This window comes from Parambassis ranga, chromosome 7 (genome assembly GCF_900634625.1).
Source record: "Parambassis ranga chromosome 7, fParRan2.1, whole genome shotgun sequence".
Lineage (NCBI taxonomy): Eukaryota > Metazoa > Chordata > Actinopteri > Ambassidae > Parambassis > Parambassis ranga.
Window position 1 is genome coordinate 6,876,179 of NC_041028.1, and position 264,831 is coordinate 7,141,009.

Genomic DNA, 264,831 nt, shown 5'->3' on the forward strand with positions numbered 1-264,831 from the left:
AAGCCACAGCATTTGTGTTTTGAAGATACATGAAACTTGAGAGAGAAAGCCTCTTTCATAAATACCAACAAGTCAGTTGCTAGTGTCTTTGTTCTGAAAGGAAACTCTTCAAATGCTTCTGAAAGACCTCACATTATTTTCAGCCTATTCTCAGAACCTGCAGCTAAAAGAGGTGCAGCAACCCCTCTGGTTTTATCTGCTGAGAAGGCGGATTGGGGTTATTAGAGGACACATGTCAATCAATCATACACTGGACAGGGAGGAGACAGAAGAAGTAGGTTAAGTATGCAGTGTAACTAAGCATAAGATATAAGCTAGTAAACGTCTTACTACGTCTTACCTACTTTGGGAGTCTCCCATAATGTTGCGAAACACACATCTATCCTTTCATCCATTCACTCAGTCAATGAGTGGATGAACGCTAGCTGTGCGAAGTAAACCTTGCAGGACAGACACAACATTTTCCCTCCTACATGCACCTGAACGTATCACAGCAGCACTTCAAAAGTGTTCAAACAGAATCGCTGTCTTATCAGTTATGAACACAGGAAACAGGGTTCAAAGGCTAAAGCTGTGTTTTTACAACCAAAACCCTCAAAGCATTGTGAAAACAGAGGGTTTCTTTATAACTAAGCACATGTTTTCCATAAGAGAGTAAAATGAATCAAGTGTAACTACTGTGTAGTGTTTAACTTATGCTTGAATATGGATTTCTCTATCACATATTGTCTTTGTAAAACAGTGTTTACTGAGTTATAATCTATGTTGCCTGACATCTGCATTGTCGATTCTTTCACTTTTACTAAGCAACTTGTGACTTAATGTTGTGTAATGGTACCTCCTTGTAACTCTATTTAACTATAGGAAAGCGCTGCTGTCAATAATAGAAGGACGGTTTTTATCAGGTGACTATCAATAAATCTAAAACACTATTAACACATTGGCAGCCTGTGCTTTGACTTGCATGTTGTCTCAGAAGCAGCATCTCATGTGAGTGAGTTTGTTTTGAAAGCCACTCTGAGTTTCATTGATGTTTCACCTTGCAGAGAACAAAAGTCCTGTCAACAGGACAACTGAGAGGGTGAAATGGCAAGAAAACAGGAAAGTGACTGTGAAAAGAAAAACTGAAAAAACAAAGAGCTTGGGTGCTCACTGTTTGTAACTGTGACAAAAACCAACCTTGAATCTAAAGTAGCTGGGCACACACAGTGGGGGAGAAGGCAACCTGAATTGAGTCATGTTACAACAGCAGGCAGAGAAAACAATCACAGCCATCAAAGTCACAATAATAACATTTATAAAAAAGTCATTTCTTATTTGGTCACAAAAATTTCATTTTGCAATAGACCAATCAGTGCTCAGAAAGATGCAAAAGGACCAATCAGGTTCTGTCTTTTTCTGATGCCATACCACTCTCTGAATAAAGATTATAGATATATGGCACTAAAGGAGTAGTTGCACTGTAGTACTCTGTCATGGATGACTATATTGAGTATGCCAGATAGTGTGGCAACATAGATACTGTTATAGTTTGAAAACTGTCATCTTTCATCTGTTAAACTAGAAAACATCACATCTTTCATTTATGTAAGTCATAATTCCAGTTAGATCAAAATATCATGTGTCTCTTGCCATTGACCACAGCACATATATTCTCTGGGGACGGTGTATATTCTGGACAGATTGCCAATCAGTCAGAGGGCTAACACAGACAACCAGCGACGCCCACATTCTCAGCCAACTTTAGAATCACCAATTAATCCAACAGGCATGTCTGCGGGAGGAAGGCGGCGAGAACCCAGGAAGGTACAGGGTGAACATGTAAACTTCACATGGACATGCCTTGGCTGACTTTCAGCTTCAACAAAAAAGAAGTGTGTGATTTCTAACCTACACAACAACAAGGAACACATTGAAAGAATTTAAATAAATGAAATAAGCTCAAACAAGACAGGGATTGCTGTGTCAATGTATTAGCCAAAACAATCGAGTTGCTGCTTTGTGTAAAACCACAGCAGATCAGACCTTATATCTGATAGTCTGACTGTTTACATTTGAAGAGCCAGAGATTGCTGTCCTGAATAGACTTAGCCCGTCTTTGGCTGGAAGTCTGTCTTAGGGCAGAACACATGGTCACATGGTGACGGTGTAATCCGATCTCACATGCAGACGCTGTTTGTATCTCAGTGCACAGAAGGCCATGTTCTTTACAGGTATCCTTGAGACTCACCTTAGGTGGAGAATTATATTGTACTATACACAAACACACACGCAGGTCAAGGCACACAATAAAGGATGAAAGAAGTGTGCATCTGACCTGATGCTGACCTTCACTGCAGCATCGTTTCTGTGCATTTGCCAGATACATTTACTCAGCTTCCTCAGCGTGCCTGCTGTCACTGACAAAGCTGACTAATACGACCACTGCTCGCTTGCTCATCTGTGCCCTCGCTGCTAATACTTCAAGGGAGCATGTAAAGCTTAATCCCATATTACCGTAGCTATGTTAAGTGTAAGCATCTGACTGTCACACTTCCAGGCAGAGTCACCACGCAGAGCAGGGGAGATAAACAGAATTCCTGGTTGATAAGCTTGAGCAGTAATCAGTGTTTACGAAACTTTATAGCCATCGTCTGCTTGATATCTCACAACATGAGTAGAAACGTGGAGGAAAATGACCATTTGCTGAGCCGCTCTCATTTCAAGACAATTCTTTAAAGAGATCTTCTTGGCAAGAACCTGTCATTCAATTAAGTGTGCGTGTAGACTTTACTCTTATTACATAATGGCTGTCTGGGACTGCACTATATTAGCCCAAGTCCTTTGTCTATCTAATGCAATGTAAATGCTAGTGCATTTGTAAATGCCAGTACACAGACAAAAACAACTCACGTGCACGTGAGAAACACACAGGAGTATGGTTTAAACGCTTGTTCCAAGAGAGAGATGTAAAAGTGGGATATGAGACGTGAAAGAGACAAAGCTCTTCAGGTCAGTGTCCAGCTAAGTATGGGCTTACCACTCTCCCTCTCTTGTTCTCTCTTTCTCTCTAAGGTGGTAATCTCTAACTAATAGCAAATTAGGATATTGGCAGTGACAGCAGCCATGAGTTATGTCTTCTGTTGCCTGAGGACATATCAATACTCAAGAGACAAGGTCATAGTCGTTTATAACTGAAGGTGTTGATGCCCAAATGATGATGGAAAGGTAGAAATACGCACACAGTGAACACATAAGATTGTACCAACAATCCTTTAATTTAGATTTAGATGTGGGTTATTAATTTCATTGAAATTAATAATTAATACACACTAGTTTTTGTGCATCTTACACAAAAAAACTAGTGTGATAGCTTTTTATTCAATCTAGTTTAGATTATCAATAAATTATCACTTATACTCATGTAGGAATTATAACAAAAGCCTACATATTTCTCAGTCACAGTAATACAACTGCAGAATCAATGCTAAGTATACTCAGAATGCTAACTGCACTTCATTAAATGGCCACAGGTGTCACTGCTGAGTATTTCTGATTCCAACATTTAGAACATTAAATTAGCTTAAACTACATGCTTGATTTAAATACTGCTCAGACATTTGTCCAACAATCAAACCGCAAAACATATGAAATATGTATGATATTGGCTATGTTTTGTTAACACCGCTTAGAATTACATATGGAAAATAAAAGCAGTTACCTACTGTAAACAAACATCAGATTTGCTCATGCTTTATGTCCGGCCACCTGCAGGCTTCTCCATCTGCTGTACATTATTAATAATTTTTTCTTTGAGCATGTTGGAGAGACAAAAGAGACAGATGGTGTGAGTGATGCAACTCTGCATGCTCTGTACACGTCATTCATGTAGCGCCTGACGTGGTAACACCAAGATGCAAGAAATACTCAAGTATTTTCACACTGACCTGGCCTAAATCAAAACAGAACTTTGTCCATGATGTTATCAGAAACCAAAACAACTCCAACTTCTCTTAATAACAAGAATTGATTTGTTCATTTGCCTGGTAGATTTCTGCATTGCAGATTGTGGCACAGGTCACAGTGAGTTACGCAGTGGCATGACTCAAGATCGAAGAGATTTTACCCATTTCAACCCTCTTCAAGGAATTTTTTCTCTTTTTAAAGGACACATGACAGTCATAACTCAGTGACAGTCATAACTCAGTCAAGAATATAAAGTCTAGAACTAAGGAGGAATATTTACCAAGTGTATGTCAATCTGATACTATTATCTGAATAGTACTTAGAGGTAAAGGGTGTGTTGCCATATCAGAACACATAATGGATAAACATCCAAAGGTCTTATTATTCTGTGTTTCTGGTTAGACTGTGGACAGATTTTATTTCAATCATCTGACTCATGCCAGCTCAGAATAACTCTTGATAGCAAAGTTAGTCTTTACACAGGCCTCATGGGGCATCACAAAGTGCAAAGGGAGAATCTGATTAATTGCTTGGCAGGCCACAAAGAGAATGTTTTTGCTGCTGTAATGACCCTAAGAAATGGATGAGGTGAGTCACCAATACAAAAGTGTTGTGCCATCAGTGTGAAGTGGCACAGCAAGGCTGCTTTGTAGAGAAGTTAAAGAATGACTTTGCTGATTTATACTGTAATTTAAATTAGGGACATAGAGCCTGTTGTTTTTCCGAGAACTTCTGGTTCATTAAAAGAAGTACAGAATTCAGGCTGCAGATGGCGCTGGAAATCTGCTGCATGCATTATTGCATACTATGTTCCATTTTTTAAATAATGCATCTTTTATTAAGGCTGAAAAGGATTTTATGAATAAAAATTCAGCTGAAGAAAAGCAGCAAAGAGAGGAGAAAGCCTCAGCTTTGTTATCCTTGCAGGAGGATTCAGTCTGCAGAGGCCAAACAGAGCTGGTGCCTTTGTTCAGATTGCTTTTACCCTGCAGTGATCAGTTTCAACATGGACGTTTTTTTTGTTGGACACTGTCACCAAAGCCAACTTAAGGGATATCTGCATGTGCACTAGGTTTACTTTAATGTTTACTTTGTATATCTTTGAGTGTATACATTTTACAAATTAGAGGGTGAACATGAGTCTCTGTCTCAGTTATAGGCAGGATTCTGTGCACAACCCTGAAATTGGCTTCATGCATGAAGGTGGGTTAGGGTTAGGGGGCAGAGGTATACTAGAGACCTTCACCAAGATCCCAAATATACATATAAAACAGACAAACAAGACCTGCAGGACTGACAGATGACTGCTGAATGAGTCATGTTACATAATGATATGTTGTTATGCTATGGCCATCAAATTAACAGCTAGAGGCTGGTGTGGGGAATAAAAGATTTTCTAAAAATGTTTTGTGTGTGTGCGTTTCTGTGTGTTTCTGTCAGACAGCCAACACATTTAGAAATTTTGATCTCTAATCCTAATCTCGTGATCTGCGGGTTGTGGCACAATACATCCTGTTATATGTAGGCAGGACAAACAGCTATGCTTTCTCTAAATATAGCTACGAACTGATGATAGTGTTTGATTAAAAAAAAAAATCTGATCACTATTGACAAAATAAAGGGATAATAATTAAGGTTCTATGTTTGTGTGCATGTATGTTTTACAGTTCACGGAAGTTAAAACTCTGCTCTGTCGCTTGCATGAACTAACAAAGTCAGAGGATCACTAAGGTCACAAGTGCTGATCCTCTCTGGATGTGTCCTCCAAATCTAAAAGCAATCCACACAACAGCTGCCAAAATATCACAGGCAGCCAACGACTTAAAATGATGAGGCTTCATCCTCTGGGACAGTGAATGTCATCATACTCTGTACAGTAGCTTATATATTCTGCTATTTAAAGTCAGATTATACTACCAACTACAGATCCAACATCACATTTTTCAGGCTTCACTTGGCTGTGCATGTTGGAGCCTGTATAGTTACCCAGGTTTTGGATGAGGGCGTGTTTGACTTGTTAACACAGTCTCTGGGGAAAATAACAAAAAAGCTGAGAAATATAAGTTCTTCTTGCGCAATGACTATCTGAAGTAATAAACTGGACTTTCCCACCCAGCGCTGAAGCCACTCTGAGTTTCTTAGCAACAACCCTAAAACATTTGCTAAGGAAGCTTTCCAGGGTAATAACTAATTGTTTATTCTGGTCTTTTTGTACATGAAAGCCTTCAAGATGCTGGGCTGGGAGCCAATGGTTTTGTTTTCTAAAGGATGGCCTCAGTGTTTTGGTTGAACTGCACTTTCATGTGTCTTGACAGCAGCTCTGCTCCATTCCCTGCTGGGATTTGAGCTTACTCTCTGTGGAGAACCTTAGGCCTCCATTAAGGTGACACACGCCTTTATCTGCTCGTCTAGGCCGCCATTGAGAAGCCATAAAGCTACTGACTGACATATACACAGATGTAAATCACAGCTAACATGTCATTGTGTCTGCCTTTTTTTTATTCCTTTTCTTCATTTGCTGTGACCTTATAAAGAATGAGCAATTAAAAAAACTACTCCATTGAGGGAATGTTCCCAAGAGGTCAGGGACCTGGATGAATGAATTATTTGTTTTGCACACCGAAAAGGTCTGAGAAACATCAGTTCTCTAATGAATGGAGAGAAAAAAACTCAGTGCCAAGAAGCCAGCTTGGTGATAAACTGGTAAATGGCGCCATCTTTAGGTGTCTTTCTAAATCTGTTCTCCCCTCCAGCAGTAGGAGCACATAGTAGTAAAGCACAATCTCTCCATCTCCATCTATATCTAAGGTTGATTCTGAGAGTGAGTCAGAGGCAGGGCCATCATGTAGGTCCAGTGCAGGAAGTTCTATTGCTGAGGTGAGTGGTGACGGGGAAAACTCAATCAGGTGGACATGGTGAGATTTGCCAGTATTTTGTCTCTGTAAATGAGAGAAGGCCTCAGACATGAAGGCTTTGTATAAGTACTAACTAAACTAATATACTTTTTTCCACCACCCACCCACAGAAGGTGTCCCACCAACATTTTTAATGCTTCCTACGCCACTTCACTGACATGGAGAAAGTAGGGTTAATGTCCAATATTATAACCATCCACCAGGGGGCGCTCCAACAATGCTCTAACTTCATTTTCAAGGAGCTATACCTTACTACCCTTACCACAAGGTGTCAGTACAACATTAAAACCCCCCACATCATCTGTCTGAGTGCACATACCTGATGAACAGCACAAAAAAACTGTGGTCACCTTGTATTTTAGTAGCTTGTCTATAAAAGCAGCAGCTCCTCACCAAACGCGCACACACATACACACAGCTAGTCAATACTAAATCATTTTCTGTCAGTTTTTATAGGACAGATAGCGTCTAAATCTCTAAAGCACATAATTCCAAACCTCACTCAATAACACTTTACTTTAAGACTTCAGCCATTTTATCAAACAGTAATGGCCTAATACCACGCACGCTGTTGTACTGTAACTCACTTGAAATGTGTGTAAAAATACGCATTATTTATAATAAAATACCATTTTATTAAAAATTTGTATAATTGCAATACCAAGGATTCACTGTTTTATTGAGTATCACATATATGTCTTTGCTGTAACAAACAGCACAGGAACAAAAAAATATGCCACATATAGCCTTACATACATGGTACCAACCAAAATAACATACAACATTTGAAAAACTGGGATGGGTGGGACAGTGGGACAGGACTTCCTTGCTTACTAGAAGAAAATATATATGAAGAAGTGTGTGTGTGTGTGTGTGTGTGTGTGTGTGTATGTGTGCAGTTCTGTCCTTTTTCTTCATTACGTATACTGCTGCTCATCCAGCGACAACCTTTTCTCACCTCCTCAAACACTCTAAAAGAAATAGGACACACAGCAAGGATTAGAGGGGTACTACAGGCTGGGAGTGGACGTGACATTATTTTTACATTTATGAATTTTTTAAACACACTCACCTCAAAACATAAGACCTGGACTTCCGCTGGTCATTTAAAGGCACTGATGGAAAGATAATTACAGAATGTTGGGGGTTGAGTGGTGTCACAAAGTGTTAATAATCCCTCCAACCTGAATGTTCTACTAGAAGATGTGCATGGGTGTGTTGCGTATTTTCCATCGAGGATTATCTGGCTCGGTTTCTGCCCTCTTAGCCCATTCTCCATTCTTCTCACAGCACTCTACTTGGCCTGTCGACTCATGGTAATGTGAAGAGTTTGGCAGTGTGTCAGATCATCTGGAGTCATTTTTAGAAGCTGGAGTGCCGCACTGACATCACCCCTATCTCCTCCCAACCAAAGGCGCTCCCTGCTTAATCCCTCATTTTCTTCCCCTTGAGGATCCCTCCCTTGTATGGCTGTGCCTGTTGGGACCACATCCCAATGCTCTGCACAGACTCCCAAGCACAATCGTGTCATTTATAGGATGCAGTTTACACTTGGCATGAAAACACTCTTTCAGTAATTTGATCACAAGAGGACAGCTGTAAATACAGGTGTGAATGCATCCAAACACACAGAGGATGCATTAAGACCTGATTACTCGAGCCTCATTTGGGGGGTGGTCAGGAAGGCATGTGATCCCATTTACAGTGAAGTATGAACACACTTGTGTCCCTGACGGCACTGAAGGTCAAATTTTGCAGTATGCATGTAGCACAGCAACTCCATCCAGTTTATTTGCTAATGTCAATCAACTCAGACAGGAACTGAGGCCCCACATTCAAGGTTAAGTTTCAAAATGACACCACAGTCGCCACCAAGTAAGATGACAACCACAAACTAATCAAATCTTTGCTAAAGACTAATTTGCTGATGATACAAATAAAGGAAAAGTAGTGACAGATTGTCACACAGAATTTGTTCTTTGGAACTGAATTTGGGACTGGATCATCCTTACAAGAGAGGTGAAATGGATGACATGGGAACACAATACAAGTCAATCATATTTTGATCCTGTTTAACTGAATGGCACATATTCTGTTAATTAAACTAAAAGAGCAAGAGTATTGTAAAACTGATGAAGTATAAGAAAGTAACAGTGATGTTTTCATACACAAAGCAGCTTCACACAAAACTAAAAACTCTTCTGTCTCTAATACAATCTGCAGCTCATGTATAGTAGTAGTGGAAAGTGCTGTAAAAGGAGACAGGAGTATGCCCTTTGCAGTAAGGTTAAACCATTATCCTCTCACTCTTGACAACCTTCAACTGTCCGATGCACCTCTACATGTGTCCTCATTCTTACCTGCTCATATTTCTGCTCATTTTTCTTTGTCAGCTCATTCTGTATTTTACATCTTGCTAACATCTCTCACCTTTTTGAGCTGTAATGGGGCCTCTCTTGTCAACAGTAAAATGATACTGTGAGCAAAGCCTCCCAGCGCTCCTTGAAACGCTACACCACTCAAGCATTTTAATCACCAATACTAAAACATGAATGAGTCTGCCTAACAGTAAGGACATAAATAGAAACACGGAAGTGGTAAAAACATCGAATTTGGTATTTGGTAGTTCTTTCTGAATGTGACTTGAAAGCAGGTCAGGCAATGTACAGTGAGTACAGAGGAGAAAGTTTGAGAGAAGAGCAAAGATGGAGGGGCAGGAGGGATGGGCAGATTAGCTGCAGTTGTCTTTAATTTGATGCAATGAATGTAAGAATTCTGCTATTTATGTCTAATCAGTCAGCACAGGTGTATTATCAGTCTGTCGAATTCCTTAAAAATTGTCATTGTCAGATTAGGTTTGGGTCAGAAAGTCCGCAGTGGTTTTTCAGAGTGATGATGGTAGCATCAATGCATTGCTGTGTTGGCACATCAAAACTCTTAATAAAACAATTTAGCAGTGGAACAGCCGACTTTGTATGTTTTTCATTTATAAAACTGAAACTTTGGTGTTTGATTCTACTAATTATTTTTTTAATAGGTCATTAAATTTGTCTTGTGTTGTTCCTTACCTGTGGACGTTTAAATACTGGTTTATTTGCCCTTCTCAGCATCTGGAAGAATAACCTCTGTGGGGAAAGGAATATGCATGTATAATTTATAATGATTCTTTACAAATGGATTTGTATTGTATTCTATTTGTTCCTCTGGCTGTACGCTGATACATACGTTTGACCTCCAGTTTGCAGGAGACTGTGGCCTCTCCCTGGGCGTTCTTGGCTCTGCAGGTGTACACACCGCCATCAAAGCTGCAGGGCTTACGGATTTCCAGGGAGCAAATGCCCTGGTTGGAGATCTGACGAAACTTGGGGTCATCACCAATGATCATCTGATTCTTCAACCACTCAATCTTAGGCTAAGAAGAGAAGATATTTATGAAGTTATTTACCATCCCTCAAATATATGATGATCTGGCAAACTCAACAATTTTCCACACAGATTGTGACCACTAAAGATTGACCAAATTAGTAAATCCTCATTATTTGAACTATTTTTCAGATTTTTGGCCGAACTACGCTCCTGCTGTCTGTGCTGAGTGCGACTGTTTGGTAGATATAGAGAAATACAAGATGTAATGCTCTGCATTTCAGTGACGTGTTCCCTGTGTGGATTTCCTCATGGTCCATCCTCATGCAAGGTGATTCTTGTTACTAGGTTTCACCTCAGCTGATGCATTTTAGAGCTCCTGTGTGATGACACTGGCCTGCCTTCCAGGAGGGGGGGCTCTCCCTGAATTCCAAAGCCATGCTGTAAGAGGCAGCACTCTCTTCTAGTGTTTCTTCCATGTCCTCACGGTCCTCCTTGGCTGAGAAGCCTCCAAGACGGAGGCAGAGGATGATCACACGAAAGCTGATGTAGTCTATTCCCTGTATAACTCCTCTCCTTCTATCTTAGGCCACGAGTGTACCAATCATACCTTATGTGTGCAGACCAAGTATTGTACATTATATATACATATGTATAGATTTTAAATGCTGACTTCTCCTCTGGCATTACCATGCAGTTGACATTGTGCAATTGACATGACAGGTTATGTATGTTTCCAAAGCCGTTAACACCCGGTGAAAGAATGTTTGTGTTTATTCTTCATAAGGGATTTTTTTGGATGGTCACACATTAAACTAAGTGAATTCCAATGGCAACTAATAATAATAGTTGCCAATGGTGGTCGCTATTGTGAGGAAGATAGCATGCTGATTTTAACAGATCCCATGTGGTTAACTAGCCTTATTTATCTGACAAAGATAACTTAAAAAAACCTATCCATCCCTCCCACTTGTGTGTGGATGTTACAGAGAGTTATTCACAGTGATAATGGCTGCAATCTGCATGGGTGGCAAAAATAGTACCTTCTTCTGTGATTCAGTCACACCTGCACTTAGCTGTGACAAGACAAAAGGCTGAAGCTCTTATCATGGTCTCTTCCCTGCTTATCGTTCCTCTCAGCTCCTAATGTATTCCCTACCTCTCCATGCAAAAGCTGTTTATCAGAGACAGAAGAACAACTTATCACCACACTAAACATGCCTTTTTGCTGGGTGTTCTCAACAGCAAACTCTGAACTCTATGCCAAGTGGACTTAATAAACACATGCTATAAAACACTTACAGCCTACCAAGTATCACATTATGTAAAGAGATGACACTACAGTTCTCAGTAGGTTTTAGCAGACACTGTACTGTTTGAGGAAATATGATATGTTGTCAGCTGGCATATATCTGTGACAGCAGTTTTGTAGTCATGGGGTCACACACACGGGTTAAATACACATTCAGTGTGTGTCTATTTCATGAAAGGCATGTGTTTTTTTTCCATGGTCCCTTACTAGTGATCAGTGGCTTTATTTTCACACAGCTACTGCTACTTGGTTGATCTCGCTGCAGAATTCAACTTTCTGGTCCACAGAGACAGACAAGGAAGCGTCTTTAAAACACGGAAGCACGAAAGATACTAAATTCAGTGACATCCCTATTCACAAACATAGGCTTCAGCTGAGATGCCTGCATTGAGCTACATAGGTCTCATGCATACCATACTCGAATGCCACAAAAGAAATAAAATCGTCAGACCATGGTTTTCTGACATTCGCAGCTGCTTTTGAAACAACTATGTACAAGCCCTTCCCCAGCCAACACCCATCAACTCTCTTTGTTTCCTAGTGATCGCTTTAGCGGTCAAATGTGAGCAAACACTGGCATGTGCACATTGTCCCACTGCTGCTGTCCATGGTAAGGACCCCTCCAGGATAAATAATCGACTGCATTTCCACTCTGGCCTGCCGCCTAATCTGTATGCATCGGTCAGACAACTGTAGAGATAAGTTTAACCAGAGCAGCAGCCGCTGAGAACAGTGAGAGACATACTGAAACTTAACATGTGCATACCAGCCTGAGCCCTACCCTGCTCTACTATGGATCATTTTAGCCACAGCATGAATACCACATTTGAAGTGGTATACCAGATGCTCAAATAATTTTCTTGGTGAGAATAAAGCACTTAGATGCTGTAATGTCAAATTATCATCTCCCCATTAATGTCAGATTGGAACAGGTTGAAACACATTCATTCCACACAGTGACCTGCCTCCTTTACTTGCACAGAGGTTAATCTGATTGCACTTCACCCTGTGGCATTGAGAGGCCCTCTAATGACAGCTGGTTTGAGAAATGGGACAGGACTGACTTTAGGGTAGTGTGATAGTGTAGGGCTGACCTTGGGGCTTCCACGAACAGAACACAGCAGCTTGGTGGTGTAGCCCACAGTGGCAGCACGGTCGCTGAGAGGTACAGTAAACTTGGGTGCCTCGCTGAAGTCGTGCTCTGGGTACTCTGGAGGCTTATAGACAATGCCTGTACAAACACAAGTAGTCAAGATCCCAGTGGGCAGTGGAAGGAATTTCTCATCAACAGCTTTAAATGATGCCACCGCACTAAATAACTGTGGCCCTAGGTTCAGCTTTCTGTTCCTTTTTTGTTTTTTTCTTTCAGTGTAATGTACAAACACTGACATTTAATGGATGTAGATGGCACAGGGAAATGTGGTGTGTGCATGTGAGTGTATGTTTGTGTGGTGCCCTAGCCCTGCCAGCTGTCACAATCACTTTACAGTCTCTTAAAATGTATTTCTGTAGTAGCTTTTGGCACTTTGAAAGAAAGCTATGCACTTCTGTTTAATTAAAGCCATGCCAAGGCTGTTTCCCACTCCTCAAGTCTTCATTTTAAAATCCTTAAAGACTTACTGCAGCTCAATAAAGTACAGCATAAGTATCCACTTCTACTAAACTCTTTCTCATAACAACAAACTCAGCCAAAGCATAAAGAAGATCACCTGTCTTCTGGATGGTGGCCACGTCCTTAGTGACAGCACTCTTTTCACTCATACCCACTTGGTTTTCAGCGAAGACTCTGAATTTATACGAGTTGCCCATGATGAGGTCTGAGACAGTTGCAGTTAGCCGGTGATAGTGCTCCAGCACTGAGAACCATTCCTGTGGGTGATGGCGCAACCGACTGGTCAGTGTAGCACAGACTGGAAATGATACTGTGTTGTGTCCTCACTGGATCGGTCGTTACCACTGAGCTATCAATCAAGCCACCATTAGCTTAATGTTTTCATGCTGACATTTGAAGAGTGCTGGCTTGTGATCAACATCCACTCATTTCCTCTCATATTTCTATGGAAAAAAATAGTAGTAGAGTTTTGACTTTTTCTTTTTAATTAAGAGACTTTTTCTGTCAGGGTCACTGTAAAACTGAGGTTCTGAATTTCCTCCAGTTTTCTTTCAAAAAATTTGACACTATTTTCAAATTAAGTTGTCATGTTTTTTCCCCTCAACATTCCAAAATGTAATTCCTCCTAAGCAGGTGAATAAACAAATTAAACTCTGCGTAGACTGGTGTGGCTCACCTGATGTAACTTCTTTGATGTGAATGTGTATATTTTTTCTATAAATGTCAGTCATACCTCGGTCTTCCTGTCAGCCTTCTGAACAGTGTATCCAGTGATATCTGTGTTGCCGTTGTCCTTAGGAGGAGTCCATTCCAGAGCTGCATTGAAGCCCCAGGTGTCCACCAGCTTTACACTAGCAGGAGGACCGGGCAGCTCTAAAGAAACACATTAGTGTAAGAAATACAAAAAAGTGCTCTTTGACAATCCCACCCTCTCCACAACACTGTGGACAAACTCAGAAGCAGCTTCAGCAACAGACTCCTGCTGCCCTGCTGCTCTAAGGAACAGTACAGGAAGTCATTCCATTCCATCAGACTCTATAACTCATCTGTGACTGTCAGAGCTGTGCTCACAAAGTTGGACTAAAGCAGCATCTAAGGTGCACTTCAAACTTATCAGTTATATTAACTGTGTATTTATGTTCATTTTGTTCTGCTACTGTGGGTGTATGTGTATATATTGTATTTATTTATTTGATATGCCTCTACTACAACTTAATTTCCCCATGGGGATTAATTAAGTAATTCTTAATCCTAATATTAACCTTATATTTATAATTTATAGACCAAAATGAGTTAAATAAAATCATAATCACTATGTTTATAAAAATGTTAAAAGATATCATCACCTAAAAATCTCAAGTGAACCATGCATTTCTACAGTAATGCCATCAGAATTCAGTCACACAATTACCAGTGGCAAATTTCTCTTGCAGCAAGTCACAGATCTTAAAGTCCTAGACTGTGTATAAGTCAAAAAGTCAACGGGTCATCTGAGCAGCTTCAAAACATGTTTACACATAAGCACAGGTGCATGTTTGTTTACATAATGTGCAAACATATACATGCTATCTGTGACTCACCCACAATCTGCAGGGTGATGGTGGCTTTGTCTTCAAAGCTGTCGACTTTGACGGTCATCTCGTAAACACCAGAGTCCTCCCTCTGAGCGGTGCGAATAAATATGATGCTGTCGTTGGTGCTGTTCCGGATGTTGACCCTCTTTGTGTCCAGAGCCTGGCCATCCTTGAGCCAGGACACTACAGGTTTGGGCTTTCCCTAAAGAGTTGGAAGAAAAAAAATGCAATGAAACAGCATTTGTCATTTGCCTATATTTTTCCTGGACTATACAACAGATGTGCAAAGACTTACAAGAAATGGGATGACCAGGTTGATCTGCTCTCCAACCTGCTTGATGTGACGGGACCTGAGAGTGCGGGGCATGCGGATCTTGGGACGTTCTGGAAAGTAAAGCCAGACATGTTTACTTTCTGAGTCATCCTTGTTCTATATTCTGATTGACTGAGCTGATTTATTGCCATTGCTGTTACAAGCAAATAAATCATCTGCTCGCCTGCACCGGCTAGTATTACCAGCCAACAGTGTGCAACCTGTGTCCTCTTATGTTAAAGACTTCAAAGTGGGGTCATATACAGTATACTCAAAATGGCAGGTCAACAAGACTTAAATAGATGAGCCACTGCTGGGCAAGGTTGACAAGAGAACATGACTGAAGGAGCTAAAATTAACCCACAAGTTGGTTCAAATGACCCAGACATGAAAAAACATAAATATGTTTTTTTTACTTTAAGCTTCTGGAGTGCTCAATCATTCCAGAAGATTAATCAATAATAATGTTTTCCTTCTCATACATGCAGCAGAATTTGGACTCAGAAGAGAAAGACCCTTCATCCAGCAGCTCCTAAAAATAGCTGTGGGGACGAGAAAGTCCTGGACGAACTCTGAAATGTGTTTGCTCGTCTAATGTAAGAAACAGCAGGAAGGTATCATTTCTACCAACAGGAGAGGTGTAACATCCTATCTAGAAAATGTTGCAAAGACTGCTGGTAAATCCTACCAGTGGATAAACATTGAAATGTGGTTTTGACTTGTCCTCAGCCACTACACGGCTTTGGTTCAGGCTGGGTGCTAAGTATCTGGAACAGCATCCCTAACATGTTTCTGCATAAGCAGCAAATGTCTGAAAAGTTCTCTGGGCTTAGAGGATACATAAAACCACCAAGCTGCTGCCCTCCATCACCTCCTTCACTCTGCTGCAGCCTGTTTCTCATCTGCTCACACACCATCTACCAATTATCTATCTTCTTCGATAGCTATCACACTAGCACATCGTGTCCCTCTGAGGCTCTAAATCTAACCTGATATCTAGCCCAGTGTGTTTCATCCTCCCTGTCCCTACATTTGTCACTGCAGCATGGCCTGGGATCTGACTCTTGGAACCATCAGTTCCCAAGAAGATCAGGTCTGCCTCCAGATTTGGCTCAAACTCTAATCCCTGCTAATCAGCACACTTCCCAGCAATGCCCAGAAGTGCTGCTGGCATTACAGCATCCAGCAGCCAGCATGTCCTCCTCCAAACAATCTATAATCTGTCTTTGTCTCTGGATAAAGTGTCTTTGCGAGGGGCTTTCAGCATATGTAGGACAGCATGTGTCTTCATCAGTAGCTTGTACTATGGGTGGGTATCTGGTCCAGACAGCTTGTGACTGACACACAGCTGAGTTTACCACCAACAAGCCTCCCCAGAATCCATCAATTAGGCTCATGTTTCGCTCCCCTCAGTTGACCAGCAGTTCTGACTGCATGACCGCATTTCTCCTACAAAGTTTGTACACTGCAGTTTGAATCTGAACCTGAACTGGAAATACACTGAAGTTGACACTGCACAGTGTGACCGATGAAAGAACAAAACAGAACTCTGATAACAAAACCTACACCGGCTTAAATAAAGAAAAATACAAAAGCATGCAGCGCTTACGAGGGGTAAGAAGGCTAGGATAAAGTACAGCTGTTATCATCAATACTTATTGTTACCCCCATTAATAGGTATGGAAATCTGCCAGATACTGTGAAATGCTGCCCAGCTCAGATATGTTGTGTTAAATACATAGCAGCAGTGCTTTGAGTCAAATCCTAACATCAGCCTTCTCTCAAGGATAGCGCTAACATGCTAACATTTAGCAAACATATTGTTTACCATCTCAGTTTCATGCTAACATTTGCTAATTTGGACTTAACAAGGTGCAGTTGAGACTAACAGGTTACAATATTCAGGTATTTAGTGAGTGAATTCTGACCCGATGACATATTCTACCAATGACTGGCTGCATGGATGAATGTAATTGCTTTTAATCTTAATAAGATAAAATACATTTTCTTAATTGGTTTACATACATTATAATGTCCCTGAGCTCTACCAGGGCAGCTACAGCCGAGCAGCAACGTCATAAATTTAAATGGGGAAAGGCGCTGGAGTGTCAGTGTTTAATGCCAGTAAATAACATGACTGTCAGATGGCTCATTAGGCAAATGTTTCCCTTTGCCTGGCTGAGACTGCCATTAAATCATGCTGAAGATTGACATAGCATGACCAAGGACAAAACACTGGACACATATGTTTCGTGCTTTCAGGTATGATAAGGTGCTTATTTCTCTTTTTGTCAACATTCTTAAACTGTCAATTTTGTGCTGAATAAATATTGTATATATATATATATATATATATATATATATATATATATATATATATATATATATATTGACATGATTATATATGAATGATTGTGTCCCCATTTATGTGTTTTTCCGTGTTATAAATGTATTAAAAGTGAAAATAAAAGAAAAATGCACAAGCCCAAATGAGAGTGACCCTCCATCTTATTTGTGATGTCAATCCTGTAGATGTGTGTACATGCAAATGAAAGGATGATTTACAGCTAATGAAAAGCACTTGTCAACACCCATGGGATTTATGCACACGGTACATCTGTGCAGTCCATCTGAGACTGTAGCAGTTAATACTACCTCTGCCTCCAGGGCTGCAACATGAGTATTTTAAGGAAGGGTCATAAGTCACAACTATTAAGAGGGGCTGCTGATAAAGAGGTTAAAGTAATCTTTAAAGAGTGAAAACCTCTTAATGTGTCTGTTGTAAGGACATTTGGTTTACATAGACAGACCTTTGTAGAGAAATAATCAGTGAGTATAGTTACGTGGAGTACAGCTGTACTTTCCATTTTAGCAGACTTATCTTATGCAAATGGTATTGACTGCTACTCACCACCAACCTCACGGATTGGCACAGGCTCAGCAAGTGTTCCAGGTTCGCTTCGGCCACCAGGGTTTACAGCCACCACGCGAACACACAGAAGGTCATCGGCTGTCAGATTCTTGATGCAGTAACGGTTAGTTGGGGTCAGCTCCTCATTAGCTACGACCCAGTCTGTTGCTGTAGGGAAACACAGGGTTTAAAGAGGTTATCAATGGAAACTAAAATCTCAAGACAGCATGTAAAGGCTGGAAATGATATCTGAATACATAGTATATGTTACATGCTACATATAGTTTTTAATTTCCAAATTGTAAAAACACCCTTAATGGAACATGTTAAGTGGTTTATCGGCTGTCGACACAAGTTTACAAACAACGTGCTCATGAGAGGTACACTTTGGCCACCACCATGAAATCTCAGAAGGCATTCTGTCATCTGAGCAAATGAGGGCTTCTAAAAGTGGTGTGAGGAGATACAGTGACAGCCGCTGAACTGATGTCTGCCGTATACGGCCAGGACCCTGCTATGAGTCTATCTACACTCTGACACTCTGGAGACAGGTGCAGCCTCACACACACACACACACACGAAGACTTACTTCCATCCTTGCAGTACTCGATGGTGTAACCATTCAGGCCAGAGTCTCCAATAGTCTCTGGGGTCGTCCACTGAATGGTGAGGCTGGAGTTGTTCACATCTTCCACAGTCACATCCAGAGGAGCACTGGTAGGGACTGTAAAATTCATACAGGAATCATTAGAGTGAAAAAAAAAGATTCAATGTTACCTTTAGAGGACATTTACATCTCCTTTTGACTTGAGTGTGTGTGCAAAGACAGCAGAGCAGAGATGCGGGTATTACCTGCTGGTGGTGGAGGTGTGGGGGCCTTGGGTGGCTCCTCAACTACAGCAGCTTCTGCAGGAGCAGCTAGCATTAAACAAACAGAAACTTAATGTTCTGCAAGGATGGCAACTTTCTAAAACCTTGATTAGCAACTGATTATTCCAAAGACTTGTTTACAGCACAATGTGTATTTTGTGGCTGAGTAGTATAGCTGCTATGCATGTGGTGGTTTGTGTTTACCGTCTGCTGGAGTCTCTGCAGCAGGAGCAGCAGCACCTTCCTCAGCAGGAGCAGCAGCTAAAATGCCATTAGGGAAGGCAGTTAGTAAATTACATTATGGGTTTCTAATTGTAACTAAATAAACTACACTGACGCAAGCAGCAGTACAGAGCAGTGCATGCAAAGCTTTCTGTATCCACTGTGACAAGAACAGGTGGGTTTTTGAGCCAAATACGGACAACTTTGAAGACAGATGGACGCAAGAAAGGACAGATACAAAAGAAACTCTATGGTCAACAAACTGCAAAGATACAACTTTACACATGATAATGTTAACGAACAGAAATACGACCACAGGTCATGAAGAGCAACACAGTTTGTGTAGAACACAAGGGGACACAAACACATCTGTTGCATTGCACATTGTGTGTGGGTGTGTGTCTGGACTGCCTGCAGTGCGTGTTTACCCTCAGTAGGAGTTGTTGATGTGGCTCCTTCCTCTGTCACAGCGGCATCAGCTAAAGTTAGGAGGTTACATGTCGAGGTCAGAGTCAGTCAGAAACAAAATCAGCTCTTTAACTAGACCCACTCCACGTACCCCACCACCGAAGTGAACTGAACTAAACTGACAGATCAAAAGAAGCAAGAAATTACAGACAGGTGCACCTGCCTCGTCCCTGTGGTGGTGATATAGGTATAACTAATGGATCCTGCAATTTAACCATCACAGAAGACCCATGCATCTTGTTTTGTTACTTATCATGCAACATTTTCTGCAGGGGAACCTGGACAATGATGGATGTAGTAATACAGTTACAATTAGTGGCAATTGTTTTATATATTCGATATATGTTGAATGAAAGGCACCACTGTGTTTTACACCAAATGAAGTTGTGGAAAGTGGCATAACAACTTCCTGACACATCAACTTTTGTACATACAGTATGTCACAATGTGCAAAGCTGCAACTACAGCATGAGGATTATGACTTTATGATTACACTGTAGTTTGATTCACTATCTTTCCTGTCAATAATAATAACCTTAAAAGGTTGTCATTCAGTTAACCTAGCAAAGATAAAGAGTACAGTAGACATGAAAAATTCTGCTATACTGTAAGTAAAGACACACTTTTAGGTGTTAAATTCACAAGTAAAGTCACAGGTTTGTGAATTTAAGCATGTAAGTTAAATTGAACAAGAAGGTTGCTTCTGGTTTTTAGTCTAAACTAATTAAAAATCAAAATCACAAAACTTAAAACCTTTAAAAGCATTTTACCAACAAACAAAAACGAATTCAAAGTTGTTGTAAGTCGCATTAAAGATGCATAAAAGATACATGACTTAGTCTAGCTAAAAGTTAGCTTAGCACCCGAGTCCGTCAGCAGTAGGCATGTCGTCGGTTTACAAGCATACCTGGAGCTCCTTCAGCAGCAGCTGCTTCGCCCTCGGCTGCTGGGGGAGCCTCTGCAGGTGCCTCGGCAGGAGCGGCTTCCGCTTCCGCAGGTGGAGCTTCAGCAGGTGGAACCTCGGCAGGTGGAGCCTCGGCGGGAGCAGGTGCAGGCTCCGGTGCGGGCTCAGGTGGCTTCTCCCCGGCCTTCTTAGCTGGGGACTTCTTGATGGGTGCAGGTTTGCCTGGCATCTTGCTGACAGAAAGTCAACACTCTGGATGAAGAGGATGGAGGTCTTAGGTAATATTTATAGTGTGTGTGTGGTGGTGGGTTTGTAAGCAACTCCACCCATACCCTGCCTCTTACACCCGCCCACCAGCATCAGTTCCAGCATCAGTCATCTCTGGAAGCAGCCAGGAATGTAGGTTACGACAACTAGACACGAAGAAGAAAATGTGGCGTATTTTAACCCTGATCACACATTTACTAATGAATAAATCTGTTGATAAGTCAAATAAATGTGTGAAATACTACAACAGACAGCAGCACTGGCTTATTGATGGCACATTGGAACATGAGCGCCTCTCAGTGGAGAACAGAGTGTAATACAACCACAAGGCAAGTAAGTGATGTTAAGAATGGCATGATTTTATTTGTGTCCGTTGCTCAATGTTAGACATAATGGGATTTGACGTGGTTATAGAGACATGCCACACAGCCTTCTTGAAGCCCACTTTTAAGCTAAGAGCTCCTTCCTGCTGAAGGAAGACAATGAAACCACAGAGGACACTCTCATTCTCTGCATACAGGGGGTCACGCTTTCTCCTAGACCTCTCTTTGTGATTGTTGTCGCAGATGCAATGACTATTTACAGTGTTTACAATAGTGATGTACAAAAGAGAATGAAGCCTTTACAAATATTTGCATAAGAAAAAAAATGTTCTGCTCTTAAAAACAAGGTGAAAACAGGAAGATATCCAGTTATTTAAAAAAAATCTCCCTCCATTGATCGGGTTTTATGTGTGGTAGGTCCAATGGAAAACACTTTGGGAACACATGCATCGACATTACATCTCCAGGCTGATATCTGCTCTTTTACACTACTGCTTTCCTCTCTCAGTGACGTCAAGTTTTTCCACACTTAAAAATGGTGTCAAGTCACACTTAAGCAGCCTGCTTGTGGCACAACATTCATCAGTGACGCACACACCACCATTACTCTTCACGATGACTACCTGGCAAGCGGTGATGGCGTTAAAGTGACATCAGAAGAAGTAATCGAGTCTCCCTCCAAACTGAGGCCTCCGTGTGGTAGATCTAAGCAGCTTCATAAGCAGCTTTAGGCCAAATTGTGTTTCAGGCACAGATAGACATACAGTAGGCATCATGTCTGTGGACAGAATAATGGCAGTCTGAGGTACTTCAGGGGCACAGAACTAAGGGGGTTTCTCTCTAGTATGCACAGCTTCCTTCTCTTTTATAAACCTGTTCCTTCTTAACAGTCAAGATGTGAGCAATAAATACTGTACTTTCCTATATATTTCATGTGCAAACCCATGAAGGCGAGGAAGCCATTTAAAGATCTGATGCAATCATTCCTAATGTAACTTAAATATATAAAAGAAATGGAAGTAATCAAAGATATAAGAGGAAGAATGTGTTTCTTGTTTTACTAATCGTCTCTCCTTTCCCTTGTAGAGTATTGAATGAATAAAAGATGAGTGAAACAGCCCAGACACCTCGCAGTCAAGGCCGATACTGACTCAATGACATGTTGGGTGTACATACAGCAGGTGATAATTACTGTATGTAGGTGATCAGTGACGATGACTCAGTACAAAATCCTACAAAATCAAGACCTTCAAAGCTGTAGAAGTTTGTGTTTTAAAACAGTCTAAATACAGAATATACGCAAGCATATTAGCCAGAAATTGTCGGCTGTTTTGGCAGACAAGCAGTTTTTGATTTTTGTTTTTTTTCTGTATGTGTGTTTACAATACATGATATCAATCCATTGGTGAGGATTTTTTCTTTTTTTACCCTAAAACATTTCACTGTTCACCCATGCACGTTACTCTTGACAGTTTCACAGGTGTGATATTTGATCCATGATAAGACGACAAAATGGCTGAACTGGAAAAAAAGGACACATTCAAGGCCATTTTCATGGTTAAGGATACACAGGATTACAGTTACAGGATTTTGTTTCAACTGAGCACCATTGATAAGACACCACGGAGAGAGAGCATGAGGCAGGAATCGACAGATGCCGCCATCTACTGGAATTACTAATGAACTGCACGTTTTGTGCCCCCCCCTCTATTTGATACACAGTCTTCGACACATACAGCCTTCTAAAACCCAATTATTACAAGTAGAAAATAAAGTGCATTTTGGCTGTTGAGTCAACTGACGGGGAATCAGACTTTTACTTTTTCTCTCTAAGATGAATTATGTGCCTTCAAAGAAAACCTGTAAGCACCAAATGTTGTGAAAGTTGTGGCAGCAAAACAAAAACAACAGGGAACAAACAGGGTTATAGGTAATATCTTGCATCATACTATTTCTGGACACCATGCACTTGCAGATTGCGCAACAACCCATCTGGGGCAAACTGAGGGCAGAGAAAAGACGTGTTCAAAGAAACGTCTCTCCCTGATCATCACAGCTTCCTGTGTAAGCAGTTTAATCGTCTTTCCAACGTCCTGACAGCGGGGCAGAGCACACCCTTTGTCCATAATCTCTCTTTTTTACATTTAGCTTTGTAGCTGCTCACTGAGCACACAATAAAAGTTCATTAGTGAGTCTTTGAATACTCATTGGGACTGCACTTTTGTCATCCATAATGAAGACTTTATAGTTCCTCAGCTTTATTGACAGTCAGCTCAGAATGTTGCCTGCAGAGTGGGATCCAGACTGCCTTCCCTCTCTGGAGACTCTATGTAGTTGGCTGACTCCTGGAGCTTCAGCAGCATGGCCATCTGTGCAGCAGGAAGACACAGAGAGGCAGAGTGAGTGAAGTGGGAAATTAACATGTTTATTCTATAATACGTTGGGTGTTGGAAAAAAAGAAATTAGACTTGTCAAATACTAATAATATTCCAATTTAAATTTCAAAACACAAGACAAACTGTTCACTAACCAGAGGGTCTGATTCCAGTGTGCTGGGTGGTGGTGTATCTTTGGGGGGCTTCTTCTCCTCACTGGCTGGGCCAATGCTGGGAGGAGGTAGGTGAAAGAGCTTTGACTGGTCCTGCTGTGCATTAGGCCAAGGGAGGGTGCCTCTTACCCACTCCACAGGATCCTCCCATACTGCTTTATGCCCGTGCACCTGAGGAAACAGACAGAAGTTTGTCGTAAAGGGGATTCTCATTAAAAACACAATGTTGAACTCTAGGGGCATCTCTGTCTTCACCTTGATTCCATCTTTGGCTCCCTCCTGCAGGTACGGTATGATAGAGTGGTTCCACAGGTCAATGAACCACTGTCTGAACTCTACCACTGAGACGGGACATGACAGAAAGAAGCAGGGACCTGAAGGGCAAAACACCTTCTGTTAATCTCTGTCATAAGGAACACTTGTCCTGTGTGCAAGCTGCCCTGTGCTTCTCACCTATGAGGAAGTCTGAAGTGCTGTGTTTCTCCAGGAAGGTGTGCAAGTGGTACCAGAGCTGTGGGATCCAGTCGAGAACTCGGAGGAGAGCCTGGTGGTCTGCTGAGTCCTGCTCCTCCTTCTGATAGGCCTCCACAGCTTTACGGTGCAGGTACCTCAACAGGAACCCGTTTGCCGGTTCCACATTGTTGGAGAATGTCACCATCCTGTTGCCAAAGGCCAGAAATGTTTATCTTATATAATACAGTGAACAGTTTTATTTTGTCTTAACAATGCAAAAACAGAGGAAGTAGTGTGGTGTGGGACTCACCTGAAGCTGAGGTGCAGCCCGTGATTTGACGACATCTTTACAGGCTGATTGGTCGTTCCTATAATGTAAGGGCTGAAACACCAACAGAAGAGTTTAACCCTAATGAACGAAATGTTATTGTAACTTATTGGTGAAATATGATGACAATTTGAAGTGGCTCACCATTTGTGATACTTGCAGGTAAGTGCTCCATTAACAAGCTCAGTGATGGCTGCTGAATCACTGATGTCATCTATGATAACAGCCAGCGGCAGGTCTCCTCCGCTCTCTCTGTCAATCTGATTTGCTAGATTTGACAGATACAACTGCAACTCCTGTGAAAGCAACAAATGAAATATAAATATAAACATATAGAAATATATAGCAATACATGTTCAGATTACTCTATGACTCTATGTGTCATGTTTTACCTTCTGTGACTGTCGGTGCATGTTGAAGGTGACAGCCGTGCTGCGACCCAGCAGAGACGGCTCATGGTCTGCCTCAGACGAGTCAGTCCGGCTGCGCTGCAGGAGGTAGTGGGCCAGACGCTGAGCTAGGTAAGTCTTTCCTGTTCCGCTGGGTCCAGACAGAACCAGCCGCCTGTGTTTCATCAGCAGGCTGATGTAATGCAGCATCATGGGTTTAGGAATCAGAGTCTCAAACACTAGTGAGTCAACGCACTTTTCTCTCAGCCCTGGAGACACAAGAAAGGGGGGAGAGAAGCAGCAGTGTTTAAGTAGCATTTACTTGTAAGTATATAACAAGCAGTAAAAGTCCTTTCTCTGAAAAATAAAGGAAAATGCTGAGCAAATTTCTAACCCCTGACCTTAACAAAGAACCAAACCACAGAACAAGGCTGGATGTATATTATTATATCTATTAACCTTTTAATGTGACAAAGATTCGAGCTGAACCGTTTCCAAGACATCGGTAAGGTGAGCCTTGTGGTTTGTCCCCTCCCAGCACTCGCTGTCCTCCCTGGCTCAGCTGGTACATGTGCAGCGAATCACAGGTCAGACCCAAGCTGGCTGTCGGGTCCACTTGACTTAAGTAGTCCTAAACAAAAGAGAAAATTACCACAAATCAGATATGTATAGATAATGTCAACCAAATCACAGGCAGGTCATCTGCTGAAATAGTCATGTCTGTGCAGTCAACGAGACTTACTTTGAAAATCTTTGATATGAGGGAGTCCAGACAGGCCCAGTCAGTCCTCCCACTGACCGGCACTGAGCCCAGATAGAACTCCTGCTGCTGTTTGCTGTCCTGCAGACACGGAGTAGAGGAGAATATAAATGATCGGCTGTTCAACCTATTGATTGTATGGATGTTTTTAAAAGTGTTCTGCCTTTACCTCAGTGTGATCTCCAATGCGGACAAGTACCCGAACACACACCTCTTCCCGCTGAGAGGACACGCTTGGAGTGTCAGCTGGAGACATTTCTGCAAGTCAGAAAGAAACAATGAACTCATGCACACAGCCCCCTTCATGAGGACGTAATATTCTTGCTGCACAGCTGTCTCTTACCTGGCTCTTTACAATCATTCAGACTGAGGCTGAAGGACTTGGTGAGGGACATACTCATCGGCTGCCTTAACGAGGGTCCTAATAGAGAGGCCAGGCCTGAAGGCTGGGAGGTGGAGGAGGTGGGACCAGAGCCAGAAAGATGGAGCTGACTTCCTGTTTTCAAATGATCATTTTCTGCCTTCAGGTTCTCCACCATAGACTAGAAGACAAACCGTTTTTATCATTAACATTTGAGTGCTTTCATATATACTTAGACAATGTGAGTCAGAGGCAAGACAGGCCAAACCGACCTGCATGTTGTTCATGGCTTCTCTGAGATGCTCCAGTTGATGTGCAGAATTTAAGGCTTCTAGTCGAATGTCTGTCAGTGCCCTCTCTTTCTCCCAAAGCTCTGAACGCAGGTCTGACACTGCTGTCTCCTCATCATCTCCCTCTTCCGTAGTTTCCATGATACTGTGGGGGCCAAAAATGTTTCATCAAATTCAGACACCAATAAAGACATAAAACAAGCAATCTGGCCTTTGAGCTAAGAGGTGGAGAAGGTGTCCTAGTACTTACACACAAGAGGTGGCAGAGGCTGAGTTTTGGAGGGATGAGGGCTGGTTCTCCCCCCCTTCCCCCCCTTCATGAGGCATCTTTGGGGAGTTGGGAGCTGAGGAGTCTGGGGTGGCAATCTCTTCAATGTCTGAGTAGGTTTTGGGGCCTTTTTTAATGCTGAATGCTTTGTTGAAGGAGCTCCTCAGCTACACAGGAACAAAAGAGCAGACAGATAAATTCAGATACATTGAAACAGACACAAGGATGTATCAAGGACACAAGGATTCGTGTTTGTGCAGGAAAAAAAATGTAAAATGTTTATTTGTAAGCTTTAGAAGCACTGGTAGGTGGATTTTGTTACACATACTGAGTGCCGAATGTTTCCTGTGTTACATTTTACAAACTGGCAAACTGTTCCTTTAATCTGTCAGGAAACAGAGTCCACTCATTCTTACCCAGCTCTTTTTCTTCTTCTTCTTGGCGTCTTGGTCCTTTAAGCTTCCAATACTTGACATACTGGTCAGGCTGTTCAGACTGGAGATGCTCTCACACGAATTCTGACGTCGAATATGCAAGTCTGTAAAACAAAACGACAAAAACAATGAAAATACTGACAGATGTTTAAAGATAAAAGAAGTGGAGGGAATATCAGGTTTATCTACAGACCTTTTGGGTTGTCTGGGTTGTTCAGAGCATCTTGTATGACAGCCTGGGCTTCCTCATTCTTGGCTTTTAGAGCCTCAATGGTATCCCGCAGGTCCCTCAGCTCAGAGTCCTACACAAACATTTAATATATATCAGGGAGTGGCACCTTTTTTAAATTAATACCAAACATATTGTGTTTTCAATTCACTTGATTATTTGCTAATGAATTCTACATGCAACTAGGACAGAAGAAAAAATGTTTCTGTACGTGTGAGTGGGGACGGGAAATGGGAAAAAACATGCCATTGGCATGCTAATTACTCCTCAAACTAATTATTAGTCCATCACCATTGTACTAATCTTCTAATTTAAAATTAATTTGTACTCAGCTCTACTGTGTCTCTTCATTCTTGCACATTTTGTAAATTTACCTTACCAGTGCCTCTTGTTTGATGTTTAGGTTAAGTACTGAAAATCCCTTCACCTAGTCACCCCCTACACACACACACTATATGCACAGTTCAAAAGGACGAGTCCAAAATAAAAGAGCCTCTCTGTGCTGCTTATTGTCTGTGAAGTTGATACCACTGCCCAGCCCATCTCCTTAAGGTTAAAGAGCCTGTGCTCCCGGCTGGGCTGCATAGGTCAGTGCGCTGGCACAATCAACAAAGTCTTTTTCTGGAGCAGTCTAGACAGGGCTTTCAGAGGGAGCAACAAGGCATGAAGCACTATGAGAGACTCTCACTTTTACACACACACACACACACACACACCACCTCAGGCACTGATCAGTTTATTCACACTAACACAAATACGAAAGCAGAAGAATGTAGGATGAATGGGATTTTCACTGTGAGTGCACGTGCAAGCTGTTTTGAGTCTTATCACGTTTTTAATGTAAGTTTTTAATGTATGATCCTCTGTCCTCGTCTCATACCAAATCACCCTGCAGGACTGCAGCTCGGGCCTCTAACTTATATTCAACTCTGGCCATAGGCTATGATCAAAGTCACCTCCCTTCATGTTAGCTCTTAGCAGACTGCTCAGCAAACAGCTGGAAAATGCTAGTTTTGTGTGTGTTTAAAAGTGCAGTGATGCTGGTACCTTCTGTTCATGGCTCATGGACAGACTCTGCAGCCGAGTTGTCATCAGTTGCAAACTCTGCTCAAAGGCAGCCACCAGATTTGCCTGTTTGGAAAAAAACAAAAAAACAATTTATTTCTTTAAACTTTAAAAGTTTTGTATAACAGGGCATAATACAAGGATATTTGTTTGTACAAGTGACTCAACAGAGCATCATTTGGGAGACAGAAAAACCGAAGTCTAAATTAAACACAGCAGGCAGTCTTCTGTACAAAAATACCGTCCTTGCTAATCTTTCCCTCACACACACCCCTCCCACTATAGCCCCGAGTAGGAAGAGAAAATTACTTTCTATTCTCCTTCACAGAATGTATTAATACAGGAAAATAATGGTTTCAGGCCTGGTCATTAATCCAGCACATAATGTAATGTTTTTTTACTGCCCTCATAATAAGGTCACATAGTATTAAAAAAAGCATCCCTCAGGGGAGGAATCACACACACAAACAGTTGATGGATGTGCGCTGTACGAAGGTGTGTATAATTCACAGCAAATTCAAGTTTGATTGGACAAATGAAAACGCTGACAGGGTGGCTGTAGAGAAACAACCTTGAACAGAGGAGAAAAAGGGCGAGGCACCCCTGTGAGGTTCAGGAGGAGGTTAGCATTATTTCAGGCCCAGTATGGATAAAAAAATGTGCTGAGACTGCAGAGGAATGATCTATGACTGACAACCCACAGGTCGAATTTTAAATATTGCTGTCTTTTGCATGAATTCCTTGCCCTGTGTGAGAACTAGAGAGTGTGGCTTGGAATAAAAACACTAGCATGGCCTAATAATAAGCTGCTACAATAACTTCATTTATCATACAGTGTTCACCTAAAATTATTCTTGTCATGAAAAATCAAAATCAAAGCCAAAGGCACACATACATGTGTCCTTTATTGCCTGCTATTGCTTGCTCGGTGAGTTATTAGTAACTTCTGCCTTGAGGTAGGTCTCACTGAGGCGGACAGTTCATCAAGATGAGTGACAAGTACTGAGGTGTAACATTAGATGGACGGGCTAACAGTAATTCCTCAGTTGCCTCGAGGTGAAAGGTCACATATTGCAGCTATAATGATGCTGTTGAAATGTCATTCAAATAGCTTGGTAGAAGGAGACAGAGCCACATGCAACCAAAGCTCTAAGCTGTTTTCTAAATAAACCCTTTCCCTTTATTTTTTCTTGCTTGGGACGTTTGTAATTTTAATGAATGTGTTTTATTGATTATTATTATTATGTTATCTTGAGTAAATGATACATAGTTATACAAAATGGTGTGTGACAACAACTTACATTTGCTGTCAGCTGTGTGGTCAAGTTAGACACCTTCTCCTGGGATGATTCCAGCTCTCTCCTCAGCTTGCGGATTTGCTGTGAGGAGCAAAAAAAATATTAATGCTGCATTATAAAATAAACAAAGATCAACAAAGCAGCTGACAATGGCTGATATTATACAAGAGGGTGGGTGGAGGATGCTCATGAAATGAATGACTGGTTCCTCTACAAAAAACAAGGATGGAAACAATGGTTAAAAAAAGAGACAGATGAAAGAAAGAAGAGAGGCAGGAAAGAAAACTTACCTCTCCCTGAATCCTTTCCTCAGCCTTGGGAAGAATGCAGGGAATAAAACGTTAAGATGTTAGATAAAAGACATGAGGAGGAGACAAGGAGACGAGAGAAGACAAGAGGAGAGAGGAGCTGTACAAAGTCTCATTTTGCATTGTTTAAAAAAAGCAGAGCATTTACACCCATCCATATTATAAACAAACACACACTCCAATACTGAACTGTAGCTACCTGATTCTGGATGTTGCCCACACTCACCGAGGAGTAGCTTGATGAGGCGTTGGATGCCAGCGAAAGTACAGAGCCATGAACTGGAGAGTAAAAATTAAGAAACAAATACAGAATTAAGTAGATGATTTTTAAACTGCGATCAAGTCAGAACTTTTCTACACCTTACCTTCATCATTGGGCTCCCTGTCCCTGAAGGATCCGGAGCGAACCATTCCCATGCTGCGGGGACGTTCAGCTAGCGACAGCGTGCTGCCCAGCGGCGATGCATTGTACAGTTCCATAGAGGCGTCCTGTGTTGGAATGCTGTTGGATCGAGTCATCCTTGGTGGTCCACCAACAGGGCTGGGAACTATTATAAAAGCAGGATGGTCAAAAGGGAGTTAAAGAAATTATATTTTAGTATTCATCAGAGCGTGTGCACATGTGTATATACAATACACACCCATACTGGTCTTAGAGGTGCGAGGCAGAGATGTGGGTGACGACAGCAGCGGAAGAGTGAGCGAGTCAGTCATACTGAGAATAGTATGAGAGTGCCTCCTCTCTCCTTTCTCCTTCCCTTCCTCCTCTATCTGGGAGCCTCCGTTGAAACTACAGAGAGAGGACAACATCTTTTAACAAGAGGAAAAACACATTACTAAATATAACAGTGAGATACAACGTGTGGTCCCGCTTACCTTAAACCTTTCTTTGGCAGTGTGTTTCTGTCTCTGTGAGAGCTGTGGAGATTAAACAATGTCATTATTTAACCACTGGTGCAGGGAGTTATTAAACTCTCAAGAAAAGGCAGCAGGCACAAAGAAGCACAGTGTGACTGGCAGAGAGCTGGTTTCAGCCAGTAATTATGACTTCACTCAGTGGGGCCACTAAAACACTGATAACAGGCCTGTAGTAATAATAGGAGAGGAAACTCTTTGTGTGTGTGCGTTTGTGTGTCTTTACTTGTTGTTTTAGTTCATAATGTAAATACAACTTTAAAGTTGTATTGAAATTTAAAAAAACACTTATTTAAATGCCCGCTTCAGCATGTGGTGGGACCAAAGGGTTGTTGTTTGTGCTTTTCTTAAGTGACACAGCTCCATCACACCTGGTTCCCTGGTCACACCTGCATTGTCTTTTGGTGTAGTTTCACAACTGACCAGAAGGTGGAGCTACATGGCCGCCTTGAACAGTACATCTTTGATATGGTGCACTCAGCAACAGTTGAACTGACCTGTCTGTAAGACTCAGTGAGGCTTTACTTCCAGAGCTCCAGCTGGAAGGAGGACCTCTGTCCTCTTGTCTCTCTTTGTTGCGGGACTCCATAGTGGTGTAGCCTCTCACCAAATTCTCACTCCGTCTATCCTTCTGTCTCTCCTTTGGCTCAGGGGCCAGGCTCATCTGGAGTGGCAGAGACTCCATGCTGCGATGCAGCCCAGACATACGAGGGCAGAGCAGGGGAGACGTGCTGCCTTCTCTTCCTGCAACCCCTAGAGAAGTGACCTGCCTGGGTCCCAACCCGATTCCTGAGCTGGAAAAGCATACCGAGGAGTTCACATTGAGTACAGGGGCAGGACTGGGGGTCAGACAAGCACTAGAGGTGCTGCCTATTGAACCAGACAGTTCTTGGAGCTTAGAGTAAGGAGGGATCTTTGGAGGCAGGGCATCCTGAACACCCACTTCCAGGCTGTTGGAGTTCAGCTTGTCAAGCTGAGCCATTAATGGAGGCTTTGCCAGACTTCGCATCCCAGACAACCTAAAGACACAAATGTTGAAGCAAATGCGTATTAATGTTTTATTTTGAATGGGAAATAGTCTGTGTGGTCATTACTGTACAGGATATGAATCTCAGTACCTGTGTGTGTTAGGTGAAGGCAGGTCCATGCCCTTGCCAGTGCTGGGAGGTCTCAGCCCGTGTAATTTCCCTTCATTCTCTGAGGGGGTCTGAGCAGGACTGCCCTTCAGAGACACACCCCCACACTCAGAGTCAGTCACTACAGCTTTGGCTTTAGCTCTCTCTTTCTCCTTCTCTCTGTCTGTTTGATTGACAGGACCGGGACTAGGGATCCCACGGCCTCCTGTTTTACTCAACCCTGTTCCAGAACTGAGACCTGAGCCGGGCTCTTTGAGCCTTGAGCCCTGAGGCGCTGTGCTGGAGGGTTTGGTTAGAGCCGAGTTGGTGTCCATGGTGGTGCTCACAGGTCGAGCTGAGCTGGGCCGGGTTAAAGTCAGAGTGCTTGTTTTGGCAGGGCGAGGCAGAGAGCGGTACTGGAGAGATGTCCTGGCATTTGGAGACAGGAAACCACTTTGATCGCTGTTTGAAACATCCAGACTTGTCTTCCGTCCTCCACCACTGGCAGCTGGCTTGACTGGAATACCTGATGTTTTGGAAATCTTCCCTACAGGTGCAGGGATGGTACTACCACCTGTAACACCAGGTGTATTGGTACTATTTGGGCCATTACTGGTAGCTGTGGGGGGTTTCTTGAAACCAAAATTTCCACCAGTTGAGGGCCGGACCAGTCCAGAAGGAGGTTTACGTTGCTCTCCAACTCCACTACCATTTCTGTGGTCTTTACCAGCATCAGAGGAAGACCGCTGAAGACTTGAAGTCTTCACCGCTAGCCGAGACTTATCCATGGGCTTCCCATCTGACTTCACTGCACCTAGAATGGAAAAAAAACAGTGATGACTGAGCAAGCCAGATTAGGACACAATACCTTTTTTGAACACCTACAAGGTCTGTCTGTCTCCTGATAAAACAACCAGCTTTCTGAGAAGACCACACTCACTGCCAGCCAAGTCTCACACACAGTGTTATCACACAGTTACTCCTCTTTTCCATCCTGATGAACTAAAATAGTTTTCTCTTCCCAGTAAGTGCAATACTGCATGTCACAGCTGTGGAGTGCTGAGATTAACATGTGCAGCGTGGCTGTGGGAAAAGTGGTGCTCGCGTTCATAAAGCGTGTCTGTGGGCACAAAATGGCATGAAACACACAGGGTAACTGAATTTCTCCACTCTTGAGGGCTTGTGACGGAGCAGGGTAGTGGAAGGTGATGAAAACACAGCGATTTTGTCCCCATACGAAAACTAATTGCTGTTAGAAAATGAATTGTACTACTTGGGAATTTATAAAGAGATTACACACATGTGAACTGTATGCACCAACCAAACAAGTCCACTCTACCCACACTCTTAATCTGTATCTAACAGGACTTGTTGTGAGGCTTATATACAGGACTTTAACACAGTCAAAAAAAAAACTGTTGCTGAATGAGACCCACCGGCTTGCAGCCTAGGGACATCTGGAGTCACTTAGGAGTATTTATAAACCCGCAGACATATATACCACACACACACTCACGGTTCCTTGTGATGGGAATGTGACACTGACAACACATTACACTTGGAGTTCTTTTGTGAATGTGAAAATTGGGTTTACATGTCAGGTCATAAAGTTAATCCATCGTATAACCGCAACGTTGCCCATTCCAAGAACATTAAACTGTAGAAACACACACTGCTGGCAGTGAGACGCACTGATAGAACCAAGGCATATGTATAAATTTTTGACATAAATAAAGCCTGATCTAGGGTGAAGCTCAGCCTGACGTGGTATCGTGGGTAGACGAGAAACATGAATCACTGTGTGTCTTGATGCAAGAGGTCTGACGTCCCGAACACAATGGTGAAATTCAGAGAAAGTTCCCACACAGCCATCTCTGAATTTTAAAGGAAAATGACTCATTCTGACAGCAGTGGAAAGACAGCACTATGGAATGAAGATGGAGCTATACTGGCTGTATATGTGCATATTCCTTTATAGTGACACAAGTCACTCTAATGATTCTGCTGACATAGTCGCCCTGCCAACATCACACCATCACCATGTGTCACCGTGTATATTTACAACTGTTAAGACACCATATTAATATTTATTTGTGTGTAAGTGAGAGGTTGGTAAACATTAGCAGCAGAGAGGCAGACTGTTTCTACAGATGTGTGTTTCATGCAAGAGAAATATGACCAGTCAACAGCTCAGCACTGACATAATGATGAACACATGCACTGTGTCCCTGTTCCAGATTAAATACTCAACTACTACAGTGGACTACAGTAATATATAACTGTCTCACAATGCAATGCTCACAGCTCACAGTGACTCTTGAAGCACTATCACTGAAAGCAATTGTAGCCAATGTATTTATTAAGTTTGCCAAATTGCTTAAAATGCCTGAAATTCTAATTTAAAATGGACATTATTTACAGGCAATGTATTATAGGATTCATTAATCATTCACAAATAAACATGATCAAACAATAATTATTTGTTGCAAACCCAAATACAATTTATTACGGTATTCTTTATATACTGAATATATAAAAATATGTTTTATAAGAAAATGAGACAAAGTACTTCTACTCAGTGCTCCTGTCTGTGTCTCCTGCAGTTACACAAACTTGCAGACACATCACAAATGAGCCACATGCAGCATCCTGCCAAACCTCAGTGATTAAATGAGCATGAACAAAAAAGACTTCTACTTAAATCTAACTGTCTAAGAATATCAGCCCCTACACACTGATGAGCCACAAGAAAGTCTTTACAATCTGTCTTCACTTGACTTCATGATCTGATTAATTACAGTCCCAAACTCGGTGGCAGATTGAGTAGTCGTGACAACAGATTCCTACTGTGCACATCAATAACAATAACAGCCTGGCACACAGATCATAGCCTGGACCAGCACACTTGTTTGGCATATCTATCATTTCAACCGCTGGCAATACAAACACAGGACAGTCCCACAGAAAGAGGACTGTTTACACAAACCCTGACTATCTAGACAGACACACAGCAGCACAACTAATATCCTGTTGTTTTGGTTGTCTATATGAGTGTGTGAGTGTGTGCATGCTTACATAAACAGCACACAGATGGTGTGCTTAAAAGGCAGCTGCACAATCCTCACCATTGTGCCCCTTTGTGTGTGAGTGTGTGTGTGTGTGTGTGTGTGTTAAGTGTGATGGGTGACACTCTTCAACATCAGATGTGTCTACACACACACACCACCCCCCCCACACACACACTATTAGGCACACATAAATAAAATAAAGGCCTTCTGTGAAGGCTTTTATTTTAGTGCTATAAATTATCTCTGTTCAACACTAAAATAAAGCTTGGGTAGGGAAGGCAATAGGCAGAAAAAACACTGTTGGTCAGTGTGTGTATGTTTGTGTGTGTGCGTGTGTGTTTGGTTGGCTGGCAGGAAGGGTGTGGGTGGTGATGGGCATTTGATACATGGCACCACTTTCTAAAGGCCCAGAGGGTGGGCTGCAGCTGTGGATGAATGTGTGTGACAAAGAGAGTGTGTCTGGGACTGTGTGGGTGTGAGGCTGTCAGAAAGAACAGAACATTAAAAGACAGTCTGAGAAATGTGTCAGCCTGTTCAGGTTATGAAACCAAATGTAGCTATATTTATTCTTTATGTATATTATATATATATATCACTGTGTCTGTGTCTGTGTGTGTGTGCACTTCACTCACCTGCCACTTTCAGCCCGCTCTGGGAGGTGTGTGTGATAGGCGATGTGACTCCCACAGGTGGATTTCTTCCTTTCTTCAACATATTTCCTTGCCCCAGGGTCTGAGGTTTCTTCAGTTCACCCCTCCCTCCTTCCAGCCCCTCTCCATGTGGTCGAGTCTTTTTCCACTTATTGGCGGATTCAGACTTGAGACTTCCTGTTTCGTACACGCTGCTGCCCTGGCTCTTACGGCTAGGTTTGTTATCATCAGAATCCCAGGACAGACCGCTCTCCACTAGAGATCTCTTCTCTGCATCTGTCCGCATCTAGAAAAAATAAGACACTGTGTCAAAAAGTGTTAACCAAACATTGACTTGTGATTACAATACAATAAAATGTCAACTACAAAAAATAAAATTGTTATTAAATCCATTGTATACTCTTTACTCCACCAAAATACAACCAACTCCGTCTACCCACCATTCCATCAAATTCTAGCTGCAACTACAACATTAAAAACACGAAAGATCCTCTCAGGAGCAAGTGTTGGTTTGTCAGTTCCGGTCTCCTGTAGGAACATGGCAGCTCTGTACAGAGGACCTGCTTCCTACAAGAGGCTCGTTTTAAGCCAACAGCTGCTTAAACAGCAATAAAGCAGAGTTATGAACACTGTATTGCATTTCAGGCACTGGCCCTTTAATTGACTAATTTTGGATGCCAGAATTTTTGAAAGATCTCTCTCTGTAACAGTGCAGACTGTTGATGAGGTCATAGTGACAATGACTTTTGACTATCAAATTTTAACTAGGTCATACTCAACTCTGAAGCAAATATGAAGAAAATATGTCAAAGTATTCCCTATTTGTTGTGTTCATAAGAACTGTACAGATAACCAAACAGACAGGAAACTGAACACCTAACGCCTCAGGCCTTTCCAGACACATCCGCAGACTCTGCCTCATCTTGACTGCTCCTGAGCAGAAAAACATGTCCTACTCAGTCAGCCCTAAAACACATTCACTGATGTCTCATCCTTCCAGTCTGAATCCAATTGCATGCTTTGTTTAAACACTTCAAAATAGAAGTGGAGTGAGATGGAAAGGGCCAACAAAAACAAAACACAACTGTACACACACACCACACACTGTCAGAGATTTGACATACAAAGAGAAAATAGACAACACAGCCTAAACATAATCCAATAAGGAAGTATGACAAATGTTTAACAAAAGCAAATCAGGTCAGTTGTCAGTTGTAGTCTTTTATGTATGTGTGTGACAAAAAACAAGTAATACGTGTTATGGGTTATTATGACTCTACACAAGAACGGATATGACTACTTTTACAGAGGCAGATTATTCTTTCCCCGTAGGAGGTAAAACGTTACACAACATATCAGGAGGTGTGTGAATGTGAAGCTGTGTATGTTTGAGACAGTTCAGGGCATTGCACCCAGTGATTCCCATGAGGATTCAAGTGCTGAATTCCTTTTTTATTAAAACCAGTAGACCCCCTGGGCAGGTTCACATGATAGCAAGAGTAGGAGGTGTGCATGAGTGTGTGGGTTGGTGTATATATCTGTGTGTCCTGTTTGACCAGACCTTGCTGATAAAACACTGTCATTTCCTCACATACACTCTCTGATTATTGAAATGGAGGGGGGTGAGATACACATCTGGACAGATGACAAAACATGGACTACTCACAAACAGACAGACAGAGAGGCAGACAGGCATAATATATATTTAAAAAATTAGGTCAACAAGGAGTACTGGTCCACCTCCATGTGGACTGTCCAGGTTTTGTACTGCTTATATATATCTGGGGTGACGCAGAGGAGAATCAGAGACAGGGAAATAGCTTCAGGACCCAAAGACAAAGAGAAAAGCATCAGCCAGGGAGCCATGCCTATTACACATTATGGGGTGCGCGGTGATGGGATGGTTGGTTGTCATGGTAATGATGCCATGGGGTGTAATAGTTGCTATGACTCCTGCAACTAGGCGTTGAGGGGAGGTGCCCCGGTTCTTCCGGCTCGCTGGCCCGGATGCAGGACTGCAGATGGCCCAGTGTGTGTATGTGTGTGTGTGTGCAGATGGCTGTGCTCTAGACCTGTCCTTCAGTATATTAAGAGAGAAGACAAAGACCCACACTCTCAGCATCCCTGTGCTTTGGTTGCTATGGTTACACTGATTTCCTCTCCTTCTCTGTCTATCGCTGTCTCTCTATGTTTCTCTTCGCTTTAAAGTCCCACTGCATTAGTCACATAAACCACACTGTGGAGGTGTGACCTAAATCAGACACTGAAAACACACACAAAAGCACAAGATCTGGGTCCCATGCAGATACATCTTGAGGAATCTCAAGCTGAGCTGTATGTGTGATCTGGATTTTAAAAGCACTAAAGTCATGACCCCCACTCCTACACGATCCCTAAACAACTGACTAAATCAGAGCTTAAAGGAGACATATAAAGTCCCAAACCTTTTAATAAATATGATACAAAAGATTCCTCTTGGAACAATGCAGCTGCCCAGCATGCAGCGTGTCTGTTGCAGCAAACACTAAATGCTGCAGATGTGTTGACTGTTATGGGTGTGTGAAGAATATTTAATTAGGCTTTGTCTCAGATGCCATTAATTGATGCCTGTGTGTGTGTGTCCTCTGAAAGTGTATGACATATTATTCAGCTCCTCATCAATACCTGAGTGGATTAACAGATTAATCAATACTACTGTAAATAACACACACACACTACTTCTCCTTGTTAGTCAGACAGCTGTAGGTTTTATGCTTATGGGTGTCACTTACCACGATGCCTGAGTTTCTGCGGGAGCCAATGGGAGTGGAAGGAAGGGAGTTGAGTGTGGGACTCGTGTTAAACTCTTCAGAACTCAGGTTGTCCGAGCCATCACTCAGTCCACTGCTGATGGAGCTGCTCTCATCCCAACTGAAAGAGACAATGGACAAAGGCATGCAAAGATGTCAGACGATATCAAACAATACTACAGTTCCTGTCAGATTTTTACATTTTTACACTATGTGAGGGCTCAAGGTATTTTACGTTATGTTATGTTTCAAGAAAAATAGTATTGAAAGAAAAGTAAGACTGTAGATAAATAACAGAGTAAATAAACTATTTGCAAAATACAACCAAAAATAATATAAGACAGAGCTGATAAATAAAGAATCTATTGCACAACTTTTTAACTCATAAATAGTATTTGAGTAAGAAATAAAATTCAATAAAACTAGGAATAAACAGCTATATTGAAAAAAACTCCCAGTGTTATGTAACATTTATATTTAGACAATAGTCAATGAAGAGGTTCTTGACTTAATTTGATCGTACAGGATCACAGCTTGTGGTCAAAGGTCAGTGTCCTAAAACACACTGCTGTCTGTGACCAAACGTCTGATTTCATCTTTGTTAGTAGTGTTAACAGTTTGTTAAATACACTGACTGTCAGTGTTCAGCAGCAATTAGGTCAAACCCAGATCGGTGACAGAGATGTGCTCCTATTTTCGGTGCACACATTTGGGCTTTGGCCTGAAGTCTCCTTCAATGGGTCAGCTAGAGTCTAGGTCTCAATGGTATCCTCTCTTATCAGTGTGTCCTTGGTCAACATACCAGATTTTATTCTGCATGTTCACTACAAAGGTGATCATTCAAGTGTCACACAACAAGCAGTCAACTAGATATTTCCTCCTGTATATTCATTGCATCAACTGCCATTCTCCAGCAGCGGTTGGCTGACTTGGCTCTGTGTCTTCCAGTTTGTATTTTTGATTAAATATTCAAGAAGGGACCTCATTTCAAACACACTGTCTGCTCTAAATACCAAACTCTCACACTGCAAGAGCTGAAACACTTGGCAAAGTGAAATTTGGAGTGTTCTCTACATCATATCAACCCACACACGCATACGAAAATAGCACAGAAGAGCATATACTGCTGTATGTGCCCACAAGTGCACACAGTACAAGGCTACAGCAGGGACTATGAAGTTTAGCATTAATTTCCCCGGTGAGCATTGTTCTAAAATACAGGTTAGGCTACTATTAGCGCTAAAATTATATCAAGCATGCCTCGTGGAGGATTCATCTTATGAAGGACTTTATGGTCCTAAAATCCATCATAATTCAAAGTTTGAAAAGAAATCTGCTTTATATAGCTTTACATTTGACAGAAAAAGTGCCAAACGGATTGGCCTATACCTCGGCTTGTGGTGTGTTTAGTTTGTAATTTCCTTGACTTATTATTTATAACAGATCAGGATATAAAGTATTTGGTCACACAAAGCTCGGTACTGACTTGTTTGTGAGCGAGAGGGGAGAGAGTTGAGGTGTGTTTGGATCTGTGGGTTTACATTCTCATGTGCTTGTATACAATAAATAGGTCATGTTTGGGACGTTTGGGGGTTGTGTTTGGATCTCATTAGGGTGAAGAGGTTAGGCTGATGTTACTGTAAAGCAAAGTAAAGAGGGTGGGGCTTGTGTAATGAGGTCATATATATTGCGATGCAGGGAAGGACGGAAGAAAGCGGTGCTGGCCTTCCGGATGGGTGCCTGTGTGGGTCACATTGTACCCTGGGGGACTTAAAGGGGGGGTGGATCAAGGGCAAAGGGGTGTAGGAAAGCCCTCCCTCTCTAGCCTGTGGATATCTTGGACAAAAAGAGCAGATGAGAGCTCAAGTGGGAGTCACATCTTCCTGTCTATATGTCAGAGTGAGATTAAGGGCAAATTTAAGATAGGGCCAGATGCATCCAGACACACTTTAAATCATTCTTAATATAAGCACAGCGCTCTGTTTTGATATAGTAGATTTTAGTGCTTTCAGTTTATTCTTGAAACAAACTCACATTTTCATTAATTGAATGTTTATCTGTCAAATTGAATGTTTGCACTGAAAACAGGGATTTATCTTTTCACGCTGGCAGGTGGCTTGTTTGAGAAGCCTGAGTCAGATTTAACAACTTTCTGAAAAGGATACAGTTTTTACAGGAGATTTAGAGCAGATTTACCCTGCAGTACAAAAGGAACTAATAAACACCAAACTCACAAAGTGGATTTATACTACGAACACAATACTTAAGCATGTGTCATTCGTTCCTCACGGCTCACGGCTGTGAGGCAAACCTCCTTTTGGGAGACACAGCTGCGGTTTACCACCACCTCTCTGAAAAATACTATTGTCCTCATATCCTGTTATTTACTTCAGAGCTATCTGCCTGTCCACTGAGCTTCTGTGAGTGATAACTCAACTCTGATGAATTATTCAGGTCTGAAAATGAAACAAAACAAAACAGAGTCTTTGCTGGGTTTGGTGTCACTCAGCCGACAGATGTGAAAGGGGGAATTCACAGAAGAGACGTACGAGGTCAGGGGTCAAAATCCACAGAGAGCAATAGCATTTATTTATATAGTTCATGAATTCATGAATGAATTTTTCATAATTGTGGGTTGGGTGTCGCAGTTTGTTTGTGTACGTACATTTCAGTGTGATGTTTTGGCAATAGGATGAACAACCGCCAGCTTGATCCACAGAAATTACTCTCAACCTGAGTTAAGTGACTCACACCACTCTGATCCAGGAGCAGGAAATCTTCGCTGTGCCAAAAGACAAGAAGATATCTGCTAAAGATCTTAGACTTTGTGCAGGTTTTTTTTTTCCGTTAAGACGTGTCTGTTCAAGTTAGACCAAAAGTTTTTTTGGCAGACACAGAATTTTCTGATTTCCCAGCCCAAAACTTGATATCTTCGATCAGTGTGGGCCAGCGTACAGGTACAACAGATCCACTGTCAACGAGCTCTTCTTACCATTCTACAGTCCTCCACTGGGTAAGATAAAAGCAAGAGAGTGCTTGAAAAGAGGCTGACGAAATACGAGGATACTCAAGAGAACAGGTCGGAGTGGCATGTGGGGAAAGAAGAAAGAATGGAGTGCTGAAAAAAGTAAAAAGTAGAAGAAGAAACTTCCTCAACTTCTGAGGACGTGATGCACTCACTGAAGAGGATCATCTCTGTTATAATCTCCACTGGTTCCGCCTTATCTTTTTCATTCTATGGCAGCAGCTGCAGAGACTGATAATAGGGATAATATTAGCACTCCATTCATCTACATCACCTCCTTTTGCATATTAGTCTCTCACGCCGAACACCCTTTTAGTGAAGCCACATTTTCATTCATTTTAATTAGCTTATTAACCTATTGAACATGTTTCTCTAAAAAGCAAGGTGGCAAAAATTTGAATCTTTTTCTGGTGATATGCACCATTTACTGAAGAAAATTATGTTTTTAAAAGAGCAGATAAATTCATTAAAATACAAGGTATATAAACAGACAATAATCGCATCTGTATGTCTTCCTTCTGGGTGTTAAATGTCAAAGGATTACAGATCTGAAACCGCAGGTCAGCAAGGCTTGGGATGTTGAAAAATGGTATCCTACGACTGTAATTCTGTAAGCAAAATGAATATCAATGTTGATTTGATTTAGGCTGCAATAAATGTCCATTAAGTTGAAAGCTCATTCTTCACCTTCACCTTCAGAGCACCATGTGCAGCACACAGTATCCCACTGAGCAGAGCATATGCCACACAAACACAATGTAGACTGTCACCCAGGGCCAGCCACACAAAAGTGGCTTCCTGCTTTAAATGCATCTTACAAAGGTGACATCTACCCAGAGCAAATTTGATTTCATCATCCTAAGATATAAAACAACAGTTTAAAATGTCTCCATAATTTAGCTAAATGATAAAGGTCAATGTAAAAAGCATCCTTTCAATAGAGACATCGTTTTTTTTAATTCCTCTTAATATGCAGAGAGGAGCGGCACACCCACTACAACACATAAGCCTCACACGAGCTATCAGGAGAATTGCTGAATAGCTGCTGCTGAGCTAAATAGCCGGCTTTTATTAAGAGGCTTCTGTGTTCCTACTCTATGGAGCTAATTGCTCTGATCTCAACATGAATGGTCTTTTTGCAGCTCATTGAGTGTTCTATGCTCTCTCCTCTACTTTCCTTTTTCCTTTGCGATCCAGTCTGAGGCTGACCAATCGGAGAATGGCAGAAACACAACAGAATAACCAACTACAGAGACAAAGCAGCGCTTGCTGGGTATTGGAGTCCTGCCTGCACCAGCAAACTTAGCAGTACTGGACCATAAGATTTCTATCTAAACAAGCAGCTGTTAAAATGCAATGATCCTGCATGGGGCTGAATAGAGTCAAACTTAATAACAATAAGAGAGTCATTTTGTCAACAGGCACATTATAAAAATTAGCACCCAATAATCCACTAAGACCAAACAGATCAATAACAGGGGGAATAAAATATGTAATCTATTGAATGAACACTTTCACTGTAAGCTACAATGCCAATGCAATGTGACCAATCAGGAGCTGCCAGGGTCACTTTGAAGCAGATACTAATGAAGGACTGGCAGAGTCTTTCTTTAGGAGACATAACAGTGATACAGAAATACACAAAAGGAACAAGTTTGAAAAAAATAGTTTAATGTTTTTGTTCCATCATGGGGTGAAACGTGTCCTATCCAGGGTGATCTTTGGACACATATGCATGGAAAGTGTTTCTGCAGTCCTACAGTGGACAGGAACTTTCCATTCCTATTAAAATCCACAGTGTCACATGGCAGAACCCAAAATGGCAAAATCAGACGGGTTCCTGGTTGTAGTGATGCCTTTTCAGGCGAATGGAAAGTAGGGCACTGCCAGACTGGCACTGGGCAGTGGGCTCGGAAACCAGAGGGGGCACGCATGAAAGAGCTGCTGAAGTCATTAAACGCACTAAAACCAAATTGTGTGAGGCTGACTGAGGAGAGACGGCAATTAGGTGAGATGCACTGTCTGTACAATTTAATGTTAGCAGATTAATCTCAGATTGCCCTGAAGAGGAAGTTGACAGCAAACAGAGTGGACACATTAGCTAAAACAGCTAGAACTGACAACAAACACAGAACTTTGGTAAGTGACCTCACCTGGAGGAGCTATACCCTCCACAGACAGCCAAACTTTAGGTGGGGCACTGGCAACTTTATTTATCCTCAGGTAGTTAATTAACTTTAGATAAATCCTTCACTAACATGGTATGTGAGCCTGTTAATATGTCTACAGCTCAATAGGGAACTGCTAGTTATTAACAGAGAAATACTACAATAAAGCCCTAAAATACTGACAACAGTAACAGACACTGGCAGACAGCAAGAGAGAGAGAGAGTTACCATCCAGGCCAACAAAATGTCACTTTCCACATTACAGCTGCATAACTGATTGCTATTCCTTTAACAGGCACCTGCTGAGGAAAAAAATAGTTGAACTAACCTAAAAGGTTAAACGTAAATAGATCTCAGTGTCTGCTTCAACTTCCTCTACAGGTTTGAGTCAGGACACATAAAACAGGATCTAAACTCAACTGACTGTACACACACACACAAAACACAACATCGCTTATTTACAGTGGAAAGCAGCATGACCTGCCACACCTATTGTCAGCTTTCCAACAGTCACAGTGGCATTAACCACATGGAAACATTGTGTCTTAAACAAATAGCACGAAGATTTAATAATAAAACCATGGTGTACTGTGTGTGTGTGAGCTGTGGCTGGACATCTACCTGATAAGACTGAAAAAAGGGCAAATGTGGTTAGTGTGCACAGATGGCTAACAATATGGGTGCCTGGACCAGTCCAGCAGCTTATCGCCAGGAAACAAACACACCCATACACACAGATCTGTGAATCACCTTGGTGATTTATAAGCACACCATCCAAACATTATTTTCAAATAAAAGTGTATAAAATAACAGAGAGCTTGAGCTGGTATTGAAACTCTTTTTTTACTGGATGAAGCTATAAACACCGATGTTTAGGACGTTGCATAGGATTACCCACATTGCAGCACCATATAGGGCCGTGAAGGATTTCCCTCTGCAGACCAAGACCTTCACGGCACTCTGACACATAGATGGTGTGCGCATCCAGGCACTGCAGACATACTGTAACCATGGGATAATCAGATTGGCTATTTCCATAAATTAGATGCCATCTGCTACATTTTGGAGTCATGGTATGTTCTTATCAAAGACATGCTTAAATACTTGCTGTACTGACAAAGTCCCACTGATAAATAACTGATTTAAAAATGTATTAATGATGCCTCATTGCTGTCTGGAAGCTTGTAGCACTTGTGCAGTAACTAACAGTAAATCTGTCATTAAAAGTGGCTCTTAATTAGCAGCCCCTATACACACGCTCTGTTGCGTTGTATTGTTGAACACTTACAGTAAATCATTGACAACACTCAATTAAAAACTGGCAGGATGCCTCTGGGTGCACACTAAACAGAGAAATTAATTTCCTCTTCAGTGTTACTTATTATTTTCTCTCTGTCCAGTTTTCCATGATGTGGAGTGGAACAATGTGTGATAGCTGAAGCTTGGACACACACATCCAGAATGACAACACACACACACACACACAACAGCAGCAGTATTTGGGCATTACAGCGGATTACTGAACAGGCTGGAGTTAATAAGCTCGTAATTACTGCTAATTCCATCTGCCACCTGGATCAGAGACGGCCAGGGGCCACAGCTAAAGGTGCTGCATGTGTATGTGTGTTTTTATATATATATATATATATATATATATATATATATATATATATATATATATATGTGTGTGTGTGTGTAATACCATGATAGAAAGAGGAGGTCACATCCCTAAATGGCCATTGCAGAGGAGAAACCCTGTTGTGCCTTTGACAGGCATAAAGTTGACAGCGTTAGGCCTGGAGGTTTAAGACAGAGGCGCTCACACACACACACACATACAAACTCACAAATCAAATGGTCTAAATTGCCAGTGTCTCCTGAGCTTGAGCTAGAGCTTGAATTGGCTGTCAGAAGTGTGTGATGTTAGAAAGGCGGCTTGGCTGAAGTCAGTGCTCCGCTGAGGGTAACACTAAGTCGGCCAGGGTCCAAGCATTACTGGCTCCAAGGTGTGTGTTTGTATGTGGAAGAATATTGAGGCACATCATTCTTCCATGCTCTCCTCACAAGGACGGGGACACATTCTACAAATGCTTGGGGCTTTATGGATGGAAAGTTTCAACTCAGAAAAGGCATGAAATCCTGGTGAAGTGAGATGCTTTTGTTTTCAGAATGTGGGGTGGAGATAGGTGGACACACAGTGAAATAATGAATTTCTTCACTAAAAGTCTACTTAAACAGCAAAATTTCTTTTCTGCTCATAACCTCACCAGGATGAATTAAATATATTCGGAGTTCAACACGTCACATGTGCTGTTTGACTGCTGTGAAATGAAACAGCACATCCAAAGCAAGGCTCCAACATCATATAAGGAATGCTGAGTGGAGAAATTCTCTTGGAGCAAAAAAAATGGTGTGACTGTTGATCATGTTGACATCCATAGTGTCATCTTGATCTTCTCACACTGTCAGCCCCAGAAAGGGAAACAGTAGGAGGCAGGAGAAGTGTGTGGATAATTCCTTGAAAGGCAAGAACCTTCTTTTTTGTCATCCCTTTGTGTCTTTGTTTTAGTCGGATCAAAGGGGGTTAAAGTTTAAAGGTTACTGGACCTTATTCTAAACCAGACTGCTCCACTGTCCCATTACTATTATTTTTTGCATTAGAAGCAAACTTCCTTGTTCAGTAAAAAGTGGGTCTCTCTAAAACGTTACTCCAAAAGTTCACCACACTAGATTTTATAAAAGAGCATTGAAGTGTGTTAAGAGTTCTACTATGACCCAATAACCTCTGACCTCCAAAGTCCTTTTCGTTTTCACAAGCGAGCAGGAAGCAGCAGAGGGACAGCACTCCTGGGATAAGGTGGAATGGCCTTTAAATCACCTTCATAAGTAGTTCAGTCTGGGGTGCAGTGTGGAGCGGTTACCGGCCCCAACTCAGAACCAGGGAGGAGCTCGCAAGGGGAACCCCGGCACACAGAGGCCCAGGACAGGGGTTGGGATCCTGGGGTAGAATTACCTCTGGCCTCCCTCCAGACACGTCAGCTGACTTAACGGCTGTGTGAATTAACGGTGCATAGGGGATGTTTTGGTTTGAAAGAAGGGGGGGGGGACCAGTGAGAGGACGAAAGGGAAGGCTGTGAAGGAAAGAGAGGGAGGTGCCGCTATTTGAATGAAGCGTGCTTCTTCCAGGTTGCTGTTAACTTGAAGCAGCTGTGCGAAAGATGGTGCCTCAGACATGTGCAAAAATACAAACACATACACACAAGCGCTTCTACTGACAGATGCCTTTAGATCAACAAACTACAGTAAAGCAACAAAGCCTGAGGCAACATAAACCAAGCTGTAGACAGCTGTGTGACAGGCTGAGCCGAAAACACTTATTCATCTAACAATGTACCAAAACAATGAAATATGATCGAGCCAGCATGTTAGGTCCTTGTAGGATAAAATGTTTTTCAACCACAACCATTAATATTAACTAGTCACTTAATAGTGATATGTTAGTATTGATTTACAGTCACTGTCAATATTTGTAGCCAAAACAGGGAAGTATCCAGCTACAACCCGCAATGTCACACACACGGCAGATGGAGGAACCACAATGTCAGTAGGATGTGAAAAAGGGTTATGGCTACCAAATACCACAGCCAAACAACTGGTACATCCATATAAATATAATTTTAGATGGCATTCTCTCCCTACACAGGACAAAAATACATATTCCCTGAAATCCTTCTATACAGTGTGACTACAATTCTAACAAGAATGCCACTAAGCACCTGCCAAAGGTTGTCCAAACACCACCTGATCAGAGAGGAATGAAAGGCCTATTGACTGGAGCAGAGATACTTTTTCACTTCTGCTGGCTGAGATAAAGCAGACACCTATTAAAACACACACATTACTCCCATGCTGTTAAGGAGGGACAGGCAAGTCGTTTTATGTGTGTGTTTTTGTTTTTGTATCCGCATATGTGAAGATGTAGTGGTGGCCGAAAGGCCTGCAGAAACCCGCACCCATCACCTGCTGTCGCTTATAACACACACACACACTTTGGATATGCCACTTCAAGTTGTTAGAGTGAGTTTGGGAGACATTCCTTGCCCTCAGGGCCGCTCAAAACACACACACTTCACATTCCAGTGAGTGTATTCTGGGGTCCCACTCCCTGATCCTCCAACATATGCAGACGCACATATGCATACCACTCCACGAGTGCACAGACACACAAACACAGAGACGTAAAATGACAGGTCCAGAGGTTCCATTAAAAACCTCAGCCGCAAGTCTGTCGCTCCAACAAAAACCAAAAGGGAGCGTCTCACTTTTCATTCAACTCAACAACTCCCCGAAAGTTTCAATACAACACACTGTCTGATCCTGCTGTTCCTAGAAAACTGCTCACTATCATGTGAGAATGACATCCTGGGCTTGTTCTCTTCTGATGTTAGCCCTAAAACTTTTCCGACATCCCCAGCTGCCTGTTAAGGTGCACTGTTGTCTGACTGTAGGTCCTCCTTTGGCCTTTGATGTAACAGAGTCACTCACTAAACCACAGGAGGGACCACCTCATGAAAATATGAGCTCTGTTTGTGAACACTGGCTCCTGTGTGCACAATAAAAAGGCTTAGGGGCATGTGTCTGACAAGCACAGGTTACAAGCATCTGCTGTTTCACTCTGGTCTCCCTAATGACCTTGTATGCAGGGAAAGTAAACTTGTTCACATAATTATGAAACATCAAGAGCCGGTGGCTGTGTGAAATAACTTTGGCCATGCTGTCTTTCATCCAAACAAGGAACCAAAATTTATAAATATATAATCGACAAAAGGTGGAGCAAGGCCTGCACATGCCCGGGAGTCGTCTTACCTGTTTCCTATGTAAACCGGTAACACCCTAAAATGACAACACAATTTTCAACGCATTTTTCATTATTGTTATTGTTTTCACTTGTGCAGACATGTCTGCCTGCTGAAGAGAGTTTCAGTTCCTCTTCAAGCCTCATGATTCGTGAGGGTGCGAGGATGCTGACCCTTCTAACCCTCCTAACGTCTAAGTCAGCAAAGTGTGTTTCCAAAACAACTTAATCTATCCTTACAACACCAAATCCCTAAAAACAATGTTCACTGAAAGTGGAACTATTAAAACTTTCCACATGTTTAAACTAAAATTTGTCTTCAGCATGTAATTATTCGCTAAAATATCAAATTTAAAGGCCATTGGCTGATCAGGTTAACTCAACAGTAAGGTGAATTTGTTGACTTTGTGCAGGTGGGTTTGATTATGACAAATTAATCAAAAATATTACAGCTTTCATTTTTAATTGAGCAGAGCTGCTAAGGAAGCAGCTGTTCCTGACACCTACAACCAATCACACCTGCTGCTTTCAGTGATCAAACTCGTCAGGAGCCTGATCTGCATCACACCGACTGAAGCACTTATTCAATTAAAAGACACCAGAAGGGCTTTGGTATGATACTCATTAATGAGTGATGTCACTATAGTCTGCATGATGTTGTGAAGTAGGGGTGGATCTAGATAAGGGGGTAGGTCATGCTGAGCAAGCTGCATAGTACATAACCCCAAACATACACACACACACACACACACACACACAAGGGGACAAACACTAAGTTGATGTTGGATTGCCTTCAGGATGACTAACAGAGCTGACCAAAGGAAACTTTGTGTTGGCTGGATCTAGTTAACTAATGATGCACGTTAAACATTTGACACTCACACCCAGTACGTGTGCATGCTCTTACTAATACAACCTCTGGCTTCCATCATATGATTTGGTGGCTTTCTTGAAATATGTGGTCACTTTGTGTGTATTTGACTGTTTATCAGTCTTTGGAGAGCCAGTCTGTTTAAGCACAGATGTCCAACACAAACACACAGAGAAAGTGTGTGAGTGTGTGTGTACATGATGAAAGCATTCATGTCTGTTGTGTGTGTGTGTGTGTGTCAACTAAAGCCCTGATATTGGGCCACTCTGCTCTAATGGGTTTACATAAAGGGTCAATGGAAGCTATAGGGATCAGTCGAACAAAAAGAGCAAAGTCGACCTCTGCCATCCCCCCCAAACCACTGACATCCCACAAACAGACTGAATCAATACCCTAAGAGCATCTCTGTCTGTCTGTGTTGTATAATGCGTCTACAAAGCCTCTCCATTTTCTGTGTTTTCATCCAAACACATTTCTTCACATTCCATCTGTCATCATTATCAATTTACCCATATCAGTTGAAGTAAATTAGCCCACACATTAAGACATACAGTTAGGTAACTCTCACATGGCGTGGGCATATTTCTGGTTTTCGCCTTATCACAGCATATACGGAAAGGAGGCGTTTTTTAGAATGTAGGTCAGCCGTTCAGTAGAATGCGGTCCAGTCCCGCAGCGGATCAATGCGAACACACCCACCCACTCACACACACATTACATAGATACATACATGTAGTACCTGCCACTGCTGGCTGAGCCACCAAACACCAGCAGCCACTTGTCATCGCTTGAAACAATGGACATGCCAAAGGATCATGAAATGCAGACACTTAAAACGCGCACACTCTTCACGCGCACGCATTTACATCCACTCCATACTATTCTTATAATGTGATATGCAGTGCAGCGTTTTCTCTTATATGGATTCCTTTTAAGCACTCACTGACCCGCCTGCTGATAAGAGTCTGTGCCGACAATAAAAGACAGTGCTGATTCAACATATGGCTTTGCGCATTGAGGTATGCCTATAGTCTCTATAGAGAAGCTCCATCTATACGCTCACACACCCACTCTATACTCCGCACCCACACTACAGACAGATACACACCATCCTATAAAACCTCATCTGATTCCAGTCACAATGAGACGTGCCACCAAGCAGCTGGGTTTTTTCTTATTAATCAATGAGACACGCTGCTGATTTTTACGCACAGGTCCCTGCAGCACAACCCTGCCATTCGCAGCACAGACAATCACAAGTCATGTCATCAGTGTGTCAATTAGCTTCTCATCCGGCACTCTCAGTCACATGCAGCGGTTAGTCTCATTCATTACCTTGACAGAAAGTGCATTGTCCTCCCCACGCGCTGCTGCGGAGCCGGTAGCTGCAGCATTTTCCCGTTCAGCACGCGTCCGCTCATTTTTACAACCGTCCAGTTTCACACCGCTTTGTTCCCGTTTGGCATATCCCTCTTCTGTGACTGTGGAGTGAGCGAGAGGTAGACAGAATCCACTCACCGCTGATAACCTGGCAGAAACGCCTGTAAGAGTCAGCCGCGATGACTGACTGACCCACTCCCGCAGTGCCTCCACTCTCTCTCTCCCTCTCTCTCTCTCTCTCTCTCTCCCTCCCACACAGGCTACACACACACACGCGTTCAAAGAAGGAAGGGAGGGAGGCATTGAGCAAAAGAGGGAGGCATGGATAGAAAGGCAACACCCCAAATTCCTCCTCCTCCTTCCCCTGACCGCGTTTCCACTACTGATCGCGACCAGCTGCGCCTTCTTCCAAAAAAGCGCACGGAGCATTCTGCCGCAAGATAAGCACATAGTCATCAAATTCTCCAAAGCGACATGTCAAAAACATCTTCACGCTCTTAAATCTCCAATCCAGGCGCAAGACACAGCCCCCTGACTCCACTCACTCAACACACTGATGGCAAGTCACGCAAGTGAACAGTCAAAAGTTTTAATAGCAGTGCCAATCGTGAAATAAGTATTAACTTTTTGCACGAAGTGGAAACGCTGCCTAGTGCTGCCAGTCTCTCGCACCTGGTATCTGCAGTTTTATACAATAAAGTGTAAATTTATTTTTGAGCTATTGTCCCCTGAGCAACAGAACTGGACTATTGATTCAGCATTTTGTTTCATCACATTTCATGTCTTCATGTCCCTTTGGAGTCTTGCTTACTATCTTTTGGCTCCTTCCCTAATGGTCTTAATACTCCATAAATCATGTAATAAGACTGTTGCAATGAACAATCCCTGCAGCCAAAATGATCCTTCTTCAGCAGAATTTGGCTGCCCTTTAATTAGCAAGACACTCTCATAACTTATAGAAGAGATCTATTGATTCCAAAAACATGCAACAGTAGCACAAGCATAATGTTTCATTATGAATGCATGCACTTAAACACTTTACACTTTTGAAATAACAAGTGCTTAATTACGGTGAACCTGACACCACAGATAACTTTCTCAAATGTAAACAAAAACTTGCTTTTGATTTATTACACATAAATATCATCCAACAGTCGCCCACTGTCTGGATGAAATACTGGCTAATAGCCAAACCATCGGTGGCACAAATAGGCCTCAATCAGGATGTAATGAAGCAGGCAGGGTAAATGACTCCAGTGTTTCTATTGTAACAGAGTGTGCATGGGCCAATGGAGACTTGCAGAGGAACAGAGTGGGTATCATGTGTCCACCCCCGCCCTCCGCCACAGGCTTTGCCCCCCTCACAACATCCAGTGGTGTTTAAACACTTTAGTGGACCCCAGTGAATAGATCTGCCTGAGCCTGTTCAATGAGTGAATGGAGGGTGAGAAAGAGACAGACAGACAGAGGAGGAGGGGAGCAATAGAGATAATTAACACTGTCTTTTTATTTAAGCCAGGAAAAACAAAATGTGTGAGTCGTAGATAGAGAAAGAAATGGGAGAGTTTGTTAAACACTCCCAGAGAGAGAGAGAGAGAGAGAAGAGATCATTAACACACTCTTTTTTAAGTGAACAAGGACAGGATTCTTCAGGCTGCTGCTTTCTGTACCATGCAGAGCCAGGTGGACACACAGTGCTTGTGTGTGTGTGTGTTGGGGTCTGATTGGCACATTGGCATGCTGAGCTGCAGGTGTGTGGAGACGCTGCCATCCTTGTTGCCTAGCGTTACTAATAAAGAGAAAATAGTCTCTATGTGCACACACAACAGCAACACTTTCACAATCACACTTTCAATCTTCCCTAAGCCATGGCATGAGCTTTTATTTATGTTAGCTTTCATCAGAGTTTCTGGAAAGGTTAGCTGGACAGGGCTCTGCGTCTGTCTGGCCAGCAGTGACTTCGACCGCTGACTCATGTCCAGACATGCCCTCTGTCTCCCTTTTCTGTTTATACGCTTCTTCTCATGAAAGGCTGTGTCTCTTTTTTCACTGTTACACTCCTTTTCACTCAGCATCTTAGACCACAGTGCTTGTTTTAATGCACAGTGTGTGTGTATTGGTGCAGTGGGACAGTATAATTAGGTGATGTGACTGTGTAATGACACAGGCAGGGTCATCTATATGACCCTGGGAACCTGTCACTCCTCTGCTGATGAAAGAGACAACAGACCTGGGAAAGCTCATCCCCCTTATCAGACCAGGAACACACAGAGACACACACACACATGCAACACTGGCTGAGAAGCAGGCAGAACACAAACAAGCATAAAATCAGGCCTCGCACACATTTAACAGACTAGAAAACCAGGTTTTCTTCATCTTATCAGGTTCTTAACTGTCAGCTTTGAATATCTCTCAATGAAATACTTTCACACTACAATGTTTGATGTCTTTGCACTCTTCCCGTCCACACTCATACACTCTCCCACACACTGTCTGAAGTTTTCAAAGCATTTTCTTTTGCTGCTCGAGTGTTATTTAAAGTGTCTCACTGTAATTTCTAGCATGTGTTTGTGGAATTTGAAGGCCCTTAATAATATATTCTCACTGAGATAAACTCAGACATACACAAACGGAGCAGTGGTCAGCCACGTGCCGCTCCAGGAAACTGGAGGTGAGTATTGTCTTGCTCAAGGACATTGCAACCCTGGATGTGTCAGGGGATAAGCGACCCCCACACATTCCTTCCTGTCGATCCATTTGAACAGGCACCTTCCTTTTTCTTTTGTTTCTAAACTGTTTGCAACATTTTCAATGTTTAAACCCCACCTAGTTGGAGAGATTGTCTAAAAAACCATGCAATCATCTATATTTTTATTTATTGCATTACTTCCCATTGATAACTGCTTTTTCAATCCAACCTCTAAAAAAGATATTGTTCTACTTTCCTAATTAGCAAGTATGCATGAGTCTGCTATGGCCCTTCAGTTAGTTCTGAATATGCAACAAGGGTGCTATGTGTGCATCATGTGTTTGAAGACCAAAATGGAGGGCATGTACCACTTTCTTGCCTACTCTGCTCTTCTTTTGTACAAACAAAGCAGCTTGTCAATTTGGTTCTTGGTGCACACCAACGTCATATGAATGTGTTCTCTACAGAAGAAGAACTGTGCTGTTTTCCACATCGAGCGGTTTTCCGACAGTATAATTTAGGCCTGAGGCTGGAATGACACATTTGTTTTCCCATATGATCGGACACCACGTCATAACCTGAACCTGTCATTTCATTTTATTTTCTGGCAAATTACCAAAGCACAGTTTGCATACCAGCTTGCATGCTCAGTCTAGTTTGCTAACAACAGAAGCTTTTCAGCCTTGAAAACCTTATGGAGACACACTCAAAAGTTGAACATCAAAGTGTATTTCCAGTCTGAAAAGGTGCTCTTGCAGTTAACTGAGGGACCCTCCATGTCTGGAGCATCAAAAGCGTCTTATTAGGCTTCTTGTTTGGGGAGAACCCCCTTCCTAAGGGTTAGTGTGCTGACAACAATGTAAAGTGCAACACTTCAGAAACCAGATTTCAAAAAACGTTTTCTCTCTGCAGACAGAGAGGAAAGAACAACTAAAAAGAAGTAAAGATATGAAAATGGTTCAAGAGGTTTAGCCTGGGTCTCCTAATGAGGCAATGTCAGTGTTGGAAGAATTGGTGCTTACTTGAAAGGATGAGATTAAGAGATGGTTTAATGAGGAGAACAGGAAGGAAGAATGGTGGCAGGAGGGCAGAGAGAAAAGTGTGTGACTAACGTCGAAACAACTCCAGAGAATAACACTGTGGGAGTCAATGGGAGGGAGGCATGGCTAATTCTTATGCGCATTACAAACCCCCGTCACACCCCACTGTTAAACATCCAAGGCTTGGCTTTAGTGTGTGTATTGTATGTATGGAATGAATGTGTGTGTGTGTGTCATGAGTGCATGTGCAGTGTAGATTTGAGATGGCCTCCAACCAAGCTCCCAAAAAGCTTGTCCTTAACCGTGCAGTTTCATTTACCCCCTATCGATGAGCTCAGCATGTTCTTTAAAGGCTATACAGATGTAGAGGGAGGGGATATGAGTGAGATCAAGGTTAGCAAGTGTGTGTGTGTGTGTGTGTGTGGGAAGGGGATGTATTTTGCTGTGGGAACCAATCTTCTGAGGATTGAACCTGATCATCTCCTCCAAACCCTTTCTGTAAATAAAAAGAAGCATTTTCCAAAATGTCTCACTCACAGTAAAAAACACAAACTGTATTTCTGTTACTTTTGACACAGATTAAAAAATGTCTACTAAAGCTGAATAAGCATGGAGGTGAACAGGAAAAAAAACTTCAGGGTAATTTGACCCACTAGTAATACAAGTACCCTTTCCCACTGCAGACAAAAGCCGGATCTTAGTGGTTCTTAGTGAGTACAGTCTGAAAGGGGACTAAGGAAGAGCTAAAAAAGCACTGCTGGTAAGATTTGAATGGTAAGATTGGAAATGTATGTTCTTCCTCCACTGGGGTTTACCCTGCAGACAGTAATGTCTGTAAATGATTCAGAAATTATGTTAGAATGTAAAAAGCTACTGCTCTTTTGTTCTGCTGTTGTATTTGTGGATGAGGAGGACCTTTATTTATTGTTGTTTTTATTGTCCAATAAGACCTATAATTAAAATCCGGAACATTCCTGCAGTTGTATAGAAGGTTTGTTGACTGAATGATGTCATCGCTATATGGTTTACATCTATGCTTGTTGTTCTAGTCTCATGTTCACTGTCAGTTGTTGTTTTCGGGTCATTAGTCTCTTTTTATCTCTTCTGTAGGTCAAGTGAGATTGGATCATGAGAAAATAAAATAAAGTGAATTCAAAACACCTCCAGGAAGAGCAGGATTCACCTCTTCCCTTCAAGGAAACGGGGTGAAATTGGTCATCGAGCAAAGGTCACGGCATTTTGACCTCTGTAAGTTAAGAAGCTGCGGCAGCCCTCATGCACGCACTCTGTTGCTTTCCTGGTGACCTGGTAACACATCCCTCTGAACTATGTGGGGGTTCTGTGCATGCACACACTCACTCATACACACACACTATAGCCATCATAACCCTCCTCTCCACACCCCCTTGACCTTGCAGACTGCTGACCAAGTCTCTGAGTTCTCTTATGCTTTTTTCGCAGCCTGCCATAAGAGGAAGCCAGAGATTAGGAGGGATTATGCCATAGCGCCTTCATAGGGATTTACCAGAACTCAGCATGGGGGGGCATGTCTAGGCAACAGTAGCCGTGACAGTGGTTTTGGCGTTTGCTTGGGTTGGAATCATGTCCCTCAACAAAGAGACGTTTAGAGATGCATTTAAACTTTTCTTTCCTTCTTAAGGAGAATGTGGGAAAATCTGTCCGAGGGATGCAGTAGTTCCCAAGTTCCAATCCAGAACATGTGTTTGTTGCTCAACATCAGTATGTTTCACAAAAATGAAATGGCCTGTAGTCAAACTAAACACATCCATGGAGACCGACAGGAGGAGAAGTCAGCACATTCCTGCAACAACGGACAGCAGACTACTTGGACATCAACACCACTGTGTGTGTGTGTGAAAAATTGTGGGGGGACAGGCAGATGAAGAAAAGTAAAAACAAATATATTCTTAAACAACAGTCAAAGTCTCATTCATTCACAGTTTGCCCTCTGTTTGGACTCAAAGTAAACAATGTAGTGTAATGTACTACATTAATACTGACACAATCAAACAGCCTCAGCAAACAGACGAATAAAAAAGGTACATAAGGACATTGTTCTCACTGAAACAGGAGGTGTTGTGGGGGTTTCTAGGATTGCAAATCCTTCAGAAGCCCCATATGTTACTCTCTGTTAAATCTTCTAATGTGTTTGTGTATTTGTGTGTATGTCTATGTGTCTATGTGTGCGTGGGTGAATGAGTGTCTGTGCCACTTTAGCAGACAAACAGATTAATGCCTTTATTGTTTGTCAGCAGTGTCCTGCTGTTACAGCTGGAGATTGTTACATCATCGCTGAGAAAAATAACCAGGTGGATAAACAGTATGTTTAAATGCATATTCAGCAACCAGTTATGACCTACATGTGATTATCATGTAATCTAAAGTGTTGCTTTCATGCTTTATTTCTGCCCGAAATAAAGCAGAGAAAGCACTTAAACTGCATAAAATGCATATATGCTAATGAAGGCAAATGGCTCCAATTCATTCAAAAATAGAGCTTTTGTGTGTCTGTGTTTGAGTTCTCCGTGGGTGTTCTATTTTGTGTTTTTTCCACACGTGCTGGAACAAAGAAAAGAGTGCACTGCTCCACTCAGTCAAGTTCCCTCCATAACGACAGGAAAAGTAATTGATTACACGCCACACCGAGCACACAGAGCCAAAGGAGAAGCGCACAGAGCCAGAGAGGCCCAGAGAAGAGCAGGTAGTGTGATAGAGAACAACACACGCCCCATCAGCCTCCTGAACCGCACCTCAATCTGCTTCTTCTCAGCTTTTCATGTGAATCGCACCATCTCTGACACACAGTGACAGAAGGAAAAATAAAAACAACACATGCATGTAGAAGCTTATCTTCTGTGATGCGACTGAGTGGACAAACAGAACCATTTTCTGCATCATAATGGCTTAAAACATTCACATCAAAAGACTATCCCTGTGCTGCAAAGAGTTTTAGTATCATTCTTCACACTTTAGGCAGTCACTAATTTTAATTCTTTTGCATATAGCACAAAAATAACTTAAGTTTTGTAATAAACAAGCAGCATTTCATTTATTATTACTATATCTGTGGCACGGGGGATATTGGCTTTTAATATCAGACTCTTACTCATATCAATTGAATCATACTACTACTGTAATAACTACTGTTATACAACAAGTTGGAAAAATAGGAATGCACAGAATTACACAGAATGAATTACACAGCTCCAGCATGGTATGTGGTCAATGGTATAATATTTACAAGAATGATTTCAGAGTCTAATTTACTAAAGCAAAATCAAAGAGCTTATTATAAAAAAAACTGCAAAGACACACACTCCTATTCATATATTCTTCTTCCTTTACGAGCACAATCGAGATGTTAACATGTGTGTCCATAACATCCTATTGTTAAAATAACATAGAGTGAGGTAGAGGGCTTTGCTGTGTGTTTTTGTGGGGGAGAGGGTCTGTAACTGGACCACAGTATGAGTCACAGTTTAAAGGCGTGGCTGTTGTACCAAGAGGGAAGACCTACTGTGTGTGTGTGTGTGTGTGTGTGTGTGTGTGTGTGTGTGTGTGTGTGCCCCTAAGTGTCCTCTGAGGATCACATCAGGAGGCGTGACTATATGTGTGTATGACTGTATGAACAGTCATCACCTGGAAGTCAGACCCAGATGTGGAAAAAAGAATGTATTAATCAAAACTGTCAGATTAAATGAATGTAGGTTGTGTGTGTCTGTGTGTGTGTGTGTCACAGGGCTTCTCATTTTTGGCCAGTAGATGGGGTTACAGTACAACAATCAGCCTGACCTACAGAACACTCTCACATATAGGAGTATGGTTTTCATTAACTTCCCCTGCCTCCCTGTGTGACAGCAGATAAGGTTTAGAGACAATGACAAGGTCTATTGAGTTTCACCTAATTAAAGGTGCTTGACCCTGGACATGGCCAACTAACCATCAGATAAGGGACAGACAATGACCTTCTAGTGCTTCATTAAGACCAAATATTCAGTCACAGTCACAGGCTGCAGCACACACTAACAATATCAAAACCATCCTAGGCATCATTTGTTTTCAAAACTTCCCTGATACTGTGCTGGAGTGACACTAAGAAACAGCTCATGATTTTTCTAGAAAGCGACTGGCACTAAAACACTTAAAACCAGCTGACTCTCAAGTGCTTCAGTGTGTGTTCATTTGTCTGGCTCCATAAGAAATGTTCTCATAATTCAGTCGTTTAGTGCAGTGAACCAGCTTGTCTAGCAGCGTAACCATGGAGACTGTGCGTTTACTAATGGGAGGTTGCTGAGGACAGGAGCTCTTCCATCCAGAAGCTGAAGCGTCTGTGCCCAGCAGGGCAGAAAACAAGCCGCACACTCACTCAATCGTCACCACGTGTGTATGCCTATTGCAAACATCATTGTTATATCATTTTCAAAAAGAATTGCTGAGACAAAATAATGATTCTAACTGAAGAAAATCAGAAATCAGAACTAAATTTAACCCAAGGGGCAAGGGAAAATTTTTAGTTAAAGGTCGTGCTTGAAGATGACTGCAGTCTACAGATGTTTCAGTGTAGCACTTAACCAATTTAGGTGTGCTTTACTAGATTGCTGGTGCTTGCAGAGAAGTGATATTTAAATGGATAACAAATATAATCAATGGTGGGCAGACTGCCTACTATGAAATGAATAGTGAAAGCAGAAGCACAACAACTCTACACTGCACAGCCTACATGGGACCACACCCTAATATTCTGGGGGGAATGACCTCCTCATAGTCACCCTGCTCGCTGTTTCCTGGTGAGAATGACGTGTGTGTGAGTGAGAGTGTGGGGGGATCCTGGGAGGGGTCTGCTTCCAGATGTAAGTGGAACTCATCAGACAAGCATAAGAGACCCCGGTTAGAAAAGCACAGGAAACGGATAACTGACATAAAGGACTGTGACTCAGAGTGTGTGTGAGTATATAGGGTCTGCATTCAGACAGGTCATATTATACATACCTTTGTGACTCATACCAGTAGAGCTTAACTGTAAAAGCATGTGAATGAGTCGATGTGAGTCTAGCAAAAAAACTCAAATTCTGCTTTGTTTATGGCTAAATTAGCATTTTGTGGTGCTGTTTTGATCTGCATTTAAAAGAACAAAGAGCTGATAGATACAGAACCCAAACAAAGAACCCATGTGTCTGTGATGCATAATTTATAAAGGAAAATCCTATGTATTATATATGCTGGGATGAGATATGGTAGTGTGGTGTGACCTATGTATGACAGGAGTGGTGCCTGTATGTATAATGAATGAGGAGGTGCAATAAATTATGAGATAAGGGAGACAACATCAGCATGGGGGTACTTCAAGCTGGTAGTGGGGACAGCGAAGAATCAGGGAAAGGCAGCACAAGTCTGCCCTCTAGTGTTTATGACACTGGGTAGTTGGAGCAGTGGTCCCCTTAAACAGCACTTCACCTTTTTTAGACATTATATAGACAAAACAATCTTTAAAATCAGAACCTCTGTAACATACATTCTAGAATGTATGTTAGCAGTATCTTAACCAGCCATTAGTGCAGCTTTCGGGATTATGAAGAAATCATGATGCAACTTTAATTTAATTTTACTGCAAACACAGAAACAGCAGACAAAATGTGTCTATTTTTTGTCTCTGTCTACAAGCTTGTAGAACTCATTTCAACACTTTATGTTTCTTTCTCAGTCTTTTCATGAAAACAAATGTTGCCTTTTGTTTGGCCTCCTCACACAAAGTATAATATAAACCTACATAACCACTAATTGGAGGCCATGACCAGACACAATAACACTACAGGGATTTCAAACTGTGTTGCAATTTATTTCCTGGTGAATGAGGGGGTACATTTTTCTGTGGTTACTATGGAGATGTCAAGCTGTGGCCAGCTAGAACTTTTTTTTTTTTTTTTAAAGTTTAGTTGGACGATCTGTGGAGCTCACACACACAATGCCACAATCAAAGTTTACGGTGAGATAATGTGTTTTTGTTCACATGAAACATGAAGCTGCGTCAACAATATTGTGTCATATCTCATATACGGAGGCAAGAACTGCAAGTCCTCCAAAACTAACCAACAATGTCCAGGGAACACAACTTGGATCACTCTTCACTAGGCTATTTATTTCTTCAGTTTGTGTAATTCTTCTCTTAGGGACATTGAGTCACAAGTTAAAGTTAAGTAACAATTTAAACACAAACAACAGCAACCAGTGTGACCTGTCCCCCGGAAAAACAACCTTCTTTCATAAAGGCACCACACAGTCTCAGACAAACACCCAAACACATCCACAATGATGAGCATTATTTCACTCTCATTAGGCAGAAAACTGATGAAGGCTAAAGACAACACACCTCTTATAAACAGCACAGAAACATGGAGACCAGCCAGTTGTGATGTGTGAACTGTTCAGAAAGGTCTTTATTTTTGATATGTATTAAAGACACCAACTATACTAGAAGACAGACACCGTTTTGAAACCATAAACCACCTGCAATACTACCACAGCAAACACCTCTCTGGTGTTCTAATGACTTATGGTTTGTTTCTGATGTGATCTCAGCATTAAATAATTTGATCCAAACAATCTATGGCTACTTAAAAACAAACATCGCTTTGACCTTGACAGCTCTGACTGATCCCTCATTGGCTGGGCAGATTAAGTTACCAGCTTTCCAAAGACATCTGCATTCTAGCTCTGCCAGCAGCATCTGGTGAGCCAACGTAGCAAGGGGTCCTCCAAATGGAAGGCTGCTGGCAAAGCCAGCAGGCACGCATGCTGAATGACAGGATGATCTCTGCGAAGGTCTCAATAATAGTGACATCATTACCAGACTCTGCCAGAGGCCTGCTTTCTGCCTGTATCAGAGTCAGCTACACATGGGAGGGGGGTTTACAGCTGACACTATGAGGAGGACCTATGATGCACTACAGACCAGCTGATCAAGGCTTTGTTGTGGTGGTAAACCTCTGATTGCAGGCCTGACTGCGGCTGTCGGATTGGCAGGTGGCAGGATCACCTCACAAAGACATGCTCAGACCATTATGAGACACAAGTACTCTGTTTTCTACACTCTGCAGCATCATACTCCTTGATTGATAGGTTGATGAAGTAGGGTAAAAACCAGTGTTTATCAAATAAAAGAAAAGTATAACTCACCCATTCCCCAGATCATCAATGTCATCATCACCATCATCATCATCATCATCTTCGTCCTCATTTGGACTCTTTCCACCGAGGTCACTGTCACTGAGGTAATCTCCTTTCAGGAGGGACGGATCAGAGTCGTCCAGCGATTCAATGAGGTGGACGCGAGAAGTGTGGCTGATCCGGAGAGGAATATCGGACTGCGTGTTACCTGTGGAAGGAGCGTCACCAGCCTGCAGACGGGGGCTAGCCTGACCTTGACGCCACGACAGCGGAGAGGAGCGATTGGACAGACTGGAAACTGAAAAGGCAGCAGCTTCATCGCTGTCATAGCACATAGTCCCCTCCACACAACTAGGGAAAGACAAAAAAGAAAGGAGGTAAGTATTCACAGCAATGAGGGACACTTAGAACTTGCTTCCTCCATCTAATTATCCTTCCTCCGCTCCTCACCATGCCTCCCTTTTCACAGAGAAGACTTTTTGAAAAGGCTCATGGATTAGTTGGGATGTATATACATGTATGTCTCTCATGCCTTTGCATATTTTCACATACAAAAGTAATATATGATCTGTAAATGTGGTATGTAGTGCTTAGCAAACATCCGTTAGCCTGCCGTCTACATCACCTACAAGTATCACCATTACTAACATCGCAATCATGTGTGTAACCTGTTCCAATGCAGCACGGCACTTCATTCCTTGGTGCATGGACTGAGAATGATGAGAATTAGCATATTAAAAGTTAGCGGCTCTCAAACTGTGTGACAGCCAATGCATTTGCCTGCCACATTAAAACTAATCTTGTCAGCAGGATACAGGATCATCTTCACAAAAACATCTAATAAAGAGATTTTTTGAGGAAATGCTCTACTGCTAAGGCAAAACATACAGAAAATAGTGTAGGGAATTCAACAGAGAGGCTACTATCCATCTTGTTAGAATGCATTGCATTTTGGCAGGCTTTCTGCTTGTTATGTATATAGAGTAACAGTAAAATATAGACTAATCTGTTTGCTTGCTCACAAATCTATTTGTTTAATTTGTATAAATCTTCTTCTCTAAACAGTTCTTTTTACAGGATATATAACATCTTGTTTACACATTAAACTTCCAAGACAGGCTGTAGCCCTTTAAACATCAATGTGTCTTCAGGGACAGCAGAGGGAGTGATCCAAGGTTATTACAGTACGATAAAAGTATGAATGGCAAAGGAAATGTATTCCAGTAGGGAACCATCTGCTGATTTGCTCTTCACGTAGGGCGCTCCCACTGAGGGACAGAGATAGGATACATAGCAGGAGATGCAAAGGAAGGGAAGCTCTCAAGGACAAAATATGACACACACAACCAAAACCAGTCCAGGAGGAAGGAAGAGGACACACGCATGCACGCAATTAATCAGAACATCATTGCTTGTCTTGTGTGTATAAATGTGAGTGTGCATTGAAAAGGCTGGCTTTCAAGTCAGCTGCTAATCCTGCTTCAGTTCTGTATCAACCAACCTAAGGTGAAGGAAGAGCAAGTCAATAATGTCAATAAGAATCCTCCCATCTTGACAACAATTGTTTTTTCTAATATTATTCCTGTTTGTGTGTGTGGCTGACCTGTGGCTGAGCTGCACCCCTCTCAGGCTGGTCATGGTTTCCTCCAGGTTCTGTCGAAGGTCCAGCACATTTTGCACGGTCCTCTTCCTCTGGGACTCAGGGTCTGCAGGGGTGCACACACAGATATTTTTAGAGATAAAATGCCATGTTACATAATCGGTCAGGAACAAGAAGCCCTAAATACCTGTTCAAAAACATGCATATTTGATGTATATTTGTAATAAAAACATGTGACATGAGGGTTTCATCTACTGGTCATGCTAAAAGCTGACCACACAGACTGGTATTCATATAATGTTCAATCCCTGCACACAGCGGCCAAAATCTCAGATAATCATCACAAACAAAGCCTGAAAAATAAGTCTACAACAGGGGAGCTGAAAATCGCAAATACTGTAAAAGACAGTGCAGTGGTGGTGGTGACGGTGTATGCACAGTTGTTTTTTTCCAGACAGCAGTAGAACAAAATAAATTAAATATGATGCAGACAAAACAACAGGCGGAGACCTTTAAGCCTTTATAGGTCACATTCCAGTAGTATTCAGTCAGTGAGTGCACAGCCACACCACCTGTCTGTCTGCGTCTCCAACCACAACCAATCACAGCCACAACGCTCCAGTGCCCCGTCACTGCACTGTGCCCCTTTGCCCCTCATTTGCTCAGTGGCAGAATAAACCAAAAACCTTTCTCACTTAAACCCATCAGGGGACACATTGGCATTTGTTTCACCCCTTCCTAATATGCTGTAATCTGCTCAGGGTTAGATTCCCGCTGAGCCATCCGACCACACTGCTGTGCATATACTATGTGTGCTATATATATATATTTTTTAGACTGCTCCCAGGGCACAGGATGATTGGATGCGATCAAAGACAATAAGATTTTCTCAATCGCCTTGAAACACTCGAGCCACCACAAACCTAAAACTGACTGAAATTCATGATATTGAATTACAGTCACAGGGAGTTTGAAAGGGCTTCAGTTTATAGGTTTATTTCAAAATATGTCGCTACTGTTGTTGCCACTGTCAGGCTCTAGACTTATATATACACAGAGTTTATAGCCATGACTTTGATTTCACACTGAGACAATAGAAAATTTGCACACACACACACACACACACACACTTATAAACACTTCCAGACAGTAAGCCAATCAGGACACCAAAGGTGATGACATGACCTTAACCTCTGCTCTATCCAACTCTCTGATGTGTGTTTATGTGTGATGAGGGGATGGCAGTAAAAGTATTATGGGATGGTCTCTTCCCCTGTAAGGTCCAGTTCAATAGACCATTAGAACAGACCAGCTGACTCCAAAATAAGTAATAAAGAAAATTTACCATAACTGAGTGGCAGGGTCAGACAAATAGAACTAAATAATACTTGTTTTTGTGAACTAAATATACCATCTAGGAGTTTTGTTTCAAACACACAATAAATAATAATAACAATAATAAAAATCACAATAAGTTAAAGAATGAGAAGTGAATGGTATCATTTTTATACATAAAATCATTGATTTTTCACAACAAAAATACAAAAGGAAAAGTAATATCCATTACAGTATGACCCTGAATACACACCAACACTGAAGCACACACACATTATTCATAACCTCCACTCTTCAAGTCCAGCTGGCTAGTGAAGAGATGAAGGGGGAGAGGCCATTCTAATGAGCGACAAGGGCAGGTTGTGACCTGCCAGAGTTGTCAATCTCAACAACAGCTGCAGACTAAACAGTGTTTTCACATACACATATGTCCAAATGGATGCTGGGGTTGGCTCACATGACACACCGAGAAACACTTACACCAGCAGACCTGATTTATGAAGCTCGATTGATTGTTCCTAAAGAGAATGGCCACATGGACAATTGATTAGGTAGCCCTGGGGACAGGCAGCTCAATGGAGAGATGATGAGGTCATTGTGATGCAAACCTGCACAGACACACTGTGACTGATATATATATATATATATATGTATATATATATGTGTGTGTGTATATATATATATATATATATATATATATATATATATATTGGATATATATATATATATATACAGTATATAAAATATCTTTGTTATATGGGAGGTGCTCCTATGAAGTGTGCTGGTGCACAGCTTTAAAACTGAAGCTCTAAAGAGCCACTTTTCAGCTTTTGAATTTTTTTTTGGTAACGTGTTCATACAAGGATTCAGCATGAACAAAGAACCCATAATACATGCAAACACAGGGAAAGTCTGACACACACTCAGTTACACACACTCAGGCTTTAATTGGCCGATTTTAATTACCCTAAACAGGATCTTTGTTTAACATAGGCGTCAAATTGATTAGATACGGTCTGCGTTTTTGTGTGTCTGCGTGTGTGTGCGTATGTCTGTAAAAGACTTCCTGTCCCGCCTCTGCCTTGGCCTCGGTGGTCCCAGCTGGTGTGAGGAGGGGGGGGGGGTGTAGTGGCAGTGGTGGTGAGGGAATTAGGGATGCAAATATCCCTGTCAGGCCTGGCAGCTCCCCAGGGGTGCAGATGAATTACACTGATCTGGTTTTAACTGAGTGTGTGTGTGGGAAGAAGCCTTTGTGTGTATGTGGGTATCTGTCTGGACTGTGCTTCCACCTGCCTACTCTGGATACACTCGCGAAAGCACTCCACCTCTGAAGGGGCTATAGAACCAGCTGAGGCACCTTTCATAATGGCCCACTCAGACTCTTGAGATGAGAGTCAGCAACTCTGAGAGTGTTACAGTAAGTGCACGCATGTATTGCATGTGTAGGATAACCTCTGCATCCTAATGTGAGTCTGCACAGACAAAACAGAGGAAGGCAGGCCAGTGTTTTATTTTGGACGTCATGTCTGACTGCACCACGACAAGAATACAGATGGCACAATGGGTACAAAAAGACTGTCTTGTTCTGTGGCATGTGTGGTCAGGACAACAAGCCCATAAAAATGACTTGCTGTCCTTTGAATTGGCAGCAGCGTGTTTTACTGAAGACAGTAAAGCCAGAGGGTTTTAGACATTGGATGGGTTTGTTAGGGACTATTTTCAGCTGCGGACTAATATTCATTTCGTCTGCATGGTATGCTGTAGGACTGACTCTGAAAATAAATGACAATTCCTGACTCCCAGTGCAACAATGTGACTCATTTGTGTGTTTTTAATAGCTTTACGACAACAATGGAGGACCTTAGATGGTATGAGCTGTTTACGTCCATAGTATTTGTGGTTTTGGTCTTCTGCTGACATGTTTTGACAATAAAAAAGTGATATTAATAGTTTTATCCTTAAAAAGATGAGGGAGTGGTACAAGTGCTGCACATTATTGATGTGTGATGGCTAGCACAGCAAAAAAAAAGTAGGAGAGAGAAACTGTCCACTTGGTTTCCTCTCTTGGGTCACTTTACTCTCTTCCCCATTAGAAACAAACTCCCCTAAGATACACTAATGGCTCTGTCCTTGCAGGAGTAGTCTGCCATTTTGTGTGTATGTGTGCAATAACTTCCTGTATGTCTTTACTAGTGAGACATTCAGTTCTGCGGAATATGAATGAAGGTTTGAGTAATGGCTCCTGTTTCTATTCTTTCCTTCCTTCCCTCCGGAGTTCATCTGTCCCTGTCCTGTCCACATATGTGCACATATGTTAGTGTCACTATAACCCTCCTCAGGCTACAGCACTCTTATCGTATGATTGATGGGTGAGGTTGAGCATCAACCGTATACTGCAATGTAAAAATACATGTACCTTCAGTGATGTGCTTTTAAAATAGTCATAAGCCAAAGCGTCTGTTTCCCTGCTGCAATGACAATCATTACAGCATTCCGGACATACAAGAATCACAAAAACAGGATGCCAGTAAAAGCTTGGTGGTTTTTGTTATTGTTAAGTAGAAAGAATCAAGTCAAAACATGAAAATGAGACACAAAGGTAGACACTGTGAAGGTGGGATATACAGTATACACCTGCAACAGTAGTTACTGCTTGTGTATTTTGTGTGATATATTCATTTATACTTATGTCCTCTCTCATTTCCCTCTGCTTTGACTCCCCTCAGCCTAGCATCACAGCTCTCAGCTGACCTTAGACAGTTTGCAAAACAGGAAGTATTACAACACACAGTCATTCCTGCACATCTGGACAGGGCGGACAAGCACACGCCAAAAGCACCCAAGTGTGCATCCATGCACAGGCACACACAATAATGTTGAAACAGGATATTAAAGCCCTCAAAGATAACATCTGATGTGTGACACGAATGTTTAATGAGCACATCTAAGCACGACACCGTAAATTGTTGGCTCAAATGCTATACATAATGCAACAGTCTTCCCATGACGGAACGATTAGTGCATCAGGAGGACAAGATATTGAGAGGTAGTGAGTGGTAGTTCAGACAGCTGACTGTGAAATCCATTTCAAATTAGAAATGCAGGAGTAGATTCCATAAGAGAGATGCTGACCAGCGATTTAACTTCAAATTGAAATGCCATACATTGCAAACTTTGTGTTTTAAGTATAAAAGTTTGGGCTCGAACTAAAATATGCCCTGTCAACTATAATTATTTAAGGTTCTAATATGAATGAAGAAACAAACTGAACTACAGTCTGCTAGCTGGCTCTGCGAATCCTGCTTTGCATCGGTGCTGGCTATTAGACAGAAAACATTATTATTCATATGGTTCACATGAAGTAATAAGGCAAGCTATTATATCCACACAGATAGTGTTTTGATGGTGATAAGTTTTGACACTAAAATTTAATTTTCAAACAACAAGAATATAGGTAAATCCATCCTACTCCCAACTCTTTAATCTGCAAGCAACATTTAACTGAGGGAGGGATGACCTTTAATACAGTCAGGTAGTTTCACTTACACACTTTAGCAATTGAGTGTATATTACAGTATTGATTGTATCAAGTATGGTAACTTCAAATTGTTCTTTTGTACATTTATTCCACTACACTAAATGCCTTAGAAACCTAGTTGGACACGTGAGGACAGATAGAGATTAAAACCAGGATTCTGTCCACAGAAACTAGTTAAAACCTTCAAACCTCAATCTCTTATCCTCTCAGTCCAGATCTCCTTACCACAAAAACCTGGTGCTCTAAATATTGGTCCAAACACACAAACACACTCTGTAAACACACTCATATCTCCTTACCCCTAAACCTATCTGCTTAAGTCACAGCGCTATCCGCTTAGAGGGGAAGATGAGGAAGCTGTAAGTGACTTGAGAGAAGTTTACTTTCCCAAAAAAGGTCAGCAAAGTACTGCTAAAAGAACATCTCACCTCCAGCCTTCCTGACTGGACTTCAAAACACAAAGCAGGATGTGTGTGTGTGTTTCTCTGTGCCGAGCAGCACCGGATAAGATTAAACATGTCAGTGGTGCGCTGACAATAAAGCAATGAAGGGAGGCACTAAAGCATACACACATGACATATATACACACATGGCATGCAGATGAGGTTGTTAAAAAATGAGAGAAAAATCAATGTGTGCATGTATGGCAGTGTCAAACTTTCAGCAGCATCTCATGGGCTGTGTGGCTTGAATCTAAAACAGTACAAATCTAAATACAGACTTTGTATACACATTCAAACAGCCACATATACTAAATAAACCCAGCAACAAGCCGAGGCAGACCATAATGTGTGGCAACGATTGGGTTTATTTTTGTTCAGGACAGTTGTTTCCTGTGGAACTGTATTTTACAATGTGCTGAAACCCAGCTGCAGCTATACAGTCTGCACTCTGTGCCTGCACTGTTAATGAGGTGCTGGGTGAGACAGAGGAAGTGATGACAGCAACTAAGTGTCTCCGCTAAAATGTAACAAAATGCACTCATTAAAGTACTTTGAAAGTTTTTAAACATTTGTTTGTCTTTTCACCAGTGTCCAGTGACCACCTGACTTCGATGCACTGGTACAATGTGATTAATGTGTCATTCTTATGAGTAAACACCAAAAAGGATGATTGTAATGGTGGATGACATCGCTGCAATTATTTCTGATTTAACTGATTCTGTCTATTTGCTAAAATCACCACACTGTTGGCAGACATCGCACCGCACCGGATGCCTACACTGGATTTTGCATGTGGTGGGCATATAGCCCTTCAACATCACCAATTTAGGCTTTACGGGCAGCCCAGCATCTGACCAACAGGTGCAAATTAGGCCCATTCTCCATAGAGGTAATCTAGACAGAGAACTGAGACTTGCTGGATGGATTATATCCCCCATTCAACCAAAAAGAGACTTGGGATCCCTCAGACGGTGTCATGGGAAGTTGTGTGAGACAGGTACCTCAGTATGCATTGCAAAATATGAAATATTTTGGATATATAATGACAGGTTTTCCTCAACTTATAGAACATCTGGGGCTGCATATGTTGTTTCGTAATCACAGCTGTGAAGCTGGGTTTTGACCAGAATGCATCAATTCAGTTTGCAAGCCTGTCATCTTTCACATGTGGTTTGTGACATTTAAGTGAGAAAATGTAATATCAAATTTCATCCATATTATGATTTAATAATCATGTCATGTCATAATATGTATGTGTGTGTGAAACTGTTTCTTTAAAGAAAGTAGAACATTTGGAGTTCTAAAACTGTAACAACAAGCACTTGACTCGACACCTTTCATGGAAAATACAAATAGAACAGAAACAGATGAGTGCCAAGTATTACTCATCACCGGGTGGCCTGCATTCCTGTCTTCTTTTCTCACACAAATGCAAATTAATGTAGTGAGAAATACATAGAGAGATTTGTAAGAAAATGCTGATCTAATGCACGGTACTCAAGGTATTAAGTTAAGGGTGTGTATAAGTGTAAAATCATCAATAAGCAACAGAGTTTAATACAAATGAAATAATTGTAACAGCAAATTAACTTGTTTTTAAGTGATAGGCACTGTGTGTGTGTGGGTGTGTTGTGCAAGAGATGATGAGAATAAAACACCAAGAGTACTAATATGATTTCAGAGGAAGATGGCAGGAAGCAGACAGCACTAATGCAGTGGCTCCTGCATTAAGTCCTTAGAGACTTACCACAAGGCATTGTAAACACACATGAACACAAACAAACACACACACACGCAAGGGAAAAATGCACAATCATACATGCATCCATATGTATGAATGCTGCTTTTATCTATGAATACTCCTGGTGACAAAATCCCTGTCACATTAAAAAGATGTCCTCTGTCTTCCTCCTGAAACACTTGTACCAGAAATATCCTCTCTGCTGCCTGACTGGTGACAGAACACTGCTACCCGTCAACTCACATCAGAGTTGAAAGAGAGGAAGAGGAACAGAGAGAGGGAGAGATTTGGTGGGATGTTTTATTCCTCACGTTCTTGGAGGGTTTGTGTTTATTTAGCTTGTCACCACCTCCTGACTGGAGGACGACTGCCCTGAATCCTTCAGTCAGCAAACCTCAGGGTGGAACCAGTCGCTTGGACCGCACCCGCATTACATTAGAGACTCAGCACTGCTATCACAATGGAGGAACAGAGTATGAAGAAATACTCCGTCAGAGCCAAGAGGATGAATACAGCGAAGTGTAGACAGGAGGGCTGAATATTGCACGCACTGGTTGTGCATGTGTCAGTGTGTGTGTGAGCTTATAGGCTGAAGAAGCTGCAGTGGTTTGACATGTTGTCCAGGAGCCCCCTCTTGAACAGGCTTGTATGTGTGTGTTGATTTCTCTATAGGCTCTATTGTTTCACAGACAGCTGAAGAGGATACAAAAGGAATCATCAACCACACATACATGCCCACAAACACAAGAAGACAACGTCAAGCTCAAGTACCAATCCTAATGGTAGGCAAGGCTTCATCAATGAGCATCCATGTGTCACTGAGTCACATTCAGTTCTCATCTGCTGAGTCTTTGTGGCCACTACATGTGACCATCAGCTTGGCCAAAACCAAAACCACACAGCATCTCCAATCTTCTAAGCTAAATCTATATTCTCTATCCAATCCTTCATAAAGTAAAACTCCCCCCAAATCTCTAACTAAACAGATGCCCTGTGAGCTTTAATCTTTAATTCATTTTAGTCTTTATGGCTGGCCTTTTGCAGGGTGATAGATCTGTGATTAGTGGAATGGGGGTTGAATCTTCTCATTATCTTTATGTACAGCTTAATCCGGATGCTTGGTTGGTGTCTTAGACTGGATTCTCTCTAAACTGTGCCTGCCCCATGCTGGGAAAGGCCACTGCTTTAGGGAGCTTACCCCCTCTCTCTCTCTTTCAAACACACACACACACACACCTCATTATAGATGTAGGATGGGACGGGGAGGTGTCATTAGTGGCAGACATCTGAGGTTCACTCCTTTAGATTACTCTGTATAGGCTTTATAGGGTGCCACCTCACTTTATAGGCAAAATTTTACAGAGTTCATCGTTTTCTGCTCCAACAATATGCACAACCTTGATGCTAATGCAGCTAAGATAACTATAATACATGCTACATTTAAGAGAATTACCTCAGCAAGTCCAGAGCTGCTGCCCATGGATGTAGATGGAAGTAATTCTTTAAATCCAATTAACATAAACCTCTTCATCGCTCAGTGGTTAAACATGCATGTCCGATTACAGACAAACAGACACTGATCTTAAAAGATGAACCTAACCTTAAAGTATCCAGTATTGTTACCTTTGGTATGTCATGGGTGGGTTGTGGGTTATACATTTTATATCAGTGGCACTCTTCATTATCTTTGCCTATAACCGCAGGCCAGTCTCAAAAGGACAGTGTCACAGTGCATGCTGCCGGACGTCACACAACATAACATGTACAAGACATGAGCACACATTTTACTCCCTGCAGCTGACATGCAGCCTCCATATCAATGGGGCATGGCCAAATTAAGGATGATTTATCATGATATAATACCGCCCAGTACTGGGATCCATTGCCAGTCATCCTGCTACAAAGAGGAAAAGGAGAAGGTGGGACTGTATGGTACGGTATATGGGAAGAGGAGGAGTGGATCACTGGGAATGATCTATTCAACATCCATAATCTATCTTCCTATGACAGAGCACACGAGCCAGAAACCAATTAGCTGAGCATCCCATCGGAAATGGAGAAGTAGATATGATAAAGGATGAGCCCACAGCTGCAAGCTACAGGGCAAGTTACAATTAACCTCTTCCTAACACACACACAAATTTACATGAGTGTACACACACACACACTATGATCCAACACACCTGCTGTTTCTGATGATGAACCTCAGGCAGGTTGTCGTAGACTTTAATGACCCAAAGCTATATTTTGGTCACTTGGGATGCCAGAAAGAAATTTAGGTCATTGGCTTTTACCGTTATTTTACTCCAGTGCCTCTTTCTCTCATTTATCTTACTCTATGAATGAAGTCCTGCCCTTTCCATTTTCTCCCATAAATTTCAATTTTTATATCCCCCTCCTTTTTTCAACTTTTCTCCTCCCTACCTGGCTGCCTGGCGGTAGGTATAGCCAACAACATCACAATAAGGTACAAAGGTACACACAGACACACACCACACAGATAAACACTACACACTAACACAGAGACAGGGCTGCTGAGGCAAGGTCATCCATGCTGTGATTTGGGGCTGTACTGCAGGATTCAGGCTAACAAAGAGAGAAAGAGGAAATGCAAAGAGAGCAGGAAGATAGAGAGAGGTTTGATGATAGGCAAAAAATGATTTCCTTGCATCAAGCCAGATATAACGACCTGCTTCACTATTCTCTCCTCATCTCACTCGCTCTCTGATGCTATCTGCTCCTGCTGAGATGGAGGGACAGAAAGAGAATGAGCAATAGAAAAACACACTCTCAGAGAGGGTGTATGAATGAATTATGGATGACAGGTTAAGATTAAAACCTTGCTTTGACCTTTTAGTCATAAACTCAGTCATCTTTCTCGGAATACACCCCCTGTGTCTAAAACAATGCATCCCAGTACATTTGTTTTTGTTGTCTATGTTGTCATATTGTTGGTGTGCACAGTGAACACTACCTGCCCATGCCACCACCCACTCAGATTCCCCTCTCTCCTCCCGCACGTTGCCCCCGGTTACAGTGGAGGAGGAGGTGGGGGTGGGTTGGGGTGGATACTGACCATCTGTCATCGGTCCAGAGATCAATGGAACCAGAGGGGAGGAGAAAGGGAGGGAGGGAGGGAGGAAAGGGGTGAGGGGGTGAGCGAGTGGTGCAAGGCTAAATATGTGGCCCACTGTGACCAGAGCCTGGCTCAATATGCACCCGTTTTATTTACCAACTGAAAACACACTCCCCACGAGTCGGCACTCACACGGCCTTTATTAACGAATGGCTGATTTTGGTGTGAGCCAGCAAAAATGCAGAAGAATGTAGTTTAGACTCTTAACTACTGCATATTGATGCTTATTGACAGAAATATGGTTTTAATTTTAGAATATTTGTCCTAATGTCATCAGTATTAGTGCCTTACAGGCAGAAAAAGAGAGAAATAGCAGCATCATCAGAAATTGTTTAGATGGCTTTAAATTGTAAACCTAGCTCACTGTGGCAATGGGTCAGACACTCCAGTGCTGGCAAATGAATCAACAACAAAACAATGTCAGCCATCAGGAAATGCTTACAGTAAAAGAGCACATATGTCATATATTCATCCATACATACATAAAAAAAATCAATCTTACACATCTGAACGAACCATGTGTGACTACAGGCAGATTTTCAATGTCAGAACAAGAGCTGTCAACATTGTATAGTAAAAACCACTTATAAACACACTGACATTATGGTCTGCTGCAATAGAGACTGAACTCATTTAAAATTCACTGTTGATGCTTGTGCTAGAGCCAGAGCTGGAGGGAAAGGTTTGGGTGTGGAGAGGAGAAACAGTATAAATGACTAACAAAGTAGAATCAAATTTGAGTAGAAAGCAGACTCACCCAACATTTGGCTGAAGAGTAGCTGTTCCAGGTCTCCCAGAACCGTCACCACTAATTCGGGGTCCACCTTGAGATAGCTCTTATCATTTTCTCCTTCTATCTCCTTCTTCTCTTTCTTTTCCTCTGTTGACAGAGCTCCAGATTTTCCCTTCTCACCTTGTTTCTTGCTATTAGTTCCAGCACTCCCAGCTCCATTAGAGTTAGCTTTAGTTGGGTGTTCAGCAGGGACTATGTCTGCACTCTGGCCTGCCTCAGAGGCCTTGCTGATGGGCTTGACCTCTGCATAAGGTCCCCGTGGTTTGCCAGGTGCAGGGATTCGACTTGGCTTGCCCATGTTAGAAGTCACAGGTGGGGAGGTGAAAGATTTGGACTTTGCCTGGAATAGAGACTGTTCTGACTTTGAAAGTGTCCGGGAGAGGGGTGCTCTTCCACCTCCAGGGTGACCTATCTTTGTCTGGCCTGGCTTGATGGTCCCAGTGCCAGACCGACCTGTATCATCATTCCACCGGGGAGATTGATACAGGTGCAGCTTCTTCTCAGCATCAGTGAGCACAGACAAGTTGCCAAGTGATCGCTGTTTGCGGAGCTTGGATGGATTGGGGATTGGAATAGGGATAGATCCAGAGGTGGGCCGGTAGACTTTGAGCTCTGACCCAGAGGGACGTGAAGGTCCCTGGGGCAGAGAAGAGGGCTTGGTTGCTGGTTTCCTAGAGGCCATTGCCTGGGCTGGAGTATCCTGGCAGGAGACAGCACCAGACCTGAGGTCCAGCTCTCTGGGCTTAGCTGTCATGCTAATGTTAGCCACATTAGCCTCCAGCATCCCTCCTGCAGAAAGCCAAGCAACAGCATCAGTGACACAGTCTGTAATACACACAAGCAGACTGAACGAAATGGAGGGAAAAGACAAAGAAAGGTGCAGAAACACAAAGACAGTCTGCCTTTCTCTCCCTCTCTACCCCGTGGGTCAAGAGCCAGACTCCCTGCAGTGTGAGACTGTGGGTTCACCCCTGATGACTGACTTAGCAGAGTGACAGCCTTACTCACTGATGATAATCCATAGATCTGCGGTTCTGTGTCCAGTGCCTAAATCCTCTCCCTCACAGCGTGTCCACGAGCCACACAGATAACAGTGCTGCCAGAATAAAATACAGCAGTGACCAGCCTCCTTCTGTGTCCCCCTCAGCTTCTCTCTCGCTCTGCACTCCCTCCTGTTCGCCAGGCAAGCAGCAGCCGACTGACAGAGGAAACAGTCGCAGCAGCAGCAGCAACATCCCCCTCCTCTTTCTCTCCTCCCTCTACCTCTCCCTCTCTCACTGGTTTGCTCACTCTACCCCCACTGGCTCATTCACCCTCCCCTCTCCTTCTTCCTCCCTTTTCCTTCCCTCCTTCGTTCTTGTTGTCTCTCATGCTCTCCTTCTTTCCTCCCACTGGCTGATTCACTGCACAATTCTCCCTCCTTCTCTCTCTCTCTCTTTCTGTCTCCAACACACACCGCAGATGCCGTGTTATGCTGCACACCATGTAGTGCCAACATAAGGGCTTGACGATAAATTACCAGCATCATGTATAAACTCAGCTCTCCCCTGTTCCTGTGTTGCAATAACAGTGTCTTTTTTTATCACATCCTTTTTTTGGAGGGTTTTCCTCTAAATCTGTCTTCCCTTTTATTCTCCCTATCACTTTCTGCCAGTTACTGCCTTTGTTCTTCTTTTGACAGGAAGGAACAAAAAAAAGATTGAAAAAGTAGAAGAAAGTATATTAAGCTTAGTTGCGTACGACCAGTGCAAATACTGTAAGACCCCCCTGTCTAAACGCAATCATTCATAATCACATTAGCTGCTCTATTCATCCATTCACATTCAAATGTTCTTATGTGTCCTAATCACCAGAGGCCCACCCATGATTAAGCTGATTCAAATTATCTGAAAAACAGCCGTGACTGTTGCAGGATCAGCTTTGGAGAGGAGAACAGGCATTTACCACTCCCTAGCAAACGACACAGGCCAGTCACCAAATACGCTTCAATCAGTAGCCAGCAGACCTCAAATGATCATCACATAACGGCCACCTGCCTCACATTACCTCGGCACTCATTTCCATCACTCTTTTCCACATGTCCTTCCTTCGTTCCAGTACGTCTTCCTCCCCACCCCCGTGTAGTTAACACAAACGCATGGGCAATTACAAGGTATAGATCCATCACATTCTCATTCCATCCTTCAGCACAACAATTATAGTTTAAAACAAGCACACGTGTGTGTATTTATGGGTGTGTGAATGAATGTTGCTGTCTATATTTTCATCTATCTGCCCTTGCATGAGCATGTATGGGTGTGTATGTGTATGTGTGTGTGTAGGGGGGTCTTTCTCTAAGAGTATGTCACATTGATGAGACAGGGGCAAGAGAAGCCAAAGCTACACTCCAGGGACTCGGGTAGCTCTGGCAAGTTCATCTACATCATTTAATCTCTTCTCCGGACAGCCAATCGCAATAAAAGTTTCTTCTTTGTTGTCAAAATCATTTTAGTTTTGTTTTTATGACAATCTAATCATTCTCATTTACAGGGTTAAATAAGAGAGATAGAGAAAACAAGCATGATGTCATCGGTTTTTACTTCCAGGTAGTCATAGAAATATAAAATAAAATCATCATCAGTCCATCATGACCCATTAACAATCAATACAACTGTTTGCAGGATAATTGGTTTTTAGGTATTAATGCGTCTGCATACTGGTCTTTTAGGTGCTGGACTGTTTATAGTCTGGGTGTATTACCATTAGTGTACTCCACTTTCTCTTGTATGCAACCAGCAGTGCCTGTGGCTATGATTTTATCATGCCTCAAACTGTTCTGAGTAGTATTCAAACAAGCAGGCAGCTTTCTGTTAGTATTTGCATAAATCGGTTGACACTAAACCAGTGTGAAAACAAGTAATGTCCTGTTTGCTCACATTCCACACTTAATATTGGAGACGTACTTTTAAAAACGCCTCATTTTTCAACTGTAACCAAACTGGCGCCAACTCTAAAAATGACAATGACGCACATTAAGGTGCAAACACAGCAGGCTTTCCTACCATCCATTCGGCCCTAAATGTGTAATACAGAAGCTCAGCGGGGACAAACACAAAGACATACATTGCCTGTTTTATTGTGTAAAGGCCAAAGCCATTAATTACAGGCAGCCGGCTTTAATAAAGGGCCAATGTTGAAGTGGTTATGCCACACTGAAGCCATTGCTGTGTGGTGACAGTTATGGGGGCTCTGGGGGCTGGTAGGAGAGGGGGTGAGGTAGGTAATTTAAGGCTAATAGGTGCTGTACGTCAACTCTTATACCTCCCCGATGAGGGATTAAGGTTAGTCAAAAGTGAGTGACCACATACAAGGCATGTCTGTGCGGTGCACAGATGTGTGCAGGGCAAAGACACGCGTCAGCGCTCTTGAAAGCACATATACACACAGGTAAAGTGTGTGTTGGCAGCACACAGCTACTTGTTTGTTCCAGTACTCGTCTCTCTGGCTCCACAGTCTAATCACTGTAATATACAGCTGATATAAACATACTGTGTATTCTCTCCCTCTTTTTTTTAACGCTCTGACGCTACACATGCGCACACACACTCACATCGCAAGCTGTCTCACTGACCTGAGCAAACTGGCCTGACATCAAAGAAGCTGGCAGTTTTCAGAGTGCGATGAGTGCCAGTTCTCAGTATTAGCCTACACTTTCAGCACATAGCAGACTCATACATTCAGTATGTCAAAGTGTGTGCGTATTTGTGTGTGGAGGTGTCAGTGGGCTGACCACAGTGGCTGAAGCCTTGGGAAGTTTGGGGCAAACAGTTCCATACAGCCATAAAGGCACTTTTAAGCAAAGGTAGGTAAAGCCAGGTAAGAAGAGATATTGGGATGAATGGCTAGATTGAAAGAGAAGGAAAGAGGGTGAGACAGACAGGCAGAAAGGCAGAGTGTCTCACTACTTTGCATGAGTATATTTGCCCTAGCATCTCTAAACAGTTTGAAACAGATTCGCCACTATATTTTAACAGACTAGTCATGTGGGGCAGCCAGTAAGACACTTTGTGGTGCATTATATGCATGTTTATGAGGTTAAACCAGGTCTCCACCTTTGAAAGGAAAAGTACTGTGAGAAAAGAGAAGAAGGCTGCAGAGTTAAAAAGTAACCAAGTGTATCACAGTGCCTTCAACCTTAAGAGGAATGGCTCCCATTCGGCTAAGCAGATGGCATGCGTTGTCACTTGCACCCACTCCCTGTTGTCACCAACCCCCTCTTGGTTCCTCTTGTTTTGCCTTTTTGTGTGCAAGTACAAAAGTGGTTCTCGAGATGAGACAAGCGTGAATGGGATGGAAGTGTGAAGAAAATGACAAGAGTGAGGGTGACTGAGAATAGAAGATGAATAAAAACGGAATGAGTCAGAACAGGAAGCCCCAAGAAGAAGCCATCTAGATGCTAACAGTCAGTACAAAGGAGAAAGAACGTAAGAGTGAGAAAGTACAATTCAAAAAACAAGGCAATGAGGAAAGTGAGAAGAGGAGGAGGAGGAAGAGGAGGAGGAAGGATCTCTGTATGTGTGCCAGAGGAGCAAAGGAAGCCTGTAAGACAGAGAGGGGATATCCTGCCTCACTGCCTCACCACTCCTGCTTGTGTCCGCTAACACGCTAAAGCATGAGGTCCACAGGACACAATGAAGAATACCACATCATGACACATTCATACACAAGGGAAGGCTCACAGCCACACACACACACTCTGGTACTGCACCAACACAATGACATGGCTGTTAATGTCCTGTTTACACACAAAACACTGAGACAGCAATCTGATTGATACATACAGTGTGCGGCTTCCTAATTTGAGTTTTCCGCAGTGACACCTCTTTGATGGTCTATCCAAGTGCTGATGATGCACAGCATGACTCACGGGATTAAGCATTTGGGAAACTCAGCTATCAATGACAATAGAGTGAGTGCATCAGTCACACTAAGTCCCAGTTCCCAAGGCACAAATGTTAATCCTGCAAAAAACACCATTCTCTCCTGGGGTGAATGTCACACACTCATCGTGAGTCACCCAGCAAACTGAGAACTGAAAAACATCCATCTGCCATCCTGAGTATGAGTAAAGAATGAATTTGTGTGTTTGCATCTGTGTTTTTTTTTTGAGGTTTTGGTCTTTATAGACACTCCCTTACAGATGCCTCAGTGTTGACATTCTCAGCACACTTCCCAGGGGTATCCCACAATGCTCTGCTGCAGAGAGCGGTTGCCTGGTTACAGCGTGGTGTGCGTACAGCAGCAGTGGATCATCAGCACGTATAAATGTTTGTTTTCACTTGTGTATTTGTGTTTCTGTTAGAAAAATCTGGTAAAATTGAAAATGCATTAAGTACAGTTAAATATGATTAATTTATTAATTTATTCATCATCTGGTACGGCAGAGGGAGTCTAATTCTTCACAGATTATTAATTTGAATAGAATAGTTGTCTCTTTGACCCCATCTCTCTGTGCGTGGGTGTGTGTCTGTGTGGTCCCACTCAGAGAGGTTACACACATGAATGGCTTAACTGGACTCCCTGGGTAGGGAGTCACCCTACAGGTCAAGAGAGATTTTGAGTGCACACTCATTCAGCCATTCCTCAATTCATCCTTCTTCCTCCATTGTCCCCTCCTTCATCTCATCTTCATCTGCTCCGTTATGCAGCTGTGCATGTATGCCTCCTACACTGTGAGGGGATGTCCCTGAGGGGAGAGAGCGGGAGAGACAAGCGAAGGAGAGAGAAGGAGATGGCAGCTCTGTCTAAGTACATTGCCCATAACAGGGAGACGAAAGAGGCATCTCTATGTGCATGTGGGATTCTCTCTACATGTTTATTCACATGTGCCTTTTTTCATGTATGGATTAGATACATTCATATGTGTAGAAAATGTACTTTCCCACAATTTAGCTCTCTGTTACTGGACTACAGAAATCCTGCCAGGTCAAAGTTAGGATCAAGCATAGAGTAGGCAATGACATTACCCATAAATAGTGATTACTGCTTCACTCTTGGTGATGAGCAAGGATATAATCTAGTTCATACTTATGTCTGATCATCTTCCTAAACCTACTAAACCATTCATCAATGTCCAAGGCCAGCTCGGCATATGTCTCCCTGATTAGATTGTCCAAAGAGGATTACGCACTGTCTAAGAGTAAGCGCAGTCAGGGTTATCAAAATGCTATTCACTAGTCAGTCAAGGGAGCTTTAAAGGGATGGCAAGCTGATTTTATGCCTTCATCACTTAAGGTTTACTCATATAAGAGGGAAATATAGAAAAGTACTTGTCTAAACATGTGGTGTGATAAGATTTGGCCACACCTCTTTTACACTGTATCCACACCTGAAAAGTGAATAATATTGATTTAATAATAAAATTCATATTCATATTTATATTGATTAACTCGTCACAATGGTACCTGACAACAAGGGGTGGGAAATATTAGGCAGCAGGTGAACAGTCAGCACATGTATAGATCAGAGTGAATTTACAAGGGCAAAATTGTGATGACTAGACAGCTCAGTCAGAGTATCCTCAAAGTAGGAGGAGAAGTTTTGTGCAATGCAGTGGGATAAAGTGGTCCATAGGAGGGCAAAGGGTGAATCAGTAACCAATTCAAAGCTGGCATATCTTAAGAGTAGCAGAAAACCCTTTATGCTGGCTATAAAAGTGTCAGAACACACAGATCATTGCTGCGTAGCTCCAGACTGGTAACAGTGATCATGCCATACACTGCAACAAATGTTAACAGTGGGTATATAAGAGTCAGAGCTGTGTTATGAAGCAATAGAATATAAGATGGTGGCCTGGTCTCATAAGGATCTGGATGATGTTCTGACGGGTAACCTTAGACCTTTGACATGTATTACCAGATGTAAGGGGCAGACCACAGAGACATGTGGTTTTTAAATGTAGTGGCTGCATGGTGTACTTTAATGATTTCAAAACAGCTGATGTTTATTATGTAAATAATACAAAACATCATACTATATCATTGATACCTATTAGTCTAATTTACGAAGAATCCAATTATTTTGTTTTCTATGATAATATATGCAATCTAAAAGATATTTGCTGCATTTTCTTCAGTTGGTCACAGATGTCTGTATTTGTCAGAGGATAAATGTGGATGCAGCTCTGTGTACAAGTGTTTTGGCTCTTTGTACAGACTGCCATGCTGCTATGAATTTCATATTTCAGAAAACAGAAAAGTGGCTGTAAAATAAAATGATATACTTTTGCATTGCAGTGACACAAAAAAACAAAAATTCAGTGCAGTAAACATTTTTGCTTTAAATAAGAAAAATAGGGAAAAGAAGGAGGGGAGAGGACTAACAGACTTGGAGATCGTCCATTGGGAATTTAGGGCCCATACCCTTACTGGGAGATGAAAAATGATACAAAGGGCACCTCACATTTATCTTTCAAACACCATCTGTCTACTGTCACACATGCATACATCAGCACACATACACACACATGCTCAGAAACACATGCACACTCAAATACACCTCTCAAGAGAGCGATAAGGTCAGGAGGTCTGTGGTCTAATTGAAAGACCACATGGTGCAGCAGTCACATAAAATGTTCAGGTCTTCATTAAGGTCTCAGATAGAAGATGTAGGAGCTGATTAGGTTACACCTGATTTAATATACTAGGATGTTAGCATATGGAACACAATATATTTAAGGAAAACAACTTGTAAGGTTGTTACTAAAGATAATTTTCAAATTCAATCATTATGTGCTTTTAGAGTGCCTTCAGTGAAAGCCAGCAGATTTTAAATATTTAACAAATACCCAATCTGTCAGCTTGGAACACACATTTTCTATCACTGTTTCGCATTTGCCTCCCTAAAAAAATGTGCCTTCCACCATACTTCCCTCCCTTCTTTTGCTCCCTAAATTACAGTCATTACAGTGTCAGCCCACCCTCCACGTAAGTGCTGCTTCAGAGGAGTGTAAGACACTTTAGTTCTGTTTCTAACGCCTGCTAGGGACCAATTACAAGGCCACAACCATAGCCTCAAGACAACTACAGGCCTTTAAAGACTGGGGCTGGTCCGCCACCAGTTCCCTTCCCCTTAGTTCCAAAACCCAGCTGGTGAAAGCTTTTAAAAAGTCTTTATATACCATCAGCTCTATTCTGGTAACCAGACAGGCCAGATCGACAAAATGCAGAATTGTCAAGTAAAAGTTTTGACAGAAGAATGAGACAGGCACCTAGTCAAACTATTAACATTACAATGACAAATGTGATGTTTATCTGTTAGAATGTTTAAGATAGCATGGAACACAATGTGCAGCTGACCTGTATCTGAAAGGACCAGTATTGTTTGCAGGTCAGAAAACAGTTTGTTGACCAACATTGACATTTACACCACTGAGATCACGCTCTAAAATATTGATTGGAGTTGCTTTAATTTGAGGCATACACATTAGGATAACCGTGGAGACCCTCTGTAGGCTTAAACATCCAATCCTGCTACACTGCCTGTAAATGTACACTCATTAATGTAACAGGAACACCAAAGTTAGAATTAGGCACAGAAAATATATTGTCATGTTTCAATTCAGATCCAACATACAGGATTAAAAGTCTCATGTCCAATCAACACCATATAAAAAGAATGATTCACTAAAGCTTCTGACAAAGTCATAAGGCACGTCCACATCTTTAGACTTAGACTGACTATGACAATGTATGACTATAGTTGTGAGTACAGATCAAGCCATCGCTCAAACGTCACAGGATCATACAGACAGAGAGGGGGTCATGCTGGTACTGTGGCTTTTGTAGGTCAATGAAGTTGGAGAAGAAGAAGAACTGCAAGAGAGAAGAGAGGAAAGGGGAGGGACTTTCTCTTGTGTGAGGATGAGAAAAGGTTCAAACTCCAAAGTCAATGTGCATATAATACTGCCTGGCAGCGAGTTAAGTGCCCCATTTCAACCTATTACTGACCTACATCACCACTGTCATCGTCCTTCGTCTTAACATCCTGAGCCCATCTCTCTTTTCCCATCGAGGAAAATGTAGTCAACAGAGCCTTAGGCTGAGACACACACACACACACACACAAAAATACACACCTAACTTCAGACATGGCTCCTGATGAGTAGCAGCGTGACAGACATATATTTGGACAAAGAATGGTTGTCCCTTCGTCTTCACTGAGTCTATTCAGATTCCACAATGAGACCCACAGGTCAGCCGTTGGCATGTCCTGTCTGACGCCATTTATGACTCTGTCGCAGTAAATATGTCTAGCTTCCAGAAAGAAGGCATCCTTCATACCTGCCCAAAGGACTCTTGGTGGCCTAATACTAAAAGGGCAGACAGAGTTCAGCTAAGAAGGAAAAAAATCAGATGTGTGTCTAACCTGGTGTGGTTAAGTCGTCACAGCATACTTCTATGGATCCAGATGAGCAGTCACTCAGTTCATCCACTGAGAAATCAAAATCCTGTACCTGAACCCTGTAAACACAGCATTTGTTACTGAACATGCAAATCACTTCACTATCTATGACTCTAATCAAATACACAGAGATAATCACTGGTACAGTATAATTCCATTAATATAAAGAAAGATGTTTCCGCTCTTTTTTTTTAACTGTACATGGGGCACAACAATTTTCTAATTATCTGTACAGATGTATTCAATCTTTGTGGCTTGATTTATTTCACACAACACCAGAGAATACTCCATAGCACAGTATGCAGAGTCCACCCAGAGATGACACTTTAGCAATCAGCTCTGCTCCAGAAAACCCCAGCCCTTGTGTGTGTCTGTGTGCATGTGTATGCACACAAATGTGTTGCTAGAATATATATAAAGGACTGAAATTAGACTAAATAGTCAGAACCAGGCCTCTGGGGGTGTAGTGTCTGTGTAAAGACAAATGATGAGAGAACGTGACGAGATGATAATTACAATTAGGTCAGTGAATGGCAACACAAAGAGGAAATGCTATTGTTTCAATGTGAGTACCTGTAGCTAAAGGGAGCCACGGTAGCCATGATGACTCTGGGGTTGAGAGTCTCTGTAGCCTCCTTGTAATCATGCACATCAGCAACCACTTTGGGCATAACTGGCATGCTGTAAGTGATAGGTGGCAGCGGCAGCGGCTCAGGAGAGGAGGCTGGACTGCTGTCCTCAGGAGTCCCCATCTCCTCATCTGATTGGCTGGCAGAGTCACTGTGACCTCTACTGGTGAGCTTGTAGCTTGATTGATTGGGAGTGGGCCGATTGTTACCATTGTTTAGCACAGCAGGCAGAGTTGGGCGGTTTTCTTGAGGCTCTTCATCTGTTCCTGGTGGAACGGCACAGGCAGCTTGAGTTTCAGTATTCGAATTGCCTCCCCTCCTGAAATGAAGAGGTAGAGGCGGGTTGCTAGCTCCCCATGCTTGGTTCTTATTGGCAAAAGCGCTTCTGTTGCGATTGCCATCATGTGGAAATGGTGAGGAGATGTGAGCTGGGGTAGCCAAATCAAGTGTGTCTTTGAAGTGTGCTGCTGGAACTCGCCGCTGGGTGAGCGGGCTGCTATAGGCAGAGCGTGACACCTGGGGAACGGGCAGCGCTCCGGCCCGCTGGAAAAGCTGATTTTTCAGAGCACTGTCTCTCAGGAGGTCTCGGGAGGAAGGCCCAGGGATGCTAGACTTTCGTGTGCAAAGTGCAGGAGAGTGCGTGGGTGTGTGTTTAGGGGTTTGTGTTGAGGGCCTGGGCAGGTCACTTGCCCGGTGGCGGGGATCTGCTTTTGGAGAGGAGGGCAACAGGCTGCGGGGTAGAGGAATTCCTGATGTGGAAGTTCCACGGTGGGCTGACTTCACATTGACTCCTCCACTCATGCTGACCTAAATGAAGACACACAGAGAGGGATAAACATCAAAAAGTTGCAGTGTGAGACCATTAGTCATAAGCCATCCAAAGTTTGGTCCATCCATGAAGAGATTCACTAAACTAAAGCTCTATGAGAGACTGATCTCATCAGGTAAATGAGAATTTGCCGTCTCTGACACAGAGCTGAGTTATCTGAACCAAGCACATATGACACGCTGAGTCATGGTAGACCACGAGTTGAATTTATTTTCAGTGAGGCATGGCGCATTGGAGAAATCAAATTTGCCTGCTGGGAGTACAAAACACAAAAAACACAGTTTCACACACTCCACTAGCTGCATTTAGAGCAGTATGTTCTCAAATAACTCATTTTCTACACCTAACTTCCCATACACAGCCACAGTAACATCATGCAGCTTTCTTGCTTTATGGACGTCTAAGCTTCAGAGGAGGTATGGGATCATCCTCACCTGATTTACTCCAGACAGACAGTCACAGTTTTTGCAACCCTCTTCAGTGTCCCGCTTAGAAACACAGAAACCGTCCAAGGAGTCTGCTTGAAATTCTTGTCTATGCAAACCACAGTGAATGCCCATCAAGTCAAAGCTTTAATCATATAATTTTACTGCCGCCTCGTGCTGCTCTTCTGGAGGGAAAGAAGGCGGGAGGCTGTGAGGCTGGGAGAGAGGCAGTCGTTGAGAAAGGGAGGGGAACGTAGCAAGTGAAGGATCACATCTGATTTGATTTGCTCTCCCTCAAAAAATGTTGCATGACAGTTTTCTGTTAATTCTAACTAACCCTTGTAAGATGTATTTATTCTACTTATACAGTAGAAAATACACTTGTACAAGATAAGTAGGATAGTATCCAATACAAACTGTCACAATCTACAGAGTGACAATGGACACAAACATACAGCCAGAGGAAGAGCACACTTAGTAATACAGAGTTGGCGCTTAACATCACTTGCCCTGTCTTAAAGAGCAGGGGTTTTGCTGCCAGCGGGCTTCTTGGGAAGCTGTCTTTAGTAAAGCAGAGATGTATCAAATTAAGCCTTTAAAGTCACAAGGATGAAATGCTGGATTATTGAGCAGCGCGTCTAATTGCAGCATTGCAGTGTCATGTGGATCACACAGACACACACACATAATTTCCCAGAAGTCTGGGGAAAACGTCCGTATTTTAGCAGCAGAGAAAGATTCATTGTGGCTGCTGCTCACAAACTTGAAAAAGTATTTTGGACTTGTGCTGTTCTGTCACTGTTGACTGATGCTAATAAAAATGTGTGCAGTGATGCAGCAGCAGGTAAACAAAGACAGATGTGATCATCCATCCTCCTTTCCCCTTTTTTAAATTCCTCCTGCTCCTCATTCCTGTAAACCCCCATCTCTCTCTCTCCCTTTCTCTCTCACACAAATTCTCTTAAACTCTCTCTCTCCTGGGAGGTCCAGACACTAATAAGCATCAGAATTTTTCCTGTCTGATACAAGTCCTGCTAGGATTTCCAGGAGCACAGGTGCGGTCTGGCCCTGTGTCTATCTGTATGGAAATTGGCTTTTCCCTGGGGATATGCCTGGGTCATGCTGATACAGCAGCAGTCCACATAAGAACATAGGTCTCTTCTGCTCATAGTGATGCACAGATTCTACAGTAACTGTAGGGTACAATGTTGCTTCTCTGTGATTGATGTTACATAAGTTCTCATACAATAGGTAGACTGTTCATTTGTTGACCCTGGGACAATTACCATAGTCTGAATGCATGTGACTAGATAAAGACATTATGTGATTGTAATTGTACAAAAAAATAGGTATTAGCAACATACTAAATGCTAAAATATTTAAGCAAATTATGTTTGTTTGACACTTATCAAGTGAATATATTACTCCTCTGTAATAGTGATACAAAAAATGTTATTTAGACCAAGTTAATCTATGTAATGAATTGTAATTCACAGTATTTGACTGGTTGGATGGTGCTGACATCTGCTGGATGTTGTGCACAACTGCAAGATCTGGAAACCTGCTTTTTTCTTCACTAAAGATCTATTGAATATATTTAATTCTTTTTCTCACATAACCAGATGGTGAACTACACAAGTTGCTCAAAAACATCACTTTTGCCATGAAAGCCAGCAAAACAGGTATGTAAGAGAGAAAAACATGGATAGCGTGGAAGTAAGCATTAAATGTTAGCTGTCAACTCACTAATAACATTATGTTGTTTTAGCTCTTCTGTCCCGTGACAGGCTCAGGCTAAACTGAGTTACTGTAAGTCTGATCAAAGAAACATGTATACCCACTCTCACAGACACGTACGCTCACCCTTGTGATGAACACCCTCTGACTCATCTCAAAATCAATACATGAGGTGGTAACACAGGCCTCTCTGTCTGTGAGCTGAAGGACATTAGCAGCGCCTGTGTTTTTGCATGTCACCCATTCTGGGAGCACCATGATAAATGAATGTAATTACCTCCATAATGACAGCAACCAAAACAACAGCAAGAATGTGTTAGCACTGATCATAATACAAGGTAGTGAAAAACAGTTTACTATGCCAGAGAAGCAGTAGAAGTCACATAAGGATATAAATGAGGATGAATGAGTGTCTTACCTGTCAATGGGAGTACTGAGCTCCTCTGTGTGCCGTTAGTCTGAGCGGGCACAGCCGGCAAGAGGGAGGTCACACTTCTTCGATGTCCCAGGAACAATGGGCTGTTTTTTCCTGGATCACAGTTGCATCCTCACCACTGCTCTACCATTGGCTCAGAGCGCCTCACCATTCACCAAGACAGGAAGCTGTGACAAACAGGAACGATAGATTCAGCCAATCAGGGACTGCCGTACTGAGGTGACTCATTTTCAAAGTCACTTTCTTTGATGAAATCAGTGTTCGTGCCCAAAAGACGTCATTTCACATACACACAGACAAATATCTCCTGAAACAATGAACAGAAGACTGTTTATGTTATCATGAGTCAGTGACCCAAATGGAAATGTACTTGGCCTTCAGTGACCCATAATGACACATATTCTAAAAAAAATACCATAAGGCAGCATCTAAAAGCCTCTCACCTCCTGACTGTCAACTGCATTGGAATATAGTAATACTCCCTAGAATGTGTTTTTGATGTCATACAGCACTTTATTTACAAAGATCAGCAACCAAACTCAACTGAAAACATAAATACGACAAAAAAATGAAGTCACCAGTTGAGTCTTACAATATTTCTACAGAAAGTGTGAATCACTCTCTAGCTAGGAAAGATGTGTAACACCCAAAATTCAGCTACACATGCACGTATTGTAGAAGCTAGTGCAGTGCTGCAAACACATGCACCCACAAACTAAACAGTGCAGAGTATAACCAGACTACCAACAACATAAATATCACAATTTGTCTCCACTGATCTTTCTCAGATGTTTCACACACACTACAGCATACAGGCTATGCATGCTGCACTGACTCATTCAGTCCCTATAATGCTGACTCAGGCCCACTGCCAATCATGTCACCCCTGGTTATAGAATCCCCCTGCTTCCACCCTCTTTTCATCCCACTTAAGCTCTGCCTTTCTTTCTGTTAACCTCTCGCTCCGCTCTGCCACCATGTCTCTGGTGCGCTCTTTATGCCACTATGAACATATAGACCCCAAACACTACTCTGTAATTATCTCTCAAGAAATAAAAAGAGGACACATATTAGTCAGTTAGCCAACAGTAAAACATACACATCAATCAAATTAATAGAGATGTACAAAATGTAACTACATGCAATAAACACAAGGCTTCACTCACCCTCTTCAAGCATCAGTACACAAAGCAGCAAGTGAGTTTGTATCCCATCTGTATGCTGCTGAGTGTGTCAGGCACAATCCCTGCCTTTGCTTCTGTCTACTTTTGCCTAGCTGGCCTCTGAGCTGCGAGCATGTATATTTGTGTGTATCTCTGTCTGTCAATCCACCCCTCACTAACGTCATGCCGCTCTGCTGCTGCCGCAGTACGCCTGCAGCTGTATCTCCGCCTCTTTTTTTTCTCCTAACATCACAATTTCACTCTCTTTCCCTGTCTGTCTCTGTAATGGACCTGTTGGCCGGGCTCCCTCCCTCTCACTGTTGAAATATAAGCCTAGATAGCAAAGACAGCCGGGTCCATTAGCTGGATGAACGTGGTTTGTGTGTCTGTGTATGTGTGTGTACTCATAGTTGCCTCTATAGTGTGAGTAATACTGGGTAATTAAGCAGATGTAGCCACAAATGTGAAAAGTCTGAATCATCTGGCTTTTAAGATCTAATTCACCGTCATAGAAAGCAGGATGAAAAAAAACACACTGTTAATGATAGATCTGCTGGCGACAAATGAAAATGTGCATGACACTTGTATATACACACGTGCATCTGTTGTCTATATCCAGAATGAACAAGCACCCTGAGGAGGGAACCGCCCATCCATCACTCCACTAATTTGTCCCAGTGAAAAGGAGGGACTGAATGAGAAATACTGAAGAGTAGAGATGCTGGAAGCAGGAGGAGGAGAAGTGGGAGTGACGGAGAAACCTAGAGTTGACCTTGAACTCAGTCAAACTGCCAATTCATCCTCATAAACCACAGACTATAAAAAAAATATCTCATCACATGTAACGGCTCTAAAATATCAGATCACGTTTACAAACAGGCTATTTTGACTATACTAGGTGTAATTTTCCTGGTTGTATTGACAATTTTAACTTGCTTATTTATTTTTCTTTTGAGTTGTTTTGCTTCACAATCACTATTCTCTCCTTTGTGTGTGTGTGTGTGTGTGTGTTATGTATCACTTACTTCCTCTCCATATCTCTGTATTTTCTCCCCTCTCATATTTCTGCTGTGCTGGCTTACAGTCTGACACACTGACATCAGGGACAGTGCTGCATATTTAATGAGGACAGTGATAAACAACAGGAACAGACCCTTAAATATGTCTGTAATGACCCACTTCTTTCCTCAGACTTCATTGTTATTAAAGATGGTAGACTCTCTATTTGTCTTTCTTTACTTGATATACTTGAGTTGAAAGCCTCTTTACAGTCTAGCAGTAAAGTACAACTTGAAAGCTCTATTGATCAGGCATTGACTTGGTCTGCAAGTCTCTGCTGGGATAAACACACAATGGAAAATCTGTGCAGTAAGGCTGCATTATGCAAATAAACACATAAACCGATCAAGCGGCCTTGATAAATGAATGCATACTGTTAGAACACATGAGGCAGAGGACCTCCCCAACATATGCACACTGTACACACATCCCCTCCCCTTCCCCACACACAGTATGTACATTCGATTTATATAGGCTCCACTTTAAATACTCACATTCATCCCAAGGTTGCTCCTTTGTTTCTTCAGCTCCAAATAGAAGATTAAAATGTGTGATGCACTCCAAAGTCAACCGCATGCAAAAAAGAAAACACACACATGAACTGTTGCTTTGTCTCTCATGAAACGGGAAGTGACTTGTAACAGAGGATTATGGGTAGGAGTATGTGAGAGAGTGTGTGTGTGTGTTGAGGGTGGGGGGGTTAATGTCATAGCTAATCTTCTAATGTCCCCCAAGGCATGTTCTCCCCCCTGAGAGATAGACCCTGACAGACGCCGATGACAATGGGACACTTGTGTCACAATCACCCTGAGGGGCATATGGAGGGATGGGGGGGGGGGCAATTCTCAACATGGTGACTGTCTGGATCATGAGGCCTCCCATGTGCAGCTTCTATTGTAAAGTAGAAAAAAAGAAAGAGAAAAAAGAAAAGAGAAAAACAAAAGAAAAGAGACAAAAACAGAGGAAAGTCTGATTAACAAAACACAAAACAGGTTACTGCTGCTTTAAGGAAGTTATTAGTTCTCTGTGGAAATGTAGTGTGTCAACATCCTGAGTTTGTCTCAACAGTATGACAGTACCTCATGTGACTGCAGTGCTATTTCCACTAGATGGTGTCAGAGTGTTTCAGCTTGTACTACAGCACACTAGGGCCTGGTCTTACATCTAAGTTAAACAGGAATGCTGTCAAGAATCAGAGGTGGTGTCAGTAGTAATAAATGCAGTATTCTTAAATTACATTTTGACATGTGTCAGGAGGTTAAGAATTTTAACATACAATATGTACTGTATCCAATATCCAAAATACAAACAAATCTAAACAAATCAAATCATTGTTTTACTTAAAATATGTGTTGCCTGTGTGTGTATGTGTTGAGCAGGTAGACAGCTGAAAGCAGGTGAGGCAACTTGCAGTCTATTACTCCATTTATAAGAACATAATGAGTGGATATACATAGTCATACATGTACACATCATATTCTGTCACTGGTTTTGTACAACAACCTTAAAATGTTATAGGTGCTAATATTACTGACAGACTATCCATAATATATAATTTATATAATATTAAAGTCTATACATATCACTCTAAATAAATGCTACTGTTTTTAGGGTCAAAGGGTGCAACAGGAAGTAGGTCAAGGAGGTGAATCACGCATAAAGCTGCGTGTTTCTCTCCGGACAATGCTGCAAACAGGAAGTGGGATTGACCGTCATATAATGTCAAAGATGATTTTCAAGCTAATTAATGGGTTCCATATAGATTTAGGTAAGACACAACAACAAGGACACACAATAGCTTTATTGATTACTATTGTGGCTATTTTCTGTAGACAATTAATGTAAGTAATGCACACTACAATAGTGATTTCAGTCATCTGTCAAGCACAAATAGCAAAATAAAAGTATGCCATACATGCCACACGGTTAAAATGTGTCGGATTCCAGCTAGATGGAGAAAGCGATTTAAAACAGTTTGACTCCATCCATCAGTTCTGCCTGTTGTGGAATCTTCCAGCACCAAATGCCACCAACTGAAAGTGGCTGTCTGAAAAGCTTCTCAGGCATGTGGTAATGTCAATGACGGTAATGATTTCTCTCTGCAGACTAATGCCAACCACTCTATAACTCATTCAACTGTGTCTTTAAAAGAGCATTTCCCATATCCAGATTTTAATATTTAATTTGAAAAAGCTATGCACTGTCATCCTTTTCTGGTCCTTTAACTCAGACCTTAACTTTCTAATCTGTTTCGCTTTTTCACAGTAAATTACTGTAAAGTCCATCTGCACTGTGATCAAAAACGAAGTCATACAACTTAAACTTAAAAAGTCTTAGACATCATCTAACTGCATCCTGTCCTGCTCATATTGGCATAGGAAAGTAGTCCTACACACTGTAAACTGCTGACAACACTAATAAGACGTTCACTGCAATAACTTTAACCTCACAGCAACACAGACATTTATTTTATGCTCTGTACGCTGTGCTGATTGTATGGCAGGGCATCAAGCAAACAAGCCACCAAATCAATCAGAAGAGGCTTACAAGAAAGAGGAGACTGTGGCCGCTTCTCACTCACTGAAGGGATGTAATCCCTTCAATCCTATTCCCCAGGGAACTAGAAGCACAACTTCCCTTTACACATTACACATGCAACAATACAGACTCCTATGATCAGTTTATACACAAACCTTCCTGATTTTGAAATGTTTTTAAAAAATGTCTCAAGACACCATCAACAATAATCTAAACTCAAATGTGTGATATTTCACTACAATCCTACAAAAGATTTAGGTTTTATATCTTCTCTGACTAACAGGAGAAAAAATTCTATATGTAAAATCCTTGAGGAATACAATCAATACATATCATAGTTTGAGTAAGTCTGTATTCACTTCAGTTTCTGCAGTGGCCACATGATGGCACCAGAGGTGAGAAGAGCTAAGGGCTCATTCTCCATGCTCTTCTCTGTCTCTCTGTTTTGGCAGATGGTTCCAGTCAATTTCTATTAATTCCTTCTTATCCATTAAGCATACAGTGACCTTCTCTAGCTAGTGTGGCTAAAGGTCACTGAATGTTGTGGTAAATTAATTAATAAAGTTGAAATGACTTTGTCACTGTATCACTGTTACTGTACAAGCAGGACAAGAAAGTTGTTTTTACATTTGATCATTATCAAAGGTAAACCTCTTGACAGAGTTTGAAAGAAGATAGTGAGATAAATTTATTGTGTGATAGACAAAGCAAGTGAGACAGAGTAGTCATTTACATATAATACCAATCACTCCTTTGAATTACTCTTTTTTTAAAACTGGTTCAATTGGGGGGAGTTCAGACAGTTTGTTAACTGTCTTGTAAATATTCAAGAATGTCAGACCTTTCATAGCTTTTTAAAACACAAAATGGCACTACAGACAAAAAAAATCAACCTGTGCATTCATCTACTCTGCGAAACATTACACAGCTTTTTAACTAAAGCTTCTCCACCTCATCTGTGTGTCTGCACTCTCTCTCTCTCTCTCTCTCTCTCTCTCTCTCAGTTAGTCAGTCAGAACCTCCCAGTCAGAAAGTTTTCAAAAGCTCCTCCCTTTCAGCACATCTGGAACAGTGTAAGATTAGAGAGGCACATACCACATAACAGAGGGCTGGAATAACACTGCAACAACCAGAAAATGCGGTTGTAATTTAATTCAGGTTTGTAAGAAGACCTATCCTCAACTGCATTTACTCCATTTAACTCTGGACTGGTAAACAGCGCTACTGATCCAGTAGCTTAACTTCACCCTCTCGCATCATCAGTCATCACTGAAGGACAGCATCTAATACTACCTGCAGGTAAGAAACCTTAATATACAAAACAAATTGCTGAGGCTTTCTGTTTGATTCTTTTCCTGTTCTGCAAAGCAACAATGAGGAAAAACCCTGTGCAATGCCACACTGCACATTCCCTGCAGCAATAGATGTCGAAGTGAGCAGGTTGTCAATGACTAATCAATATGGAATTCTAATCTACAACCAAATCTTAAGAAAACTAGCTTCTACTGGTATTAACCTGAGCTGATATCACAGAATGTCACATGCAGTCATGGGAAATTTATCAGCACACTTCCTGATTTGTTAACAACTCACTACTTCTCCTTCACTCAGTTTAGCTAAAGCATTCCTACACAACTGTGCCCATACATGTTTAAACTTGAAGAGCCACCATGAGAGCATGCACTATCTCTGAGATTATTTATGCAGTGAAAAAACACTTCACTTCAAGTGATTCCGCAATTTTACATAAATCATTAGTGTTGTTAGACGCCTCTCTAAGTATTTCCTCCACGTGGTCAGAGTGACAGCTGCCAGTCGTCAGCAGTGTTTTAGTTACCTGCTTTTTCCTCATGTTGTGATTTGCAGGCTTGATCTTGATGCTGTGTCATGATGTTCTTCTACTCTTTGTGGTTTGCATTGCTTCCAAATTAGCTGTGAGTAAAGACATAAAAAGAGTTAAAAAGTTATTTAAGAGCTGAAGTCATGTATTTCCAGCCGAGCTGCCAGACAGCTCCAACCACTGCCTGGTACAACAACATTCCTGACAATTCTGCTTTTATTGGCGCTCAGTCCAGCTCTATAAAATACACAAATGCAGTATGACAGTCAGTGTCTGTGTGACTGTAATGAGGAGTCTCCAGCAGAACATTGACACTTTACATCCATTACGGTTCTGCTTTAGTGTTGAATTGTTTCAAAATGTGTCACTGTTGCTGAGTCTGAAAACTAAAAAGCAACACCAGACCTTACAATAATGGAAATACACCAGTGCAGTACTGTAGTGCAGCCAGGCACAAACCACTCCTACTTCCCCACTTCTTCTGACTTATGATTAAAATAACCTACTATAGCATTTTCTCATTAAGCACTCAAAATGTCGTATTTTCATCTCCTGTCTAACTCACATCACGATGTCGTGTTTATTCTGACTTGTGTTAAAAAAACAGGAAGCATGTCCAGGAGTGATAGTGATAGAAAACTTTCATGCTGTGTTTTGAAAGGTCACCTCCACCCACACTGATCACTACAAAAAGGAAGGTGCTGCATGAAACAAGCAGTCTGGAGGGGGACAGACACACAGGCGGGAGTAGATGGTGTGAGCCCTGGGCAGGGATGTGGGGGGGGGGGGGGGGGGTGTACATGGTCAGGAATGTGGAAGTGGATCTGCAAGAATGGACAGGGAGGGTCATGCTGGGAAACTTGCTGGGTTGGAAACAGGCAGGATGCCAGAATCTTTCAATCCCACCTAAAACCCACTCTTAAAAAAGTTATACTTTCACATTATTTCCACAAAGACTGTGTCCAGTTTTTAGAAAGAGTGCAACATTCACTCTTTCCCTTTCACAAAAAAAAAAGTTTTTTCCACTGTTAGTCCTTTAAAGAAGCCACAGAGAACTGGCAGAATACAATTACAGTCTGTGGGCCTGGCCTGACAAAGCCAGAATTACAGGAAACTAAATATGGACGTTTCTTTTCTTTTCTTTTCTTTTCTTTTCTTTTCTTTTCTTTTCTTTTCTTTTCTTTTCTTTCAGAAACCTTTCTGGTTCATCTGTTTTTCTCTTTCAGGCCTGCTTCTTCACATCTTTTACGGCCCTTTAAATCAGTTAAAGAAAGTAACATTAAATGTATCCACTGAGAATGTATCAAAGAATACTTGATCTTTAGTCTTTGCCCAGATGTTTTCTTTTCTACCATCCACTTCACTGTCAGACCTTCTCTTCAATGAAATGCAGATAATCACTGACTAAATATTTATACAATAAACAAATCAAATCAATACACGTCAGACTAATCCTCTTGTGTGTGTTTATGTCTTTGTTCATACTCCAGCCATTAATAAAGGATGCCACTGGGAGGAGGAAACAAGTGTGGTCACTGTTCCAAGACCGTTTACTTAGCAGAGGAGGTCCTCTGTGATGGGCGGAGCTTCCACAGGTCCTGCTTCCTGTGCTGTGAGTTCACTGTGTTCTGTTTAGTGTGATTGACAAAGTGGAAACCACCGACTTTCTGACACTTGTCATTAAAAGTGACACATTGAATACTGGCCTAATATAGAGTGTTAAAGGTAGACTGCAATGTTACCAGAGTGGAGCTGAGCTGGACTGAACCCTAGAAGCACTGACATGAGCTGTTCTTTGACAAAACATCAACAAACTAAAGTTGCATCCAGCTGAGAGTTTGTTACGTACCTGCAGCCTTCATACAGTAGCAGATTGTGTGGCATTATGGCTCCTCATTGGGGGTGTAATTTCTAAAAAGCAAAAACACAATTACTTTTTTGTGAAAAACATTTAAAGATTCAAGTTCATGGAGTTGTGAGTGGAGTTATTTTTGTTCCCACATAGTAATCAAACATTCCTGTGATGGAATTCAGATGAGAACATGCTTTTAAATTCAACTGTGCCATAAAAGGAAATAGTTACGACCCTATCTAAACACATGAATGTTCTCAACAACACGTAGATATGAAAACAATAACATATGTGTGCTTGTGTTTGCTCAGTGGTGTGCAGAAAGAACTTGGACAGCACAACCGTTGCTGTTCATCTGGATGAAATCTACTGCAAGGCATGCTATGGCAAGAAGTATGGGCCAAAAGGCTACGGCTATGGTCAGGGAGCAGGGACGCTCAGTATGGACAAAGGAGAATCCCTGGGCATTCAACATGAAGAGTAAGCAACACACCTACGCACACTTACGTGATATTTTTTTAAAGCCCTTTAAAGACATGCTCTGTTCCCCTCAGTCCCGGTCCTCATCGTCCTACCACCAACCCAAACCCCTCTAAGCTGGCTCAGAAATTTGGAGGGTCAGACAGATGTGGTCGTTGTGGCAAGGCGGTCTATGCAGCTGAGAAAGTGGTTGCAGCTGGCAGTGTAAGAAAAAAACACATTTGGGCACATACAGTACATGTGCATGCATTCAAAAACACAACCTGTTTAAAATGGATTTTCTGTTTCACAGCCATGGCATAAGTCTGGATGTTTCTGTTGTGCTGACTGTGGAAAGAGCCTTGAGTCAACCACACTATCTGACAGGGATGGAGAAATCTACTGCAAAGGTAAAAATTCACTGTCTCTGCCAGAATTAATATAAACACATGGCTTAGAGCCTGCATTTGTCTCAAAGTGACAGGGCAAATACAGTAGGTCAGATTTTAAAGTGCTAGCCCTGTGTAGTATCATTACTAAAAGACAACATATTATTTCTGGTCTTAAATTGGAATGTTGGCAAGAATCACTGTCAATTTTTAGAACCACATGAGTGGATGGACGAGTTGCAACAAACACAAGCGTCCAGCAGAGGGCGTAATAACACAGAAAACTATCAAATAATAAAGTCAGGGATGACCATATAAACACACTCAAGAAGGATGTAAAAATTGACACCAAACTGCATGAGCCTCTTTGATTAAGAACTACAAAGAAATACAATATAATTTAGTCCTTGCTTCACATCTCGTGAAGAGCGATGTTGCTAGCACAGCAATTCTCTGGATAGTCGCATAACTTTGACTTAAGTATTGCTCCAGCTGCGAATATTAAAGTAAAGAACACGTTGCTGTATTTACACAGAGGTACCATAGACCGTATATGAGCGGTACAACAATAAGCCAACAAGAGGAGAACCCGGTAGTGTTTACAAACTGGTGTCCAATCAGGAGCACTGTCAACTATGTAACAGGAAGTCACCGTGGCGTCAACAAATGATTCTCTGTACGTGCGGCGCAGGCACTGCTTTGACGTGCACAGGGAAATATGTTTGTTCCTTATTGTACTCTGTTGAGTTACTTAAGTTCTAAACTTACTTTAGAATTAGGCAAAATAATGTTAATGAACGTGGATAAGGCTAATGTTCGGTTGTTTTATACAGTTTCTGTACAGTTTACCAAGGAGGCACCAGTCTATTAACAATAATATAAGGAATAATGAAAAAGCGTGCAGTTTTATAACACTACCTTCGTTTCCAACAGGTTGTTATGGGAAAAAATATGGTCCAAAGGGCTTTGGGTACGGAGGAGGAGCCGGGGCGCTGACGCACACCCAGTAGAGGCCTTCGGAGGCAGGGGTCCTGATTCCTGCATTACTCTCCTCTTCCTGCAGAGGGCGGTCTGCTGCTGCAACCTGCCACACCTAACAGACACCTGCTCCATAGGAAGAAAGCTGCATTTATCAATTTCATTAAGATGGTGTTGTTTCAAAACACAACAAATAGTTCATAGAATAGTTGAATAACTAAAAATGCTGAAATCTAATTTGTAGTGCTCCACCTGCTCTCAATGTATTTTATCATCCTGTTAGTGTAAATGCTTGTTTTTGCAAATGCAAAATGTGTGCCACAAAAATGACGTAAATAAAGAGTAAATAGTAAAAACGTGAAAATATCAATTTCATTTATTTTTTCAGTCTGATTAATTTATTTTTTTTATTCGATACCAAAATTCCTTTAGCAGGCTGCACAAGTGAAACTCGGTCTCTGCTTTGAGTGTCTACATAACAGGAAAGTGAGGTTTCAAGAAACAACATGTGTGCATTGTATCCATTCCTTTCATAACATTGCAGTGACACACCACCCCACACTGATGGGACTGCAGGATATGTGTGGGGGAATTACAGCTTCACTCCACGCACAGTTCGCATTAGACAGGAAATGAACTTCAGGTGAAATAAAAGCTGAAATGAATCAAACACAGCTTCAAGGTTTGTGATGAAAAACTCAGAACTAATGATCAGGACTTCGTCATCTTTCCGGTGAAAGTTTCTCACGCTTATCACAACATGTGACCTCTTGTAACTTCCTCTCACATTCCAAATAAGTCTGAAAGAAATACTGTCAGGTGTGGCAACAGGTGCAGTGTGACCTGAGGTGCCTAACCCCACATAAACACAAAGTAAAGTCACTCACTGACTATCTCTGCGTCACACAGCCCACTTACACTCAAGCAGGGAATTTTATAAACATCCCGGATCTCCTGATGGCGTCACCGGGAGGGAGGCGTGGTGCTGGTTGGAGGGGCGAGAAGGGGGGGGGCATTCAGAGAAGAGCCGGGCATGTTCAAACACATCCAGGCAACACCAGCCTCCACAGCGTGCTGTCAGTGCGCATGGACTGAACATTCACAGACGTTTTTATAGCATAGTTCAAATCATCAGGCACGGATGAGTTTTTGATGGATTAAGACGCACTGAAGATACTCCACGTCTCCTTCTGAAGTCTTTGGGTCAGCGTGGCCATGTCTTTCCCGGTGAAGGTGATGAGAGACGGGCTGCTGGAGAAGCGCAGCAGCGGGCTTCTCCAGCTGTGGAAGAAGAAGCGCTGCGTCCTCACCGAGGAAGGGCTGCGCCTGCACAACTGCAAAGGAGGCGGTGATGCTCCGGGTACGGCGTGGAGCTCCAAAGCCAAGGAGCTTTTATTTGAGCGCATGGCCACGGTGGACTGCGTGGAGTACAAGCGAGGGCTGGTGTACTTCACCGTAGTCATGTCCACTGGTAAGGAAATAGACTTTCGGTGTCCGCAGGACGGCACGGCGTGGAACGCGGAGATTGCTTTGGCACTGGTGCGCTATAAGAACCTCCAGGCCGTTCAGACCGGGAGAAAGCGGCACCTGTCCACAGCACACCTGGGCAGTACCGGGGAGGATGAGGTACGGTGTTTTGCTTATTGATTTCTGGATGAATTAATATAGCGTTTAACATTTTTAAAAACATATTGATTAGTTTATCTGTGGCACCAGCCCTCTAATCCAATCCAATGTGGATGAGCTGAACACCTCCAAGATAAATGTAAACACTAAATCTGTCTTTTAACCATTTCCTGTCAGGTCTAAACCTCCACACACCTCAGCTTTCACTCTAATCAGTCAATCTCTTCTGTGGTTGATAATAATTTAAACAATCCGGTGCTGTGATGATGGAATGAAAACATGCAGGCTCCTGGGGATGAAGTGGTACACGGCTCGAGCCTCTAGCTAAACTCATGCTGAAGGTTATTTACAAGCACCACTTCAGTGTTTAGATGTTCCACTGAGTCATCCCAGTGTTTCCTCGCTGTGGTCATCAGCCTCTGCTCACACCACAGTCTTCTGAGGACACAAACCACTCTCACTTCAGGACATAATTACGATGCAATGTGAGCCTTCAAAATAACATCTGCCTGCCTCTCCCTCAGCAGGCAGCCAAGTATTTTTAAACATACACACATTTACACACACACACACACACACACACACACACACATATATATATATATATATATATATATATATATATATATATACATATATATACAGTATCATATAGACTACTGTGTTAAAAATCGTTTAGTGCCTCAGCATCTTCTCAGCTCTTCAGCATTTCCGTGCACAATCACTACCATCAGTGACAACAGAGCTGTTTGTTACAACCGGTCACTGAAATGTTCATGAACTGTGTGTGTAAGTCTGAACTATGAGCTCACAGTCCAGGAATCCGCAGCGATGCTTCCTTAAGAGAGCTGCAGTAGTCAAGTGCCCAAATTAACTTAGTAGCCGTGGTAACAGTGTGATATAACTCAACACAAATGCACTTTGTAGAGCTCTGTGAGAGTTAAATATAATTTAACAAACTAAATATTAAAATGATTGTTTTCTTTTTCAGCCTTCCGGATTCTTGGGTGTAAACCAACCAGATGGGAGATCGCCAGGCGTGATTCAATGATGGGATGTACAGATAATCAGTGAATATGTACCCACAGACTGAGAGCATTTTCTTGTCTTACAGGCTTATGTTCACGGATATACATTTACAGATATCGTGTGACCGTGGATAAAAGCTTTTTGTCTGTCACAACCTCATCGCTTGAGGTCAAAATGGAGACTCCTCCATGTTTGAAGACAGAAACTGTGGAGCTGGATTGTACCCTTTGTGCCTTGATGTTTCAAAAATATCTTGTTTTGGACATTTTGACGCTGCTGAAACAGAGTTTTGCTTTTGATGCCGTCACATCACTTGCTTTGAGTGAAACTGATCCGATATGAACATGAAGAATAAGGATTTACTCATATTTAGTGCACTCTATATGGAAACCATGTACAGTGTTACAGTTACAGTAAAATAAATGATAATAAAGTTTTGTAATGTTGATGTCCTGATATATTTCCTTTCATTGTGAACATGTCACTTCTCTACAGCTGCAGTTTATTTTAGGTTCAGACCCTTAATTGCTAAGCTCATCTGTTTCCAGTTGTGTCTTGTAACGTTACTGTTATAGCCTCTGGAAAACACACAAATCCCAAACACACACACACACACACACACACACTATTGCGTGTATACTGAAGTCAGGGCACCTTTTGTTGTGAGCAGTGTGAAGGACTAATGAGAAGCACGGTGAGCCTGAGGCATTTGCACAAACATCCACCCACACAGATTCACCCACACGAGCACACCCAGCCTGCAATCAGCGTCCTGTTAGAGAGTTAAAGCATATATTATTCATTAAGCATGTACTCTGTGAGTATGTGTGTGTGTGGCTGTTTGGCTCAGTGCGCTTCAGTAATAAAGGCCTGGTTGTGTTGCAACGTCTTGTTTTACTGTGGAAAACTCAGAGGCTAGCCACACCACATGAGTCAGCAGCAAGGGACCAGGAGCGCTGCTAACGAGTGGAGACACCCAGTGATGGAAGTTTGTACAATAAGTCTGTGTGGGAAGGTGGAAACACACAGAGTCCTGTGTGAGCAGGAGAACTGTAGAGAAGGGTGAGTCTCAGGTTTTGTGGTAAGTGGTTTTGCCGTATGTTATTAAAATTTAGTCCCTTGCTGTGTGTTTGTGCACGCTCACTCACACTCCTCGGAGGAATGTCGTGTCTAAACATCACAACCTCTGTCCAGGGCATCTGGTTTTCTCAGCAGACATACACACACACACACAAACCTACAGTTTCAGAAACCAAATCATCAAGTTGAATGAATTTTTGCTGTAAATGTTGCAGCTGTTTGATTTTATTACTTTTTTAACAATGCAGTTGTAGAAAGCAACGAAAGGCCACCTATTTTCATTGATGATTTTTTATTAATGCAGGAATAGCTGCACTTGAAAAACAATTACGGTACACAATTTCACAGGCCTTATCAGAGGGAGCTGCTGTGTGAGTGTTTAACCACTGGAGGTCAGCCTCCTCCCTGTTAAGTGCTCCAGTCTTTTAATAGTGCAGGTTTCCACTTGTCACATGTATGAAATCTAAACTTTAACAATGTGTTTTCTGTGGTTGTAGTGATTAAATAAATGAACCCTTGGATGACCAATAGATACCACCATTAAAAACCCATTGTCTTCTGGGGCCATTGAGGGCCTGGGTTTGCTCAGGTAACCTGAACATGCCTTTCCAAAGCTGCATGATTTTCACAACAGTAGATGTTATGTCATATGCTAATACTTTGGTTAGCATAGTTTAGCTAACACTGGGTTAATTTACCCAGGAAAAGTGTTAGCTTCAATTAGCTAAAAACTACTCACCTGTTACCATCTATGTGTATCTACAGCATCCATATTTCTGGTAATAAAAAATATGTCACACTAAAATAAATCTGCAATGTATTTAAATAAATTGTTTTACAGATGGTAGCATCTGATATTATCAGCTTAATTTACTGCATGTCTGCCTGTCACTGTAGAAACAGGTCCCTGTTCCGTGTTATGCCAGTGCAGTGCGTGTCTAGCATTTTCACCTGCCCTTTTAGGTTTAAATGTGGGTAAACACGAACTAGCATCACTATTACTTTGTGCATAATATTTAAACAGACTTGTGTTTAACAAGCAGGGTCATCACACACACAACAAAATGAATAACGGTTTGTTCTGAGGACTAATATCTGCACCAAACTTTGTGGACACTTGTTAAACTCACTCAAAACCACAAAAGACATGTATGGTGGGGATAAAGGAAAATCAATGGAATCACCAAAGTCATTACGATTCATTCTCTTGGGACCATAAATTTGTTTACAAAATATTATGGCATTCCATCGACTAAAATATTTCAGTCTAGACTAAAGTGATACGCCAAACGAATCTGTTGCCATCCATGGACTGGCTGCTAGCATGGCTAATAATACTGTAACCACAAAAAGGCCACTACAAAGCACAGGCCTTATCGCTCCCACTTCACAGAATTTTAATTAAAATTCCTACAAGCGAACTGATCTTTGATTAGTAAATGTTTACTTCATCATTTGAGTTGCTGCCTCCTGAGAGGCGTAAGTCCAGAGTTATAGGTTCCAGTTGCAGACAGCGCAGAATCACACAGTCACAAAGATGCGTTGGACTAATAATAGCTTCCACTAACAAAAAAGAAAGAGGGAGAGAGACAATGGGTGGTGCAGTTAAATAGAGGGACACCAAATCGTTGGGCTCATCTCTGATTTGTCCATCCTGCCCCTGCTGCGGTTGCATCTCTTTTCCTCTGACTCTGGTAAGATCCCTTAATGTTATGGTCTGTACAGATTTTCAGGTGTTGTGTTGTGGTCATTATGTAATGTTAGGCTGTAATAAATAGGTCTGTTGCAATTTTTGTTGTGATTTCTCAGTGCAGTGAAAATATCATTACCTTCTATATATTCAGGGTCTGGTGGGGTCAGTATAAAATTTATTAACAATCCAGTAAACAGAGACATTAGTTAAGATTTTGAGAGTCATTAAATGTAGGTGGCTTCTTCCTTCTTGGCTGGGACTTCATTTAAGCGATGGCCAGTACACTCTACAGCCTGAATCTACTGATTAATAGAAATACTCCAAACTTGTGGTATTAATTCTGCAGCCAAGGTAGCTCTGTTCAGTTCTGAGGTTGATGTGAGTTTTCCAGAGCGCGTTGGGCTGTTTTTTGCATTGCCAACTTGGCTGCACCACAGAGGCACATAAGCAAGAGTTACTGGCGGCAAATCCCTGCTCCAGGCTGGGCACCCCCAGAGCACAATCACCCTGCACAGCTGTTTATCAGATGTCCCCTGTCTATTTGGGGAGACAGGCCACTCTAAATTCCTCTCCCTGAGATAATCCTGAGGAGAAAGATGGGGATGAGGGGCTAGAAGAGACGGATGAGGGATGGCTATCAGCCTGGAATTTTCCTAATCCGCTGGAGCAGATTGTAACCCTTTTATGCTGGGAGGTCTTATGTGGCTTCATTGTCAACTTGGACCAAACAGTAAAATGGGGGAGGGACATAAAAGGTGAGACAAGGTGAGACAGAAGAAGAGGGGATGGGTGCAGTAAATCACTTGTTGATTTGATAAGAGGGGTGGGAGGTTACCAGATCAAAATGATGACAAAGTGAAAACAATACTATGATAAAATATCAGCTTCAACCTAAGTCTTGAAAACATATCACTGGATTATGCTATTTTATGATCATGGGAATATAAAAAATAGTCTAGTGTGATTTGAGATTGATTACTCTGAAGTTCTGCTGTGAAGTCTCTGTTGTCATATTTTATACCCCCCACAAATCAGCTGAGATCTCCAAACCTCAGTCATTTATTACTCTTAAGTGTTTGTTTCAAATTATTGCTACCAATTTTAACCATTTACCTTGTTCTTATTGTACCAGTCTATTAATTTAGCCACCAATTCTTTATATTCAGCTCCATATCCATAAATGCAGCTATTTCTGCTCATTTGTTTTAGCTCTGTGCTGTAAATGTGTGTGTAAATCTGTCACATACTTATACAGCATTTCAGCAGAAATGAAAATGAGTGCAGAGGCCACTTGTCTGTTAACTATAACAATTAAGTGTTAATACAGCGATAACCAGCAGGAGCGTAGAAGTGAACATCAAGAGTTTTGTTTAATTGGCCGACTGACAGTTTACTTTACACTGAAGTGTTGGAGAGATGTGAGGAAAGATGATCTGCTCCACCAAAAAGCTGATGAGTAAACACTGCCAACTGTTCAGTGTGTGTGTGTGTGTGTGTCTAATCTCTCCTGTCTCTCCTCCAGTGATATCTCATCAGCAGGATGCCTGAGCATGTGTAAGTGATCTGGCTTTGTGTTCTAATTATAGGCCATTTGCTCATTCACACACACACACAGTCACAAACACAAAGCTAATATTTCTATCAGATTGCTGTTCTTTGGCCTTTTTTAAGTTATGTCCATTTTTCTTTTACAGCCAAGAGGTAAGTCTGACTTCTCTGACCAAATACGTCCACAGAAACAAAACTGCAAGTGGAGTATTCACATTATGAATTGTGTTGTCCATGCAGAGGAAGCCAAAGATCTCAGCTTCAAGAAAGCTCATGCTGAAGGTAAGACAGAACGGGGGCCCTAATTCTTGCCAAGCTATAATGTAATACACATGTTTATCCACAAGAAAGCAACAGCACTGAACAAATAATCAATGGTATAGACACACATGTGTCTATATCATCATCTGGATGTGTCATCTTGCATTTGAGGAAAACATGTAATCTTGATGTGTTTGCATTAGAAAATGTGGTATTTATTTTGTTTATGTTAGAGTCTCATGGTGGCAAAAGCCAAAGAGGAGTTGGAGCAGGAGATCCTTGTCAAAGAGGAGGAGAAACAGAAGTACCTGACAGAGAGAGCTCCTGCTCTGAACACCGGTGGCCTGAGCCTGGCTCAGCTACAGGTAACCTCCCCGGAATCCTTCTCTACACTCAGTTCAAAACATTAAACCGTCCGCTGCTGAGGAAGCTGCATCTCCCATTTCACTGCTGCACACAGGTGTGACTGAGCCAGGCTCCAAGTTTCTGTGTGTTCATGCACTCTCTTATATGATTATTTCCATTTATATCTTCATACAGTCAGTTTCCCAGCCGCACAAAATATCATTCTGGAAACCAACTAAATGAGAGATTCTAAACTTATGTTTATGTGTACATAGGATCTCTGCAGAGAGCTCCATGCCAAGATCGATGTGGTTGATGAAGAGCGATATGATATTGAAGCTAAAGTCATGCTCAACACACGTGAGGTAGGTAGGCATTATTTCCCAGCTTATTTACACTATTCTACTGTAGGAATGTTATATAGCATATAACCTCATATACAAGAGGAACTGACATCACTGTGGACTTGTGGTTTGGAGCATTGTCCTATCAAATGAGGTCAACAAATGGAGGTCATCCTCTTGGGATGCTGACCTCATAAAAGGAGGCATTTCAATGTTTTGTCTGGAAGTGGTCCAGTCAAATCAATGGAGAAATCTCTCTGGATCTACCTCAACAATAACAACATTGTCCCTTTTTGTGCACCTCTCACCTGTATAGCAGCAGTTTAACTCATCTGCCTATACTACAGTGATATTCTCACAGTGAAACAGTACTAGGGCCATGAGAAACTCCTGCAGCACTAGAAGCAAATACATGTCTCTTCTTTGTCCCTGAACCAGATTAAAGACCTAAACATCAAGGTCCTGGACCTCAGGGGGAAATTCAAGAGGCCTAATCTTCGACGTGTTCGTGTGTCTGCTGATGCCATCCTCCGCTCGCTGCTGGGCTCCAAGCACAAAGTCTCCATGGACCTACGGGCCAATCTCAAGTCTGTCAAGAAAGAGGACACTGAGAAGGTGTGTGGAGAAATCATGCATATACACAGAAAACATAATCAAACCAGCCTCAACAAGTTGTGTGCCTTCCTCAGGGCGCAGGGCGTGTGCTTATAGCTGCTGTTGAGTTTCAGATACACATGTTACATCAGTGCTTAAATGCCACAGAACACCTGTAAACTGCCGTTTATGTGTGTGCGTGAAAGGTGCTATCGAGTAGTAGGCCGGCACAGGGCGTGACCCTGTGTTTGTGTGAGAGAGGAGATTTGGTACACAAGACAATGATTCTATTGTTCATAGAGAGTCGCTTTTGTGAACAGTTCTGCTCACTGCTCGTAAGCACATGTGCATATTAGCAGGTTCTGTTGTGTATCTGGATGTGTCCTCGAATAAATGTGTGTATTATGTGAGGTAAACCAGTTACACTGGTACGATCACACAGTATTCTCCTCTGGGGATTCTCATTGGACAGCATGGACCTTAAAGGCTTAAAATGAACAATAACATTTTCTGAATGTGCTCCACTTCTTTCAAAATACAACCAAACACCCTTTACACCATCTCTTACAACGAGCTCTGTGTTTGTCTGCAGAAGAGGCCAGTAGAGGACAGTGACTGGAGGAAGAATGTGGAGGCCATGTCAGGGATGGAGGGAAGGAAGAAGATGTTTGATGCTGCTAAGGGTCCTGCCCAGTGAAGACAGACACTAAATAACATCTATATCTACATCTGAATCAGTATTACTCTCCCACAGTCTTTCCTGTTTTGTGCTGACATCATTGCTGCTGCCATGGAGATGAGATGCTCCCACCTTCCTGGTTTTCTATTCTTTTATTTGCTGTTTTCTTTGACAAGGTGTAATTGTGTCATTTGCACAAATGATATTGCTCCAGAGTCTCAAATATTCAGTATATATATATATTTGTACAGAAATGTCAAAGTTTAGATATAATAGTCAATAATTGGGCCAAATTAAACTGATATTCTTTCTTGTGATGTGCACATGACCAGCTGGATTAATAAAGAAATAAAAAAAAACATCATACAGCAAAACCATTTCTATATAAATAAAATAGATACTTTGTATTTGACAGTGTGTTTTTACACTGATGTCACAAAGCTGAATTAATTAGTAAAAAATATAAAATATAATGTTGACATTTTTTCATTTGCTTTGCTAGAAAATACAGAATCTGCTAGACATTTCTCAGTGTTTTTGCATATCACACTTTAACCAATAAATTTCCTATTGGACTACAATTTGCTTCCAAAGTCGTGTTTATCTGTACTTTATCACCTCAGGTTTATAGTGAATGAAATGTGAATGCCTTTATTGTATGAGTGACAGGCATCATTGAAGCAGCAGCATCTCTTTGTGGCGCTACAAGGTGGAGTAAAATACAGAAAATATACCAAAGAGGATTCTCGTGCCATAACTTTACTCCGGGGGGTAAAGTTTTACCTCACAGGTGGTTGCACAGCATCATGTGTTTTGTGAGCATCTATTCCAACAGTCCTCTTTAGCCGGCGTCTGTTTTGCATGCCCATAAAACACTTTGCTTCCGCATTTTTTAATCTCCTTATCGAGCTACATGCACAGGTGTTTGCATGCAGGCAGGCATTTCTCCTTATAGAGGGAACGTCTCTCCATTTTCTAATATTGGAATTGAAAAGACTTTTTAATGCTGAAAGGACTCAAGCTCCTTAGATAGCATCTTAATGATACATCATGCTATAAGACACCTGCAGCAGGCCTATGTTTAAACACTAAATAAAACATCATACACAAAACAGAAGAGTCCAGAGTTCAGTTATCAGATGTAAGCTTCACCAGTGCAGGTGTGGTACAAACCCAAGTGTGCGTGTTGGACTGAGTCTACACGGGTCAGAGTCCATTTCATACTCCAATGAAAGGTGTGGCCTCACACACAACAAAGCAAACAGTCTGAACTGACTCAAAAGACACTCACTGCCCTGTGCAAAAGACATCTACACACACACACTGTTCTTTTAATGCTGGGCTTGAAATGATAAGAAAAGCAAAACTTGTGCAAAAAATTATACTCTTCTCTTTTTTGATTTCAAATTTATAGAGTGACAGACACCAATTTGCCAAACATCAACCATACACGGAGACGTTCTCTCTCTCACCCCCTCCTCCCTGTCAGGTGGGAAGCTGCCTTTGTGGTCATGTGATGCCTCAGTGAGCTTCACCGGGGTAAAGGTGCTGTGCTTTGTGCCTTGCTGACTGTAATTTGACTGCCACCCTCTGAGTGAGACTCCACTTTTGTTTTCAGTCTGTGAGGTGAAGCACACCTGGAAACAGTTTTTTTTTTTAAAGAAAACCTTATTTTACATTCAACATGTCCATCAGTCGGAAAAACTGGTCGGCTTTGTCCAGGTAAGATTATTGCTGGCTTTTCTTTTTTTTCTTTTTTTTTTTTCTGAAGAGAATTCAACACCGGCTGTTTTAGCGCTCCACCTGCAGCTGTTGCCTTTTGACAGTCGAGGAGTTTAACCACCAGAAAAGGATACAAAACTGATTTTATAACTTAGTCTTTATAGTTGCGCTGCAAATGTGTAATTAAAATTATTACCAGGACTTCTACTTTTACTGTGGTGATGGAATAAGACTTTATAAATGCTAAAAAGTTGAGCTTTTAACACACATCTTTATCATTTTGTGCCGTTTTACTTCTTTGTTCAGAGTTTAACAATGATAAATACAATGTCTTCTCCAAACATGATGCAAAATACTTGGCTAAATAGAACAAAAACATGTGACCTAACAGATATAAAAGCTGGTAAACAAGTAAAGCAGGTTCTGTGTAACGGTTATTACAGCTATAATCTCTCCTTTCTAACAACCAAAACAAGCTGATCTTTACATTCATTTCTGTAGATTTCACTGTTTTGCATGGGTTTTTTTTTTGGTTTTTTTTTAATTAGCTTGGCACGTCAATGGACGATGGAGGATGAGGAGGAGATAGAAAGAGAGAAGAGGAGGAGGGTGAAGAGTTCGACTACTGCTGACTCAGATGGCGAATCCAGTCCCCCATCTATTGACGCATCCGCCAGTGACAGCGGCATCTCAGGGACTGGCTCCTCGAGTGAGACGTCCCAGGGCCTCAGCAGGTTTACAGCTCTTCAATTTTCTTATGTTTTCATTTTGTTTCTGGTGGTGGAGTACATTCACACACAGGATTGTAGTTTTGCCCTATGGGTGTGTGTCATCTGTATACTTTTGAAATGTATGATAACACCTGATACCATAAATATGAGAAGCTGCCAGCAACACCTGTGTAAGTGTGTACCTGGAGCAGAAGCAGCCTTGAAAGACAGCAGAACTGTAGAGCTTTTCATTAGAGAAACCCGATCAGACGTGGGCCTGACAGATCTTTTCACCTGCATCTACAAACTATCCATCATGCACTAACCTGTGTGTTGGTGTGTGTGTGATTGTGCTCCATTTTTTTGCCAGTGTGGAGCAGATGCAGCTGGACTTTGTGGAGATGCTGCGGACTCGTGATGAAAAGCGGAGGATGAGGCACGTAGAGACGTTGAGACGACAAAAGGAAGAAGAAGGGGATAATGCAGGCGCCAGCAAAGGAGAAGGAAGAGGAGGAGGTGCCAGGGTGGAGCTACTGGGCGACTTGGATGATGAAGATGGCAGCGTGTTTACACCACAACCTGCTCCCAAAACAGTCACATACAGTTCCATCAGTACCAGCAGCACCCACAGTGGCAGCAACACTACTTCACACATCACAAACAGACAAGTAAGAACAACACTCACTCATTTGACCTTTAAACTTACCACAGCTATCAAATGACAGCAGAACTCTACAGCCATGCATTCTCTTTGAGAAATCATTAATGTCTCCAACAAATCATGTGGCAAATGATGTGCAGCGCCATGGTAAATGGGCACTTTGGAGAATCAGGTTTGGCCTTTGCGTGGAATTCAAATCTAGACACTTTCTTATATTGGGAACATTCTGTTTAATTCAGGGGGGCTGAGGGTAAATCATGACCACTCACTTTCTCTGAATCTGACCTGGGTGGCTGGACACTGTGAAGTCTGCAGTGCAACTCCAGTCCGGGGCCAAAATTTTGGCACTGCAGTGCATGTGTGAAAGCATATCGAGAACTTAAAGCTTTGTTTACATGATATTATCATATGTGTATTCATAATATCATAACTAGAGCTGTAGATGTTACATTCATGGCTAACATATGGAATAACCAAAATAGCACATATCCTCTGATGACCATAAATAGTTGTTGAGTATTCATCCAATGTTTCAAGTCATAACACAGTGCTACCAGCAGTGCCACCCAGCAGTGTGTTTAATCCAAGTTAACTCTTACCCCACGCGGAGGAAGAGTTAATCATTTTCTAGACTACAACCAAAACTCTACACATTTCCTCTCCTCGAGGACACATGTTCAAAGACATGTATGTAATATTAGGGAAAAAATGCATCAGTATTTATCTCCTGTCTTATTACTGGACTCCTGCTCTTCCAGTGAACTAAGTGACATGCAAATCATCTCTAAACCTTTGATAAGGTGTGGTTAAGGTCACAATTTGAACCTTATCTTTTATTACACTCACAGGCCGCTCTAATTCAGTGTTTCTATAAATGAGGCCATAACGGCGCTGTGTTGTGTAATGTGAAGGTGTGTCTCTGTGCAAAAGCTTCTGTGCTCATGTGGATTGTCTCTCCTGTTTGTTTCTTTGTTAGCACGAGAACGGAGAGTCCTCAGGCAGAGACCCTGATCCCAAACCGCCATCCAGGCCAGCTCGCAAATTTGTCAGGTTAATGAAAACATACATATTTTTTTATACCTTTTGTTCTCTTTGTAGGCTTGTCATTCAGAGGGATCAAAGATTTTATAGATAAGATAACTTTTCATTTACAACACTTGCTCACAATGTAAAGGCGGCATACACCTTGTTTGTTTAACCTTGTATGGACATAGTGTACCTCTGGTTTTAATGTAAGTTATACCTTAAAACCCACATCTCTCTCCACAGCTCTGTTTCCATCTCACTCGATAAGAGTCCCTCTGCAAGCGGGCCCACAACTCCCATGAGCCCTTGCTCTCCAACAGCCCCCTTGTCACCCTGCCTTAGTCCCTCCGCTAAAAGAACTCAAAGCCCAGTTCAGAACGGACACACACAAAAGGTGGTTGATCACACACATGCACAGACAAATACACTGTCAGATGACATAATTTACAACATGATTATCTGCTCCAAGTTTTGCTTGTCAAATAGGTTGGCTGCTGATGTGTTTTAATCCAATGAAACAAACAGCACCCTCTAGTGTCAAAAGAGTCAAAGGCACAGTGTCTTACATGTCAAAAGCTGCAGTCACAGGTTAAACAAAAGCATCAATCAAAAATGATTACACAAACCTTATCTTAAGTCTGACAAGGAAGTGAATTCTGATATGATGCAGCAGGAAGTTTAAGTTACTTTTTTCTTCATATTAGACCGGTCTGAATGGTTCTGCCACAAATGGACAGTTTGAACAGACGACCCAGCCTGCATTTGTCAGACAGAGCTCCAGGACTGTATCTTTCAGGGTAAACACACACACACACCTACACACACACATGCATGCAAACACACACACCCCCAGATAAATGCCAACATAACTTTGCCTATTTGACTGTTAAAACATGATTTAATCTTGTGTCAGCTGCCTGACTATCAGTTCAATTTGCTTGTGCCACTCCGGCTGAAGAAATATTTACCGCTGCTCGCTCTGTCAACGCCCTAACACCTCAAAGCACAGAGGATGATTGTGCAGATCATTAACTGCTGACATTCAAATAGTCACTTATACTCAGTTTGCTGGGTGTTCCACAGATGATGAGGAAGAAAGAAGAGGAAAACATGCCTCTGCAGAGGAGGTAAGGGAACATCGTTCTCTTCACTTTGAGGAGCCCTGTATCGTTCTCGCTCGCTGATTGGTTTATTCTGTTGCAGCGCAAGTGTGAGGATGGCATCAAAGAAGCTGGAATTCAACACAGTAAGATGACTTTTTTTTCAATAATATTAACAATTTATTGAAAACTTTTTCAATTTTCAATTTTCAATTTATTAATATTTAATTCTACACCACCGGAGTTAAATGAAAATTGAAATAAAGTCGTGCATAGATCATTTACAGTGTCTGTCTTTGGGTTTGGACTAGGAGCAAAATGAAGATGAAAACAAAGCGTCATCTTTCCAGAGAAAGTAAGTTTCTGCATTGTGACTGTATTTTTTTTCTTCAAAATATTTTAATACTGTATTGTTAGTAAGTGTAGGTGGCCACAGCTGGATGTAATCTGGGATCTGTGTTTCTAGTTCTAGACAGAGGGTTTCATCTCGATCCATCCAGGAGAAGATGGAGAAACTGGCTCAGGCTGCACAGGTCAGAGTAATGAGTAAATCAAGTATATGATATAAAGAGTAAAAGAAGTAAAAGAAGACCTCATAGATCAACATACTATGTGTGTGATTTTCATCTCTTCTCATCCCTTCTCCTTTTCTTCTCTTTTTTACTTTGAGTTGAACTGACTCCTCTTACTGTCTGTTCTCAGAAATCAGAACTGTCTCGATACCCGGATGTGACCCAGAGGACCCTGTTCCTGCTGGATGAGGTGTCCAGGAAGAGGGGGCTCTTTGAAAAGGAGCAGCCAACACAAAGCCCCACCAGTCCTGGAGTTTCCAGACAGGTACATCCATCCCTTACAATGAACCTTTTGAACTTTTATTGTTTATTAATGAACTTATTAAATTATTTCACTATCTGTGATGCTTTTAGGAATTTAGAGGCTTCACATCAGGAATGTCAGACCGCATCAACCGCTGGCTCAACAAGACCAACCAGTCTGGATCTTTACACAATCCTTCTGTAAGGTCACTCTTTAAACAGCCTGGTAAAACTGTGTGGCGTTGTACATGTGCAGTATCTGGCAGCCAGGGGGCAATAGTACTCCTCTAGTGCTGGTTGAACAGGATGAGTCATTCTCTGTGCTGAGTGACTCTCATTGTGTTCAGGAATGGAAGGACAGTCACTGAGCCGACTCCAGTTACATTCTCTATTAGCTCTAAACACTGCAACCCCTCATCATGTAAATGATTAGGATAATATCACCTTTCCTGTCCTTTCACTCTCCTTTTTTGATAGACGCAGTCATTATAATTCATGTGTACCAGGTTTTTGTATTTAAGTGCTGTAGTCCTTGCTACAGGGCCGAATGTCTGAATGTTTATAGTCATCATGATGTTGAATATATCACATGTTCAACTTTAGTGGGTTGTTTTTGTTATAATATGAATATGCGAAGTGTGTTTGTTTCTCTTCCTTGCAGAAAGAAGCGTGATGACCTTATTTTCTGTTTACAGGATTTAAGACACGTGGACATCACTAGTAAGAGAAGCCTGTTTGAGAACAGAGGGGAAGACAGCCCTGGAAAACTCACCAAGTGATGGACGCTCTTTTAACAGGTAGGAACACTGTGCTGTTTTTACATGTAGTTACACATACTGCCACTTACAGCATGTAGTTGTAACAAGCCTGTAAATGAAATGAAAATGTATGTATCCAATGATAAATTATAGCCTGTGTGTGTCTCACAGGGTTGTGAATGTGGCCACTGAAGAGATATGGAAGATAAATGGATGCCATAACTGACTGATTTATTTGTTTTTTCATGTGTCTTTTTCTCAGGAGGAACATGAGATAAAACATGTTAGCTTTACAGAACTGAAAAGGGAGGCTTCTATCATATTTGCATTGCTTCTACAAGTATGTCTTTTTTTTAGCTTTAAAGCACAGGAGGGAGATGCTTGATGAGTGAGGAGGAAAAGAAAAGTTTGTTTAGCTGTTTGCCTTAACTGTGTAATTTTTAAAGCACTTTAAACAGGTGAAGGTCTTAAGGCTGATTGTATGTTAATTAAATGACAGTACTCTTTCCTAATCTGCCAAAATAAGAGTGTGTTTTGTCTGGACTTGTGCACAATAAAATGTTTTACAACTACAAATTGTCTGAAACTTTTATTTAATGTGTATTCTTTGACTTATCTCAGACGGATAAGGATGTAGATAATATTTGTGTGTCTGTGTTTCATCAGCGACATGGTGTCACACTCAAGGGTGTGAGTGTGTGTGTGTGTGTGTCTGTGGGACAACTGTGGCTTTATCTGGATCTTTCTGGCACTGCAAGCCACAGTCATGCACACAGCGGCCTTATTTGGGAATGGTGATAATGGAGAGTACATGCTATCTAACAAAAGTTATTAATAACACAACAAGAGGTCCTAAAGCCTCTTCCCCACAACACATTGTGTTCTTTCACCCTCTGACACTCCTCTCGGTGGAAGCGAGGACACATTGGCAGTCTCCTCCATCAGCTCCATCATCATCATCGTCATCTCTTCAGGTAAGACATTTACAGACGCTGTAACATTGATGAAGATGGAGATAAAGTGAAGAGGAACATCATTTCTTTGTTTAGATTTCCTGCAGCACACCTAAACACGCCTGGCCATGTCAGACAATGAGGAAGTGGTGGAGGAGTATGAGGAGTAAGTTAACTATTTGTTTCTGTTTCTGGGTAAAAACAAGCACAGCCATGCAGTCTCTGCATTAGTGTAACAATAAAACATTACTGTTGCATGATGACAGATGTAGTCTATAAATGTTCTGGGCCAAGATAGTAATTCATTCTGTGTTTTACTTGTCTACAGGGAGGGGGAAGGTAAGAACTCTTAACATGAGTCATCATATACATTATTGTTATAGCACTGAAAGATGTGATCTACTGATAAAACTAAAGTCATGTTGACTGATCGAGTGTATGACACTAAAATAGAAACCTCACAAATACTGTGCTTAATGCACGATTATATGGATTTAAAAAGAATGTGAAGACATTCTCTGCATTGTGTATGAATGGAATGAGTGGGTTGTAAACGTTCAGCCTGCTTGTCAGCTCAGCTCAGCAAACAGGTCTCATAGCTGCAGGTAAATGTCTTTAAGCCATGTCATGTATACCATTTACAACATACTAAACAATTACAGGCAATCATTTTTAATGCACAGTTCTAATGATTACTTACGCTTTTTGTCCTGATCTTCAATATAGTATTAGTGGTATTACCGTAAACTACATAGATGCTGTAAAATACAGTTTACGTTTGCCATTATGTGATGTTATTTGTAATTTCCCATCTTTGTGTATTTCCTTGGCTGTGTGGAACAGAAGAGGAGGCCGCTGAAGGTATGTAAAACTAAAATGTATTAATGAGGCTCGGGGTCATAAATGTTTATTGTTTATGTTGTATGACAGATACAGTGTTATTTACCACAGCAGCAGCTGGTGTGAGAGTCACTGAGCTGCTCGTTAAAATAACATTGCTGTGACTGGCCCACATTACTGACAAAGTTTCTAAGATTCTTTCTTTCTTTTTCTTTCTGCTGGCTGCTTTGCTATAGCTGCTGGCTTTACTAACACACCCTGTGCTTTTGCTCAGCAGAGGGGGTAGAGGAGGAGGAGGAGGAGGAGGTGGAGGAGCATGAGGAGGAGGAGGAGGAGGAGGAGGAGGCAGATGAAGGTATAGCTTAGGCTTTCAACTAAATATGCTTTTTGTAACTGCTCCATAGACAGCAAATATCAGACTGATTTAGTTGGATGTTTGATAGAAGTGAGGAAACTCACTTTTCAGAAACTGATTTAAATAAAATAAAGAAAAGTTACAAGTAAACTGAGGTGTTGTGGACCACATATATATATTTTTTGTATTTTTTTAAATAAACAGTCCATTAAATATAGTTAATGAATATGTACATTAAATATTGTATTTATGTATTTATTTAGGATAAAGTGTCATTTTTTTGTCCTCTTGAGCTTATAAACCCCCCCAAAAAAGTCTGTCTACAAAGTCAGTTTGCTTTTGCTGTCACTAATGGAAATATTTTAAAAAGTATCACCTGAGAAGAAAACCCTGGGTTCTCTTCTTCATGTGTACTTTAAAGAACTACCCATAAATGCTTGCATATTGTTAAGGTGACCTCAGGTCATGCTGAAGAAAGTTTGCTGTCATCACAGCTATATGATCCCTCTTGCACAAAACACACAACTTTCCAGTTCCTGAGCTTTAAATACCACAAACAGGTAGCTCATTCTGGGCTCCTGGGTGTGTGTGTGAGTAGCTTACATAATAAATGTACAGCTCCTGCATTAGAAGGAATTGCAGAAAAAATGAAACATTCGGTTATAGTTAGCCACAACTTATTTCAGTGTCTGTGAAAAATAGCGTGTGGTTGACAAGAGAAAGTGATTTCAAATGGGGCGATGAATCAGCAAGAGAGTGTCTTACTGGCATATCACTACTTGTTGTGTGACTGTCTCCTTCATCAGAGCCTGCACAAGAGGAAGAACAACCTGCTGCAGAGGAGGAAGCCACCGAAGAACAAGGTGAGGAGTGGAAACACGGCAGGTTACTGTGAGTTTTGTTTGTGAATGTGAAGCACAGCAACACAATGTATTGATGGGCCTGTACTGACAGCACTGTAAATATGATGAATGCATGCAGTCATAGACCAATGGGAAGATGATCTGCCATCTCACCTTTCACTTTGGTATGTGACAGTCTGCAGTCACTTGAAGACAAGCATAATATTTTCTTAGTCACATCAGACGGATACAACGACTCAACTTCTCAGGCCTCCCATTCCTCCTCGGCTCAAGGCTCTCAACTATTAGTCAGAATTAGGTGTTTGTTATCCTGTTTAGTCAGATATGCTGTCATCTTTCTGTCTCATTTTATCTTATCATTTCCAACCAGCAAACACCCCGTGAAGCACCTGTGAGTTGTTAGCTGATGTGTCACAGTCAATGACCATGACTTTTTGAAAAACAAAAACTAATGCAACATTTCTGCTGCCTGCTCAGGTTAGCTTTAGCCATGCTCGCAGCACTGGATGCCAGTGGTCAGTTTTTGAGCACTAGAGGACCCATTGCTATGCAAACATTTTTATAAGCTTGAATTTGTTGCAAGGTCTACTGTTTCTAGTGAGGAGAAGTTGATTTTTGGTGAAACTGTGTTTTCTTTAGCCAAAGATATATTGACAATTAAAAGATAATTGACCATAGAATAAGTTATAAGCTTTCCAAACTTTACTGTCACAGGTCAAGTGAGCACAAACACATTAACCTTTGACTTAAAGAAAGAAAGAAGCATCCTGTCAAACAACCTTTACATTTAAATATCTCACGACATTCCCTTCGAGCAAACGTTGGCTGATGTTGGTTGTATGGTGAGTTCGAGTGTATTATCTAGACTTGTCTCTTTCGCATGTGTGTTTATGATATGTGGCAAATGATGCAACACTTTATTTATGGCACATGCAGACACCGATAAGCAGACAGCACCTGGCATTTTATTTTGCTCGTTCTCCTTCTTTAAAGGTGCCCTGCCGTATAATTTTGCCTGTCAGCTCTTCTGTTTTCCAGTGCTTACTCATTTGACCAGTGTATTTCATTCTGGTTCCAGATGGAGATGGAGAAACAGAGGAGGGAGAAGGTGATACAGCTTATCTAAATGAATGCCGTCACACCTTGGGCACTGTTAATACATGTACTCAACCGTGACTGAATCATTCTAGAAATTCTATCCATCTGTTTTAGAGCATGCACACACATGCGCACACACACACACTACGCGCAATTGTTTTGCTCATCTCTGTCTGTCTTGTTTCTGTTTTTCATGTTCTTAACAGAAGAAGAAGCCAAACCAAAATTCAAGTAAGGAGCCCAGTTTAAAACAAAGTACTAACAGGCTGTAATGTTTCAGTCAAGAATCATGCTACAAAAATAAAAATAAAACTGTAAATTTAGTAGCGTCTATGCAAGGGCCATAGATGATAAACATGTATACAGTGTGCACACATTCCCTCTACATGCAGTGGTCCAACCTAGAACTTCTTTTTTCTCTTTCAGGCCATTCATCATGCCAAACCTCATCCCTCCTAAGATTCCAGATGGAGAGAAGGTGGATTTTGATGTAAGTGACACACTTAAACACCTGTTTTGATACTCTTGTGTTGCTGTGTCTCAGTGGATACCATTTTCTACTGCAGGACATACATCGTAAGAGGATGGAGAAAGACCTGATGGAGCTTCAGACTTTGATCGAGGTTCACTTTGAGAGCAGAAAGAAGGAAGAAGAAGAGCTTATTAATCTTAAAGATAGGATTGTAAGTGCACTACGCAACAGCCAGCCAGACAGATCTAATACAATTCCCTCAACCACACACACACAACATCAAATATCTCCATGTGTTATTCAGGAGAAGCGTCGCTCAGAGCGAGCAGAGCAGCACAGAATCCGCAGCGAGCGAGAGAAAGAGCGTCAGAAGCGTCTTGAGGTAAAATCCTCCTCCAGGTGCTTTGATGCATTCAACACAGTAACCCATACTTCAGTCCTCTCTGGATTCATTTTCTAGGAGGAGAAAGCCCGTAAGGAGGAAGAGGAGGCCAAGAAGAGGGCAGAGGATGATGCAAAGAAGAAGAAGACCCTGACCAGCCTCCACTTTGGAGGATACATGCAAAAGTTGGTGAGTGAGTGGAAGGTTTATAAAGAAGGGGTTTCACTGAACTTAAATATGTGAGTGATCCTAGAGAAATAAACTGTACGACTTCTTCACAGACAGAAAAACGGAGCGGTAAGAGGCAGACAGAAAGAGAGAAGAAGAAGAAGATCCTGAGTGAGAGACGCAAATCTCTGGACATAGAGAACATGAGTCAGGATAGACTCAAGTAGGTTAAGGAATATCATAAGAGATAATGCATTTTTTATGAAAGTAATCTCTGGGCATAACTGTAGAATCTTCTCTCTCAGGGAGAAAGCTAAGGAGCTTTGGGAGTGGATGTACCAGCTGGAGGCAGAGAAGTTTGAACTGCAGTATCAGTTCGCCAGCCAGAAATATGAGGTGAGCGGAGCAGTATATACAACATATTTTAAAGGCTAATGGACCTTGTTAGTGTAACATTTGTTTTTTGTTTTTTTCAGATTAACGTGCTGAGAAACCGTGTGAGCGACCATCAGAAAACGTAAGAGTGAATTCTGAATGTTTTTTCTAACAAATTAACTAAAAATGATGTCTCTGTAAGCTAAGCTGGTGAAACCTTAAATTCCTGCACTGGTCAGTTGACTAATGGAAAGCTAAGTCTGCTCTGATTGATGATCTCCAAAGGCGTGAGCAGGGCATGTTGCATCAACTCAGATGATGCAACACTGAAGAGTCTTGTCATTCTTAGGATAGGGGACATATATAGTGGAGGGCTCCACCCCTTCGTCCTTAGCCATTTTCGAATTTTCTTCAAAATGCCTTCAGAATTCCTCCAGTGTTGCATGTTTTAACTGGACGAGCTGGCTGTCGGGCTGGGCGGCACACCTGTCAAAGGGCAACACACCTGTCAAAGATATAGTGACAGACAGTAGAAGGAATGTCTGTCGCTGTGTCTCATGGGTGTTCGAGGAATTTACCACATCAGAAGTTCCATGTGTGAATTTCTCTGGCCTCTTTTCCTGTTTATTGTTCTCAACAGATCCAAGAGGACCAAGAGGGGCCTGAGGAAGTAGACACATCAGCCCCATTCTGCAGAAATCGCCTCAAGCCTCAAGCCCTAGATTTTCTGCCACACCTCACCTGTCCTCTCCTACTGTATTAATTCAACCCAGTTCTATTGTTTTCTTTTATTCCTATCCTTTGGGATAAAGATTTATGAGTGTAAATAAAACCCACATCCGTTTAACTTGCCTTTTTGCTCTTTCAGTTCAATGAATGCATTTGGATGATTTATTATTATTATACTTACAAAAAAACTCCACAGAGAGCTTTGATGATCTGAAAGCAGAAAGCCCAGAGCAAAGACAGGAAGAGACATACTCCGACAAAGAGACAGGCGCTGACATGACCGGGGCTGACTTGACACTTCTTGGGCTGATGCCCAGACATCCACCCAATATTCATACACATACAAAACGTTGAACGAGAATGAATCAATTTCCTAACACAGGATCCACGTGGGAAAATCTTTTTTTTTTTATGAACAAAGATGGATCCTCAATCAAAAGACGTCCCTCAACTGTTCGAACATGAACCTAAGAAAACTCACTTAAAGTCATCGTTTATTTTTTATTAAATAATCAGATTAAAATCATATGCATTAGCAAATACTTTTAAAATGTCTTACTGCGTGATTTATAGCTGGTCAATAAAGACCATGTTTGGACAAGCAGAATGCATCCACTGTGTGACAGTGACGCATTATCAGTTGACCAGATCAGACAGAAAAAGCGTCTACCTCACAGTTTTCGGTGAGTATAAGGATGTAAAAAAGGAGCTTGTGATTCATTCAGTCATCTTGTTGAAACATGTTGAAACCGACCAGCAAACTTTAAGCTAAAACATTTACAATCAGCTTTTCCCTTTCCCCTCACAGCCATTTTCACACATAAGGCTGAGTGATGTCTCATTATGTTTTCTCATAGTTTCCCTCTTAGTCACAGAACAAAATGCAAAACACACAACAAAGGAGAATAATTAGTCCAATAGATCTTCAAGGAATCGTTCCAGTATCTTTCAACATGTTCTCTTTTATTTTTGGTGATAAGAGAAACAAAATGACTCCTCACAAAGTTGCCTGCTTATCTTTTATTTATTCTATGTACAGAACGAGTTACAGTGGAATGCTTCTAATTAAATGCCACACACACACATACACACACACCTCCAAAAATTACATTCCAACAAACACTGACATCAATCCTCCACATGGCAGATGAACCTCATCACAGATTCAGCTAAAAAACAGAAAGAAAAAAAAATTTCTGCCTTGACACTTGGGGACGTGGGAGATGCCCACATCTGTCAACCAACTGGTCTCATCACAGAGATGAAGAGTGTACAGAAAACAAGACTGCAGCTTGGTTATGAGAGCAGATACACTTAAGGCTGTATAGGTACACTAACCAGAAATGCTTTTAAATAAAAACTGTAGACAGACACAGATCGCCATCTGTTAGAGCAAACAGCCCATTCATCATCTCACTCAATAACATTAAGGACAGCGCTGATAAAGCTGACCATAAATAATCAATCAGTAAGATCAGAAGTTGTCCACTTCCTCAGTATTTATAAGCAAACAATGGAACAAATATTATGTATCATACTAGTAGTTAACTTCAATAGAGGAGCTTTTCCACAAAGTAGAAGGCACTCAGTAAGATCATTTTCTAAGACCTATAGCTGTTAAGCTATCCCATTAAAATACAGCCTAGCTGTATCATTGTTCTGCTTTATATAAATTTAACCAGCCACGTTTCTTATTGTTTTAGCTCACCACGAAACTTGTCCAAATTTTAGTTTGTCTCTTATAGTAAAGGATTTGGGCAGTTTTCGTTTAAACAAACATCAGTAAATATTGGACCCATTTATACACTCTTTACATTAACCAAGCAAGGCAGCAATTAAAAAAAATTGTTAGTTTGTATAGTTTGTTATATTATTTATTTTAGAAAAAAAAGAAGAAGCAAATACTCTTTTCATTTATTTCATATATATTTGGTTACTCAGTTTTTAATGTCTCTTTCTTTAGCGACTGCTAACAGAACCTGAATGATCACTGCAGACAACACACGTTTGTTGTATTAGTGCTGGCAGGTCATAACTAATTAGGTTTGAGCTCGCACATGTTCCACCAAGCAAAAATGCACTTAAACTTTTATATACAGAGAGAGAAACATACAGATTAAATACAGGCACAGCAGGATTATTCATCAGATTAAAAGGTCTTTTGTACAGTGTGTATTTGAGTCACTAATGATCTTTCAACATTATACTTAATGAGTGTAATTTTTACTTCTCTCAATGCAGGGTGAGGCCACAGCAGTGTCTGTACATGCAGGTTTGCAACTGAAGCACAAGCCTGAGCACATAGAGGAAAAAAAGAGGCACAGATTAAAAAAAAAAAACTTTATTAATGATACTTATCCAGGCCCCACTGAGCTTTAAAATCTGAAAGTACATAGCTACAAGGATTTAGAAGGAAATCCTACCTTTCAGGCTGCAGTGTTAGTCGTCACGTCATGTTTAGTCGATGACTTGCCCTGACTGGAGGGCCTCTGTGGTGATGTCATTGATAAAGCAAGTTTTGTTTATGCCCAGCTATGGATCAAAAAATGTCAAAGAAATAAGTTCAGAGTGTCGTACAAAACACACAAGCATACACACAGCACAACAACGTCTTCACCTTTTTCTTAATTTGTAACAGGTCCAAGCTATGCTGTTGTTACTGTAAATACAATTTCTTTCACTCTCTCCTATTTTCCAGGTAAACCTCTTCCCATAGTAGACAGTACTGAAAACCGGCCTGCCAGGATTCCAGTGTAATTGTTTCTGTATTCACTGATGCCTTGGGTGTGGCAGAAGGGAAAGTGACTGTGAGCCAGAGAAGTAATGACAAACTCAAACCCCACTCATCACATCTGAGCCTCCTACTGCTTGTGCAAGACAGTGTGAGCACATGAATACAAAGCTTGCATGTTGTGTTGGCTGAATAGAAGAAGTGCTTATTCACCTTTTTCACAATGCCTTGCAAAGTCTTTTCATTCCATAAGCTGTACAGGAGCACTCCAGCTGCCTTGCCGGCTTTGGGCAAAGACCTACAACAGAAGGGAAGGAAACGGACTAATGCTCATGAAGTCTCTGGAAGCTGAATCTCCTACAGACACATGGCCAAATCAAAAAAACTCACTTGTTCTCGCTGATTTCTGACAGTGAATAAACCAGGTCTTTGTTGATGACCTTCTTGTTGACATCATTGCCCACCAAAAACAGCTTCCGTGCTGTGTTGCAAGCTGTTGCTGTAGTTTCATCAGAGTTTCCCATTTTTCGGGGATTGGAGAGGAGGTCGCTGAGCTCAGGCAGAATCTGCTTTGCTAGAATGAAGACAGTACATCAGTTCAATGTGGGCTATGTACCTGCAGACAGACAGACAGGCAGACAAGCTATTCCAGTGACTGGTTCATCTTACCCATAGTGGTCTGCACACTGCTGGTCCGAGACATGTTACTCAGCAGGGACATGGCAGACTTCTGCAGCGTCTGGTTCGGGGACTTTAACATGGGAGAGATGTGATACAGAGCCTTGAACTTATTAACTAGAATCTGACTCATGACACTGGACCCCTGAAACAAAAGCACAAGAAAACACAACTTTAAAGTGTAATTTCTTCACATTTACAATATGCCATGTAAGCAGTGTAACATCCATGCCTTCGGCTAATGTGAATTATTGCTGACAAAGCTCTACCCTTTCTCACAATCTTGTATTGTAAACTGTGGCGCCGTCTGTCTAGTTTTCAGTTTTTCATAAATAAATCTGACATAATCCAGCTATCTATTATCACAACATTAAACACTAAGCCTGCTAATTATCTCCTTTGTACTCACGGTTTTTCTGCTGGCAGTAAGGTTCTGCAGAGCACCACAGCAGGCCTCCAGAGTGGCATCTTTCTGGGACGAGCCCAACAGGGAGAGGTAGGCCTCCATTGCTTTAGGGTGGCTCAGCCACTTCGCACCTGACGGGGCGCTGTCCTCTAGCATTCCACGAGCCATGTCAAAAGAAAACTGCGGGAAGACAAAAAGTCAATTAAAATTAACTGGTCATATTTCTGCCAAAAAAACAGGTGGAGTCGAAGGTGTTGAGATTCATGCGCACCTCCTTTTGAGCCTTGCTGCTCTTGGGGCTGAAGCATCCGATTGTTGGGCTTTTCCTCTCCTGAAGTTGGGCGTCTTGTGAGGGGTAGAAGTTGCTGAAAATCTCAGGGGACTCCTCTTCCAGCTGGTAGGTCAGGTTATGGAGGATGCATGCACAGTTTTCCACCGACTAGGAAATAGGAGCAGGGAGAAGAATAATACATTAAAGCTCCTACTGGCATACACTGATACAAATATCTTCTTTCTCTGTCCCCCATAGACAACACCTTAGACCAATTACAATCTACTATTTTATCAAAAAGCGGCTGTGTAAGCTCTTCTATAGAGCAGACATAAGTTTAGGGACACATACACACCAACTTCACAAGTACTAGTGATTGATGGACACATTCATCTGATGAGAGGTTCAGAGAATTACCTTATCATCCGGGTTTTCTTCTGCCACGCAAGACTTGATGTAACTCATGAGGGAGTCGATGAGGCCGGGACAGTTTCTCATTGCCTTCCTTTCTTTTGCCTGGCCGCAGCTCAAGTTCCTACACAGATACACACCATTGAATCATCACTGCTTAATTCATTTTTACTGTGCATAATGATCTCAAGCATGTAATCCCACTTCTACAGATACTTTTCTGCATCATTGACAGAGATCTCACCGCAGGCATCCTGTGGCACAGTAGAAGACATGAGGGTCTATGTGGCTGTTGGTGACGTTTTCTGACCAGGAGGTGAATGGAATCACCACATTCTCAGTCAGCGCAGGTAATGCTGTAGCTATGAGCTCTTCCTTCACCTCATCGGCAGAGGATAGGTTCCAAAGCAGGCCTACACAAGTTATTTCATTCATTATAATATATAATAGCAGTTTGCCGCATTTTCTAAATGCAATTGAGGAATAAAATAGAAACTGATGAACATGAATGGCTCTACTATAACACTCTACACACCTTATATAAGTTTAGGAACAGGTAATATTCTTATACTCTTTCACCTTACATTCTGAGGTGCTGCCTCCTACCTGTGATTTGTTTCTGAGTCTCAGTAGAATCTGTCTCCTTCAGCAGCTGCAGAGCCTTAGCTATACCACCACAGTGCTGAACTTCCAGCTTGTTATTCTGGTCCCTAAAAACCAGGTTCCTTAGAGCCCCAGCAGCAGCCTGGCTCACGCCTGTGTTAGGGCTTCGTAGCAGGGTCACCAGAAATGGAATGCCCCCTAGCTGTAAAACCTGCAACACACAATAGAGGAGTAAGGGGGAGGAAGACAAAACAAGACTTAAACATTGTGGCAACAGACTGACAGCAGTGAGAGTTATAAACAGATCTCCCTTTCCCTCTAGGCAAGTTACACAAAGGTCACAGCATATGTGTGCATGTTCAGAGGGTGTGTCTGCAAATAATAATGGGAAGCCTGCTCAGTGTGTTTCTGTGTGTGACCGCTCACACCTCTGGTTTAGAGCGCTCCTCGCTGAAGGTAGTGTGTTGGATGAAGGTGGCTCCACACTGCTGGTAACTCTCTTCAGGGTGCGACAAGTACTCCACAGCTTCCTTCAGGGTCAGGTCTGGTATGTTGGTGGCACTCTTCGATCTGCACAAACACACAGGCTGGAAGTTAAAAACACTGGACTGCTGTGAGTGTCAAAGTGTCATTCTTTGATACATAATAGGAAATATTTGAGAAATTTGAGAGCCAGAGGAGAAAAGTGAACTCACGCTGATTTCTGCTCTATTTTAAGGGTAGCCATTTTCCCCTCACTTTGAGACTGGATGGAGGGTGGCCGAGTCATTCGTGTCTGGCTGTTCGTCTGAGTGACATTAGTCATGGAAGTGGTGCTCTGTCTATTTACCGTAGTCTGACGGATGTTTTGGCTCATAGCTGCCTGTCCTTTGGCCCTCTAAAGAAAGCATATTGAATGCCATTTCAGTACTGTGTAATGCTGTTTTGCTTTTTTATGTGTACACATGTAAAAACTAATCACCATGACGGTTCCAGGTGCAGGAGAAATAGGAAGAGCCAAGTTAGGGTCACTGCGACTGGGTGTTAGCCCGTTGGTTCCCCAGGGCAAGGAAGAGAAAACACGCTGTTCCCCGCCGCCTGAGGTACTGACATATCTTCCTCCCATGCTTTTAGTGGACAGACTACGACTTCTCTTACTACTTACCTAAAACAAAAGAATGAGCAGGTTAGGAGGTTCATGTACTGCACATAGAACACACAAGGATAATGCAGACCCACATTTTGATTTAAAACATACTACTATAAGAGGCCTTTAGCCTTTAGGGACCCATCAGGCTGACTTTAAGCCTTCTCTATACAAAAAAAAATCAGGTCACAAAGAAACAGAGTAAGCGAGTAAACCACTTTCCACACGAACAGTTTTCAAAGAGATCCCCTGTAACGTGAGGCAAAGGAATTTTACCTGACACCAGCATACCTCTTCGCTTTGCTTTGCTCAGTTTATGTTGAACACAATACAGCAAACAATCACCCAAGCCAAGGTAACATAATATTTGTTTGCATTATAAGACTGCTAGTGTGGAGGAGCAGTTTCTCACACTGATCATGCAGAGAGCTTGTTAAACATGTCTTCATACTCTTTACATAATTAATCATGAGGCAGTCTTTCTCTCTCTAACTCGCTTTTAAAAATCAAAGTTATTAACCAGTAAGATGATAGAAGAAAAAAAAACTTTGCTTGCCACAGTGAAGTTAACATTTGACCTGGGGGATTTATCCCATGCACACACATTAGGAGTTTAAACCGGTGCTGCATACCTTCTCTTTCCTGTTTCAAACCAGACTGGTTTCCTAGATACCATCAATACATCAGCCAAGTAAAAGGGGTTTGAAAAAACTGTTTACTCTAGCAGTGCTGCATGCTATATTGATTGGGTTGAGCCTGTTAAGAGTCACCATACACTTCCTTATGTCAGAGGCTATACAAGACAGAGGTATGCAAATTCACACAACCACAAACATGATGTTCCAACTTAGGAACATATCCACAGGAAAACCATTCGAACTAGCTAGTGTGTGTAAACCAACAATGTCTACTGTCTCTACATGCAGCTCGCTGTAAGAACCCCCTATTCACTTGCCAGAAATAGTTTACGAGGTGACATCAAAAGCATCGTCTGGAGCAGGGGTGGGCAATTATTTTTTTGCGAGGGCCACATAGACTTCCATTAGAAAAGCAAAGGGCCACAAAAACATACAAAAACATCTGAAGCTGAAGGTTTTTATTTCACTATATGAAGTCAACACTGACCTCATATATCAGCCTGTTCTTGTTTTGTTTTGTGACATTTTCGGGTAAAATAAAGGTTAAAATAAATAATGTGATATAACCACATAAATACATTAATAGCATAAATACTATAATCAGATATATGGAACTACTAAAGGCAACTAACTGATTAATAAAACAGCTTTTGATGTTATTATTCATATGTGACTATTGTCATATGACGTAGTTTATCTCAACCGCAACCGCGTTTCACCTTAAATCACCTATAATGTTTGCTGCGTTACCAGCTCTGTCTGTGCTGAGTTAGGGTGCGATGTTCCATTATCAAGAACGTTGGTCGTCTTCTCTGTGAACATATCCGCGCTTATGTGTGTACGTGTGTGTGAACGCGGACGGGAGGGAGAGAGAGAGTTGCGCAGAGTTGAATGAATGGAAAGATAGCGATATTATAAAGTCGCATTGGCGGAAAAAAGGCTCAGAATCAATGTGTGGCGGAGGGAGTTGATGATGTGAACTGGTCTGTGTGTTTACTGCTCTCTCCTCTGTCCTCTGTGTGTGTCCAGGTCCACTGAGTGTGTGCTGGTTGTATGTTGAAAAACACTCCCGCACAGAGCAGCACAGATGATGTGAAGATATTTTTACAGAAGAAAACCATTAGAGTTAAAACTAATTTTAAAAACAATCCCAAAGTTCTGAAAGTTGGACAAGGTCTGAGCTTTTTAAGAGCAGATGACGATGTCGGCTGCAGCACCGCGGTAACATCTGAATGCGCCGTGGCGTTTCTTCTCGCTTTACCGTACATTTCAGCATAGTCGCGCAGCATTTTTAAAGTGTACACAGCGCGACCGTGTCTCTCCAAAGAGTAGATGGGATGAAGCAGTATAGCAGCGTGGAAGAGACAAGGAGGGTTGGAAAGACGTTACCGGTAATGCCGTGCTGACAGCTGACTTTTGATGCCTTCTTTTTTTTTTTATTGTGTGTACGAGTCCGCGGTCCGCATTGAAGACGCAAGCGGGCCGGATGTGGCCCGCGGGCCGTACTTTGCCCAGGTCTGGTCTGGAGGACTGGAGCTGCTGCTCAAAAATGTGATCAACATTTGTACTACTTCAGTGGGCAGAAGACAGTGCAGGAGAATTGAGAATAGGAGAAGAGTAGGAGAAAGAGGCTGCTACTGCTAAGAGTCATACAATGTTAGACCGGTGGATCTCCTGTCTGCAGTGTCCACTTTATTTGGATGAAGTCAGAAAAAAGTTCATGTTGACTTCATGTTTTCATGAAGGAAACTAGTAGAGAAAAAAAGTGGGAAAAGTGGAAGGAGACTAGACAAATTAAACAACTAAAGCTGTTGAAGCAGCTTGTTTCCCACTCACAAGCAAATAAGAAACAAGCAATGAGAACAGTGGATGCATACCCATCGAGTTTTGTCTGTATCATGTTAGCCATGCCACACCATCATGGCTGTGCCATCACTTCCAGACAAGCAAGCACATGGACTTTATAATAGAATATGAGGAGATTAAGTCCCATCAAACAGTATGAAACAGATTCACAGGCATAGTGTAATACAGTAATGTAGCATTTACAGGATTTAAGTCACTGTTAATATGTACTGTCTATAAATTTCCAATCATGAAATTATGAATTTTGAGTCATCATAATGAATCATTGACAGACTGCATGTAAGGATGGCTTGGCTTTCTTAGAGGCGTTTTTGTCTTCATTCAGCAAAGCAGTGCAAAATGTATGTTATACTCAATAACAAGTTATACAATGTCATCATTACAAAAGCCCCCAAGGCTCTTTGTGCCTGTCTTCTTAGAACGGCATGAATTTGTTTAACCAGTGGAATTTTGGAAAAACACAGTGTGTTTGACAGAGAGGAATTTCATGTTGCAATGATAATCAGTGTCAGCAAAGGCACTTCCACACACTCCCCTCACATGCCTCATCTCACTGTCAGTAGGTCAGGTCAGGTCAACCCTGAGCAAAACCATAATTAAACACACACACACTCACAAAAAGTCAACGTTACGATCCTATGAAATTTGCCACAGCCTAGTATTACAGATGTGTCAGCCTCACCCTGCCTCTTACTGACAGGAATAAAATTGAGATTTACAATTTAAATTCAAGCACACACAGATATGCAGCCAAAACATGACACTGCCTTAAGTGTAATTAAACACACAATACACATATATCATGTAATTGGTTCAGAGGTTTGTGCTGTGGGAGGACACTAGCTTATTCAGTCTAGCCAAGAAAAAAAAAACCTTGACAAGCAGGTTACCTAACCAGGAGATGACTAAGTGGCCCCTCCCACTTGGCTTGGCGTTTCATCACCACAGCAGTTTCCAAACATTGGAAAGAATTTCGGCAAAGGTGGGAGCAATTAGGTGCATCTTAAAAATGTTGCAGTGCTGCAGCATATCAGTGGTTACTCACATGCATACATGCAAACCTATTTAAGATATATTATAGGTCTGCCAAACGTTTTCATGCTCAAGTGTTCAGCAGATGGTTGGGTTAGCTTAGCATAAGCTGGAAAAATCAAAGCTTCTGTCGAAAGGTAATAGAACTAGACGTCGACAGATATAACACATAATTGGGAGTAAGACTTTACTTCCTAAGAAGATTTTAGTAAGATTTTTATCCTATAATAGAAAGTGAGACAGGATTCTGATCTGATTAACAGGTAAGCGGTGGCATTACAAGAGGGGAACAATTACCGATTTGCTGTAGAGTGATGACATGTTGGAGTTGTTGCGGCTGACGGTGCCATTGACACTGAATGGGGAAAACTTGAATGTTCCAAACTCACTGTTTGGTGACAAAATCTGTGAAGTCGGACCTGTTAAAAGAAAAAAAGTGTGAGAGACACACCAACCACAAGGACACTCAGACACAAGACTAATACAGGATTTTATTCAGACACAACACATCCAGTCATTACACCATGTAACTGAAAACACACCTCAAACTGACCATCACATATAACGGCATAACAACATGAGAGTGTTATCTGCCTTGTGGGATGACTTAAGATGACGAAAGACTCACTGCCAATTCTGAGTATTCACAACCGCACCTCTTCGAATATGATTTTATCAACAGTTTCCATTCACAGGAAGGGAAATAGAGTGTAAGAATTGTCCTAAAACAAAACCACTGGTTTATTCTTACTCAAATGTTTGCTCACCTAAATTGCAGAGGTCCATTTTTAAGATTTACAGGTGCCAAATTATGGAATAACCAGTTGTCAAAAAGCTGTTTCTTCAAAAAATGCTATTTTCCTGCACTGTGTATTACTTGCATCATTTGTATGCATATTTCCTAAACTTCAGAACATGAAATAAGTCCGCAAAGGATAATACACCCAATGAACTGCCTTAAATCTTCACTATAGTGTCATAATAAACACAGTTTGTCTCTTGAAGGCTGCTCCTAGTTTCAAAACAAGCAGCTTGTTTCAATTTTATGTGCTGAGGCGGCTGGCTGGCGCTTCAACATAATGGGTTTGAAAGTTAAAGACAATAGTTCACAGCTGTGGACAGTTTAACGTGTGGGAGAAAGCAGTTTAGTTTTAGTGGAATGCTTTCCCATCTGCTGGGAGTACTGAGGCCTAAGGCTTTAACCGCTTTGAGCAAAATCAAAAATCCAATGACCACTTAAATCATGACTGGACAGAGATTATTTCTATTTACAGTGTCATCTTCACAGAAATACTTCAATATGGCTCTAAGAGGCTAATAAGCTGCAAATTGTGCGTTTTTTCCTGAATTAAAGGCATCATTATAGCCTCTGGGGTGAGCGCACTTCCGACCATGTGGTTGTTTATCTTCATCACTCTGCTTTCACACCTACAGTATTCACAGCCGGGCCTTCAGTTTAAGAGGACTGCTTTTTAAATTCTTCAATGTGCAAAGCAGACACACCTGAAAATAAAGAGTTTCTCAGAAAAACAAAGATAATGCTGCCGTTTAAAACCTGCAAAGCTGAATATTTTTGTTTTTAATCCATCACTTGCAATCATTGAATGCGACCACATATTATTTTCACCATAACTTACTTTGACACATTAACAAGCAGCGTGAGTGAGTGAGGACAGTAAATCAGCCTACAGATGACTAACAAACTCTGCTGACCCTGTGGCTGCATCACACTCCTGGCACACATTTCAGCTGAAGATATTTTGTTTCTCAATCCCCCCTGTGGATCTATTATACCTCTGCAGTAAAGCCAAATACCAAAGTTGTTTTGAAAGACTAAAATCTAATTTTTACTGTGTTGTGTGTGAGGTTTGTGTACGCCAGTGGCCTGCATATCAAGAGAGAGACACAGCTCAGGTTAAACTCAGCTTGACAGTGCTACTTAAACCATTTTACAAGAAAAGAGCATATTTTGGAGTTTCTGGTCACACCTACCACTGTCAGGTATGTACCTTCAAGGTATGACCTCTGACCTGTCAGTAATCATATTTAACCAGTCACTTTTTCCCCTCAGTAAACTAGCTGAAACCTCTTAAACCACTTGAAGCCTCCATAAATTACAGGCTTGTTTAGTGTTTGGTTCGTTTGGAGGATGCGCAGAAGCTTCTGTAGAAGTTCTGTGACGCACCTTTCTCCAGAAAGAGGAAAAAGTATAAGTTGACTGAGCTGTTGTTTTGACAACACGAGCTAAGAAATGTTTGTTTAACGTGACAAATAAATAACAGTCAATAACAAACTTCATCTGCATACTTGATGGAGACAGCGTGCCGTTCCTCCCGTGCTTGGACTTGCCCCTCTTGATGCTGTGGACTTGATCCAGCACGCGCTGCTGTTTCGAACGCAGCTTGTTGTCGGAAGGCAGCGCGAGCGAAGTGTCCTCCGCGCTCCCGATGGTCATCGCCGATCGCAGCGGCTCCGGGGCCATCATCTTCCCGAGTCGGTGCCCTTTTTCCCGCGAAGGAGTCGACTTTAGTCAAGCTTCCAGGAAGACTAGGTCAGCTGGAGAAACGCAACAACGAATCCGGCAGGCGTGCCAAGAATGCAAACCGGCTGAATGTTTCCAAGTGCGGCGGAGGACGACGAGGAGGAGGAGAAGGAGGTAGTGGTGGTGGTGGACTCCACCCTCCAGACCGCGCCCCACTGAGTATAGACGAGAAGGGTTCACATGCAGGTGTGGTGTGAAAGGAGGGGCAGGCCGAAAAAAAACACAAAAAGAGGCGCAGTGTGCAGAATCTGGCGCAAAAAAGGATGCGCATAAAACAAACAAAAAGTTTGAAGCATCAACAAACTCATGTGTTTTGTGATTTTATATAACGTAAACATCTACAACGCACACATGACGTAGTTTAAGTCACGTGGTGGCCTACATTGTTACAACCTGAAGTGAACGCTTTACTTCTAGTTCTCTGGAGAATAACTTGTTCCTAAATGAGCCTCCATCTTGAACTTAACATGTTCTCCTTAATTAAAATGTGATGGTTTTAGTATGAGTTTAAATCAAGTACAACTCATAAAGCTTGAAAAATAATGGATGTATTATAACTTGATTTTATACATATGTGTGGGTTTTTGTGGAATCCATAACTGAACTGCTGCTTACATTATGATAGGTCTGATTCCATCAAGTGCACAGCTGGATTAGAATGAACATTATAATCTCATATTTCAAATGTCAAGGCACTTTCAAGGACATGAAGAGTGAGGATGAGTCGCACTGAGCCAAGAAAAAAGAGGGAGGGATTGAAGAGATTGAGGTGAAAAAGGCCTGGGAGGACGGGGGAAGAAAAGAGGTGATAATATAATCACATGATCTCTGCATAACCGGATTAGTTTGGCTAGGTTTCTACAGGTGACATTTTCCCACCACACCCTTTGCCTCAACACTGCTAAGGCACCAGAGGGGTCATGTGTGAACAACGTACCTATAGTATCCCATGTATGTGCATGTGTGGATGTGTTTATGTTTGCAGTACAGTAATCATATAGGTTTTATCTGAGACAAGTCAGACCTTTATTTAACATATGTGTAAGACTGTCTAAACAGGTGAGCTTACAGGCTCAGGACAATGCATTGATAGATTAGATTCAATTGAAAAGATAAAATCATGTGTCAATCAAGTCAGATTGGTCAAATTCTCAGAACCTCTACTGGTGCTCATGCATTACTCAGTCATTTATTTAAGCTGAGATAATAGCCATGAGCAACCAGTTATGCTCACTCACTGCATTGGCTGTTTGTACCACACCCAGGGCTTCACTCATCACCACTTGGAAGTTTTGGCAGCACGGCGTTGCTAAGTCTAGCCTTCACAGATAACATTCTGACGAATGTCTGGCTTTAAAAGAGCCTAGACACAGACAACAACAGCTTTCCAGGTTCAAAACCTCAACAGTACCTGCAAGCTGAGTGTAAGTAAAGCTTTGCTACAATGTAAGGAAGCATGAACAGCAACAGCAACCTTGCACATCAATACCAATCAGAATCAGAATCAGAATCAGAATCATGTTTATTGCCATGTAAGTGAAGGGGGTTCACATTACTAGGAATTTGCCTTAGTGATTGGTGCATACAAAGAACATATAACAATTAACATGCAATAAGATAAAAACTAAGATAAAATTAAGTAAATAAACTACAGTAAGGCTAAATTTACATGACAGACATGGCGTAACAGACATACAATGAACAGAACATAAAATACTGTGCAGATGAAATGGTAAACATAGACCCTTATATGATCAAATGGAACAGTGTAATAATGTAACAGGTACCACATGGATCGGTGAGGTGGTACTCGTGTGCAAGTAGTGCAAGGTGGAGTAAACAGTGCAAGTAGTCGTCATTGTGCAAGCTAGGCTGATTGACAGTGAACTGAATCATATAAAAGGAGACAAAAGGCCACAATCAAGGAAGGAGTGATGGAAAAAAAAAATTCTTCCAGACTTTCACACAGGAGCCTGGGGCTCTCTCACTCAGGTGATACATCCTTTATTAAAGAGCACGCTAGTTATTACTCGTACTATGCTTTTCAAAGTGCCAAAAAGACATTGGTTTAGATCATTTTACAACATTAATCACATTTTACCAAGCAGGTTCCATCTGCAACGAGCTTCTCTGCCCGAACAAATGTGACACAAATGTACAAAATGTGTTGTCTGATCTCAGTCATGGAGTCAAAGAGGACTTTGGGATACTGCTCAGCTAGAACTCCACTGATGATGGACACAAATGAGAACTTATCAAACTTACTGAAGTTTCATTTGTAAGAACTAAAAGTCCCACAACAGTGCATATTACAAGAAATAAATTCAAAATTAAAATACTTCTATACAGTGCATGAGTAAATGTACTTTCCATATCTGCATGAATGCAAACAATATACAGAAATGCTCCTGCAGGGGAAGACCTTCAGCACTGGGTGGCAGTATAAGCACAAGTGTTTATATCTCTGTTCTTCTTGATTAAGCTGTTTTAAAAAATTTGTTGTTTTCTCATCCATAGACTACCAATGCTTTTGGTATATCAATCACCGTTTCTACTTTTAAAATCATATTATTCTATGATTAAATCAAGTACATACATACCTTTCTTTACTATTCAGACCTCAAAATCAAAGCCTAGCAGGTCAATTGGAACATGGTACTTCCTGGCATAGTTCTGTATAGCGCCAGTTAGGAAGGCTTGTGTGAAGAAGTCAGGTATGATGGCTTCTTCTTCTGAACGATTTCTTTGTTTAAGAAGTCAGCCAAAATTGCGATTAGGAGCCGCCTGTCCCAGTCATCTGTCACACGGCCACTATAGTTACACTCCCCAATCAGGTATGTGATGGCTTCCAGGGGGACCTCATCGTATTCATTCACAAATAGCTAAAGAGGAACAGAAATTAAAAGCTTTTGAGATGTTTGTGTCAGTAGAAACTCCAAAACTCAGACAATAAAAAAAACTACCTGTAGCTGTCTGATGCTTATATGGAGATCAGATTCATTGAAGCCATATGGAAAATTCCAGCCAAGGGGACCAAACATTTTCCTCTCCTGAACCAGAGCGTGGAAGAAGCACAGGCCATATAGGAGCTTCTCCCAAACCTAGCACAGAAATACAAAAGTCAGTGGAACTGGCATACTAAGTGAGTAAATGTGAATTCTTGAGGCAGACAAAATTAAGAATTGAGTTTTCTCCTAACTCACCAGCTCCTTATTGGGACAGTTACTGAAGACGTTTGGATCAGATACAGGATCTGACAAGTAAGATTGTGGTTCAGTCGCAGTCCTGTGGGAGGCTCATTTGTCATTTTCACACCATTCTGCAGGATGCTCACTGGAAGAAATATTTTTTCTTATAATGTATGTATGAAAATACCATGTAAGTTCTATCTTAGGCTTAAAGGCCTAGGGTACATGCTGGATGCTTTACCTTGGATGAGGGGTAGCTTGTGAGCCAGAGTCGAAAGTCTTGGTGGCAGGTTGCAGAGCTGAAGTCCTCACAGATTTTCTCCACGGTGGACATTCAAGAAACGGCTAGGTGACAATTCTGCAAACACACCCATGTACCAGCCATGTCCTTGTCACTGGCAAACTTCAGCAAGCCTGTGGAGCGATATTGGTTTTTCTATAGATCTGCAGAGGTAGCACTGATCCTGATCCTCCCGGAGACAGCACAAACACCAGTGGGATGGTGCAGCTGGAGTCCAGGTAGCTCTTACTCAGTTAAAAGGGAGGAGGCTGGACGAATTACTTCCCCAATTTTCTTGTTACAAATTTAGTTATGGCTGGTTCTATCTTATCAGGTCTGAGACAACGAACGATGATCATCTTCTGCAGGTCATTGAGATGTTGACACCAAGGTTCAGGCACAGCAATGTTGTAGGGGTCTTTACTATCATAAATAGGCTTGAAGTCTCCCGGGCTCTGGATGAAAGCTTCTCTGTGAAATAAATCAAAACAAATTTATGCATTAGCCAAAAGTTACTTGTAATGATGAACAGGAGGTAGTCACACAAAGAACGAAACTGAGGGAATAAATCTTTACTTAAATCCTTGTAAACCGGGCAGTTCACTGGCTCTGCAGATTTAATCCCAGCTTTTGTCCTGTAGCCAGCTGGGGTCAGGGTTAGCAAGGGTGTTCTGCAGGCCTACTCCCCCAGTCAGCAAGAACATGAAGTCAGAGTATTCAATCTCCTCTTTGGCTCTGATAGAAAAAAAATAAAATAAAATTCACATATTACATTTTCATTTGAGATAAAAGCTGAAATCAGATGTGCATATATGAGGAGTATGGAGTATGTTGCAGCAGAGAAGGAAAGTGAAGAGGAGTTTGTCCTTCTCAAACAGAGAACGACAGGCATTGCAGTACAGGCTATAGGTTAAGGAGTTATCAGGAATTGCAGCCTTCTTTTAGTATGGAGGATTTCAGGGTTCTCTTCAGGTTTAAATGGCACTCTATGTAGAATCGAGCCCAGCCACGGCTGCTGGAAACCACAGCAAACCACAGTATAACAAGTTGAAATGTATTATTTATTGCTTATAAAAAAAATACATAAAAATAAAATATAATATAATATTTGTGTCAGGAAAACAAAATGTATCACTACATACTCCAAATATTTAAAAATAATAATAAAAATGGAAAAAAAATCTATTGTACAGTGTTTTAAGCAGAGCATAAAACGTCTAACATTTTACATTTAAAAAATAAGGAAAAAACGTTAAAATACTTTTTTTCTTTTTATCAGTTCAAAGACTAAGAATAAGCATTAATCATTTTGTTGTCATATGGTAAGAGCTTAGTTATGCGGTTCTGCAAAAATAATGGTAGGGGGCAGCAGTGTGCACACAACGTGTAAGGTCTACCGGAAATAAGCAAAAGGAAACAAGGTGAAGAAGATGCGGCTCATTCATCTCCGTTAGCTTGCTAGCTACTGCTGGGAAGTAGTGACAAAATCTTCAGGTATTTTGAACTAAATATTTATTACGTTTACTCTGGGTAGTTTAGATGTGTCCTGGTAACTTACAACCCTCCAAAACTCTATCAGGATATTATTATTAGAGTTATGCAGAGGAGCCAGACGACATAACCCAGTGCCCAGTCTCAGCTGGCAGAACAGGGAGAGGAAAGCTGAGAGTGTCTGACTAAGATGGAGAGGACACTGGCCCTGCTGGCATTTGACAACCCAGAGGAGTCACCTTTTGGAGATCTTGGAGATTTTGCTCAATATAATGCAGAGACAAAAAGTAATGTAAAAACATATTACGAGAGCTCATTTTTCCATGGCCCTTTTCTGTGAGATTCTATATTTCTTACTACGCAGCAGTGCTCAAAGGTAATCTAATCTCCGATATTTATACGAAGCATTAACTTGTATGTGACTTTATCTTTCAGGTATGGAGTGAAGTGAATCAGTGTGTGCTGGATTATGAAAACAGAGAGTCTACACCCAAGCTGGCCAAACTCCTGAAGTTGCTGCTGTGGGCTCAAAATGAACTTTTGTTCACATCTGTGAATGTGGGCTTGATTATAGGTTAAACCACGCTGCCCCTGCTGTAAACATCAAACTCCTTGTAGCGTAGGTAATCCGTCTGATAAAAACTGGGGCTCTTAAGCGCAGGCGACTGAGATGCTCCCTTATCCGCAACCGACACAGGTGCTTGAGGCTCATAAGCTGACATGGTCAGTGTAGTCCAGCATGATGCGTACCACCTGGGCAGATAGGTGCTTAAGCCAGGACACTGTTATCACCTCACAGAACTAGAAACAAAGGAAGAAATGTGTGGCAGTCGAGAGGGAAACTTTTTAGAAAGATCAAAAGTAAAAGATTTTCTCTCCTGCCTCACCACCATGTCTTTAATGACTGAGGTTGTCCAAGGCGCATAGTCATGGGAACTGTCACCATACAAACAACACTTAACATCATAACCACGTTTCAGAATCATTCTCAGCATAACCTCGTCTTTCAAAGCGTACTGCAGTGCAGAGGGGAAGTGAGTGGTGTTGACACGTGAGTAATAGTTGACGCTTGCCCTATGTTTCAGCAGGGTGTTGATCAGTTCGTAGTTGCCCTGTCTGAGGGCCACCTGTAGACAGTTGACAGGGTCCTGGTTTACCATAGCCCCGGCCTCTAACAGCAAGTGAGTGCACTGCAGATCATTGTTGGACACAGCGAAAAAGAGCAGTACTTTTAGCAGTACCTCCACACTCTGGGCATGTCCCCCAGCAGCTGCAGAATGGAGAGGACTCATCCCACTTTCCTTTACAGCCTCCAGGTTACTGGGATGAGTTGTTCCAGTCCCCTGTCAAAGAACAGACTGTATCAGAACTTTGGATGAACTGAAGCTTGTAGGAAAAGCAACACAAACTCTTCTCACAGTCTGTGTCCGTGGTATGCCACACGGTGAATTGGAAGGTGTCCGCTGTAAAGAGGCTGGTTGGGATCTGCCCCATGGTCCAGCAGCAGGGAGATTATGTCAGGGCTTCCTGATGCAGCAGCATCAAACAATATAGTACCAGAATCAGATTCACACCACACATGGGCTCCTACAAAACAAATACAAGCATTAAAGGATGTGAAAGGGAAATGTATGATCTGCATTTTCTCTCTGCAACTTAGCCTGGCTTCTTGTTATCAAAAAATAAATGCATTCCTATAAACAGTTCTACTCAGTCTGTTTCAGTCCATAAGTGCAATGCATCTGTATTGATGAGGACAAATCTGAAAACTTTGTGATTCATTATGCCATTAACATTAACACTGGCTACAACCAAAAAATTCCTTTTAATGTCAAAATCCTGGAATTGTCACTCCCATTGGTGTGTGTAAACCTCCAGGGACTACAGGAAAAAAGAAAGCAGCTCATTTACCTTTCTTGAAGCTAGAAACAGTGGCGTCTCACCCTTTAGAGTACGACAATGAGCTGCACCCAGGAACTCATCAACACACACACACGTTTCAGAGAAGGAGTCAGAGCAGGATTGAAATATTGTAAGTCTACCTGAGAAGATAATCTCTAGGATCCTCTTGTTCTGCTGCACTGCAGCCTCATGCAGGGGGATCCATGCTCGTTCATCAACTCTGGACAGAGCCTCCAGTTGCAACACTAGTCTGTTGACTGCATCCTCATCACCTTGATACCAACACAGGACTCTACATTAAAACCTCCTGCAAGATTCACTACAATCAAACAGCTTAAAAAACGTCAGCTCACCCTCTTTGATTGCGTTGAAAATCTCATCAGGGTCGTCACTGGGTGTCAGATCACTGCAGGGAGTAGATTGTGCAGCACAATTCATGAACACAAGAAGTACAGAGAACAACTAGTTTTATAGATATTCACCTTGGATTCAACCCTTTGAGTTTTCTATACTGAATCAGACTCTGTTCAATTATATATTGCGATGCCTCATCTTCATCCAGGTCGTCGCAAACAAATCCCTTGTCTGTGTGAAAAGATTATGATGACAAAGGCTGAAAAGACACCACGGATTTTACTTAATTCTGATATTAACAGAGAATATACTTATAACCTAATATTTTAAAAACCTATCAGAAATAAGTTCCTTTCTCAAGCAGTTATCTAAACATGAATGTAAGGACACCACGGTGTGATTTTATTGGTACAGCATCAAGGCACAGATTTAATTCACTGAGCAACTTGACCAAAGGAGTGATTAGGCCCAGCCATACAGAATACACAGAAATGAAAGAAATTATAAAACAAAACATTTCTGGCTGACCACACAGTTATAATATTAGTGAGCCAAATGGCTCCTCCAGCCACGTCAGACAGTCAAAAAAACAAATCCATAACTTTCCACGTGGTTAGAGATAACCCCTTCCAGAAGAGGGCGTGAAAGAGTCAAAAACGATAAAAAAAAGAAATGCTGGTAGCCATAGTAATCCAAATTATCACATAGAACAAAAGTGAAGTGTCAGCTGGATAGTTTGTTAGTGTTTTAGGATGAAATCTACCCCAGTACACTGTGGGAGACCCTATGTGGTCTGTACCATACATCAAAAAAGATACACCCAATATTTATGTTGTTTAGAGTTAACACTTTCTTGCTGTGCTGGTGAAGTACAAAATAAAAACAAAGTTCATCTTTACAAAAACAAGTTGTTTAGACTTATAAACAGTACCGTTACAGGTGTAGTGTACACATCCTATACATCAGTGCTCCTCAACTTAAAGCTTTATGAATCAAAGCACATTCTCATTCCAACTTGCGTGGAGGTAGAAAGACTGCAGCAAGCCCACACAAAGTAAAAACAGCATTGTGTCTTTTAACAGTAAAGATACATCTCTCAGCAGAAAATATGCTGCCGACACCCAAATGCGCACTATTCTGTTCTTTCCAATGACAAATTAGCCAATTTTCCTTATAAACACCTCTTTAAGATGTTCCCCTCCACACTGTGTACAAAACGTTCACACAACGATGGCTCTCTTCACAATTTGATACTGTCTAAAATATAAATACGACATGTACGTCTTTACATGTAGTGCATTACTTTCTGAGAGGAGGCACACGCATACTTTGAGGACTGATTTCACACCAAGGAGTAACAGAAGATATACCATCATAGGCTCATTCAAATTGTACCTTGCAAAGATACTAAAAACAAAAAAACCATAGAAGGAATAGTCACTGTGGCAGGTTACATTAACACTGATTAAATGATTTGTTGTCAAACTATATTCAAACTCGTCTCACGTCAGTCACACCCATAATGTAAATGCATATGCTTGCAGAATTCTCTTGGAAATGATAATACAGGGTTTTTCCTTTCATACAGGGCTTAAATGACAAGATCTGTTTCCTCATAGCATATCGTGAGACCACGTAAGGCACTCCCTCTGATAGGATAATGTTATTAATGTCTATTAGTGTTATAAATCCACGTACGTGGGATGTGTACGTTAATGTACTCCACATACTGCATAGTGTTGCCAGCTTTCTTTCATAAATATTGTGAAATTAAAATTTTTTTCCTTTTCACCCACTAATTAACAAACAACCCCAAGAACCATGATAGCACCTAAAACTTTTGATATCCAAGGGAAATCCTTGTAATATTAGTTGTAGTTTTTAACCAATGCATTTTAAACTATGTTTATATAAACTGTGAGACATTTCTGCTACTCTTTGCTGATTCGTTTGAAGTGTTTCGGTCACATGATGCTAAGAGAGCTGTATATATACGTGCAGCAAATAATAAAAAAAAAAAAAATCATACACATAAAACAAGTAACAGGTATGACTACAGTGTGACGGTTGGTCTGATAAAGTGTGTGTTTAGAGTAGAGGAGTGGGGATTCTGTGTGTGGAGCGGGAAATAGTGTTTACGCTGTTATGTATCAAAAAAGTCTGAAGAGTCTCTGCATGCACATAACATGCTGCTAGTCGTTAACTAGTCGATAAACATGGTACTGTGCTCCATGTTCACTTGTGGACACCTCAAACACAAAGGCGATGCACAGCAGAGTCTCCTGAGTTTCTCTGTTGGACACCACCTGGCCAAGGACAAGAAAAGAAGGGGACAGATTTAGGATTCTCACCACTTTAGGGAAAAGTTGTGTCTAATGCTTTATTAGGATGGTTTTAACATCCTGGCACTTTACAGGATGTTAAAACCAGGTGACAGTGACAGGTAAAAATTAACTTAGCACACTCTCACCTGTAGAATGGTGAAGTTCTCCAGTACACTGTTCATCATGTACTTCTCTGGCAGGTGTTTGAGTTTATGGATGAAGTTGATCATATATTCACACATGGGTGAGCGATGTGTACGGAACACATACTTTCCTCCTTCCAAATGAGCATATTCTGTCTGGATGGTAGAAATTCACACACGTGTGTGACCATTAAAACACATGATGACATTGAAACTTTTGGGTGTATGATAGTAAAGGGTTCGATTCATCTTCTCACCTCAACCTTCTCCACCACCTGTTTGCCAAAAGAGCAGACCTTTGTTGAAACACTGATGGTGATGTTTTCAGATCCACTGTACTGGCTGCTCACACCATAAAAAACACCAGAGCCCTCCTCAATGTCACTGCTCAGGTCCGCCTGGAACAAGCACGATACAAAGGACAGAGTGACTTTAAAAACAGAGGAGTCAAGAAACCAGGGTTACACTGTCCCCATGTAATGAATGCACTCTACCTTAACCAACCAAAATGAAAAGCTTTTTTTGTCCCCAAATATTACTGACCTATTATGATTAGGCTTCCTGTTCCTTAACATTTTCACACAGATTTCAGACTACTGCTTATGTGTACTAACCCAGAACTTGACAAGAAAGAAGGCATTGTGCGGCCCTTTTTCGTACAGCTCCTTCAGGCCTCCTTTCTTCTCAGAGAACTTATCGTAAATCTGCCTCACATCTATGGACTCCAATACAGGGTCATTGAAACCGGGCCCAATGTGTACGAAAAGGTGTTTATACTGCAGGAAGAAGAAGAAAAGGTTACAAAATATAAAAGGAAGCGTGATTTTTTAACAATATTTTACATTTGGTACCGTCTCTCTGTCTTTCTGGGTCTCCATAAAAGCAGAGTACTCCAGTAGTCGTAGTTTTGCTGAGGCAATAGTTCTGTCTTGCCAAACAGGAGCTGCTATAGCTGCAGGGCGAGGGGGTGGCAAGGCCTCATAACCTGTAAAAAAAAAAACTTTTTTAAATCTGTTTTTCCATTTTTCTAAAAATAATGCACAAAAGGAACTTTTTAAGCAATATTGTTTTGTGAGTTATTGGTGTGTTGTACTTTAATTTCACAGTAATGGGTATTGTTTATACATTTGTAGCTTGTAAGAACTCTACTGTTCCAGCTCACTCTTGAAGGAAACAAATGTAACCTCAAAGCACTTTTTTATCTGGTAAAATGAAGGTTATGATAACAGTCAAAACCAGATTGATGGTCTGGCTTTCATACTTACTGATTGGCGCAGGGACCGGGGCTGGTAGTGTAGTGTAAGGTGGCTGTGCAAAGGGCTTGATGCTGTAAATACCAAAAAAGAAAAGTTGGGAGCCAAAAATGAGCAACTGCACCAGCTTAGGCCAAAAAACTCCAGTTTAAATAAACAAAATACAAAATCATAATCTGCCACTGATACTCACTCCTGAGAATGTCCAGGCTGTCCTGGCATAGGGCTGGGCCAAAACTAAACAAAGGGAAACAAGGTAAGATAATATTACTCAGACTGTGATCCAGAGGGTCGAAAAGTACAGTTGTCTATGTGCATGTGTGTCGTCTCACTCTGACAGGTGGAGGGAAAGGAGTCTGGGGTTTCATTACGCTCGCGGACACTATCTGAGCTGATGAGAGGTTGGCCACTGTCTGCAGTGCCTTGTCTTTGGATGCCTGGTCCTGAATGATAGAAAGTAATACAAATTGTAATTTAAAAAGACAATGCCCCATTTTCAGACTTTCCAGGCTAATTTCGGTTATCTTTCTAGGGTCAGTTTAGACAGCAAGCCAGCCAACATATACTGTACTTCAGCATGATGCAGTAACAATGTGGAAAGACAGGAGAGAAGGCAAAGCAGACAGGAAGCCAAAGCAGGAGGCGCACCAAGCTAAAAGAGCTAAAAGAGCTAACCATCACCGATATTTAACTAAAGCCACTAAAAAAAAAATAATCATCAAAAGAGCAATGAGCAGAATTTTGAGCCTAGCAGTAAAACTGCAATGTGGACTAGCAGCAATGTGATGCCAACCACAAAGCACAAAGCCTGAAGCAGAAAACTGTAGTTGTATAACCAAACTTACCAAGTTCATAGCCTATGGTAAAAAAGACACGTTATTAATTAACGTTGGAACATTCAAAATACATAGGTCACAGAGTTACTCAAAACAACCTTTCTCAATGTAAATTGTCATTTTATGAAGTATTAACAGCCTGCAACTGCACTGTATCTCTACAACTCTACATCTTGGAAGTACCTACATGCCAAAAAGGGACATGTGCTTTAAAACATTCATCTTACATAGACTGGATAAGAAATGCCCAGTCTGTGCCATTTCACAGCTGAATGCTGACAGTTACACCAGGAAATGTACTGACCTGTAAATCTTAAACTAGTACCACCTTTAAATGTACATTAAAGAGAAGTAAGTTTGGTGAAAATGGTGTTACAAAGACATTTTTTACAGAGTAAAGTAGGTCAAACCACTGGAAAAGTGTATAAACAGAATAGATATTAAGAAAGGAGGGAAATGTTCAACAGCAAGAGAGAGATCAGAAGTGAACCAAATAAGAAAAGATTCAGCATTATTTTTTATGTCCATACAAATGTTCATACCACAGCTAATCATATGGGTCAACCAAGCTAGCTACGCAAGTCTCATGCAGTTATGTGTCCAAGATCAGGCCGACATGCATAGTAAAAAATAGGTCTTTACCACAAACTATACCCCACATACCCAGCTTTTACACTGACAGATGCCACCAAACATCAAATATGTAACCGACAGAAAGCAAACATATAAAACCTCTAAGGCAAACAAATGAAATGTTTAAAAAACATGAGTCTGCAAAGCCAGTCGTGCCACTTTTGTCAAAGCCCATAGCCCACACCCTATCTCTGTGTCTAATGAAAAAAATGTTATCATGCCCCTACTCCTACTAAGCTGAATTATTAAGTTTTTCCAATGGTTCTGACTGAGATGCCAAAGGGAAAGATAGCATGGCACCATCACCACACTTCTATTTATCATGCATTATCTCATAAACTTTAGTTTTATCCGTCCAGTCTGAAAAACACAGAACAAAAGCGAGAGCAAAAAACATCCAAATGTAGACACTTTAACACCTCGACAGAGAAGCATAAATAAGCCTTAATTCTGACGTAGGCATAAATGGGTTAAGTGAGATCAGGGGGCCACATGCAGAGCAAAGCAGCTAGCAGTGCAGTAAGTGTACCTTGAGCTTCGACTGAATCTCACGAGACTTTCTCTTGGCCAAGACTTGCAGGTGACTAGAGACCTGAAGAAAGACAGGAGGAAGGAAAGAAGACGGGAGGAAAAAGAAAAGGAAGAGAAGAGGGGATGTGACTACTGAGAGCATGGAGAGTAGATTCAGCAGGGGACCCACCTTGATGCTTGCCTGGTATTCTCGTACCCTCTTACGTGCCAAAACCTGAATGTGACTAGACACCTATGGGGTAAGGGTTTCCCCCATGAAAATACACACGTTCAGTTTAACTTTTACAATTATAAACAGCCATTATTAACCACTTTAAAGCCAGGATCAGACTACATGATTTTTTTAGCCTTTGGTCACCGTGTCACATAAGGGATACTGATAGAGTCGAGGGACTGCTAACACACGTGCATGATTGTTCCCAACATTAATAATCATGCCAGACCCTGGAATTTGACCACTTCAGTAAAGATACTGTCAAATTAGTATTGACAAGGCTAGTATTGTGTAGTCTGATCCCAGCCAAACAAAGTGAATATGAGACAGGGACAAACAGATGTCAGTGCTGTGATATACAGAAACATGCATACCTGTTTACGTGTGCGCGTCTTCCCCGTTCGTAGCTTGATATAGCGAGCTATCAGCTCATTTCGACCTAAAATTAAGAAATAACAAATTACTAATAAAGCTTGAGGATTTTGAGGAAATTTCAACATGCTTGATGTTGATATAGGACACTGTTCAGAGACATGCATTCAGAATTTTAAATACAAATGTCTAAAGTTAAAGCTTTAACATTTTAGCTTTTGTAGTGCAAGATATGTTTTGACTATAATTGCTGAAACCAATCTCAGCAGCAGTACTCAGCAGTTAACGTGATGAGACATTAAAATAAATTTTGGTTTACAACCAAATTCAAAGAGAATGTCATGTTGGTCACAAAAGGGAGTTCAAGAAAAAAGAAAAACGTGGCAACACAGACTTATAAAAAGCCAGCAATTGAGGATATCAGTGCAGAGGTGTCTCCTTTTCCTGGTATGACCAAGGATAAGCGAGTGAGGCTCTTTTAGGTATAGAATAGAATAGAAATACTTTATTCATCCCAAGCTGGGAAATTTCACTGTGTAAATGTGGCTGTGAGATATTTCCATTAAGGACAGCTGATGTTAATTTTAGTCAGATTTCGCCTTGTTTGCTGGCAGAGCTCCAAAACAGATTAAATGATGGCGAATGGAAGAAAAAGAGGGAAGGGGTCAACATATTGTTAACAGACTTCAAAAAATGTGGTTACTAGAGACTGCCTGGTCAGCGTTTTCTTTCTCTGCCTCCCCAGCTCCAACCCACACCTGATAATGTGCTTTTCTCTTATGACTGGTGTGAGCAACGTACTGTTCACTCTGCTGCAGAAGGGTTAACTTTAAAGGTGACCAGACTGATTCCACTGCTGTAATCATTTATCTCATATACACGCGCATTAACATCATCCATCACCACCACTCTTTCTGGGAAGTGGTGCGACACTGTAGAGACTTCGGATGAGTCACATCAGCTCCGTTAAGTTACCAGAACACAGAATTCCCCAAAATCAACAGAAGGAGCTGACTCAGACACAGCAGTCTGCTCCAATTCCCAAAAGAGGACACAAGCACTTTCCTGGAGCCTTCAACTATTCCTCATATGGCCAAAGGCCTTTTCTTTAGAAGTCATTCTATTCATTAATGCGTACAATACAACAGCAGGGGAGCTGCAAGATGAGGTGAAAGTGCAAGACTTGATCTTGCAACAAAAATTAGTTGACAAATTTTTGTAGTTAGTTGGCAGTAATGCAGAGTAGAATTCAGTGCAATATACTGAGAATTAAATATACCAGAAGTGACAGTCTCAGCAAAGTAAAAGCTATTCATAACATGCTATCATCATTGCAACAAGTAAGGCCTGTATTGTGTGTGTCACCCTGTGAGTGGAAGAGCAAGTGGTCTGTCTGCTGACCACCCCAATATGGAAAAACATGCTTGACACTATAATCCAGGGTGACATCATAGTAGTAACATATGACAGAGAGCAAAGACAGCACAGAGACTAGAGATCAATTACAGCTGGCCTAGTTTAGTAGGTGGAGGGTAAATGAAGCTCATATGTACAGAGGTAAAATATGGTTTGAACACAGTCGGAAGTCTGGTCGTGGTAAAATATCGTAGCAGCTTTTTAGTGTGTGGATGTGCACCTAAGTGACTATGACTATGTTTACTATAAGTGGGGGAGATCAGCACAGTGAGCCCACACTTCCACAAAAGGAGATAATGCCGCAATGCTGAAACAAACTTTCCCTTTCTGTCGCATCGGCTTACATATCCCATTTCTCCTCACTACACACCCTCACACATATACAAATGCATGATACGGTCTGCTGCAAAATGCCCACACTAAAATAAATCTTGGCTGCTGGATGTGAGCCAATTCCTTCAATAAGGTCAGAAGAAACAGTCAAAACACAAACTCCTGGCAAGTAGCAACCTGATGCAACCCTATAAAAACAAGCAAAACAAACACAGACTTGTCCACAGACATGTACTACAACTCATGTTCTGTAGGCCCATACACCAATACAAACAACTTGTTGAGCAATTAGTGCCTTCACGGAACAATCAAGCAGATTTTTCACGTGTTAACTCCAGCTTGGTCTGACATGTCATCTCACTCTGTCCTTTGACCCTGCTAGTGCTTGCTGCCCTCTGACCTCAAAGCTAAGAAACCCACTCCGAATATATCTGCACGGAGATCACCTGTGCACAAACATTCAGATAATTTTATGTTAATGTGCATCTCACAGCTTAATTCAGGCACATGAGAATGTAAGTCATGGCTGCCTCTGTGTGAACTCTGTCCTTATATTCTCCTTGCTCCTGAATTCAGACAGTCCATTCTTTCATTAAAGCCACTATCCATGTCTGCCAAAAGCCTGAGCAAGTCCTCAGAAGTCCAACAGTGCCCAGACTCCTTTCTTAGATGTAATCTAGCAGCCTGTAATGTGACCATGTGTTAAAAGAGATGCATACTTGCTACTAAGTCTGACCTAGAAAAATTACCACCTGTACATTTTGGAGTTTGAGTTGACTATCATCCTCAATTAGACAAAGGCAAAATGTTTAAATGCCACCACATTAATGGGAAGGAGCAGGGCTTAAGAGGTCTTCACGACACAGATCAATAACCAACCAGGTTTCAAAGTTCAGGAAGCTTATCATTTTAAGCATGTGTGTTCATTCATGAAAGAAACCAACCATATAAAAAAATAATATACATATTGTTCCTCTGGAAGTACAGAGGCTAGCACATTGTGCAGCATCCACAATGCAGACATGATTTGATGGGATATTAAACTTTTTTGATATTCTGGGCCTAAAGGCATTTCACAGTTTGAGATTAGTCAGATTTAAACCATCCGTCTGAACTGACTGGTTTTAATTGCTAGGAGAGAAATGTGCCTCACCATACATCTTCCCCTCATCAGACAGTATAATCTTCCTCCTGCCACAAGGAGGGTATATGGCCAAAGCTTCCTGAAAGCTCTGCTCGATGTCTGGACTCCACACCCCTTCGGGGTCTCCATCCAATCCACGGTCTGCCCCATCTCCCAGTCCTTCTCCATTGCCACCCTCTTCCTGCGCCCCATCAGGGCTGCTACGGCAACTCCACTCCGACGCAATGATGGCGGCTCCAACCACAACACACCTACAACATACAGAAGAGAATTCCCGTAAACTTTTGGTGCTACTGTTTAAACGTACTTTTTAAGATGAGACATGCACGCACACAACTGACATGAGATGGTGCCAAGTGACTTTTCGAATTTCATCATGTAGCATAAACAAAAATATATATAATTAACTGGCACTACCTCTCCTCAAGTTGCGTTTTGTTACCACATTAAAAAGCATTTGATCAAAATCTACCACAAAGCCAGAGAACAGAGTAGTATTTATTTTTTATAGCTGATGAATTTAAACAAAAAGGCAACACAATCAGTGAGGTTTAGAGAAATGGATGCAGTGGCCACCATGACTGCTTTGAAATCTTTGTCAAGCTGTAAATCATTATTAGTACTGTATAGTGTGTGTATAGGCAAAAAATAAATACATTAAAAAAAGGCATTTCTGGGGGAAAAGAAACCTTTTAGGTTTCTTACATTTGCCCTAGCAATAAGAAAACAATAAAAAATGTCTTATAGTGACAGCACAGAGCATGGAAACATGTCAAACAACAGTTGAATGCTGCATCACCTCTGAACCACACAGGCTATAGTTACTATGTGATATGAGTTAAAACTAGAAGCAAAACAACACAAAAATGTGAATTAAGATCAAGTTTTAGAGCGCAGAGAGGGGCACGGGCTTTTCTGAATAAGTAGTGTGTTCTAATTTGTTTTTCTAATCCACACCACAGACATCATGATGGATGGACCAGTCCGGGATTAATTTTGTGGGTGTCAAGAATGGTGAGAGGTTTCTTGGACTACAAATGTCTCCACACTTCACTGAGAGGGAGATCAGATTCATCCAAAGTTGTTTACTGCTTCCATGGGTACTAGGGGTATTAATAGGCTTGGCATCCAGGGTCAAAGACCTAACAAATAAAAAGCCTACATGTTAAGAGCTTGTAAATTTATAAAGACACAAGCCAAGGTCAAGAAGATACTACCAGTTGGTGTAGCTATTAAGCTAGATGAAAGATGATGAATAATAAATCTACCCTAGCCAGTAATTTTCCCCTCAGCTAATTGTTCCAGAGAAACTACTTCAAAAGGCAATATTCAAACCATACAAACTTGTCATAAGTCTGCAACCTTGCCTGCATAGGCCACATGAGGAAATTACACATTCTTTTGTTATTGTTGAGGATGCTCCAAGTCTCTTCAAACACAGGCACACATATATACAACATGAAAGCTGCCTGGTGTGTAATGTTTTCCAGAGTGTGGCTAACATGGTCCCTGCCACAGAAGAACCACAGAGGATCAGTGTGGTCGCTGAGCTTCCCCTGCTGCGGTGGGTTCATTCTGCACACTGTGCGCGGGGCCTTTCCAGTTTCAATCACTGCTGACGGGACTGTGCTGTTGCCATAGTGATCAGACAGGCCTGGTGGGATGGTTAGGAAAGAGCGAAGCCTAAAAGAACATTTTGATATTCAATGGGAGGGGATGTAATGGTCTTAAAAGTTCCTACTCTGCGAGAGGTCAGCGAATGGGAACATTTTCTTTTGTCTGCCTGGATTTGAATTATTCTAATGATACCATGTGTCTTACTGTGTGCCGTAATTCAAGAGCGGCAGGAAATTTCATTGTGCCTTGCATAATGACAAAGATTCTTGATTCTTGATCTGTTTATATAAAGTTTTAAACCTCGCTGTATATTAGTGGTTTCCCGGGAGTAAATCTGGGGGGGTGGGGGTCGGGCTGACACCACACGAGCTGATTAAATTACTTTTTCCGATTTTCATGTGTTTTCCTTTTGCTCTCCTAACATAACTACTGGATGCATTGAGCCATTCATAATTGCTTTTAAATGAGTAACATGAAAGGAAATGTAAATGTTTTGGACAACTTAAAACATGTCCTTATTTGGTGTCATGTCATGGCTTTAAGATAATGTCTGCCTAAATCAGCAGTGTTTTGGCTTCAAAGCCCAGGAAGTGAAGGCAAAGTTTGACTGCATAAATGACCAAACTTTGATGCAACAGACATTACTGACAACAAATCAGAGAGTGGGGTGGGGGGGCTATACAAAGAGTACTGCTGAGTAATCTGGTGGATATGTGGGGAAACCTGAGGTATCATAGATACTTTAAAGGACAAATGCATGCAGCTCTGCCAGTTTTAATATAGCTTTCTGTGACCAAAAGGTCAGGTGTTTAGTGCTGAGAGGAGCCAGCAGAGCATTGAGCTAAATAAAGCTATGAGCTCAGCAAACACTGAAAAGACACATGCACATTACAGGCTGCCTTCTGTTCCAATGGGAGCACCGGTGCCATTATGATTAACTTAGCCTGATTTCATCACGGTGTTTCCCACATTTCCACGCAGCTTCAGCTGACTACAAGTAATGATAATACAGCTCACTGTAGATTAAAGCAGCAAATAGATCGAGTCTTTAACTTGGTATAAACCTAAGGGTTAACTCTTACACGATCTGTATTATACAATATTAGTGCCATTTCTCTTTTTTGTTGACCCTTTTGAAAAGACTGAACTCTCATAACAACAAGCCATAATTCTGCTAGCATGTCCAAAGTGAAATCACAGTCAAAAGTTGGAAGCCATTTGGCTAACTGTGAGTTGGCAAAAATCTGCCTTTTAAAGAAGTAAAACGTCCATCCAACAGTTCCTAAAAGTTGTTACAACAAAACACGGCGGATTAAAAGTGTGCGAAAACGTCTTAGTGCCTATTTTTTCCTGTGGATATATAACAGGAAAGCCACTGCTAACGAGCTGACATGCTAGGTGGTTAGCTTACGGGCTAATAACACCGTAACAAACTACAAACTAACTCCAAGAGACTGATTAAAGCAGTCAACTACTGCACGAGTAGCTGAGTAAATACAAGAGGAACTCCCAGCTAAACACACGAGTCTCTGAATCAGCAAAGCCGCAGCGGGAAAATGCGAAATATGTCAAATATCCCAAAACTTCAAGCGAAGCGAAGCAGCTGCTGCAGCAGCATGAAAGTTACAGCACATAACAAAGAACTAGCAGAGAGCGCTCTCACCTCACAAAGGCTTCCCTGCGCCGCTGCCACGGGAACACGCTCCTCTGCCCCTGCTTCTCTCTCTGGACGAGATTCGCTTTGTGGTTTTGTGGAGTATTTCCAAATCAAAACAATCGTATTTGACAGAATAAAAGAAGGCGGAATGCAAAGTATGAGTTTGGTATGAAATCAACGCGCGGAGAAAAACGCACGCAGAGGCGTGGCGTCGAAACACGCGCACACGCAAAAGTTTGGTGGGTCTAACGCAAACTCCTCCCATGACATCAGACTCCTGCTGGAAGAGGGACAGATGTTATTGTTCTCTTTCACTACTTATGCTGTCATTAGTTTTATTATGTCCCCGTTTGTTTTGGTACTTTTATAACTCCTGTAAACTACAGGAAGTTTCAGTTCAGCTACAAGTTATTCGGTTCAAGTGGATGAAGGAGCTCTTCAAACTTGAAAAGACTAGTCTGACATATTTTTTTTAAAAAAAACCGTTCAACTTTTACACTATTCAGGAGACTTTGGAACATATATGTCTTTCTGGCCCTCTGTGAGTTTATAGTTGGTCTCTAAGAGACAGAATATTTAGAGTTTGAGTGGGTGAAGGTGAAAAAATGCAGAGGAACTGTTGTCTTCTTCTACAATCTGCATCTCTGCCAGCGTCATTGTCTGCCCTCAGGGAACCTTTTGAGAGGAACACCCTGTCAGTGCCCCATAGAGTGCAACATACACTAAGAGGAGGATTTCCAAAGAAAACCAGACATTACCAATTTTATAACTCACACTGAGCTCTACATTTTTACATGATGAACATGTAATTACACAGTTTTGTCGAGCTGAGACAATGGATTCAGTTTCAGTTTTCAAATTTTGTGGATAGAAGGTATGGCATGGTGGATTCAAGCAGTTGTTCAGAAGGTTGTGGGACTCAAAATCTGTGTTACATCTGGCCTAAGGTGCTGCAGTCCCTGCAGGACATTTTACATAGCACTGGATAGATCCAAAAATCCAAAGTACTCTTTGTACACAGACACACATTTCATAGTTTATTGTCAAGATATTATTTTATTGTTCCTTATTGTTGCAATTTGTAAGACATGTAGCCACTTTTATACTGACAGTCGAGGAGTTTAGGCCACAAAGTCACTCATTTATATAGGCACGCACACATAAACAATGTTTTTTGACACAGCTGTACTTATAATTAAACACCACCATGAGGTTTACTATGAGATATAACAGCTACCACAATAACTTCAATTAAACATTCATTAAGACGTCCAGTCGGAATAAAAAGCCAGTTGGACATATGTTTATCTAAAAAGACAGAGTCCAATAGAGCATTAATTCAATGTAGAGATGAAAGTCCTTTTGCTGTGGCTATGATTGCACAATGCTCATATATTTTAAACATTATATAGCACTTATGTATATTATTGTGATATGTCACTTCTTTACCAAGACAACACTGTCATGCTAAGCCTGATATGACCAATAGAGGGCAACATCACCTCAGTCTGAATGATGACAAACATTGGAGGATTGTGTTTGCATTTGATGTCTTGTTCAGGGGGAAGATACTTTTTTACTTTAATTAAGTATTTTTTTTTAACTTATACTTAATCATAGGATCTAAACTATTTCCTCCACCAGTTGTTTTTTAACAACCTAAGGCTTAACACAGAGGTGTATCTAAACCTGTAACATTTCGAACAACAAAAGTCAATCACACTGTGTGCCAGCAGTGAAATATACAGTAAAGGCCTCTTAGGTCTCTTATTTTAAGAGGTATAAATATGCCTGTGTTTGTATTTTCTGTTTTTCCTCAGGTCTGTTGCAACAGTAGAGGCAAGGCAAGGTTTATTTATATAGCACCATTCATACACAAGGCAATTCAGAGTGCTTTACATAGGATGAAATCACAGAATAAAACATTTTAAAACATAAAATTAGGAAGGAAATTAAAAACATAAAAAGAATAAAATCATAAAAACATCAAATTGAATCAGGACAATGAGTGAGAAGAGTGCAGTTAGAGAATTAAGGAGAACACTGCAGTAAACAGGAGTGTTTTCAGGCCTGACCTAAATAAAGTGATGGTTTGAGCAGACCCCAGGAATTCAGGAAGGCAGGTGAGGGGCAGAATAACTGAATCCTGCTTTACTCTGTTTGGTCCTGACCCTGGGTACACACAGTAGACCCGTCCCTGATGATATCAGGGGTCTGGAGGTCATTTTTCAGAAAAAGGAGAATTTTTAAGTTGATATTTTTTTTCACACAATGGTCACAATCCACTATGGCACTGCTGTGAATTTGAAATGTTTCCATTTTCTAGTACTGAAAATGCAAAGATATAAGCTTTAGCCAGTCTCTTCTCAAAGATGCTGAAAGGCAGTCTGAAGATGATTAATTTCAGTCCAGACCAGTTAAGCCAATTGTTATTCTGGAAAAAAGACTGAGCAGTCTCTGCAGTGTTTCTTTTCCTCTTTTTTGTTCTCTTTGTTCTTTTTTTCTATTTACTTGTGAGTCATGATAGTAAAGCACCACATGCATACAGCACCAATAGGTACCTCCAGAACATTTAGTCTACTAGAATGTATTTTCCAAACCTCAAACTGCATTTACACTAGTTTACCACCAGGTGGAGCGCGTCACCTTTCTGCCATTACTACAAAATGGTAACCACCTATCATGGTCTGGTGACCGCAGCAAATAAGTTTTTGAAAGCAATGTTACGTGATTAAAGTGCATGTCTTTAATTGGATTGATGCTCATTTCAACTGCTACTTTGATTTTTTTAGTTCAACATGCCGTTCTATGACCCACAATATGGATCCTGCTGCTTGTTGTTGAACCGTGTGTCCCCTCTCCAGCACCTTGCAAATCATCTCAGCCAGGTAAGTCTGCATTTTAGCAAAGGAGGAAAGGTGCAGCCAAATGTTTATTGTTCTTGGATGGTTTACTTTACTTGTTTAAAATTGTAACATGAGGAAAAAGCTGATTAATATTTAGCCCGGTATGCTAGCCTTAGCTTAGGCTTAGCTTGTCAAGTCAATAAATAGCCAGTTTTTAATTATAATAATAAAACTATTTCTAACTATCCACCATGGTGGAAAAGTGTCATAAATGGACTCATACTTTATGTTAACTTGCATTTAGGTAAACTTAGAAAGTTAAAGTGGGTCATAAACACTGAACAAATGCCACTCTCTTCCTGTGTGGGTTAGTTTGAAATATTAAAAAAAAAATATGGTGGTTGTGTGTTCAAAGTGCATCTGCTTCTGCAACTGTACAGTAGAGTATATAGCTGTGACTATATTTGTCCTCCCTTCCTTCTCTCTCTGTTGCAAGGGGACAAGAGAGTCAAGAGTTGGACAGATGCCAAAAGAGGCTGGCCCGCCATGCAGCTGAAACTTTTACAAGCCAAGCAGGAAGAGACACAGGGAGCGACCGAAGAAGAAAAAGAGGAAAAGAAAAAGTGAGAGAGACCTCTGAACTCTTTTCTCTGCCTCTCCCTGTCTCTCCTCTCTGTGTCTGTCTGTCTCTCCTACTTTGCTTAGTCCTTGTTAAAGCCATACTGTATTTGCCCGCCTTCATTGGCAGGGGGTAAATGTAGGGCTCGAGGACAGGACGGGAGGGTGGGAGGGGGGAGGAGGAGGAGGAGGAGGTTGGGAGGACTTTGGGTTCAGAGAGTTCAGCTGAGGAGAGAAATAAATTCATACACAACAAAGGAGACGTGACGTCAGGTTAAGGGGCTGTCCAACCTGCTGGCTGAATCTGAGCCTCCACGGAAGAACCGGATTGTTCACACCACGTGTGTGTGTGTGTGTGTGTGTGTGTGTGTGTACAGTATGAATGTGAGTATGTGTGTCCATTGTCCCGTCTTTGAGAAAAGACTTTGTGGAGCAGGGAAGCCGGACTATTGTGGTGTGTTTTGTCTCGGCGGTGAGTGCTGGAGCACAAGAAATGTGCGTCTTCGGTCAGTTTGAGAACTCAGTAACTATGATCACAGCAGCTGCAGTGTGGAATTAACTGTTTCACACAAAAGAAGCTTTGCTTTCAGTCTTTTAGTGGTTGCAGGTAAGTTGTAAAATATAGAAGAGATTATGTGTGCAGTTGAATGGTTTTTAACATTTTCAAAACAACATCAGCTCAGAGGTTCGTTCTGATTGGCCATCTTAGCTTGGGTTACCTGCTCCAGCGCCAGTGATTGGTCCACGAGCTGGCTATAGAAAAGGGTCGGCCATTTATGAACAGATGGATTTATGTTTTCTCTCCTAATGATTGAGGTCATCAAGAGGCGACAGCTCGCTGATCCAAGATTTGCATTTTGTGTTTAACTCTCAGACTGGTGTGAGAAAAGCAAAGGGAAACCTGGGAAAGATGCCAAAGACCGGGGAAAAAAAGTGATATTCTCTGAAATATCCACCCTCGTTGCTCATTGATTCATTTAGCTGAACTCCCTCAAACCCCTCCCACTCACAAAGGCTGATATTATCCCCAAAGGAGGGAGAGGACGAACTGAGGGAAGGATGGAGGGAGACACGAAGAAAAAAAACAGGCAGAACAGAGATGTCCAAAAAGACAGTAAGTCTGGGGATCCTTTTACCGGTGAAAAGAATTTGATAACAAAATGTCCAATTGTTCGAATTCGCAAAGTGGTTTGGGGTTTCCTTTTGGCGAGATGGTACAATATGGCAGAAGTGCTGGAATCTGCTCGTCTCTCTCGCCATCTGTCTGTTGCTGTGGGATAGTATGAGTAGGCTACAAGGTGAGAGGTGTGTTTAGGAGGTTCCTCTGTCTCACTGTTTCGTGTCACCGCGTGTGCTCTCTGCAGTTTACGCTGCCTCACTTTTTCTTGTCTTTCTGTGGCACACTCTTTTTCTTAACTCTTTTTCTCCGACTCCTCCTCTTTCTGTTCCTCCTCTTGCTACAGCATGTCCCTCCCTTCCTCTTTCTGTGTCTCTTCACTCCCTCCCCACCTCCTCCCCTCCTTTTTCTCTCCTTCCCTCTTGGCAGCAGTGCCAAAGTGGGCAGGCAGACTGAGGCAAACACAGCACAGGGCAGAGCAGAGGGCGATCCAAAGGCTGGCGAATTGATTATTTGTGTGTTTGTGTTTAGAACTGTCCTGTGTCCGTGTGTTCGCTGTGTGTTGATTCTGTTTTGGTTATACGCAACTGCGAGTAATGTGAGTTTATTGCAGGTTTGTTTTGAAGCTTTTCTCTCCTCGTTGTGCCCGGTGTGTTTGATACTGTGGTTTGTGTGTGTTTTGTGTGTGTTACAGGGCTGCGTGTGAGCAGACGTCCCTGTGTCACCCTGTGTACGGACAGACGCACTCACGCCAGTAGGAGGGGATTGTGGGAAGGGGGTGTAGCTCATAGAGGGTGTGCTCTACTCCTCTCTTTTCCCTTCTTCCCGCCATCACGGCCCTCTTCTCCTTCAGTCCTCCGGCCCAGCCCGCCGCTCACATACAGCTCCAGGTATTTTTCTTTTTTATCCTGCGACACCTCTTCCCATCGTTTTTACTCCCCTGTAATCTGTCTCCTCCAGTTTCTCTCGCCCTTTTCTCTGTCCTTCATCATGGTCTTCCCTCTTTAAACGTGTTTGTCGTTGTCGGTTGCCACGCCGCACTCCGTTCGGCGCCATTTTGGCTCAATGGTCATGGAGAGAAGGAGAAACTTTTCTAGATCTCTAGAAAATCTAGAGGGACTCTCTGACTCCATGTTGTCTCCTGCTTTCTTTATCTCTGTCCGTCTTTCCCTGTCCCTTCTTCCTCTTCCCTCTCCGCTCTGGGACAGCAGGCTCTGACAGGGGGTAAACAGTCTTTCTGTTGGTTTCTGTATTGAACAGGTGTCTCTGTAGAGACTGGCAGGCCTTCTCGGTTTCTATCTGACCTCAGAGGGTCGACTGAGCTGGGGAGCTGTTGTTGTGTCCAGGTCAGTATAAGTTCGCCGCTGACCAGCGCTGAGGAGCTGTACTCAAATGCAACGCTTGTCAGCTCTCATATAATCCACAGCCATAATGATAGGTAACATAAGGGGCAATATTTACTTTGTTTCTCATTCCCTATACACACTCTCTTTGCACTTTGTGCCACTGTGAAAGCCGATATGTGGTAGTTGTTTCACAGTCTGTTTGTGCAGACGTGTGTAAAGCTTTATCTCTCTGCAATCTAGAGCTGTGGCAGTTAGTTAAAAGGTGCCAACTGTACATTTGTCCCGGAGCAATGCGTCACAGCCTACTGTATATGTGACACTTTACACTTACAGTAAGAGGAAACTTGGGCAGAAATGAAACCGAGTCAGGTCAAACAAAACGGTGTGTGAAGAGAAGTGCAGATTCCTGAGCAAGCAATGCATTTGAATATTGTCAATCGTGACTCGTTGTGTTACATTTCATCAGTAATGCTGTTGACTTTATTCTAAGAAAAAATGCTAGTGTAAACAGTAGAATTGATATGACGGATGTGTATTGCGGTCCGCTTCTAGAAAACAAGAACAATCTTTGTGTTTAACAGTATTACAGCCTGAGTACTATGCAACAAAGGCAAAATATCGATGCACGCTCGAATTAGATGGAAGAGAAAAAGCTGCTTCCTTTGTTTAGATGGTGAAATTAATATTAAAACATGTGTATACTGTGTGTGGAATTAGGAACCAAAATGAACAGCTTATTGCCTGTACTGTATCTTGGTCTAAATAGGGGTGGATGTTAAGATGGCGCCTTCGTGCCACGTGTAAACAGTGAATATGAGCAGACCCTTTCAACATACCCCTTACAATTCGTGGGACTCCTAGTTCCTCTGCATCAGCCTCTGTCATTTTTAGATTCCTCAGCCATGGCAGTAAAGGGCAGATTATTTCAGCAGAAATATGAACAAGTTTCTGAAGAAGCTTATTTTATTCACATATCAACATATAACAGCTATGAGAGGAAAATGTTAAGCAAAAAGAAGCTAGAGAAAAATAGAGAGAATAGAGAGCTGCAGAGACAGAAAGAGAGGTAGGAGTGGGAGAGCTCTTTCCCCGCCCCTCCCTTATCCTCAGATGAACTTATCGTGTTGCCTCATGATGTTTCTGAGTTTTTTTTTTCCTAGAGGCAGTCAGGCTAACTTCCTGCATTCAGCCTCAGCATAGCTGATTGGTTGATATCTTGGCTGACCGGCCGTAGTTTACAGCGAGGCAACAGGAAGTTTCTCTTCTCATGCAGGAAGCTGCAGCTGTTTCGTCCTGACATACACCACTTTGCACTTTTGCACGCATACAGTCCCCTTTGTATACATGCACACAAATATGCACACACACTCATTTTGAAAGGGCACAGACACACACAGGCGCACACACACGGTTTGAGGTGTTTGCCTCTGTGCTGTATATGTATGTGTGTGTGGCCTGCTAAATGCTTTAACATGTAGGCGTGTGGCCACACGTCAGGCCAGGATTTGGAGCTATCAGAAACATTTGAAACCATGGTAACCACACATCTAATTAGCACATTAGCAAAAGCATAGACAAGAGCAAAAAAGAAAGGGGACAAGGGCGAACTGTAGACACACACACACGCTCATACCTGGGTAATTGGAGAGTATGGCTAATGCAAATATAAATATAAAATCCCCCCCACACTCACACTTATCTTCTCTGTATTGTTTTATTAAAAAACGGTTGACGTTTTGCAGTGTGTGCAGGATTCAGGCTTTCATTTTTCTTTAATTGTTTTTTTTTAACTCTGTACTAGTGGTGAGCTTATAACTCATAATTAATTTATAAATATATTAAGGAATTCAGAAAGAACCGGAAGATCATAATCAAGTTAGAGATTCATTTCTTTGTGCATTTAACGTTAATTTATGGTTGAACTTATCGTTAAATGCTGTGATAGCCAGCACAATGGCTTCCTTATATTCCTTAAATATCTGGGTCATGCTATCTTTTCATCAAACACATTGCCTGACATGTTTACATAGCTCTTATGTCTGTCACTCCAACATTTTGCAGCCATCTACCTTGCAGAACAGAGAAGCAGATTGCAGGGGATGGGAATCACTTTTATTTAATTAGCATCTAGTAACTCAGGATCATATAGAGAGCGATGTTACACACACAGATCAAACAAATGGGCTGTGTTGTCTCTACCATAGTGTGTAGGGACATGCATAAGGCAGCCTGTTTCTGTATACATGCAGTATACGTGTGCATGATTCCTGCGTGTTTGTGTCTGGTTAATGAAGATATACAGAACATCAGAGCGGGCACCATGCCAAGTGGGATGGAAGAAGCTCGGCGCTCTCTTTCGTCGTCTTTTTACGTTGGAGTCAGGCATTTCTTAGGGAGTGGGAAGATGGAAAGCTGGTGTGATAAAAACAAAAAAATCACAATAATGCTTTGTAGAGTATCAGTAAGACTGGACACGAGTAAGACAAGACATCCGTTTGCATCTTTTTAACAGTGGGAATTCTTCATCCTGCCATCTATTGTGTGGCATACGTCCTCTGCCAACTCCAGCTCCCCCACTGCTCCTGCTCCTCCTCTTTGCCCAACCATCACCACCTCCTTACTCCCTTATTGAAATTCTGCCTGGCACACAGACACTGCCCATTCTTGGCACAAAGCTCTGAGAGAGAGAGAGAGAGAGAGGGGGAAAGAAAAAACACACACACACGAACCTATACCAATCGTCTGGTGCCCCCTCCGTTGTGTCTGTGCCAAGCATTCATCCTGTCTCGCGGACCAAGGGACCAGCCAGTCCAATAGGTATTTCCCTGCCTCTGCTTCCTCTAATAATCCGCTCCAGTTTTGAGTTTTGTTGCCAACTGTGTGCGCCGTGTGTGTTTTGGGATGTGCTAATTAATTTGTTTACGTTGTTTACGTTGGTTTAGGAATCCTGCATCCTTTCACGGTATAGTAAACGTAAGATGAGGCCTCTTGTTTTCATGTCTCGTCATCTTGATTTTGGCATTGGCTTTTGATTTGTTCAGTGTGGCGCAGTAGTGCACATTTTCTGTTTAGTTTTGTGAATTTTTGACAGCACTGAATTTTTGGATTGATGTTGGGCATTTTGGTGCACAGTGTACAGTTTAGACAAGAAAAAACACTACTCCATTAAGGCTTTCTTTCCTGTAATTTCTTTAAAAAAGCTCTGGTGGTCTTATATGTGATGTTTTTACATGTGAAATATTATTTTCTATGGACTTAATAAAAATAACAAGTGAAGAGTAAAACATCTGTTTGAGGCCTAAAATGAAAAGTAAGACATTTTATATGTTGTCATAAGCTTTTGGAAATCCTGAAAGAAACATGTGTAACTGTCACCAAAAGAAAGATGACTGTACTAAAGCAGGAATCGGCCTCCAGAAAAACATATCCTGGTTAGTCACAGTGCAGTAGTGCTACTGTATCAGAGGGCAACAGAGGACATTGTCCATGTTTCTTGGCGTGCCCGGAATAATGTGAATTTTACTAACATGTGTGCTGTAGCAGATGCACAGACAGCCTGATAGGGAGATAAGATTAACTCAATAGGCCACATTATTTTCTTCTCTCGTCTGCTCTTCAGAATCAGCTGCCCCACAGGCTGGAGGCTCATTTCAGGGCTGTTGACAGAGAAAATTATTTTTCCCAGTCGACCCATATGTGTGTGTGTGTGTGTGCACCCCCTTTGTTATGGGCCATAGACAATGTCCACAATCACAGACAACAGCACCCAATAGACCTCACATGAGTGACCGAGTTTGGCCGAAGTCTTTCCAACAGTTGAGGGAATAGGACGCCAGATTTTAACAATTAACCCAGAAGCACCGAATTCCCCACATGCATTTTAGTTCAAATATTTTTTTATGCTCAGATGTCCTGTTAAATCTTCATTAATTTGACCCATTTCCCTCAGCACACTGTGTCATATCACTATAACTCTGTTTGCCTTGTCCTCGGAACACAGCTCCAGTCAGGGGACGTTTCTTGGCGACCACACAGAGCTCATAGATCTGTCACTGGCATGGTGGCAGGGTTGGGCATCATGCCAACACCCCCCCCCCCCCGCCTCATTCTGTCTGTCTAGTCTTCAGTAATCAGACTAGCAGGGTCTGCTGCATGCTAACTATGGGCTAGTCTGGACCAAGTCTCAGGGGTCGCGGCTGTATGCTAATTTATGCAGGCAGTGTACCTTCTAACCCATCTCTGTCTATCTGAGGCCCAGGTCTGGCACTCATTAACCCTTCAGTTGCTGCCATGTTAACCCGCTGGCCCATTTCAACCTCCATCCACATGTTTGGCTATAGCTCTGTACGCAACAGTTTTCATTATGAAATTTGGTGTCAGGACCAAAACATTCTGCTTTTTCAGTCAGAATGTTATTGAAAAATCACAGGGGTTTGCTGAATGTGATCATACTTTTTCTCTGTGAACTGTTCAGCTGTCTGATAAGTAATGTTAAAGTTGCCCTCACTCAGTACTCGTGATAGAGTGTGTCGTCTGGGTGTGTTGGCTTCGTCTCAGTGCTTGGCACAAGATTGATTCTCCATCACTCCTGATAGAACAGCTGCTCTTTCTTCATCACGAGACAGCAGGCTCAGAAAAAAAAATTGGAAAGGTAGGACCTTATACTGTTTTAAGCAGACCTAAAATGGCTGATGTGCAAGACGCCATTTTGTGTTTCCTTGTTGTGTTTTGGGGGGCAGAATCCCAGCTTTGTATTCAATCAGAGGCAGCTGGTGGAAGCCATATTTGCAGGCATCTGTATGTGTACCTCCGTCTGAGAGGCAGCAACCAGCCTACACAGGGATAGCCCACTGGAATGAGCTCAGTTTTTGGCAAAAACGGAAAAGGATTCCTGGCACAGAGGCGAGCAGCTCTCTCTTTTTTTTTCTCTTTCGATCACTTGCCAGAGTCTCAGGAAGCCTGTGAGTTGTTTGTTAGGCTTTCACACATTAGTGCTCCCACTTTTTCGATGTCCGCTTGCCGTTAAATTATACGTATTTGATTCATTTTAATGGGACACATTTCTTAAACAAAGTCAGCAACAAAAAAAGCTTAGAAGAGCAGATCATCATTGTTAAGAACTCATAAATATTTTTCCAAATCTTGGCATTTATAAGGACTTGTACACTCCAAACATTGTGGAAACACATGTTTCAAAAGCAACAGTTCCTACCCAGTGTATCCACTGCATGTATTTCAAAGATGAGTTCATTAAGATAACCCTCTGTCTCTTTTTCTCTGTGCCATTGCAGGAAGATTACCTTTGTGGATCTTTGACGCTGAAGCAACGTGAATGCTGTCCTTGGGGCTGAGGTAGTAGATTGAATAGTTGTGGGGTTTTGTAACCTCTTGTTGAGATAACTATACAATCTACTGTCTTTCCTAAGGAGACAGCTGAATCATCCACTCACCAACTGTCACCGCCAGATGGGCAATCATGCTCTGATCAAAAAAATACGTTCGCAGATATCATCTTAATGCATTGTGACAAGAGTGTTTTTCCTAGAATAAGTAGATTAGGTTCCACACAAGATGAACATGTAGTGTGTTTGACCTGGGCTCTGACAGGGTGAGGTAGTAGGTTGTATAGTTTGGTGGGTGGGATTGCACCCTGCTCAGGTGATAACTATACAGTCTATTGCCTTCCCTGAGGAGTTCACTGGACACTCATAATATACTTAACACTCTTGCAACTGAAGCATCGCATTTATTCTCACATGTTATTAAAAAAAAAACAACTGAAACATATGTGTATCAACAGGAGCTGTTTTGAATCATCTCTGTCAACTGTTGAGTGACACAAGCTGTCAAATAGTGAATAAATATGTACATCCTAATAAAGTCACCCTTCCTGTCCAAAAATCTGTGAATGGTTTAAAAAATGGCTGATTTAACACACGCTGCAATTCTGATTCTGACTAAACTGCAGCTGTTGAGTTTGTTAGTGTATGGCAACATCTAGTGGAGACATAGGGTAGTGCTTTGTTTAGAATAAAGTTTGCATGTAAAAAGAACGGAAAACTGAAAGCGTACGCAGACTTCAAACTAACATAATGGGTACATTTTCTCAAACTACTCAAATGATTGTCAGACATACTCAAACATACTGCACTTAAAATGACCCTCTTCCATCCAGAGTTATGGTCCTCTTCGTGATTGGCTTAGCTGCCTGTGTTCGATGCACGAATTTGCTTGTTCTCATGGCAACAGTTTATCCCTCCAAGGAAGCGCCTCCATAATTGACTGTAGGCCTGCTGGATCTTTGGGATACGGTAGGCATAGACCACAGGGTTGACTGCTGAGTTGGCATGAGACAGGAGTATACCTGGGAAAATTGGGATAGGATAGGATCATGGTTCCACAATATATTAATAAGCAGAAAAACAGTCAGTGTAATGACTAAAAAAGCACCATAACCTGCCTGTATAGAGTGTTCCCTGTGTGACTGCATGAGGACCCTGAAACAACAGAAGACAGTTCATCAGGTGCAGAGGGATCCAGCAGCCTGCAAACAAAATAAGAACCAGAGCCAAGGAGCAGGCCAGCCTCCTCTCCCTGAGCAGAGAGGCCTGGGCTTGGGGACAGCTGTCCTTTAAACGTCCCTGCAGGCTCCAAAAGATCCTAATGTAGAGAAGAGTCATGACCAGCAGAGGGGCCATGACACATCCCAGGAAGTTAAAGTAGACCATGAAGGGGAGGGAGATAACTGAGAGGAAGGTGCACGGTGGAAGGATGAAGGAGGAGGAGGAGGAGGATGTATTGTTGGATGTTAGAGGGGAGTAATTGTGCCAGCCAAACAGAGGGGTGAATCCAAGCAGACAGGAGAGTACCCAGCACACAGACACAGCCAGCCATGTTCGCTTCTGTGTAGCCAGCGATTTGTACCTGAAAAACATGTATAACAGTACATCATATCCATGCAGAGTTTCTACCACAAATCTGGGGTTTGAAAGTTCACACCTTACCGGAGTGGCGTGTGTAACCGCAGATAACGGTCAATAGCAATAGCCAGCAGTGACAGCACAGAGGCCTGCGTCAGCACCAGTACGACACAGCTGAGGAGCAGGCACAGGTCAGGGGTCAGACTCACCCAACCGTCCAGTACTACAGCAAGGGGCACAGCAGCCACACCCACAAGGAAGTCAGCCACCGCCAAAGAAACCAGAAAGCAGAAGGTCGGCTCCCGAAGGGAATCCCGGATACCAACACACACGGCACACACCACCAACGCATTACCAAAGCAACACGCCACGGCAATCAGCACTTCGGCTACTGTGTAGGCCACCCAAGTCCACTCAGCCATCAGTGCACTGAAGAAAAGCACAGAAGACAGGGATAACTACAAGTGCGACAGAGCAGGTTTCCTTGATTCCACAGCAGAGAAAAATCCAACATAATCCTGAGTTTCTTGTCCTGACAGTATATTGTTGCTCTTGGCTTTAAATGAACAAAAAAAGCATTGAGCAGATGCTTTTTATGTGTGTGTGCTTCTACAGGCGTGTACTCCGTGGAGACATCATCTGTATTTCATTAGGAAAATACTTTTCCTCGCTCAAAAAAACTCTCTAAACAGAAATGCCACTGTTGTGCTAGTAGTAATAGTTCAGTTACTCAATTAGAATCTAATCTAAGTACAGAATGTACTGTATTAAATGAATCAAAAGTGAAAGTACATATGCAAATCACTGTCCACAGGGATATGAAGTGTTAAATATGTTATGCAATCGAGTCATTATTGATGCTTTCATTCCCTTCTGAATAGGCAAGGTTTATGGTTTATATACACTACTGTTCAAAAGTTTAGGGTCACTTGGAAATGTCTTTTTTTTTTTAAAAAATGTTTTGTTTTTTTAATGAAGATAACATTAAAGTAATCAGACATACAGTCTAGACATTGATAATGCGGTAAATGGCTATTCTAGTTGCTGATGTTTAATAGAATATATACAAAGGTATACAGAGGCCCTTTTCCAGCAACCATCACTCCTGTGTTCTAATGGTACATTGTGTTAGCTGATCATGTTAAAAAGGCTAATTGATGATTAGAAAACTCTGAAATTAGAAAACTGTGAAATTATGTTAGCACAGCTGAAGTGTTATGCTGATCAGAAAAGCTATAGAACTGACCTGGTGACCCCAAACTTTTGAACGGTAGTGTATATATATTTAAGACATTGCATGATGAGTGTGTGAGTGTGCACTCAGGTCTGTGTGTGAGGGGACTTAGATGTTACTGATTAACTGGACTGTTTTAGTACTGTCTTTCAATGCACGCCTACTTTGCATACACTTTTGGCTACGGGTACATGTCTTTGTGTGTTTGTGCCTGTTTGCATCAGTTCAATACATTTGTTTATTTGGGTAATGTGGCTACATAGTGTGTTTTTGTTCATGCAGACAGGCAAATAGAACAGGCAGACAGAAAATCAGCTATAAACAGACATATGCTCAGATGTTCTGAAAAAGATTTATTTTACCAAAAAAAGGTGTATTGACACAAAGAGATCATGTTTACACAACCTAAATTTGTGAAGAAATGATCACAAACAAGAAAGAACTTTTATTTTGATAATGATTTAAGTTCTACTTATAAAGTAGATAACATGTGATAACCTTTTAGGTTTACTAGTTAAATGCCAGCTGATTTCTCACACATTGCCTATTCCTGACTTCAATTCTGGTTTATCCAAATACTCCAATATGGTTCTATAGCTTGAACAAGCTGTGACCTACAGGGTTTTATTGTCTGGCTCTTTAAAATACTTAGTATTCACTGGTTATTGAAAATGCCATAGAAATAGAATGAGCAGAAAAGACATTCATGGGGGATCCAAAGTGATCCCTCTTAATGTACTTTGTGCTCATACTATTTCCTAGCTAATAAAACACTTTCTCTAACAGGCTTTCTACATCGCATTAGAGTCTCCTCGCAGGCCTCTCAGAATCTTCTCATCAAACCGGTAGGTGAGTTTTCTTTTCACTTTGTGAATCTCTCCAGTACGGGAGTAGTTCCTAAGCGCCCGAGCCATCTTCTGGTAGGTCATGGTCTTGCGGTTCCCTTTGCGCCGACCCCACAGCTGCGCCAGACTTTCCTTGTTTTGGGAGGAAAACTGAAAGGTGCCAGAGGAGGACGGGACCCACCAGATGCAGCTTCGCATTGATGGTGTCTGAAGCATCTCAAACAGGAACTGAAACAACCGCTCCTTCCTCTTTCCTGAGGGGGAAGAGGATGTAAATAAAAAAAGAGACATGTCAGTGACTCACACGTGTGTGCTGTGTCCAAAAAAGTGAACTAAATACCAAGAAATGTTGGTATTTGTAGATTTGATGTTATACCTGACAGTGGTGCAAGAGGCAAGGAATCTCTGTCCTTTTTGTCCCCTCTTTCAGAGGATGGTGAAGGCGAATCTTGGTATTCCTGATATTGGGAACTACTAGATTGTGAATCAGAGTCAATGTATGCAGGCACCTTGTAGGAATAGCTAATGTGTTCCTGAAACATACACACAAAACACACCAATAATGTTATCTTTACAAAATGAAGAAAAAAATAAAACTCGATTAACTATGTATAAGTCCTTCAACTCACCCATTGGTTGTCATGGGGACTAGGCCAGGCTGGAGGCGGGGCTTGATCTTTGTATTCCTCATTCGTATTGTGAGAGCCACAGTGCCACTCATACGCATGACCTGACCAGCTGTTCTCTATGAGAAAACACACATAAGATTCAGTCAGACTAATGATTCACTAATAATCTACACATGGACTTACACTACCATCATCTCACTAACCTATGATCCTGGTACCCTGATGGGTGTGTGTTTGCTGGGCCATGCTGGTCAGAGGTGATGCAGCTGTGTGTGCAGGTTGGACCTCCAGCGAATGTTCCTGCAGGTACTCCTCGATGACTTCCAGATCCACCTCGGGGCAGGATGATGGAGCCACTCCACTCCAGGACCCCCGGCCTCCGCTCAGTTTTATCTCAGTCACGTACGCCATCTGACAGACACATAGAAGAACAACAGCTTTCAGCCATCATACACGCTGCTTTTGCTGTGGTGGATTTGTCCTGTGGTGCTGCTGGCAGTGAGGAACATTTTGCATGATGTGTGGCTTTTATATCTGCTGTCAGTCATAGCCTGAAGGGTTACTATCAGCTATTTTCCATTGTTGTTTTGTTTAGGGGGTATTCTTTGGTGTGATGCTATCTGTAGATCAGGGATGGACACATTCATGAATTTTTAATAAGATTTGGCTTGCTAACAAATGATCCATATTCTTTACATTCAGTAATAGAAGAGCAAAAATCACTCACACATATATTTGCACTTGTAATAAAACTTAATCTCATCATGGCTGTGTGTTGCAGTGTTTGTGTCCTAGACACGAGCCAGGTAACAACACTTTGACTGTGTGTATTTTAGTTTGACTGGCAAATTTATGCAAGTGTTTGTGTTTTCAGTGGAATAGATAACATTCATGTAACAGTGCCGTGCGGCTAACCGTCACCCTAAGACTACACACGGCTAATATTTCAATAAAACATTCAGCTGTGAAAATATTAACACAATTTTCATGTAGACTAAAAACAAAATCAGACTCACCGTCTCCATTTCAGCCAACATACTTAAAAAGACAATCTGAAAAGAGAATGAATCCTAATTAGACTCCAGAGTCAACAGAGAAGTGAAAGATGCTGTCACACACGCTTCTCTAACTGATCACACACACCAAAAAATTACAAGGATTTCTGTACCTCAGTAAGTTGGAGGTGTACTCCTGTGTATTCCGTAAAGTAGGATCCTCAGGCAGTCAAAGGTGGAGACATGAGAATGTGAATGTACACCTGTGCTATGATGCCCCACCTGGTTGTCACCTCTCTTATAGAGCACACACCCTCCTCCCTCCTCCCATTGGCCACTGAGTGTTCCTGGAGTGGGAGTGGTTACAAAATAAAAGCTAATACTGATTGATCTATTGTGTCTCAATAATTTTTTTTAATTAATAATAATAATAATAATAATAATAATAATATGATATATTGTCTGTTATTTTTTGAATACTTGCACAGACGTAATATGTGACAGGCTTTAAGGCAGGATGCATTCTTCTACGTCTACAGTCTAGTGTTTTAAATCACATTTTATTTCCTGTAATCAAAGCCTGTGGTGTGTCTGTGGTTTCTTATCGTTGTATGTGCATCAAAGGAGGTAATAATTTTGACCAGACTGGACAGTGGGAAGAATTATATTAACACCTGTAAGTGCAGAAAACACCTATTTATCTCAATCCACATATTGACCGTTCTAACTAAGAAAGGAAGTGTTTGGGTGGGTCACAAAGGGAAACACACATTTTATCATGATATACCTCACATCATTTAAAAATATGACTTTCATTGGAACATTCTCATGTTCCATGGGACCAGCTGAGGACAACTGCCTCTAAAGTGTAAAACTTTAACATTATAAATTCAAATTAATTCAGCTGGTCAGTGCCAGGTATCTCTTTCTGTTTTTTCATTGTTTAGAGGGCCAGCCTTCTGGTGTCACAACATTCTCTATGACATCATGGATCAACAGTGTTGATTCAGTGCATCTTTTTGGCAACAGTATAGTATCTTCCCGCCTTTCATTTGGCGCAGTAACCATGTGACTTCTTCACAATACTTTAATAATGTGACAGTAAACCAGCCTTTGCTGTTATACCAGCTTCACTTACATACCTGCTAAACACAGCAGACTGAAATAAAATCATTTAATCATACATATTTTTTCTTATCTTCCTGGCTATACTTACAGTGTTATCTGCAACTATTTAATAAATCATTGCAAAAAGAAGCATGCATTGCATCACAGCCCAGGTTTAAACACATAACGTCACAGCGAGGTGTGCTACAGTGTACATTTTATCTACTTCCTGTTTTTTATTGTTGCGTGTGCTTTTATTTTAGACGTAGATTCCGAGACACAACTGGCAGTGTCTTCCTAGCTGAGGGATTTCCCCAAAACAAGAATGTGACAGCAAAGTCAACAGAATAGATTCAAAGAGCCTACTGTATGAATCAAACCTGATTTACAGTGGTCACGTCATGTATCTGATCAGAATTACTGTCAGTTTGTTCCTGTGAGATTCCTCCAACACCCCAGAGACGGTCAGAAGGTCAGATGAACTGCAAACACCAGAGCAGAATTCTTCGTATACATGTGTTAAACCTGAAGACCTGTTCACAGCCTTTCCTAAATGCATGCTGGGAGGAGCATGTCATTGCCAAGAGAATACTAAGAATAGATAATAAAAAAGCAAAATAAATCCAGATGTAGTGCCAGTGTGCTGTGGCCTCCTTGGACAGATGATATATGACATGAAGAAGAGGGTGTGTAAGCCCTGTGTTTGACTCCTGAGCTATAATCTCAACATGATAAAAACTGAATGACATCAATAACTTGTCATGGTTTAGTGGAGAAATTCATTACACTGAAATATAACTGCACTGTAAACCCTCAGTGTACACAAAGATCACAGGTCACGCCAGGTGAACACGTCAAAGTACTTTTAAAGCTTAAAAATGGACTTATATGGGTTTCATACCATTACAAAACAAATGTGTACATACACTGGTGTGGGTCTACCATACACTGTTACTGTTTTTCTTGCATGCACAGTGTTATTGACTCTTTGTCCTGTTTGCCCATGTTCAGGTACAAACAATATTTTGATTCTCATTTGATTAATGTGACCTAATTGTTGGTTTTCTTTGTTGTTACTGTACAAAACACTGCGGTTTATAAATGAATTTAATATCAGTCAGAAAACCTGTTCAACAAGGTAGAGCTTCTGTAAAGTAGCAGGAGAGTTCCCGTACGTGATGTCATGCACCCTTTTTTTTTAACCCTTAGGGATGCTAACTACAACTACACACAAGGCTACAATCTTTATGATGTACATTCGTTATGTTGCAAATGTTAAATATAAATATATATTTTCCATATCAGAGTAGATATCACCATACCCAGTCTGCCCCATTCCCATAGTCACAATCACAGTTCTCATTTTGGTATCAATATTTTTGGTATTAATACTTGTATTATGCATTTGTAATATACGTAATACAAAACTTGTGGATGACTTTACGGTTGTCAACTTACATTGACATTTGTATTTTTAAATCATCAAAGGAAAAATGCATCTTATTCTATTTATGCAATTTAAATATATGGCATAAAACAACAAAACTGTGTCAGAAAAAAACATTTCCTGCATACACAACTCATAGAATAGAAGAAAGTTGGATTTTAAGGGCAAGTGCAAAGAGTTATAAGGTTTAGATCACCCTTAGATAATAAAGGAGGTATCATCATCATCAACTGGTTAGCCTATATAGCCCCACTTTGAGCATATCAGAGTAAACCTTGTCCAGCCTGCAGAAATACATAAGAGAGCAAAGAGTAGTAGAGGAAACAGTAGCAGTTTGAGCTGCTGAAAAAATAACCAGCTATCAAACATAAAAAACTCTTTCAAGAGCTTTTTAAAAGACTTGATAAACATGTTCGGAAAAACCCTCCGTGTTCAGTGATATAAGTGACGGTTAGGGTTCGTATAACTTGGCTTGCACCTGGAGAACACAGACAAGGTGATAAGGCCTCAGAAACAGTGGACACTTGCACACACACACACACACACACATGCACACACTGGCAGGTGAAACCTAAGAATGCAAGTAGGTGTTACACATTACCAGATTTGTGTTCGTAGAAGTGCCTTCAGAAGTTGTCAGTCCTCTTTTACAAGAATGAGCTGGGAAATTCAGGCTAAAAATAGAAGTTTGTGTCTAAAAATAAAGTGAAGGTGATGAAAGGTTTATAGTAGAAAATATTAGATCATTGAGTTTTACTCTTTTTAGGCTCCCCACTACATATATGGATGTTCTGATAGACATCAGTATCTGCCTCTCAACAGACAATGCAAATGCGCTCACTATCGTTTTGTTGTGATTAAAGTCAACGTAATTACATTTGCATGTTGTCTTTTGTTACTGAGCGTATGTGATGGTGTGTATTTTAATCTGTGTGAGAGATTTGATCAGCTGTCACATTACGTCTGAATCACTTGTGATGGTTAACGGTCACAGAAAGAAAGGCAGGTGAATTGTAAAAGTGCACGTGCACACACCCACACACACACACACACACAAACAAAGTTGACCATTAGTGTGTGAGGTCTTAAAACAGCTATGATAGGCTTGTAGTGAGATTATCAGCACGCCCATCAGGTGCTGATGAGTAAGGGGCTGTGTGTGTGTTTGTGTGTGTGTGTGTCCAGGTGTAATACGTTTACAGTTACAGCCAAACTCCCTAGATTAGTGAACATACGCAAATCACCTGTACACATGCAGGTTACTGGGAATTCCCCTAACGTCTCCACAGTGTGTTCATAGTAAGTATTCTTTCTGTGAATGAACACCACGAGCACTGCATGGTGGAGTGACTGAGTAACATTCAGCTGGGATTGGACACGTATTAGATGTGAATGTTGCTGCACAACAGCAGGAAAATACAACAATTCCTTGATTTACAAATGCAGCAAATACACAGCAGTTTGAATAGTGTTTCACTAGGTGATTTGCTGCAAGAGCAGCTGTTTTTTTTTAAATACTGTTTGATGTTCACGCCCATGGGTAGGGCTCTGTTGGATGCCAGTTGATTCAGGTGAACAGTCAGGGGCAGGTGAGGAGTCAGTTGGCCATGCTGTGATGCTGGCATATGTCCTATGAGTCAGAGGTACTGGAGAGTATGCAAAACCTGAGGTTGACCCTCTCACCATCTCATCTAGCTCACTATCGCTCTAACACACTGTTTTGTTCTGTCTGCTTTTTTTGACTCGTTACAAAAATGCATTGTTTCGATTTTTAACAGAAATCTGTGCAGGCTTCATATTAATGCATGTCATTTACATATGGTCACCAGCAGCACTCAGATGCTCCTTTTTTTTCACTGGACGATAATATACATTACTTATATGGGAATTCTGGAGATAAGGAAAAGGGATTGGGAACTGGTGGGACTGTGCATTCCCACGGGAGATTGTTTCTGTCCTCCAGTAGACAGTCCTACAATCTGTGGTCTCAATAAACACTCATAAAACTGCACACAACCCTACCAGCCTTATCGGAATAACACATAAACTCTGAGTGTGAAGACTGTACATAAATCATCTGTTTTCATAGCAAGATAAGCACAGGCAAAGAAAGTGGGAGCAAGGGAGTGAAATTTTTATCTCAGCTGTGAGGATAAAAAAAAAAAAAAACAGAAAAAAGAGAGGAGACTTTCCAAAGAACAAATAAAGGCCCTGAAGGTCTTTGATGAGCAATTGTCAAACCAGTCCCTGTTGCACAGAGGAGAGCCCCCCGCACACACACACACACACACACTTGACAACAGTAAGCAAAAAACATGGATATTTGCCTGTAAGCACAGCTTGACGAGATCATGGTGTATTCTCCTGCTGCAGATGCACACCTCCACTCCACAGCTGTTATCAGGGCAGGGTTAGAGAAAACAATAACTTTAGTCTTTTCTATCCCACATTTGAACTTGTCGCATCATTAACAACACATTCATGCAACAGCTGTCTAATGTCCAGTATAAATCTTTCAGGAGGTGACGGTGCCTGATAGTCTGATATCATAAGTACAACGTCTATCCTCTCGCCTTTGGTGCTGTTAATGACAATCACTCTGTGAGACACTAACAGCCGTTATTAAAAGAGGCAAATAGCCAAGAAATTAATTATTAACAGAATGTTAGGAGATGCTATGATGTTATATTAAAATGTTGATGAATTAGGTTACCTTATGTACTGACGTGTTAGCATGCTAAGAACAAAACGTTTAATTTGTATAATTAGAATTATCTCTAGACATTCTACAGAAACCATAGAGCAGCTTTGAGCACGAGAGAAACAAGAAGTTGCACTAATGTGTTTTCTGTTTGTGTATAATTCTTGACAATCATGTGCACACCACTTACAAAGCCATATTCCCTGCTTCTGGTATTGGGTGATGCTGAGGATTGAATGCCTGGTCCCAGCTTATACAGAAGATAGGAATGAATGATTATTAAATGATTTCCATGCTCTAACAAAGTGGGTGAGGCCACAGCAATTTGGAAAGAAAGCTGGAGTAAGAAGCCAAAAAAAGTCTGGACAGAATGTACAGCGACCACCTGCAGAGAGGAAACATGTACAGCCCAGTCTGATAATTATCTACACACAACTTTTAAGTGATAGAATGATAAAATGTATCATGGTCCGCTGAACCTCCATCTCTGCTGAGGCACACAGATGGCTGAGTCATACTCGGTGATAACGGCTCAAACTTCTTTCCATCAACAGTCCTCCTGGCTGTTCATCACACTGTCATGGTGTAGGAAATGTTTTCTTTCTCCATCCCTAAGTTAGAGTAAACCAGTCTAACCCAATACAAATCCAGGCAAATACAGCACACATCTCCTCACAGTCTCACAGATTTATGGATATTGTTGCAGTCCTTTAATGATTTATATCCTTGTGTAACACAGTGATGTCAGCCTAACCCAGAACCTCTGTATATACTAAGAACACCAAGAACTGAAGCTAAATGACTTTGTGGTATGATTGTGTTGATGGGGGAGAAAAAGCATTAAACACAAATTACATCTCGGGAAACAGTCAACAGTAAAAGGAAAAATTCCAAAGGAGATGAGTTACAACAATGATTTTACAACTGGATGAAGGTTGAATCCATGGGAACTACAACATCCAGCTGGGTTTTTACTGCTGTGATTTCTGCACCTTTAGGAGTGCCCAGTGGAGTCTGCATAATTGTGTCAGCATGTGTTTATTGCATTGCATTGAGAGCTTGTGATATTATGGCTGAGTGAAAAGCTTCCTCTTTCCACAGAAAGACACCGCCTCATCGTCAGAGTGACGACTGAGTATTTATCACTTCTCTATGTTAAACTCTGTCAAGGGCAACGTGTGGTCAGTAGAATGGATGACAGGACAGTTTGTGTGTAAAGTACATGAAATTGTTGACTCTTGTGGTTAAAGTACTTTTTTATTTTGCTGAATATGCAGTAAGAGATGGGTCAAAGAGAAACTACAAAAATACCTTATTATTATTATTATTATTATTGAGATTAATGTTGAAGAAGTAACTTTCATCAAAAAACACATTTAAAGCATGTGCAATTTATATTTAAATATATTTGAAGTTTGCCATAATTTCGCAACATGTGCTACAATCTAGAAGTAAAAAGGGGTTCTCCAAGTGAAATGAACTTCAGTTCACTTCAATTCCCAAAAGAACACACAGATCACACTGTACATTATCAAAATAAAACCTCAGCAAAAAAAAGAAGACTCGGTGGGAGGGAGGATTCTAGACCAGGGGCAAGATAACAAGAGACAAAGCACATTCTTTGCAAGGTAAGCATAGACATTTCAGGTTGTTTCAGCTATTCAAAGGGGTGGATGCAAATTTACTGGATTAGGAGCTCTTTAGCTCCCTTTTGTCAAACTTGTCCATACATCTGTTATACTTTGTTTATTAAACAAAGAACTCCCTAGCATATACTGCCTTGCACACTTGCTGTTTTCCTGGGACATATCCTGTGTGGATATCTGGCTTGTGAGCTCGGTATTAGGTTTGGTAGTAATGGGATGAAGCTATCAGTGCTCCAGCTTTGGTGAGGTTATTTGCTGTACCACTACCAACTCTTCCTCATCACATGTCTTACAGACTAAGCTCAATGAGCTGCCATAAACAGACAGCATAACAATTATTGTGTGTCTAAACCATTAACACAAAAGTGATGCATTCAGCTGGTTGACTTGACCTGCTGCTGTGGTGTTATTCTGACTTTGGGCAGAAGATGGCGCCATTCCATCACCCATTTAAAAAAAACAACTCTAGCTCCCATAAAAAGCCACTCCAAGGGATAATTTCATGATTTAATGAGGTAATTGTGACCGTGCTTTCAGTGATGATATGTTTCCTCACTTATCTCCCAGGTGCCTAATTTTGTTTTAATAATCTTTCAGTGGCTCCAACGACAGGAGTTCTCTAATATCAGTGTGAAACCTACTAAAAGCCGGCTCCTGTCTTCATCTCTCACTTTAACGTGTCTCCTGCCTGTGCTATCTGAGTTCTGCATGAGTGAGACTCTGTGGAGACAGTTCAATACTTTCAGTCACTGTAAACATTCCACATCAGTCTCCCTCAATAGTGACATGACTGATACCATCATGCAGAACTGGGTACGACTGCAAAGGAGGCACAAACATTCATCATTCACACATGCAAGCAGAAGTGTGCGCGCACTCGCACACACACACACACACACACACACACACACACACACACACACACACACACACACACACACACACACACACACACACACACACACACACAAACATGGCACTGCAGGTATAGGTTTTGCACACAGACATGATCAGGCAGTTCTTGCCACTTTTTTTTTCAAGGTCAATCAACTTTTTATAGATAGAATTTACAGGTGCAACAGTCCCACACACACACACACACACAAGCACACACCTACAAACTCACCTACAAACACATGACTCTAATTGCAGCGCCAAGAGCATCGCTCAAAATAGCATCAAACAGACTGGCGCTCTTTCTTAGGCTGTGCACATGTGTAGACCTGTCTGCTTAACTCAGCTTATTTCACCATATTAACCCTCGTATATCACACTGTCACTGCAGAGAAAACAAGCTAAGTGGAGAATAAAAACACAAAACAAAACACAAAAACACAAAAAAAGTGTTGTATCTTGATGCATTTGTTTGTCCTTTTTATTAATATGGAAATGGAAGAATATTAAAATATATAAATCCTTTTAAATGTGTGTGCTCCTTTGCTGCTTCCATACATCACGCTGATTAGATCCAGTCTACTGGGAGAAATAAATTATGTTGCCTCATTTTCTGTCATGGCTGATAACACTTTGCTTTCAACACTGTTTACAGTACACAGTGTGGAATGTGGGAGTGGCTCCCTCTAATGTCCGTTGTTTGCTATTGCACTAATGAGAGGCGCTTTAAGAACATTTGAGGTTTTGATAAACACTCAGTGAGATCTTAAATATTCCAAATTGTTCTATGTGTTTTTTAAAAAAAAACAGGCTTTATGTCTTCATCTTCTCACGTTCTTGCTTTGCCTAACTCGAAATGGACAAACTTTATTGCGTCCAATGGGTTTTTGCTCATGGAGCTGGTGATGTGACTATAGGAAGTAGCAGGTTGAGTAGGTTGAATTAAATAAATAAAAGTTAAAGACATATTGCGTTTAGAGGGAAAACAGCTATGCTGAACATCTCCATATCTTATTATTGTCTCAAACACACAAATACTTCCAACACCCTGTTTTGCCCATTTATCAGCACCCCTTGCCCCACCCTTGCATCCTCATCCCCTTACCTCATCCCCCTTCCTCCGCTGCTCTTTCTTTCATTCATTCCTTTCCTTTGTACTGTGAGATGCAGAGAGGAAGAGAGGGAAAGGGGGGTGGGGGTAGGGAAGGAGAGGGACCTTTTGTTGGCTTTCAGGTGGTTTCACATGAAAAGCCAGAGTACACACCTAGGTTGCCGCCAGTGGCGACCCACGGCGTCTCGCTTGCTTCCGCTGAGTATACCTGAGTTAGTCTTCAATTGTCTCTGTGTAGCTCAGGCATGCACAAATACAGACAAAGACGCAGGGAGCAGGAGCATCAATAGAAGTCTTCTGAAACACACTCTAGTCAACTTTGGGGACCATGATTTAGATTGAAGAGGCAGTGTTGGTAGGATATGGAGGAGAGGAGGTTTTTTTGGAAGGGGGGAGAGTGTAGTGAGGGGGGAGCAGGTATGGAGTGTGAGTGTGTGTGTGTGCAAGGCCGCTTTCTCTGTTCTTTCCCTGAATGGACTTCTTGCTGCAAGGAGCTCAGGTAGCCTTGCATTGTGTGTGTGTGTGTGTGTTTTATTCCCAGGTATACCATGGTGAGTGCTCTCAAGTTAGTGTCAGGTGTCAGGTAGCTACTTGTCTTTGTGTCTTCAAGGCTGCCGTTGCTTGGATAGTGTTTACAGCCCAGAGAGCACAGCGGCAAGGGGGAGGATGGAGGAGGAATGAGGAGGGAGCGCTGGCTTTGATCTGATGCAGACTGTTTGATAGCATGTGTGAGTGAAAAAATAAATAAAAAAGAGTAAGAGATATATAGGCGGAGAATATGAGTGCATGTAGAGTACAAATGTTTGCACACATGCCAACGACTGCCTGTCTTGGTCTTAAGGTGAATTTGACTTGACTTTCCATCTGGACTGTATCAGTTATACATTGTTGGCTCATAGGGCTGATTAAACGGCTGCATCATTTTACATAATGCCAGCTGAAGGCTTATCACACAAAACAAGAACTAAAATGTTAACCCCAGCAGATAGGAAATATGACGTATCATTAAAAACTGTGAGGATGCTAGCAGCATAAAAAAACAATAAACTCTAGAACTGACTGTACCCCTATACATAGAAGTATATGTGCATGGCACTTAAAAACTGCAGGGTTAGACTACTTCCTGTGTGTTTACTGTGCATATGTCATCTGCAACTAAGCTCTTTTCACCTCTCTGGATAAGTCAGCATCAAGTAAAATTTGCTTCTGCCTTTTAAACTGGACTTTAGGGTGACCTTTTAACCTCTGTCCAGGGACTGCAGAAGAAAATAGCCCTCCGGTTTATTCTGGTGCATTTACAGAAATGTAAATAAATGTATGTTGTCCCTGTAAAATAAATGTATTAAAAAATGACTCACGATTTAACAAAACTCTCAGAGCAGGTGCAATCTGAACATTTGTGTATCTTATTTTTCAGTAAGAAATTGTGGTTTTCTGCATATTTGTGCATGGATAAAAGAATAAAAAATAGAAAAAAAAGATATAGAGACAGGCAGGAGACCAGACATGCAGGTTTTTACACTGTGTGTGTGTTTTAGGGCTCTCCTGAGGCTAGACAATTAAAGAGCATTTAAAGAGATGACAGAGCTCAGCGCGCATGAAGAGGAGAGGTGGAGAAGTCAGGGAGTGGAGAGGTTTGCAGGTGTATGAATAGCATGTGCGTGTGTGTGTGTACGTATATAGGCACGAGTGCCCATGGGAATGAATGAATGTGCGTGTTGGGTGAACTATAAGATCACGCAAAGGTGTGCCTGAGAGCAGTCTGCCTCTGTGCGTTTGAGGTATTGGAGGGGGGGGGGGGGGGGGTAAAAAAAAAAAAACCCACATAAAACATCACGTGGGAGCAATTCACGCAACATTTCTAAACTGACAATAGACAGAGGGAGCAACAACAGACATTCCACTACAAAGACGAGAGAGCATGAGAGAGAAGGAGAGAGAGCGGGCAAGAGAGAGAGAGAGAGAGAGACATTGTGAAGAACGGCTCTGAAAGAGTTTTTGTGGGGCCATAACAAAGGCCCCTCAGAAAACACAGTGGCATAGGAATGTTAATTAATTAATGAGAAACTATTCAGCCTACAGAGGATGGCGGATAAAGAAAGAAAGACAGACTGAAAGGAAGAGACAGACTTCAAACTGGGTGCAAAGACTTTATCTGTCTAGTTTTGTATTTTCATGTTGTGCACTTATTTAAAGTACCAAATCCATGAATGGGTTTTCAAAGGCTTTGTCACATCCATTGTGACTTTTTCCAGGCATATAACATACTGCTGCTGTCAAATGAAAGCCTCACTTCTTCAGGACTCGGCTTTCCAAGAACTGGGGAAAATGGTTTTCCACATTGACAACCATGCATTTTTGAATTAATCCACCAATGTTTTTATGAGCCTGAATGGCTGATGTTATTAGTTTATGGAGGATTGCGGAATCCTAACAGTGAAACATGAAAATCACCAGAAACTTGAGCTATTAAGAGCAATCAGCACAGTTTTACTGCACCGTTTTCACCTGTTGGAATATTTATTGCTCTTTCTCTTTCAGCAGCTGCCACTAGGACATACGCCTAAAATTCATCAAAAGGTTAAATTAAAGTCTGTTGTGCTTTGAATGGTGAGCTAGATTTTCTTTCTTTAATTTGTTATAATTATAGGATGAATCATTAGGCATGTTGCGCAACATCCTGTACTTACAGGTGGACAATAGATGTGCAGCACATAAGGCAGAGTTGTTTCTACTGGTTTATAACTTTCTTTGTGTTGATCTGCACTCACTTGTCCTTAGTGGAAAAGTGCAGCTTTAATATCAAGTATACACAAGGAGAATTATGTGTTGTAATAAAAGAAAGTGAGGCTGGATTAGATTCTTGTCAAGATTCAGTGGAAAAACTAGCGAGTGAGCACACATAGACTGTGAAATACAGATCAGCGTTAGCCTGAGGCAGCTGACACTTCTTCACAAATCCACACTCTCCTCTCTATAGACTGGAGTGTGTGTATCTGAAATGGATATGTGAGTTCCTTTGCACCAGTTGGTTACTCATAATCTGTTATTTATCTATGGGCATCCATGTGCATGCGTGCGTGCATGCATGCATGCATGAAAGCATGCGTGTGTGCGTGATCCTCTGCGCGTGTACAATCACAACATTCCAGCAGCAGAAACCTGAGAAGGTGTGACTTACTAGACACTGGATTCTGCTCTTTCTGGGGACTGAAGGGTGCTGAAGTGTCAGAATTCCAATTTCCTCCAAACAGTCACTCCCAGTCACACACTGTGACCCTCTGCGTCTCTCTTGCACAGCCAAACACACTCATTCTTATCCTCCAGGGTTTGCTTTTCCTCTACTCTGTCTTTCAGCTGTAAACGCTGTCTCTCTCTTTCTTGCTCAGTTCCATTCATAAGGCCTCACAAGAAGCAATCTTGTCTCGCACCATACTGTACTGCACTGCCACCACCCCTCTCCTTCCCCCTTTTCCCTTCTTCTAACTAAACACTCACCATTTCTCTTGAGCATTGGGGGGAAAGGAAGGAAGAAAGAGAGAGAAGAGTTCGAGAATCGCGGGCCCCTCCCACTTTCCGGAGATGCTCCAGCCCATCCCTAGATTGTGGACCAATGAGGGTGGCTCATTCACAACTCATGCGCTCCTTCTACAATAGGTAAGGAGAGAGAGAAAGAGAGAGCAAGAGATATATACAAGGAGAGAAAGGGAGAGGGGGAGAAAAAGTGACTGTGTTTAGGGGAGAAAGACAGTGAAAAGGAAAGGCCAGAGTGTGAGGGAGGACAGGCCAGAGGGGAGAGAAGTTAGAGCAAATCTGAACCCCTGGGAAGGAAGCAGTGACTGAGAGACCTCTTCAGTAAAGAGAGATGAGGAGGCAGACCCTGTGACAGGACAGATTTACAGCAAACAACCTGCAAAGGAGAAACAGGTAGTAAATATTTTTAGAAGAACATTTTAACGAGGAAAGACACTTTATTTATCACAGCTGCCTCCTAAGACATCACGAGTTTGACAAGACAGGAAACCCTACAGGTGTCGATGCAGACAGGTGGACAGTCAGACATGCTACTAGTGCTTCTGCTTCTCTGCGTGGATGGAGGAGTTTGGGGGTCAGCCCCTGGAGTGTGGGGGTACGGACGGATCCAGGACAGACAGGGGCCAGCGGCACCTCTGTGCCCGTCTCCATGTCAATGTGAGGAAGATGGGATCTTTGTCATGGTGGACTGCTCAGAGATGGGACTATCATCTGTGCCAACCGGCCTCAGCCCTCTCACCACATACCTGTGAGTAACATGGTACCTATACTACAGTTAAGGACTTCCTGGTTTTAGAAACATGTCCTATTTTATTCAAAGCCCTGCTTTTCATCCGCTCATCATTTATCCGCTCATCATTTGTCTCTAAACGTCTTCACTTCTCATCTCCTTCATTGTAGCTGAGTTCCAAATATTGTTTTAAAAAGTGAGATAATGCTGCTTAATTGCAGCATTTCATCAATTTGTAAAAATAGAGCCAACAGTTGGTTAGACGTGTGACCAGTTAACACTGGTATATCTCATATGTAGATAAATATGGACAGGGCCAAGTGGGAACATGTGTATGTGCGTGTGTGTGTGAGAGAGAGAGAGAGAGAGAGAGACAGGGAGCGTGTGTGCGATGGCCGGCCACTACGGCAAAATAACTGGACCACTTTCAGTGTCAGGTTTCCGAGCACCAACTGGAGACACGCCATGAGTGTGTGTGCTCATGTGTAGGCAATGCCTTTGTGCACATGGATGCATGTATGCAAGTGTGTTTGAGGGTATGTCTGTGTGTGTGTGTGTGTGTGTGCAAGCTGCAAGCACTTGATATAAGCCTTTTCTTTGGGTGCATGAGGTGTTTGAAGTGCAGTGATCAGCGACTACTATGTATCACACTAAAAACACAGTTAAACAGATTAAATGATTAATTCCAATCATTTTAAGAGACTATTTGGACCTTTATATATATGTTACGTAAAAGACTTGATCTGTTTCTTACACCACCCTGCTGTGGCTTAAAGCCAGATCTTTCAAATTGCTTCACTGCATAAATCCTCAGAGGACAGATTACAGACACTTTGTGATAACTGATATTGAAGTGATAGAAGTCAAATCCAGGAAACAGGGTGTGATAGAGCAGTTCTCACTAGGGGCTCTGCAAGTATAACAAGAGTGGAGGGGCAGAATTCAGAGCGAGTGAGGAAAGATCAACAGTTTATGTAGCAAACGACTTAAAAAAGAGACACATAAAAGAACTCCTATAGCTGAATGATGCCCGCCTCTTCAGGCTGTCATGGGAGCCGGTGACGGCCAAATTTCACTGTGTTCATTTGAAAGTTAAAACACATGTAGAGTTTATGATGGTGAAATATAGTCTCCAACTCCATCCAGAAATCACTGTACCTATGAGAAACATCAGGCCTTTGGCCCTGCAATGTGGCTTGTCACACAACTAAATCAGCACACACCCGGAGGAAGTCTAAAGCTGTGAGTGTTTTCAGCTTTTCATCCCTCCTTTTATAATAAAAGCAGTGATGACCCGAGACTCCCTCTGAGGGAATCCACACTGCTCTTAACTGCTCTACTGCAGCCATGCACAAATACACACACACAAACACACATCATTCCCTACAAACACAAGCTTAATTGTTCATTTCCCCTCGTTACCTAACGGTGGAACTGGACCAATTAGTGAGTTTGAGGGTTGATTTAGAATAAGATAAATAAACTCAGCGACCAACCGCACACGCCCACACACAGTCACACACACTTGTAGAGAAGACAAGAAGGGAATGTGGGACAGCAGGAGAGATGCCACAGCAACCTAAGATACTACAACGCAGAGTCAGAGATTTTTCTCATTGATTTTCCTGTTAGAAATCATCAAACACAAACAGCTTTGCTTCTCCTTAAATCTTGCCGACAACACACATGACCAAGAACGCAACTGCACAGCAGGCTACAGTTTCTTATTTCATCCTGGAGTATAAAAGGTTACAACAGTGGTGAGCCGGTCCAATCCCCACCAGGATCTGTTGAACTGTCCAGCACGCCCTGCTGTGCTGTGTAGGCTGGATTAGCCTCCAAGCACATACTGTAGGATGCCGAGGTCACAGGGATTTGCTTGGGAACAGTCCACATTACAAACCACATCCACACAACACTGTGAAAGTGTATGACATCATTCACCCCTGTCATCGGAGAGCACTTCAAAGTGTACATGCTATAGAGACTGAGAGGGCAATCCAGGCAATGCATGATTCACTCCATTTTCTACAGTTTATTTGCACACTTGGATGGCCCAACTACATATAGGTATATAAACACAATTAAACCACAATCAAGAAAAAAAGCAATTATATTACAATGGTGAGGCAAATTCAGGTCGCCTCGGCTAAGGAATTTAACTACAGGGAGGCGAAGGTGCTCAGAGCAACTTTCAGCAGAGTGGGTAGAGATTTACGGCAATAATCGTTTCCGTGGGCAATGCATGATATGAGCTGTCATCCGAGATGCTTTGAAAGACCTTCTCTTTGATATCAGATTAGGAAGGAAAGACAGTGCCCAAGGGTGTGTGTGTGTCTGCATGAGTGTGCGTGGATGTGTGTTCACTCTAAGAACACAGTGTACGGTGCAGTACATTGGTAGATCCGCACTGTTTCATGTGTAGCTGCGAGCAAGGCAAGATGGCTTCAGAGTGACACTGTAAGTAGCTCGTCTGTCACAAATGTCAGCTGGGAGCAAATGGATTAGTCAGCTGTCCCCCCCGGTGGACTTAAACCCATTTAGACAAATATTCAATCTTATGCCCATTACCTGGCAGGTGCTTGTTGCTGTATGTTTACACATGTCACACTGGCTTCAGTGGTGTGTGTGTGAGAGAGTGTAAAAATGAGTCTGTGCGACTGTGACTGCAGTTGAGCAGCATTAAGGTGATGCTTTGTGGTAGTGGCGAGTGTGGTGAACTTCTAACAGTGTTTTGGCCGAGGCCAGGAAACCACAGCTAGCACATTACCAGACAGAGGAGTGTGTTAGTATGTGTGTGCATCTGTGTGTGTGTGTTTGAAGACCACCCACACAGCCAAGGGACTTTTTTTCCAGCCAGTAGAGGTGAAGCAAAATTGTGAGAATAATGAAGAGATGGAATATGAATATGAAGAAAAGGACAGATGGCAAAAGGTAAGGATAAGATTTGGTGACAGAAAAATAAAGATTTGGAAGATTCTAGTTAAACTTAAGCAAATAGACACATTTTACATACAGAGGACAACATCCTGCCTCTGTGTGGTGGCCGTGACAGTCGTGTGCGTGTCATTTAGCCATTATGTTGACGGAATGATTCCTATCGTGAGTGACCGGGGGTCGCACTGTAAACATCATGTCTGAGATAGAAAAGAGAGAAAATTGTATGTGATAGGAGGGAAAGGAGGATTTGAAGGGGAACAAATGAACAAAAATAAGTGTGTGTATGTGTGCTTGAATGTGTGTGTGTGCACTGACAGTGGAGGGTCCTCTATACAGCAGCTATCAGCTCCAGCATCAGTGTCCTGGCTCCAGACGTCTATCCTAGCCCCCCACCTCAACTACACTCCCCTCCCTTGCTTGCTCTGTTTACCCCCCCCCCCCCCCCTGGCGCACACACACACACAGATACTCTCCTTTCCTCACCTGTTTCCTCTAGCCTTTTTCATACAGAACAAGTATCCATAGATATCCACAAATTAAGTGCCTGTCTCCAAAGCAGGTGTTGAAGCTGTCCATGCAGCACTAAAGTGTAAAGTGTGTGATTATTGATTTGCTTCTTTGAGAAAATCTAAATGAATGCATACAGCTCAGGGCAGCAGAATGAGAAAAGTGAAGGGTGTGTCAGATGGTGCAAATGTTTTCAAGGTGTGTGTGTGTGTGTGTGCCATTTGAAGGAGGTGCTTTGGCTATGAGCCAAGCAACTGTCAGCTGTGATCAGAGAGTTACACACCTCCAATTAAACAGAGGAGGAAAACAGTGGCAAATACCATCATAGTTAATCTGTTCTACTTAAAAGTTGCAAAAAAGGCACATTTTTTTCATGACTTCCATTCTTCCATCATTTCCTTGTTTCCTTCCTTCCTTCCTTCCTCTGAACAAACTTGAAGTGTTTGCCTCAAAGCGTCAATTCTGCAGCCCTCCTTAATATTCCCTGGAGGCCTTGCAGTGAACACCAGCAGAAAAAGCCACTTCCGCTTGCTACAAAGGTGATATTTATGCCAGAAGAGTGTTTGAGAGAAGGGATAGGCAGTTAGCATTGGATAGTGCACCGGTTTGTGGTTTCCTGAGAGCAACCTGGGAGGCTTTTAAATGTCGCTCAGGGACAGACGGCAGGTAGGCAGTTAGGGGACAACAATGGAAACAATGCCAATTCCCTTAGGAACAGCAGGCAGAGAAGACACAGAGGCCATAGTGTGCTCTACCGTTCCATATCCTGTCCTTTAGAAAAAAGTAGAAAGCAATCACGATACAAGATCTTGAAGTGAACTAGGGTGGAGAAGGCAGAGATCAGGGAAGTAAAAATGAAGAATGTGTACATGCACATGAGCCTGCATGCATAAGACTATGTGGACTAAAAACAACAGTGTTTGGTATTTGTTGGTTTCAGAACAAATGCCAGCTGTGTGAATATGCGAATCTGTACGTTTTGTGTGATATCAATGTGACGCTAGTATGACACGGGGGCTAGGAATGTTCTCCCTGTGATGTGTGGTTGTGGGGTGAAGGGCTGCTTCTGACTGAGAGAATTCAGAATGCCTGTATGGCCCAGATTCCTATTCAGCCCCTTTCTAACCCTGGGAATCCATGGGAATGTTTGTTTGTGTGTGTGTGTGTGTATGTGCACTAGCCCTCTCTTTTCCACTACAGAGAAGGCATTGTCCTATCCTGGGACATGCCGACCACAACGAATGTCCCTAACTGTCCCCATTGCCTGCTTGGATCTACATATCTAAATGAATCACAGAATCTGTGATTTTGCAGACTTCTTAAAAGGGAGTATAATGTTACAAGATCTTAAGTTGCAGTGCACAATACAAACTTGAAATGGGGTGAAAACAAAAATAATAACCCCATAATGAGACATCACAGAGAATGTTTACATGAGTGCTGACAGCAGTGTGTGTAAGACACGGCTTTCTAAGCTCCCCTATACCTCAACATGGGTCTGTCTGTCGCTGTCTGCCCTATCTGTGTGATCGCTGGCCAGGCTTGCTGAGTAAAGTGTCTCATGGTGGGCTGGCAGTGTGCAGGTGATGACTAGTAAGGGCTAATGATACTTAATGCCCCCTTCCAGGAGCACATACATGCACGTACCTACAAGACCCTGAAGTGAGTGTATGTATACGCATACACTTTGGGCACTTTGAGACTTGCAAAGATACATTTTATGCCACACAAATGTGCGCACACACATATGCACAGTGTAGCACAATGAGGATACTGCACAGGAATGTCCAAGAAAATGAAAGAGGGGATGTAGGAAACAGAAGAAGAATGAAGTAAGGATCCCTTATTTTGGAGAATTACTAAATCTGAATGCAGAAACAGCTCACCAGGATGGCATAACTATTGCTAAGACTGCTGCATTCATCTTTACTAAGACTGAACTTCACAGGTGAATTTTCCATCTGCTGTAAAGGGAGGCTGCAGGGAATTCTGCCACTGCAGAGACTCCTCAGCCAGACCGACTCAAGTCTCTATTACATGTCTGAGAAGGAGCAAAAGAGGAAATCTGGACTTTTTACATGCATGGCAAGAGGCCAAACTAAATCTCTTTAAACCAACAGCAGCCACATGTCTTCATCGGTATGGGGTAAGATTTCATCAAGTGCTGATCTAAGTTCTGTACTAGATGTTATCCGTGGGTACCGCTTAATATATGGGAGCGGATGAGCTGATCATAGATGTGTGAGAGAGCGACAGCAAGGGAGGAGTGAGCCGGCAGCCTTCTAACAAGATCCAGTGACCTCCTGTTTCTGCCATTCAAGCAAATGAAGTCATAATGGAGCCTGACACTAATACTCATCGGGTTTCATTTACTGTTGTATCCACTGCTGAGAATCTGCCTCAAATCAGCGTGCAGGAAAAAACACCTCTGTAAGAGATACCCTTTCAGGATGTGTGGAAAAGTGGTGAAATTTGTAACTCTTTATCACACATCTTGTGCCAACGGCTTTCACTGACATGTGACGGCTCTTTATATGGCAGAAGGAACAAAAAAAGTTCTTCCTAGCAGATGTCATGTATCAACCATACGTATACAAAAAGAATGCCAACACATCAGATTAGTGGACCTTGGGCAGGGCTATGAAAGCCTCTCTTGCCTCCTACCCACAACAGCTGCCACTCTTGTCCACATGTTGGAGGCGGTATGTAGTATGTATGTGTAGTGCCGACTGTTCCAACACTTCCTGTTCCATTACTGAAGTGCTTGACCTTTCACCCCCCTCCCCTCTGTCTCCTGACGGGTAATGTGTAGGAGGACAAGGAGCGGACATGGAGTGTGTACGTGCACGTGTGTATGTGCGTGTGGAGTATACCAGGGATATGAATGAAAGTCCCAGAGGGCATGAGTATGTTTCCCATGACATGGCCTCAGACTAAACAGCCGCTCTCTCCACCCAGACATCCGCCTGTCATTCTCCCCTAAACCGCAACAAGCAGAAAGGAGCACAAAACACAGAAGCATCTCCCCCTTTTTTGTGTCTCCTTTCTCGTCATCCCTCCCTCTCTGTGCACTTTTGTAGCCGAGTCCTCCCGTGGCTCTCCTTGTCCAGGTGAAAGACTCCTCCTAACCCTCTCCCTCGTTCTTTGTGCCCCATGAATGAGAGAGAGAGAGAGAGAATAGGAGAAGAAAGATAAAGAGAGAGTGCCTTTGGACACAAAGGGCAGTGTACCCCTCCCAGGAAGTCTGGGAGAGCGGGAGAAAAAAACACATCTTTTGAGGAAGGAGGAGGGGAGGACAGCATTGTACCCTCCTTCCTGACTCTTTGTGTGTTTGTGTGTGTGTTTGTGCACAAGCTCATGTGTGACCACAGGAGAAACTGAATGCCAAAGCAGTCAGTCTATTCAGATAGAAAAAAGCAAACACACTTAGACCTCACCCTTGCATAAAATACACACACACACTCTCTCTCTCTCTCTCTCTCTCATAGACACACTAATGCACACAACCATTTAGACCCTCTTTAAGGCGGCGCCCAAGCACAGACTACCAGTTACATTGTGAGGAATAAAAGATCCTCTTTCATCCTGCCTTAACTGTTTCAAAGGACTAAGCGGAGAGGATCAGACTGGCTGAATCCAACTAAAGACATTACTGTCATAGTTACTGTAAAAGACAGCCAAGGTGTGGCTCAAGCACCCCCTAATGCAAAACTCCTGCCCTCTGGGCAAAGCTCTGGTTGTTGATTTCCACTAAAGATCTATTACTCTAATGTTCCTCGCAGATAAGCCACCTTCAAAGGTGCAGAGCTTACTGCCATTATTGGCTGTTTGTTTGCTAAGAGTCTCCACCTGAACGAGGGAGAAAGGGATTGGCAGTGAGGCAAGAAGAAAAGAAGAAAGAAAGAGAAAGAGGGGAGGAAGTAAGTGGGAAGCCTTCAGGGTATGGAACTTGTAAACTGATTTTGTGTGTGCATAAGAGAGAGTCATGAAAAACATCCTTCTCATGTGCAACAATATAAAGCCCATTTGTTATGTACTTTTGCCTGCACATTTATATACCGTCCCTGCATGCAATTTCCTGCTTTATTTTTTACAATTTAACCTAAGTACTTCACTGAAATGCATTAAAAGCATCTCTCCTCTGCTTAGCTTTGTTTGACTGACACATTTCATCAGTGATGCTGAAAACACACACCTGACTACTGATCGTATCAGTCCTGGTCTGAGGGTATAATCACACACCAGGGTGGTCTTTAAGTGTATATGAGTGCCTGTGGATGTAGCGTGGGTGTATGTGTGTGTGTGTGTGTGTGTGTGTGTGTGTCACCCAATGTAAACATGGGTGTTTTTTCATATGATGTGGCCAGTTGTTTTGCTGCGCTAAATCACCAGCTCTTGTCGGAAAAGCTTCCAGTTTGAAATTGGCTACAATGGAGCTAGGGGCACATTCACACCCACACACACTGCCTTTGATCACAGAGCTGATAACATACTTCAGTAGTTCTGTTGACGGCGAAGAGGAAATATGATAAATCACATTATTGTAACTACAGGACTGTGAAACCTCATGCTCTGGTTGAAATTTGAAACAGAGTTGGTGAGAGAAAGAGTGAGTGTGAGCGACAGAGTGGCATAAGAAAGAGGGACTGAAAGGGCCAAGGCTGATGAATTGAAATGTACCTCTGCTTCTTCATGCTTCCGTTCCTCCCTTAAGACGAGCCCCTTGCCATGGTTACACTATTAATCACTGTATAAAGCAGTAAAATATCTGCTGCTTTATCTTTCTTCCTGTGCCAAACCTTCCACTCTCACATCCACAAGCACACACACACACACACAAAACAATATATCAGAGCACATTGTGTATCTTCAAATCACGGAACGGCAATGGAAAAATGTCAATTTCTTTTTTTTTCTCCTCAAATTGCTGCAACACTGGCCTCAATTTTACACACGCTACTGTGCTTAAAGACACACAATTACATGCACGCACATGAAAATCTAATTCCTCTCGAGAGGAAACAGAAAGAGATCACTGGAGGCTTTGTAAGTCAATCTGCAGATTCTGAGAAAAGGAGGATAAAAGGAACTGTTAAGAGTGTGTTTGTTGATGAGCATGGTTTTCTCTGCCTGTTTTCCCAGCTCCAAATGCTTCTGAGGAATCTTTACTTTGTCATTCAGCAGCCAAAGGAGATCTAAGGGGAGAATGTGTGTGTGTGTGTTTGAGAGATGTGTTGTCCTAAGAGCTGCTCTTGCGACGCCATGATGGCCAAAGATAGGGCACAATGGTACAAAATACTCACATGAAAAATAAAGAAAAGAAACCACATGAACTTCAATTCTGTCCCTCACACACACACACACACACCGACCCACGCAGTGATCCACTTCTATTCCCCAGCAGTGTTCACATATGATGTGGTGAAAGCACGGCCAGGGACTGTACCCACCACATCTGCAGGCTGACTGGAAAACAATAGGGGTGTGAAAATGAGCGACAGACATCTTACCACACACACCGCAGCCACCTATAAATGGAAAAAAAAAAGATTGTACTCCACACACAGACACACAGATACTGACTGAGCACACACATTGGAGATGCCCATAAAATGGGGACACAGAGGGCCCAGTTCTAATTGTGAAACTCCCATACACTGCAGAGCCTGCAAAATCTTTAAGCACTCTCTTTCTCATTTCTTTTGCGGGCCGTTTATTTGCGCTGAAAATATCTGCACGTCACAGCGCCAGCCGACACAATGCACATGTGGTAGTCATCAATCATAATTATCATGGTTTAAAAAAGCCACAGCTGTTATTTGATTTTAAAAACAAGCCATAGCACAGTGCCTTCCAACGATACGTCAAGTTGTCAGTGGAGGCCTTGGCCTGCACAGCAGAAATGTCTCTCTCTCTTTCTCTCTCTCTCTCTCCCCAGCTTCCCAATGAGCTTGTTGGAGAGCACAGTCGAGCTGAGCTGCATTCAACCTTTCCCCATGACTCACCAGAGTGTGTGTCTTTATTTTTAAACATTTTCTCTCTCCATTGCTGTGTGTTTATTCTGTCTGAGTGAGGCCGCTGTTATGGACTTCACACAACGTTTGTTTATGGCTTCTTTAATCAGGACCAGATAATGGAGAGTTGTCTCCATCTGTGGGCGCATCCCCAGAAGCTGGGTGTGTAGCGTGTCTGCATGTGTGCATTTGTGCGTTGCTACGCTTTAATGATCCCTCCAGAATGTTCCAATAAATATTTTTCCTCAGGAGAATATTAGTTCACAGACAATGAATGGGATTAAGGTGTGTATGTGTATTGTTCACGAGGCCCCACACACTTCCTGAGTTGTACGTGATGTCACCCAATCTTGATTATGTCAACTGGTTTGCTGTTACTGCTTGCTGTGTCATCGCCATGGCAACTTTGTTATCACTTATATTTACTTCTGACTTTAATCAAGCAGTAATGTATTATGCTTGTTGTAATCATTTCAAAATTACGGCCTGGAGCCTGAGCAGACTGGATGAAAAAAATTGGGACAAACATGAAGCAAAAATGAAAAGGTGAAAAAAAAAATACATTCAGTGGAAATTGGGGGAATTGTTTCATTTATTTGCACAAGAACACATTGATCCTCATTGACAAGATGGGTGTTACTTGAACAAAACCACAAGGAAAATGAACCTTTTCAGCTGTATAGTCAACAAAAGCACTAGCATTGCCCTTTTTTTACAAGGTTTAACTGTGGGCTTTATCTCATTTGTTCCACTGTTCTTTGGTTTGTTTGTTAGGGTGTTCGTACCATTATCTGCTTCTGACAAATGGCCACATATTATCTTCAAGCACTGTTTTATATGGTACAGAATTCGTTGTTGAATCATTGATTGAAAACTGATCGGCCCCGGAGGACGCAATGCTAAACCATATCACTACCACACTCCGCTACTGGTATGAGGTTCTCCTCCTGGAGTCTTTGGGCTGTGCCAAATAAGTCTGCAGTTACTGTGGCTAAACAAATCAATCATTGATCCCTCCCTGATCTGTATGGTGTGCCTGGTGTTTGCCTATATACTATATACATCTGGAAAGCAAATGTCCAAAATTTTATCTTTCTAAAAATATTATACTTTAATACAATATATTTAATATAAATAATTTAGAAATCTTTTTTTTATTATTTAAGCTAATTAACATAATGTTTAAGGTTCCAGTTTTTTATTGCAAGCAATGCTGAATTATTTCTATATAAACTTTTGCAAAGCTTTATTGATTATTGATTACCTGCATTATCCTATACACCTATGGTGTTCTTCTCTTATTTGTGAGACCAATGCTACCAGCATTGCTATGCACAGTCTCTCTTATTATAAATGTGTGCTCACTGATCTTAGTGTGTTCTAGCAGAACATGAGCCAAATAAAACAGAGACCTGCTCATCAAATATAAGAATGACACACATGTACCTCCCAAGATGAGGTCAGCAATGCTAATGTGATAATGAAAATGAAAGATTAATAGCCTACTTAGTTCTGCCTCAGACTTGGCCATATTTTACTGAGTGCTGATTCAAAGCATCCGCCCTGCCTGTATCCTTGACTAACACCTTGAACCCTTCTCCATTGCAGTCAGACCTCCCACAAGTGGGGCATTTGTAACACGAAATTCCCAAGCGAGGAAACTAACTTGCCATTGTTATACTGTTATGAGAAACATTTGCTGTCGGTAGATGGTATAAAAGAGCTACGGAAATATCTGACAAATGTGTCAAAAGGAAACAGTTAACGCTACAAGCTCATCTCATGATGTGAACACACCAGCTCGGTCCAAGTGACAGTAGTCCAAGTCCCATCAGCCGATGTTCTCTGTTATCCTTGACAGGGAACCAAACTTGCGTTATTCTGAATTTGTCTCGTCTACTAATTATGACAGGTTACTGAAATACCCACAAATTGTTGCCATGCAGTGTGTTTTTTCCACATCTCCCCTGAAGCTGGATGTAGATCGTGCCTGAGGACAGATCCATCCAGCCCCCCCTGTCAGCTTGGCTGACTTGACAAACAAACAATCAGCGTGTCAAAACTCCCAACTGCGAAGGGCTTCTGAGAGCACAGTTTACACTTGCTAGCCCGGTGGTCTGGCTTTATGAGCAATGGTTAGTGTCATACGCACACACACACACACGCACATACAATCCTCACTCTTGAAGACTCATGTGAGACCCCAAGGGCTGTGAAAGCAAAGAAGGGGTGACGTAACACCTCCATGCTTTCATTGTGTTTATCAAAGGGATGACCTTACATGACTGGGGCCACAAGGTTATATATGTTTTCTACCAGAGGCTGACATGTAGGTTGTCCCCAAAGTTGTGTGTGTGTCAAGCATGTGGACGCACGTATCCGAGCATCCTGTACTTCTCCCTCTTTCACCACAACGCAGCTGCGTCAACACTCAGCCTCCAACACACCCTCTCACGTCAGTGTGTGTGTGTCAGAGTGGCAGAGAAATGGAGTGTGTCTATGTTACAGCAATGAAGAAAGAAGGGGTGGGGGGTGGGGTGGGGTGTGGGGTCTCCTAAGTAACCTGAGAAAGAAAAAAAAAGAAGAGGGGAAAGAAGAGAGAGAAAGATATGAAGGGGAGGCTGAGGGGTCAGATCAGAGAGAAAGGAGAATGAGACATCTGGAAAAGAGAAAGAGTCACTGGGACGAGGAGGAAATTACAGCTGCCCAACAATGATTCATTGGGGAAAATTCTCTACATCTCCTCTCCTCCCTTTCGTCCCCCAACCTCTCTACCTAACCCTCTAACATCTCTCTGTGTCCTATACTCCCTTATCGTGTTGATTGATTGCCATGTGAAAAACACATTCTTAACATTTGTAATTTTACATTTCCGGAGTATCCTCATAGAACATCAATAAGACTGAGTGACGCTTACGCTCCTTGTTTCTCCTCTCTCTCTCTTCAGGGATCTAAGTATGAACAACATCAGTGAGATCCAGCCCAGAGCCTTCCACCGACTGCACCTGTTATCAGAACTGTGAGTACAAAAATCATTCGGCTCACAGTCAGTTAATGAATCCCCACTGTCACAACCCACACATGACAAGAAGCAGTAATCCCCTATACAGAGACCTCAGCGATGCGGGTTGATGATTCTGGCCTGCCTCTGATCTCTCCTACCAAGAAAATGCCTGCAGCAATGTGCTTGTAGATCCTGGAATGGCTGCACAAAAGAGGGAATCTGATATTCACTTAGAGGGTGAATATATGGTCCTTAAAGTATTTACAGAGCAGGTCCTGTGCTCAGCATCCAAACCCCTTTTCTTTCTTGCCCTGCTTGACTTTGTTTCAGCTGGACAGCTCAGCAGGAGCAGCGCAGATGTAGACGTGGGCCCTTGCCAAGACAAACACAGACTATAGAAGAATCTCAGGGGAAACAAAAAAAAATGCTCAGAGATTTATGTTTTTCTTTTTTATGGAATTAACTAGGGATACTGTTGGGCATCATTAGAAGTGTTTTGATATAGGAGCCATAACAACAAAATGTTTAATATAATTTTCTTGGCTGGTAACAAATATCATTTTATTTGACAAAAGTAAAACTAAATAAACAATATTTTGAGTATAAGAAACATCTTTCTAGAAACAACCTTTATAATATGGGCACAGATATATGTGGTCAGCGCCTCACAAAGCAGAACATATTGGTTTCATTCTCAAAAGGCTGATGAAAGCATACATAGCGAGGCGAATTTGCAAAACTTTTTAAACACATTCTCAGTCAACCTCACCGATATCTGATCTGACCACTCAGCAGAATCCAGCTAAGTCTCGGTTTGACAAAAGCTGCACACAAATTCGCCCCCGGGGTGTGAGTGTGTGTGTGTCATAATTCACAGGGGCTTATGTGTGTGTGCATGTGTGTGTGTCAACCTTCATATGATTATTTTATTCCTGAATCCTGCAGTGTGTGTGTGTGTCGGCATCGAGTGTTTGAACAATCCGCTGTTTTCTTTGCTAATTCTTGCAGCTGCAGCCTGTGAAGCATGAGCTAATGATGATGAAAGTAAAAGGTTCGAGGGATAACTGCTCAGTTTACTTAGAGTCAAGGTCAAACTTTATGTGAATAGCAGAACAAATCCGAGCAATGAACTTTTTTGACACCTTAAAGTCTGAATATTAAATTCAAGACTTTGATTTAGTATTTGAACTTAAGCTGTCATAAAAAAAAAAGAAAAAGTTTAAGGTCAGATATTGCTGTTGGCGTCATAATGAGAACCACGCAGTGCAAAGCGATGCTGAACACTAACGCTGACATTTGCTTACACTAGAGAAATGGGTAGTGGGGGTCTTGGATGCTGCTCCACCTGCAGTGTGTGTGTGTAATGAGACAATCCTCCCAGTGTTTTACAGCCCTGTTGATCTTGCTTCATCTGTATCGCTCTCAAGTTCTGACACTTTATGGAGACATTCTGCTGCTTTGTAACTCTTCCAAAAAGGATATTTCTGCCTTAAAGCCAACTTTTGTAGCCTGCTGACCATTTCTGGAGACAGTGATGATATCCCACAGAGGCTGAGAAAAAAAAGCATATTTTTGACATCCACTTCTGTCTAGAAAGCTGTCAGAGACAGAGCATAGCAGTAAACAAGTCATAATTACAACAACTTATGGTGCTTAGTAAAACAAACCGAGCCTCTAAACACAAACATGGTTGGTTTGAGAGAGACAGCTTTTGATGTGGGTCTACGGCATTGCATGGTAGCACAGGGAGAGGCAAGGACCAGGCATGTTGTGACTGGTAGAGTGATAAATTTTTTGATGTTGGGCTCTACCTCACTGCTGCCTGCCCTCCCTCCCTTTCAATTCATTTCTGCAGCCCCCCATCTCCATTTCACTGCAGGCTATTTCAAGCTGTACTCACTGCCTTTGATAGTTTTTTTTTCTCTTTTGGCACTCTTCATGTTCTTACAAATCAAAATAAAACCTGCTTATGGTTAAGTTTTCATCCTGCTTTATGTTATACGGAATGGGGAGGAAATAAAACTTTACGTGTGTATCCTTAAATGTAAACTGTATCATGCTGCCTCTCACCTCAATATCAAAGTGAAAGTCCCTTTGAACCTCCAGTGAGGTTATTACCAGTAAATTAGATCACAAAAGCAGGTAGCAGATCTCGCCAGACTAACCTTCCTTTGATTCACTGCAGCATTGATATTGATAATAACATGTAAGTGTAATCGCCACTCCCTCCAGCCCTTTCTCTGCTTCTACATTATTTCTAAATCTTGTTCTATTGATCTCAGATCCCTCTTATTAAGCCTTCATTTAACACTTTCATCAGTGAATTGCCTTAATTCACATACACCAACCTGCACGCAACTGTCAGTCAGACTCACCATGAAGAGAGGCGACTGAGAGGCAGACTGTATGTCTATGGGTTAATAAGAGAGCAGCGATGCACACGCAGGTATAGACTCAGAGACTGGTTACTCATCTACCCTATCAAAGGCATCCACTATTTTCCCATCTTCTGCCCTAATATCAAAGACACACTATCTATTTCAGGTCAAATTGCAACCTGGAAGGAGAGGATGTTGCTCTTCCTGAAAATTGCTTTTGTAGGCCACAGTTCTTTTCTAGCCTATCATCATTATCAAAGTCCACACTCTTCGTACCTCCAGAGATCACATTTCACTGTCTATTGCCTTTGACTCCCCTCATAATCAGCCGTTTGGGTCGAGTCATTTCATAGTTGTCTTATCATTATCTGTAGCCGTCTATCACCTCCTGATTACAGAGCTGAAATGAGACGTTTAAAAGTGGCCTGACAGGAGAAACAATCTGTGCTGGCGTAGAATAAGTTGTTATCAGTTTGAGACTGAAATTGTGATACTCTTAAATCTGATCCTGCCTTCAGCAGTTCTGGAATATCCATCTACTCAGGCGTCTCCAGCCCTGTCAGAGTGCTCTGACTATCACATATGAAATCCAAATGTAAGAGGAGAGAGTTGGTGAGTGGAGGCCAAAGCTGCCCTGCTTGTCTTTCTCTGAGTGATAAGATTGTCTGCCGATAGGCCAGGATGTATGACGTAGGCGACGGTTGAGAGGTTACAATATTGGCTGTCTCAATGCTCCAGGTGCGCCACGCAGCTGCAACTATCTAGGTCAATTAAGACTTTTCCTTTTAGTGTTGCCAATGTTGTTTTTTTTTTTTTTACATAAATGTCTCCATCTCTCACACAAACACACAGAGACACCACTGACGTCTGTATTTTAGGGGTTAACATCAGGTTAAGTGTTTGACCCTGAGGTCGGACCTGAGGGTCAACCACCTAACCAATCACATTTCTATTGATGGCTCAAGGGTGTAAAGGGTCATACATGCATGTACTTACAGAAAACACCCACGCACAAATTGTCCTCTCTCTGATAAGACCTGTTTATTTTCACCGTCTCCTTTCATCATTGACTCCTATCAACCACCCTGCTGCCTCTATGACTATCACCATCTGAGATAGCATCCAAAATATGATGTTGTCTCTCTTCTCTTTAATCTCTCTTTTTGTTTATTATTTTGAGGCAATAGGACATGGTGATACATAGGATTATCAGCAGTAGGCATGCTTCAGTAAAGTCCCTATGGATCAGGGTGGTCTCACCTTTTGTTACCAGCGAGACACCTACCTTTTCTTTCATATACATTTGGCCTATGTTTTTTTTTTTTTTACCTATGAATCATCTGAACACAGTAGAGTTATGTTGAGGTGAAACTTTTATCTATGCAGCACAAGGGCCAAGAACAATTCTAACAATCCCCAAATCAAATTAAAAGAAAAAATAGTTGGAGCCATGCTTTGACAAGAGCAAGGCGCCTTTCATTAGAATGAGATTGATGTGGAACGACTAGGAGGCTAAGTGTGGAACATTCACTCACACATACAATCATTTACACACGCACACACACACAAATAGACATGCACTGATATCATGGAAACAGTTGGTCAGTGGCAACTGCCGGTGTTCACTTGATTTTTTTCCTTTTTTTCAATATCCATCTTCACTTTTGACATAATTATCCTTTTGACAAATGAAGAAAAAAAATCAAATGAAAAAAACAAAATAAAACATGATTCCACTGCAATGCCGTTTTGGCCCCTGTGGTGCAGCTAATAGGAAAAGGCTGGGTTGGCAGGAGGACCTGCACATATTTATTCTCTAAAACTTTAAATTACTGCTGTTCTGTATCCCCCCCATAGTAAAACAATAATTATTCTTATTACCTATATCTTGTTTTCTGTCCGCCTTGTCTGTATTTAATTACTTTGTTTGAAGAGAAGGCACTTGAGGGCATTTGCAGAAATTGACTAAGATGTATTTCACTGATGTCGAGATCTCAGCAGAGCCTACTGAAACAGTTACCCCTGGAAAAGCTGCAATTGAAAATGTCCCCAGTGATTAAACCGAGACAGTATGAATGAAAATCTGATTTAAAGGCAAAACTGAAGTCCTTTATCTTTAAATTAGATTGAATTATTTTTGAGGTCACAGAGCTGCAGCTACTGTCTCTCATATGTCTTTCATTTTTACTGAACTCCATATTGAGACATCATGCGGTGTGGTCAATGTCTATTTGAATGAGTGTTGATTGTGGTTTTTAAAGGCATGACTAAATGGCACCACAATAGCTTGGATAACCATCAGTTCATTTTGTATACACACATGCTTGTGTGTGTGTGTGTGTGTGTGTGTGTGTGTGTGTGTGTGTTTGTTGATAAATACGAGCTCCATAATAGTTCTAAACTGAGCTGAGTGTGAGATTTGGCAGGCGTGGGCGGGGTAATGTGGTTTGCCACTGCACAGTAATATGACTGAGACATGTTGACATGAGTATCAGATGTCAGAGGGAGTTTGCTGGGAGCCCTTGTACATTACCATCTGGATAATAGGGGGTTTGGAAAGGCAGCAGGCACTCTATATTAATATTTCAATATTCTGGCACTGATGGTTTACCAGAGGCAGGCTGCTTAGCATGAAATTAAATGTCTGAAAAATATTACCTGTAGATCAATGACATGAGCTAAAAAGGAGGGTGTCAATTACTGACTTTTACCTTCTTTCTGTGTGTGTGTGTGTGTGTGTGTGTGTTTAATAACAGTGGGTGGTCTTGAGCTGTGAAGACCAAATCTGTGTTTAAACTGTGCTTCCAGCTTGTGACCTTGAGAGTAACTCTGTTGGACTGAATGTTATTTATTTGGACATTTTATACACACTCAAAAATGACCATTAGGTGCTGTGTTTGATAAACAAACTGATTGGATTGCTTGTGTGAATGTGTGTGGTTTCTCTCTCTTGCTATCCTCAAGGCCCCTTAGAATGGGCCCAATTACCTCAAGGACACAGAAATTAACACACACATTCACACTGCGCACATGTGTTTGTGTGCGTGTATCTATGGTATACACCTTCCTATACACACATAAACACACTTACATGTGCACGTCCAATTCCCCAACAGCACTTACCGACCCAGTATCAGTCTCATTCAATTCAGAGTTTACTCACTCATCAGAGCTCCCAGGATTGGTTAAGGTTTCATTGTGTGCTTTGGGCCAATAGCAACCACACTGAAGGGAAAAGAATATTGTTATTTGCATACTGCCCCAACAGTAACCCCAAAGCAGTAACTCTAGGATGAAGTCATGTCACAGCTCAATCCAAAAACATTGAATAAAGTAAAAAGCAAAGCCTCTCTTATGAGACTTGTATTTTTTTTTATGTATGTGATTGAATTTCATTTTTTTTTTACTTGTATGTTTTGCTTTGTCCGTGTTTCTCTTCCAGGCGTATCTCAGGGAATCAGCTGAGGTATATCTCAGGACAAGCACTTCAAGGTCTCCACAACCTCAAAGTTTTGTAAGTAACCTCCTCCTCCCTCTCACCTATCACACTGCAGTGGTTTAGCCCTCATTCTAGCTGAGCCATCATGGGTTGTTCCACTTCAGTTTTTCAGAGGGGGTGAAATGGATTTGTCCTCCTGCCTTGAATAAAACACACAGGCCACGCATCATTAACTGCAGTTAAAGTTTATGGGCTGGGGAAGACGTGCCCTGCTCACAGCTCCTTCATTACTTAACAAGCTGCGTTTCAGTTGCAGGCGCACAGACACACACACACACACGCATACTCACAGGTGTAACACAGGGACCTCCCAGTCACACCACCCACTGAGATTACAGCAAGTGACAAAAAATTCACTTAAGAACTGCATTTAAAGCTTCTCCTTTAACATTCCACTTCTCATATGTTGTTCATAGCCTTATGATCCATGGCCACCAACTGCTAGAGCTGCCATGAAGTATTATATCACCAAAAAGAATAAAGCAGCCATAAAACACGCCATAGTACCTTCTCACTTGCGAGAGTGCGGTATCTAATGAGTTGTGGCCACATTTCTAGTGGGTGCAAGACAAGAGTTTTAAGGAGGTTTTCATGAGGGTTGGCAACATCTCAATTTCTTTTAGGCCCTGGCTGAGAAAAGTTTAAGAAGCAATGCCACAGAATATAAACCTTGCTAGCAAATTGTGGTTTGTAATTTTAGGGTGTCTGGGGAATTGCCATGAACAAAAAGTTGATCTTCCTTTACCTTGTGTTGTGAAACTCACCGAGACAGAGAGAGGGATCCAACCGTGAATCCTGGGATATTATGTCATTACTGCGGAAGGACACACACACACGCGCACACACACATCCTAAATTAATATGTGCCTGACACACTCTAACCCCGTAGCAAACTTTGGAAGCTCTCCTTGACCTCAGAGCAGCTGAGCTGTTTTTCTTTGTTAATATATTAGTGAAAGTCAGGCTGTGTCAAACAAAAATATACTACTGACCTTGTGTAGACTAACAGCAAATTCCCTGTTGAGACAGACGCTCACATATACACAGGCAGAATGTTATGAAGTCACAGTGTAGTGCATCAAAGCTCTGCTTAGGGATTTTTTTTTTTTGAAACAGGAAAAGAGTCAGTTGACTGTATTTATCATGGCATCAGCATCCCAGTGGAAACATTCCCCTGTCCCCTTCAAAGAGAAGCACACTACACAGATGCCTATTATGAAACATACTACACTACAAAAATATGCAATGCATTTAGTCGTATAAATAAATATTGAACATTTTATTTACAATTTAATCCAGAATACACTGAGGTCTTACTTTATTGTTGAAATTAATTCATTATTATACTTGGCAGTAAATTCACACTGTACTCACAAATAATTAAAAAAAAGTAATAATAATTGCTGTAAACTCAGATCGAAGTCGTTCTCGCAGACGCGAGATCATTACGTCACGATCATTACTGTGACACCAAGATGTCATTGAACAACACTTTAATGAAATAATGAAAGATTGAGAAAGCAAAGGAGGCTGAGGAAAGAGAGAGGGTTATTGTTTGCTCCCCACTTCCTCCTCATTTTTGCTCCATTCTTCTGAGAATGACATCAGCAGCCCACCCAAGGAGGTTCCCGTTCTCTTTTTCTGCTTCTCTTCAAGCTTTCACTGGTCCTTTCCACCTTGTGTCAGATTTCTCTTGCTATGGAATTATTTGTTCTGCCTGATGTGCACTCACACACACCACATACACTAAATCAGCTATACCTGATACCTATAACTGAACCATGCATGTGTGCCTTTTAGGATGCTACAAAACAACCAACTGGAGAGACTTCCTGATGATGCTCCATGGGACCTACCCAACCTCCTTTCCTTGTGAGTCTTTCTCTTACACACATGTACAGTAATCATGCTACTCTACCTCATCAGCAGGGAATGAAACATCCCCTGGCCACCCACACATTTTAGTTCTAACCGCAAAGCAGGTATAGAGTACCACTGACAAATTACAGACCATACCCCAACATTGGCTGCAATAGTTGTGCATTCAGTGCTGCACTGCCTGTCGGCAGGAGTCACAGCCTGACTGTGTCAGTGCAGTTCATGGTAGCATCTGGAAGCCATGAGGGAAACAGCAGACACTGCAGGCCAGGGAGAGCATCTCCAATGAGCTGTGAAACAACCCTATTTTCCATCAATTCCCCCTCTCTTCCTCCTCCACTCCTACTCCTCCGCTCTTCTCCCACCACCCACACTGCTATCCCCCTGGCTAATGAGAGTGTTGGGTGGCTTAATTGTCTAATCTGTGGGGTCAGTGTGCATGTTTAGGCATGTGCATGTGGACCACCTCATCTATAATTCCTCACCCCTACCCGTCTTTCCCAGCTTTGTACCGCACACATACTCCAGATCTCTGCTTTCCAAATTAATAATTCTTTGTAAATATCCATAAAGCCATTTCTTTCATCACACAGACACACACACAAATTGCCCGAGTAGTAACATAGGAGGGGTGCGCACATGTTAACTCCTCTACCACCTACAGCGTTCCTCTGTCTGGTATAAAGCAGGCCTGCTCTCCCTCAGTACAGTCATCAAGCCAGTGCACACACATCTGTTCACACACACACACGAATGTCTGAATGAAAAGTTCACTGATGATGGCTGTCTATCTGTCTGTGTGTGTGTGTGAGGTCTTCTTCCAATTTTTTCACATGGATTGTCTCAAGTAATGAAAAACGTGCACACACAGAGTACACACCGAGTACACACACAGAGTCAGTGTACTGTATAGAGACGCACCTTGTCATTATAGTAATGATAAGCTCAGCAGGGAAAGATTACTGGAAGGGCTTTGGAGAGTGAAGCTTGTCGGCGCCTCTCACTGACATAAAACACAGCAGGTAAAAAGAACAGACACAGCAACTCAGTCAGCGATGGATTTTAAATTGGTATAAATGTATCAAGGAGGCTTTTATCCAAAATTAATCATGACTTTATCTGAGACAGGAAAAAAGTCTTCTTGTCATCAGTAAAAACCTATTGAGGTAAATTTGTCTCCCCATTTGGAAGAGGATAATAACAACACACAACACAGTCTGAGTGCTGTTTAGTTCGGTGCCATCATAGGCAGACAGACTGTTTTGGGTCCCAACCCACAGGTTAAATAACGTAATCAACACTGATGAGTTTCACAAGCAGCTCTAAATCAGCAGAACCTGTTTTTAGAGATATGAGTCAACGGCAGTGAAACGAGCTTCCAAGTCATATAAAAATTTGACCATCTGGAGAACTGAACCATGCAGAAGCAAGTCCCCAGATCTCCTGGATCATTTAAGAAAATCTTTCTTTCTCTGTCTCCACTTTTCACTCCAGTAATCGTATGTCAGACTTTGATGTGATGGACAGGAAATAGTCTACTTTATTGGCTTCTGTGAAACATTCCTAGTTCTGTCTGGACCTTCTAGAGACCTGGCAGGTTCACCCAGAGGAGCAATTATTATTTTGCCCTGGAGAACAACCCACAAAGTTGAAGGGCCTTCCGTAGCTTTCATCCTGTGATTTGGGTCAGGGACAAACAGCGTCCACAGTTGGAGCTGCAGAGACGATGTTTAACACTGTAAAAATGTGGTCTAGAAAAGTAGATACAGATTTCTTTAAGCTGTTTGAGTGTGTGCGTACACACATTCCTCAGTATTTAGATGTAAGCTGGACAGTGTCACTCTGTGTGCGAGCATCTGCCCATCTATACAGTTGTTTTAGTTGATGGAAAATTTCCCTGAGGAGAAAAGTACAGAGTTCAAGTTCAGATTTCACTTTGATGATGCTCTTTGTTTGGTGTACCCTGTCTGGGGTGAGGAGGCGCTGTAGTCCAAGAATCAAAGAAGTCCAGCGGAAGATTGATAAGGGAGGATGTTTGAAAGACGAACATGACTTAAGGATTGAGATGCAGTGGGGGTCACAGCAGCTGGGAGTGCATCAATGAAGATGTAAGAAACAAAATGTGAGTATGAGAGGGGCCAGAGGGAGGAAAGAGGAGATTAATGAATGAGTGTTAAGGGCCAAAGAAAGAAGAATAGCAGGAGGAAGTGGTCTCAGCTTGTCAACTCTGCCCTGAGGGGATCATTCATCACTATCGGCAGTGTGTATGCATGTGTGCATTTATGTGGGGTGTGTGTCCTCACTCATTGCCTGTGGGTCTGAAGAATCAAGGGAGAGAGGGGACAAAAGGTTTGTTAGGTTTTGTGTGGTTGACAAGATGAAAGTGCACATATGTGTGTCATAACTTCATTAGCTGAAAGTGTTGGATGATCAGTCAAGGGCTGATAGCAACAGTGAAACTCCAGTGGGAAGAATGAAGGTGGAACCTGAAGATGAATCTCTTTCTTCTATCTTTCCCTTTTATCCACCAAGGGGGGGGGGGGTGTCTTTATATAACATAAAATAAAGTGAGGACGAATAAAACAGGCTCTCCTCCATCGTTCCTACATGTTTGTGTTTTTCCCATCATACCTTTCATACATGTCTGTGCTGGTGAAGCTTATGGCTTATTTAGCATGGGAATAAATCACAATGAGGAACTTCTAAGAGGCTGCAGCAAAGATGAAAGAAAGAGAATAAAGGACGTGTAATTCTCATAATAACCTTACTGTAAGCCAAAGTGTTTTCATGCAATGACACATAGCCACTTATGCACACATAAGCATGGATACACATGCACAGAAGCAAACATACTGTACTTAGACTCCACGATTATCTTGCTAAACACAATTCCTCTTTCCCCGCAGGCGTCTTGATGCTAACCTGTTGTCTAAAGTACCGGCTGAGGCCTTCAGAGGCGTTCGCTCTCTGAGACACTTGTGGTTGGACGACAACTCTTTAACAGAGATCCCAGTGATGGCTCTGGACTCTCTGCCTTCCCTGCAGGCCATGACGTTGGCCCTAAACCAAATCACACACATCCCAGATTACGCCTTTACCAACCTCTCCGCCCTAGTGGTGCTGTAAGTTCCACCTTGATGTGTTTACTTACAACTCTCCTGAGTGTGGGTTACTCAGCTAATGATTTATGTAAAAGTAATTTCTGATTTGTTAAAAATATATATGTGACCCTTTTCCAGGCATCTCCATAACAACCACATAAAAAGCATGGACTCAAAATGTTTTGAAGGTTTACTCAGCTTGGAGACACTGTGAGTATCTCTCTTACACACACACACACACCCTCACACACACATGCATACACACAGACACATGCTTTTGGACATCGGTTATACCATTATACCATTAAAACAGACACACTGGACACACATTCTCATGCATGCGCCCTGGAGTGATTTCATGTTATTGTCCTAAATGAATACCTCCATGTTTCCCCAAACACCGACAGAGGCTTCGTGATGACAATGTATCAGCAAGTATCAACATTCATTTGGTACAGTTTTGTTTATAGCAATCACATTGCCTTAGAATAACCCTAAGATATATAAAGAACTCCTTCAAACACAACCTCAAAGACCCACCGATTTACTCCCATTGTCAGCTGTGTGTTTTGTGTGTGTCAAAGTGGTTGGCATTACTCAGAACACTTGAAATTAACCGTCTGCTAAAAAAGTGCCAAACAATAAGTAGTGCTAAATTGTAAAGTCATAGTGATTAATGTCCTGGTAATTTTAGCAGGTGCTTGAATGTTTTTCAAAACCGCAACTGACAAATGAACGTGAGGAATGTGAAGATGAAAAGATCTTTTTTTGGTTACTTTGAAGTATCATCAATACATTCCAATAAGTAATTGCTAAGCAGTATTGAGGGTTAAGGTCAAATAGCACAACTTGGCTACAGCAGAGTTGTTTGAGGAAACGTGCTGTAACGTCGAACATTAAATCCTGTAACCACACACCAATATGCAAACCACAAAAAATTGATGCATTCTTTGAAAAGGCAGTTTCAAATGTGTCTCTTGCAAAATTCATGGTGGTCTGATGAAAACACAGTTCTGGCATGCTGCTTAACAACCTGTTGAAGTGCAAAAAATTATGCGTTTCTTTTTATGAACATATGTGTGTGGGCACATGAAACCGTGTGCAGATAAGCAAGTACGGTACCTCCTGTGCTTGCAATCATAATCGTGCAGCCATGCGGCTTTACACTCAACTTAAAAGCTATTATCCATGCTGGGAAAAGTGAGGAAACATGCTGCAAGTCAGAAGACATGGTTAAGGGGATGAAGGGAAACTAGAGAATGTGAAAAAGAGGGATGGAGCTCTTTGGACCAGAATAGTGTGTGTTAAAGTGTTTGGGCCGTCAATGGTGGGGAGAGACAGATGATTCAGCGGGATAAGATGACAGGTGTCATTGACGTGAGGATTGCGCTGGTATGAGGGGTTAATCTCTCACAGCGGCCTTGCTTAGGAGAAATACGAGAGACCATCTGCATCACCGCCACCCTCCCCAAACTCTTGTGTGTATTATAAAATCATTACTATGAGGAGTCGTCCAGGGGGCTGCTGGAAAATGCAAAAGCATATGCAAACAAGACAGAGCAAACACCCACAGACAAACATTTCACAACAAACCACTAAATACAGATATACAGTACATATCTTAATGCACTTCATCAAAGGCATCTAGCTATTTGAACAGAATAAAAACAAATCCAGTTGAGCAGGACTTTTATACCATTTGATCGCAGTGGCTGAGAACCTTCAAAAACAACACATATGTACACACTTGTGAACAAGTAAACACTTGCACACTAAACTACACACTACACACTACACAAGCAACGGAAAAGTACATAGTGACAAGTAATACAGTAAAAACCCCTTTTCTTTTTCCTGCCACCTGCATATGAACTGTGTCAACTATAGCTGTTTTGATTCAGTGTTTCCTGGGAAACTAATGAGGCAAAGACCTAAATAATCAGGTCAGAGCAGCAAAGGTCAACAGTCACGCCCAAATGTCACACTCTACAGCTGTCTCAGACCGGAGAGGAAATGGCTATGCATACATATGTGACCAGATGAATGTTCTTAGAAACACAGAATTTTGCATTTGGATAAATTATGAGCTCCATTGCAGAGATACACAACCTCCATCATGACACGTTTTACTGTATTGCTCAAACATGATGGCTCTCTCTTGCAGGGATTTAAATTACAATGATCTGCAGGAGTTCCCTGTGGCCATCAGGACGTTGAGCAAACTTCAGGAACTGTGAGTACACACATGCACGCACATACACGAAAAACACACCTGCCTGACATGACTATCATGGTTGCATTATCCCAAGTAATCCCGTTAAGTGATTTTAATGTGGCACTCGGATACAATCTCTCTCGCCCTAAGCAGGTGCTGGCTACACACCCACGCAGCCGTTTGCTTGCACATACACACAGATGCACGCACGCGCGTGCATACACACACAAGCCGTATTTTCCCTCAGCTTCAGCAGATGTTCCACAGCGTGCATATGTGTCACGGATACAGTGTATGTCTGTGTGTTTACATCTCATGTATCCAAAAATGTTTCTCAGCTGTGCAACAGCAGGTGCAACATGAAGACATATGACTTGCCTCTCACTGACAAACATACTCTGTCACTCCTCCAAACACAATCACACACAGAAAATCAGAAACATGTTGACAGACTGTCTGACTAACAGTATGTTTTTATATTTGCAGGGGCTTCCATAACAACAATATCAAAGCCATCCCTGAGAGAGCCTTTGTGGGAAACCCTCAGCTCCAAACCATGTGAGCTTTAATGCTTATTCTTAATGCCTCAGTATTAGATAAACACATAATTGAAATGTCATGTCAGCATCATGTACAACACAACTCATTCCCAAAACCAAATTAACCAACATGTCGAAACCATTTTTCTCTCTGTTTCTTCATATTAGTCATTTCTACGAGAACCCCATCCAGTTTGTAGGAAAATCTGCGTTCCAGTTCTTACCCAAGTTGCACACACTGTAAGTATGCGGTCAGTAGAAATTCCAGTGAGTTAGCCCAAACACTGTTTAAATCATCCTCTGTCCCTTGCAGTGAGAGTTGAGTGGACATGTGTAATGGCCTACTGAATGATGTTGTGTTAGCATATTGCTGTGCTGTGCGTTGATGTGGTAAGAGAGAGTGTGTTGTAAGAACATGTTGAATGGTGTGACTTATGATGTCTAGTGAAACAGCCAAAACAGCCTGTGTTGATGTTGGAGGAAAAGTTTGATGGCTGAAATGAGCTGTTAGACAAGGTCTGTGTACACGCATGTGTGTGTGTGTGTGTGTGTGTGTGAGAGAGAGAGAGAGAGAGAGAGAGAGAGAGAGAGAGAGAGAGAGGAAGAAGGAAAGACAGTCTTCTGACACTTTTTTTCTGTGTTTCTTTGCAGTTCCCTGAATGGGGCAACCCAGATTCAAGAGTTTCCCGATCTGAAAGGAACCACCAGCCTGGAAATTTTGTGAGTGTCTACTTGAACATAAACAAATTATTTCACTGAGTGGGGGATCAAAGAATGGAGTGGGGAGAGAGAGATAAGACTCAGTAGGAGACACACAAACACAAAGTGCTGAAAGAAAAAAAAAAGAGTGTGTGTTTTAGGATTCTGGGAAAGATAGAGTGAACAGGAGATTTACAGAAGAAGAGGGAGGGGTTGGCTAGTTATGCCAGCCGGTGACAGGTCTGGCGAACCTACACAGCTGCCTGTCTCACCAAGTTAGACTCACAGGATTGGGGAATCCTTTCGCTTGCTTGCACTTCAACAATGATCAGAGGATCCTCTTTTTCTCTATAGGACGCTGACTCGGGCTGGTCTCTCGGCACTCCCTCTGGATCTATGTGAGCAGCTGCCTCGCCTCAGAGTGCTGTAAGTACAGACACATATGGTGGTGGTGGTGGTGGTAGGGAGGGGGGGTACAAAAAGTGATACACAACTCACTCTCGCTGTGGAGAGTTGTGCCCCCAAGCAGTCACTCATACAATCACTTCACTATGAAATCCAATCACTCCTCCCCAAAAAAACATTATTGTCCTTTTGTATTGCCGTCCTCTCAGAGCTGAGACCCAAATAATCCGGTCACCCCCATAATTTCCCACACTATAAATCCACAGCTGGTCACAGTGTTTATGTATACTTTATGTGAGTGTGTGTTTTGCGCACTCTTGTAGGGAGCTATCTTATAACCAGATAGAGGATCTGCCCAGCTTTTACCACTGCTCTGCACTCCAAGAGATGTAAGTACATTGCCAAGACAATCACAAGCAATATGCCTGAGAATTTCCTTTGCATTATTTATTTATGAACATATATATATATATATACTTCCTAACAGAGGGCTTCAACATAATCAAATCAGAAGGATAGAGTCAAGCACCTTCCAGCAGCTCAGCTCTCTAAGATCACTGTAAGTCAAAGTTTCTTTGCTTTCTTTCATCAGCAACAAATATTTAACTGAAACATGTAGAGGTGGAGGAAAAATCACTCATAGTATGATGAGGTCTCACAAGTACAAGCAGGTTATTTTAAGGACTCCTACATTAAGAAGTTTGCGAAACATTGCTTATAATCAGAATGTGTAGGACTCCTGTCACACTACTGACATCTACTGGTGAAACATAAAACTAAATTCAACATGCTGTTATTTTATTTTTGTCAGTGATCTGAGCTGGAATATGATAGAGTGGATCCACCCGGATGCCTTTTCCTTGCTTCACTCTTTGATCAAACTGTGAGTATATACAGATATATACAGTAGCAGTCATAAGGATTCTTCTCAAGGTTCATTTTCTCCTTCAACTATGTCACTCTGTACCCCTAAAAGGTGTGTTACATTTGTGTAACTTTAATTAAAGTTAGGCAAAAAGCCAGAGCCTTGGGGTTACACAAGCACTCTTTACTAGACAGTGTGTGTCTTAGATCACCGACCGTCTTTGGCTGAGGCTGCAGAAAACACTCGAACGCAAAAAAAGAGAAAACCCCTTTGTGTGGCCAGATTTATCCCAGGTCATGCCAATATAAAATTGTTTCATTGTGTGAAGACTGGTTGAAGGTTTGCCTAGCTAAACAAGCAGATATTATTCATCTGAGTATTATCTGGAGGGAATCTGATAGAGAGCCTTGTCTGAACATATTTCCGAAATAGAAAGAAGGCCCTTTTTGTTATCAAGGACAGCCTTCGTATTGGCTTGGCCTCATCTGACACCATCATCTGTCTCTTCCTGTATCTTAGGGATCTAACCGAGAACCGCCTCAGCTCAGTGCCGGTTGCAGGACTAGGGGGTCTCACTCATCTCAAGCTGAGGGGGAACACAGAACTATATGAAGCCTTCAGTCCTGATCACTTCCCCCATATGAGGTAACGCACACAATCTAAAAGCATTCAGTGCTTAATTAATGCGCTCTGCTTTACGAACTATGATATTTCGTTTTCTAAACAAAAAAAACAGATTTGAGATAAGATCCAGGTGTGTTTCCTGTGGCTGTTAAGAACAATGCACCCCGTACCTTAAATTATCCTTCCTCTCACAATTTTCTATTAATAACTCCAACTTACCAAAAGCAGTCAAGTCTGACAATTGACTAATTACAGTGTACCCCTGCAAGCCATTCCTGGGCTGAACGTCAACAATGAGGAAGCATTTGTTAGCAACAAGTTAATTCTTGTTGCACAGATCCCTGAAGGCCTGGAAAGGTGCAGCAAAGTCAAAATGAGCGAGTTTCAAAGACACTGATGATGGCATGTGATCAAGGTGCAGCGTCAGCGTTACTGTAAAATGTCGACCAAAAAAAGAATTCCTGGCAAAGAACCACTTCATAAACACTGTTTGGTTACAGTAAAATGTGTGCATACAGCCATGCACATCAAAAAAAGCTGACCCATATTTCAGTGGTTTCCAAGTATTTGCATTCTAAATGTATCCATTTCCTTCCGTTTGTATATGTGCCATTGTTTTTGCTCCGGCCCATTTACAGTGGTGTTCCCATCTGTTTGTTGCAGGGTGATAGAGATGCCTTATGCCTATCAGTGCTGTGTGTATGGTTCCTGTGACAGCTACAAGCCAGCCAGTCAGTGGGACACAGAGCAGAGCAGCACTAATGAGGATCTGCACAAGAGGACTGTAGCCATGTACCCCATCCATGCTGACACACACTGTAAGGAACTTTTCAGAGTTGCTGGAAACATGTTGAAGCCTCACTGAAACCACAGTTTACAATATAAACACAAACTCAATTTAAACTGAAATTAAAACCATTACATTTACAAATTAAAAGTTAAAAACAAACAGTTGCTTCGTCTACAAACTGGTAAGAATAACAAAAGATAATTATAGCATGACATATAAATTAAAATTTATTCACCTTTAATCAATATAAAAACATGATGTGATAACCAAATGTCATGCAAGTGCCAATTATCTTTTAGAAATATTTATTTCTGTCTCTGTAATAGAAGGTGAGATCAACTTCTTGTATGATAACGAAAAAAAAACCCCTGCAGCCATTCCCATAAATTTATGTTAATTTACGATGAAATACTGGGTCTTCACACGCAGAACGTCAAATCAACAAAGTTAACCTTATACTGCAGGCTGTAATACAATGTTTTCTTTCAGACGATCCTGACCTGGAGGAGTTCCAACTAGAAATAGAAGAATCCAAGCTACAGGCTAGTGTCCAGTGCACTCCCACACCAGGTAACGCAAAATACATTTTTAGTGATGTGATAATGTGGTTGCTCTATTAAGAAAACTAAGGCATCAATTGTCCCTTGCAGGTCCTTTCCGTCCATGCGAGTCTTTGCTGGGCAGCTGGCTCGTTCGTGTCGGCCTGTGGTCCATATCCCTGGTGTCTCTGTTGGGGAACTCTATCCTTCTCCTGTCCCTTTTTGGCTCACCTGGTTACCTGTCGCCTCTCCGTTTCACAGTGGCTTGCATGGGTGCTTCAAACCTCCTTACGGGCGTGTGTACATGCACCCTGGCCCTCGTGGATGCTCTTACATTGGGAGAATTTGGTCACCACGGAGCCCGCTGGGAGGGGGGTCCTGGCTGTCAGGCAACTGGATGGGTCTGGGTGTTTGCGTCTGAGGCCAGTGTGCTGCTGCTGACCCTTGCAGCAGTGCAGTGTGGTGTGAGTGTGACCTGTGCCCGTGCCTATGGAAAATCTCCATCCCTTGGAAGTGTACGTACATGTGCACTTTTCTGCCTCTCCCTCTCCCTCACACTTGCCTCTCTGCCCCTAATCGGAGTTGGGGAGTATGGGTCCTCGCCTTTCTGCCTGCCCTCACCCCTGCCTCCATCTTCTCGACTGCCATCCTCCCTGGGTTTTCCCTTGGCACTCATTATGATGAACACCCTGTGTTTGCTCATAGTCACAGGATCATATATACGCCTTTACTGGGAGCTACTTAGAGGGGAGTGTGAGGGCCTGTGGGACTGCGCAATGATCAAACATGTTGCCTGGCTAATATTCACCAACGGCCTTCTCTATGTACCAGTAGCTTTCCTCTCTCTTTGCTCCCTTCTGGGTCTCCTCTCCTTGGGGGAGGAGGTGCTAAAGTCAGTCCTCCTGCTTCTTCAGCCCTTACCTGCATGCCTCAACCCTCTCCTCTTCCTCCTTTTCACAAGGGACCACACTCAGTTTTTCTTCTGGCCTCGCCCCAAAGCACGTCCACAACTGCGCCGGGACCGCACCCTGGACTCATTGGTTTCTGTGGAGACTGAGAAGAGCTCCTGCTCTGACTCGTCAACACAGGTGTCACTCACTGATGCTGATGCCATGTATAGTGGGGGTTCTTCTATCCAACCCCAGCATGATCCAGTCAGATTCTCCCACTGCTCCTCTAGTTCTTCAGTTCATCTTATCCCTTGCCAAATACCCACTCCCACTGCCAGAGAGGGGGACAGAATGAGGGAGCCTGAGCAACGATGAATGTCTGGAGAGTTTGAATCAAAATGTGATTTACAACACTTGCCCTCTATCACTCTGCCATGACTGCCTCTGTCACCTCTCACCCACGAGTCTCCAAGCTAGCTGTCTCAAAGCCATGACAATATGGACATCATTGTACTGCAGCAGCAAGACCATCTCTGGGTTATCAGTCTTAAGCTCCTCAAAATGTGTCAACACAGAAAATGTTGAGGACTATAGAGAAGTTGAGAAGACATCAAAGAGCCTCTGCAAAAGTAGTTGGACTCAAAGGTTCCTTTCACAGTAAAGACTATTCAAAGAAATGCGATTACTGTTGACAAAAATGGACATTTTAGACACTCTCCAATGGACTGGACGTCAGTCATGGACTTGAACAAAAGAAAAAAAAACTCAAATTAAAACTGGTAGCTACATGAAAAAAATGTAAGCATTGGACAAATCTGTGGTTTAGCCAGGCGAGAATTTAGGTAGCACTAGTTGAATTTAAGTGTAAATGTTTATACTGAAATGTGATCATGAGAAATGCAAGTTAGAAGTTACAGAGTGTCTTGTTATATTTTCAGTGGAATTATTGTTCCTTTAAAGATATATTCTATCCTATTGCTAAGGTATGTTTCAAAGAAAAAGGGACTCACTGTCAGACACACCAGGCCATTTTACCAGCGTAAGCTAACATTGCTCATCTGTATCATTGTTGGATACAGTACTTTGTAACCGTTTATTACAATAGCTATTATAAAAAAATGATATTTCTTATGTGGCAGCAAAATGCAACAGCAAAAAGGCCGCACATACAGTTTCATATGGTTTACATGGTTTGGTCTCATATATGCAACAAGAAGCAGACTTATATAGACTGAATGGGATGTAGCTATCTCTCAACAGACTTTTGAATAGGCTAGCGATCTGTACATACAATGTAACTACCTCTGAACTAGCATGGTATTGACTCACTACGGCCTTATGATGTTTGTCTCCCTTTTTATAAACAACAAATATGTAATTTTATATATTAATAAATAAATCCTTAGTTTGTAAAAAAATGTGTACTATTTAGGATGTACATACTTTGTATACAACTGGTAAACATGTTTGAATAAAATTATCTTTATACTGTTTATTCATAATGTACTCCTGCTACTATTTTGAAACCGGGCAAATCTGCACACTACAAAAACAGTCAAGGCTTTGTATGCAATAATTAATAAGGTTAAACTTTAATATCATAACAAAAATGTCAATGCAGATTTTTAAATCCATCCATGTAAAAAAAATAAAATAAATGAAGACTAAACTAATAATTACATTTGTTCCATTAGAGCTGACAGGAGTATATAGAGTAAGGTGGAAACTACATACACGTTCTCTTTGCTGGTTCTTTTGCCTGCTCCTTTGCCTCAAGTGCGTCCCTCTTTCGGGATGGTGCTTTCTGATCTGGAATATTTTCTTTGTTGCTGTTCACAACTACCTGAACAAAGACAGACAACACTTTTTATCACAGCATTAAGAGGTCACATGTATATAAATTAAACTTACATTATTGTGTTCCAATGGAACACTAAATTAGCAGATATATCAAGGGAGCACAGCGCACCCTTGTGGGTCAAATAAGCTGCTACACATTTCACTGAGAGCTACAATATCTGACTGCAACATAACATACACAACAACACAGACTTACAATGTTTTTCTGAACAGCATGTTCCTGTGTCCACTTCCTGGCCTTCTCCATGAATAGTTGTTTGTTGTATTTGAACTCTGATGACTAGATGAATAGTAAGCAGGCATACAGGGTATAAGGTATACATCAATGTTATGTTAACCAAACAGACAGTATACTACAAGTAGTAGAAAAAAGATGTGACATGACATGCGTGACTCACTATATCAGCCATAAGTGGGTCATCTGGATTTGGCTCAGCCATAAGCAGCTGAATGGAAGTGAGGACTGTGGAGATGTTCAAAGATGGCTTCCAGGCACCCTGAATGATGTTTAGAAAGGTAAGTCTGTATGTTCATTTCTATGATTGCAGATAGAAACAAGTAATGGTGGTGTAACAAAAAATAGTTTGTTTTGTGTATGGTCTCTTGTACAACCTTTGGTGGGAGTTTGAGAGCATCATGGCAGATACGTCCTGAACCGTCAATGTTTGGGTGGTATATTGGGGTCAAGAATCGTATTTTGGGAGGCTCAAATGGGTATCTAGAGTGAAGAAAACATCTGGTCAGCTGAACCTGAAGACAGTACCAGCTTGTATCTCGTCACTGGTAAATTATTTTATGAAAAATGTACCTCTCTGGAATCTTGACCTCCAAGGAGAAGAGTCCACCTTCATAAGGAGTTTCTGTCCCACCCATTATCTCTGGAAACAAAGAAAGGTAAGGTAAGCTTTTAACTTACAATTAGTTGTCACTTCACCTTGAAGATATTTAAATGTTTTGCTAGTTTTATTTTTACCAAATAAGCTAAATTCATATTTTTGCATTGATGTTGCATTTAACAGTACTACGTTTAGCCTAGTGTGCAAAACAAAATGCTATCATTAATTAATCATGATCACACATGGACTATCCTGTAACTTTTATAGACAACTGCAGTTAGAATAGTGGCACCTGTCAGAGTTTTAGACCCCGTATAAAAGTACTTACGTGCACGAAGTTCGTCTATCCGTTCCTCGCTCTGCCAGCATGTTACCCCCGGAGGTGGCTCGGTGCTCAGCATCTGTAGCTCACGTTTTAAACGGGAAGCCCGCTGCATTCTGCAAACAAATGGGATAAAGCAAGCAGGTTGGATTCGTGTGTTACAAACGTAACGCTAGCATTAACAAAACTACGTAGTTCTGGTTCAACAAAATGTCTAATGCCAGTGTCTCTCATGTCACTATACCTATTATTAGGATGTCATTTAGATATTACCTCACAAACCTACAGCATTAAGCTAACGCACTGCCAGGCTAATGTTGCAGGAAATACGGAACTATAGCTAATAAGCACAATAACCGCAGTAAAGCTAGCGTACAATGCGTTTTACTCGATATTAGCGTAAATGCCGTCCGCTTACTTAGTATTCGCGTTGACAGCTGTCCACCTTACAGTCGTTATTTAGCTTAAACTTTCTTCCAGCTTTAAAGATGTAAGCATAAGCAGACGTTGCCAGCGCCACCTCCGTTTGGATTTCCCTCTCCTTATTCTTCTTCTTCTTCTGTTGTAAATGCATTACAATGTTTCACAGTCGCCACCTACCGATGAAGATTCAGTATTGCATTTAATTATGAGGACATCTCCTGGGACAGTAAACAATAAATTTATAGCCTGAATAGACTTTATTCAATGCAATATGTGCCACCTAATACTGTGCTAAATTTGCGCAATAAATCAAATAGGACACCAATCCAAAGAATCGATTAAATAAACATATATTACTACAGAATGTTGGCAGGTGCTATGTTTTATTATAAAATGCACTTTATGCATTTTAACAAATTTTTTAATTTCATTCCACACTTATGAAAGATGTCTTCACTGTCAATGATAAAACAAATGTGTTGAATGTGTTTTTTAGTCTTCAAAAAATAACAATAACAATGTGGTTGTGATTTTATTTTAAGGCTGTAGCATAGATAGCCTGAAAAGTAATATCTTTGTGTCGTTTGTCTTCCATCCTGACATCAGTGAAACCAGAGTCTGTCAGAGCAGCCATATAGGCCTCGGGGCGCCAGTTCTCCCCTGGCATCACTCGCTTTGCTGCCATTGTAGCCACATTGGAAAGCCTCATTGTGGACACCATCAGGCCTCCTGGGGAGGAATAAAGATTTAGGCACAGCAGCAATGCTAAAACAGTGTTTGCTGTGACAGGTATTTATTTGAGAATAAAGTCTGTCTCATGGTTGCATCATTATTTCCTACCAGGTTTCATGACTCTGTGTATCTCTGCGGCTCCCTTCCTGAGGTCAGGCCAGAAGTAGTAGCAGTTACAATGGAAGACTTTATCCACAGTGCTGTCTGCCAGAGGCATAGCTGCAACATCACAGTGGTATAGGGTCACTTTCCCACTGGCCATAAGCTCCTTTATTCGTTCTTTTGCCATCTATCAGAGAAGAAAAAAAACTCACAGTTCCAAAAGTGAGTCTAATCTTCTTCATTTAACCATTGTTGTCCTGCTTGCCAATGGTCAGAAAAGCTTTTAGTGTGTCTTCCCATCTATAAGGATTTTTTCCTCACCTGATGCATGTACTGTGAGTAGTCCACCCCTATAAGGTGGCCTGTAGGCTCTGTGAGCAGCCTGGCTGCTGCCAGCAGACCCAGACCTGGGCCGTGACCTAGTTCCAGCACTGTATCCCCAGGCTGGATCCCACACAGCTTCACAGCATTCTCCTCAAGGACCTGATTGCGGGCTGTGAGCAACTTGCTGACCAGCCATCCTGCCACAGATCGTGTCGGGCGGCCCAACTGTTTTCCCAGTTTTTCAGCCCACATCACTACAAAAATACAAAAATAGTCTCACTCAAATATCTGCAAACACTTTAAGGATTATGTTTTAAAAAATGCAAGCCTGTCTTTTGACATTTAATAATAAATGCTTTTGGTCATTTGGACTTTCTTGTGGATCACAGCACGGACACTTGGCTCTGATGTCGATCATGTTGTGGATCTTGTCAGTGGCCTGCAGTGACAGAGACAGTACCTTTCAGGTTCCAGACTACAGTATGGCCTTCTGCAGCCAGCAAGGAAAAAAGCACCATGTCCTTATGGATGTGTTGTAGCTCATTGAAACCAAATGAGAATAAAATTACTTTTTACCAAATAGCTGAAGTGCACATGCACGATGCAGAGACCACAAACTGATCAGGTTATCTCCTATATATATAAAATAGGTTGACCTAGTTCACTCCTGCAGGCCACTCCAGCCGTCATAACGCAGATGTTCAGGACTAAACTTGACTTCTCCCCACTAATTGCTGCACCGTTCAGTGTTTCTTTTCTGTGACACTGGGCTGAACAAACATCTCACCTTCAGTAGAACTTTCTCACTTTCTCCTGTGGTCCACACACGTGACGGTCTGTTCCGTCTTCCTGCAAAAGCAGCAGGAGGAGGAGGAGCTCACGGAATATCCGCGCAGGCGCTTCTCCGCCTCTGGGCTGTCAACTTTTTCGAACTCCACTTCTATCACTGTCTCTCTCTGCAGCACACTTTTTTATTTTATGCACAAAAGTTTTCTATTCAAAGTGCTTAACGCGCAAAGGTGCGCACATCTCCACAACATAACCGCATCCACACGCACTCGAGTTAGTCTTTTTCACGCAGCGTGTTTAGAAATACGTGCAGTCTGATCAAGTACAGTCAAATATCAGTGGAAGCGTCTTCTGCCGTCGCTTCCTCCAATCAGCCCGTTCGGCGCGCACACCCCCCACACGGATTATGTTCCTTTCGTTTTCATTTCCCGGAAGGGTCGAATGTGAAAAAGTGCAGTTTTTATTTCTTCGTGAGTTACGATTAGTTCTTAACTTTAAAATGAACTTCGGGGAGCTGTGACTTGAAGTTTATTAGAAGAAGCTTTTTCCTCCATATCAGGACGTCATTCTGGGTTTTTGTGCAGTCGAATCAGAAAACAAGACATTTCCATGGAGAGCGCTTCCCCGTCACCTTTGATCAAGGTTAGTCCAACTGGGTATTTTGTGTCTTACAGAGCAAACACTCATCCAAGTGTAGTCTGGGGGAATTGAGAGTTTCACATGTTTGAGCGCCACGTCCACTTTCTGTTTGATTCTTGTCTAATGTTCTGTATTGCTGTAAATGTCATGTGTGTGAATATTCCTTGCAGCAAGAAAAAAATGAAATTAGCCCTTCACCCATAATGCTCAGCGGGCAGGTCAGCATTCCTCCCACCATGCACCTGCCCCCTCTTCCTCAGCCTCCCGTCCTCAGTCCTCCCACTCAGGAGGACCTGTGGCATCTGCCTGGACGTTTGAGTGAGTGATGGTCCCCTCTGCCTTGATAACTCTGCAAGAATGCAACAGCAACAGATTTTTGAATAATGTGTTCTCTAGGAATAAATCCCTCTCTGTGGGATAAGGAGGATGTTGCCCACTGGCTCCACTGGGCTCAGAAAGAGTACTCCCTGCGGCGGCCGGAGAAGGGGCACTTTGAGATGAACGGCCGAGCTTTGTGCCTGCTCACCAAGGAAGACTTTAGACGTCGCTGCCCAAGCTCAGGTACTAGAAATGAGTGCAGAAAGAGAGCACGCTGAATGTTTTTGAGTCCTTTTTAAAGATATCCTTCCTTGGTTTCTGTAGGTGACGTTTTATATGAGATCCTTCAATGTGTTAAACAACAAAGGAGGAGTGTTGTCCACAGTCACCCTGATGGGTCTCCCTCTGTGGCAGCTGGACACATTCAGGGTCCAATCAGCAGCCAGATAACCACTCACACTGTCCAAGAGCCTCAGTCTCCCACAGTCACTCACACTCCAGGTCAGTAGGAACATATCATTAAGCATACACTGCCTTCTGATTCATAGGCTCAAGGCAACTGACTCCAGTTTTAAAAAGGACTCCTTTTACTCCAGGCCACAGACTTTTCAATCATCCCTTTTCAATTTTGCCCCAATATTGTTATTTAAAAACAAGTTGAAACAGTTGAGAATCTGTTCATGTTATAACTGAAAGCCACTGCTCAGATTCAATCGTACGAGGAATGTGTTTCCTCTTTTTGGCAAGACCAGACAAGAAACTGGCAAAATGATCCAACATGGAGATGAAATCCTGAATGACCGACTCTCAGAATAAATCACTGTACTGCAAAGAACACAATTATACATGCACCTAAACAAAGACACCAAACAACCATATATACATATATTGTATTAAAGACATTTATTGTTACATGTTTTACATACAGAATTTTGTTAGAGAAGTCTCATTCACACACACACACACACACACACACAATCACTTTATATACAGTGTGTACACACAGAGGATGGTGCATTGCGTATCAAATATAACTTGTTTATCCTGGTTAGATTTTTTTATGTAAGTGCTTCCTTATCTGTAACACTTCCTGATCAGACTTTCATGCCACCTCCTACTTTTCTTTTATTGTATTTGTGAGGACTTTTTATGCTGACCTATTACAAAACACATCTGTGACTTGGTGTAACATATAAAATGTTCAGTTATTAGATAAATCTGTATAAAGCTGCAAGTAAGTAAGTAAGAAGAAAATACACCAGAACTACAAAAAGTGTATATGTGCATGTACATACGCACACATTCCATCTTTGTCTCTGTGCTTTCCATTGTTGGAAGTAGGATGTGTGCCAGTGGATCGTGCCAGGTTACATGGATCTCAATAATCATACACTTACAGAACTATGACTCTGTCTATGACTGTGCACTGTGTTTATGTAGTAAAATGATGTCTTTTTGTTCATCATGACCCTAACCTGCTAATATAAAGTGTTCCCGCTGCCGTAAAATCACTTTTGCTTTCAGTTTTGCGTGCCACAGTCCATCATATTTCTCTCCCACAGTTTCCTCTGTCTTCACCACTGCAGTGTCGGCAGCTGTTGTTGCCACTGTGAGCAGCCGGCCAGAACCTGTGTCACCTCGCAGAGATCGCCACGTCCTTTCCACTTATTCTGCTCCGTTCGCACACAATAGTGGGTACAACAACAACAACAAACAGCTGCACCAGACATACAGTGACACACACTTTTGATTATTAAATTGCATGTGTGATTTTCTGTTCCTCTCTCTTTGTTACTTGCTGTATAATTTTGTGTCTCTTTCAGATGGAGCTGTGTCTACATTGGCCGACAACCAGGTTCAGTGTCATCCGCAAACAGAGACCATCCAGGAGCCGTTGAACTTGTCCAGTCGTCAAAAACCAAGGAGTCCACTGCACAAAGCCAACGGTCGCATCCCAGGTAAACCCACACAGCCTCTAAGAGTAACGCTATATGAAAATGGCTTTTAAATGTAATTCACAAATCTGTATTAACATGTTGGTTGTTAATCCTGACCAGAGTGCAGACTGCTCTGGGACTATGTCTATCAGTTGCTGTGTGATGACAGCTACCAGGAATACATTCGATGGGAGGACCCGGACAGCCTGGTGTTCAGGGTCGTCGACCCCAATGGGCTTGCACGTCTCTGGGGGAACCACAAGGTTAGTTCTTAGGTCTGCGTTTCAAGGATGGGAAACATGAACACACAGGTGGAGAGAGGGTTTGAAAACAGTGCAGGACCAAGATAATGTGTGATCTCTTTTTGCAGAACCGACACAATATGACATATGAGAAAATGTCCCGTGCTTTGCGGCACTACTACAAGCTGAACATCATCAAAAAAGAGCGAGGACAAAAACTCCTCTTCAGGTCTGTCTCTTTATCTTCGTCATTCACCTCCTTCTTCTTCCAACAATAACAACATAGTAATTCACCGCCCCATGGCTCCCCTCAGGTTTCTGAAACTCCCTCAGGACATCAAGAAACATCAGGTTGACACTGTCAGGTCTCCAGAGAACACTCCACCACAGGACAGCGACTTTCCAGACAGCAGTCCTATACATGAGTTTAGTCAGGACCATTTTGAGGTTTCTCCTGACCGGTCTTCTCCTCCTAATCCTCCTTCAACTGGTACTCCAGTGAGATAGAAGACCTGTGAATGAGACCCCTTACAAACAACAACAAGATCATAATAGGATAAATAGGAAGGTGTGGTTACAGCTTCAAAACATAACCCATGCATGTACAGGTGAAGCAAACTGCACTATTTGATGTACAGTGGCAACAGTGTCTGTGTGTGAGTCTGTACATTTTGCTGTGAATCTCTATGTGTAGCTGGATGAACACTAATGTTAAATCTGTGAAAGAAATCATACAGTTATTCAACTACCTAAACATTAATCACAACTTTAATCTCCCAGGCTTGTTGATCATATCATTTTATTGCAGATGTTGGGCTGTATTTCATAGCTATCAGTGGAATTCTTCTTGTTTTGTTTTGTTTTTGCTGTGTAAATTAAATGATATATATGAGAGAGAGAGAGAGAGAGAGCCTATATATGTAGAGCCTATATATGTCATAGAATGTGACCTACATCATCTCTCTCTACCAGAATGGATTATATTTTATTGAGTCATATTAAAATGGTGTCTTGGACTGTAACTTGTTGAGCTCAGAATTGTAAAAAATAATTTTGGCAGCTTTGTTTAGTGTCAAAACTCTGCCAGAAGGGGGCGATGTGGTATCAGTATAACCAGTACTGCATTAGCTGCCAAAGAGAAATAACCTTATCTTTGATGCAAGCTAATAGGGTTGCAGACCACACCAGTTTAAAAAAGTGTTTTTGTTTTAATTCAGAGTTAGATTATCTCAACCAGTTCAGTTTAGTTAAAGTTGTTATTTCCTTGATTAGGTAACTGAACAACCAAATCTTAATATGAAAGGTTTGTCACATATACTTATATGTTGACAGACTTGTTTGTCCACTCTCATAAGAAAGAGACATTGAGTTAGTTGTGTTATAATCACATGGGCATGACCAATAAGGTATGTCTAATTATGACGTTGCCTATTTAAAAACACTGATTGTGAAGCTCCTCACCCAGTTTCTACTGGACAGTTCATGTCAGCTTTCCTTTAACTTTTGAAAATACTTTAGGATACCATTTCAAAAATATATTTTAACGGATCATTTGAAACCTTTGGAAAATGGCCCCCGGTGTTTCCAGCTGTCATTACCGTGAAGTTCCTCAGTCCATCTCTTTCTCTGGTTCTGGATTTTTGGCCACCTACCAGTTAGGGGTTGCCCAGTGCCTTCTAAACCATGCACCCTGGATCCTGAACACAGCACCACGTGTCTTTGGTGCATCTGCTGGATCTCTGGTAGCTGCTGCTGTAGTTTGTGAAATTAACCTGAGTAAGTGACTCTGTTGCTTGTTCTAAATTTACTTCTGTTTGATGTAATTCTTTTTTTTCACTCAAAATCCTCTATTTCATAGTAACCATTCGGGATGAGATGGTTAATTTTGCTAAACAGATGAGGGCTTTTACTCTTGGACCTTTCAACCCTTCTATCAATGTTTTCCACTGGTTGGAATGCATTTTAATCAAACATCTTCCTTCTGATGCCCACCAACGGGCCAATGGTCGTCTCACTGTTGCAATGACCCGCCTGACTGATGGCAAGCACATTGTCATGTCCGAGTACCAGTCCAAAGAAGATGTATTACAGGTACTATTCATTCCATAGTGTATGTAAAAATCCACAGCAGGAAGTTTGAATCATAGTCTTGTATGTTGTCTCCAGGCTCTGCTCTGTAGCTGCTTTGTGCCTGGATACTGTGGATTTCTGCCTCCATCCTTTAAAGGAGTAGTAAGTAGTGGTCACTTCTTAAACTTGTTGGGTCACCTGGTTAACTGGCGCTGTTTAATGGAATCATATCTGACAGCACTATCTGGATGGCGGGTTTAGTGGCATTCAGCCTGTGTCCTCCAGTACTACACTGACAGTGTGCCCATTCTCTGGAGAGACGGACATCTGCCCTACAGACACACCTTGTGTGTGGGACATGGTAGTGAGTGGGACCACTCTGAAGCTCAACATGGCTAATGGCATCAGGATCATCGATGCTCTTTACCCCATTGCTTTGGAGGTGTGTGTGATAAACAGTCTCAAGTTTTGGTCTCAAAGTGTCTACGTAAGATGACATTACATGACCAACGTTACACTCGGAAAGTGCTCTTGTTTTGTCATTCTGTCCTTGTGTTGATCTCTTTGCAGAATCTGGAACAAGCCTACCACAGTGGCTACAAAGATGCCTTTTATTTCCTTCAGCTCAACGGTGGGTCAATTGCAAAATCAAAGACATGATGAATTTTTGTTAATAGGCATTAGAACTGACCTAACTTTCTCTTCCCCTTATGTGCAGCTCTAGTACCATATTTAATGATAGGAAAAGCGCCTAACAAGCCATGTAGCCATGCTCAAAATAATGCATGGATGAATGTGGAGAACGCAACTGAGGAGGAGATTAAGGTTGAAAAAGAGAACAACATCCCCCTGACATCTTTCACTGACAACAAATCCGTGCCAATGAGCCCGACTGAGCAAGAAACCACTAAAAATAGAGTTCAAGAACCTCTCCTCTATTTTGACATGTTGAAGAATGGTATGATTGGTGCACGCACACACACAATTATTTCGGTAACAGTGTCTATTTAGGTCTGAAGTTGCATTACAGCATTTTGATGGTTGTACTAAACTTAGTAAAAACTGTCTGCATTTCAGTTCTGCTGGGCAATGCGGTGGCTTACCGGAGCATGTTTGGACTTCCTGCGAAGATTTTGGCCTACCTGTTTTTACCGCTCATGCTGTCATTTTATGCCGTGCTCCAGAGTAGACACAGGTAATAAAACACAGTGGACACAGCACCTAAAGAAGAGTGGTGAAACTTTTATGATTCTCTTATGTTTGTCTTTGAGAATGAAAAGTGTTCATATTTTCACTAAGTTGCTGGCAAAGTACTGGTATGTAAAAAGTATGATAAATCCACAAACGTTGAAACTTTTAGTGTCATAATAAATGCTCAGGCTCACTTTCAGAGGTTGGGTTTATTAGTACCAGATCTCCTAAACTGATTTTATGTGGATTTTTCATGGAACATCCTTCTCAACAGTCACCACAGGATTTGTGCTGTTGCAGTTATAATTTGATATATGTGTGTCATCTCTGTTTCTTCCAGACTGGAGCTGCTGTTCACTCAAGCACCTGAGTTGGCTTTTTGGACTTGGCTTGCCCTGAAACAGATTACCTTCTTCTTTTTTAACATATGTGTCTGTACCCTGCAGAAGAACATCAAGGACAGGTAAGATTCTTAGCCGGGTTGTTAATGAGTTGCTTTCATGGTCACTTTGACTCATCTCATTTGAATTTGTCTTGGACTGGACTTGAATGTTCTGTGTTTCAGGGTTATGCCCATTCTCCTGCTGTTAAAGTGGCTGAAGGTTCAGGCACAGTTCGAGGCTCCATCAGGGAAGAGATGTATAAATCTCTCCACTTCAAAAGGACGTAAGAAGTAAGAAATATCTGCCAGGAGCTCCCAAAGTATGGGAACACTGAGTTTATTGTACATTTAGTCACATGTATATTTGTGTGTACATTGACTGCACAGACAAATCTTAATGTGAGCTGTATATCACTGCCTCTGTACTTCTCCAGTAAATGGTTTAAAATCTGCTCGCATTTCTGTTACCAAAACACAAAAAGCGAATGCTGACAGAAGTGCATGTCAGTGGTTCATCAGCTGACTTGAGAAAAAAAACACAACTATTACACATCCTCCCAGTTTTAAGAATGTTTAGCTCCAGGTTTAGCTCCAGGGCATTTATCTAGAGTGTTCCTAATTGATTTTTTCACATAGAAGGTGACAGCCAGTCCTGTGATGGGCTTTTTAACACTGCACTCTTTCATCACTGAACTCTTTCAGTGAAAACATATACCTCAGTATGACAGTTCACTGATATAGTGGTGAGCCCTAGTGGCCTTTGGCATGTCCTTATTTTTTCAGAATTTGCTGCAGAATTATCAAAGAATTCCTGCAAATGGCATCAATATAAATGCGCACCATGCTTTTGATGCTGTAGGAGCAGAACCACTCCTTCCTTTGGCTCTACTGTAACATATTGCAATCAAGATGAATGTGCTTTTAGCTTTTTATGTGTTTCCAAATGAATAAATAGTGCTGCCTTACCTTGATCTGTGTAATGTATATTCATTGTTGTGTAGTTGTTGCTGTTGACAGCCAGTAACACCCTATGTTACTGGCTTACTATTGTTTTTTTATATACAAAAACACAAAGATCTGTTATTGTAATACCTGGTGTTCTAGATAGAGGCAATATAAGGTCAAATAACCTGAACAGTGAGGACACTAATGCTTGAACGGCCTCACATGACCCCAGTACCTCCTGCCAGGAACACTGATAAACTGTGATACTGTGAAGCTGGTGAAAACAGAGTTTAATTAAAGCTGGGCAAAGTAAGCTGGAGAATGTGGGGGGAAGAAAAGCAGGACTAGAGGGCAGGAAAACAGAAGCTCAGTCCTGGGCAACTAGCTGGAAACCTGGGGCTGAAGGCTTGAGCTGGTACCTGGGCTGAGCAGGAAGGGGGAGACAATAGGATACAGGAGTTAAAGAGACAAAAGCATTAATTAAACATCTTGTTTATTTTTTTAAGTTAACTGCTTTTTTAGTTGCATTAAAAAAAGAATAGATTATTGTTGACCACAGCCCAATGCAATACATATGTATATTTACATTGATTACTTACAGCACAGAGGTAATCACATCTGATTGGAGAGTCGGTAGCGCCCGCCACCTTTTAAAAAAAACAAACAAAACTACTTGATCAGCTAATCCACTTTTCACACTCATGTCTCAGAGGAAACATGTGTTGGCACAAAGCTGGAACAGAAGATTTTGATCTCTCTAGTCCATGTCCGTTTTGATATACAGATGGCATGGTTACCTGTGGAGAGATCCTCTTATATAATGAGTGTGCAGGGATCATTCGGATAACACACACACACACACACACACACACACACACATCTGCTGCTGTTCCACATCAGCCACTGATCCAGCCAGTCAACCAGCTGGCGTTTGAAAGCACACACAATAGTGTCTGTACAATAGAAACATTCAGAGGTTCATGCATTTAAGATACGAAGAAGAATAAAACTAATAATAAAGTATAGGCTTCTAGTGTTTCTCCCCCCTCACGTCTCCTATGTACAATCAAAAAGCCATACAAAATTGATTTCAGAATGACTGCACAGACTGCTGCATGTCTCTTTGGTGATGCCTCTCAAAGTACATGACCTTAGCTCTAATCCGCCTGGCAACAGAGTGAACATATTTGTAACAGCACATGAGCAGATGGATTGTTTGGATGTGTTTTTTTTTTTTACAAAAAGGTGTGGCTTGCTGCGTGTGGAGGAGGGCAGAGGGGAAGCTGATAGACAGGCTGTCTGTGTCACAGAGTGTCACACAGCTGAAGAGTGATGTAGAGCCATTTCCGTCTTGCTCCTTGAGATGATGATAATAGGGTATGATGTTTACTGGCTGACAGGAAGAGACTGGACCTATCTGACTGTGGAGACAGTCTCGACCCCATACAAACACATGCACAGACAGACACATGCATTCATTCAATGTGCTGGAAAACATCAATCAAGTCAAACTTCCATCACCTTTCTGTGCACCAGCTACAAGGCATATGTCTCAATGCCACAATATGAATACAGTATTTATTAAGGTGCTGTCTATTTCATTGCATGTCTGTGTAAGCATGGTCACTGACTCTCATTTTAAGTAGAGCGCAATGCACAGTGATATTTTCTCCATCATCATGCTGGAGATTAAAGACAAATTATCCTCACAAGTGAACAGTCGTCAATAGTACTTACTTACTGCCAGTTACTGAACTGTGACTGGATTGTGACATGGTCTTTGGTTAAGACACCAGTTTCATTTATAGTGCACTGAAAGTAATCCACATTCACAGAGTTATAGCTCCCCCAGCAGGTAACATTTTCCAATTTGTCTTGTATATCTTTTGAAGATTTTTTTTTACTCTCGTGTCATCTCATCAAATAGTGAACAGATATGTAAGCTTATTCTTTTTTTGGCTTTCAATGCCAAGGCCATATGTGAGTATCACTCCTTTTTTATGTGCTGAATGGGTAATCTGCAGGATCTGGAGGGGATAATTTAGATTAATTCAGTTCACTCAATCAACAGACCTAAACAGATGTCAGGTTTCACTGAGGAGAGCTTGCATGTTTTAATGAAAGCCTCGACTTATTTGTATTTGCGTGTCTGTGTGATCTCTGAGACCCTCAGCAGGACCTTGTGATCCAACTTTGTAATAAACAGCAACAGATTGACAGTTTTTTTTAATGTCTGTGTTCTTGCAGATAGATCCAAATTTAGAACCTGGCTGATTAGATTGAGAAAAAGCATCTCATTGTGATGATGCTGAGCACTAATGAAGGTCTGTTCCTTGTAAAACAGACTGGCAATGCGCCATTTGTTTCATCCTTCACCTCTTCAACCCTCTTCTCTTGACGTCTTCCAATCCTCCTTTTAATTTAAAGGTTTTTCCTAGTGAGTGTGCCTATATGTGTATATATATATTCTGCTTTTATCTGGTAATCTGGTAATTGCATCAAAACTTCAAAACATCCCAGTCCTCTGTGAAACACACAATAAATAAAGTTACCACAAGGTAACCGCCTAACTGTGTCTCATGACTGGCTGCAATGAAACACAGATCTGTTCGGAATTAGTCGCACAAATAGATGGTATAACCACCACGGCTGTGTTGTCCTCTCATGACTGGCAGATAAGGTGTGAAACTGTTCTAGTGCACAGTTGAGATGATTGTATTCAGGCTTGGTTCTCTTTGAACCTTTTTTTTGTAACGCTGGGTGAAAAGTTTCACTGAAAATAATGTTTCATTTATTTCTCAGAAGCCCATGTTATCCCACACAGTTTACCACAGCCTGTTTTGTTGGTCTCAGATGATCCAGAGGAGGTTTGAGATTGGGAAGCCTGCCACTTTTTGTCATTTACTTGGTGCTAGAATGTATCTGTTTCAACCACATACACAGCTTTTAGAAAACTCTGACTAGCCTGTCATGACAGGGAAAGACTGCAACTCCTGCCCACAAGTAGAAGTACTGTATGTGAATATTGCACATTTGGTATTGGAGAAGAGAAAATGTTGGATGCAAAAATGTGATTTATCGGACCTAACCAACACAGCAGTAAATCTGTCATTACTACAACATAGTAAAAATACTTACAAAACTCACAACTATGCTTGTTGTTATGGTAACAGATACTGTGTCTAACAATAAATGTGAATTCTTGCCTGTTTCTGCTGATACATTTGTACTAATGCAGTGAAACCTAGTGGAAAATGAATGTTTCTCATAAATGACAAACATCATCAAATTCATCAACAGATTAATATTCAGAATCCTGTAATCTGTCTAGTTCTATCCTGCTCTGCATGCACAGTATGACAGTAAGGCATTATCACCAGACCCAGTTAATTATAGATGAACACACATACACACACAGGGAGGAGGGAGGCCCCAGCTCAAACACAAATAATCAGTTTGCCAGTTCTTACCTCTGTGTCACACAAACTCTCTCTTTCTCTGTCTCCTGCCCCTGTTACGCCCTCCTCCTCTGGCTTCTATCATCTCACTCGCTCCCCATATCATCACTCAGCTGTGGAACTTTCCATCAAAGCATCTCGTTAATGATGGAGCACTCTCATGCATCTTTAAGCACTTGACAGGGATCTTCCACTGAGCAGTCTCAGCCCGTTGATCAGACACGAATTCTCACACACACACACACACACACACACACACACACACACACACACACACACTCACTTTTTTTTTAAGTCATCAAAGCCAATTCCTTTCCACTTAGAGAACAAGTACCTTAAATGGATGTGGTTAGGCCTTATAAAGACGAAAAACACATACATTTATGTAATGTGTAAATGTGTGTATTTTTTGCCATAGGTCTGACTTTATATACGTGTGGGCCCAAACTGTTTAAAGCGTCTCACAGCAGAATAATTTGCCATACTGCAGGAAAAAGATAACACTCCTACTGCCGACACCACAAAAAGGATCATAAGTGTTTGTTGGAAGCTTCCAGAGCCCGTCACACCTGCACAAGTGTATGACCCACACTCACGATTGCTGCTGATTTGCTGAGCTCAATCGCATTATGTGTTTCAATTCTAAAAACAAATAAAAACCTGTTTTATTTGTGTATGTAGGAGCCCTGTCTGCATATAGCACAGCGGAGTGTGCTATATGCAAATGATTACATTTACTAACAGTTTACATACAATCTAATCTTTGTGCTTTTGTAACTTCATATATATATATAAATCAATCTTTCTGTTTATACAACAAATAAAGAAAGTAACCTGGAAGTATCTTTTACTGACTTTGGGTAGTCCCTTGGATTACGTTACCAATTACAATTTTGATGAGGTATCTAGTGACTGTAATGGAATACAATTTTAGTGACCTACCCAACCCTGCCAAGGACGCAGTCGGATTGACTGGATGTGGTTAAAACCCCACACTGACATGATAATATGGGGCACACAGCCACACTGGGAACCATATTCTACATAGAATAGGATTAATATGAAAAGCTGTCTCACTGCTGGCTCGTATTTTGATTTGGGATGTTGGATGAGTACATTCTTTCTAAATTTGACTGTGAATCCATGTCATGATCGGCGCTCAACTGTTTAGCTTGTCAAAATACAGCTGTTATTGCAAGCTTAGACAGTTAGACTACTATCAAAAACAAAGATCTCATCTCAAATAGAAGGCATTTTCTTAATCTATTGAATTACTGCAGTATATTGTGTTAAAAGTCACGTCAGTATTGCATAAGAAGAACAACTGTGTGCTGCTTTTGAATGCAGAGGTAATCTTGTCATATCATTTTAGACACGGCAGCTTCATGGTAATCAAGGATTGCATTGTGTAAATAAAAATTAAAATGTGTGTTGTGAGTGACAGGGAGAGAGAAAGGGAACTCCTTATGTTTTATGTTTCAAAGTGCAAATAAAGAAAAGGATCGTTTTGGCTACAACATGCAACAAGACTGTGCTATGTTGTTTTAATGAACATTTTGCTTCACATTGCCTGAAAGGTAACTGATGCTACAACCCAGCTGACAGGGAGACTATTAAAATATAATGTGGATAAACAGCACAGCTTCAGACCTTGGTTTCCATACATTTTTTTCTTCTTGAGCTTTCCACTGGATCTCTGTCAGAGCATATACGTATATGTGTGTTGTGTCAACATATACATACAGAGATCTATTTCACTTGTAACCTATTTCCTCGTCTACTTGTAACCTATCTATGCAGCTGACAGTCCATTACTGCAGACCAGGTAGCGTGTGAACTCTCATCTCCCGTCTCTCTCAAACGTCATTCAGCCCCTCCTTTCTCTCTTTTCCTCTGCAGCTCTGTTTTCACCCACTGTCCTTGGGTGTCCCTCATTTCTTACAACTATAATCTGTTGTCCTTTGCGTCCATTCATTTAGGGCTTCTGTTACACTTGAAAATACAACTCGTTTCAGGGAAGCAACAAGAAAATATCAAACAAGTTTTAAGTTGTCTCTTCAGCAGCTTTTTAGCCTGAAATGCTGGAAGTGTTGTCTCTCTGTTCCAAATGCTAAATGATAGCACAACATTTGTGACACGGAATAAAAATTAGCTCTAAGATTTCCTGTGAAAACATTTACATTTACATTGCTAATTGGGCTTTTACATAATAAAAGCCCAATACATAATAATGTGGTCACATTCACTTCTTTTCTGTCTGTCTATGATATATTGACTGATATTGATAAGACAGTTTTAAAAAATCAACTGTATTCCATAGCTATGCTTTTCATTTTCATTCTCACTTCAGCTGTGATGAAGTATACAGCTCCATTCTTCGTTATTGTAACTGTTATACTACATATATATATATATATATATATTTGATGTCAAACTTTTACACAATTTTACACAATTACCCAGGATTGTACATGTATGTAATAAGAGCCTTACACCTCATCTAAGCTTGACCAAAAACGAATCACTCCTTGTACTGTTTATATGATAAACTCATGAACTGATGTAAGCAATATGCACCATCTATTTAGCTGAGAGGAGCCTTCTTCAGTCAGAGAGGTGTTGAGGTGCATCCAGATGGAGGTGTATCAGGTGAAGCTAGCTCGCATTGGTGGACAAGAGACTACTCCATGTCAACTAGCATCCTGTTGGTGTCTGAGAGACATCCAGTGATCTGGTGCCACACATGCTTTGTTGATGCAACCTCTGTCTTTGTATGTGTGTGTGTGGCACTATCATTACAGTGAAAGCAGAGACAGCTTAATGAAAGTAATGACAAAATCTTATATAACATGGGGGATATTCTTACCTTGTGGGAAGCACCAATGGAATACAAGAATGTCATCTTCATGTGAACAGACACATGCAAACACACACAAACGCACAAAACATGATTGATTATATATTAATTATTAATTGCATTGCATCTACATTACAGTAATTCATATACTGAAATGTTATCATACAAACAAATACAGTGTCAAGGTCGTGTTGGTGCGATAAGATCTGGCCCTTGCTCTATGCAAGTCTACCTGTTGTACAGTTGAAACAGTTTGACTTTACACACAGGGGACTATATCAAAAAATGACATCATACTGTATTATAACCATAACTGTCATTATCGCCATGAAGGTGATTGTCGAACACACAGAAAACACACATACAGATAGAGGTCGGAAAAGTAGGTGAACCCCTTAGAATTTATGTATAAAAATATTTTGACTACATACACAGAAGTCTGAAAAGATCACCATCATTGAGGAGGTCTCATGTTTGATGTGGAAGGTTTAGCCTATGCACATAAAGAATAAAGAATGAACACCATTACATGTCCAATTAGCACAGAAACCCTGGCAATTCCAAAAGGTTCACATACCTTTCATGGTACTGAATTGATGATATTGATCATATGCTCAACCAGAAATGCAGATATTACACAATTCTAAAGCTATATTGAGATAATACCACGTTGCTGGATCCAGATTTACATGTTGTTTAAATCTTAAGATTAAATCCCCACATAGGAAAACATTTTATAAAAGAAACACTCATAGAACATACCGCCAGTATGTTACATTGATACAACACAATTACAATTACTTCTTAAAAAAAAAAAAGCTGGATCATGGGACATTTTGGCCTAATGTCCCATGGCCCTGGTAGAGTTCCCTTTATTCCCACTTATTAAGCAGTTATCTTTGGCTTCTTCCCTCTTTCTTGCACTTTCTCTGAAAAAAAACACAGCAATATTTCCAACATGGAGATTCTAAAAATAGATAGGATCCTTTTATACCTTAGGTGTGTTCGATGGTTTTTCAGGTCACAAAAAAAGTCTTTGTTGAACAAGGACAGGATAGTTTACAACTTCTACTGAAGCTGTAAACGAAAAATACTGAACACGTATGTCAAACATACAGTAGGTATAACAGTAAGATTATATGGCAAATTCATCCCTAACTGAACATTATAGAATTTAAGGCACTCCATTATAATACATAATGTGGAGCCAGTTAGACTGTCAGTAGTGGATAGCTCTTACCCGTGCTACTTATCGGAGCAATGCATAAATAGATTAGATCCATCATACATTTTAAATAAATGAATAAATAAATACAGTAGGGCTGCAATCTATAGACACTATGCACGAGACACTTAAAGGAAACTTGTGGTTGTTATTTTAATGCATTTCTGCATCCTTGGTCTTATTTATTTAGAAATGGCCATCATTCCTTTAGTATTCTTATTAATTTTGCAATTGTCTGTGGCATCTGTTGGTGCACATGCCAATCATTAATTAGGACAATACAAGGAATACTTAAATATTTAGAAACATTTTTAAAGATTCACTTAAAAGTTCAAGAATCCCACCAGGATTAATGGCCAAGACAATAAAAAAAAAACAAGACCAAAGATGAACAAAAATCTGTTGAACATACGTATAACAGTAAAGAGCTGTATTCTGTTTCTATGCAGCCTAAATGTCATAACATAAAGTAAACATGAAATATTGTGACATAAATTCCTGAACATGAATTCTTATAGTGTCACTTTCATGTTGGACACAGAAGAGGTAAATGTGGTACAAGTTATTTTTCATTATAAAACATAAGATACAGTGACTTCATCCCATTAGACAGACCAACAGTAAAGTGTTTTCTCCTTTCATATATCTTCCCTGCGATGTGGCAAAGTCTCTCGTTCTTTTCAACATTTATTTTCCTTTGTCACTCAGCCAGATGCCATTAGCTTTATTAAGTGAACTGCTGCTACCATGTTTGTTACATGCCTCAGCCTTCTTGGCTTGTTCAACAGCATCTGATAAGGGCAACTTGTCCTCTCCTTCTGTCTCTCTGTGGTAGAAATAGTTGAAGTTGGAAACAATGACAGGAACAGGAAGAGCAATGGTCAACACCCCTGCGATGGCACACAAGGTGCCCACTATCTTACCCCCCATTGTAATGGGACACATGTCTCCGTAGCCTACAGTGGTCATAGTGACCACAGCCCACCAGAAGCCATCCGGTATGCTGACGAACTGTGTGTTAGGATCGTCTACTTCAGCAAAGTAGATAGCGCTGGAAAAGAGGATGACTCCAATGAAGAGGAAGAAGATAAGCAAGCCAAGCTCACGCATGCTGGCCTTCAGAGTCTGTCCCAGGATCTGTAGCCCCTTGGAGTGACGTGACAGTTTGAAAATACGAAACACCCTGACCAGGCGGATGATGCGCAGAATGGCCAGAGACATGTTCTGTCCTGAGTTTTCCTGAGGTGTCGTGACCAATTCTGTAACCACAGTAACAAAATAAGGGATGATAGATATGATGTCAATGATGTTCATGAGGTTGTGGTAAAACTCCTTTTTGCTAGGGCAGACCAAAAATCGAACACACAGCTCAAAGAAGAACCAAGCAATGCAAGCAGTCTCTATGATGAAAAAGGGGTCTGAGAAAGTCGTGGGCTTTCCACCTGCTGAAGCCACAGTAGAGTAACCAATAGACTGATTGAACGGTTGTGCTGCTGTTGGGAGAACTGGATCAGATTCATCTCTGAATTCTGGCAGTGTTTCCATGCAGAAAATAATAATGGATATCACAATGACAAAGACAGATACAAGTGCTACACCTCGTGCTGCATTGGAGCTCTCTGGGTACTCAAACAGCAGCCAGAACTGCCTGTATATATCACTGTTAGGCAGAGGAATTTCAACGTCTTTTATGAATCCTTCATCTTCTCTAAACTGCTCCAAGGCCTCACTTCCAAGCTCATAGAATAAAATTTCATCAGCAAACACATCAATGGGAACGTTAGCAGGTCGTCGGATCTTACCCCCTGACTGGTAGTAATAAAGGATCCCATCAAAGCTGGGTCGGTTTCGATCAAAGAAGTACTCATTCCTCATTGGATCAAAGTAATCCATCCTCTTCAAAGGGTCTCCGAGAAGTGTGTCAGGAAACTGGTCTAATGTTTTAAGTTGTGTCTCGAAGCGAAGACCAGCAATATTTATGATCACTTTCTGGTCTCCATCATCAAGCCCTCGTTTATCTACGAACAGGTCCTCGCAGCACTCTTTAGCAAGCCTATTGAAAATTGTCTCACTCTCTTTAGTGCCCTCTGTGTTTAGCAGCAATTTCCAGTTAGAAAGTATGCTGGCGCAGCTGCTGCGCCCCTGTCTGCTTGGACTTGGCAATGTTGGAGACTGAGGAACTCCCAGTGTCTGTGTCTGTGGAATGGGGGAAGATGATGTGGATTCCCAAATGCAAGAGGGCACAGGGCTGTAGTGAGAGGGGGTAGTGGATATTTGAGGTGCTCGCAGAAGGTAGTTGCTGCTTGGGCTGTTGTGCTCAGGCGGTATGTCCACAGTGAGAGCTGTGGTCTCATCAGCATAGGTGTCCACTTCATCCTCAAGGCTCCCATCCAGTTCATCCAGGCTCTCAAAGTCTACTAGCGCCACCTCCATGGCTGTGGTTCAGCCAGCGCAAAGCCTTGGGAAACAATCACACTCAGACTGACAAGTGTGAGGCTCAGTCACCAGATTCAGCAGCAGCGTACCGGAGCATCCAATCTGCAGCAGGACTCACAGCAATAGGTCAAACTAAAAGACTCCTCTACTCTTATTTCCCTTAAAGACCTGTGGAGTTAGAGACAGAAAGAAAGAGAGAGTCAATGTGTGTCTGTTAATATGCAAGAGCTTGTTCTGTATCATGCAGCAAAAACAGACGTCTGAAAGGAAATATTCTATCATGATTTCTTGTTTGTTTGTGAAAAAAGACATGTAAGAGAAGAAGAAATTGGCAGCTAAAAGATGGAAAGAAGAGATCACAACAAAACTGAAATAAAGCAACTTGTTTCCACAGCCTGTTACTGTGGAGGCACTGCTATGAGTCATGTAACTGTGAAAGAGAAAGACAGCAGATATTAAACAAAAGAGCAACTAAGTGTTTGATGTAAGTGTAGATAGGGCATAATCTCTCACAAACACACATGACTGGTCAAGGAAAAAAGGACTGAAGGTGCGCACTCAGCGATCATCCTTATGCAGGTGGTAGGTAGAGAGGATAGTGCAGAGTAACTGGGGCTGTGCATACATTAGTGCATAATTAACTGGCTGTGCAGTGATAGCATGAACCCAGCTCCTTCTAGACATCAGGGCTCACATTTAAACAATTGCACTGTGCTACACTATGTCTTCTAACTGTGACACTTCTGTGACATATTTTGGTTCCCATTTGGCCTTTTGTGTTTTATTTACAGTACAAGACTTTCTGTGACTTTTCATAAAGATGAGATAAATCTAAAAGTAACCTGATCTGTGAGGCATTTTACAGCTTGTGTCTGAGCTTTTTGTGTGTTTGCGCACATACTGTACATGTGTGCAAGTGTGTGACTGAGTGCTGACGCCTGCAGATGTTTAATTAAAGACTCCACAGATGAGTCACCACCTAAAACCAGTGCCAGTGATACCAATCCCGCCGGGAGAAAGAGACAGAAGGACAGAAAGAGAGAGAAAGGGACAGAGAGGCAGAGAAAAAGAGCAAGGAGAGAGAGAGAATAAGGAGGATGACATGATAATTGGTGGGAAAATCGGATGTGGGTGGAAGGAGTGGGTGGGGTGCGGACAGAATGGCAAAAAAAGAAAGTGACAATGAGACAGAATGGGAGCTGAGAGGTGGGTAGATGGATAGACAGGATGATGAGAGGGGACCCCTCACAGAGAAAGAGGGGTGAATAGTCAAGCGAAGAAGCATAGACTGTGTCACATTCTGCAAGATATTTTAATTCATTTATTTCAATCATTCTTCTTTATATGTAAAATGATGAGTGTTTTCTTAAATCACATTCCTGGAGTAAAGTCATCTGACCTAGTCCGGACTTCCTTGTGACTCTGAAACTGAATCTTGGTCTACTTGGCTGTAGGTCAATACCTGGAAATCAATGATAGTGCTCTGGTTGACTAACTCCTAATGTTATTTTTCTCTAATAAACTCTCTTTTTGAGAGTGTAAAATATGAAAGAGTAACAAATTTGATCTACTCTCAGTCAAAATTGTTCTTTGGACCATTACTGTTAAAGGAAGAAACAAAGTTAAAAAAAACATCAACAAACAAACAAACAACACACATCTTACCTTTCACTGCAAAGAGGTTTGTACAATAAACAAACAAAAAAAAACAACAAAAAAATTGCCAAAGAAGAAAAGAATCCTTCTGCCACTGCTGCAGTGTTGTGCTGCCTTTGAATTTGGGATCACAATGACTAATCTATCATGGACTAGATTGGGTAACCTTATGCTAGAGTAGAAACTAGAGCTGTGGCAAAGGCCACATGCGTAAACATGTACGCACACACATGTGCACACACACGCAAACAAGCAGACGCACAAGCAATTGAAGTGCGTGGACTGTGGGAAGAATTCTATTCTGGAGTGCTCATTTGTATACAAATGTATGTGTGTGTGTGTAAGAGAGAGAGAGAGAGAGAGAGGGAGTATGTATATGTGAGTATGTGTTTTTGTGTAGCCATGTGTGTCGTGTGTCTCTCAGTCATCTAAGTGGGGTATACTCAATGCCTTCTAGACTAGAACGGTGTGATTAGATCCTCAGATTTCTCCATGCTTGACTCACTTACCATTAACACACAATTATATACACACACACACTGGTATCCATATCTGAGTTATTTACAGTTTCAGAATAAATAATAGATATCTAACAACTCCATTAACAAGTCCAACGCAGCAGGATAGACAGAACTACAAGACAGCAACATGGACAGGGGAACCAAAGCTCGCTCCCTCACCCCACACAGCCTTTCACTTTCAGCAGCTGCTTTATCATCCCTTCCTTCAACTATAAGCTATCATTAAGCTGCACACTCAGGTAACATGAATCTTTAATGTCTTTCTGCCTAATTAGTGTGTGTTCCATCATTACAGCAGGAAAAAAAAGCTCTTAAGGGGCCCTCAAGGTATTTTTGTGGCAAGCAAAGATGTTAAAGGAGATCACATGTCACGTTCCACAAAGCAACACGTCGAGACACCTGCCGTACCTCCCTGTCCTCACGCTGTAAAATATAATGGCACACAGAGGCATGTAAGGAAGCTACACCACTCTTCACAGCACCACACTTCACAGTTCCAGGAGTACGTGTGAACAACTACTGTGGAGAGTCATGTCAACAGTGTTTAATCAACACGTCGTGTTCCGTTTCATTTATTTCTAGCTCTGTTAATGTGAGATGTAATTAAACTTGTTTCATATTCTATAACTTGATTTGTCACAAAATTAATAAACAAATGCAAGAATGTACATTTGTTTTATTAGATGAGTGATTCATTGTGTTATTGCGTAAACATAAACACTTTTGAAGTGATGCTAACTATAATTATGGAGACAGAGTGATACGCTCTGCTGTTTTTGGAGACTGAATCAATAATGTAATAATACAAGAAAACTGTAAGACTTAGGTTAAGTATGACAAGTGAGGAAAAAGTGTTGTTTTGTTTGTCAGGTCATTTGTTGAGTTATGTGCTTTCTAATTTTTGTCCAATCAGCCTTGTGACTGTATTCCTCCATCTACCAGTCAAGTTAATGTTTACCATGCCTCCACTTTTTAAAGTGTGAGTAACAGCGTATTTAAAGAATTTTCAGGATACGTTAACTGCCACATTGTTATAAGGCACAGGCAGCAGATGATGGATAAAATGGTTACAAAGCAACCACTCAAACCACTGCACATTAAGCAGTTTTAAGGGCTTTTATCAACATCCTGTTTTGAGTGGTTTTACCATTTTTAATAGGTTGTCTTAGGGTTCAGAACGTAGTGTCTGTGTATGTGTAAATGCTTCGAACTGTGCACAAAAAACAGCATGACCTTGACTTGTGGCAGGACGGCGTAAAACAGAGGTGTCATGTGGGGCCCCTGCCAGCCCATGTTGGTATAACTATTCCTGCCATGCTAATAATACACAGGGAGTCATGGTGAGAGAATCCCATATAACAACTACAGCTACGCAGGCCTCGGCTTTGTTTGGGGAGGGGGGGGATCAGAAATCAGAAATACATGCTACGCTGAGCTGTACATTTTAGGCAGCGATCCTCTGTGACTTTATCACATGTGTGTAAACATGGACAGATGTTCGTGCTGATCTAGCTTAACTTCAAGCCAATCCTCTGCTGGCCAGTTGGCAAGAAACGCATGGAAATGTCCAATATTTAACTTAGAGAGCAAAACATGCCGTTGTATCATATATAAAAGCTATATTTACATTTATGTTAATTAATACACAATCTTTTTCCATATGGCTTCCTCAATACAACATAAACTAATTCAGGCAAAAGCAGAGGAAATAATAACAGTAAAAATAATAAGTAAAATTTACTGCTTGAGGTCACATTATGTCTTCTCCGCCTTTAAGAAACAAAACGACAGACAGGGAGGTCTGTGGGCCAGCACACTGCTACATCTTTTTCGTTACAGTAAGCCGCTGTTTACTCTTCTATAACATTTTCCAGTGAGACAAGCAGCTTCAGTCTTTCAAACTAAAACATAGAAAATAAAACCACCAGATTCTAGAAAGAGGTACAACAACTTCATTATAAAGTACATGAGTGAAGGTGCAATGCATGTCCTTGTACACTGCACTCCTGTGTAGCAGTGCAGGGTTTCTGGCTGTGTGAGGGCATTGGATGGTAGAGCTGGTATTTTTGGATCACAGTTTTGACCCTATTAAGCAGATTAATGCAGGCTGGGCAGCTCAGTGCTATAAGCCCAGGGATCTCTTCCGTCAGATCAACACAGATACTAGTGAGTCACAACAGATCGGCAGACACCGTGCCAAACATACATACACATACACTACCTTGGTATTTATCGGACAGTATGGAGACAAGCAAAATGCTTAAAACTATTAAAGAAAAACAAATAGTCTTTCTATAAACCCAACCAGAGGCAACACTTCATTTTTTTAAAGTCATACCCCGAGATAGCTCCTTTTCCATCAGTCAACATAATGCTGATGATTAACACATATGACAGATTGTAGTCATGACCATATCAATAAAAATGAAAACTACTGTCACTTCCTGATGACTACACACTCATTCAGGTGCTCATTCAGGCACTTAAATGAAAAAAGAAATTTCCATTAAGTGTAAAAAAAGTAATTCAGATTCTCTTTTGTCTATTACTATCAAAGAAAAATGAAGAAGGAAGAAAAGTTTTCCAAAGTGCACACACACATGCACAAACATGCATAGGTGCACTGTAAAGCAGACATTCAGGAAAAAAAAAACAGGCATTATCATTAAATGCACCTACTGTAGTTAAAAATCAAAATTTATATTCCACACAAACAAGGTTTAGACAGTAACACAGATGGCAACATATATTTGTAATTATCAAACTTCTATTATCCAAATAACAGATGTTTTAAATAACCTCATTCTGCTCTTGAGCTTTTAAATCACTCACTGAAATATGAATTAAAAAATTAGCATTTAGTAATGCAGTTCTGACAACCAGAGCCAAAATCTGTCTCTGATTAATTTGGTTAAAAATAACACAGAAATGATGCCTAATGAACTTTAGAGTGTGACCATACTGTATGCACTGTACAATATGTGTGTGTGCATGCAATTTTCAGTGTACTGAAAATAAGACATAATGCAAACTGCAAAGACACTCTATGGCATACACAAACTATAGGAAGGCCTGTCTTAAAATTATTATGAGAGAAACTGCTCAGCTCTGCCCACAGAGACCAGTCTGTATTAAACATAGGAGTGTTTAAAACTATTCACCAACACTCCACCTTTTCAGGCAATGTATCACAATATCACAATTTAAAGACAACAAAATATAACACCCTGACAAGCAGCACGAAATCATCTAAATGTTATTTTCCACCCATCCCTCCTACATGGAGCAGATTGGTAGTTTACGTGCAGTCCCCGTGAGGCATTCGTAAGATGGAAGCTGCTGATGTTGACATGGGTGTGTCTGTAGGCTTCAGGCCAATTCTCAGTGCACAGCAGCTGGGACCAAAATCCTCCTTTGGCTCTTTGACAAAACACACACACACACACACACACCCAAATCACTTCCTAATAAATAAGAAACTTCCTGTTGAGCATCTAAAAACAGACCATAGCAGGCATCTCTGGAGGCAATTATATGAGCTTAACAACAGAAAGTGCAGACTACTCCCAGTCATGCACATACATACATTTAAAACATTAGAGTAGAGTTTTATAATGAGCCATCTGACTTGCAATGTGAAATTATAACCTTATATTACTTGAGTTTTAATTGTAAATATGTACTGCTGGTTGTTTTATCTGGTTGGATAAACAGTCAGCCAAGTCAACTCTTGCTTCTTTTTTATAGTTTGACATAAAATCGGTGTGCCAGCATGTGTCTGTTCGTCACTTCTGTCCAAGCATGTGCAAAACAACAGGAACAACACATCCTCACACAAGACACAATGAAAAGATGGATCAATTGACAGGTAATCCATAAACACAACCAGGGAAATATAAGTGTGTCCCAGCTACTTGCTTTTTCAACAAACTTCTCCACCATTTTTGGCTTACACAATGTTTACATGCACAATAACCACGCAACAAGAAGGGAGCGTTAGCTTCATTAACACATGTCACAAAGACATAAAAGCTGTCCTCTGTCCTATCAAGCTGCCACACCTCCTCTCACAGCCACTGTTTCTGCCCTCCCCATCATCCAGCAGCAACAGGTTCTTTATTCCCAAAGCACAGCCAAGAGCGGAAACATCATCATTTCATTTTGCCTAAAAAGCGCTTAAAATGTATGCACAACATCCACCCTCCCACCATCTAACTCAGGTCACCTGCCTCCTCCTCCTCCTCCTCCTCCGCCCCCGCCTGGTATTTTTCCTCCATTGAGGATTAAGCCCGTCTCATTTACAGAAATATTACGTTATTTTCTAGAACCCTTTTTTGTGCCAGATCCAGACGGGGAAAATGTGACCATCTGGTCTGACTCTCTATTACATATCACTAATCTCAGGTGGCGTACAAACAAGAAACACACGCACGCACGCACACACACACACACACACACACACACAGACTCCCAAATGCACCAGTGAATCTGCACATCTGTTCATAAAAATGACCATATGACACACTCTTTTAAACAACAGACCTGTAACAAGTGACCCTGGTGTCATACTGTCCTAAAACATGCTCTGTCTCTCCTGGTTGAGTCATTGTAACTGGATGTATACAGTCCTACAGGAGTCTTGTATAACACAGAGACATGTAACAAAACACAACGGTGTTAGAAAACAGGGACTTGTGGAGCTCTCCATTTTCTTTCTTTTGTACTTGAGATAGTTCACTTTGTTTAATTATAATTAATGTTTAAAGAAACACACTAATCATTTAACCCTTTGTATAGCTGTTCAAACTCGTGATGCCGGACCTGCTTTCTGACTGCTGTAATGAGACAGAGAAACTGTTATTAAATGGCATGATGCTCTCATGTAAAAACAAAACGTGCATGTCTGACCGTGATGGAAGCTCCTGAACATTCTTGGGTTTCTCCTTTTCATATCTGATCTTATGGTCGTAGCAATAATCGATATAAAGCGCGACAGATGTTGCCGTTTACTGTGCGCATTTTGGCATCTGCAATAATGGGTTATATGCACATAATAAGATGAAACCTGCACATGTTGTCTGTGGTTCTACTGTGGCTGCGCGTCGCTCAAGTGTCGCGTCTGCGCAACAACTGGTTGAATTGGAATGGCAAGAGTAGAACCTGTGGAGCCTGATGAAACACGCTGTTCAAGGAGAGCAAAGTTTCCTACCTTCAGTGCTGTGACGATCCCGCAAACTTCCAGGTGTTTGTTGGGGGTGAAAGTTTGTAGCTCCGGGCCGAGCCGGAGGCATGGTTAGTGCGCACTGGATCGCCTGACCACAATGCGCTTCCTGTCGACCCCAGGCTGACCGTACCGACAGCAGGATCTGCCGAGGTGTCCACGCCAATCACCCAGGGGCCAGATGTGAGGGTGGTGATATAACAACAACATGATTACGTTTAATTTGGCCAATTCCCTAACCCTTTGGAAAATCACTGTTTTTCTTCGTACTCCGACCAAAGCTGTGTGTCTATCTCGAGGGGAGGGGAGAGAAAGAGAGGGAGGAGGGAGGGAGAGAGAGATTAAAAAAAAGGTTATGTCCTAACCTCTGCCAGTCTGCTTTATGCTCTCTTGGCGGTAACATCACATGTCTTGCCACTTCTAATCAAAGGAGAACTCTGCTTCTTGTGTCTGTTGTCAGAACAAATTGATAGACTCACCTTTTCTGATCTTAAAACAATACTGAAATTAACTTGGCTTCAGTCAATCAGATTTGCCTCTTTTAACATGAAAGGGAACACAGTTCTTGGTTTCTTTCTGTCTGTTCTCCTGGACATAGTTTCATATATGCACATCTGAATACACTGCTCAAAAAATAAATAAAGGGAACACCTAAACAACACAATGTGACTCCAAGTCAGTCACACTTCTGTGAAATCAGCCTGTCCAGTTAGGATCAACACTGATTGTGAATCAGTTTCAGCTGCTGTTGTGCAAATGGAACAGACAACAGGTGCAAATGAGAGGCAGTTCTCAAGACAAGTCCTATAAAGGAGAGGTTCTGCAGGTGCTGACCACAGACTATTTCTCTGTTCTCATCCTTTCTGCCTGATGTTTTGCTCACTTTTGCATTTTGTCAGTGCTCTCAGTCCTAGAGGTAGCATGAGGCAGTGTCTACAACCCACACAAGTTGCTCAGGTAGTCCAGCTCATTCAGGATGGCACATCAATGCGAGCTGTGGCAAGAAGGTTTGCTGTGTCTGTCAGTGCAGTGTCGAGAGCATAGAGGAGGCTTGCAATAATGAAACAAAATGCAATCCATTTTTTAATGTTTGAAAGAAATTGATGATGTAGAGGCACAATTTGTTCTTATTAAAGGAAGATTAGAGAACAAGATGGTCACATTAATCATTGTGAACACCCCTAAAGTGATAAAATAAATGTACAATTATAGCATCAAAATCAGAAAGTATTATGTTGTGTGCTGGGGATTTTAACGTCCACCATCATGGAAAGAGGCAATCATTTAAATAATTACAGGAAGACAAAATACAGAATATTGTAACAACTGTAGACCATTATCAGTTCTCAATGTGGGCTACAAGATATATATTTCTACTATAGCACAAATATATGAAAAATGAATAAATGATCTAAATGACCAAGAGCTAACCGGTTTTAATGTAGGGCGCCAAATACAAGATAGCATAGGGCAACCATCCAGATAATTAACACCATACAAATGAATAAAATAGTGCTGCTCTGCTGAGCCTTGACGCTGAAAAAGCACTTGATGCATCTTATAAAAGAATTTGGCGAACACTCAGGTTACAAAATAAACACAGATCTTGAGGTTAAATTATACCCTATGCCAGATTCATCTTCAAATTAGCAGAGACATAGAACGATGGTCAACCCTGCCATTAGAACTCAACTCAAGAATTGAAGTAATTAAAATTAACATTCTATTGTATTTCCTTCAGCATCTGTTCATTAGGATTCCCAAAGAAAAGTTCAAACCCTGGGATAAAATGATCTCCAGATGTAATAGGAATGGCAAAAACCACAGTTAAAATATTGTACACTACAATTAGGAAAGGATAAAGGAGGTATGGCACTTCCCAACTTGAAAAACTGTTCCTGTGCAGCACAACTCAGACCATTAGTCAAGTGGTGTGATGAAGGCTATATTGCAAAGTGGAAATACACTGAGAAGACGGCCCAGTCCTTGATAGGCAATGCTACATCAATGAAGTCACCACAAAATTTGATCGATTAACTTTGCACACATTAAATATCTGGTTTGATTTGATCAAAAAATAAAAATTTGAGAGAGAGAGAGAGAGAGAGAGAGACTTAAAATGGCTAAGTTGGTTTGCATATGATGATGGATTTAAACCTAAGTGACCACAAGTTTAAGAAGTAAGAATAGATACCAGTAACCATGACTGTTGTTTTGTTTAGTGTTCTTTTCTTATCGCATATGTCCTAATTTTCTAACACAATAATGGAACATATCCTGAAAATGTACTTTTTTGTTTTGCTTAAATGTAAAAAAAATTCTATGTTAAAATGTGCAGTTCACACTGCAGCCTCTAGGGGCTGGCTCCAAAAGCAAGTCAATCCCCATAGACTCCCATTGTGAAATGCCCAACTTTACAGAAGAACTGATGCTTCAGCTGCACTGATGCTTCGTCCACAGTTTCTTACTGTCAATGTATTTGTATGTTGTGTGTTTTTTTGTTTTAAAAATGCACATTAGCATCTTTTCAAAATAACAGTATAAACAGTTATAAAAAGTTGCAATATATGATTTATATGTATATGTATATATATATTATAATATAAAGTCACTAGAGAGGTCAATATAACATATTATGTTATATTGAATTCTCTAGTGACTGATGCTGGCTGAACAACCAAGCTCTTCCAATTTGCTGGTTCCAAAGTCATGTTGCTGATATCACTGTTTTCAAGTAGCCACATCCAGCAAGAGATGGTTTTGTATAATCTTTCTGATTTTGTTTCCGTCTCTCTGGCTTGGCTTTTTACAGAGTCCACTTCTTGTCTCGGCTGGTCCTCCACTGCTTTCTCCATCATCTGAGCTGAGCAACGTGGAGCTTCGTCTAGATCCACGCATGAACAGCTCATAGCCTCCTCTATGTTCCTGGTCGGACAAGGAACTGCCTCCTCCTTTGGAGTCCTGTTGGTGCCATCTTGGGTTTTTTGGAACAAGCACCAGAAAGGCTTCTTTTTGTTGAGCTTTTCTGATTTTGTTTCCGTCTCTCTGGCTTGGCTTTTCATTAAGTTCCTGAGGCTGCCACCCTTGATTTTGTTGAACCAGCTGAAGCACCACTTCCTGCTCATTTTCTCGGTCATCATCTTTTTCAGCTGTTCATTTTCTTCTGTCCTCTCACCGAGCTGCCTTTTCAGACAGTCCACCTCTTGTCTGAGCTTCTCCTCTTGGGTCTTCAAGGCATTTTCTCGCACTAGAAAGTCCCTCTTCAGTGCCAGCAATTCCATTGCATGCATTTCCTCCAAACGGTGTTTTAAGTTGGATAACAATGAAAACAGAAGATTTTCCGTCAGTTGGTGTTTTTCAGTTGTATCCTGTCCAGGGAGACTGATGTCAATCATCTGATGAGAGCCCCTCCCATATGTCTTTACGTCTCTGTCCCCCTGCAGCACTGCTTCAAGAGCGTCATCCTTTTCTTGCAATGATGAAGTTTCTTCCTCTGTCCATGTTTCTCTGGTAGATTGTTCTTCATCATCTCTTTCTGATAGTCTGAGAAAATGTGTCTTCATCCAACTAAGCAACATGATAACTATATATATATATATAACCTAAATAATTAAACGCGCCAATATATTTTTGTTGCATAGTGAGCTGAAAGGTAAGAAGTAAGGAGAAGTATAAAAGCAAGCGCTCTTTTACATCATCCGACAACTGTGACATCATAAGTTGTGTAATTATCCTTGGTTGTTGCCATGTCAGCAGCCCCTAGCTGAAAATTCAAGCCCTTTGATGTCCTTTGCTACATCACCTGACAACTGTGACATCATAAGTTGTGACATACCTTAGTTGTTGCCGTGTCAACAGCCCCTAGTTGTGTCACAGGTGGGAGTTTTTACCTGTCCATATTCACAAGGGGCCATTGTTAGTTTGACTGCTGCAAAGCATACTTTTTGTTTTTTATAATGATAAAGGGAAAACTTGAGACAGCCAGGTTACACTTTGGCCTGCATGTACACACCGTACAATGGCAATGAGCAGTGGCCATTCATTGATAATTGCGCACTGTTGTGTAACCCCACCGACTTCCAGAAACTAGGTCCCCATGGGTCAATTAAGGACACATACAATGTCATAGCTCAACACATTTATTGAGATCTGGGATGTAATATTGTAGTGTTCACTTTATTTATTTATTTTTGAGCAGTGTAGATCAGACATATAGCTGCAAAAATAATCTTGTTGTTCCTCACAATTTTTTTCTTCCTTGCCCGAGAGATAATTATCCACAAAGATCGCATATCTGCAGTTACAAAAAGTGAGTAAAATCTTATCTTATCTTATCTTCTTTATGTAAGATAAGATTTTGTGGGCAGCAGTGGCTCAGTGGTATAGCAGGGTTGTCCAGTAAATTATTCAATATTCAAATCTAATTTAAATAAGATAAAAGATAATAGGCCACAAATGAATGCAGTTAAAAGTTAAAAACAAAATGCAGTTAATGCATTTAGTAATTTCATATGAGCCATTCAGGTCAAAATGATACTTGATGGTTTATTAACATTTATGCATCACTGTTTATGGGGCTGACCCCTGGACTTGCACTCTGCCCCTGGCTGTGATGAAGAAGAGGCCTGTCTGGCTACTGGCTGGCTGAGCTGGGATGAGTACAGAGTCACATGAGTCCTGCACAGTGTGGATATACTTCCCTCTACAGGCTACAGGTGGAACTGTTCTTTGGAGGGCATGCTTGCAAAGTGACAATCTGTATGATTTGGGATGTCAGGTATGGACAATAGGGAAAATTTGTTCAAAACAACTCCTCCTGATACTCTTCTCACAGATGACAGTTGTCTCCCATAGTAAGCATACTGAGTCATCCGCCAAATTTTTCAAATCTATATAAAAATAATAAAGCAGATTCATCTATTTTTCTTCTTATATCCACCACTCCAAAGATCTCAAATACGACTTCCTAGAATAAATGATGCATTTAATTCTGAATCTGTTTGTTTGGGTCAATCACTTAATGTATAGCTCTGATATATTCCAAAACATGTGCTGCATCTATTTGTAGTGTCTTGTCACTGCTCTCCTGCCAGCACAGCCTCACAAGACTGGTTATTTCTGAATATTTATGTTTCAACCATCTCAATCATTCATATTCATGAGGAGAAGCCGTCTTCTTCCAGGAAGGCAGAGACGGCATGTCTCAACGGGCTCGGCCTTCTCTTACTCACACTTTCTCTGTTTCTCTGTTACTACAAACACTCTGTTTCTGCTGTGCTTCCCCATTCGAATCACAAAAATAGGTCAACATGAATGGGGTAGACGACAACAACAAAGAATAAGCTTGGAGATAGTGTGCAAAAAATTATTTTATATGAATAAACAGGCTCATTTTCCATGCTTAGAGGAGAACAATGGAGCAGGTGAAAAGTCTGGGTTGCTCTCTTAAGTTATCACAGGCAGTCTATATGAATCAAAACGACGCTTTGTTTTATTCTATACATGTGCTGCTTTTTTTTCAAACACAACAGATCAGGTAGATGCATTCGGGAAGCAAATGAACACTCTTGAGATTGAGATCCAATTTACTTTCCTGAAGTAACCGTTGACTGCTAATGCTCTCCAATCAGCAGTGCATTATGCCATCCACTTCTGAAGCGTACTTGATCAATACCCTAAGAGGTATGAAAATCAAAATCAGAGCAGAACCAACAATCTGTAAATCAATCAATAAGTGTTTGTGTGAAATGAGAGCACATCTGCATTTATTTATTTAACACCCAGCCAGAGAATAAGTCTTACAATAAAGCAAAATTCAACTGGTGAGACAGAAAAGTAAAAAGCACACCTGCAGGAAGACTGGCAAAAAACCCCAAAAGAGACCAAACACCAAGAGAGAAACTGAAGAGCTGTGGGGGAATTGTAGAGCACACTTTTTGAGTTTATGAATTATTTATGTGGACAGGATATTTTAAGCCCCCTATATCATGTCTGTGAGAAATGAGTGGGTGGAGGTGCAGAGAGGAGGAGAGGAGGAAGTGGATATCATTTGGCTTTGTTTTTTTTTTTTTATCCCTTCGCTGTAGCACACTCACAAAGAGACACACATATGGACGTGTACACACAAAGAACAACCAGAGAATCCTCGAACCATTTGAACATCAAAGGAGAACCTGTGTCTGTCCTCTTGTAAATGGGTTTATTGCATCATATGGGAATTTATTTAGAGTGACAATCTTCTAGCTTCTTTCAACCATAAAAACACATTCAAACTAAATCATTTGCTGTTATTTCTGTTATATTTTTTATGGTATGGTTTTGGTTAGTTTGTGTTTTACAAGAAGCAAATTAGTACTGCTGTAATAAAAAAGGATGATGTACATTTCTAAGGAAATTAAAGGTAAAACTCCTAGACTGCCTGCATAGGTTTGTGAGGTTGTGGTTATTTGTCTGTCTGTGTTGTACATGCAATGGGGTGGCAGCTTTCTTTGTCATTTTATTCCATACTATATTGTGTTTAAACTGTTCTGACATTCGTTGTGTTTTAAGACGTGACTTTAAAATTGTGAATGATTTGGTTGTGTTGTTATTATTTGTGAATATATGAAAAGTAAAACTAATTTAATTCACACATTTTAAAATGGGTTGAGTTTGTGTCACAATTGCAAAAATAATCAGAGAACACAGATGTGTAGACATCATGACCATTTATGGACACTAGGTGGCAGATGGGATAATGCAGTGAATGAATGATTGAGGAGTAAAGCTATAAGCAGAGAATTTTATATCTGTCCACATAAATGTCTCAAAACAAATATGTCCATATTTTCCTGCACGCTCACATTTTGCACAGACAGGCAGCAGTTTGACCTCTGTGGGTCATTAATGAAAGCGGCAAGGCATCCAGATGTCCTGCTGTTTGTCAGTATAGACACATATGCAGAACAGATACACCTTCTCCTGCAGGTTATTTTAAAGTTATCTGAGCTGTCCATGAATTATAACCAATGTTGGCTACCTGTAATTGTGCAGGTGTGTGTATGCGCATACTAAACAAAAGTGTGAGTGTGTGTGTGTGTGTGTGTGTGTGTGTGTGTGTGCATAATTCCTGGGAGATGTCTTTGTCTGAAGGTCAGTGCTTTATGCCTCTCAATGTGTGTTCGGTGCCTTGTGTTTGTTTGGATCCTATATGCATAATTGCTGTGGTGGCTAAGGGTTTAAAATATTAATAGAAGTAGGCTAGATTCCATTTCTGATCACAGGGAATGTTTCTGCTTTTTAAATTTATATATAGATATAGATTTTAATATTATTTTATGTATCTTTTTATACATTGCTTTTTTGCACTGGAATTGGGTGACGGCTTAAATCTCATTGTACTTGTGTATAGTGACAATAAAAGGCATTCTATTCTATTCTATTCTATTCTATTCTATTCTATTCTATTCTATTCTATTCTAAATCCGTTTTGAATATAAATATGTGGACTTCAGCTCACTGCCAACATGATTACACATGCATCTTGTAAGACAACACTGAAGACCAGCACACTGCTGTATTAGACAAGTAAGCAAAGGTGCATGATGGAGGGCAGCCTGTACAGCATGTAAGCCAAAAACCATAAATCAATTCAGCTCATTAAACACATTGACAGGCTGAAGCTCCCTAGTGACGTTGTTTTTTTCTCATACGTCCACCTTCCACTCTCTTATAATCTCATCCCTCTCTTTACTCCACCCCCTCTGTTATTCAGTCAACATATTTAATGTACCCCCCCCTGCATCTAATATCAAGTGAAAACTAGTGATATATATGTTTTATACACTCAGATTGGCTCTTAAATGTACCATATATACAGAATACAATTACCTATAGACCCTCAAACAAAAAGGAAACCCACTGCTATAAATAGATGAGGTAAATGTAGTAGGGTGGTGGGGGCTTCCTCTGCTGGTATGATGAAAAAAGGGCTTCCCCTCCTCCACTCACACACACACACACACACACACACATACACGTCCATGTACAGACATGCACACAGTATGTGCACTGGCTTCCTCTATGGAACCCTGTGTGCTATAAAGAAAGTTCAGGTTGACAGGCTATTAAGTGGGCTGTGTATTAGGTTATAAATCAGTTCCTGCTGCAATGGGTAAATGTTCCCAGCATGTGAGCCATTCACTTATTGCTTCACACACCATACAAACACAAGTGCACTTGTGTCAATCAAAGTGACACGTGAAAAAAGAACCAGGCAGGAAGACTTATTGGTAATATGGTATATGAATCCAGCCAATTACTTCAATGCAAATTAGATTTCATGTGAGGGGGACAAACCTCAATTCTTCTAAGCCTGGGTATGAGATATGACTAAAATAAATCACTTGAACAATACTGAATGTCTGTAAGGCTGCTGGTCTGCTGTCCTTAGCTGACATACAGGAACACAGTTAACTGAAATATCCACAGGGAGCATTACACTCCTGCTAATATATATCTGGGAGGAAAATCAGATCACATACTGTGCATTACTTCAGGGCATAGAGCTGCTGGGGAGGAAGCACAGGGAAAATGTGTGGGAAATGGGGGCATGCAAGAGAGAGAGAGAGAGAGAAAGAGAGGCAGGTAGTGGTGATGAGAGCAGAAGAGAGAAGAGACAAAAACAGCTGCTGGGGGAAGTGTTAAGAAATGTTACTGATACAGAGAAATGTTTGTACTACTACTACTACATGAACCAGGAGTCAAAAGCCTTCTGCTCCCTCTCTCTCTCTTTCTTCCTCACTCTCTCACTTCTCTCCTTGTTGGTTTTATAAATAGACCACTTTGCTTTCTCAGTAATCCGCAGAGAGCATAAGATTCACTTAAGTGGAAAAGCGGGACACAAAACCATTTAGGAGGTGAGGGCTGAGAGTCGATTCAAATATACCTTCTGTAATGGACGTGCCGCTCTAGTGGCACTTCTACCAGTTTAATATGTTTTTAATGTTCTTTCTCATTGCATTATTTGCATTAAGAGCATTAAAAGTAGAATAACATTTTCAACAACCCACATGAAAAACCACAACAGGGTATCATCATGATGTTATTATTGATATCATCATCAAGACCATTATTATTCATAAGAGCTTTATCATTTACAATAAATAATGATAATTATTCTCTACTGATCAGTTCATAGTCATTTGAAGTCCTTATGAAGGGCGTGACAAGCATTCAGATCCAATAACAATATACAGTTTGCAGTCTTTTCCATAGAATGGTAAAGAAACAATCATTAGGCAATACAGATAGCTTTAGCATAGACCACCGTTAGTAGGGACAGCACTACAGTCAAGGAGCTGAGGATGATCTAGATTTCACACAAGTATCATGTGACTGGCAAGAAGTTGAAGAAGGCAGAGAAAGAACTGGGAAAATATGTATTAAGACATTGATAACAAAATCTATGAGACCAAGGCCTGCACGTGTGTTTTCATCACGCCTGGGTCCCTGCACTGTGTGAGGCTCCAAGGCGAGCCAATGACGACATTCAAATATAAAAACATAGTGGAAAAAAAAAACACATCATAATTTTTTTCATAGAAATGATAGATTTTTTTTAAACTCTGAATATACTTTCTTCTTTTTACTAAGCCTAAAAGATAATTCACAATTATAGTTTTATGGTCAGCAAGCATACACCTCGATTCCCCTGCTACACAGGAACCTATACATGGCAGAAGCTTGTTTTAAAGCTGAAGCTTTAGGCATTTTAAGACATCATTGAAAGCAGCTGTTAAGATACATTTACATGGCTACAGGAGTGTAAACTCATCAGCAGCAGGCTTAAGTCCATTGTGGCCCTGAAGCCACAGGTAGGTGTCTGTTCTGACAGCAGACACGTCCATAATTGTTACAGTTCAGGCAGTGTGTGCCCACATGTGTGCGTATAAATATCTTCTTGTACAGCACAGATATGTTTTTCCATGGTCCAGATCCGGATGTGCTGTCCTGGTGGAGAGTTTTTGACAGTGTCACTTCCGTTGTGTGTGCTTGGTAACAAGAGTGGTACAAGACAGCAGTCCAGGCCAGGCTTAAATTGACATAGGTGTTCCAGTATACCACAACAGTTTGGAGACATACAAACACACACAGCAGAGTAAAGAAAAGGCAGACGAGGGCAGTGTTTATCTCATTTTCTTCTACTTCCCTTCTATAGCATTTCATCTCAGTTCAGTTCCCAGTGACTAATCTCAAAAGCCAACATCTGCTCTTAGATCTCATCTCAAGTGAGAGTAGTAAACATTCTATTCTTTTACGATGTGTTGAATATATACAGTACACAGGCTGTAAACAGATGGCTAAGATGGGATAGAATACACACAGCACCGATGTCATTCTGGATTCAAGCGTTTGAAAGCTACACACTTAGTTTGTGTGTCTAAAAGCTCTCCATTCTTTTCTTTGTCTTTCTCTCTCTGTCTCTTTCTCTCTCTCTCACACACACACACACACAGACAACACTAAGATGGACTAATACATCAAGGATAGGAGCACTCAGACAGCTCCTTGGAGCATTGTGATGCACTCAGCTGAGCAAAGATTCTGACTGACCGTCTATGAATCTCTGGCAGCAGACAGTAGCTGTTGTTGTGCTTACCAAGTAACAGTGTTATGGCACACAGTTACTAGATTGTGACTAGAAAAGACAGTAAGTGTTATAAATGTGTCATTAATGGCATGTTCATTTAGAAATTTGTGTCAGTGAAGCTCAGGTCAACATGCTGTTTTCTAAACCCATCAAACCGTCCTCCATTCTTCACCTTCTGTCCTCATTACACCGGAGATAGCCAGTAATCAGCCTGAATTTGACACAGATCCACCTCTGACTAAGTACTTTATATAATTTGTGATATAATATTGAGTCAGTTTGCGTATTAATTATTATCCATACTTATGCATACTACAATGACTACATTACAAGACATGCAGCTCTACAAAAGCAGAACAACTGTTTGATATAAGGTAGGACACGCTCCTGCTTTATGTTGGCAAAAAGATGGCAATGGAATGAATATTTTAACTTGTCCCAAACACAGGCAAAGTTTACTAGTTTTTATGTATTGCTTAAAGGGGAAATATAGGGGCAGAAAGAGCATAACAAGTCCTCACCAGTGGCTGAATGTGTTAGTTGTTGGAAACATCTAGGGCTATCGCTTCTCTCTGTCATCACCACACTTAAAGCATGTCCATAATAGTTCCTGACTGATGGGTCTGAACCACTGATGTGAAAACTAGCTATGAAGTGGTGTGATCTTACAAGAATCCAGGGCACCAACTACAGGATTTAAATCTGGATTTGAGTTAATACCATCATCCACTGCACAAACCCATATGCATATGTTTGTCTTGACTGTGTCATTGACTCAAATGAGAAATTTAGTTGCTGGCTATTGACCTTTTGTGTGGGTCTGCCGTGTACAGTGGTTTGATTAGGTCAGATTAATGAGTTGAGGAAGGCAGCATCAAGCTAGACATCCAGCTTCCTAACACTAATACAAAGCATGCACTGCTGGTCTGTAATACATGACTGAGCTTTCTTTCTTTATAGGATTTCAAAAATCTGTGACCCTAAAAGTCTCAACTATCTCCTTATCACATAAGTTAACTTTGCTGTTATAGGTCCTAAACAATGTTGATATTAATCATTGACAAAAATACAAACTGATAAAAAATCCTACCTCTGATTCTCATATTATCTAAAACTACAAACATGGAATGCTATGAAGTCGAGAACAGCAATGTTTATGCTGGGCAGTGGTGTAAAACTGAACTCTGTATGTCTGCAGGCAACCGCTAAAGACACACTTAAAGGTACAGCAAGTGTATGCACTCGCTCTGATCTACACAAAGAAAATATTCTCTTTCTGTCATTCATTCATTCTATGGTGGGTGTTTTAACCACAAAAATATATGACAGAAACACCACTTCATCATCATAATAAATAAAATCCATTATACCAAATCAAATAAACACATCTCAACAACAAAAAACATTCACTCTGTTCATAGATGGTTCTTTTGCTAGTTGTTTGCTAGTAAGGACAAAAAAGGCAGAGTCTTGGCTAGTATTTACATACTACTTACATATTTTAAATCCACTTGGGCTTCATCATGAATCACTGGCAGGAAAACTCTTTCTGTGGTCCAGAATTACAGCACAGAACGGTCATGTAGCATCTGTTGGTTTCTTATGGAGGCCACTAGCTTGTATTAGACAAGATCTAGTGAGGGCCAAGACACGAATGCAAGAGCAGAGCATGCAAGATTTTTTTTCTCTTACAGTGAAAACAACAAATGACCATTTGGCCACATGTGTATTAGTACCTCCGTCTCTCCCTCACTCGCTCTGCTGCTCTCTTCAGTGCTCCTCTGACTGAACAGCTGAGTCAGGTCCTTGGCAGTTAGAGCAGCTGATTAAAGCTGCTCATTAATGCTGATCGTATGGCCTATTGTAACTACAGTATGTATAAGTTATTTTATTTAAAGCAAAGGCCTCTGAATTAAATTATTATTGTTCATCTTCTCTATAGCAGTTTGAGCACGAAGAAGTTACAAACTACTGGTCCCTTTATTTGTTGATTATTATTGGTTAGGTTACTATTTGGCTAATGTTGCAAGCAGGATGACTATAGTCACGTAGGTAAGACTAACTCCATGCAGACGCTAACAATGTTCTACATACGATGAGCGGCAGTTCTTTGATATGCACTGATAGGTCCATATGATGAGGGAGAACATAAGGTTCTGTCGACCGACTCTTGGTTAATCGCACTCATCTGCTCTGTACTCCCACATGGGCGCCGTACGTTGGTTAGTACAGGGAGTCACAGCTTTATCCTCCCGCTACAGTCTCTGTAGATCCCAGCAGAGGTGAACCATCTGCAGCGACTTGCATTATACATCTGTACGCATCTTAGTGATGTTGACATAGTTAGTGTTGGCCAGGGTGCAGTTTCCTGTTTTCATGCCCTCCGTTCGGAAGTCCTCAGTGCTATGGTTCACAGCTTCTTGGATCTCCACATAGTCGGATTTACTGAGAGTGGATCCACTGCCGCTTCGACCGCTCTTCTTCAGATCATCAGCTGAGCCGGCTTTAGGCACGCTTGGGATGTTCAGATACTGTGCCTGTTCCTCTCCTTCTGTCTCTCTGTGGTAGAAGTAGTTGAAGTTTGACACAATTACGGGTACAGGCAGGGCAATAGTCAGCACACCAGCAATTGCACAGAGAGACCCTACAATCTTTCCTCCTATGGTAGTTGGGACCATGTCTCCATAGCCGACAGTGGTCATGGAAACCACTGCCCACCAAAAGGCCTCAGGGATGCTGCTGAACTGGGATTGTGGCTCGTCTGCCTCTGCAAAGTAGACAGCACTTGAGAAAAGGATAACGCCGATAAACAGGAAGAAGATGAGGAGGCCCAGCTCACGCATACTGGCCTTTAGAGTCTGCCCTAATATCTGGAGCCCCTTTGAGTGACGTGAGAGTTTAAAGATACGGAATACCCTTACTAGACGAATTACACGGAGAATAGCCAAAGACATAGCCTGCTGGCCTGCCTGGCTGTCCTCTGGCCTCTCTGCTAGCTCCGTGCCCAGGGTGATGAAGTAGGGGATAATTGCCACAATATCAATGATGTTCATGATGTTGCCAAAAAATCCAGCTTTGCTGGGACAGGCAAAGAACCTGACAAGGAATTCAAAAGAGAACCAGATGATGCAGAGTGTCTCCACAATGAAGAAAGGATCTGTAAAATATGTTGTGCCATCAGAGGTAGAGGTGCTGTTTGACATGGACTGGAATGGATATTTGTACATCTCCTCGTCTTCATTTCGAAAAACTGGCAGTGTTTCTAGACAGAAGCTGACGATGGAGATAAGAATCACCATGACAGAGATGATGGCAATGATGCGGGCTGGACCTGAGCTCTCTGGGTACTCAAACAGAAGCCACACTTGTCTCTGAAACTCGTTCTCTGGCAGAGGCCGTTCCTCTTCTTTTATGAAACCTTCATCCTCCCTAAAGATTTCCATAGCCTCCTCACCCAACTCATAAAACCGAATCTCCTCAGAGAAAATGTCCAAGGTCACATTAACAGGCCGGCGCAGTCTCCCTCCAGACTGGTAATAATACAGAATAGCATCAAAACTTGGTCGATTCCTGTCAAAAAAATACTCATTCCGCAGAGGATCAAAGTACCTCATCCTTTTCTTAGGATCACCAAGCAGTGTCTCTGGAAACTGTGACAGTGTCTTCAGCTGCGTCTCAAACCGCAAGCCGGAAATATTAATGACAACCCTCTCGCAGCACTCATGATCCGGCTCTGGGTCGTACTGGTCATGAGGCTGACCTGGATGTGCTGCTGCTTCATCTGCGGGGTCGCTGGTAGCAACCGTCATAGTGGACGAAGATGGGACCTGCAGCTTTCAGACAGGGTGGGGCCACGTCGGGCCGTACAGAGATGAAGGCTCCACACGCTTGTGGGTTCAGGTGCAGGCAGATCTGCCTACAAAAAGCAACAAGAAAGAAAGCAGAGGAAGGCTGCAACATTAATGTGATTACCACAAGTTTATTTTGCAAACTATGAGCAGGAAAACTTTTACTAATTATACAAGTTCAACAAACATCTTCCACAGTTCAGAGTTTCCCATAAATGCTGGGTTATTTCAAGGCCTTTCTGCAAACAGCAGTTGAAAATAACAAGTGAGGAGGAGGAGGGGGGGGCAGAATCATTTGAGCACATTGGCTCCATTGTGTCTATGTGTATTAGGTTATGAGTTCCCTCTCATATGAGCACACTGCAGGATCAATATGCTAGCCAGTAATACTGTATCCACTCTCACAGGGTGCAATTACAACCAACAAATCTGATTATATGCTGAGTGCTCCATACAATCTGATGAGATGAATTTCCTCTCTCCACATGTGTGATGTGACCAACCAGTCCTCCCAAAGCTGAACTTTATCAACTCACTAATCCAATTAATAGTACATAATTTGGCTATGTTTAGTAATGTTTGCCCTGTTTGTTGTGCTGACATAACTCATTGCATAACTCCACTGAACAGTATAGACTATTGCACAAAACCTATATCGGATTCTAGGCCCATATCAGACTGAAATAAAAGAGCTCCTACCTGTTTGCAGTTGTGAGGCTTGTTTACACCGCGTAATGTGGGTTCCCCAGCAGAAGTGTCCGGTCCAAAGTCAGATCCCTCGGTCAAAGCAGGAGTTCCTTCCTGTCAGTCATATATCACCCGCAGCTCCGGCTCTGCAGCAAGGCGGCGGAGGGAGTGGGAGAGGGGACAAGGTGTGAGGATGCAGGAGTTACCTCCCTCGCCTCAGTGACCAGCAGATACATGTTGTGATGCAGCTTACGCGCTACAGGTTGATAGCTGGTTTGGCGGTCACGATGGTGGGGTAAAAGTGATTTTTGTTAAAAGAAATGTTTCAAAGGCTGACATCAGCAAAATGTGACACCTCCCTCCCCTTCATCAAAACAATATAGGCTACCGCCGCCAGCGACAACAGCAAAGGTAATTCTGTACAGCCTGCGGAGGCTTAATGAGGAAGGGAGGCGCTGCTCACAGTGTTTCTACTCAGAGGCACCTATATGCTTCTGCAGATTTCATCTAGGGCGATATTCACCTGTTTGATCCTTAAACAACAAAGGTGTTCGCCTTTAATAGTTATTTTCTAATTCCACCATCTTTTTTTCTGATGGGGAATATCCATATGAACATACCCGTGATGCACATTACTAACAGGCGGAGGCTTATGTTCACAACCCATTCCATGGACTAACGTAGTTCTCTGATGGGGTAGTGGGTGGGAAATATTAGAAATGTTCATACAAAGCAGCAAAGTTCATGCACTGAGATATATATGATATATATACATTTAATTGGCAAGCGCGAGTTAGTTTGGAGGGGCAGGTGCCAGACATGCTCAAGCCATTTGCAGCCCTATATCCCTGTGTGGATCATGGACAGCCACCACAGACTCCATGCAATAAACAAAGCAACACAGCATTATCTGTCGGACTACAGCATCGGTTCAGGCTTAATGGCATGCAGCAGGAATTCACCGCGATTCTCTTGGTGCTCAGACGCATGTGTATTTATCCAGTTTGTCTCTTCTTTAAGAAAAAAAAGGTGTCTTGAGGTCGTCCGTCTATTCCTTCATGTCTGCCCTTCTTTTCTTGTTTGACTAATCAGTCCAGCGAGCTGTGTCATCTCATCACGACTAACTGTTTTGGAGCTGCCGGCTCTTCCCGTGCCTCTCATATTTCACCGTAATTCACCATATAGTTGAGGTGCGTGGGCTGCAGTTAGGCATTGCAGCGCATACTAAAAGCCTTTCGCGCGCCTCGCCCCATCCCTCTGCGCGCTCCCCCCCACCTTCCCCGACACTACTGTCCTCACTGTTACACATTAAAGAGGAAGTATCGCCCACCACATAGTGGGGACGTTATATTTTTGCCCCCAATAACCGTGTGAGAAGACAAAATAAATATATAAACTATATGGTTGACAAAACATATGAGGAGATTTGTCTGGGTTGTGTTAGATGACTGTACAACTTCACAGCAGGGGTCTCTTAAGAGCAGATTTTACCAATGTTTTCTTTTTGGTGTGAAGGTATGAGAAGCCTGAGTGTGTATGGGCTTGGCAGTGCCCTTAATTTGGCACGTTTGTTTTAAAGTTTGTCTGCACACATCATGATTAAAACTGTCAGCAAAATGTGCGTGCCAGCCCAGAGGTCAGACAAAACAGGCGTTGATTATCCTCTGTATCATTTAAAGAACTGCACATGCTAAAAGCTCTTAATGCACTCACAAACTAGATTAAAAAAAATTGTGGCATCCTAACAATTATGAAACAGCCAGATTAACTGGTGCACTGGAGTTTTCCTCTAGACAGTCTTTTCCGGCTTTTCTTTTCTCCACTGCTTGAAAGTGGGCCAGGTGAAAACCCAGATCTGTCTCCCGGCTGAGAGCGAGAAATGCACATAAAAGAAAAAGAGACTCCACCACAACAACACCCCAGAGAATACACACAGAATACTACGCTTCCTCCCCGAAGTCTTCTCCTTGCTCTACCATTCTCAGTTCTGCCCAAGGACAGGTTCAACATGATATGCAATCCTTCTCCAATCAAAGTGTCAAAAATACTGATTAAGATGAAGACATGGGGCCACAGGGACTGCAGCAGCCACTCATTCTGCACAGAGCTGATAACCAGTTTGCCACTCCTGGCTGAAGGTCTCAATGAGGGGCTATCGACACTTTTACATAAGCTGTTTGATTGATGGCCAGGAACTCTTACGCCCTCATCTCCTGTGAATGTAAATGTTGAGGGCCTACTGCTAAATGCAGGGCAGCTGAGAGCACAGCCACCAATATCCACTGCTGGGTGTCAGCAGTGTAATGATTCATCCTCCACCAGCACATTCACAGCAATTATGTATAACACAGTTTTACTCACGGGATGGGGAAGAGGGCACTTAGAGGTGGCTATGGGATGTGGGGCTGACTTTGTCGGTATACCAACAAACACACCATTGTACTCGTACATATATATTTATATCTCTTTTTTCTTGTGAATAATGTTTCTTTTGTTACCTATAGAGATATATCTTACTAGTGCCTGTCAGGCCAGTTTACTCCAAGATTTGAAAGCTTCTCTACCCTTTGTCTCCTTGTCACCTTCACGCTGTGCCAAGTGTGAACAAAAAAGGAGCATTGATTCTGTTTTATGTTCACTTTAGCAGACCAGATGGAACCTCATAAAGAAAGTTGAAGCTTTACAACTACTGACGCCACATGGCTGCAACAATCATGTCTAAGGATTTTTCATTAAACAAAACATGTTATAATCTGGTATTTTTTTACTGTAACTCTGTGTGCCAGACAGAGTGCAGTGGTATTCCATCTTAGTGTATGGTCCAAAGGCAGAGGGTGCCCAGAAGTAGCAATAAAAGTACATGTAATTAATTTACATTAACTTGAAACCCAAGAGTTAATGATCTGCATATCAGCATGTGAGTCAGCAGACCTGCACAGCTAAAATCTCCACCTTTTTCAATGCAGCAGAACATGTGGAAATGCACAGAGGGAGGCAGGGAGGGAGAAAGGGACAGACTGAAGGAGAAAAGAGGGTGTTGATTCAACTTATGACAGCAGACTGCAGGGGAGGAGCTCTGTCTGAGATGACCTCTGCTGCAGCAGGTGATCGCTCACTTCCAGGCTACACAACACACACAGTAATGAGGATGTACATGAACACGCTGGCAGAACAAATGCACAATTTGACAAGATTATTCTGCCTCTTATGTCCCATCAAGACAACAGCGTTGAGGTTCACATACATAAACATTTATGTCATGGAAGACAGTGTCACATTAGTTGTAGGAACCTCCTCTCTCTGTCCAAACTGTAATCTATAATAACAGCATTCCACACGCTCAAACGGCCTCATCAGTTTATTTTGACCACTTTTCTCTCAGTTTTCCCTCCATTTGTCATTCTCTCTGCGTGCTTCACCCTGGTGTCCCTCTATATTTAGGGACTGACCTTGTAAGTTGTCTACCTGAGCAGCCAGATCATCATCACTGCTTTCATGATGCGATATGTCCTTACCTTCAGAGTAGAGTACTCCAGTATTGATTCTGGATGTGGTTTCACTTTCTGTTGTTTTCCCAACCTTAGAAAACAAAGAGAAATCAATGAGCTAGTTGATGAGGAGGTGTGGCTTAGCTAATAGGTAGGTAGGTATGATATCTATTCTGCATGAGTGGAATATATATTATGCTTTATGCAGACATCATCTATGCATTAAAGCTTTTGATAGGTGGACTTTGAGATGTCCACTCAGGAAATTTCCCCTGGTGGATGTTCCTCCTGCAGGCTGCTGTTAAGTGCTGTCAATTGAAGACTTATACGAGCCACAGTCTGGCAGCCACAGGCATCAGTTACCATTTAGTCTGCAGTGTGTGTGTGTGTGTGTGTGTGTGTGTCTGACTGTGACTTGTGGAAACAGTGTCAGAGACAGCATACGCACCCCTAAGACAGACAGCACAACAAAAGTCAGCATGAGCATGGTCTGTATGTATGACAGAGGAGAGAACCAGAGCCAGCAGGAAATACAGTTAGAGGTGTGCAGAAAATAAAGGAGAGGGATAGAACAATAGAGGTGAAGAGGGTAGTAGATAAAGGTCACTGTGACAGAGTGATGAGTCATCTAGTAAAACACAGCAGCATCTCTCTCCCTCTTTCTCTATTACTCCATCTCTCGGCCATCTGCCCATTTTGACAGCAAAAACTGAGATGACTGTCGCTAGATCGCCCAATACCTAGATAAAAAAAAAAACCAAACATGTCCGAACATCTGGGTCTGAAAATGCCGCAGATACAGTATTATGCTGATTATGTGTTCGCAGTGTATTTCTGAGGTTGTTTTATATGCTATAGAACATCTGTCTGGACAAGGAGCCCTGGCTTGTCTGCTGCGCCTGTGGTTGAAAATTGTTACTGACCAACCAATCAGCTTTCAGAAATAATCAGATTTTTGTGGAAGCACTAGCAACAGCATCATCATCCTTAGCAACCACCCTTCCCTGCACTGCCAATGACGTTACTCTGAAAAACAAAAACAAACAATAAGAGCCCTGCATAGATTTTTGACACCTCACTCCCTTTATCATATTGCACCAGGTGGAGATAATCAATGTAACGTATTAACATATGTTAGACCTTAACATATGTCGTGGATCTTTGCTGAGTGCACGCCACAGATTTCATCCAAAGACATACTCAATTAGAGGGCAGCTAATGGAACATTTATGGGTTGAGATTAAGGCAGATTTTCCTTCTAAGAGATGGTTGAAACCATAAACGAAGCTGACAGAGAAAATTCCCCAACACCACTCCTAATGTTATTTTAAGTGCAAGTTCTGACTGGTGTTCAAAACACAGTCAATTTGATTCCCAGGCTGTCTTTAAACCAACAAGTAAAAAAAATCCAAAAGACATTTCTGCTAAACTGTAACGGTTATCTTAATGAGCTTGTTGTTGTTACTTACCTTGCAAAGCAGGTGAGCTCTCATGAGATTTGTAGTTGTGCTAAGGAAGTAGCTGGATTAACACATGAAACATTATTATATGTTATATATGTTACATATATTATATGTAAGAGAAAAACACTGTGGATGTGAAAATCAGATGTGTTAGTCTGCATGGCCACGTTGGCAGAGAAATAAACAAATCAGTGTTATAATATTGTGGCTTTTTGACACCAGTTGACAGAAAATAAAGTAGTGCCATTTCCTCTATAGTGTCATATACACCTCAGCTGTTGGCCTTGTAATAGCTTAGTGGCATTTCTGTGCATGTGCAGTGACTCTGTTGGCATCGTCTTAATCATCTTTAGACCCGCTGTCCAAAAGGAGTCCCTGCATGGTGAGACCCAGTTCGCCCGTGGAACTGTGCACTGACCCTCTGCCAAAGACACAAACACACTTGTCCAGTATACAGAGCTCATAAACACAGAGATGGGCGAAATGACACACTGCCAAGTGCTTCCTTTCTCTGAAGCAGTGTGTACACATACAGTAAATGCTGCAACAGCTGACACTAATACAGACAGCTTATGTGGTGATCTCTCTGGTGCACCTGCAGACTGTTGAATCTGCCGTTCCCCCTTATCTCACCAGCAGCCCTCCCTTGTTACTATGGAGATTTTCTGCTGTAGCGCCATGGCTGGTGGTGAGCTGGATGACATCATGGGTGTTTTAGTGATCTCAAAGGCAGTATTAGTACACTTATTAGTAATAGAGAGATTAGAACAGATTATAGGAGAGATTTGTACATAATTGTGTTGTATTGATAAACATAGTGGGTTCCATTTTTCCACTATGTGTTACAAGGTATTGGTTCTTACACATGTTAGCAAGGGAGATGGCAGGGATTTAGTGAAGTGGGAGGCTTACTGAAGCAATAAAACACACTTGCTCATACACAGCATGACAGTATGATTGCTGTAAACCTCTGTTAGAATGTTAATATTTACCTCCTTGGTACAGAGATGATACAGTGCTTTCCACTGTTCCACGGCACACATTCTCTTTCACAGGAATCAGTTAAATGTGTGGCAACATGAGAAAATGTTTTCATCGAATTAAGTCTGGGAATCACCATGGCTTTTCTAAGCCAAATATTAATCCCTGATGTTTGTGATGCCGCGGTTCTTTAATCTGTCTGACAGAATATTGTCTGTTATATATTTTTTTAATATTTTCCTTCTGTCACATTGATGTTTATGGATGCAGTATTCCCCGATAAAAGACTGGCTCGGCTGCCCTGTTACAGAGAGGTTGCCTTGTTCTGTCTATCTGTTGTGTTTTTCTGTATCCAAAGGGCTGTGAGCCAGGCACTGTTGTTCATTCCTAAAAGGCTGTCACTGTGTGAGGCTCTGCATGGGAAATGCTTATTAAACAGTGACATTTCCTGTGTGTCAACAGTGTTTTTACAGATATCAAACCCCAGATTAACTAGGGAAAATACAGCAACATTGAATGATCATTTACCCTCTGGCCTATGTATTCATTTGGATTGTTTTGCAGAGATTTGGCGGTGCT

The 264,831-nt window shown here is 41.6% G+C and overlaps 18 protein-coding genes, 1 long non-coding RNA gene and 1 pseudogene across 38 annotated transcripts; 9 read left to right on the plus strand and 11 right to left on the minus strand.

Annotated features, from left to right (window-relative positions):
- Window positions 1-7,522: 7,522 nt before the first annotated feature.
- Window positions 7,523-20,653, minus strand: mybpha (myosin binding protein Ha). Of its 2 annotated transcripts, XM_028409752.1 has the most exons (15): window positions 20,413-20,653; window positions 19,466-19,516; window positions 19,020-19,076; window positions 18,798-18,863; window positions 18,535-18,669; window positions 17,946-18,113; window positions 15,017-15,105; window positions 14,728-14,923; window positions 13,881-14,020; window positions 13,245-13,404; window positions 12,630-12,766; window positions 10,086-10,272; window positions 9,929-9,985; window positions 7,933-7,975; window positions 7,523-7,831 (listed from the first exon to the last, which is right to left on the minus strand). In XM_028409752.1, the coding sequence occupies exons 1-13, from the start codon at window positions 20,636-20,638 to the stop codon at window positions 9,951-9,953; spliced, it is 1,647 nt and encodes a 548-aa protein (XP_028265553.1). In that variant the 5' UTR covers window positions 20,639-20,653; the 3' UTR covers window positions 7,523-7,831; window positions 7,933-7,975; window positions 9,929-9,950. The 2 variants fall into 2 exon arrangements, with proteins under 2 accessions (XP_028265553.1, XP_028265554.1); XM_028409753.1 differs by lacking the exon at window positions 19,466-19,516.
- A 361-nt stretch (window positions 20,654-21,014) lies between these two features.
- Window positions 21,015-90,610, minus strand: nav1a (neuron navigator 1a). Of its 5 annotated transcripts, XM_028408859.1 has the most exons (33): window positions 90,283-90,610; window positions 87,549-87,733; window positions 84,084-84,946; window positions 83,475-83,569; window positions 74,034-74,858; window positions 63,087-63,189; window positions 61,493-61,834; window positions 38,250-38,388; window positions 35,461-35,764; window positions 31,764-32,574; window positions 31,143-31,664; window positions 30,607-30,648; window positions 30,372-30,520; window positions 30,096-30,278; window positions 29,957-30,009; window positions 29,713-29,736; window positions 29,426-29,503; window positions 28,107-28,190; window positions 27,024-27,132; window positions 26,813-26,934; window positions 26,379-26,563; window positions 26,111-26,273; window positions 25,821-26,019; window positions 25,647-25,735; window positions 25,460-25,558; window positions 25,177-25,348; window positions 24,721-24,986; window positions 24,473-24,624; window positions 24,311-24,382; window positions 24,001-24,206; window positions 23,803-23,921; window positions 23,530-23,718; window positions 21,015-23,368 (listed from the first exon to the last, which is right to left on the minus strand). In XM_028408859.1, exons 3-33 carry the CDS (start codon window positions 84,938-84,940, stop codon window positions 23,273-23,275), a joined length of 6,849 nt encoding a protein of 2,282 aa, XP_028264660.1. In that variant the 5' UTR covers window positions 84,941-84,946; window positions 87,549-87,733; window positions 90,283-90,610; the 3' UTR covers window positions 21,015-23,272. The 5 variants fall into 5 exon arrangements, with proteins under 5 accessions (XP_028264660.1, XP_028264661.1, XP_028264659.1 ...); XM_028408860.1 differs by lacking the exon at window positions 29,713-29,736 and having other exon boundaries at window positions 90,283-90,609; XM_028408858.1 differs by lacking the exon at window positions 29,713-29,736 and having other exon boundaries at window positions 29,930-30,009; window positions 90,283-90,609.
- A 2,779-nt stretch (window positions 90,611-93,389) lies between these two features.
- On the plus strand, window positions 93,390-98,219 carry LOC114437933 (cysteine and glycine-rich protein 1-like). Of its 2 annotated transcripts, none has more exons than XM_028408863.1 (6): window positions 93,390-93,625; window positions 95,657-95,778; window positions 96,330-96,498; window positions 96,573-96,702; window positions 96,791-96,887; window positions 97,800-98,219. In XM_028408863.1, the coding sequence occupies exons 2-6, from the start codon at window positions 95,670-95,672 to the stop codon at window positions 97,874-97,876; spliced, it is 582 nt and encodes a 193-aa protein (XP_028264664.1). In that variant the 5' UTR covers window positions 93,390-93,625; window positions 95,657-95,669; the 3' UTR covers window positions 97,877-98,219. The 2 variants fall into 2 exon arrangements, with proteins under 2 accessions (XP_028264664.1, XP_028264665.1); XM_028408864.1 differs by having other exon boundaries at window positions 95,669-95,778.
- A 650-nt stretch (window positions 98,220-98,869) lies between these two features.
- Window positions 98,870-100,947, plus strand: phlda3 (pleckstrin homology-like domain, family A, member 3). The gene is made up of 2 exons (XM_028410304.1): window positions 98,870-99,470; window positions 100,462-100,947. The coding sequence occupies exons 1-2, from the start codon at window positions 99,060-99,062 to the stop codon at window positions 100,519-100,521; spliced, it is 471 nt and encodes a 156-aa protein (XP_028266105.1). The 5' UTR covers window positions 98,870-99,059; the 3' UTR covers window positions 100,522-100,947.
- Window positions 100,948-103,154: 2,207 nt separating this feature from the next.
- On the plus strand, window positions 103,155-107,406 carry tnni1a (troponin I type 1a (skeletal, slow)). The gene is made up of 8 exons (XM_028409780.1): window positions 103,155-103,273; window positions 104,795-104,826; window positions 104,967-104,973; window positions 105,061-105,102; window positions 105,315-105,446; window positions 105,702-105,791; window positions 106,209-106,385; window positions 106,957-107,406. The coding sequence occupies exons 2-8, from the start codon at window positions 104,813-104,815 to the stop codon at window positions 107,059-107,061; spliced, it is 567 nt and encodes a 188-aa protein (XP_028265581.1). The 5' UTR covers window positions 103,155-103,273; window positions 104,795-104,812; the 3' UTR covers window positions 107,062-107,406.
- A 1,187-nt stretch (window positions 107,407-108,593) lies between these two features.
- Window positions 108,594-114,397, plus strand: lad1 (ladinin). 2 transcript variants are annotated; one of them, XM_028411068.1, is made up of 14 exons: window positions 108,594-108,765; window positions 109,314-109,499; window positions 109,846-110,143; window positions 111,113-111,186; window positions 111,406-111,556; window positions 111,867-111,959; window positions 112,246-112,289; window positions 112,366-112,408; window positions 112,574-112,617; window positions 112,729-112,795; window positions 112,965-113,099; window positions 113,189-113,278; window positions 113,773-113,874; window positions 114,098-114,397. In XM_028411068.1, exons 1-13 carry the CDS (start codon window positions 108,728-108,730, stop codon window positions 113,854-113,856), a joined length of 1,347 nt encoding a protein of 448 aa, XP_028266869.1. In that variant the 5' UTR covers window positions 108,594-108,727; the 3' UTR covers window positions 113,857-113,874; window positions 114,098-114,397. The 2 variants fall into 2 exon arrangements, with proteins under 2 accessions (XP_028266869.1, XP_028266868.1); XM_028411067.1 differs by having other exon boundaries at window positions 108,595-108,765; window positions 114,007-114,397.
- A 274-nt stretch (window positions 114,398-114,671) lies between these two features.
- On the plus strand, window positions 114,672-120,188 carry tnnt2a (troponin T type 2a (cardiac)). 2 transcript variants are annotated; one of them, XM_028409302.1, is made up of 15 exons: window positions 114,672-114,809; window positions 114,885-114,954; window positions 115,117-115,127; window positions 115,632-115,649; window positions 116,790-116,846; window positions 117,925-117,954; window positions 118,151-118,175; window positions 118,371-118,434; window positions 118,511-118,627; window positions 118,721-118,798; window positions 118,877-118,987; window positions 119,080-119,189; window positions 119,272-119,362; window positions 119,443-119,483; window positions 119,982-120,188. In XM_028409302.1, the coding sequence occupies exons 2-15, from the start codon at window positions 114,917-114,919 to the stop codon at window positions 120,013-120,015; spliced, it is 825 nt and encodes a 274-aa protein (XP_028265103.1). In that variant the 5' UTR covers window positions 114,672-114,809; window positions 114,885-114,916; the 3' UTR covers window positions 120,016-120,188. The 2 variants fall into 2 exon arrangements, with proteins under 2 accessions (XP_028265103.1, XP_028265104.1); XM_028409303.1 differs by having other exon boundaries at window positions 115,635-115,649.
- Window positions 120,189-121,083: 895 nt separating this feature from the next.
- On the minus strand, window positions 121,084-132,473 carry pkp1a (plakophilin 1a). The gene is made up of 15 exons (XM_028410829.1): window positions 132,140-132,473; window positions 130,130-130,251; window positions 126,132-126,314; window positions 125,866-126,047; window positions 125,599-125,740; window positions 125,174-125,381; window positions 124,812-124,980; window positions 124,574-124,691; window positions 124,157-124,324; window positions 123,889-124,065; window positions 123,471-123,624; window positions 123,192-123,375; window positions 123,015-123,099; window positions 122,494-122,602; window positions 121,084-122,363 (listed from the first exon to the last, which is right to left on the minus strand). Exons 1-14 carry the CDS (start codon window positions 132,315-132,317, stop codon window positions 122,528-122,530), a joined length of 2,145 nt encoding a protein of 714 aa, XP_028266630.1. The 5' UTR covers window positions 132,318-132,473; the 3' UTR covers window positions 121,084-122,363; window positions 122,494-122,527.
- Window positions 132,474-137,908: 5,435 nt separating this feature from the next.
- Window positions 137,909-141,324, minus strand: LOC114438218 (dynein heavy chain 12, axonemal-like; annotated as a pseudogene).
- tead3a (TEA domain family member 3 a) lies at window positions 139,969-152,311 on the minus strand. Of its 7 annotated transcripts, none has more exons than XM_028409957.1 (14): window positions 152,069-152,310; window positions 148,798-149,039; window positions 145,898-145,962; window positions 145,479-145,541; window positions 145,308-145,370; window positions 144,155-144,166; window positions 143,642-143,752; window positions 143,503-143,546; window positions 143,322-143,383; window positions 142,908-143,041; window positions 142,671-142,832; window positions 142,314-142,454; window positions 142,060-142,212; window positions 139,969-141,895 (listed from the first exon to the last, which is right to left on the minus strand). In XM_028409957.1, exons 2-14 carry the CDS (start codon window positions 148,802-148,804, stop codon window positions 141,782-141,784), a joined length of 1,131 nt encoding a protein of 376 aa, XP_028265758.1. In that variant the 5' UTR covers window positions 148,805-149,039; window positions 152,069-152,310; the 3' UTR covers window positions 139,969-141,781. The 7 variants fall into 7 exon arrangements, with proteins under 7 accessions (XP_028265758.1, XP_028265759.1, XP_028265760.1 ...); XM_028409958.1 differs by having other exon boundaries at window positions 141,755-141,895; window positions 145,491-145,541; window positions 152,069-152,311; XM_028409959.1 differs by lacking the exon at window positions 144,155-144,166 and having other exon boundaries at window positions 141,755-141,895; window positions 152,069-152,311.
- Window positions 152,312-156,551: 4,240 nt separating this feature from the next.
- Window positions 156,552-163,880, plus strand: LOC114438543 (uncharacterized). Of its 2 annotated transcripts, none has more exons than XR_003670981.1 (4): window positions 156,552-156,640; window positions 157,338-157,533; window positions 157,904-157,989; window positions 163,281-163,880. It is a non-coding gene; the product is annotated as an uncharacterized LOC114438543 (long non-coding RNA). The 2 variants fall into 2 exon arrangements; XR_003670980.1 differs by lacking the exon at window positions 156,552-156,640 and adding an exon at window positions 157,109-157,241.
- A 1-nt stretch (window position 163,881) lies between these two features.
- LOC114438542 (adenosine receptor A1) lies at window positions 163,882-165,479 on the minus strand. The gene is made up of 3 exons (XM_028409983.1): window positions 164,994-165,479; window positions 164,450-164,913; window positions 163,882-164,353 (listed from the first exon to the last, which is right to left on the minus strand). Exons 1-3 carry the CDS (start codon window positions 165,329-165,331, stop codon window positions 164,190-164,192), a joined length of 966 nt encoding a protein of 321 aa, XP_028265784.1. The 5' UTR covers window positions 165,332-165,479; the 3' UTR covers window positions 163,882-164,189.
- Window positions 165,480-166,568: 1,089 nt separating this feature from the next.
- LOC114438748 (transcription factor Spi-B) lies at window positions 166,569-168,904 on the minus strand. The gene is made up of 6 exons (XM_028410277.1): window positions 168,786-168,904; window positions 168,634-168,669; window positions 167,821-168,028; window positions 167,618-167,733; window positions 167,365-167,521; window positions 166,569-167,242 (listed from the first exon to the last, which is right to left on the minus strand). The coding sequence occupies exons 2-6, from the start codon at window positions 168,652-168,654 to the stop codon at window positions 166,935-166,937; spliced, it is 810 nt and encodes a 269-aa protein (XP_028266078.1). The 5' UTR covers window positions 168,655-168,669; window positions 168,786-168,904; the 3' UTR covers window positions 166,569-166,934.
- Window positions 168,905-181,224: 12,320 nt separating this feature from the next.
- lgr6 (leucine-rich repeat containing G protein-coupled receptor 6) lies at window positions 181,225-214,164 on the plus strand. Its single transcript, XM_028409474.1, has 18 exons — window positions 181,225-181,800; window positions 194,191-194,262; window positions 200,068-200,139; window positions 201,925-201,996; window positions 204,909-205,124; window positions 205,242-205,313; window positions 207,268-207,336; window positions 207,805-207,876; window positions 208,026-208,097; window positions 208,509-208,577; window positions 208,911-208,982; window positions 209,285-209,350; window positions 209,449-209,520; window positions 209,773-209,844; window positions 210,346-210,471; window positions 211,114-211,268; window positions 211,730-211,810; window positions 211,891-214,164. The coding sequence occupies exons 1-18, from the start codon at window positions 181,556-181,558 to the stop codon at window positions 213,042-213,044; spliced, it is 2,829 nt and encodes a 942-aa protein (XP_028265275.1). The 5' UTR covers window positions 181,225-181,555; the 3' UTR covers window positions 213,045-214,164.
- On the minus strand, window positions 214,081-216,375 carry ube2t (ubiquitin-conjugating enzyme E2T (putative)). Of its 2 annotated transcripts, none has more exons than XM_028409481.1 (7): window positions 216,106-216,375; window positions 215,694-215,803; window positions 215,338-215,407; window positions 215,142-215,247; window positions 214,928-215,026; window positions 214,726-214,809; window positions 214,081-214,512 (listed from the first exon to the last, which is right to left on the minus strand). In XM_028409481.1, exons 2-7 carry the CDS (start codon window positions 215,800-215,802, stop codon window positions 214,396-214,398), a joined length of 585 nt encoding a protein of 194 aa, XP_028265282.1. In that variant the 5' UTR covers window position 215,803; window positions 216,106-216,375; the 3' UTR covers window positions 214,081-214,395. The 2 variants fall into 2 exon arrangements, with proteins under 2 accessions (XP_028265282.1, XP_028265283.1); XM_028409482.1 differs by having other exon boundaries at window positions 214,384-214,508; window positions 216,106-216,373.
- A 109-nt stretch (window positions 216,376-216,484) lies between these two features.
- Window positions 216,485-218,354, minus strand: LOC114438262 (uncharacterized methyltransferase YdaC). Of its 2 annotated transcripts, XM_028409479.1 has the most exons (5): window positions 218,056-218,354; window positions 217,645-217,707; window positions 217,266-217,522; window positions 216,951-217,131; window positions 216,485-216,839 (listed from the first exon to the last, which is right to left on the minus strand). In XM_028409479.1, coding segments are annotated over exons 2-5 (636 nt in total). In that variant the 5' UTR covers window positions 217,646-217,707; window positions 218,056-218,354; the 3' UTR covers window positions 216,485-216,642. The 2 variants fall into 2 exon arrangements, with proteins under 2 accessions (XP_028265280.1, XP_028265281.1); XM_028409480.1 differs by lacking the exon at window positions 217,645-217,707.
- Window positions 218,355-218,462: 108 nt separating this feature from the next.
- Window positions 218,463-222,215, plus strand: etv7 (ETS variant transcription factor 7). Of its 3 annotated transcripts, none has more exons than XM_028409477.1 (9): window positions 218,463-218,699; window positions 218,867-219,014; window positions 219,093-219,257; window positions 219,339-219,515; window positions 220,601-220,705; window positions 220,838-220,972; window positions 221,072-221,214; window positions 221,322-221,422; window positions 221,508-222,215. In XM_028409477.1, exons 1-9 carry the CDS (start codon window positions 218,667-218,669, stop codon window positions 221,698-221,700), a joined length of 1,200 nt encoding a protein of 399 aa, XP_028265278.1. In that variant the 5' UTR covers window positions 218,463-218,666; the 3' UTR covers window positions 221,701-222,215. The 3 variants fall into 3 exon arrangements, with proteins under 3 accessions (XP_028265278.1, XP_028265279.1, XP_028265277.1); XM_028409476.1 differs by having other exon boundaries at window positions 218,464-218,699; window positions 220,577-220,705; XM_028409478.1 differs by lacking the exon at window positions 219,339-219,515 and having other exon boundaries at window positions 220,577-220,705.
- A 455-nt stretch (window positions 222,216-222,670) lies between these two features.
- pnpla1 (patatin-like phospholipase domain containing 1) lies at window positions 222,671-225,506 on the plus strand. Its single transcript, XM_028410492.1, has 9 exons — window positions 222,671-222,969; window positions 223,052-223,284; window positions 223,360-223,425; window positions 223,502-223,705; window positions 223,834-223,894; window positions 223,982-224,221; window positions 224,341-224,458; window positions 224,795-224,917; window positions 225,020-225,506. Exons 1-9 carry the CDS (start codon window positions 222,762-222,764, stop codon window positions 225,129-225,131), a joined length of 1,365 nt encoding a protein of 454 aa, XP_028266293.1. The 5' UTR covers window positions 222,671-222,761; the 3' UTR covers window positions 225,132-225,506.
- An 8,375-nt stretch (window positions 225,507-233,881) lies between these two features.
- Window positions 233,882-243,436, minus strand: kcna10a (potassium voltage-gated channel, shaker-related subfamily, member 10a). Its single transcript, XM_028410491.1, has 2 exons — window positions 243,144-243,436; window positions 233,882-235,925 (listed from the first exon to the last, which is right to left on the minus strand). The coding sequence occupies exon 2, from the start codon at window positions 235,752-235,754 to the stop codon at window positions 234,009-234,011; it is 1,746 nt and encodes a 581-aa protein (XP_028266292.1). The 5' UTR covers window positions 235,755-235,925; window positions 243,144-243,436; the 3' UTR covers window positions 233,882-234,008.
- An 11,802-nt stretch (window positions 243,437-255,238) lies between these two features.
- On the minus strand, window positions 255,239-257,594 carry kcna2b (potassium voltage-gated channel, shaker-related subfamily, member 2b). Its single transcript, XM_028409496.1, has one exon. It carries the CDS (start codon window positions 257,592-257,594, stop codon window positions 256,092-256,094), a length of 1,503 nt encoding a protein of 500 aa, XP_028265297.1. The 3' UTR covers window positions 255,239-256,091.
- Between the last annotated feature and the right edge of the window lie 7,237 nt (window positions 257,595-264,831).

Coding starts and splice junctions, on each gene's coding strand:
- mybpha (XM_028409752.1), bottom strand. CDS start 20,638: ATGCCAGGCAAACCTGCACCCATCAAGAAGTCCCCAGCTAAGAAGGCC. Junction 15,106..17,945: donor GCCAATCCGTGAGGTTGGTG/GTGAGTAGCAGT, acceptor TTTACTTTCCAG/AACGTCCCAAGATCCGCATG. Junction 10,273..12,629: donor CTGTTCGTGGAAGCCCCAAG/GTCAGCCCTACA, acceptor TTCTCTTCTTAG/CCTAAGATTGAGTGGTTGAA.
- nav1a (XM_028408858.1), bottom strand. CDS start 84,940: ATGAGTGGAGGAGTCAATGTGAAGTCAGCCCACCGTGGAACTTCCACA. Junction 26,935..27,023: donor CAACCCAGACAACCCAAAAG/GTCTGTAGATAA, acceptor TTTGTTTTACAG/ACTTGCATATTCGACGTCAG. Junction 26,564..26,812: donor AGAAGAAGAAAAAGAGCTGG/GTAAGAATGAGT, acceptor GTTCCTGTGTAG/CTGAGGAGCTCCTTCAACAA.
- LOC114437933 (XM_028408863.1), top strand. CDS start 95,670: ATGCCACTGGGAGGAGGAAACAAGTGTGGTCACTGTTCCAAGACCGTT. Junction 96,499..96,572: donor CTGGGCATTCAACATGAAGA/GTAAGCAACACA, acceptor TGTTCCCCTCAG/TCCCGGTCCTCATCGTCCTA. Junction 96,888..97,799: donor TGGAGAAATCTACTGCAAAG/GTAAAAATTCAC, acceptor CGTTTCCAACAG/GTTGTTATGGGAAAAAATAT.
- phlda3 (XM_028410304.1), top strand. CDS start 99,060: ATGTCTTTCCCGGTGAAGGTGATGAGAGACGGGCTGCTGGAGAAGCGC. Junction 99,471..100,461: donor GCAGTACCGGGGAGGATGAG/GTACGGTGTTTT, acceptor TTTCTTTTTCAG/CCTTCCGGATTCTTGGGTGT.
- tnni1a (XM_028409780.1), top strand. Junction 105,103..105,314: donor CAAGAAAGCTCATGCTGAAG/GTAAGACAGAAC, acceptor TGTTTATGTTAG/AGTCTCATGGTGGCAAAAGC. Junction 105,447..105,701: donor TGAGCCTGGCTCAGCTACAG/GTAACCTCCCCG, acceptor ATGTGTACATAG/GATCTCTGCAGAGAGCTCCA.
- lad1 (XM_028411068.1), top strand. CDS start 108,728: ATGTCCATCAGTCGGAAAAACTGGTCGGCTTTGTCCAG. Junction 109,500..109,845: donor ACGTCCCAGGGCCTCAGCAG/GTTTACAGCTCT, acceptor TTTTTTTGCCAG/TGTGGAGCAGATGCAGCTGG. Junction 113,279..113,772: donor GATCTTTACACAATCCTTCT/GTAAGGTCACTC, acceptor TTCTGTTTACAG/GATTTAAGACACGTGGACAT.
- tnnt2a (XM_028409302.1), top strand. CDS start 114,917: ATGTCAGACAATGAGGAAGTGGTGGAGGAGTATGAGGA. Junction 118,799..118,876: donor AGCGTCAGAAGCGTCTTGAG/GTAAAATCCTCC, acceptor TTCATTTTCTAG/GAGGAGAAAGCCCGTAAGGA. Junction 118,988..119,079: donor GAGGATACATGCAAAAGTTG/GTGAGTGAGTGG, acceptor ACTTCTTCACAG/ACAGAAAAACGGAGCGGTAA.
- pkp1a (XM_028410829.1), bottom strand. CDS start 132,317: ATGATGGCCCCGGAGCCGCTGCGATCGGCGATGACCATCGGGAGCGCG. Junction 123,376..123,470: donor CAGTGTGCAGACCACTATGG/GTAAGATGAACC, acceptor TCTTCATTCTAG/CAAAGCAGATTCTGCCTGAG. Junction 122,603..123,014: donor TGCAAGGCATTGTGAAAAAG/GTGAATAAGCAC, acceptor TTTGATCCATAG/CTGGGCATAAACAAAACTTG.
- tead3a (XM_028409957.1), bottom strand. Junction 143,547..143,641: donor CTTTCCCTCCACCTGTCAGA/GTGAGACGACAC, acceptor CCCTTTGTTTAG/TTTTGGCCCAGCCCTATGCC. Junction 142,833..142,907: donor CCCAGAAAGACAGAGAGACG/GTACCAAATGTA, acceptor TTCTTCCTGCAG/TATAAACACCTTTTCGTACA.
- LOC114438542 (XM_028409983.1), bottom strand. CDS start 165,331: ATGGCTGAGTGGACTTGGGTGGCCTACACAGTAGCCGAAGTGCTGATT. Junction 164,914..164,993: donor CGGTTACACACGCCACTCCG/GTAAGGTGTGAA, acceptor CATGTTTTTCAG/GTACAAATCGCTGGCTACAC. Junction 164,354..164,449: donor ACAGGGAACACTCTATACAG/GCAGGTTATGGT, acceptor CAATTTTCCCAG/GTATACTCCTGTCTCATGCC.
- LOC114438748 (XM_028410277.1), bottom strand. CDS start 168,654: ATGTTGGCTGAAATGGAGACG. Junction 168,029..168,633: donor TGTTGGCTGAAATGGAGACG/GTGAGTCTGATT, acceptor TGTGTCTGTCAG/ATGGCGTACGTGACTGAGAT. Junction 167,522..167,617: donor GTCCCCATGACAACCAATGG/GTGAGTTGAAGG, acceptor TGTATGTTTCAG/GAACACATTAGCTATTCCTA.
- lgr6 (XM_028409474.1), top strand. CDS start 181,556: ATGCAGACAGGTGGACAGTCAGACATGCTACTAGTGCTTCTGCTTCTC. Junction 208,578..208,910: donor ACCACCAGCCTGGAAATTTT/GTGAGTGTCTAC, acceptor TTTTCTCTATAG/GACGCTGACTCGGGCTGGTC. Junction 208,983..209,284: donor CTGCCTCGCCTCAGAGTGCT/GTAAGTACAGAC, acceptor GCACTCTTGTAG/GGAGCTATCTTATAACCAGA.
- ube2t (XM_028409481.1), bottom strand. CDS start 215,802: ATGCAGCGGGCTTCCCGTTTAAAACGTGAGCTACAGATGCTGAGCACC. Junction 215,027..215,141: donor CTCTCAAACTCCCACCAAAG/GTTGTACAAGAG, acceptor AACATCATTCAG/GGTGCCTGGAAGCCATCTTT. Junction 214,810..214,927: donor ACCCACTTATGGCTGATATA/GTGAGTCACGCA, acceptor CTATTCATCTAG/TCATCAGAGTTCAAATACAA.
- LOC114438262 (XM_028409479.1), bottom strand. Junction 217,132..217,265: donor ACTCACAGTACATGCATCAG/GTGAGGAAAAAA, acceptor CTTCTCTGATAG/ATGGCAAAAGAACGAATAAA. Junction 216,840..216,950: donor ACACAGAGTCATGAAACCTG/GTAGGAAATAAT, acceptor ATTCCTCCCCAG/GAGGCCTGATGGTGTCCACA.
- etv7 (XM_028409476.1), top strand. CDS start 218,667: ATGGAGAGCGCTTCCCCGTCACCTTTGATCAAG. Junction 219,258..219,338: donor ACGTCGCTGCCCAAGCTCAG/GTACTAGAAATG, acceptor TGGTTTCTGTAG/GTGACGTTTTATATGAGATC. Junction 220,706..220,837: donor TGCTCCGTTCGCACACAATA/GTGGGTACAACA, acceptor TGTCTCTTTCAG/ATGGAGCTGTGTCTACATTG.
- pnpla1 (XM_028410492.1), top strand. CDS start 222,762: ATGGCCCCCGGTGTTTCCAGCTGTCATTACCGTGAAGTTCCTCAGTCC. Junction 224,459..224,794: donor GTGCTCCAGAGTAGACACAG/GTAATAAAACAC, acceptor TGTTTCTTCCAG/ACTGGAGCTGCTGTTCACTC. Junction 224,918..225,019: donor CAGAAGAACATCAAGGACAG/GTAAGATTCTTA, acceptor TCTGTGTTTCAG/GGTTATGCCCATTCTCCTGC.
- kcna10a (XM_028410491.1), bottom strand. CDS start 235,754: ATGGAGGTGGCGCTAGTAGACTTTGAGAGCCTGGATGAACTGGATGGG.
- kcna2b (XM_028409496.1), bottom strand. CDS start 257,594: ATGACGGTTGCTACCAGCGACCCCGCAGATGAAGCAGCAGCACATCCA.